This window comes from Heptranchias perlo, chromosome 2, assembly GCF_035084215.1.
Source record: "Heptranchias perlo isolate sHepPer1 chromosome 2, sHepPer1.hap1, whole genome shotgun sequence".
NCBI lineage: Eukaryota > Metazoa > Chordata > Chondrichthyes > Hexanchiformes > Hexanchidae > Heptranchias > Heptranchias perlo.
Window position 1 is genome coordinate 168,809,689 of NC_090326.1, and position 288,358 is coordinate 169,098,046.

At 47.5% G+C, this 288,358-nt stretch overlaps 4 protein-coding genes across 5 annotated transcripts in view; 1 reads left to right on the top strand and 3 right to left on the bottom strand.

The window, feature by feature from the left end:
* LOC137332571 (uncharacterized) overlaps positions 1-8,279 on the top strand; it is a 101,521-nt gene extending 93,242 nt beyond the window's left edge. The window contains exons 29-30 of the mRNA XM_067996497.1: positions 1,839-1,892; positions 5,130-8,279. Coding sequence (XP_067852598.1) covers positions 1,839-1,892; positions 5,130-5,199 — 124 coding nt within the window. The 3' untranslated portion in view covers positions 5,200-8,279. The remainder of the gene's footprint in view (positions 1-1,838; positions 1,893-5,129) is intronic.
* A 28,245-nt stretch (positions 8,280-36,524) lies between these two features.
* On the bottom strand, positions 36,525-187,620 carry zftraf1 (zinc finger TRAF-type containing 1). 2 transcript variants are annotated; one of them, XM_067969009.1, is made up of 5 exons: positions 186,961-187,620; positions 111,954-112,192; positions 51,181-51,392; positions 43,685-43,720; positions 36,525-36,923 (listed from the first exon to the last, which is right to left on the bottom strand). In XM_067969009.1, the coding sequence occupies exons 1-5, from the start codon at positions 187,369-187,371 to the stop codon at positions 36,532-36,534; spliced, it is 1,290 nt and encodes a 429-aa protein (XP_067825110.1). In that variant the 5' UTR covers positions 187,372-187,620; the 3' UTR covers positions 36,525-36,531. The 2 variants fall into 2 exon arrangements, with proteins under 2 accessions (XP_067825110.1, XP_067825121.1); XM_067969020.1 differs by lacking the exon at positions 43,685-43,720 and having other exon boundaries at positions 186,961-187,272.
* An 11,280-nt stretch (positions 187,621-198,900) lies between these two features.
* Positions 198,901-208,172, bottom strand: LOC137334738 (transmembrane protein 276-like). The gene is made up of 3 exons (XM_067999654.1): positions 208,102-208,172; positions 206,994-207,142; positions 198,901-199,553 (listed from the first exon to the last, which is right to left on the bottom strand). Exons 2-3 carry the CDS (start codon positions 207,096-207,098, stop codon positions 199,059-199,061), a joined length of 600 nt encoding a protein of 199 aa, XP_067855755.1. The 5' UTR covers positions 207,099-207,142; positions 208,102-208,172; the 3' UTR covers positions 198,901-199,058.
* Positions 208,173-236,616: 28,444 nt separating this feature from the next.
* LOC137334743 (5-oxoprolinase-like) lies at positions 236,617-251,861 on the bottom strand. Its single transcript, XM_067999668.1, has 3 exons — positions 251,636-251,861; positions 250,654-250,751; positions 236,617-237,805 (listed from the first exon to the last, which is right to left on the bottom strand). Exons 1-3 carry the CDS (start codon positions 251,844-251,846, stop codon positions 237,635-237,637), a joined length of 480 nt encoding a protein of 159 aa, XP_067855769.1. The 5' UTR covers positions 251,847-251,861; the 3' UTR covers positions 236,617-237,634.
* Positions 251,862-288,358: the final 36,497 nt, after the last annotated feature.

A 288,358-nucleotide genomic window follows, 5' to 3' on the forward strand; every position in this document is an offset into this window, starting at 1 on the left:
TGTTGAACTGCAGTCCGTGTTTTTTTTTAGATTTGTTCATGGGATGTGGGCGTCGCTGGCAAGGCTGGCATTTATTGCCCATCCCTAATTGCCCTTGAGAAGGTGGTGGTGAGCCGCCTTCCTGAACCGCTGCAGTCCGTGTGGTGAAGGTTCTCCCACAGTGCTGTTAGGAAGGGAGTTCCAGGATTTTGACCCAGCGACGATGAAGGAACGGCGATATATTTCCAAGTCGGGATGGTGTGTGACTTGGAGGGGAATGTGCAGGTGGTATTGTTCCCATGTGCCTGCTGCTCTTGTCCTTCTAGATGGCAGAGGTCGTGGGTTTGGGAGGTGCTGTCGAAGAAGCCTTGGCGAGTTGCTGCAGTGCATCCTGTGGATGGTACACACTGCAGCCACGGTGTGCCGGTGGTGAAGGGAGTGCATGTTTAAGGTGGTGGATGGGGTGCCAATCAAGCGGGCTGCTTTGTCCTGGATGGTGTGGAGCTTCTTGAGTATTGTTGGAGCTGCACTCATCCAGGCAAGTGGTGAGTATTCCATCACACTCCTGACTTGTGCCTTGTAGATAGTGGAAAGGCTCAGGAGGTGAGTCACTCGCCGCAGAATACCCAGCCTCTGACCTGCTTTTGTAGCCACAGTATTTATGTGGCTGGTCCAGTTAAGTTTCTGGTCAATGGTGACCCCCAGGATGTTGATGGTGGGGGATTCGGCGTTGGTAATGCCATTGAATGTCAAGGGGAGGTGGTTAGACTGTCTCTTGTTGGAGTTGGTCATTGCCTGGCACTTGTCTGGCGCAAATGTTACTTGCCACTTATGAGCCCAAGCCTGGATGTTGGGTTGCGAATGGAACTGAACACTGTGCGAACATCCCCATTTCTGACCTTATGATGGAGGGAAGGTCATTGATGAAGCAGCTGAAGATGGTTGGGCCAAGGACACTGTCCTGAGGAAATCCTCCAGCAATGCCCTGGGGCTGAGATGATTGGCCTCCAACAACCACTACCATCTTCCTTTGTGCTAGGTATGACTCCAGCCACTGGAGAGTTTTCCCCCTGATTCCCATTGACTTCAATTTTACTAGGGCTCCTTGGTACCACACTCGGTCAAATGCTGCCTTCATGTCAAGGGCAGTCACTCTCGCCTCACCTCTGGAATTCAGCTCTTTTGTCCATGTTTGGACCAAGGCTGTAATGAGGTCTGGAGCCGAGTGGTCCTGGCGGAACCCAAACTGAGCATCGGTGAGCAGGTTATTGGTGAGTAAGTGCCACTTGATAGCACTGTCGACGACACCTTCCATCACTTTGCTGATGATTGAGAGTAGACTGATGGGGCGGTAATTGGCCGGATTGGATTTGTCCTGCTTTTTGTGGACAGGACATACCTGGGCAATTTTCCACATTGTCGGGTAGATGCCAGTGTTGTAGCTGTACTGGAACAGCTTGGCTAGAGGCGTAGCTTCCGGAGCACCAGTCTTCAGCACTGCAGTGTGGTGAAGGTTCTCCCACAGTGCTATTATGTTAGAGTGTTCCAGGATTTTGACCCAGTGATGATGAAGGGACAGTGGGGGAGGGCACAGTTTGAGGTGGCGTAACGATGCCTCCTCTCCGTTAGACTTGAAGATAACTCCAGGGAAATTGCAGGCTTCCGGGACTTTTGTCTGAAGCATCAGCTATTATTAGACTAATGAATATTCTCTTCCCCCCCCCCCCCACCCAACAGAAAGGTCAGCATCTTCCCGAGAACGGGCTGTAGGGGTGGGGTGGTTTTGGGCCTGGCCTGTTCTCGGGCTGGTTAAAACTAGCCAGGAGAATTCAGCTTTTCCATCTTTTGTTTCCCCTCAGGAAGGAGAAGAGAGACGAGGAATTCTCCAACACTTCGAGGGATCGGTCTGGCAGGTTGGTGACTGCGCTGTTTACTGACCATGTCGAGGGGCATGACCCCTAACCATTGACTGAGGGCCAATCCGAGGAATACTGGCCCCATACCCCTCCCCGAGGGGCGGGACCCTGCCCCCCTTCTCTCTCTCTCTCTCTCTCTCTTCACCCCCTCTCCCCCACCCATTGAGGGACGGGAACTCCCTCTTCCCCCCCCCCCCCCCCCCCCTCCAGAGCGGGACCTTGCCACTCTTTTCCCCCCCCCCCCCCAGGGATAGAAACCTTGCCCCTCTTCCACCACCGCCCCCCCCCAGCACTGGTTTCGATCCTGTTGCCAAATGGAGGTCAGGAATCTCCCCATAAGAAGAGAAGGAAAAATCTAGTGCCAGTAATAAACAGTAAACAACAAGCTAGCATTTATATCGCCCCTTTCACCACCTCAGGACGTCCCAAAGTGCTGTACAGCCAATGAAGTACTTTTGAAATGTGGTCACTGTTGCAATGTAAGAAATGCAGCAGCCAATTTGCGCACAGCAAGATCCCACAGACAGCAATGTGATGATAACATAAGAACTCCAGAACTAGCTGCGCCTCTAGCCAAGCTGTTCCAGTACAGCTACAACACTGGCATCCACCCGGCAATGTGGAAAATTGCCCAGGTATGTCCTGTCCACAAAAAGCAGGACAAATCCAATCCGGCCAATTACCGCCCCATCAGTCTACTCTCAATCATCAGCAAAGTGATGGAAGGTGTCGTCGACAGTGCTATCAAGCGGCACTTACTCACCAATAACCTGCTCACCGATGCTCAGTTTGGGTTCCGCCAGGACCACTCGGCTCCAGACCTCATTACAGCCTTGGTCCAAACATGGACAAAAGAGCTGAATTCCAGAGGTGAGGTGAGAGTGACTGCCCTTGACATCAAGGCAGCATTTGACCGAGTGTGGCACCAAGGAGCCCGAGTAAAATTGAAGTCAATGGGAATCAGGGGGAAAACTCTCCAGTGGCTGGAGTCATACCTGGCACAAAGGAAGATGGTAGTGGTTGTTGGAGGCCAGTCATCTCAGCCCCAGGGCATTGCTGCAGGAGTTCCTCAGGGCAGTGTCCTTGGCCCAACCATCTTCAGCTGCTTCATCAATGACCTTCCCTCCATCATAAGGTCAGAAATGGGGATGTTCGCTGATGGCTGCACAGTGTTCAGTTCCATTCGCAACCCCTCAGATAATGAAGCAGTCCGAGCCTGCATGCAGCAAGACCTGGACAACATCCAGGCTTGGGCTCATAAGTGGCAAGTAACATTCGCGCCAGATAAGTGCCAGGCAATGACCATCTCCAACAAGAGAGAGTCTAACCACCTCCCCTTGACATTCAACGGCATTACCATCGCCGAATCCCCCACCATCAACATCCTGGGGGTCACCATTGACCAGAAACTGAACTGGACCAGCCATATAAATACTGTGGCTACAAGAGCAGGTCAGAGGCTGGGTATTCTGCGGCGAGTGACTCACCTCCTGACTCCCCAAAGCCTTTCCACTATCTACAAGGCACAAGTCAGGAGTGTGATGGAATACTCTCCACTTGCCTGGATGAGTGCAGCTCCAACCACACTCAAGAAGCTTGACACCATCCAAGATAAAGCAGCCCGCTTGATTGGCACCCCATCCACCACCCTAAACATTCACTCCCTTCACCACCGGCGCACTGTGGCTGCAGTGTGCACCATCCACAGGATGCACTGCAGCAACTCGCCAAGGCTTCTTCGACAGCACTTCCCAAACCCGCGACCTCTACCACCTAGAAGGACAAGGGCAGCAGGCGCATGGGAACAACACCAGCTGCACGTTCCCCTCCAAGTCACACACCATCCCGACTTGGAAATATATCGCCGTTCCTTCATTGTTGCTGGGTCAAAATCCTGGAACTCCCTTCCTAACAGCATTGTGGGAGAACCGTCACCACACGGACTGCAGCGGTTCAAGAAGGCGGCTCACCACCACCTTCTCGAGGGCAATTAGGGATGGGCAATAAATGCCGGCCTTGCCAGCGACGCCCACATCCCGTGAACGAATATTAAAAAAAAATAGGAGCAGGAGTTGGCCATCCAGCCCCTCAAGCCTGCTCCGCCATTCAATCAGATCATGGCTGATCTTCGACCTCAACTCCACTTTCCCTCCTGATTCCCCAAGAGTCCAAATATCTATCGATCTCAGCCTTGAATATACTCAATTTTTGGCATTCTCTACCCCAGAGGGCTGTGGATGCTCAGTCATTAACAACCCTCTAAATCAAGAAATTTTTCCTCATCTTGGCCTTAAATGTCTGACCCCTTATTCTGCGACTCTGCCCCCTTCTAGACTCTCCAGCCAAGGGAAACAGCCTCTCGGCATCTACCCTGTCAAGCCCCCTCAGAATCTTATATGTTTCAATGAGATCGCCTCTCATTCTTCTAAACTCCATCTCTCAATCTCTCCTCATAGGACAACCCTCTCATCCCAGGAATCAATCTAGTGAAACTTCATTGCACCGCCTCAAAGGCTAATATATCCTTCCTTAGATAAGGAGACCAAAACTGTACGCAGTACTCCAGGTGCGGTCTCACCAATACCCTGTATAATTGCAGCAAGACCCCCTTAGTACTCCAACCCCCTTGCAATAAAGGCCAACATTCCATTTGCCTTCCTAATTGCTTGCTGTACCTCCAGATAATTGTAAACAATTTTACAACACCAAGGTATAGTCCAGCAATTTTATTTTAAATAGCTTTCGGAGGCTACCTCCTTCCTCAGGTGAACGATGTGGAAAATGAACCTCCAGATAATCAGTTTTAGTGATGTTGGTTGAGGGATAAATATTGGCCCAGGACACCGGGGAAAACTTCCCTGCTCTTCTTCGAATAGTGACCATGGGATCTTTTACATCCGCCTGAGAAACCGAGGCCCTGCCTGCCCTAACATCTCATCCGAGAGACGGCACCTCTGACAGTGCAGCACCCCCTCAGTACTGCATTGAGTTGTCAGCCTAGATTATGTGCTTAAGTCTCTGGAGTGGGACTTGAACCCACGACCTTCTGACCCAGAGGCGAGAGTGCTGCCACTGAGCCACGGCTGAGACTTCAATTTTTGTTCCTGGGATTTAAAAGCATCGGACGGGGATTGGGAATGGACTGATTCCAGGCGATGGCTCTGAACATGTCGCATTGAGTCAGGAGATACGATTTTATTCATTTCCTGATTCTATTTTTCCCTCTCTCTGCAGATCCAAACCCCCCTTGTTACAGAGGGAAATCTGGGAGAATCCTGAGAAGGAGGACTTTGAGAATCAGTGACATGGAAATTGGGATTATTATAACCTGAGCGCAGAGTTGATCAGCTGTGGGGGCGGCACGATATGCCACAGCTAAGGTTCCTTTAAAGCAACAAAAAGATATAATTGACTTTCCCGGTTTGGAATCTCCCGATTTCTGGGCTTTTTGTTTTGCTCGGAGTTGAGTGAAACTCTGATTATTGTTTACACGCCCATTAAAAAAACATAGCACGCGCTCTCCTCGTTTCTGCCAATCGGTGGTGGGGGAGGAGCTTTAAGCATGTTCTCACACCGACCGTGTTCAGTGATCGACTGGTTTCCGGAGGTGGGTGGGAGTTGTACTAACATCCTTGCACTAGCCATTGTAATATTTTTTTTTGGCGATTCGTCGCAGTTGCGCTAATAGGTTTCGGAATTATTATTTTAAAAACTGCTGCTGCTTATTTTCTCTTGTCGTGTGCGCTTCTGCTAGTTAGCAAGATGGCAATTTTGAACATTTATTGAACCAAAGACTGACGGCTGTTTTCTGTGATTGTTAAATCACGTTTGTGCTTTTATATAATTTGTGTTTAGAATCATTGATGTTCATCCTGTCTTGAGATAAGTTTATGCAGTTAGGAACGTAGGAACTGGAGGAGGCCGTTCAGCCCCTCGAGCCTGATCCGTCATCCAGTCAGATAATGGCTAATCTATATCTTAACTCCATTTACCTGACTTTGCTCCATATCCCTTGACACCCAACTAAAATCTATCAATCTCAGTCTTGAAAATTTCAATTGATCCCTAGATTTTTGGGGGAGAGAGTTCCAGATTTCCACTCCCCTTTGAGTGAAGAAGTGCTTCCTGACATCACCCCTGAACGGCCGAGCTCTAATTAAGATTATGCCCCCTGGTTCTGGACTCCCCACCGGAGGAAATAGTTTCTCTCTATCTACCCTAACAAATCCTTTAATCATCTTAAACACCTCGATTAGATCACCTCATAATCTTCTATACTCGAGGCAATACAAGCCGAGTCTATGCAACCAGTCCTCAGAATTTAAAAGTTGGTAACAGATGTCAGAGAGTCAGGGTGATGCATCACCTCGAGATTTTCCCTCCTTTCTCAATTCAAATATTCTCCTCCCCTGGTTTCCCTTCAGAGAGACCTGCACTTGGGAGCATCTCGAGTCCTGCACAGACAGGACAAAAACAGACCAAGGTCCATCTAGTTCGCCCTCTACCACCCGGGTGGTCCTGTGATACAATGATAATGGAGGTGTTGACTAATCACAGCAATCAGTCTCTATCAATGAGTCTACAACAAACCCAGACACGAGGCGAGGAAAACCCCCAGTGGGGGAGAACTTTGGGAATCGTAGGTCCAAAGTCACCTGCTCCTCCCGAGCCTGTTACACTCCTGTACGCTGCGCTGAACCTCCCTGTCGGAGGCCCTCGAATGGTCGCCAGTTCCTGCTTCACTCTGGGTTTTCGATTCGTGAATTTTTTGGGGGTGGGGAGGGTACTAAATGTATTTAATCTGGAAGTGACCTGAGGAGAAGAAATTAACTTTTAAAATGTTCACACTAGTCCCGGAGTTGGGACTGTGCTGGGGGTGGGGGGCAGAGCCACAAGGAGTAGTTGGGTGTTGCCTGTACTGAAATCGTTCTTCTGAATTTGAGGGTCCCTGGTGTCTTTGGCCAGGTTCTACCCGGCCCGCTTGAGAGACTTACTCAATTAAATTAAAAACACGGTTTGGATCAGGACCCTACGATTTCTCCACCTTCAGTGTGTGTCTATAATGAAAATATATCCACTCCTCCACCACCCCCCCCCACCCACCCCCAATAGCTCTGTCGGGTTACAGTCCAGATATTGTTCTCTCCACTCTTCCCCACCCCCACCCCCTACCCCCCTTCATAGCTCACTGGGTAATGGCCTGGTCCTGTCGCCGTGGTGAAGGGTCAGATTGAACTGGCCCTCGGTCGCCGTGGTGAAGGGTCAGATTGAACTGGCCCTCGGTCGCCGTGGTGAAGGGTCAGATTGAACTTGCCCTCGGTCGCCGTGGTGAAGGGTCAGATTGAACTGGCCCTCGGTCGCCGTGGTGAAGGGTCAGATTGAACTGGCCCTCGGTCGCCGTGGTGAAGGGTCAGATTGAACTGGCCCTCGGCCGCCGTGGTGAAGGGTCAGATTGAACTGGCCCTCGGTCGCCGTGGTGAAGGGTCAGATTGAACTGGCCCTCGGTCGCCGTGGTGAAGGGTCAGATTGAACTGGCCCTCGGTCGCCGTGGTGAAGGGTCAGATTGAACTGGCCCTCGGTCGCCGTGGTGAAGGGTCAGATTGAACTGGCCCTCGGTCGCCGTGGTGAAGGGTCAGATTGAACTGGCCCTCGGTCGCCGTGGTGAAGGGTCAGATTGAACTGGCCCTCGGTCGCCGTGGTGAAGGGTCAGATTGAACTGGCCCTCGGTCGCCGTGGTGAAGGGTCAGATTAAGACCCGTGACCCCGGGGGACATCAGTAGGTCACTCCCCCCACCCCCGGTGGCTCAAGTGGATAACTGCACCTTGCGGTGTTCTGAGCCGCACTGACCAGGAGTAACTGATCCCCACTTGGAACAGCAAGGGGGCCTCCCATTGGCCTCAGTGCCCATGGTTTTATGGGGGAGGAGGGAACAAATATTTTTAAATAAATCTGCTGACTGCCAATGGAAAGTGCATTTAATGTGGGGGCTCTGCTCCCACAGTCGAGTAGCTGGTCGACTGGCGATATGTGAGGAGCAGTAACTGGGGGTGGAGGCCTGTGCAACTGTCGCCAACGAGTGCCTTCAGGCGAGGAGAGAAAAAATGGGAATTAAAAGAAGTAAAATTGACAGTTTTGCACCGTGTGTAACCGTTCACTGCCCAAGCGTCACCAGCCACTGGATTACGGGGAGTGGGGGGGGGAGGGAGGAATGAAGCTGAATTCTGTAGGTGAGGGAGAGATTCTCAGATGTTCCAGCTCGCTGGGACAGTCTGCTTTTTTTGCACTAATGTGACCATGCAACATGATGGGTTTACGATTGTAAACTTTAAAACTTGGATTTCTTAAATGGCACTTTGTTTTCCTTAATAAATATTTTTGCAGTTCCTTGTCTGGTTTAGTTTTGACTTTGAAACTAATCAGTTCTTCATGGTTAATATTAAAGGTTACACAGGATTTCTTCTGTGTCCGCCCCTCGGAAAAACTCTTCCCCCCCCCCCCCCCCCAAGTCACTTAGACCGACACTTTCATATTACCAACTCTCGAGCCTTTGGCCCTCCGTTCACCACGACATTTCTGCAGCTACTGATCTGCTCAATCACACTCTCACCTCCAGCTTTGATGCCCGTTTCCCCATTAAAACCATTACACTCTCTCACCCCCGGTCATTCCCCAGGTCTGACTCTCATCTCCGCTCCCTTAAGTCCAAGGGACACAGACTTGAACATTTAGGGCAGACAACTGGTTTAGCCATTCACTGCCAGATCTGCCAGGACCGCACAAAGCACTGTCAGGTCCTGCTCTCCTCTGCCCAAACACTATTCCAGGATCATCCTGGAATGCAAAGATATCCCCGGCTTCTCTCCACTACTACAAACCGTCTCTTTAAACCCCTCTCCCCGCCCCCTCCACCCTTACCTCCAACAAGTGCGAGGAACTCATGGAATTCTTTGTCACTAAGATTGAGACCATCCGTTCAGCTGCCTCTGCCGCTCCCCTCCCTTCTCCTAGCCCACCAAGGCAAACCTCCCCTACGGTTCCCCCTGCCCGAGCCCTGAACTCGCATCTTTCACTCGTTTCTCCCCTATCCTCCTGCCCTCTACGAGCTCATCTTGACCATGAGACTAACCTCCTGCCCCCTCGACCTTATTCCAAACTGCTGACCACCCAACTTCCCTTCCTGGCCCTCATGTTAGCTGATATTGATAACGGTTCTCTCTCCTCAGATACTGTCTCCCTCGCCTTCAAATCTGCCGTCATCACCCCCCCCTCAAAAAACCTACCCTTGACCCCTCTGTCCTTCCAAACTACCGCCCTCAACTCCAACCTCCTTTTTTCTCTCAAGTCCTTCAACGTGTTGTCGCCTCCCAAATCCGTGCCCACCTTTCCCGCAACTCCATGTTTGAATCCCTCCAATCGGGTTTCCGCCCCGCCATAGTGCTGAAACAGCCTTTATCAAAGTCACAAATGACATCCTGTGTGACTGTGACCGTGGTAAACGATCCCTCCTCATCCTTCTCCACCTGTCTGCAGCCTTTGACACTGTTGATCACACCATCCTCCTCCAATGCCTCTCCTCCATTGTCCAGCTGGGTGAGACTGCCCTCGCCTGGTTCCATTCTTATCCAGTCGTAGCCAGAGAATCACCTGCAATGGCTTCTCCTCCCGCTCCTGCAACGTTACCCCTGGAGTCCCCCGAGGATCTATACTTGGCCCCCTCCTATTCCTCACCTACAGGCTGCCCCTCGGCGACATCATCCAAGAACACAGTGTGCATGTGGAACATTCAGGTTCCACATGTACGCTGACGACACCCAGCTCGACCTCGACCACCTCCGTTGACCAGTCCACTGCCTCTCGTTTGTCCACACTGCTTGTCTGACATTCAGTACTTGATGAACAAAATATTTGTTCCAACTAAAAGGACTGAAACCATTGTCTTTGGTCCCCGCCACAAACTCCGCTCCCTCCCCGGCCACTAAAGCTGAACCAATCCGGTCGCAACCTTGGCATTCTTTTCGACCCTGAGATGAGCTTCTGATCACATATCGGCTCCATCACCAAGACCACCTACTTCCACCTCTGCAACTTCACCCGTCTCTGCACCTGCCTCGGCTCATCTGCTGCTGAAACCCTCATCCGTGCCTTTGTTACTTCTTGACTAGTCCAATGCTCTCCTGGCCGGCCTCCCATCTTGTACCCTCCATAAACTTGAGCTCATTCAAAACTGCTGCCCGTATCCTAACTTGCACCATCACCCCCTGTGCTTGATGACCGACATTGGCTCCCAGTCCAGCAATGACTTGACTTCAAAATTCTCACCTTTGTGTTCAAATCCCTCAATGAACTCTCCCCTCCCTATCTCTGTAACCTCCTCCAGCCCAACAACTCCGAGACCTCTGCGCTCCTCCAATTCTGGCCTCTTGTGCATTCCTGATTTTAATTGCCCCATCGTTGGCAGCCATGCCTTCATAGGAACATAGGAACAGGAGTAGGCCATTCAGCCCCTCGTGCCTGCTCTGCCATTTGATAAAATCATGGCTAATCTGTGATCTAACTCCATATACCTGCCTTTGGCCCATATCCCTTAATACCTTTGGTTGCCAAAAAGCTATCTATCTCAGATTTAAATTCAGCAATTGAGCTAGTATCAATTGCAGTTTGCAGAAGCGAGTTCCAAACTTCTACCATCCTTTGTGTGTAGAAATGTTTTCTAATCTCACTCCTGAAAGGTCTGGCTCTAATTTTTAGACTGTGCCCCCTACTCCGAGAATCCCCAACCAGTGGAAATAGTTTCTCTCTATCCACCCTATCTGTTCCCCTTAATATCTTACAAACTTCGATCAGATCACCCCTTAATCTTCAAAACTCTAGAGAATGCAACCCCAATTTGTGTAATCTCTCCTCGTAACTTAACCCTTGAAGTCCGGGTATCATTCTAGTAAACCTACGCTGCACTCCCTCCAAGGCCAATACGTCCTTCCGAAGGTGCGGTGCCCAGAACTGCTCACAGTACTCCAGGTGCGGTCTAACCAGGGTTTTGTATAGCTGTAGCATAACTTCTGCCCCCTTGTACTCTAGTCCTCTAGATATAAAGGCCAGCATTCCATTAGCCTTATTGAATATTTTCTGCACCTCTTCATGACACTTCAATGATCTATGTACCTGAACCCCTAAGTCCCTTTGGACATCCACTGTTTTTAACTTTTTACCATTTAGAAAGTACCCTGTTCTATCCTTTTTTGATCCAAAGTGGATGACCTCACATTTGCCTACACTGAATTCCATTTGCCACAGTTTTGCCCATTCACCTAATCTATCAATATCCCTTTGTAATGTTATGTTTTCATCTACACTGCTTACAATGTCACCAATCTTTGTGTCATCGGCAAACCTAGATATGAGACTTTCTATGCCTTCATCTAAGTTGTTAATTAATATTGTGAATAATTGAGGCCCCAAGACAGATCCCTGCAGGACTCCACTAGTCACATCCTGCCAATGTGAGTACCTACCCATTATCCCTACTTTCTGTCGCCTTTCGCTCAGCCAACTTCCTAACCAAGTCCGTACTTTTCCCTTGATTCCATGGGCTTCTATCTTGGCTAACAGTCTCTTATGTGGGACCTTATCAAATGCCTTCTGGAAATCTATATAAATAACATCCATTGACATTCCCCTGTCCATTGCTTTAGTCACCTCTTCAAAAAATTCAATCAGGTTTGTCAGGCACGACCTACCTTTCACAAATCCATGCTGGCTCTCTCTGATTAACTGAAAATTCTCGAAGTGTTCAGTCACCCTATCCTTAATTATCGACTCCAGCATTTTCCCCACAACAGATGTTAGGCTAACTGGTCTATAATTCCCTGGTTTCCCTCTCTCTCCTTTCTTAAAAAGCGGAGTGACATGTGCAATTTTCTAATCTGGAGGGAAAGTTCCTGAATCTAGAGAACTTTGAAAGATTATAGTTAGGGCATCCGCAATGTGCTCACCTATTTCCTTTAAAACCCTGGGATGGAAACCATCTGGTCCTGGGGATTTGTCACTCTTTAGTGCTATTATTTTCTTCATTACTGTTGCTTTACTTATATTAATTTTATCCAGTCCCTGTCCCTGATTCAATATTAGTTTTCTAGGGATTTCCGGCATGCTCTCCTCTTCTTCTGCTGTAAATACTGACGCAAAGTTTTCGTTCAACATGTCCGCTATTTCCCCATTGTCAATGACAATATCCCCACTTTCAGTTTTTAAGGGGCCAACACTGCTCCTGACCACCCTCTTTTTCCTAATATAACTATAAAAGTTCTTCGCATTGGTTTTGATATCCCTTGCGAGTTTCTTTTCTTACTCTCTTTTTGTAGCCCTTACTATCTGTTTTGTGACCCTTTGTTGATCTTTGTATCTTTCCCACAGGATCTGTGCCATTTTTTGCCTTTTTGTATGCCCTTTCCTTATGTCTTATACTGTCCCTTACCTCTTTAGTTGTCCATGGCTGTTTTTTTTTGGCAAGTAGAGTTCTTGCCCCTCAGGGGTATAAACCGATTCTGTACCACGTTAAATGTTTCTTTAAACATTTCCCACTGATCATCAGTCGTTTTACCCATTAACAGATTTGCCCAGTTTACTGTGGACAGTCTCTGTCTCATCCCATTGAAGTCGGCCTTACCCAAGTCTAGAATCTTAGCAGCTGACTCTTTTTTCCCTTTCAAACACTACATTGAACTAGGTCATATTATGATCGCTATTGGATAGATGTTCACGTACAGTTAAGCCGTTATCTAAATCTGGTTCATTACTCATTACTAAATCTAGTATGGCTTGCTCCCTTGTTGCCTCTAGGACATACTGCTGTAGAAAACTATCCCGGACACACTCAAGAAATTCACTACCTTTCTGACAGTTGCTGGTCTGCTTTTCCCAGTCTACGTGAAGGTTAAAGTCCCCCATTAAGACCACTATGCCTTTCTTACACGCTTGTCTAATCTCTGCATTTATACAATCTAGCACTTCAGAGCTGCTGCCAGGGGTCCTACATACAACTCTCACTATAGTCTTAGATCCTTTCCTATTTCTCAATTCAACCCATAAGGTGAATTGATCATTGAAGTGATTTCATCTCTAATCATTAAGGCTACTCCTCCCCCTCTTCCATTTTCCCTATCTCTCCTGTAGACCTTATAACCTGGTATATTTAGTTCCCAATCCTGACCATCCTGCAGCCATGTCTCAGTAATAGCTATCATGTCATACCCTCCAATTTGAATTTGAACCTGTAGTTCATTTAATTTGACTAGACCCTAAGCTCTGGAATTCCCTCCCTAAACCTCTCCACCTCTCTCTGCCTTTAAGAGGCTCCTTAAAAACTACCTCTTTGACCAAGCTTTTGGTCACCTGTCCTAATATCTCCTTAAGTGGCTTATTGTCAAATTCTATTTGATAATCGCTCCTGTGAAGCGCCTTGGGACATTAACTGCGTTAAAGGCACTTTAAATGCAAGTCGAAGTTCCAGCACAGAAAGAGGCCATTCCCCCCAAGAAATCTGAGCTGGTCCTTTCTTCACAGGAGATACCAGTCTAATCCCACTCTCCTGCTCGTAACATAAGAAATAGGAGCAGGAGTAGGCCATACGATCCCTCGAGCCTGCTCCGCCATTCAGTCAGATCACAGCTGATCGTCAACCTCAAATCTACTTTCCTGCCCGATCCCCATATCCCTTGATTCCCCGAGAGTCCAAAAATCTATCTATCGATCTCAGCCTTGAATATATTCAACGACTGAGCATCCACAGCCCTCTGGGATAGAGAATACCAAAGATTCACAACCCTCTGAGTGAAGAAATTCCTCCTCATCTCAGTCCTAAATGGCCGACCCCTTATCCTGAGATCCAGGAATTAATCTAGTGAACCTTTGTTGCACTGCCTCTAAGGCAAGTATATGCTTCCTTAGGTAAGGAGACCAAAACTGTACGCTGTACTCCAGGTGAGATCTCACTAAAGCCCTGTACAATTGTAGTAAAACTTCCTTACTCTTGTCGGTGCTGGGTCCCCAACTCTTTACAATCTATATTAACGATTCGGAGGAGGGGACCGAGTGTAACATATCAAAGTTTGCAGATGATACAAAGATGGGAGGGAAAGTGGAGAGTGAGGAGGACATAAAAAACCTACAGGGGGATATAGACAGGCTGGGTCAGTGGGCGGAGATTTGGCAGATGCAATGCAATATTGGAAAATGTGAGGTTATGCACTTTGGCAGGAACAATCAGAGAGCAGGTTATTAATGGCGAGAAACTGGAAAGTACTGCAGTACAAAGGGATCTGGGGGTCCTAGTGCAAGAAGATCAAAAAGTTAGTATGCAGGTGCAGCAGGTGATCAAGAAGGCCAACGGAATGTTGGCTTTTATTGCTAGGGGGATAGAATATAAAAACAGGGAGGTATTGCTGCAGTTATATAAGGTATTGGTGAGACCGCACCTGGAATACTGCATACAGTTTTGGTCTCCATACTTAAGAAAAGACATACTTGCTCTCGAGGCAGTACAGAGAAGGTTCACTCGGTTAATCCCGGGGATGAGGGGGCGGACATATGAGGAGAGGTTGAGTAGATTGGGACTCCACTCATTGGAGTTCAGAAGAATGAGAGGCGATCTTATTGAAACATATAAGATTGTGAAGGGGCTTGATCGGGTGGATGCGGTAAGGATGTTCCCAAGGATGGGTGAAACTAGAACTAGGGGGCATAATCTTAGAATAAGGGGCTGCTCTTTCAAAACTGAGATGAGGAGAAACTTCTTCACTCACAGGGTAGTAGGTCTGTGGAATTTGCTGCCCCAGGAAGCTGTGGAAGCTACATCATTGAATAAATTTATAACAGAAATCGACAGTTTCCTAGAAGTAAAGGGAATTAGGGGTTACGGGGAGCGGGCAGGAAATTGGACATGAATTTAGATTTGAGGTTAGGATCAGATCAGCCATGATCTTATTGAATGGCGGAGCAGGCTCGAGGGGCCGATTGGCCTGCTCCTGCTCCTATTTCTTATGTTCTAAACCCCTTGCAATAAAGGTCAATGTGCCATTTGCTTTCCTAATTACTTGCTGTACCTGCATACTAACCTTTTGTGTTTCTTGTAGCAGGACACCCAAGTCTCTGAGGACACCAACATTTAATAGTCTCTTATCATTTAAAAAATATTCTGTTTTTCTATTCTTCCTACCAAAGTGAATAACCTCACATTTCCCCACATTATACTCCATCTGTCACCTTGCCCACTCACTTAACCTTTCTATGTCCCTTTGCAGACTTTTTTTTCATTTATGGGATGTGGGCGTCGCTGGCGAGGCCGGCATTTATTGCCCATCCCTAATTGCCCTCGAGAAGGTGGTGGTGAGCCGCCTTCTTGAACCGCTGCAGTCCGTGTGGTGAAGGTTCTCCCACAGTGCTGTTAGGAAGGCAGTTCCAGGATTTTGACCCAGCGACGATGAAGGAACGGCGATATATTTCCAAGTCGGGATGGTGTGTGACTTGGAGGGGAACGTGCAGGTGGTGGTGTTCCCATGTGCCTGCTGCTCTTGTCCTTCTAGGTGGTAGAGGTCGCGGGTTTGTGAGGTGCTGTCAAAGAAACCTTGGCAAGTTGCTGCAGTGCATCCTGTGGATGGTACACACTGCAGCCACGGTGCGCCAGTGGTGAAGGGAGTGAATGTTTAAGGTGGTGGATGGGGTGCCAATCAAGCGGGCTGCTTTGTCCTGGATGGTGTCGAGCTTTTTAAGTGTTGTTGGAGCTGCACTCATCCAGGCAAGTGGAGAGTATTCCATCACACTCCTGCCTTGTGTATTGTAGATGGTGGAAAGGCTTTGGGGAGTCAAGAGGTGAGTCACTCGCCACAGAATACCCAGCCCCTGACCTGCTCTTGTAGCCACAGTATTTATGTGGCTGGTCCAGTTAAGTTTCTGGTCAATGGTGACCCCCAGGATGTTGATGGTGGGGGATTCGGCGATGGTAATGCCGTTGAATGTCAAGGGAGGTGGTTAGACTCTTGTTGGAGATGGTCATTGCCTGGCACTTACCTGGCGCGAATGTTACTTGCCACTTATCTGCCAAAGCCTGGACGTTGTCCAGGTCTTGCTGCATGCAGGCTTGGACTGCTTCATTATCTGAGGGGTTGCGAATGGAACTGAACACTGTGCAGTCATCAGCAAACATCCCCATTTCTGACCTTATGGTGGAGGGAAGGTCATTGATGAAGCAGCTGAAGATGGTTGGGCCTAGGACACTGCCCTGAGGAACTCCTGCAGCAATGCCCTGGGACTGAGATGATTGGCCTGCAACAACCACTACCATCTTCCTTTGTGCTAGGTATGACTCCAGCCACTGGAGAGTTTTCCCCGATTCACATTGAGTTCAATTTTACTAGGGCTCCTTGGTGTCACACTCGGTCAAAAGCTGCCTTTGTGTCGAGGGCAGTCACTCTCACCTCACCTCTGGAATTCAGCTCTTTTGTCCATGTTTGGACCAAGGCTGTAATGAGGTCTGGAGCCGAGTGGTCCTGACGGAACCCAAACTGAGCATCGGTGAGCAGGTTATTGGTGAGTAAGTGCCGCTTGATAAGCACTGTCGACGACACCTTCCATCACTTTGCTGATGATTTGAGAGTAGACCGATGGGGCGGTAATTGGCCGGATTGGATTTGTCCTGCTTTTTGTGGACAGGACGTACCTGGGCAATTTTCCACATTGTCGTGTAGATGCCAGTGTTGTAGCTGTACTGGAACAGCTTGGCTCGAGGCGTGGCTAGTTCTGGAGCACAAGTCTTCAGTACTACAGCTAGGATGTTGTTGGGACCCATAGCCTTTGTTGTGTACTCCTCACAGCTTACTTTTCCACCTAGCTTTGTATCATCAGCAAACCTGGATAAATTGCACTCAGCTAAGTCATTAATATAGATTGTAAATAGCTGAGGCCCAAGCACTGATCCTTGCGGCACCCCACTAGTTACAGCCTGTCAACCTGAGAATGACCTGTTTATCCCTACTCTCTGTTTTCTGTCCATTAACCAATCCTCTATCCAAGCTAATATATTACCCCCAATCCCATGAGCCCTTATCTTGTGTGACAACCATTTAAGTGGCACCGTATCGAATGGCTTTTGAAAATCCAAGTATACGACATCCACTGGTTCCCCTTTATCTACCCTGCTAGTTACATCCTCAAAAAAACTCTTAATAAATTTGTCAAACACTATTCCCTTTCATAAAACCATGTTGATTCTGCCTAATCATATTATGATGTTCTAAATGCCCTGATGTGCTCACTCCTCCCCTTAACCCTTTAATAACTCATCCAGTCTAATCCCACTCTCCTGCTCACTCAACAACAACTTGCATTTATTTCGCGCCTTTAACGTAGTAAAACGTCCCAAGGCGCTTCACAGGAGTGATTATCAAACAAAATTTGACGCCAAGCCACATAAGGAGATTAGGACAGGTGACCAAAAGCTTGGTCAAAGAGGTAGGTTTTAAGGAGCATCTTAAAGGAGGAGAGAGAGGGAAAGAGGTGGAGAGGTTTAGGGAGGGAATTCCAGAGTTTAGGGCCCAGGTAGCTGAAGACACGGCCGCCAATGGTGGAGCGATTAAAATCTGAGATGTGCAAGAGGCTAGAATTGGAGGAGCGCAGAAATCTCGGAGGGTTGTAGGTTGTAGTCTAATCCCACACTCCCACTCCTCATATCCTTCAATATCCCACCCAGTCTAATCCCACACTCCCACTCACTCCCCATACCCTTTAATATCCCACCCAGTCTAATCCCACTCTCCCACTCACTCCCCATACCCTTTAATATCCCACCCAGTCTAATCCCACTCCTCTGCTCACTCCCCGTGCCCTTTAATATCCCACCCAGTCCAATCCCACTCTCCCACTCACTCCCCATACCCTTTAATATCCCACCCAGTCTAATCCCACTCTCCAACTCCATCCCCCTACCCTTTAATTCCGACCCAGTCTAATCCCACTCTCCCCCTCCCTCCCCCTACCCTTTAATATCCCACCCAGTCTAATCCCACTCTCCCACTCACTCCCCATATCCTTTAATATCCCACCCAGTCTAATCCCACTCTCCCACTCCATCCCCATACCCTTTAATATCCCACCCAGTCTAATCCCACTCTCCCCCTCCATCCCCCTACCCTTTAATTCCGACCCAGTCTAATCCCACTCTCCCCCTCCCTCCCCCTACCCTTTAATATCCCACCCAGTCTAATCCCACTCTCCCACTCACTCCCCATACCCTTTAATATCCCACCCAGTCTAATCCCACTCTCCCACTCATTCCCCATACCCTTTAATATCCCACCCAGTCTAATCCCACTCTCCCCCTCCCTCCCCCTACCCTTTAATATCCCACCCAGTCTAATCCCACTCTCCCCCTCCCTCCCCATACCCTTTAATATCCCACCCAGTCTAATCCCACTCTCCCACTCATTCCCCATACCTTTTGGATGAGCCATTAACCGAGGCCCCGTCTGCCCTCTTGGGCAGACATAAAAGATTCCATGGCGTTATTCGAAAAAGGGTAAGGGAGTCCCGACCAATTTTTATCCCTCAACCACAATCACAACTACAACTTGTATTTATATAGCGACTTTAACGTAACAAAATGTCCCAAGGCACTTCACAGGAGCGATTAGGAACATAGGAACAGGAGTAGGCCATTCAGCCCCTCGTGCCTGCTCCGCCATTTGATAAGATCATGGCTGATCTGTGATCTGACTCCATATACCTGCCTTTGGCCCATATCCCTTAATACCTTTGGTTGCCAAAAAGCTATCTATCTCAGATTTAAATTCAGCAATTGAGCTAGTATCAATTGCCGTTTGTGGAAGAGAGTTCCAAACTTCTACCACCCTTTGTGTGTAGAAATGTTTTCTAATCTTGCTCCTGAAAGGTCTGGCTCTAATTTTTAGACTGTGCCCCCTACTCCTAGAATCCCCAACCAGTGGAAATAGTTTCTCTCTATCCACCCTATCCGTTCCCCTTAATATCTTATGAACTTCGATCAGATCACCCCTTAACCTTCTAAACTCTAGAGAATACAACCCCAATATGTGTAATCTCTCCTTGTAACTTAACCCTTGAAGTCCGGGTATCATTCTAGTAAACCTACGCTGCACTCCCTCCAAAGCCAATATGTCCTTCTGAAGGTGCGGTGCCCAGAACTGCTCACAGTACTCCAGGTGCGGTCTAACCAGGGTTTTGTATAGCTGTAGCATAACTTCTGCCCCCTTGTACTCTAGTCCTCTAGATATAAAGGCCAGCATTCCATTAGCCTTCTTGATTATTTTCTACATCTCTTCATGACACTTCAATGATTTATGTACCTGAACCCCTAAGTCCCTTTGGACATCCACTGTTTTCAACTTTTTATCATTTAGAAAGTACCCTGTTCTATCCTTTTTTGATCCAAAGTGGATGACCTCACATTTGCCTACATTGAATTCCATTTGCCACAGTTTTGCCCATTCACCTAATCTATCAATATCCCTTTGTAATTTTATGTTTTCATCTACATTGCTTACAATGCCACCAATCTTTGAGTCATCGGCAAACTTAGATATGAGACTTTCTATGCCTTCATCTAAGTCGTTAATAAATATTGTGAATAATTGAGGCCCCAAGACAGATCCCTGCGGCACTCCACTAGTCACATCCTGCCAATGTGAGTACCTACCCATTATCCCTACTCTCTGTCGCCTTTCACTCAGCCAACTTCCTAACCAAGTCCGTACTTTTCCCTCGATTCCATGGGCTTCTATCTTAGCTAATAATCTCTTATGTGGGACCCTATTAAATGCCTTCTGGAAGTCCATATAAATAACATCCATTGACATTCCCCTGCCCACTACTTTAGTCACCTCTTCAAAAAATTCAATCAGGTTTGTCAGGCACGACCTACCTTTCACAAATCCATGCTGGCTCTCTCTGATTAACTTAAAATTCTCGAGGTGTTCAGTCACCCTATCCTTAATTATAGACTCCAGCATTTTCCCCACAACAGATGTTAGGCTAACTGGTCTATAATTCCCTGGTTTCCCTCTCTCTCCTTTCTTAAAAAGCGGAGTGACATGTGCAATTTTCCAATCTAGAGAACTTTGAATTATCAAACAAAATTTGGCACGAGCCAAACATGAGCTATTTGGACAGGTGACGAAAAGCTTGGTCAAAGAGGTAGGTTTTAAGGAGCGTTTCAAAGGAGAGAGCTGGAGAGGCAGAGGGGTTTAGGGAGGGAATTCGAGAGCTCGGGGCCCGGGCAGCTGAAGACACGGCCTCCAATGGAGGAGTGATTAAAATCGGGGATGCACAAGAAGCCAGAATTGGAGGAGCGCAGAGATCTCGGAGGGTTGTAGGGCTGGAGGAGGTTACAGAGATGGGGAGGGGGAGAGGGCATGGAGGGATTTGAAAACAAGGATGAGAATTTTAAAGTCGAGCCGTTACCGGATCGGGAACCAATGTAGGTCAGTGAGCACGGGGTGATGGGTGAACGGGAAGGTGTGAGTTCTTTGAGGAAGTAATGAGCAACGTGGATAAAGGGGATCCTGTGGATGTGGTGTACTTGGATTTCCAGAAGGCTTTTGACAAGGTGCCACATCAAAGGCTACTGCACAAAATAACAGCTCACTATGTAGGGGGAAACATATTAGCATGGATAAAGGATTGGTTAGCTAACGGGAAACAGAGACTAGGCATAAATGGGTCATTTTCAGGTTGGCAAGATGTAACGAGTGGAGTCCCACAGGGATCAGTGCTTGGGCCTCAACTATTTACAATCTATATCAATGACTTGGATGAAGGGACCGAATGTATGGTTGCTAAATTTGCTGATGACACAAAGGTAGGTGGGAAAGTAAGTTGTGAAGAGGACATAAGGAGTCTGCAAAGGGATATAGATAGGTTAAGTGAGTGGGCAAAAATTTGGCAGATGGAGTATAATGTGGGAAAATGTGAACTTGTCCACTTTGGCAGGAGGAATAGAAAAGCAGTATATTATTTAAATGGAGAGAGATTGCAGAACTCTGAGGTACAGAGGGATCTGGGTGTCCTAGTACATGAATCACAAAAAGTTAGTATGCAGGTACAGCAAGTGATTAGGAAGGCAAATGGAATATTGTCATTTATTGCAAGGGGAATGGAATATAAAAGTAGAGATGTTTTGCTCCAGTTGTACAGGGCATTGGTGAGACCACATCTAGAATACTGTATGCAGTTTCGGTCTCCTTATTTAAGAAAGGACATCATTGCTTTGGAGGCGGTTCAGAGAAGGTTCACTCGACTGATTCCTGGGATGAGGGGGTTATCTTATGAGGAAAGGTTGGACAAGTTGGGCCTGTATACACTGGAGTTTAGAAGAATGAGAGGTGATCTTATTGAAACATATAAGATCCTGAGGGGACTAGAAGGGGTAAATGCTGAGAGGATGTTTCCCCTTGTGGGAGAGACTAGAAGTAGGGGCCGCAGTTTAAAAATAAGGGGTCTCCCATTTAAGACGAGAGTCTGTGGAACTCCCTTCCCCAGAGAGCGGTGGAGGCAGGGTCATTGAATATTTTTAAGGCTGAGTTAGATAGATTCCTGATTAACAAGGGAGTCAAAGGTTATAGTCGGTAGACGGGAGAGAAGATTGAGGTCACAATCAGATCAGCCATGATCTTATCAAATAGCAGAGCAGGCTCGAGGGGCCGAATGGCCTACTCCGGCTCTTAATTCGTACGTTTGCACGTTAGGATAGGGGCAGTCGAGTTTTGGATGAGCTCGAGTTTATGGAAGGTGGGAGGCCGGCCAGGGGGGCATTGGAATAATCAAGTCTAGAGCTAAGAAATGTATGGATGAGGTTTTCAGCAGCAGATGAGCTGAGACGAGCGATGTTACGGAGGTGGAAGATGGCGGACTTGGTGATGGGGGTACAAACAGATGACCTGGTCATTATCTCGTTGCTGTTTGTGGGATCTGGCTGTGTGCAATTTGGCTGCTGCGTTGCATACATTACAACAGCGACTACAGATCAAAAAATTATTTCATTGATTGTAAAGCACTTTCGGACGTCCTGAGGTCGTGAAAGGCGCTATATAAATGCAAGTTCTTTCTTTCTTCACACGCTCCCTCGCACCAAGGGGGTGTGGTTGATTTCAAAAGGAGGAGTCACAAGATCTGGACCTCATCAGCTGAACAGGTTCAACAGTTTTATTCCCATTTTGCTTTTTTTCCAATATTTTGAACTGATAGAAGATTTAAATGAGGTCAGAATGAAGCCCAACTATTGGACAACAAACTTTCATCAACATTGGGATGGTGAGATTATGTTAACCAACATTCAAACTCTCCGGCCCAATCCCCAGAAATTTAAAGGTGCATCGTCCGCACACCGAAGTTCACAAGTTAACGTTTAATTCCCGTCTGGTATCTTTGCAGGTATGTTATTGTAAATTAGTTAATGCCTGAGGGAAAATAGTGTGCAGGTGAATGTAGTACGGACATGTTAAACGTTGGTGGGGGAACTTTTTTTTAATATATTCGTTCAGGGGATGTGGGGTTCGCTGGCAATGCGGACATTTATTGCCCATCTCTCATTGCCCGTGAGAAGGTGGTGGTGAGCCGCCTTCTTGAACCGCTGCAGTCCGTGTGGTGAAGGTTCTCCCATAGTGCTGTTGGGAAGGGAGTTCCAGGATTTTGACCCAGCAACGATGAAGGAACGGCGATATGTTTCCAAGTCGGGATGGTGTGTGACTTGGAGGGGAACGTGCAGGTGGTGGTGTTCCCATGTGCCTGCTGCTCTTGACCTTCTAGGTGGTAGAGGTCGCGGGTTTGGGAGGTGCTGTCGAAGAAGCCTTGGCGAGTTGCTGCAGCGTATCCTGTGGATGGTGCACACTGCAGCCACAGTGCGCTGGTGGTGAAGGGAGTGAAAGTTTAAGGTGGTGGATGGGGTTCCAATTAAGCGGGCTGCTTTGTCCTGGATGGTGTCAAGCTTCTTGAGTGTTGTTGGAGCTGCACTCATCCAGGCAAGTGGAGAGTATTCCATCGCACTCCTGACTTGTGCCTTGTAGATGGTGGAAATGCTTTGGGGAGTCAGGAGGTGAGTCACTCGCCGCAGAATACCCAGCCTCTGACCTGCTCTTGTAGCCACAGTATTTATATGGCTGGTCCAGTTAAGTTTCTGGTCAATGGTGACCCCCAGGATGTTGATGGTGGGGGATTCGGCGATGGTAATGCCGGTGAATGTCAAGGGGAGGTGGTTAGACTCTCTCTTGTTGGAGATGGTCATTGCCTGGCCCTTATCTGCTACGAACTTATCAGCCCAAGCCTGGATGTTGTCCAGGTCTTGCTGCATGTGGCACGGACTGCTTCATTATCTGAGGGGTTGTGAATGGAACTGAACACTGCAATCATCAACAAACATCCCCACATCTGACCTTATGATGTAGGGATGGTCATTGATGAAGCAGCTGAAGATGGTTGGGCCTAGGTTGCCCTGAGGAACACCTGCAGCGATTCCTTGGGGCTGAGATGATTGGCCTCCAACAACCACTACCATCTTCCTTTGTGCCACTGGACAGTTTTCCCTCTGATTCCCATTAACTTCAATTTTACTAGGGCTCCTTGGTGCCAGAACATCCAATCGGTGAAGTAGTGCTGAAGACTTGTGCTCCAGAACTAGCTGTGCCTCTAGCCAAGTTGTTCCAGTACAGCTACAACACTGGCATCTACCTGAAAAAGTGGAAAATTGCCCAGGTATGTCCTGTCCACAAAAAGCAGGACAAATCCAATCCTCGGTCAAATGCTGCCTTGATGTCAAGGGCTCAGTCACTCTCACCTCACCTCTGGAATTCAGCTCTTTTGTCCCTGTTTGGACCAAGGCTGTAATGAGGTCTGGAGCCGAGTGGTCCTGGCGGAACCCAAACTGAGCATCGGTGAGCAGGTTATTGGTGAGTAAGTGCCGCTTGATAGCACTGTCGACGACACCTTCCATCACTTTGCTGATGATTGAGAGTAGGCTGATGGGGCGGTAATTGGCCGGATTGGATTTGTCCTGCTTTTTGTGGACAGGACATACCTGGGCAATTTTCCACATTATCGGGTAGATGCCAGTGTTGTAGCTGTACTGGAACAGTTTGGCTAGAGGCGCAGCTAGTTCAGGAGCACAAGTCTTCAGCACTATTTCACCGATTGGATGTTCTGAGCTGTGCCTTTAGTCAAACACACGCACCGGGATTAATAAGAAAAGGTCTTTAACAGAGGAATGATTTAATCTGGGAGTTGCAAATGAATGCACCATGTGGCCTCCTCCCATAGGAACATGGGAACAGGAGTAGGCCATTCAGCCCCTCGAGCCTGTTCCGCCATTCAATGAGATCATGGCTGATCTGTGACCTAACTCCATATCCCTTAATACTTTTGGTTAACAAAAATCTATCAATCTCAGATTTAAAATTAACAATTGAGCTAGCATCAACTGCCGTTTGCAGAAGAGAATTCCAAACTTCTACCACCCTTTGTGTGTAGAAATGTTTCCTAACTTCACTCCTGAAAGTCCTGGCTCTAATTTTTGGGCTCGTCCCCTAGTCATAGATTCCCCAACCAGTGGAAATAGTTTCTCTCTATCTACCCTATCAGTTCCCCTTGAAAACTTTGATCAGATCACTCATTAATCTTCTAAATTCCAGGGAATATAACCCTGGTTTATGTAATCTCTCTTCGTAATTTAACCCTTGGAGTCCAGGTATCATTCTAGTAAATCTACACTGCACTCCCCCCAAGGCCAATATGTCCTTCCTAAGGTGCGGTGCCCAGAACTGAACACAGTATTCCAGGTGTGGTCTAACCAGGGTTTTGTATAGCTGCAGCATAACATCCCCTTGTATCCTAGTCCTCTAGATATAAAGGCCAGCATTCCATTAGCCTTTTTGATTCTTTTCTGTACCTGTCCATGATATGTTAATGATCTATGTACACGGACCCCTAAGTCTCTTTGGACCGTCACTGTTTTGAGCTTTCCACCATTTAGAAAGTACTCTGTTCTATCCTTTTTAGGTCCAAAGTGGATGACAAGTGCCAGGCAATGACTATCTCCAACAAGAGAGTCTAACCATCTCCCCTTGACATTCAACGGCATTACCATATCCCCCATCATCAACATCCTGGGGGTCACCATTGACCAGAAACTTAACTGGACCAGCCACATAAATACTGTGGCTACAAGAGCAGGTCAGAGGCTGGGTATTCTGTGGCGAGTGACTCACCTCCTGACTCCCCAAAGCCTTTCCACCATCTTCAAGGCACAAGTCAGGAGTGTGATGAATACTCTCCACTTGCCTGGATGAGTGCAGCTCCAACAACACTCAAGAAGCTCAACACCATCCAGGACAAAGCAGCCCGCTTGATTGGCACCCCATCCATCACCTTAAACATTCACTCCCTTCACCACCGGCGCACAGTGGCTGCAGTGTGTACCATCCACAGGACGCACTGCAGCAACTCGCCAAGGCTTCTTCGACAGCACCTCCCAAACCACCTAGAAGGACAAGAGCAGCAGACACATGGGAACAACACCACCTGCACGTTCCCCTCCAAGTCACGCACCATCCCAACGTGGAAATATATCGCCGTTCCTTCATCGTCACTGGGTCAAAATCCTGGAACTCCCTTCCTAACAGCACTGTGGGAGAACCTTCACCACAAGGACTGCAGTTCAAGAAGGCGACTCACCACCACCTTCTCAAGGGCAATTAGGGATGGGCAACAAATGCCAGCCTCGCCAGCGATGCCCACATCCCATGAATGAATAAAAAAAATACCAGTGGAACCATCCCATACACCCTGTCTCCATTTAGAACTATATGAGCAAACTCAAGGACAAGAGGGGGTCATTCAACCATTGGTGCTCATCCCTCCAGTATTCCAATTAACTCGTCCAACTGGATTTTGGATGCCTTTCATGTATTAACTTTACCACCTTACCTGGTGGATTGCATTGACTATTCCAATGCTCTCCTGGTCGGCCTTCCATCTTGCACCCTCTGAAAAATTGAGCTCATCCCAAACTTTGCTGCCCATATCCTAACTTGCACCTCCCTTCACCCACCCCTGTACTCACTGACCTACATTGGCTCCCAGTCCAGCATCCCGCTGATTTTAAAATTCTCATCCTTATGTTGAAATGCCTCCATGGCCTCACCCCTCCCTATCTCTCTAACCTCCTCCAGCCCCACAATCCTCCGAGATCTCTGCGCTCCTCCAATTCTTGCCTCTTGCACTTCCCTGCTTTTCAACGCTCCACCATTGGCGGCCGTGCCTGCAGCTGTCTAGGCCCTAAACTCTGGATTTCCCTCCTTTAGCCTCTCCGCCGCTCTCTCCTTTAAAAAGCTCCTTAAATCCTACCTCTTTGACCAGGCTTTTGGTCACCTGGCCTAATATCTCCTCATGTGGCTCGGTGTCAAATTTTGTTTGATAATTGTTCCTGTGAAGCGCCTTGGGACGTTTTACTACGTTAAAGTCGCTATATAAATGCAAGTTGATGTTGGATTATCCCAAACGTGAATTGTCCTTTGAGTAAAGAATGTTTCCCTACAGTCTGTTGTTTCACTAAATTAATGTCCTAACTCAATGGGTAATTTCCTGGTTGGCCTGATCTGTATCGTCTCACTAGGGTCCCCGTAAAATTTCTCTCCAGCCTGTTGAGCTTGAGCTTCTCTGTGATCTTTCCCCGTAGCTCATTCCCTTTACAATGGGGACCAGATCCTTTTCCTCTTCCCTGTGTCCTTTTTCCAAAAAATTTACAGTGGATTTCTTTAAAAAGGGAGAGAAAAAAAATCGAAAGATACTCTTTGAAAAAGATGTCTCTTTAAAGCACGGTGATCTTAGCTGTCTGACTAAGTATGAAGCCTCAGCAAGATTGAGAGGTCATGTTGATAGGGCTGATAACGAACATTGGAACAGGAGGAGGCCATTTAGGTCCTCGTGCCTGTTCTGCCATTCAATGAGATCATGGTTGATCTGTGACCTAACTCCATATCCCTTAGTACCTTTGGTTAACAAAAATCTCTCAATCTCAGATTTAAAATTAACAATTGAGCTATCATTGACTGCCATTTGTGGAAGAGAGTTCCAAACTTCTACCACCCTTTGGGTGTAGAAGTGTTTCCTAACTTCACGCTTGAAAGTCCTGGCTCTAATTTTTAGGCTACGTCCCCTAGTCCTAGACTCTCTAACCAGCGGAAATAGTTTCTCTCTATCCACCCTATCAGTTCCCCTTAATATCTTGAAAACGTCAATCAAATCACCCCTTAATTTTCTAAATTCTGGGGAATACAACCTTGGTTTGTGTAATCTCTCCTCCTAATTTAATCCTTGGAGTCCAGGTATCATTCCAGTAAATTTACGTCGCACTCCCTCCAAGGTCAATATATCCTGCGGTGCCCAGAACTGCTCACAGTACTCCAGGTGCGGTCTAACCAGGGTTTTGTATAGCTGCAGCATAACTTCTACCCCCTTGTACTCTAGTCCTCTAGATATAAAGGCCAGCATTCCATTAGCCTTTTTAATTGTGTAGAAATTTGCAGGGCTATAGGGAAGAGCTGGGGAGTGGGACTAATTGGCTAGCTGTTTCAAAGAGCCGGCACAGGCTCGATGGGTCGAATGGCCTCCTTCTGCACTGTACGATTCAATGATACTTGGTAAAACTTGATCGGCTGTTGGAGGACCCAGTGTGTTTTTGCTGTGTTTTGTGTGATTGTTCTGTTAAGGCCAAGTAGGTGAGACTTCAGCTGGGGGATGCTTTAAGCACCTGAAAAGCTTTTTGATTAAAAAAAATCCTGTAAAATGCTAACAGACAAGACACAGCTTTCACAATAACCAGGAACTGATCACTTGTGACCAGCCTCATGTTTTTTTAATTATTAGGGAAAAGAAATCCAAAAAAAAACAAGTCACCGCCCCAGAACGTACACTGCACACAGAGTAAAAGCCGACAATTCACTCACACCTGGTGGGTAATATCCAGCTCACGCGGGCAGCTCATGTTACATGCACACTATAAACTGGCACACTAACACACTCACCCCCCCTCTTCCACATGGTCTGTTATGTTTCCGTAAACCCTGGGGAGCTACTGATTTTGCAATGTGGGAGCCACTGCCCCACCCGGAGAGCAGAGGAAGAGCCCATTAATTTGAGGTCACCACTGGGGTGTTTGGGGAGTAGGGGCATCCGGCCCTTTTCACTTCTCTTGTTTAAGACACAGGAGCCCGGGGACCGACCCGTGGACAGTGAGCCAGCGTACGGACTGGACTCTGGCCATACCTAGGAGGCATCTCACATCCTGCTAGTCCTTTCAGAGAACCTGGGGAAGGGGAAACGGACGTCCGCAAGAGACCGTCGTCACGAATACTACTGCGTACCTCGGAGACTTCCGCCCACTGCCTGGACTGCGAGAGCTCAGCACTCACTGGTGTAAGGGTGCGCACTGGCGTCTGACGTGTGGGACCCACCAGGAGCAGCTTGTTACGGGGAAGCACAAACACTGCTCTAGCAGGTTGCCATGGTGCCGGGAACAGTTCCGATCTGTTCCAACGCGTAGGAAGAGTTTCCACTAATCGATGAGTCAGCCTTTCCTCTGAGAATGGCGGTCGATGGGATGGCGGAGAGTATGGAGGAGCAGATCCCCAGAGGGAAGGGGAAATGAACAGGTCAGTTACACTCTCTCTCTCTCACACTGGCATACAGCCAGGTCAGGAGCGGAGCTGTCAGGTTGCTGGGTGCAGGCTGGCTGTCTCTCAGGTGCAAGGCACTCTAAAAGTAGTAAAACAATTTACAACATATTAATAAATAAGATTAGTTAAATCTGGAACTTTGCTGTAACACCGTTCCACCGTTGGATCGCTTTCTGTTGAGGGTTACAGCGATATTAACAACTTAACTTTTCTTTCTTACCCCCAAGAAGTAGGAAAGGATTGTAGTGCTCATTAAAGTAGATGATCAATACATGGATCAGTGCTAGCATTCCCAGCTCTCAGTAGAAGGTGCAGGGTTCAAACCCCACTCCAGACAGTCCCCGGGGAGCGGAGACCGGAGCTCCAGACAGTACCCGGGGAGCGGAGACTGGAGCTCCAGACAGTCCCGGGGAGGGGAGACTGGAGCTCCAGACAGTCCCCGGGGAGCGGAGACCGGAGCTCCAGACAGTCCCCGGGGAGCGGAGACCGGAGCTCCAAACAGTCCCCGGGGAGCGGAGACCGGAGCTCCAGACAGTCCCCGGGGAGTGGAGACCGGAGCTCCAGACAGTCCCCGGGGAGTGGAGACCGGAGCTCCAGACAGTCCCGGGGAGCGGAGACCGGAGCTCCAGACAGTCCCGGGGAGCGGAGACCGGAGCTCCAGACAGTCCCGGGGAGTGGAAACTGGAACTCTAGCTCTGAATTCTGGGTTGAAATCCAGTGGGATAGTCGTGTCCGGTGGGTGTGGGTGGCCCCCTCTCAGCGTCTGGGTTGTGGGAGCCCAGAAACCCCCCCACATAGGACTAACCACCCTATCAGCTGGTATAAAGATGGTTATGGCCATATTGCAGCCAGTCAGTTAATCAGCCTGTGAATCCTTTCACTACACATCAAGGCCCCACAAACAGCAATGTGATAACCAGATAATCTGTTTTAGTGATGTTGGTTGAGTGATAAATATTGGCCAGGACACCGGGAAGAATTTCCCAGCTCCATTTCAAAATAGTGCCATGGGATCTTTTACGTCCACCTGAGAGGGTAGACAGGGCCCGAGAGACGGCACCTCCGACAGTGCAGCTCTCCCTCAGTACTACACTGAAGTGTCTGCTTAGATTCTGTGCTCAAGTCTCTGGAGCGGGATTATGAACTCTCAACCTTCTGACTTGGAAGTGAGAGTACGTCTGACTCAGCCACAGCTGACACCTATGAAAAGTGGGGTTGGAGGAAATTGAGAGAAAAAGCTGTAGGAGAATAGCTCAGTGTTGTGTATCAGGTTGCTTGTGATATCATTGATTCAAACCAGTTTGAGTTGGCACTGGGCACTGCTTATTTACGGTAGCTGTGCAGATGCTGAGACAACAGCTTGAAAGTGGCTGTGCTTCTGAGGGACTAATCCAGTCTTCAAGCTCGCTTTATATTCTACATTCAAACATATAGGTAGAGAAAGAATTCATTATCCCGTAATCTTATGCCCTCATTTGTATTGATGCAAAAGGGTGTTCTTGTGATTAAAACATGTACGTTCCATCCATTTCAGATGGGGTTCATGCTATGTTATTTCATCGAACGTTGCAGGGGAAAGAATATACTGTCCATAACAGTTGTTTAACGTGGTTTGTCTGCCCTAATCTGTTGTTGTTCAGCTACTGCTGCGTTCGTCCTAGTACTGTTTTACAGTCTCTGGAATTACACTGCCTAAACCCCACTGCTGCCAGCTTGGCACAGCAAATAACGAAAATGGGTAATGCGAATATTGTGTAATAAAGTAAAAGATACATGAGCGAGTCGGAGTAATTCAGTTTTGGCATTCATAGTCTTGTAAATCATGCAGTAGTTAAGACTGTATGTAAATCATGTCTGGTTCTTGATGATATCACTTGATGTGCCTTCTATGCCTGGGAGAGCTGTTTTCCAATTTTGTGAGCTGTTGGTTACAGGTGTGAGAGCTGAGATTTATTTTGACTGTGTGTGACGCTCTCGCTGATTCAGTTTTCAAAAATATTACCCAATTTTATTGACATTGATGTGCTTTCCACCTGATTTTGATGTTTGCAGCTGAACGAGAGTAGTGGGCCTGCTCCTAGATTGCAGATAGTGACTCGGATCCTGGCCTGAGCTGTGCTTAGTCAAACCTAATTCATCTCTGCTCCATGAGCCTGAATGGTAATGCTTTAATGCTGTAAAACATTGCCATGTTGTCGTCTAGAGTAATTTGCATTCCCTAGTTGTTGTACTGAGCGTTGACTCTTTGCCCTGCTCCTTCCTCGTTCCCAAATCCCTCCATAATTCCATGATGAGTTAGGTCTTGTACCTGGACTTGGGCAGGAGGGTGGGAAGAGAGAGGTTATGGTAGTGTAGTGGCTATGTTACGGGACTAGTAATTCAGAGAACATAAGTTCAAATCCACCAACTTGAAAATATGAATTCAGTTTTAAAAAATCTGGTATAGGTAAAAGTGACCATGAAGCTGTTGGATTGTTGTAAAAACTTGGAAATGTAGTGAACAGTGAGGAGGATAGTGATAGACTTCAAGAGGACATAGACAGGCTAATGGAATGGGTGGACACGTGGCAGATGAAATTCAACACAGAAAAGTGTGAAGTGATACATTTCAGAAGGAAGAAAGAGGAGAAACAATATAAACTAGAGGGCACAATTCTAAAAGGGGTGCAGGAACAGAGAGATCTGGGGGTATATGTGCACAAATCGTTGAAGGTGGCAGGGCAGGTTGAGAAAGTGGTTAAGAAAACATACGGGATCCTGAGCTTTGTAAATAGAGGCAGAGTACAAAAGCAAGGAGGTTATGATTGAACCTTTATAAAACACTGGTTGGGCCACAACTGGAGTATTGTGTCCAGTTCTGGGCAACCACGCTTTAGGAAGGATGTGAAGGCCTTGGAGAGGGTGCAGAAGAGATTTACTAGAATGATTCCAGGGATGAGGGATTTCAGTTACGTGGATAGACTGGAGAAGCTGGGATTGTTCTCCTTGGAATAGAGAAGGTTGAGAGGAGATTTGATAGAAGTGTCCAAAATCATGAAGGGTCTCGACAAAGTAGATAAAGAGAAACTGTTCCCATTGGCGGAAGGGTCAAGAACCAGAGGACTTGGATTTAAGGTGATCGGCAAAAGAACCAAAGGCGGAAATGAGGAAAAACTTTTTTACGCAGTGTGTGGTTATGATCTGGAATGCACTGTCTGAGGGGGTGGTGGAGGCAGATTCAACCGTGGCTTTCAAAAGGGAACTGGATAAGTACTTGAAGGGCAAAAATTTCCAGGGCTACGGGGATCGGTCGGAGGAGTGGGACTAGCTGGATTGCTCTTGCGTGGAGCCGGCACAGACTCGACAGGCCGAAAGGCCTCCTTCCGTGTTGTAACCTATCTATGATTCTATACTTTACACTGTTCTCCAAGGGAAGAGAGCAAAGATATGAAAACAACAACAACGCCACCCTGTCAGACTGTTAATCACCCTGCAGATCCTTCCACTATGTCACACTGTTCTCCAAGGGGAGAGTGTGAAGATACAGAAACAAAACAGATGGTAATGGGGTCCTAATGATGCACAGGTTCTGGGTACGGGGGTTTGGTGGGATAATGGTCTCTTTATGGTGTGGGGCTCGACATTGCCAACCTCAGCTCATAAACTGGGTTTTAACTGGAGGCAGACACTGACACATAAGTGTATGTCTCTTATTTTGTCTTGTTTATGGCGGTGAAAGATTGGTGCATCGTGCTTTTTTGTGTGTGTAGTAATCTGCTCAAATTCAGTATTTAATTTGAGACGTGTCCACACTGTTTGATGGGCCCTCCCTCCTCCCTTTCTGTTACCTCACAGATCGCCGCACAATGAGGGGACAGGGTGCCTTGGGAGCTTTATGGCAATTTTTGGGGGGGGCAGGTGGTTGGGATCGAGGGTCGATGGGGGAGAGGTGGTAAACGGGGCTGAAAGCAAAGCAACAGCAGACAGGCACAAGAGAGAAACAAAGGCGCAGCATCAGTTCAAATACACACAAAGACCCCCAAAACAAACAATAAAAAAAACAAGGGGCCGTCTGACCAAACAGCCAGAAAATCCAGTGCACAAGTTGCACTCTTGATTGGTTTTCACGTTGTCTAAATGTAGGCCGAGTGATTTATACACCAATGCGAATTATAATCTAGATTTTATGGTATTTGAACTATACAGTACAAGTGGGTACAGAAAATAAATGGTAAGAACCGACAATATCATTTTGGTACCAGTCAAAACCCCAAAAGCCTCAGTCGCATTTTGTAACGCTAGCCGTTCGGAGTTCCAGTTCATTCAGCAGGACAAGGGTTAAAGGGGCCAGTTAAACCCATTCGTTGTGCAACTGTATACAGTTCCAGTTTAATCAGCAGGATACGGGAGGGTTAAAGTGCTAGTCACAACAGTAGTTGTGTTAATTGTATGAAAGCCCTGTTTATTCAGCAGGGCGAGGGGGTCCTCACTGTATAACTGTACAGAGTTGCTGTTTATTCAGGGTAAGGTTTATTTGATGTGTCACTGTACAGAGTTGCTGTTTATTCAGGGTAATGTTTATTCGCTGTGTCACTGTACAGAGTCAGTTTATTCAGGGTAATGTTTATTTTTTGTGTCACTGTACAGAGTTGCTGTTTATTCAGGGTAAGGTTTATTTTCTGTGTAATTCTATGGAGTTTCTGTTTATTCAGGGTAATATTTATTTGTGTAACTGTACAGAGTTGCTCTTTATTTAACTGTTTATAGAACAGTTGTTGGTTATAGAGGCACTGGAGAAGGTGCAAAATAGATTTACAAGGATGATATCAGAAATGAGAGCTTATAACTATCAGGAAAGATTGAACAGGCTGAGGCTCTTTTCTCCAGAAAAGTGAAGGCTGAGGGGTGACCTGACAGAGGTCTTTAAGATTATGAAAGGGTTTGAAAGGGTAGACTTAGAGATGATGTTTCCACTTGCGGGTGAGACCAGAACTAGGGGCCATAAATATAAGATAGTCACTAATAAATCCAATAGGAAATTCAGGAGAAACTTCTTTACCCAGAGAGTGATTAGAATGTGGAACTTGCTACCACGTGGAGTTGAGATACATTTAAGAAGCTCGATAAACACGAGGGAGAAATGAATAGAAGGATATGCTGCTAGGGTGAGATGAAGTAAGGTGGGAGGAGGCTCGTGTGGAGCATAAACACCGGCATTGAACTGCTGGGCCGAATGGCCTGCTCCTGTGCTGTAAATTCAATGTAATTCACGGTAAGGTTTATTCGCTGTGTAACTGTACAGAGTTGCTGTTTATTCAGGGTAAGGTTTATTCGCTGTGTAACTGTACAGAGTTGCTGTTTATTCAGGATAATGTTTATTCGCTGTGTAACTGTACAGAGTTGCTGTTTATTCAGGGTAAGGTTTATTCGCTGTGTAACTGTACAGAGTTGCTGTTTATTCAGGGTAAGGTTTATTCGCTGTGTAACTGTACAGAGTTGCTGTTTATTCAGGGTAATGTTTATTCGCTGTGTAACTGTACAGAGTTGCTGTTTATTCAGGATAATGTTTATTTGCTGTGTAACTGTACAGAGTTGCTGTTTATTCAGGGTAAGGTTTATTCGCTGTGTAACTGTACAGAGTTGCTGTTTATTCAGGGTAAGGTTTATTCGCTGTGTAACTGTACAGAGTTGCTGTTTATTCAGGGTAAGGTTTATTCGCTGTGTAACTGTACAGAGTTGCTGTTTATTCAGGATAATGTTTATTTGCTGTGTAACTGTACAGAGTTGCTGTTTATTCAGGGTAATGTTTATTCGCTGTGTAACTGTACAGAGTTGCTGTTTATTCAGGGTAAGGTTTATTCGCTGTGTAACTGTACAGAGTTGCTGTTTATTCAGGATAATGTTTATTTGCTGTGTAACTGTACAGAGTTGCTGTTTATTCAGGGTAATGTTTATTCGCTGTGTAACTGTACAGAGTTGCTGTTTATTCAGGGTAAGGTTTATTCGCTGTGTAACTGTACAGAGTTGCTGTTTATTCAGGATAATGTTTATTCGCTGTGTAACTGTACAGAGTTGCTGTTTATTCAGGGTAATGTTTATTTGCTGTGTAACTGTACAGAGTTGCTGTTTATTCAGGGTAAGGATTGTTTAGCCATTTAAATGGTACCGATTTGCATTGACTTAATGCATCCATCTTTTACCTTACGTGGGATCCAGATCCTGCCGACTGCTACGGATTTAATCTGAGCGGATGCAGCATCTAGATCAGTGGAACCGAGGCCAGGCTGGTGCAGTGATCTCTGCCCACTGCTGGTCGGCCAGGGGTAATCTATTAGTCTGTAAAACAATGTATTGGACTGAGCTGGGCCAGGCCATTCAATGCCACTGAAGGCTTTTTGATTTTAGATCCCACCCCCCACCCCCCCCCGACTCATTTACCCCGATAAATTCCCAGCTTTTAAAGTCATCCCTAATCAGCTTTTACTGATCTTTCAGCTGGAAGAGTTGAGAGAAGGTCCCAACTCTTGCTGCTTCTGTGAGTCTCACGTCCGGTGATGTCCCTGGCCTTATAACCCCCGTCTCCTCTCCAGTGAGCTATTCGAGCAGAATGTTACGTTAAATACAATAAAATGAGAAAGGGGTGAAAATAATAAGGTCGTGGGTAAGATAAACGTACGAACGTCACCGTGGAGTTCTCACGACAGCATTCTCCCTAACCTCACAGTTTTCATCAACACAATTTATTTTCTCCTCTCGTCCCCCCCCCCACCCCCCAACCCCAGACATTCATTTAAATTTAATTCTTTTACATTTACTAGAAAATTTAAAACAACAATTGAGAACAGAGAACCCCAGGGGCGAGTTCAGGGCGCCCTTTGACCTCAGGGCAAGAATGTGTGACTGCCAAATGTGAAGGAGGGTCGGCTGGGTGTTTGACTCCCAGTATTCTCCGCATTTCCATCCTCCCTCACTTCCTAACGATCCAGTGTTGAGAACGACCCCCCCCCCCCCTACCCCCCCGATCAGCGGCCCATCCCTAAGTCTCGGGGCACCGGTGAGTCTTTTTTTTGAAAGCGTTTGTCCGGATGGCGCTCGACCGAGCTGAACGCACAACTAGATGAGCTGCTGGGTTCCTGATGCCCGCCAGCCTCTCCCACCGACCCTGCACGAGCGCTGAGGCGCGAGACGCGTGAACCCGCCGGTGAGTGAGGATTTGGTGGGCCAGGCAGCCGGTGACCCTCACCAACAAAGTAGGAATTTGGCCCAGGGAGGGATGGCGTTTTGTCAAAGAGGGTGGGTGGGGGGGGCGTTAAGAGAAGTTCCACCTACCTCATTAAATAACTTATTATCAGCGGTGGGAAAGCAGAGGACGTTCAGAAAACAAATAGCCAATTTGACAAAAAAATAATAAAAGGCAGAGCGTAAGGAAGGAATGCATGGATGTGATGAAGGGAAGCTGGTTTTAGCGTGGACCAGCGAGCAGAGCTTGTAGACTGGCTCCGGGGCTCAAAACACAGGCAGGTACTGACCACTTGTCACTGCTTAAATAGTTCTAATAGCAGCTACCGAATTCAGACGCTTCTTCTTTTCTCTCCCCCCGCGCCCCCACCCCCACGCCCCTCCCCCAACCCCTCCCTGTTACGACCGGTGTACGAGAGGCTTCTGAACAAATTGAGCAATTGTGACAGTTGCGGGTAGTTACGACCACATGCGATTATTAGATTTTGTTGCTGTTTGTTTTTTCCTTTTCGAAGAGTTCTTCTGCTTGTTTTTTGTTTAAACTATTGACTGGTGTCGGCTGGCTTTTTTCGAGGTACTATGGTTCAGTGGTGCTCACTCCGTTCTGACGTCTTTCCCACCCCCCCCCACCCACCCAACCCCCCCACAATCCCCCCTCCCCGCCCTACCCCTACTTCTGTATCTGAAATATAAAGAGCCTCAGATTAATGTTTTTGGCCGCTAGCAGTTTGTTGCATTCGACGGAGTCTCTGATAGGCAGCGGCATGTAATCTGTCTCATTGTTCTCGTTGGTGAAGGCGAAGTGGTAGATGACGGGGTTAATTTTGACGTCATCGTACGGGCCCTTGAGGAGGAGGAAGGAGCACTCCATCGGGGAGTTGACCTTGCTCTTGAGGATGAGCTGGAATGAGAGGGTGCGCTTGCAGGACAGGTTGGGATTGCGCTCGGAGTCGTTGACCCTTGCCTTCAGGACCCAGGTCTGGTTGAGCACTGTGAACCTCGGTGTCTCGTAGTACAGCCTGGTGATGAAATCGTCTGTTCGATAGGGCCTGAACTGTACTTCTGCAAAAGACAAAAAGGACAAAACAAATCACAGAATTTAAACGCTAACACTGACCGCCGCTCTCCTAACCTATCAGAAAATGACCGGTCAAGATTTCCATGCAGTTACCACCGTGGCTGCCTGAACGCTCAGCTTATTGACCCAAACTGATTCTGTTTCTAATCCAATTCATCAGGACCTGGATTAGGAAACCACTTACTAATGTGGACATTGATCTGAATTAAAATGGAGGAGGGGGAGGGGGGAACCAAGATTCTCCTCCCCATCGCTCACTGATTTTTCATTCTCAGCAGTGGGATCGAGTACAGCCTAGTCTTACACCAGCGGACGATAACTGGAGGGAGCTGGGCTCTGGGTCACTCTCACACTCTTAGTAGGCAGTGGTAAAAGGCCAAGAGAAGGTGGCACTGACCTGCCCTCACTGGGGTTGTGTGGCACTGGGAGACCATGGGAAATAGGAGGGAAAAAAACAAAAGAGAGAGAGAGAGATTAAAATAGCCCATGGAAGGAAATGGTGCTAGGTTTGGGGAACGGCTGCAGTAACAGCAGGTTCCTGTGGATGGCAGGACTGAGCCTGTCGGTTTGTAATGGAATAAAAACAGAAAATGCTGGAAACACTCAGCAGGTGAGGCAGCATCTGTGCAGAGAGAAACCGAGTTAACGTTTCAGGTCGGTGACCCAGTTGTGAAGAAAGGTCATCGACCTGAATCGTTAACTCTGTTTCTCTCTCCTCTCTTCTCACTTGCTGAGTGTTTCCAGCACTTTCTGTTTTTATTTCAGATTTCCAGCATCCGCAGTACTCTGCTTTTGCTCCGGGTTAGTAATGGAGAGTCAGACTGTAGCTTCAGTGAAAATTACTGGGGTGAGGTGAGGGTTCAACTCATTTCCAATTCACACAGGGAGGTGTGTGGGACATTTCATTCAGGGTTTAAACCGTTTTTTAAAAATCTAAACTAACACTGCACTTTGTGGGGAAAGGTTTGAGTATTGAGGGTGAAGATATTATTTCTATCTGTGTGAACAGAACTTATGCTCTTCCTTGCTGGTCTCTGGCCAGTCTGAATGGTCAGGCAGACTGGTTCCCAGATGGATCCCAGATGCTTGTCTGTGGTGCTCGAAGGGCAGACAATGTGAGTCGCCCAGCAGTGTCTCTCTGGCCTTCACTCAGCAACCCCTCGTAACAGCACAGCCAAGTAAGTGTCTCAGTGTGGGCCAGTCTCATCACAGCACATCGGCATGCCTTATAATACAAAATAACTTAAAGCCACTGCTCTGGTTCTAGTCAGTCCACTGCCCACTGAGCATACTGAGAGAGAAGATTCAAAGTATCAGTCCTGATCGGTGCCTTGTTAGCTGATCTGAGGGCGTACATTGACGATCATCACCAAAGGAACAAAGGGAGAGATTAGGGGGCATTATTTCTGCAGAGGGTTGTTGGGACCTGGAATGCCCGGCTAGAAAGAGTGGGGGAAGCAGAATCCATTGTCGCTTTTAAAAGGGTAGTGTGGATAAATTTTGGAAAAGGTAAATTTGACAAGATATGGGGAAAGGACAAGGGGAGTGGAACTAGCTGGAGAGCTTTTTCAGAGAGTCGGTACAGGGGCGATGGGTCAAATGGGGAAAGGGTAAAGGAGTAGGACTAAGTGGAGAGCTCTTTCAGAGAGAGGGCACAGGAGTGATGGACCGAATGGAGAAAGGGCGGGGGAATGTGCATGTGTGCAACTGAGCCTCTCTCCCTCCCACCCACCCCATGGTTGAATATCCTGTTCGCACTCGCTGTCACGTTAAGAATGGGCACTTGGGTGCGCTACTGGAGCGGGAGGGCCTCTGCAGGATCCCTGGGAGCCAATTCCTGAGCACTTTTTAAAGAGGAGGTCAGAAAATGGAGGGAAAAAATGGTCTTGCAAGGTGCGATTCCGCTCCCTCCTCTTGGGTGGGGCAGTGCATGGTGGAGGAGGAGGAGGAGGAGGAGAGGGAATGTCGGGAGGGCAGATTACTGTCCGCCTTTCCTGCCCAGCACTAGGGGAGACCTGGCAGGAGGCTGCAGCAATCCTGCGATGCAGAGAGCCAGAAAGAATGGGCGAGGGGGACTTTACATGGAGCGCTAGATCATAAAAAATACCCTACGATTACTTTGTGTATCAAAACAGAACCTTTCAAAATATAGTTTTTTTAGTTACTGTTACACTGACAAACATACTCATTGCACAAGAAGCATAAAATGAGAAACGGCCATTCAGTCCATCGACAGACTCTGTACAGCTTGCTCTCCTATCTGTCCCCATCCCAAAGCTCCTGGTTACCTACAGTGTCCCATATTGTTTATCCTAGCCCTTGGTTTGGCCTTTCCATGGTCCTAGCAGCTCAGGAACTATCCTACTCTCCCCACAGCCCTCGGCCACCCCACTCACCCACCGCCCCCATTCCACACCGGATATCCGTATGGTTCTCGATGAATATTCTCCCCTTCCAATACCACTGCTCCCCCCCACCACCCCACCGAAGGCACTGTCCCGTATTGGCCTGCGATTCTGCTGGTCGTGTACGAGGATTTACATTTTGGGACAGAAGGAGCGTCAGAAGGGATATTTTGTGAAGAATTCTGTCCTCACAGCGAGTTTATCTGGTGAGTAGCTGGGCAGCACCGATCCAGGAAGATCAGGGGTCCGTTCTCCGTTGACTGATCTCAGCCTCGGTGCCTCAGGTTAGACTCCCGTTGGGTGTTGGGCGTAGATGCGATCAGCCCTTCCCAACCCCTGTAGTGGGTCAGGCTGACACTCACCGCACCAAGGCTCACGCCAGGATGATGGGCAGTGGGAACCCAGTGAACCCAACCCCAGCAAGAGTTCGACATCTTGAGAACACAATGAGAAAGATCTCCTCCCCCCACAAAAAATCTCCCTCTTCAGTGACACGATGGGGCAGTGTCGAGGAAATGAAAGTAGAACTGGGCAAAGTCACTAAAGACGGAATTCCACACACAATCGCAGCTCCCAGTTTGTCTCTGACCCGTTATTTTGAAGCATGGGCAATGCTAACAAGGAGCTGAGGGAGACGCCTGTTCATTTAACCATTTTCCACTTTACTGCATCTCTGCCCCTGCTGCTTTGGGTCATCACCACCCACAACCTTTATTTTATAATCAAGGTAAAATGTCTTGGAAGATCTTTGACCTTCATGATCCTGTCCACTTAAGAACGAGAGAAACAGAAAAAGAAGGAAAGGAACAGAAGGAACAAAAGTGATCCCAAAATCTCCCCATTAAATGATATGCTCACCGCAGTTCAAAGGTCACAGTATCCTGAACTTGCCTTCCTGTGCCAACAGCGAATCAAAAATCTCCACCTTCTCTTCAACCATGACACAGAGACCCAGGTATGCGTCACAACTAAAATGGAGGAACGCGGGTTTGCTTTTGTGCCTTTCTCACGTGGCGAGTTCCCAATCTCGGCAGTGCCCTGGGGAGGAAGCGCTGAGTGGAGGCAGGAATTAGCCACCCGGTACCGTTCACAGGCTGGAGGCCTGAGGCAGGACAGGCCGAAACTAAGGGGCGTAGAAATAGGAACCGGAAAAGGCCATTCAGCCCCTCGAGCCTTTTCCGCCATTCAATTAGATCATGGCTGATCTGTACCTCAACTCTATTTACCCGCCCTTGCTCCGTATCCCTTGATACCCTCACCCAACAAAATTCTAATGATCTCAGTCTTGAGTGACCCCCAGCATTGACAGCCTTTTGGGGGAGAGTCATCACAGTTACTTTTACTGATTTTTATTTCCAGACTTTTTAAACTGAATTCAAATTCTCAAACTGCCGTGCTGGGATTTGAACCTACAGCCTCTAGATTACTAACATACCCACTACACTACCGCACTGACAAATATTCTAACAAACACTATCTAAGACAACACTGAGAACAAAGGCACAGATTGCTTTGGCCATCAAGTAAGTTGACAATTGCCGGTGCCCGCTTTGTACACAGAAATGTCTACATTCACTTGACCGACCGTGTGGGGAAAAAGATTGTCCCTTTCTCCGGTGTCCCTGAGTTTAATGGGTCAGTGGACAAACTTTAAATGTGGCCAGCGCGCTCCCTAATTGTCTGATGTTCAATTGAGTAAAGAGAAGGAAATCTAGTGAGTGCAAAATTCAGTGTATGAGTTGCACCTCCACATGCTTTAAATGTCTTCCAGATCGAAAAGAGGATTTTAAACTGAAGGAGCATGTGTAAAGCAGCGGAGGAATTTGTAATTTGCCGAATCTCTGAAGGCAGGGATAACAAGTGACGCATTTCTCCTTATGGGCCGCTAAAAGGAACCAGAAATTGTCTAAAAGACCAAGGGGGTAATACATACTTCTACATCGCAGGCCTTGATAACTCTGCTTGCTCATTCTGAGATGACAATCGAACATTGAGAAAGGCCACTGTTTCATGGCAACTGAACAAATTACATTTTTATTCTCAATACACGGGATCCTGGGATTTTATACAAGTGTCCCGGGGATTGAATTCTGTGATTTCGCATATTTTTCTGTGAAAGCTTTAAATCAAAGATACGACAATCTGCAGATTAGCCCTTTACAGATTCTAGTTTTAATTTTACACACAGGGCAACCGAGAGATTTAGGCACTTTTGTTGCTTAATGATGTCACGTGGAAGCGCCTCTGATTTCAGACAGAATTGTACAGCACAGAAGGAGGCTATTCGGCCCGCCGTGCCTGTGCCGGCTCTTTGAAAGAGCTTTCCAATTAGTCCCACTCCCCTGTTCTTTCCCCATAGCCCTGCAAATTCCCCCTTTTCAAGTATTTACCCAATTCCCTTTTGAACGTCACTAATGAATCTGCTTCCACCGCCCTTTCAGGCAGCGCATTCCAGATCAGAACAACTCGCTGCGTAAAAAGGAATGTCTTTTCATCTCCCCTCTGGTTCTTTCGCCAATTACTTTAAATCCGTGTCCCCCGGTTACCGGCCCTCCTGCCAATGGAAACAGTTTCTCCTTATTTAATCTATCAAAGCCTCTCATAATTTTGAACGTCTCTATTAAATCTTCCCTTAAACTTCTCTGCTCTAAGGGTAAAAACCCCAGCCTCTCCACGTAATTGAAGTCCCTCATCCCTGGTACCATTCTAGTAAATCTCTTCTGCACCCTCTCTAAGGCTTTGACATCCTTCCTGAAGTGTGGTGCCCAGAATTGGACACAATACTCTAGCTGAGGCCTAACCAGTGATTTATAACGGTTTAGCATAACAAGCTTATGTTACCACTGTAATTCTCTACTGAGGCAGACATGTGAACATCACCTAATATGGAAGTGGATACGTGTTGAAAGGGAAGAGTATAAAGGTACACGGGGAAAGCGATCAGTGGTCGAAGGGCGGGCTCTAGTCACAGGCACGATGGGCCGAATGGTGGCCTCCTTCTGTGCCGTAATTCACGTAATTCTATTCCGCCAACAAAGCATCATCATTTCTGGTGTGAAGTAAAATTCCTCTCTTACACCAGTAAACGGATTACAGGAAAGCTGCAGAGATAAGGACTTCAGAGTGTTCAGAAACAGGAAAAGGCCAATAGACCCAACGAACCATGGAGAGGAAGGGCTGAATTGTACCAGGGACGCGGGACTTGAGTCACGTGGAGAAACTAGAGAAGCTGGGATTGTTCTTCTTACAGCAGAGAAGGTTAAGGGGAGATTTAATCATGAAGGGTTTTTATAAAGTAAATAAGGAGAAATTGTTTCCAGTGGCACAAGGGTCGGAAACCAGAGGACACAGATCTAAGGTACTTGGCAAAAGAACCAGAGGCGACATGAGGAAACATTTCTTTACGCAGCGAGTTATTATGATCTGGAATGCGCTGCCTGAAAGGGCGGTGGAAGCAGATTCAATAATAACTTTCAAAAGGGAATTGGATAAATACTTGAAGGGAAAAAATTTGCAGGGCTATGGGCCAAGAGCAGAGGGGAGTAGGACTAATTGGATAGCTCTTTCAAAGAGCCGGCACAGGCACGATGGGCCGAATGGCCTCCTCCTGTGCTGTAAGTTTCTATGAAACTTGTCCCTTTTTCAGAAATCAACTCACTGACCCACCTTCTAACCATATCCCCCAATTTCTTCTCTCTCCTGAAACACTTGTCTCTACTGTCCCTCTCAATGTCCTTCCCTGGGAACCCATTCCACAACTCCAGTACTCTTTGGGTGAAAGAGCCTTCCCTTCTTACTCCGTAGTTAATAATATCTAATTTGTACCCCCTGGGATTTGAACGCTTCACCTCTGGGGAGTGATTTTGCTGTATCAATTCTTGTCAACTCCCATCGTGACCTTGAAAACCTCAATTAAGGTCACCCCGAACTCTCCTCCTTCCTGAAGGAAACGAGACGAGCTTCCTTAACCTTTCCGCTTAACCTGAATTCCCAATACCTGGAATTGCCATTGTTGCTGACTCCCCGTCCCCGCCCAGGGTAATCCACAAAGGGGGAGAAAGGGTTAGAGAGAGAGAGAGAGAGAGAGTGAAAGAGAGAGACAGAGACAGAGACGGAGCTGTCCCTAGTGGTGCCTGTTAAATGATATCACCGAACATGCGCCCCCTGTTGCCCACACTCACTCCCTCCCCAGGATCGGACAGTACTGGTACAGTTTGCTACGTCATAACAAGACAGAAAGAGGCTGACCGATTACCCTGCCACCCCGGGGAGATCTGGGTGATAGTGTGAGAAGGGCTGCGGTTCTTTTTACCATCAGGAATCGGGTGTAGCTGTCCTACCTTTTTTGTGACATGTCTGACTGCAGAAATCGGTTCCTGTGTGAGTAAAGATCAACCAATTACATTTTGAGCGGAAACAAGGCATTAATTTTGAAGATACTGCCGATTTTAACTGTAAATAAGCTCCCCAGCGTGGGATTAAAACTTTACCCGTTAACTCTGTGTGCTCAGGCTGGGGGGGGGGGGGGGGGGGAGGGGGAGGGTGGGCGGGGGCTTTACAAACGCCAGCGTTCTCCGTCTTTGTACGCGCAAATGATCACGGTTATTTGTTTACTATTTAAATGCACCCTTCCAAGGAATTCAGCCCTTCCTCTCCAATTTCCAGCCCTGCCCACACGGTTATGCTCAATCTCCTCTGTAGACACAGAGGATGGGTCAATGCTGGGTGGGATCTGTACAGCAGGTTGGCTGCGATGGCTAATTTAAAAGGGAGGAGTATTACTGTCGGGTCGAGTCTGTTGAATGGTGGGGTGGAGGTTGCGATGGGCTCAAAGCTTTCTCTTTCTGCCCGCTGTGAGGGTCCTACGGTCCTCGCTGGCTATAGATCCTCGAAATGCCTCGCTCTATCTTGGTGATCTCCTTCTGCCCGGTATCCCTGCTCCCACCTTTCACTCTTGGTCTACTCCTCGTGCCCCCATGCCCCTGCTCTCTAGGACTCCATCCCATGACCCTCTCCCTGCCTGCCTTCAAATCCCCACTAAAGACTTTTAGACCTCCCTCACCCACCCCGCTCCCCCCCCAAACCCCTTAACTCTATTCGTCTCCCATCCGCTCGGTGCCCATTTCATTCTCTGATCTTTCCCGTGTGGGGACCCCATATAAACGGTAAGCTGTTGCAGCAATGTTAACACTGTCTCTAGCTAGTTATTTGGTCTTTGCTGCTAATATGTGTCGATGATTTGGACAAGGAGATCAGCAGGTGTGCAGATGAAACATGAAACAGGAAGCAGTGTAGACCACGAGAAAGAATGCAGTCAGTTTGTGTGATGCAGTGGATTGCTAAACCGCCTTGCGATCTTGCTTTTTGGTTGCCTTTTCTGCAATTGAGGCTTTTAATTTGAAGATGATTTCGATCATCATCCGATTCTTTGATCTTCTTACTCTCATCGTTCATTTGCTATCGGGGTTCCTCAGCAGGCTGGCCGATCAGGGGATGAGTTCCTTTATTCAGCCCCCCCACTAGGCTTTCCAACTTGCTTCCTGTCCTGTTACTTCCGCTCACCCTCCCATGACTTGGTGAGCAGAAAGATCAAAGCAACAGGGGCAGGGGAAAGGAGGTGACAGGAAAACCTAGAGTGGGTAAATGCCTTCAAATTGGGCTCTTTAAATAATAGTGTGTTCACCCATGACATGTTCCAGTGAAATGTCTCTGTCACTGTTTTAACAGAGAGAAATGAGTTAACGCCTATAACACAGAATGTGGTGCGCGTTAAGCGCATAGAAGTGAAATTTGCCCAAAGATATTTCTACCCTTGCAGGCGTGGTGCAGATGTGCTGGTGTTCCAAGGTTGTAACTCCGACCAGGTGCTTTGATTCGGCCTGTGTGGCTCCTGCCCCTTTCTTCTTTCTCTTTGTGCTTCTGTACAAACTTCTCTCCCACTCCCCATGCTGCTGTAGTGGCCCCAGATCGCTCCCACTCCCCCTGCTCCTTCAGTGGCCCCAGATCGCTCCCACTCCCCCTGCTCCTTCAGTGGCCCCAGATCGCTCCCACTCCCCCTGCTCCTTCAGTGGCCCCAGATCTCTCCCACTCCCCGTGCTCCTACAGGGGCCCCAGATCTCTCCCACTCCCCGTGCTCCTACAGGGGCCCCAGATCTCTCCCACTCCCCGTGCTCCTTCAGTGGCCCCAGATCTCTCCCACTCCCCGTGCTCCTTCAGTGGCCCCAGATCTCTCCCACTCCCCGTGCTCCTTCAGTGGCCCCAGATCTCTCCCACTCCCCGTGCTCCTACAGTGGCCCCAGATCTCTCCCACTCCCCGTGCTCCTACAGTGGCCCCAGATCTCTCCCACTCCCCCTGCTCCTACAGTGGCCCCAGATCTCTCCCACTCCCCGTGCTCCTACAATGGCCCCAGATCTCTCCCACTCCCCCTGCTCCGACAATGGCCCCAGATCTCTCCCACTCCCCGTGCTCATACAATGGCCCCAGATCTCTCCCACTCCCCCTGCTCCTACAATGGCCCCAGATCTCTCCCACTCCCCGTGCTCCTACAATGGCCCCAGATCTCTCCCACTCCCCGTGCTCCTACAGTGGCCCCAGATCTCTCCCACTCCCCGTGCTCCTTCAGTGGCCCCAGATCTCTCCCACTCCCCGTGCTCCTTCAGTGGCCCCAGATCTCTCCCACTCCCCGTGCTCCTACAGGGGCCCCAGATCTCTCCCACTCCCCGTGCTCCTTCAGTGGCCCCAGATCTCTCCCACTCCCCGTGCTCCTTCAGTGGCCCCAGATCTCTCCCACTCCCCGTGCTCCTTCAGTGGCCCCAGATCTCTCCCACTCCCCGTGCTCCTTCAGTGGCCCCAGATCTCTCCCACTCCCCGTGCTCCTTCAGTGGCCCCAGATCTCTCCCACTCCCCGTGCTCCTTCAGTGGCCCCAGATCTCTCCCACTCCCCGTGCTCCTTCAGTGGCCCCAGATCTCTCCCACTCCCCGTGCTCCTACAGGGGCCCCAGATCTCTCCCACTCCCCGTGCTCCTACAGTGGCCCCAGATCTCTCCCACTCCCCGTGCTCCTTCAGTGGCCCCAGATCTCTCCCACTCCCCGTGCTCCTTCAGTGGCCCCAGATCTCTCCCACTCCCCGTGCTCCTACAGTGGCCCCAGATCTCTCCCACTCCCCGTGCTCCTTCAGTGGCCCCAGATCTCTCCCACTCCCCGTGCTCCTACAGTGGCCCCAGATCTCTCCCACTCCCCGTGCTCCTTCAGTGGCCCCAGATCTCTCCCACTCCCCGTGCTCCTTCAGTGGCCCCAGATCTCTCCCACTCCCCGTGCTCCTTCAGTGGCCCCAGATCTCTCCCACTCCCCGTGCTCCTTCAGTGGCCCCAGATCTCTCCCACTCCCCGTGCTCCTTCAGTGGCCCCAGATCTCTCCCACTCCCCGTGCTCCTTCAGTGGCCCCAGATCTCTCCCACTCCCCGTGCTCCTTCAGTGGCCCCAGATCTCTCCCACTCCCCGTGCTCCTTCAGTGGCCCCAGATCTCTCCCACTCCCCGTGCTCCTACAGGGGCCCCAGATCTCTCCCACTCCCCGTGCTCCTACAGGGGCCCCAGATCTCTCCCACTCCCCGTGCTCCTACAGGGGCCCCAGATCTCTCCCACTCCCCGTGCTCCTACAGGGGCCCCAGATCTCTCCCACTCCCCGTGCTCCTACAGGGGCCCCAGATCTCTCCCACTCCCCGTGCTCCTTCAGTGGCCCCAGATCTCTCCCACTCCCCCTGCTCCTTCAGTGGCCCCAGATCTCTCCCACTCCCCGTGCTGCATTAGTGGCTCCAGATTGCGCCCACTCCCCGTGCTGCTGTAGTGGTCCCGGCACCAGATCTCTCCCACTCCCCGTGTTCACAGAGGAAATGTCATTTGCAGTGGGTGTTATATCCTGCGAGATAATGTGATCTTTCTAAAGATGTACTGTGACCTGAAAGGGGGAGAGAGAAGCAAAGGAGACACAGAGATATGCAGGTGAGAAGGGAGAGAAAAAGAGGGAACAAAGGAGGGGGGGAAGGGAGGGGGAGAGGAAGAGAGAACATGAGTGAGAGAGAGATAAAGCACAGAGAGAAAAGGGGGGAGGAGAGGTAGGAAGATAAGAGAAAGAACAAGAGGAAAGGCTTTGGGGAAGGATGAGTGGGGGAAAGGAGGTGTGGCTTCCTGTGATTGGAACTCTCTTCATTATGCAATCGCATGGGGCCCACTCACTGGTCTTGCCGTAGTTATCAGGTTCCCAGCTCCAATAGCTGGACATCCCTGCTCTAGGTTACACAGCTACAGAATTCTCCCACCACCATCCTGTTGAGACACGCTGAGTGAGGCAAGGTGTCTCTTACTGGGAGGGAGGTGAAATGGTTAGATGGGCCATTTTACACTGCACATTCCCCTGTGACGGGTCACACAGCAGTGATGGAGAGGGGATCTCCTTCCCATTTACACAGCGGTGAGTGGTGCAGAAAGAGCTAAAAGAGAAAGGTTTTCATTTAAATGAAAATACTTCTTTTTCATTAAAAAAGTCATAAAATTAAACAAGCACGTCCCCTTTGTTCTCTGGATTCCCTCTACCCGTCCCGTGCCCTCATCTTCTGGCTTCCTTGTCCTCACTCGCTCCCCCTTTCCCCCTCACATTCTCCCACTCACAGCTCTCTCCTGATTTCCCCACTCCCTATCCCAGCCAGCTCCTGCAGGCACCTGTCTCTCCCTCCTTTCCTTCTCTCCCACCGTGCATCATTTTTCTTGGCGCTCCCGCCGAGTCCCGACACTTGCTGCCGTCTTTCACTCATCTTTTCTCCCACCATTCCTTCATTCCCTCTCTCACTTGCTTTCCTACCATTGAGTCGCAGTCAATTCTCTCGCCTGCCCTCTAACAATTCGCCCCAAAGGCACTGCCTCCCGATCGCTCACCTGCACCAAGGGCCTGCAGCCCCCAGCACCCCTGTCCGTGCCAAAGCCACACTAGCTCCTTGTACCCTAGGGAACTAAGATCACCAGAGAATCCTTCCACGGCCTCTCCCAGTGGTCTGTCCCTGCGTGGACCTTCTGCTCCTACTCCTCCGATACTCCTTGTTCTCTGCTCCCTCCCCTCCACCATCAGTTGGCTGTTCCTTCAGCCACTATGTCCCCTCCCCCATCGCCTCTGTGCTTTTTGCCCCCCTCCCAACCCCTTTTTTTTCCCCTTTCCCTCCCCAACTTGGTATCTAATTCTTATCCACTGCTCTTAAACTGCTCAGAGATGTCTCTGTGCTGAGCTAGTTGTTAATGCACACCCAACTATCCGTCCCTAACAAACTCTTCCGTATCGTAGGGATGTGTGAACAGGAAGAGGCCATTCAGCCCCTCAAGCCTGTTCTGCCACTTAACTCCATTTACTCGCCTTTGCTCCATATCCTTTGATACCCTTTCCCAAAAAAAATCTATCGATCTCTGTCTTGAAAGCTCCAATTGACCCCCAGCCTCCACAGCCTTTTTGGGGGAGAGAGTCCCAGATTTCCACTCCCCTTTGTGTGAAAAAGTGCCTCCTGATTTCACTCCTGAACAGCCTAGCTGTAATTTCAAAATCGTGCCCTCTCGTTGTGGATTTCCTCACCAGAAGAAATAGTTTCTCTATATCTACCCTATCGAATCCCTTTAAAGATCATATTTCTCGCAAATACGACTGTGGCCAAATTTCAGGGACAATGCAGGCATTATGAAAAAGCTAAACACTTTCTAACAGTGCAGTAGTCCTTGTTCTTTAAATGAAATTCTCCTCCGCATATTATAGAAATTACAACGTGGAAACAGGCCATTCAGCCCAACCAGTCCGTGCTGGTGTTCATTCGCACGAGCAGTGGTCCTAATCCCATGTGCCTGCCCTGTTCCTGTTTACCTTTATCCCCTCTTTCCTTCAATCACCTATCGGACCTATTTTTAAACACTGACACGGACTCTGCTTCAATCACTAATTCCACTGCCTCACTCCCCTTTGTGTAAAAATGTTTCTCCACCTAACTCGGCAGGGGAGATAACGGTGCAATGGCATGGTTCTGATTTACCCAGTAGTGCTCATTGCTAGCGTGGCTTCCCTGCCAAGTGCCTTGCAAAATGATCCTTTAAGTTGCGATTTCCTAACAATTCAATGCAAAGGGACCATTGCAGCTGCTATCAGTCTCGTGTACTGCGTCAACACAGGGATGCAGGGGGACGGTAGTAACTGGTCCTTACAACAGGCCCCATCAACCCATAATACAGAAGAAAAAGGGCAGTGATTTGCATAAACAGGTTACTGGGGGGGGAGAGTGATCTGTTCTCCTGGCCGGCCTCCCATCTTCCACCCTCCGTAAACTTGAGCTCATCCAAAACTCTGCTGCCCCGTATCCTAACTCACACCAAGTCCCGTTCACCCATCACCCCCTGTGCTCACTGACCTACATTGGCTCCTGGTCTGGGACCACCTCGATTTTAAAATTCTCATCCTTGTTTTCAAATCTCTCCATGGCCTCGCCCTCTCCCTATCTCTGTAATCTCCTCCAGCCCTACAACCCCCCGAGATCTCTGCCCTCCTCCAACTCGTGCGCATCCCCGATTTTCATCACTCCACCACTTGCGGCCGTGCCTTCAGCTGCCTGGGCCCTAAGTTCTGTAATTCCCTCCCTAAACCTCTCCCCCTCTCTCTCCTCCTTTAAGATGCTCCTTAAAACCTACCTCTTTGACCAAGCTTGTCCTAATGTCTCTTTATGCAGCTCAGTGTCAAATTTTATTTGATAATCGCTCTAAAAATGCAAGTTGTTGTCGTTGACACTTGCTCCTACTATGTTTATACTGGCAGCATTACTCCTGGTGCAAACATTTTACGTAGGTTTTATTTTTAAGAAGTCGTAACTGCCTAAATAAAACCCTTGTAGGAATAACCCATTTTATAATAACCAAAGGGTCCATCATCGACACCCAGTCACCAGACCCCAGGAGTGAATTACATTTGGTGCGGACAGGATGGGCCGAATGGCCTCCTTCTGTGCCGTAAATTTTCTATGATTCTATAACAGCTCCCAGTTTAATGGATTTACCACTTGCTCCTGCCCGGTGTTTAGAGGTACTGAAAGGACATAACTGGACTGCAGGCTGCAGTGTGATATCAACAACTGGGTTATGTCAGTGCAGCGATTTCGAGAATGGAACATTCTTACCGCCTATTATTATACAGTTGCAGAATAACATTACCAGGTTTTAAAATCAGGTGCCACAGGGAATAACACACATTCAGCGATCCTACGCTCCCCATAGAAAGCCCCGTTAAACAGGAGTGTGGGCCAGACGTGATGTCATGACACTGTGTTGCAGACTTGCTCTCCTGTCGTGCGAGGCTCTGTGCCAGGAGTACAGCATGAACAGTTTTTTTCCTCCTCTTCCTCCTTTGAGGTCCGGCGGGCACCAGCGAACTTCCGCCAGCTCGCCCTTAGCGGTCAATGGTCATGCGAGTAAGCCCAGGCCGTGGTGACTGGCAGGTTATTGAGCAACAGGGGCATCGCAGCCGAGCCCGACCGTTTGCACTTTCCAATATGGGGGGGGGGGGGAGGATTGTGATCAGGGAATGGGATCCCTAGCTGATTTGCCTACGCTGTACTAAGGGGAGCTGGGGCCAATTGCAGCAAACCCTAGTGCGGCCCCACTGAGAATCGTCTGGCTATCAGCAGAAGAGCAGGGATTGGACGAACCCGGGACCATCCTGGGCCGTACAGTTCAGCTACTCACTTTCGGGGAAGGTGTTTTTGCACCTTTCTCACGCAGAATTATGAGGCCGGTGTATATAATGAAAGCACAAGCCGCACTTACCTGTGTACCCAATTTTCTCGAAGCTAAGTAGGTTGAAAATGCTATTGTAGAGCTGCATCTCTTTCTTGTGGTTTTGGTCCATTTCGTCAAGGATTTCCATCAGCTCGTTGCCGGTCTTGGTCGGGTGGCCGCATTCCCCCTCGTGAGTGGTCAGCTCGTGGAACGGTCCCTGCCACGGGCATCCGATCCGCTTGTATTTACACTGCGTCACCCTGACACAGGGGAACAAACAACACAGGAAATAATTAGATGGCATCCCAGTGCTTACACTTTCTCAAACAAAAACAACCTGCATTATACACTGCCTCAGGATTTCCCAAAGCGATTTACAGCCAATGAAGTACTTTTTTCAAATGTAGTCACTGTTGTAATGTAGGACAGCCAATTTGCACACAGCAAGATCCCACAAATAGCAATGTGATAACAACCAGATAATCTGTTCTAGTGATGTTGGTTGAGGGAGAACTCCCCTGCTATTCTTCGAAATAGCGCTACAGGATATTTTACGTCCACCTGAGACGGCTGACAGGGCCTTGGTTTAACGCCTCATCTGATAGGCAGTATCTCCGACAGTGCAACACTTCCTCAGTACTGCATTGGGAGTGTCAGCCTGGATTATGTGTTCAACTCTCTGGAGTGGGGCTTGAACCCACAACCTCCTGACTGAGGCAAGGGTGCTGCCCACTGAGCCATAGCTGACACCTACATATTATTTTTGAAACAACCTGAGAAAAACTCCAGGGTCCCAATCCATACTTTTCAAAGCCAGGCAGTTACACTGTAGACAGGACAATCCCAGCCCTAACCCTAACCCTAACCCATATAGTTATTCAGGTACTTGTTAAAGGATACAGCATTTAATGGTAGTATATTCCACATGTCTACTCAATAAGTGAAAAATCATAGAATGGTTACAGCATGGAAGGAGGCCATTTGGCCCAACGAGTCCGTGCCGGCTCAGTGCAAGAGCAATCCAGCAAGTCCCACTCCCCCACCCTTTCCCCGTAGCCCTGCAAATTTTTTCCATTCAAGTACTTATCCAGTTCCCTTTTGAAGGCCATGATTGAATCTGCCTCCACCACCCCCTCGGGCAGTACATTCCAGATCCTAACCACTCGCTGTGTAAAAAGGTTTTTCCTCATGTCACCTTTGGTTCTTTTGCCAATCACCTTAAATCTATGTCCTCTGGTTCTTGACTCTTCCACCAATGGGAACAGTTTCTCTCTATCTATTCTGTCTAGACCCTTCATGATTTTGAATACCTCTATCAAATCTTCTCTCAACCATCTCTGCTCCAAGGAGAACAACCCCAGCTTCTCCAGTCTATCCACGTAACTAAAGTCCCTCATCCCTGGAATCATTCCAGTAAATCTCTTCTGCACCCTCTCTAAGGCCTTCGCATCTTTCATAAAGTGCGGTGCCCAGAACTGGACACAGTACTCCAGTTGTGGTCGAACCAGTGTTTTATAAAGGTTCATCATGACTTCCTTGCATTTGTACTCTATGCCTCTGTTTATAAAGCCCAGGATCCCCTATGCTTTTTTAACCGCTTTCTCAACCTGCCCTGTCACTTTCAACGATTTGAACACATATACCCCCAGATCTCTCTGTTCCTTTACCCCTTTTAGAGTTGTGCCCTCTAGTTTATATTGCCTCTCCTCATTCTTCCTACCGAAATGTAAAACTTCACATTTTTCTGCGTTAAATTTCATCTGCCACGTGTCCGCCCATTCCACCAGCCTGTCTATATCCTCTTGAAGTCTGTCACTATCCTCCTCACTTTTCACTACCTTCCAAGTTTTGTGTCATCTGCAAATTTGGAAATTGTGCCCTGTACACCCAAGTCCAAGTCATTAATATATATCAAGAAAAGCAGTGATCCCAGCACTGACCCCTGGGGAACACCACTGTACACCTCCCCCCAATCCTAAAAATAACCATTCACCACTACTCTCTGTTTCCTGTTACTTAACCAATTTTGTATCCATGCTGCTACTACCCCCTTTATTCCAAGGGCTTCAATCTTGATGCCAAGCCTATTATGCGGCACTTTATCAAATGTCTTTTGTAAGTCCATATACAACACATTAACTGCATTGCCCTCATCTACCCTCTCTGTTACCTCATCATAAAATTCTATCAAGTCAGTTAAACATGATTTGCCTTTAACAAATCCGTGCTGTCTTTCCCTAATCAATCCACACTTGTCCTAGTAACTGCTAATTCTGTCCTGGATTATCGTTTCTAAAAGTTTCCCCACCACCGAGGTTAAACTGCCTGGCCTGTAGTTGCTGGGTTTATCCTTACACTCTTTTTTGAACAAGGGTGTAACATTTGCAATTCTCCAGTCCTCTGGCACCACCCCCGTATCTAAGGATGTTTGGAAGATTATGGCCAGTACCTCCACAATTTCCACCCTTACTTCCCTCAGCAACCTAGGACAGGGTGACTTTTCTATTTTAAATACAGCTAGCCTTTCTAGTACCTCCTCTTTATCAATTTTTAGCCCATCCAGTATCTCAACTACATCTTCCTTTACTGAGACTCTGGCAGCATCTTCTTCCTTAGTAAAGACAGATGCAAAGAACTCATTTAGTACCTCAGTCATGCCCTCGGCCTCCATGAGTAGATCTCCTTTTTGGTCCCTGATCGGCCCCACCCCTCCTCTTACTACCTGTTTACTGTTAACGTGCCTGTAGAAGACATTTGGATTCCCTTTTATGTTGGCTGCCAGTCTATTCTCATACTCTCTCTTTGCCCCTCATATTTCTTTTTCACTTCCCCTCTGAATTTTCTATATTCAGCCTGGTTCTCACTTGTGTTATTAACCTGATATCTGTCATACGCCCCTTTTTTCTGCTTCATCTTACTCTCTATCTCTTTTGTCATCCAGGGAGCTCTGGCTTCAGTTGATCTACCTTTCTCCCTCGTGGGAATGTACCTCTCTGCCCACTGTTCAATTACAGTTTTTCCTGCCAATCTATGATTCCAATTTACCCGGGCCAGAACTGTTCTCATCCCACTGAAATTGGCCCTCCTCCAATTGAGTATTTTTACTTTAGAGTGGTCAGAGTCCTTTTCCATAGCTAGTCTAAGCCTTACCATACTATGATCGCTGTTCCCTAAATGTTTCCCCACTGACACTGCTCCACTTGGCCAGCCTCATTCAAATCCAGCAATGCCTCCTTCCTCGTTGGGCCAGAAACGTACTGATCAAGAAAGTTCTCCTGAACACATCAAAAATTCCTCCGCTCTTTGCCCCTTATATTATTACTATCCCAGTCTATATTAGAATAGTTGAAGTTCCCCATTACCACTATTCTATGGCTTTTGCAGCTCTCTGTAATTTCCCTGCAAATTTGCTCCTCTACCTCCTCCCCACTAGTTGGTGGCCTTCAGAATACACCCAGTAGCTCTAACCAAATAGATTTTAAAAAGTCTCAGCTCGGGTGTTGTTTGGGGCTCGTTAATTTTATACAATCACAGCTGAGATTAGATAACATACTTAACAATCCTTCCTCAATCAACTCCACCAAACACAGACTAACTTGTATCATAGTAGGTATAGCACAGGAGGAGGCCATTCGGCCCATCATGCCTGTGCTGGCTCTTTGAAAGAGCTAACGAATTAGTCCCATTCCCCTGATCTTTCTCCATAGCCCTGTAAATTTTTTCCCTTAATGTATTTACACAATTCCCTTTCTGAAAGTTACTATGAATCTGCTTCCACCTCCCTTTCAGGCAGTGCATTCCAGAACATAACAACTCACTGCGTAAAAAAACGTTTCCTCATGTCGCCTCTGGCTCTTTTGCCAATCACCTTAAATCCGTGTCCTCTGGTTACTGACCCTTCTGCCACTGGAAACAGTTTCTCCTTATTTACTTTATCAAAACTGTTCATGATTTTGAACACCTCTGTCAAATCTCCCCTTAACCTTCTCTGTTCTAAGGAGAACATAGAATCATAGAAAGGTTACAGCGCGGAGAGATCATTCGGCCCATCGAGTTCGTGCGGCTCTATGCAAGAGCAATCCAGCTAGTCCCACTCCCCGCCCTATCCCCGTAGGCTTGCAAATGTTTTCCTTTCAAGTACTTATCCAGTTCCCTTTTGAAAGCCACGATTGAATCTGCCTCCACCACCCCCTCGGGCAGTGCATTCCAGATCCTAACCACTCGCTGTGTAAAAAAGTTTTTCCTCATGTCACCTTTGGTTCTTTTGCCAATCACCTTAAATCCAAGTCTTCTGATTCTTGACCCTTCCGCCAATGGGAACAGTTTCTCTCTCTCTACTCTGTCTAAACCCATCATGATTTTGAATACCTCTATCAAATCTCCTCGCAACCTTCTCTGTTCCAAGGAGAACAACCCCAGCTTCTCCAGTCTATCCCCATGACTGAAGTCCCTAATCCCTGGTATCATTCTAGCAAATCTCCTCTGCACCCTCTCCAAGGCCTTGACATCCTTCCTAATGTGTGGTGCCCAGAATTGAACACAATACTCTAGCTGAGGTCTAACCAGTGTTTTATAAAGGTTTAGCATAACTTCCTTGCTTTTGTACCCTATGCCTCTATTAATAAAGCCCAGGATCCAATATGCTTTTTTAACAGCCTTCTTAACTTGTCCTGCCATTTTCAAATATTTGTGTACATACACCCCCAGGTCTCTCTGTTCCTGCACCCCTTTTAAAATTGTACCATTTAGTTTATATTGCCTCTCCTCATTTTTCCTACCAAAATGCATCACTTCACACTTCTCTGCTTTAAATGTCATCTGCCGTGTGTCTGCCCATTTCACCAGTCTGTGTCCTCCTGAAGTCTGTTACTGTCCTCCACATTGTTTACTACATTTCCGAGTTTCATGTCATCTGCAAACTTTGAAATTATATCCTCTTTACCCAAGTCCAGGTCATTAATATGTATCAAAAAGAGCAGTGGTCCTAATACTGACCCCTGGGGAACACCACTGTATACTTCCCTCCAGTCTGAAAAACAACCGTTCACCACTACTCTCTGCTTTCTGTCCCCTAGCTAATTCTGTATTCACGCAGCCACTGTCCCTTTAATCCCCAGGACCAGATGGTTTCCATCCCAGGGTTTTAAAGGAAGTAGGTGAGAACATTGAAGAAGCCCTAACTATAATTTCTAAAGTTCTCTCGATTCAGGAATCGTTCCTTTAGATTGGAAATTTGCAGATGTCACTCCGCTATTTAAGAAAGGTGGGAGAGGGAAACCAGTTAGCCTAACCTCTGTTGTCGGGAAATTACTAGAGTCTATAATTAAGGATAGAGTGACTGAACATCTTGAAAATTTTCAGCTGATCAGAGAGAGCCAGTATGGATTTGTAAAGGGTAGGTCGTGCCTGATGAACCTGATTTCATCAGGCACGACCTGAATAGGTGACTAAAGTAGTGAATAGGGGAATGTCTATGGATGTTGTTTATATGGACTTCCAGAAGGCATTTGATAAAGTTTCTCATAAGAGACTGTTAGCTAAAGTTGAAGCTCATGGAATTGAGGGTAAATTATTGATCTGATTAGGAAATTGGCAGAGCGGCAGGAGACAGGGAGTAGGGATAATGGGCAGGTACTCAAATTGGCAGGTTGTGACCAGTGGTGTCCCACGGGGATCTGTGTTCAACTATTCGCTGTATTTATTAACGACTTATGATGACGGGATAGAGAGCCACATATACAAGTTTGCCGATGATACAAAGATAGGCAGCATTGTAAGCAGTGTAGACGGAAGCATAAAATTACAGAGAGATATTAATAGATTAAGTGAATGGGCAAAACTGTAGCAAATGGATTTCAATGTAGGCAAGTGTGAGGTCATCCACTTTGGACCTAAAAAGGATAGAACAGAGTACTTTCTAAATGGTGGAAAGCTCAAAACAGTGACGGTCCAAAGAGGCTTAGGGGTCCGTGTACATAGATCATTAAAATGTCATGGACAGGTACAGAAAAGAATCAAAAAGGCTAATGGAATGCTGGCCTTTATATCTAGAGGACTAGGATACAAGGGGGTAGAAGTTATGCTACAACCCTAGTTCGACCACACCTGGAGTACTGTGTTCACTTCTGGGCACCACACCTTGGGAAGGATATATTGGCCTTGAAGGGAGTACAGCGTAGGTTTACTAGAATGATACCTGGACTCCAAGGGTTAAATTACGAGGAGAAATTACACAAATTAGGATTGTACTCCCTGGAATTTAGAAGATTAAGGGGTGATTTGATCGAAGTTTTCAAGATATTAAGGGGAACTGATGGGGTAGATAGAGAGAAACTATTTCTGCTTGTGGGGGAGTCTAGGACATAGCCTAAAAATTAGAGCCAGGACTTTCAGGAGTGAAGTTAGGAAACACTTCTACACGCAAAAGGTGGTAGAAGTTTGGAACTCTCTTCCACAAACAGCAGTTGATGCTAGCTCAAAAGTTAATTTTAAATCTGAGATTGAAAGATTTTTGTTAACCAAAGGTGTTATGGGATTATGGGGCTATGGCGGGGATATGAAGCTAGGTCACAGAACAGCCACGATCTCACTGAATGGCGGAACAGGCTCGAGGGGCTAAATGGCCTACTTCTGTTCCTATGTTCCCACAGGTGTTAATTTTGCTAACATGTCTATTATATGCTAATTTGTCAATTGCCTTTTGAAAGTCCATATACACAACATCAACTGCACTACCCTCATCAACCCTCTCCGTTACTTCATCAAAGAGCTTAATCAAGTTAGCCAAACACGATTTTTCTTTGACAAATCCGTGCTGACTTTCATTTATTAGCTCATACTTTTCCAATTAATTTTGTCCCGGATTATTGTCTCTAAAAGTTTCCCCACCACCGACATTAGGCTGACTGGCCTGTAATTGCCGGGTTTATCCCTCTCCCCTTTTTTGAACAGGGGTGTAACATTTATAATCCTCCAGTCCTCTGATACTATCCCCCTATCTAAGGAGGATTGGAAGATTGTGGCCAGAGTCTCCGCAATTTCCACCCTTACTCCCCTCAGTAACCTGGGAGGTGTCCCATTCAGACCCGGTGACTTTTCTACTTTGAGTACTGCCAATCTTTTAAGTACCTCCTCTTTATCTATTTTTATCCTGTCCAGTATCGCTACTCCCTCCTCCTTTACTGCTACAATGGCAGCACCCTCTTCTCTAGTGAAGACTGATGCAAAGTATTTATTTAGTGCCTCAGCCATGCTCGCTGCCTCCACAAGATCTCCATTTTTGTCCCTAATTGATCCCACCCTTCCTTTGACTTTTACTATTTATATGTTTATAGAAGACTTTTGGGTTCCCTTTTATGTTATTCATCTCATTCTGCAAAACTCTACCCACTCAGCAACAGTGACTGCCCATTTTATTTATTCCCAATAATCAGGAATGCAATCCTGAGTCTCTCCTCATCACTTGGATCATTAGGTCTGGATTCATTCATGTTTGTCATTCTTTGAACCCTCTCCGATGCATTGATGCTCAATTTAGGATATTCATAGAATCATTGAGTGCAGAAGGAAGTCATTCGGCCCGTCATTCGTGTTATTTGTGCCTGTGGCAGCCCTTTGAAAGAGCTTTCCAATTAATCCCATTCATATTGTAAGCTCTTATTGGGATTATTGTATGCCCAAATCCGCACAATATTCGGAATGCGGTCCTAGCAATGAACGGCTTCAGATAAACTGGACAAAGTGGTGTATCTAATTTCAGCCACACTCATTACCAGAATAACCATACTGACTATTTTTGTCCATTACACAAAAACTTTGGCAAAACCAGTGCTGCTCTTTTCCAGCTCCCTTCACGGCCTCACGCTTGTTGGCAAACTTTGGGAGGGAACTGTGAACAACTTTAGATCAATACACCCTGTAACATAAAAAGGTGGGAGTGAAGGTTGAGCGGTGGTTTTGTATGTTAGAGCATTGACACTCAGCGCCATAAAGAGAGGGACAAGATAGGTTGGATCCCTTGCACTGAGTGGGGAGGCAAGCAGGCAAAATTAGTGGGGAAGGTCATGCATGGACTATTGCTAGTGTTGCCCAGAAGCTGGGATAGAGGACTTTGATTGTGGTCTGGGAGATGCTTGCCCACCTCTCCTCTCAGCAGTACAGTCAGGCAGATGGGAGGCAATGAACTGGGCGGGGGGGGATGACAACTTACATTTATATGGCAGCCGTAAGGTAGCAAAATGTCCCAAAGGCACTTCAAGGTTCAATGTCAGACCCGAAAAGGAGGTGAATTAGGGGAGGTGGTTGGAGGTGTGGCCAAAGAAGTAGGTTTATTGTTTGTCCTGATCAAGGTAATGGTGGTTAGAAAGAAAAGAAAGACTTGCACTTATATAGCGCTTTTCACAACCTCAGGATGCCCCAAAGCGCTTCACAGCATCAAAAAAGGGCAGGATTGGGTACTAAATATTCCTGGATACAAGGGGTTCAGCTAAGATAGCAAAGGAAAGAAAAGAGGGGGGTGGCAGTATTGATTAAAGAGAATATTGCAATGTTGGAAAGAGAGGATGTCCTGGAGGGGGTCAAGGACAGAATTTATTTGGTTAGAGTTAAGAAACAATGGAGGTGCCATTACACTACTGGGTGTATTCTATAGGCCACCAACTAGTGGGAAGGAGATAGAGGAGCAAATTTGGAGGGAAATTACAGAGAGGTACAATAACCACAGAGTTGTGATAACGGGGGACTTCGATTATCCTAATGTAGGCTAGGATTAATAACATAAGGGGCAAAGAGGGGGAGGAACTTTTGAAATGTGTTCAGGATGACTTTCTTGACCAGTACATTTCCGGCCCAACGAGGAAGGAGGAATTGCTGGACTTGGTTCTAGGAAATGATACGGGCCAAGTGGAGCAAGTGTCAGTGGGAGAGCATTTAGGGAACAGTGATCATAGCATCATAAGGTTTAGAATAGCTATGGAAAAGGACATGGACCACTCTAAAGTAAAAATACTCAATTGGCGGAGGGCCAATTTCAGTGGGATGAGAACAGATCTGGCCCGGGTAAATTGGAATCAAGATTGGCAGGAAAAACTGTAATTGAACAGTGGGTGGCATTTAAAAAGATGATTTGGGTACAGACAAGGTACATTCCAATGAGGGAGAAAGGTAGGGCAACTAAAGCCAGAGCTCCCTGGATGACAAAAGAGATAGAGAGTAAGATGAAGTGGGAAAAAAGGGCGTATGACAGATGTCAGGTTAATAACACAAGTGAGAACTGGGCTGAATATAGAAAGTTCAGAGGGGAAGTGAAAAAGGAAATAAGAGGGGCAAAGAGAGAGTATGAGAATAGACTGGCGGAAAACATAAGAGGGAATCCAAAAGTCTTCTACAGGCATGTAAACAGTAAACGGGTAGTAAGAGGAGGGGTGGGGCTGATTAGGGACCATAAAGGAGATCTACTCATGGAGGCAGAAGGGATGGCCGAGGTAGTAAATGAGTACTTTGCATCTGTCTTTACCAAGGAAGAAGATGCTACCAGAGTTTCAGTAAAGAAAGATATGGTTGAGGTACTGGATGGGCTAAAAATTGATAAAGAGGTACTAGAAAGTCTAGCTGAAATTAAAGTAGATAAGATGGGATGCATCCTAGGTTGCTGAGGGAAGTAAGGATGGAAATTGCAGAGGTGGTGGCCATAATCTTCCAAACAGCCTTAGGTACGGGGGTGGTGCCAGAGGACTGGAGAACTGCAAATGTTACACCCTTGTTCAAAAAAGGGTGTAAGGATAAACCCAGCAACTATAGGCCAATCAGTTTAACCTCGGTGGTGGGGAAACTTTTAGAAACTCTAATCCGGGACAGAATTAGCAGTCACTTGGACAAGTGGGAATTGATTAGGGAAAGCCAGCACGGATTTGTTAAAGGCAAATCGTGTTTAACTAACCTGATAGAGTTTTTTGATGAGGTAACAGAGAGGGTAGATGAGGACAATGCAGTTGATGTGGTGTATATGAACTTTCAAAAGGTGTTTGACGAAGTGCCACATGGTAGGCTTGTCATCAGATTGAAGCCCATGGAATAAAGGGGGCATGGATACAGAATTGGCTAAGTGACAGGAAACAGAGAGTAGTGGTGAACGGTTGTTTTTCGGATTGGAGGGAGGTGTACAGTGGTGTTCCCCAGGGGTCGGTGCTGGGACCACTGCTGTTCTTGATATATATTAATGATTTGGGCTTGAGTATACAGGGCACAATTTCAAAATTTGCAGATGACACAAAACTTGGAAGGGTAGTAAACAGTGAGGAGGATAGTAATGGACTTCAAGAGAATATAGACAGGCTGGTGGCTTGGGCGGGCACGCGGCAGATGAAATTTAACGTAGAAAAATGCAAAGTGATACATTTCGGTAGGAAGCACGAGGAGAGGCAATATAAACTAGAGGGCACAGCTATAAAAGGGGTCCAGGAACAGAGAGATCTGGGAGTGTTCTGCACAAATCGTTGAAGGTGGCAGGGCAGGTTGAGAAAGCGGTTAAAAGAGACGACGGGATCCTGGGCTTTATAAATAGAGGCATAGAGTACAAAAGTAAGAAAGTTATGTTGAACCTTTATAAAACACTGGTTTGGCCACAACTGGAGAATTGTGTCTCGTTCTGGGCATCGCACTTTAGGAAGGATGTGAAGGCCTTAGAGAGGATGCAGATGAGATTTACTAGAATGATTCCAGGGATGAGGGACTTTAGTTACATGGATAGATTGGAGAAACTGGGGTTGTTCTCCTTGGAACAGAGACAGTTGCAAGGAGATTTGATAGAGGTATTCAAAATCATGAAGGGTCTAGACAGAGTAGATAGAGAGAAACTGTTCCCATTGGTGGAAGAGTCAAGAACCAGAGGGCATAGATTTAAGGTGATTGGCAAAAGGTGACGATAAGAGATAGGAGCAGGAGTAGGCCATTCGGCCCCTCGAGCCTGCTCTGCCTTTTAATGAGATCATGGCTGATCTGATTTTTACCTCAACTCCACTTTCCCGCTTTTTCCCCATATCCTTTGACTCCCTTGATGATCAAAAATTTGATGTGGAGATGCCGATGATGGACTGGGGTGGACAAATGTAAGGAATCTTACAACACCAGGTTATAGTCCAACAAATTTATTTTAAAATCACAAGCTTTCGGAGATTATCAGGTGACACCTGACGAAGGGGATAATCTCCGAAAGCTTGTGATATTAAAATAAATTTGTTGGACTATAACCTGGTGTTGTAAGATTCCTTACATTTGATCAAAAATTTGTCTAACTCAGCCTTGAATGTATTCAATGACTCAGCCGCCACAGCTTTTTGGGGTAAAGAATTCCAAAGATTCACGACCCTCTGGAAGAAGAAATTCCTTCTCATTGCCATCTTAAATGGGCGACCCCTTATTCTGAGACTATGCCCCCTAGTTTTAGATTCCCCCATGAGGGGTAACATCCTCTCAGCATCCACCCTATCGAGTCCCCTCAGAATCTTGTATGTTTCAATAAGATCTCTTCTCATTCTTCTAAACTCCATCCATGCCAGTATATTACCCCCAACACCATGAGCTCTTATCTTGTGCAGTAACCTTTTATGTGGCACCTTATCAAATGCCTTTTGGAAATCCAAATATACTGCATCCATTGGTTCCCCTTTATCCACCCTGCTCGTTACTTCCTCAAAGAACTCTAATAAATTTGTCAGACATAAAACCATGTTGACTCTACTTGATTTTATTATGAGTCTCCAAATGGCCTGCTACTACTTCATTAATAATGGATTCTAGAATTTTCCCAATGACAGATGTTAGGCTAACTGGTCTATAGTTACCTATTTCTGTCTCACTCTCTTCTTGAATAGGGGTGTTACGTTTGCGGTTTTCCAATCTGCTGGGACCTTTCCAGAATCTAGTGAATTCTGGAAGATTATAACCAATGCATCTCTGTAGCCACTTCCTTTAAGACCCTCGGATGCAAGCCATCGGAACCAGGGGACTTGTCAGCTTTTAGACCCATTAGTTTACCTAGTACTTTTTCTCTAGTGGTAGTGATTGTTTTTAGTTCCTCCCTCCCCTTTGCTCCTTGATTATCTACTATTATTGGTAGTAGTGAGGAAAAGCTTTTTTACACAGTGAGTGGTCAGGATCTGGAATGCACTGCCCGAGGGGGTGGTGGAGGCAGATTCAATCATGGCCTTCAAAAGGCAACCGGATAAGTACTCGAAATGAAAAAAATTGCAGGGCTACGGGGACAGAGCGGGGGAGAGGGACTTGCTGGTTTGTTCTTGCATAGAGCTGGCACGGACTCGATGGGCCGAATGGCCTCCTTCCGTGCTGCAACCTTTCTACGATTCTGTATGAAACACTCCCAGATCAGGTACAGTATAGCCAGATGCACCACTCTGCCCAACAACATGCCTAAACCCTAAAGATGGAGTACCCCTACTAGACCAGTGTGATATTTGTTCCATTTTTGACACCAGCCACCTCTCGGAGTAAGATTGTCCATTAGTGTCAGATTAGAGACAGTTTTGTGCCCCAGGCCCATAGTCACTAGGAACTGGGTTGAGATGTCCAAACTCATTTCATATAAGAGCCTTACTGCCAGCAGGCAGAGGAGACTTTCATCCCATCAGGTTGGGCTGGATTTGAACCCAGGACCCAGAGGTGAACGTGTCTATCCCACTGCACCACTCAGCTGTCTGAAGAAGTAGGTTTGAATGTGGGGACGGACTTAGCAAGACACTAGATAGTGATTTAGGAGATGATTTCAGAGTGTGCAGGGGAGGTGACTAGGGGCGGGGGAAGAGGTGAATGCTCAAAGTGGACTCTGCTCAAACAGAGTTGGAAGAGCAGGGAGCAGAAGCTGAGATGTGAAGCTGAAGGAGGTTGAATGCGATGAACCCATGGAGAGATTTGAAGACGAGGACTATAATTTTGTAGTCAATGCACTGAACTTTGGAGAGTCAACTGAGGCACATGAATGGGCGGCACATTGTAAGGGATGAGATGTGAACAGCTGACTTCTGGATGAGTTGTGGTTTATGGAGGGTGCAGCTTGGGATGCTGGTGAGGACAGCATTGGATAAATTAAGTCCGCAGAGAACAAAAAGCATGAATGGAGCATCAGCAGCAGTGAGGGTGAGGGAGATAGCAATGGGTGACATTTTGGGAGCTGGAAATAGGTGATAGACTGGATGTGGGGTTTGAGGCTCAGCTGTGGGTTGAGGTGACTCACTGTCAGGTTGAATCATGGTGGCCAACCAGGAGGCGGGACGGGATCAGGGGCTAGGGCTAGGTTTCTGGCAATTGCCGAACAGGATGGCTTCTTGTCAATGTTGACCTGCAGAAGATTATGGCTCTTCCACAACTTGACGTATGATAGCATGGCGACCCAGCACAAAGAGAGAGAGGAAACAGGGAGCTACAGGCCAGTTAGTCTGACAACAGTAGTCAGGAAAATGCTGGAATCCATTATTAAGGACATAGTAAGAGGGCAAATAGAAAATCATAATATGATTAGGCAGCGTCAACATGGTTTTATGAAAGGGAAATCATGTTTGACAAATCTACTGGAGATTTTTGAGGATGTAAATAGCAGGGTAGATAAAGGGGAACCAGTGGATGTAGTATATTTGGATTTTCAAAAGGCATTTGATAAGGTGCCATATAAAAGGTTGATATACAAGATAAGGGCTCATGGAATTGGAGGTACTATATCAGCATGGACAGAAGATTGGTTAATGGACAGAAAACGGGGAGCAGGAATAAATGGGTCATTTTCAGACTGGTAGGCTGTAACTAGCGGAGTGCCGCAAGGATTAGTGCTTGGGCCTCAGCTGTTTACAATCTACATTAATAACTTAGATGAAGGGACCAAGTGTAATGTATCCAAGTTTGCTGACGATACAAAGCTCGGTGAGAAAGTAAGCTGTGAAGAGGACACAAAGAGTCTGCAAAGGGATATAGACAAATTAAGTGAGTGGGCAAGAAGGTGGCAGATGGAGTATAATGTGGGGAAATGTGAGATTATTCACTTTGGTAGGACAGAAGTCTGAAAGAAGAAAGAGTCACATCCGCATAATCTGTCACTGCGATCCAAGTTCAGGACTAGCTGCAATGATTCCATTCTCCGTTTTCATTTTACAAAGATTGTACAGCACAGAAACAGGCCATTAGGCCATAACTCATCTACCATCTCATTCTATAAACCGGTTAACTCATTACCATCTCATTCTATAAACAGGTTAACTCATTTACCATCCCATTCTGTAAACAGGTCAACTCATCTACCATCTCATTCTATAAACCTGTTAACTCATCTACCATCTCATTCTATAAACTGGTTAACTCATCTACCACCTCAATCTGTAAACAGGGTTAACTCACCTACCATCTCATTCTATAAACCAGTTAACTAATCTACCAACTCATTCTATAAACCGGTTAACTCAACTAACATCTCATTCTGTAAACAGGTCAACTCATCCACCATCGCATTCTATAAACCGGTTAACTCATCTACCACCCTATTCTGTAAACAGGTTAACACATCTATCATCTCATTCTACAAACAGGTCATCTCATCTACCATCTCATCTGTAAACAGGTTAATTCATCTACCAACTCATTCTATAAACCGGTCAATTCAACTACCATCTCATTCTGTAAACAGGTCAACTCATCTACCATCTCATTCTGTAAACCGGTTAACTCATCTATCATCTCATTCTGTAAACCGGTTAACTCATCTACCATCTCATTCTGTGAACAGGTCAACTCATCTACCATCTCATTCTATAAACAGGTTAACTCATCTCCCATCTCATTCTATAAACAAGTCAACTCATCTACCATCTCATTCTATAAACAGGTTAACTCATCTACCATCTCATTCTATAAACAGGTTAACTCATCTCCCATCTCATTCTGTAAACAGGTTAACTCATCTACCAACTCATTCCATAAACCGGGTAACTCATCTCCCATCTCATTCTGTAAACAGGTCAACTCATCCACCATCTAATTCTGTAAACAGGTTAACTCATCTACTATCTTATTCTTTAAAAAGGTTAACTCATCTACCGTCTCATTCTATAAACCGGTTAACTCATCTACCAACTCATTCTATAAACCGGTTAACTCATCTACCAACTCATGCTATAAACCGGTTAACTCACCTAATATCTCATTCTGTAAACAGGTCAACTCATCCACCATCTCATTCTATAAGCAGGTCATCTCATCCACCATCTTATTTGGTAAACTGGTCAACTCATCTATCAACTCATTCTATAAACCGGTTAACTCATCAACCATCTAATTCTGTAAACAGGTGAACTCATCTACCATCTCATTCTATAAACAGGTTAACACATCTATCAACTCATTCTATAAACAGGTCATCTCATCTACTATCTGATTCTGTAAACAGGTTAATTCATCTACCAACTCATTCCATAAACCGGTTAACTCATCTACCATCTCATTCGATAAACAGGTCAACTCAACTACCATCTCATTCTGTAAATAGCTCAACTCATAGATCATCTCATTCTGTGAACAGGTCAACTCATCTACCATCTCATTCTATAAACCGGGTAAGACATCTACCATGTCAATCTGTAAACAGGTTAACTCATCGACCATCTCATTCCGTAAACAGGTCAACTCATCTACCATCTCATTCTATAAGCAGGTCATCTCATCTACCATTCCATTCTGTAAACGGGTTAACACATCTACCAACTCATTCCATAAACCGGGTAACTCATCTCCCATCTCATTCTGTAAACAGGTCATCTCATCTACCATCTTATTTGGTAAACAGGTCAACTCGTCTACCATCTCATTCTGTAAACAGGTTAACCCATCTATCATCTCATTCTATAAACAGGTTAACTCATCTACCATCTCAATCTGTAAACCGGTCAACTCAGCCACCATCTCATTCTATAAGCAGGTCATCTCATCCACCATCTTATTTGGTAAACAGGTAAACTCATCTACCACCTTATTCTGTAAACAGGCCAACTCATCTACCATCTAAATCTGTAAACAGGTTAACTCAACTACCATCTCATTCTATAAACCGGTTAACTCATCTACCATCTCATTCTGTAAATTGGTTAACTCATCTCCCATCTCATTCAGTAAACAGGTCAACTCATCTACCATCTCAATCCGTAAACCGGTTAACTCATTTACCATCACATTCTATAAACAGGTCAACTCATCTACCATCTCATTCCTTAAACTGGTTAACTCAATTACCATCACATTCTATAAAGAGGTAAACTCATCTACCATCTCATTGAGTAAACAAGTCAACTCATCTACCATTTCATTCTGTAAACAGGGTAACTCATCTACCATCTCATTCTATGAACCTGTCAACACAGCTATCATCTCAACCTGTAAATAGGTTAACTCATCTCCCATCTCATTCTATAAACCGGTTAACTCATCTACCATCTCATTCTATAAACAGGTTAAATCATCTACCATCTCATTCTGTAAACAGGTTAACTCATCTACCATCTTAGTTTGTAAACAGGTTAACTCATCTACCATCCCTATCTGTAAACAGGTTAACTCATCTACCATCTTATTCTATAGACCAGTTAACTCATCATCTCATTCTATAAACAGGTTAACTCATCTCCCATCTCTTTCTATAAACAGGTTAACTCATCCACCATCTCATTCTATAAACAGGTTAACTCTTCTACCATTTCACTCTGTAAATATGCAGGGAAGCATACAGAAAACCGAGCTGGAAAAGAGAATGAGTGTTATGCAAATTAACAAATCAATGAGAGAGAAGTGGAGAAGCGCAACTCCTAGGAATATTACCCAAATGTACCCAGAGACAGCGATAAGACAGAGACAGACTTTCTGTGTTTACGACCACGCAAAATTCGCCCTTAACAAATAAATGTTCTCTGGCTTGTGTGTCTGATGGATCAACCTACTTTTAGGGAAAAGCGTGATACACTTGGCTGTCAGTTTTTAAAAAATTCTGTTTCCAATGGAAGAGCCAACTCACAGGTCCGCTCTCCCCCCGCAACTTTCTTACTCGCTTGTGTTTTTCCTGCAAAAATGTGGAGCGTCACAATTTTCTGGGACAAAGTTTAGTGTGCTGGCACTGGGGCCATTTAACCAGACTGATACATAAATCACTACAAATGCTGGTAAGTCTGTGTTTTGTGGTCTATTTTAAGCCCTCTAAGTGTAGGCTTATAGAGCTATTTCGATAGTGCACTGGTAGTTACTGCCTGAATTATACACTGCTCTTTACAGTATGTGATTTGGAGCATCCCGTTGGAATTTATTTTTTGTTCTCAGCAAGGCCAGCATTTATTGCCCACCCCTAGTTGCCCTGGTGGTGGGCCTTCTCACTGAACCGGTGCAGTCCTTGTAGTGAGAGGTTAGGTAGGGGTCTCTAGGTTATTGACCCAGTGATGACGAAGGAACAGCGAGATCCGTCCAAATTGGGATGGTGTGTGAATTGGAAGGAAGCTCAGAGGTGATGGTGATCCCATGGTCCTGCTGCCCTTGTCCTTCTTGGTGGTAAAGATGGTGGGGCTGGGAGTTGTGGCAGTGCATCCGGTAGATAATACGTACTACAGCCACTCTGCAGCAGTTGTGAAGAGGATATTGAGTGGAGAGCAAGGCCACCAATCAAGTCGACTGCTCTGTCCTGGAGTTGCTGACCTTCTCCGGTGTTGTTCCATCTGCACCCACCCAGGCATGTGGTGACATATTCCCTCATACTCCTGATTCAGTGACAGCACTTGGGTTCAAGCCTGACCGAGCTTCTCACCTCAGATACAAATCAAGATGAGGTGTCAAACGAAGGTGAGGCATTTATCCATACTGAGCAATGATACAATGACAGTGCCATTGTACGATGGGGCTGCTCGTGCATATCTGGTAATGCACCAATGGCAGAGGCCCAAGTGCGGCTTTCTGCAGAGAGGAGCACAGAGGCTTGGTATGGCAGGGAGGGGACTTGATTCTCCATCCTTCAGATCAGCCATGATCGAATTGAATAGGGAAGAGGCCGGAGGGGCTGAATAGCCAACTCCTGTTGCTACCCTCTCTGGAAGGGGTTGATTTGTTATTGGCGTTAGGTTCCATGGCAGTCGGCCCTTCTGCTATCTTGCCCAAGTGGCCATTCTTCATGCGAGAATCTTAACAGCGAGTGTCACCGGGTTATTCAACCAATGCGGGGCATCACAGCTGAGCCTGATTCTGTCTTCACTTGATCTCTATACATATAATCCAGCAGAGGTCATTGGCTAGAGATCATGAGCAGGAACCCGTGCCAATTTTCCCCTTCTTTAGCCGAGGGCACTGAGGTCCTAAAGCTGGATCAGCTGAGAGCTGCTAACTCGGCACACACCAGGGAATGAGCCATAACCAGGTCTGCCACCGGGAGCTCAGTAAGGAAGGGGGAGCTTAAAACAGAGAGAAAGAGGCAATTTCAAAAGAGAAGTGTGATGAGAAATTTGAATATTTTGAAATACACACCATTGTAGGAAGTGTGGTGGTTATGTTACTGGACTAGTAATCCAGAAGCCTAGGCTAATAATCCAGAGAACGTGAGTTCAAATCCTACCACAGCAGTTTCAGAATTCAAATTCAGCTTAAGAAATCTGGAAATAAAAAGCTGGTATCAGTAAAAGTGATCATGAAGCTGTCGGATTGTCGTAAAATGCAGATTATGGAACACAGAGGAAGGTCCAGGCTTGGGGGTAGAAGAGGACCACCCTGGGAATATGTATGTACCAGGAGCAGAGGGCTGTCTGCGGTAGCCATAGGGGAGTTACCAAGGCGAGGGTGTGGAGCACCGTGGGGATGGTGGGACAGGGAAGGGAGAGAAACTAGGCTGTGCCTCTGGAAGGGGAGGGGGTGGTTCCTGAGGGTATGCATGTACCAGGATGGGTGAGGTTCCAGGGTATGGTAGCAGTGGAATGGAGTCCCCGGTTTGGGAGTACGGAGGATAGCCTGATTCTGGAAGCATTGGGAGTGGAGTTCTAATATCCGGGGAAGGAGATCCAGGATCGGGAAGCACTGTGGTATGGGATCCCAGGGTCCAGCAGCACTGAAGGGGAGACCAGGTCCTGGCCCCATTGAGAGGAGCAGCTTGATTCCCAGCCTGAAGCTTGTTTGAAGTGTGAGATGCATTTTAATACTATAGTTGCTGACTGTATACTTCAGTAACTAAAACAGCTGTAACTGATTAGAATATTTGCAATCGGATAACATGGATTCCCAAACAAAGATTACAGCACAGGTTATTCTGTTCTGCTGAACTGGAAATTTCAAACATTTTAATATAAGGGGAAAAAAAGCACTCCAAAGTAAAGTTTCTAGGGTAATAAATAGAGAAAATGTACAGTTCACAATTACAAGATGAATCCGTGCTATGTCTCCAATAACGATCACAGCTGTTTACAAACAAAAAAAATAAGCATTTGGCAATACCTTTGATGTGAAAGATTACCTGAGCTTAGTGTTTAAAAATTCTCCAGGACAATTTTTCAGTCATTTTCAGACACAAACACAAAAAATGGACCAAGGAGATAAAGTCTGTAAGGGATGCAAGGGCACTGGAGGTGCAGGGAACTGGTCGCATCTTATTTTAAAAAAAATTATTATTCATTCTCAGGGCGTGGGAGTCATTGACAAGTTGCCCTGGGAAGGTGGTGATACCACTGAGTGGTTTGTTGGGCCACTTCGGAGGGTAGTTAAGAGTCAACCACATTGGTGTGGGACTGGAGTCACATATAGGCCCAGACCGGGTAAGGACGGCAGGTGTCCTTCCCTAAAGGACATTAGTGAACCAGTTGGGTTTTTACGACAATCCGACAGCATCATTGTCACTTTTACTGATCCAGCTTTTTATTTACAGATAATTTAAACTAAATTAAAATTCTCAAACTGCTGTGGTGGGATTTGAACTCATGTCCTCTGGATTATTAGCCCTGGCCTCTAGATTGCTAATCTAATACATTGTATATGTTTGTAGGAAGTGCACACTATACACAAGCCTTTTAATAGAAGAACTTGCATTTATATAGCTCAGGCAGCCCCAAAGTGCTTTACAGCCAATGAAGTACTTTTGAAGTGTAGCCACTGTTCTAATATAGGAAACATGGCAGCCAATTTGCACACAGCAAGGTCCCACACACAGCAATGAGATAAATGACAAGATAATCTGTTTTAGTGATGCTGGTTGAGGGATAAATATTGGCCAGGACACCTGCTCTTCTTCGGAATAATGCCATGGGATTTTGTACATCCACCTGAGAGCAGACAGGGCCTTGGTTTAATGTCTCATCCGAAAGATGGCATCTCCGACAGTGCAGCACTCCCTTAGAACTGCACTGGAGTGTCAGTCTGGCTTATGTGCTCTAATCTAGGACTTGGAACCCACAACCTTCTGATTCAGAGTGTAACCAACCGAGTACTTCTAAGTGTAGACACTGTTCTAATGTAGGAAACGCAGCAACCAATTTGCGTACAGCAAGGTCCTACAAACATATATTATATACTATAATAATAATACACATTTATTTCAGTCTAAGAACTTTAGTTTGAACGTAAGTGAGATGATATTCCTAAATTTAGGATATTCTTCAGTGCACGGAGGCAGTCAGTTTTCCCAGGATAACAAGTGGAATATCAAGAGAGAATATCCAGGTGCCGCATTACGTTCCGACCATTTCCAAAACAACAGAAACCCACCGATGCAGACGGTGCGCTCACTCACTCACACCTATACGTTGGCAGCATTATCAGCAGCAAGTGAGAGTGTGGTCACTGTGATATTCTGAGGGGATGTGTAACACAAACATATCAACACACCATCTGCTTCGGAGATTACATCAACAAAAACAAGCATTTTCAAATGCCTTTTCTTCCTCAGTCAAACCCACTCTTTAGTTTGACGAGCAGCATTAAGTCTAAAGTTAGTCACAAAAACAGAAGATGCTGGAGAAGCTCAGCAAGTCCGGCAGCATCTGTGGAGAAAGAAACAGGGTTAACGTTTCAGGTCGAAGACTTGTTCCGACGAAAGGTCTTCGACCTGAAACGTTAACTCTGTTTCTTTCTCCACAGATGCTGCCTGATTTGCTGAGCTTCTCCAGCATTTTCTGTTTCTATTTCAGATTTCCAGCATCCGCAGTATTTTGCTTTTGTTAAAGTCAGTCACTGTTTGCTGAGCTTGAGAAAGTTCCACCCGAGGGCGAGATTCATGATTAGAAAAATGAAGGTTAAAAAAAACAGCACATTTCCGTGGAGAGAATGCACATTCCAAAAAGGGTATTTTATAAAGAAAGAACTTGCATTTCTATAGAGCCTTTCACAACCTTAGGACTTCCCAAAATGCTTTACAGCCAACAAAACTTTTGAAGTGTAGTCACTGTTGTAATGTAGGACAACATGGCAGCCAAATTGCACACAGCAAGATCCCACAAACAGCAAGCTCCCACAAACAGCAATGAGATCAGTAACCAGATAATCTGTTTTACTGATGTTGGCTGAGGCATAAATATCAGCCAGGACACCAGGAGAACTCCTCTTCAAATATTGCCGTGGGATCTTTCCCATCCACCTGAGAGGGCAGACAGGCCTCAGTTTAACATCACATCCAAAAGACATTATAGTGCTCCATTAGTGAGATCCAAGGAATCACGTTATAAAGAGAGCTTTCAACAGCTTCTTTCGTAAGCAAGCTGTAAAACAAAGCTCCTTTATATATTTATATAATCTAGCTATATCCATTATGTTAAAAATCTTATATCAGCATGCACTTCCTGCCTGTGCCACTTTACTTCCTGTTGTCACACTTTGTGTTAACTCCACTCTCATTATGCTCACGTTTAGAAGGCGTTTTGGCTATGTAAACGTGTCACTCTGATCACACAATCTCATTCCCAGTTCTCACAATTCTCTCAAAATGTTCTCCAAAAATTCACCACTTTTACCCCCAAATAAAAAAGTTGCATATTTCACAATAACACTTATTTATCTACTGAATTGTCTTTTAATGCCTCCAGTAACGTTCTCACTTGAAGGCCTCAGTCTCTCCCAAAAGCCTAAAGCTGGAGTTGACATTTTTGCCCAGAGCTGTGACACAATGAGCTGAATTTCGACTGTGCAGTTTGAGCATTTACAGTGACCTCATTTCCCAGGTTGGACCAGTATTGTTAACTCAGCTGAACAAAGGAACATTTCTCTCCAGCTCTAGGATTTCCTTAAAAAGTGAACGGGAATGGATGTGTGTGTGTGTGTGTGTGTGTGTGTGTGGTGAGAAGGGAAAAAAGTGTTCTGCTTACACTGTTACTTTTGTTTTGCGTTCCAAAATATTTGAGAAAGTCAATTAAACAGAAAAAGAGACCAACTTCATGGTAAAAAAAATTTTAATTTTGAAGACAATTAATTATCTCACTTGCTATCACTTACGAGGCAGACAGAGAGCGAGACAGATTCCTTCCTCATTCTTGATTTTTTTTTAAAGTTGAATTTTGAAAGCAAACAAAGCCTCTGAGGGAAAAAGATGGGAAAGGAGTGTAGGAGGGAGACAGGGTGAGAAGACTTCTTGAGCAAGGAAGAAGGGGAGGACACAGATGTTCATAGTAGGTACAGTACAGCAGGAGGCCAATCAGCCCACTGTGCCTGTGGAGCTGGTACTTCAAAGGGAAGAGGCAGTGATGGGAGTGAGGAGGTAGTGGGAAGAGATGGGATATTGAGAAGGTGAAGTGGTAGGGGATGAAATATTAACAAGATGGTGGATGAAGCATGAGTGATTGAGGGAGGTGATAGAAAGGGAGCCTCCGAGGACCACATTTTCCCCACAACCTCCACCCTAAAAGTAATCTGCAGCCACTAATGGCTCCTTTCCCCACCCTCCCAACCCCATCTCCACCTGAAAGGAAAGATGAAAAAGTGGAAAAGAGAACGAGTCAATGAGAAGAGAAGGGGAAAGAGAGCGAAACAGCAATATGAAGACAATGAAACAGGTATGTCCACACCTGTAATGGAAACTGTATGTAACCTTGTCACACTGTTATTATACTTGCCTCCCAGTGGAAGCCCATCAGTGCCCCCATTGGCGGGAGGGTGCAATCACAGTCCAACAAGTTTGCTGGGACGGTTTCCATTATAAAAGCAGATATAGGAATTTATAATGGAAATATAAAGATAGAATGCATGACTTTAAAATGGGGACTGAATTATGTCTGTGAGCCCTGATCCAATTATCCCCTGCCCTCTAACCACTTTTCATACACTAGGTCTTAAGGGAAATAGCCTAGTATATATTAAATCTTACATGCATTGCACACTTCCCATGGGCGTCATACTTACTGTCCTTCACACTTTAGCAAATAATCACCTCAGTGAGCAGCGCCACAAGTAGTCTTATATATTATATCAGACAGGATGGGCCATTATGGTCACCAAGCCCATTCCCTTTTTTGTAAATCAGCTGTATGAAATGCTTTAATCTCTTCTCTCTCCAGAGGCACCTCTTAAACCCATTTATACTGCCTACTTCAATGTCCTTCCCTACTAATGAGCCACAACTCTTGCCCCACGGGTAAAATATCATGCCTCGTATGGGTATACCAATAGTTGTATGGACTAAAATAAAAACAGAAAATGCTGGAAATACTCAGCAAGTCAGGCAGCGTCGGTGGAAAAAGAAACAGAGTTAACGTTTCAGGTCGATGACCCTTCGTCAGAACCCTGTTTCTTTTTCTTTCTCCACAGATGCTGCCTGACTTGCATTTCCAGCATTTTCTGTTTTTATTTCAGACTTCCAGCATCCGCAGTATTTTGCTTTTGATTTGTTGTATAGACTAATACATTGTTTGCACACCCTAAAACACTGTTTTAAAGAAAAATAATTAACTTCCATTTATATAGTGTTTTTCACATCCTTAGGATGTTCCATAGCACTTTACAACCAATGCGTGACCTTTGAAGTGCTGTTATGTAGGCAAACGCAGCAACTAATTTGCGCAGGTAATCTCTTTTTGATGATGTTGAGGGAGATTTGTTGGCCTGGATAGAGGGCTAATTCCCTACTCTTCTAACTGTCCCGTGGAATATTTTACATGCACCTGAGCGGGGAGGTATGGCCTCGATTTAATGTCTCATCCGAAAGACGGAACTTCTGACAGTACAACATTCCCTCAGATTGTGTCAGCCCAGGCTATGAGCTCAATTGTGTAGTGAGGCTTGAAAGCATAAGCGGCAGACTCTAGCAAATGCACTATCAGTTGAGGTAAGCTGACAAGGAAGGATTCTGAATGAAAACTGTTTTCCTTAAAATAGTGGCTCAGTGGGTAGCACTCTCACCTCAAAGTCAGCTAGGTCGTGGGTTCAAGCCCCACTCAAGACTTAACCACAAAATCTAGGCTGATACGCCAGAGCAGTTCTGAGGGAGTGCTGCACTGTCTGAATTGCTGTCTCTCGGAAGAGATGTTAAACTGAGGCCCCATCTGCCCTCTTGGGTACATGTAAAAGATCTCATGGCACTATTTAAAGAGCAAGGGGGATCTTCCCGTTGTCCTGGCCACTATTTGTCCCTCAACCAACGCCATTAAAAACAGATCGTCACATTATGTTTGTGGGACCTTGCTTTGTGCAAATTGGCTGCCACGTTTCCTACATTAGGAACAGCGACTACACTTCAAAAGTACTTCATTGGCTGTAAAGCGCTTTGGGACGTCTTGAAGTTGTGAAAGGCGCTATAGAAATGCTTTTGAAGTTTGTTCTATGGTCTTCAAACAGAAAAAAGGTCTTCCTCATAGATGGTATCTCAGTGATCCTGCTGTATCTTTGGGCCAGTCTGTTTTGCTGTACATGTAAAGCACAACTGCGAATTGATCTATTAATGCAATCTGTGCAGATGACAGAACCCTGTATGTATTGTGTAACGTCTCACTCATGAGGTATTACATGTGACTTGAACCAGGATCTTGGAAGCCATCCGCCAATGGAAGGTGTGTTTGAGCTCTCACAGTGCAAAGCAAATACCTTCACAAACAATCCTAAGACCCAACCTTCCATGACATTGAGTTGGGAGACATAAACACAGTGGAGCTGAAAAGACTGGGCTTTATCACCCAAATGAGCTGGGATACTCATCTCAGCCAGGATGCATTAACTGAAGCCGTATATGTGCAAAGCGGCTTACTCACCATATATTATCCGGTCTTTGCTCCACACCATATGCAGTTCAAATATATTCCTTGTGCATAATTAACATTGACACAAGTACAGCTTTGCAAAGGTACCAGGTTCAACAACTAGCCCATGTGCACCTGGCATCTGCTTTGGGATTTCTCCACTGGGTCCTGGTCATACCCGCACTCAAGCTGGTCCAGGCATCAAGACCCAGGAGACCAGCAGCACTGAGGTAATGCACTTGAAGTTTCCAGCAAACAGCTGAACATACATTAGCAAGAGAATCAACTGATTCTCAGCTGATGAATCAGTCCTCCTCCATGTTGAACACCACTTGGAGGAAGCACTGAGGGTAGCAAGGGCACAAAATGTACTCTGGGTGGGGGACTTCAATGTCCATCACCAAGAATGGCTCGGTAGCACCACTACTGACCGAGCTGGCCGAGTCCTAAAGGACATAGCTGCCAGACTGGGCCTGCGACAGGTGGTGAGCGAACCAACACGAGGGAAAAACTTACTTGACCTCGTCCTCACCAATCTACCTGTCGCAAATGCATCTGTCCATGACAGTATTGGTAGGAGTGACCACCGCACAGTCCTCGTGGAGATGAAATCCCGTCTTCGCACTGAGGACACCATCCAACGTGTTGTGTGGCACTACCACCGTGCTAAATGGGATAGATTCAGAACAGATCTAGCAGCTCAAAACTGGGCATCCATGAGGCGCTGTGGGCCATCAGCAGCAGCATAATTGTATTCCAGCACAATCTGTAACCTCATGGCCTGGCATATTCCTCACTCTACCATTACCAACAAGCCAGGGGATCAACCCTGGTTCAATGAGGAGTGTAGAAGAGCATGCCAGGAGCAGCACCAGGCGTACCTAAAAATGAGGTGCCAACCTGGTGAAGCTACAACTCAGGACTACATGCATGCTAAACAGCGGAAGCAACATGGTATAGACAGAGCTAAGCGATTCCACAACCAACGGATCAGATCAAAGCTCTGCAGTCCTGCCACATCCAGTCGTGAATGGTGGTGGACAATTAAACAACTAACGGGAGGAGGAGGCTCTGCAAACATCCCCATTCTCAATGATGGCGGAGTCCAGCACGTGAGTGCAAAAGACAAGGCTGAAGCGTTTGCAACCATCTTCAGCCAGAAGTGCCGAGTGGATAATCCATCTCAGCCTCCTCCCGATATCCCCACCATCACGGAAGCCAGTCTTCGGCCAATTCGATTCACTCCACGTGATATCAAGAAACGGCTGAGTGCACTGGATACAGCAAAGGCTATGGGCCTCGACAACATCCCAGCTGTAGTGCTGAAGACTTGTGCTCCAGAACTAGCTGCGCCTCTAGCCAAGCTGTTCCAGTACAGCTACAACACTGGCATCCACCCGACAATGTGGAAAATTGCCCAGGTATGTCCTGTCCACAAAAAGCAGGACAAATCCAATCCGGCCAATTACCGCCCCATCAGTCTACTCTCAATCATCAGCAAAGTGATGGAAGGTGTCGTCGACAGTGCTCTCAAGCGGCACTTACTCACCAATAACCTGCTCACCGATGCTCAGTTTGGGTTCCGCCAGGACCACTCGGCTCCAGACCTCATTACAGCCTTGGTCCAAACATGGACAAAAGAGCTGAATTCCAGAGGTGAGGTGAGAGTGACTGCCCTTGACATCAAGGCAGCATTTGACCGAGTGTGGCACCAAGGAGCCCCAGTAAAATTGAAGTCAATGGGAATCAGGGGGAAAACTCTCCAGTGGCTGGAGTCATACCTAGCACAAAGGAAGATGGTAGTGGTTGTTGGAGGCCAATCATCTCAGCCCCAGGGCATTGCTGCAGGAGTTCCTCAGGGCAGTGTCCTAGGCCCAACCATCTTCAGCTGCTTCATCAATGACCTTCCCTCCATCATAAGGTCAGAAATGGGGATGTTTGCTGATGACTGCACAGTGTTCAGTTCCATTCGCAACCCCTCAGATAATGAAGCAGTCCGAGCCTGCATGCAGCAAGACCTGGACAACATCCAGGCTTGGGCTCATAAGTGGCAAGTAACATTCGCGCCAGATAAGTGCCAGGCAATGACCATCTCCAACAAGAGAGAGTCTAACCACCTCCCCTTGACATTCAACGGCATTACCATCGCCGAATCCCCCACCATCAACATCCTGGGGGTCACCATTGACCAGAAACTTAACTGGACCAGCCATATAAATACCGTGGCTACGAGAGCAGGTCAGAGGCTGGGTATTCTGCAGCTAGTGACTCACCTCCTGACTCCCCAAAGCCTTTCCACCATCTACAAGGCACAAGTCAGGAGTGTGATGGAATACTCTCCACTTGCCTGGATGAGTGCAGCTCCAACAACACTCAAGAAGCTCGACACCATCCAAGATAAAGCAGCCCGCTTGATTGGCACCCCATCCACCACCCTAAACATTCACTCCCTTCACCACCGGCGCACTGTGGCTGCAGTGTGCACCATCCACAGGATGCACTGCAGCAACTCGCCAAGGCTTCTTCGACAGCACCTCCCAAACCCGCGACCTCTACCACCTAGAAGGACAAGGGCAGCAGGCGCATGGGAACAACACCACCTGCACGTTCCCCTCCAAGTCACACACCATCCCGACTTGGAAATATATCGCCGTTCCTTCATTGTCGCTGGGTCAAAATCCTGGAACTCCCTTCCTAACAGCACTGTGGGAGAACCGTCACCACACGGACTGCAGCGGTTCAAGAAGGCGGCTCACCACCACCTTCTCGAGGGCAATTAGGGATGGGCAATAAATGCCGGCCTTGCCAGCGACGCCCACATCCCGTGAACGAATACAAAAAAAAAAAAAAAATTCACCACTTGCATAACCATCTCAGACTATTTTTGGGGAAGAAGAGTTGGCACAGGAGCGACAGGCTGCACCTAATCAGAACAGGAACCAAGAGATTTGTTAAGGAACACAGAGGCAACTATTGTAAATCATTTTGACTAGATGGGTAGGAGCTGATAACTGGATAACACACAAGACTGATTAAAGAATGTATGTTGTACAACAGGTGGCCATAAGCACCATAACTTGGAGAATCCAGCTTCTAGGAACAGGCTGACACTAAAGGCTAAAAAGGAGGTACACTTGCATATAAATGAACACAGGAAGCATTCAGATTAAGATACTTGTAGGTGGAGCTGTGGTAGTAGAAGACTTTGATGCAGAATTATCAGCGACATGGCGAACTCCAGAAGATGGTGATGAATATAAGAGTTTAGTATGTTCAGGAACAATGGGGGAAGATGCAAGTCTACATGTGGGGGGAGGTTAAAGAAATAGATCCCTTGTAGAACAACTGTGTTCTATGAAAATAGTTAGCAGCAGAATTAAACAAAAGGTTTGTGTAAGTGCAAAGAAAGAGGATGGGGAAGATTATAGGAGACAACAAAAGAAGATCAAGAAATAATGAGGGCAAAGGGGGATTATGGAAAAAAAAAACATGCAGATGTCATCAAGACCAATGTTCTGCATAACTGGAGTAATATTTCCTTGCATTTATAGCTCTTGTGGTGAAGTCCTTGAACTGAGGGCTCAACAATGCTACTTGGGGTGAAGAGAGTGAGCTACAATGGAAGACTGGGCTGTACTTCCTAGAGTTGGGAGGTTAAGGGATGCACTAATTAAGAAATTTAAAATAATGACAGGGTAGATAGGGAATGACTTCTCTTTAGCACAGGAACTCAGAACACAATCTTAGAATTAGAATTAAGCTGATTAAAAACAAATCCAAGAAAAACTTAAACAGATGGTGTGCTGCTCCCTGGTGCCAGGGTCAAGATTGTTCCCGAGCGGCTGCAGAACATTCTGGAGGGGGAGGGTGAATAGCCAGAGGTCGTGGTCCATAATGGTACCAACGACATAGGTAGAAAGAGGGATGAGGTCCTGCGGGAAGATTTTAAGGAGTTAGGAAAGAGAAGAAGCAGGACCTCAAAGGCAGTAATCTCCGGATTACTCCCAGTACCACGCGCTACCGAGTATAGAAATAGGAGGATAGAACAGATGAATGCATGGCTGGAGAGATGGTGCAGGAGGGAGGACTTTAGATACCTCGGGCATTGGAATCAGTTCTGGGGGAGGTGGGACCTGTACAAGCCGGATGGGTTGCACCTCAACAGGGCAGGTGGGGAAGTTTGCTCGAGCTGTTGGGGAGGATTTAAACTAGCTTGGCAGGGGGATGGGAACCTAAGCATAGATTCAGAAGGGAGAGAAACAGAGCTGGAGATAGAAGGCAGAAAATTGGTAAGTGAGTTTGGAAGGCAGAGGAAACAAAGGTTAGAAACTAGACAACAAAGGAGTTTGTCAGTGCTTAATGGTATATACCTCAATGCAAGGAGTATAGTGAATAAGGCAGTTGAGCTGAGGGCACAGATAGACACGTGGCAGTACAATATCTTAGCTATTACAAAAACATGGCTTAAAGAGGGGCAGGAATGGCAGCTCAACGTTCCTGATCACAGAGTTTTCAGAGGAGATAGAGAGGGGGATAAAAAAGGAGGGGGTTGGCAATATTGGTTAAAAAAACAATTACGGCTGTGAGGAGGAATGATACGTTAGAAAGATCAAATGAGGCCATATGGGTTGAGCTAAAGAAGGGGTAGTCACATTATTGGGAGTGTACTATAGATCTCCAAACAGTCAGAGGGAGATAGAAGAGCAAATATGTAGGCAAATTTGAGAAGTGCAAAAACAATAGGGCAGTAATAGTAAGGGATTTCAACTACCCTAATATTAACTGGGATACAATCAGTGCAAAAGGTATAGAGGGTGCAGAATTCTTAAATTGAATTCAGGAGAACATTTTTAGCCAGTACGTAGCAAGCCCAACAAGAGTGGGGGCAGTTCTGGATTCAGTTTTAGGGAATGAAGCAGATGGCAGGTGGAAGGAGTATCAGTGGGAGAGCATTTTGTTGGTAGTGATCATAATTGAATTAGTTTTAGCATAGTTATGGAAAAGGACAGAGATAGAACAGGAATAAAGTTCTAAATTGGGGAAAGGCTAATTTTACTAAGCTGAGAAGTGATTTAGCAAAAGTGGACTGGAAACAGCTACTTGGAGGTAAATTAGTGTCAGAGCAGTGGGAGGCATCCAAGGGGAGAGATTCAAGGGGTGCAGAGTAAACATGTTCCCACAAAGAAAAAGGGTGGGATTGCCAATTCTAGAGCTCCCTGGACGACAAGGAGCATACAAGGTAAGATAAGGCCAAAAGGGAAGCTTATGTCAGACACAAGAGCTCAATACTGCAGAAAGCCTAGAGGAGTATACAAAGTGCAGGGTGAAATTAGGAAAGCAAAGAGAGGGCATGAAAAAATACTGGCAAGTAAAATTAAGGAAAACCCAAAAATGTTTTATAAATACATAAAGAGTAGGAGAATAACTAAGAAAAGAGTAGGGCCTATTAGAAACCAAAAAGGTAACCTATGTGTGGAGGCGGAAGATGTGGGTATGGTTCTTAATGAATACTTTGCGTCTGTCTTCACAAAAGAGGGGGACGATACAAACATTGTAGTTAAGGAGGAGTGTGAAGTATTGGATGGGATAAACACAGTGAGAGAGGAAGTATTTAGGGGTTCAGCATCATTGAAAGTAGATAAACTGCCAGGCCAGGATGAAATGTATCCCAGGCTGCTAAGAGAAGCAAGGGAGGAAATAGCGGAGGCTCTGAGCATCATTTTCCAATCCTCCCTGGCTACAGACGTAGTGCCGGAGGATTGGAGGACTGCTAATGTTGTACCGTTGTTTAAAAAGGGAGAAAAAAATAGACCGAGTAATTATAGGCCAGTCAGTCTAACCTTGGTGGTGGGCAAATTATTGGAATCGATTCTGAGGGTCAACATAAATCGTCATTTAGAAAGGCACGGGTTAATCAAGGACAGTCAGCATGGAATTGTTATGGGAAGGTCGTGCCTGACTAACTTGATTGAATTTCTTGAGCAGGTAACAAGTAGGGTCGATGAGGGTAATACATTTGATGTAGTTTGCAAGGCTTTTTACAAGGTCCCACTTGGCAGCTGGTCAAAAAAGGAAAAGCCCATGGGATCCAAGGGAAAATGGCTAGTTGGATCCAAAATTGGCTCAGTGGCAGGAAGCAAAGGGTAATGGTTGACGGGTGTTTTTGCGACTGGAAAGCTGTTTCCAGTGGGATCCCGCTTTTTGTGGTATATATTAATGATTTGGACTTGAATGTGGGGGGCTTGATCAAGAGGTTTGCAGATGATACAAAAATTGGCCGTGTGGTTCATAGTGAGGAGGAAAGCTGCAGACTACAGGAGCAGCAGGTACACGGGAACAACACCACCTGCACGTTCCCCTCCAAGTCACACACCATCCTGAGTTGGAAATATATTGCCGTTCCTTCATCGTCGCTGGGTCAAAATCCTGGAACTCCCTTCCTAACAGCACTGTGGGAGAACCTTCACCACACAGACTGCAGCGGTTCAAGAAGGCGGCTCACCACCACCTTCTCAAGGGCAATTAGGGATGGGCAATAAATGCCGGCCTCGCCAGCGATGCCCATATCCCATGAACGAATAAAAAAAAATATCAATAGACTGATCAGGTGGGCAGAAAAGTGGTAAATGGAATTCAATCCGGAGAAGTGCGAGGTAATGCATTTGGGGAGGGCAAACAAGGCAAGGGAATACACAATAAATGGGAGGATAGTAAGAGGTATAGAGGAACAAAGGGACCTTGGAGTACATGTCCACAGATCCCTGAAGGTAGCAGGACAGGTGGATAAGGTGGTTAAAAAGGCATACGGGATACTTTGCTTTATTAGCTGATGCGCAGAATATAAGAGCAGGGAGGTTATGCTAGAACTGTATAAAACATTGGTTAGGCTAAAGCTTGAGTACTGCATACAGTTCTGGTCACCACATTACAGGAAAGATGCGATTGTACTAAAGAGGGTATGGAGGAGATTTATGAGGATGTTGCCAGGATTGGAGAATTTTAGCTATGAGAAAAGATGGGATAGGCTGGAGTTGTTTTGTTTGGAACAAAGGAGGCTGAAGAAAGATTTAATTGAGGTATATAAAATTATGATGGGACTAGAGTGGATAGGGAGGACCTATTTCCCTAAGCAGAGGGGTCAGTGACCAGGGGGCATAGATTTAAAGTAGAAGGATTAGAGGGGAGCTGAGGAGAAATTTTTTCACCCAGAGGGTGGTGGGGGTCTGGAACTCTCTGCCTAAAAAGGTGGTAGAGGCAGAAACCCTCAATTCATTTAAAAAGTACTTAGATGTGCACCTGAAGTGCTGTAACATACAGGGCTACGGGCCAAGTGCTGGAAAGTGGGATTAAGCTGGATAGTTCTTTTACGGCCAGCGCAGACACGATGGGCCGAATGGCCTCCTTCTGTGCCGTAACTTTCTATGATTCTAAAAGTTTAATTTGTGAGGATGCAGATAGCCAGGAGTGCAGAATCAATTGAGGAGTTTAAAAGGGAGATAGATACTTACTCCAGATTGGGATTGAAGAAAGAGAGCTGACACAATGGGGGAACAGGCTACATGAAAAACTACCTGATAATGCACTCTGTACATGAAAATCACAGAGTTAATGCTACAGCCATCAGGCCAGAATAAGAAGCAAGACCAGTATGAAGAGATGGAAAGGTTCTGTGATAAATGGAAAGGTAATATTAATGGGGGATTCAAGCCACCACAATGGGGGAGCTGTCATGATGGCCTATTCCCGTTTCTATCCTGTGCTACATGAAAAAGTTGGGACCGCCCGAGTTCAACTTAGTGAATATAATGCAAGGTTGGCTCATGATGTAATGCGTGAGGAAAGATATGAGCAGCAGTTCACATATCTACTTGGTAAGTGAACCAGATAATAAAGAGAGAACAGATGCTGTGGTGTCTCCAGACAATACTGACCACAATATAATCACGTTCAACGTGATCTGTGATTAAACGCTACTGAGGACCAACGCACAAGTAACAATTTTAAAAAGGCAAATTGAAGTGTATAAGGAAAGAACTCATGAAGGGTTCTGATAGAGGAGAAATGTTTTTACGCAGCGAGTTATGATGATCTGGAATGCGCTGCCTGAAAGGGCGGTGGAAGCAGATTCAATAATAACTTTCAAAAGGGAATTGGATAAATACAGTCCAAGGGGGAAAATTTGCAGGGCAATAGGACTAATTGGATAGCTCTTTCAAAGAGCCAGCACAGGCACAATGGGCCAAATAGCCTCCTTCTTGCTATATCATATGTGGAAAGAACTCGAACAGACTGATTAATAACACCTCAGTTCTGTAAGAATTGAATACTACTTTTAAAAAAAAACGTGCATTTTTATAGCACCTTTCACATCCTCAGGATGTCCCAAAGTGCTTCACAATGTTGTAAGCAAACATGGCAGCTAATTTGCACACAAGATTTCACCAACAGCAAATGAAATAAATGACCAGATAATCTGTTTTATTGGCATCGGTTGAGGGAGTAATGTTGGTCAAGACACTAGGAGAACACCTGACTTTTCTCTAAATAACACCATGGGATCTTTTGTCTATTGGAACAAGACAGATAGGGTTTAGGTTTAACATCTGATCCAACAGACAGCGCCTCGGACAATACGTTACCCTCATTAAATTCAGCCAATTGTCAACATAGATTATGTGCTTCAAGTGGTCAATGTGCTGACACTTGGGCTTTCCCAACTTAACGGCTTATCACCCATCTCAAAGTGATTCATGTGATAATGAATAATGAGGTGCAGTGACCAAAATTGCGCACACAGCAAGATTCGACAAACAACCATGCGACAAATTATCAATCAACACACTATCAATAATTGAAGATAATCCAAGCAAGTGTAACATCCTTAATAGCAAGAAAATGGGAGGCCTCAGGTTATCAAAGGGCCCAAAAACAAGCAAATCCTCAGAATATTAATCACAGGATACTACGAGGTGTGGGATGAGATGTGAATTGAAGAGGTTGTCCTGAGGAAGTCAAATGGATGGTGGCAAGGTTCATCTTTATTGGAATAAGTGAACATAACATTCTCTTACAAATTCGGGTCTACCTTGGATAATTCTCAGGTTCACTGATGTCAGCTGTTTTGATAAGTGGTCTGAGCATCTTATTTTTATGGGAAATGACTCACGCTACCCTGCATCTACTCAAGATAGCTTAATCTGGGGACATAACAACAGCATCTCCTTCTAATCCTGTCTTTCGCATGTTTTCAATCTCTCAGAAGGCTGTCTAAGCAAACACTTGGCGACGTGAGGCTTGACAGAAATTGTTAAGCTGTTTTATTTCGATGAGTGGACGTGCAAAGCAAAGGTTATGATCAGATTTACTTAGTTCAGTTTAGCCTACATTCACATAATAATACAAAATAAACACATCACACTTCCCCACATCAGTGATTAATACATAGACTCTACAGCACAGAAATGGGCCATTCGGCCCAACTGGTCCAGGCCAGTGTTTTTTTATTCGTTCATGGACATGGGCGTCGCTTGCAAGGCCAGCATTTATTGCCCATCCCGAATTGCCCTTGAGAAGGAGGTGGTGAGCCGCCTTTTTGAACCGCTGCAGTCCGTGTGGTGAAGGTTCTCCCACTGTGCTGTTAAGTAGGGAGTTGCAGGATTTTGAAGCAACGACGATGAAGGAACGGCGATATATTTCCAAGTCGGGATGATGTGTGACTTGGAGGGGAACGGGCAGGTGGTGTTGTTCCCATGTGCCTGCTGCTCTTGTCCTTCTAGGTGGTAGAGGGCATGGGTTTGGGAGGTGCTTTTGAAGAAGCCTTGGCGAGTTTTAAAACTGTTACTTGTGTGTTGGTCCTCAGCAGTGTTTAATCACAAATCATGTTGAACGGGTACGGTAGCATAGTGGTTATATTACTGGACTAATAATCCGGAGTCATAAGTTCAAATCCCGCCACGGTAGCTGGGGAATTTAAATTCAATTAATTAAATAAAATCTGGAATTAAAATACTAGTATCAGTAATGGTGGCCATGAAACTACCGGATTGTTGTAAAAACCCATCTGGTTCACTAATGCCCTTTAGGGAAGGAAACCTACCATCCTTAACTGGTCTAGCCTACATGTGACTCCAGACCCACAGCAATGTGGTTGATTCTTAAGTGCCCTCTGAAACGGCCAAACAAGCCACTCAGTTGTAAGATCTCGCTAAAAAAAGTCATAAGAATAAAACCGGACGAACCACGCAGTATCGGACCACTAGGCACCAAGCACGACAAAGGCAAACCAAGCACAGTCGACCCTGAAAAGTCCTCCTCACTAACATCTGGGCTCTTGTATCAAAATTGGGAGAGCTGTCCCACAGACTACTCAAGCAACAGCCTGACATAGCCATACTCACAGAATCACACCTTTCAGCCAACGTCCCACACACTTCCATCACCATCCTGGGTATGTCCTGTCCCACTGGCAGGACAGACCCTTCAGAGGTGGTGACACAGTGATATACAGTCAGGAGGGAGTGGGCCTGGGAGTCCTCAACATTGACTCCGGACCCCATGAAATCTCATGGCATCAGGTCAAACATAGGCAAGGAAACCTCCTGCTGATTACCACCGACTGCCCTCCCTCAGCTGATGAATCAGTCCTTCGCCATGTTGAACACCACTTGGAGGAAACACTGAGGGTAGCAAGGGCACAGAATGTACTCTGGGTGGGGGACTTCAATGTCCATCACCAAGAATGGCTCGGTAGCACCACTGCTGGCCGAGCTGGCCGAGTCCTGAAGGACACAGCTGCCAGACTGGGCCTGCGGCAGGTGGTGAGTGAACCAACACGAGGGGAAAAACTTACTTGACATCGTCCTCACCAATCTACAAGTCACAAATGCATCTGTCCATGACAGTATTGGTGGAGTGACCATCGCACAGTCCTCGTGGAGATGAAGGCCTGTCTTCGCACTGAGGACACCATCCAACATGTTATATGACACTACCACCGTGCTAAATGGGATAGATTCAGAACAGATCTAGCAGCTCAAAACTGGGCATCCATGAGGTGCTGTCGGCCATCAGCAACAGCAGAATTGTATTCCAGCACAATCTGTAACCTCATGGCCTGGCATATTCCTCACTCTACCGTTACCAAGAAGCCAGGGGACCAATCCTAGTTCAATGAGGAGTGAGCAGCACCAGGCGTACCTAAAAATGAGGTGCCAATCTGGTGAAGCTACAATTCAGGACTACACGCATGCTAAACAGCAGAAGCAATATGCTATAGACAGAGCGAAGCAATTCCACAACCAACAGATCAGATCAAAGCTCTGCAGTCCTGCCACATCCAGTCGTGAATGGTGGTGGACAATTAAACAACTAATGGGAGGAAGAGGCTCTGCAAACATCCCCATGGCGGAGTCCAGCACGTGAGTGCAAAAGACAAGGCTGAAGCGTTTTTTTTTATTCGTTCACGGGATGTGGGCGTCGCTGGCAAGGCCGGCATTTATTGCCCATCCCTAATTGCCCTTGAGAAGGTGGTGGTGAGCCGCCTTCTTGAACCGCTGCAGTCCGTGTGGTGACGGTTCTCCCACAGTGCTGTTAGGAAGGGAGTTCCAGGATTTTGACCCAGCGACAATGAAGGAACGGCGATATATTTCCAATTCGGGATGGTGTGTGACTTGGAGGGGAACGTGCAGGTGGTGTTGTTCGCATGCGCCTGCTGCCCTTGTCCTTCTAGGTGGTAGAGGTCGCGGGTTTGGGAGATGCTGTCGAAGAAGCCTTGGCGAGTTGCTGCAGTGCATCCTGTGGATGGTGCACACTGCAGACACAGTGCGCCGGTGGTGAAGGGAGTGAATGTTTAGGGTGGTGGATGGGGTGCCAATCAAGCGGGCTGCTTTATCTTGGATGGTGTCGAGCTTCTTGAGTGTTGTTGGAGCTGCACTCATCCAGGCAAGTGGAGAGTATTCCCTCACACTCCTGACTTGTGCCTTGTAGATGGTGGAAAGGCTTTGGGGAGTCAGGAGGTGAGTCACTCGCCGCAGAATACCCAGCCTCTGACCTGCTCTCGTAGCCACAGTATTTATATGGCTGGTCCAGTTAAGTTTCTGGTCAATGGTGACCCCCAGGATGTTGATGGTGGGGAATTCGGCGATGGTAATGCCGTTGAATGTCAAGGGGAGGTGGTTAGACTCTCTCTTGTTGGAGATGGTCATTGCCTGGCACTTATCTGGCGCGAATGTTAATTGCCACTTATCAGCCCAAGCCTGGATGTTGTCCAGGTCTTGCTGCATGCGGGCTCGGACTGCTTCATTATCTGAGGGGTTGCGAATGGAACTGAACACTGTGCAGTCATCAGCGAACATCCCCATTTCTGACCTTATGATGGAGGGAAGGTCATTGATGAAGCAGCTGAAGATGGTTGGGCCTAGGAAACTGCCCTGAGGAACTCCTGCAGCAATGCCTTTGGGCTGAGATGATTGGCCTCCAACAACCACTACCATCTTCCTTTGTGCTAGGTATGACTCCAGCCACTGGAGAGTTTTCCCCCTGATTCCCATTGACTTCAATTTTACTAGGGCTCCTTGGTGCCACACTCGGTCAAATGCTGCCTTGATGTCAAGGGCAGTCACTCTCACCTCACCTCTGGAATTCAGCTCTTTTGTCCATGTTTGGACCAAGGCTGTAATGAGGTCTGGAGCCGAGTGGTCCTGGCGGAACCCAAACTGAGCATCGGTGAGCAGGTTATTGGTGAGTAAGTGCCGCTTGAGAGCACTGTCGACGACACCTTCCATCACTTTGCTGATGATTGAGAGTAGACTGATGGGGCGGTAATTGGCCGGATTGGATTTGTCCTGCTTTTTGTGGACAGGACATACCTGGGCAATTTTCCACATTGTCGGGTGGATGCCAGTGTTGTAGCTGTACTGGAACAGCTTGGCTAGAGGCACAGCTAGTTCTGGAGCACAAGTCTTCAGCACTACAGCTGGGATGTTGTCGGGGCCCATAGCCTTTGCTGTATCCAGTGCACTCAGCCGTTTCTTGATATCACGTGGAGTGAATCGAATTGGCCGAAGACTGGCTTCCGTGATGGTGGGGATATCGGGAGGAGGCTGAGATGGATTATCCACTCGGCACTTCTGGCTGAAGATGGTTGCAAACGCTTCAGCCTTGTCTTTTGCACTCACGTGCTGGACTCCGCCATCATTGAGAATGGGGATGTTTGCAGAGCCTCCTCCTCCCGTTAGTTGTTTAATTGTCCACCACCATTCACGACTGGATGTGGCAGGACTGCAGAGCTTTGATCTGATCCGTTGGTTGTGGAATCGTTCAGCTCTGTCTATACCATGTTGCTTCCGCTGTTTAGCATGCATGTAGTCCTGAGTTGTAGCTTCACCAGGTTGGCACCTCATTTTTAGGTACGCCTGGTGCTGCTCCTGGCATGCTCTTCCACACTCCTCACTGAACCAGGGTTGATCCCCTGGCTTGTTGGTAATGGTAGAGTTTGTAACCATCTTCAGCCAGAAATGCCGAGTGGATGATCCATCTCGACCTCTTCCTGATATCCCCACCATCACAGAAGCCAGTCTTCAGCCAATTCGATTCACTCCACGTGATATCAAGAAACGGCTGAGTGCACTGGATACAGCAAAGGCCAGGGGCCCCGACAACATCCCGTCTGTAGTGCTGAAGACTTGTGCTCCAGAACTAGCGGCGCCTCTAGCCAAGCTGTTCCAGTACAGCTACAACACCGGCATCTACCCGACAATGTGGAAAACTGCCCAGGTATGTCCTGTCCACAAAAAGCAGGACAAATCCAATCCGGCCAATTACTGCCCCATCAGTCTACTCTCAAATCATCAGCAAAGTGATGGAAGGTGTCGTCGACAGTGCTATCAAGCGACACTTACTCACCAATAACCTGCTCACCGATGCTCAGTTTGGGTTCGGCCAGGACCACTCGGCTCCAGACCTCATTACAGCCTTGGTCCAAACATGGACAAAACAGCTGAATTCCAGAGGTGAGGTGAGAGTGACAGCCCTTGACATCAAGGCAGCATTTGACCGAGTGTGGCACCAAGGAGCCCGAGTAAAATTGAAGTCAATGGGAATCAGGGGGAAAACTCTCCAGTGGCTGGAGTCGTACCTAGCACAAAGGAAGATGGTAGTGGTTGTTGGAGGCCAATCGTCTCAGCCCCAGGACATTGCTGCAGGAGTTCCTCAGGGCCGTGTCCTAGGCCCAACCATCTTCAGCTGCTTCATCAATGACCTTCCCTCAATCATAAGGTCAGAAATGGGGATGTTTGCTGATAATTGCACAGTGTTCAGTTCCATTCGCAACCCCTCAGATAATGAAGCAGTCCGTGCCCGCATACAGCAAGACCTGGACAAAATCCAGGCTTGGGCTCATAAGTGGCAAGTAACATTCGCACCAGACAAGTGCCAGGCAATGACCATCTCCAACAAGAGCGAGTCTAACCACTTCCCCTTGACATTCAACGGCATTACCATTGCCGAATCCCTCACCATCAACATCCTGGGGGTCACCATTGACCAGAAACTTAACTGGACCAGCCACATAAATACTGTGGCTACAAGAGCAGGTCAGAGGCTGGGTATTCTGCGGTGAGTGACTCACCTCCTGACTCCCCAAAGCCTTTCCACCATCTCCAAGGCACAAGTCAGGAGTGTGATGGAACACTCTCCAGTTGCTTGGATGAGTACAGCTCCAACAACACTCAAGAAGCTCGACACCATCCAGGACAAAGCAGCCCGCTTGATTGGCACCCCATCCACCACCCTAAACATTCACGCCCTTTGGACACGATGGGCCGAAGGGCCTCTATCCGTGCTGTGTAACACCACCGGCGCCCTGTGGCTGCAGTGTGTACCATCCACAGGATGCACTGCAGCAACTCGCCAAGGCTGCTTCGACAGCACCTCCCAAATCCGCGACCTGTACCACCGAGAAGGACAAGAGCAGCAGGCACATGGGAACAACACCACCTGCACGTTCCCCTCCAAGTCACACACCATCCCGACTTGGAAATATATCGCCGTTCCTTCATCGTCGCTGGGTCAAGATCCTGGAACTCCCTTCCTAACAGCACTGTAGGAGAATCTTCACCACAACAACTGCAGCGGTTCAAGAAGGCGGCTCACCACCACCTTCTCAAGGGCAATTAGGAATGGGCAATAAATGCTGGCCTCGCCAGCGATGCCCACATCCCATGAACGAATTTTTTAAAAAGTTGCTGCACTGCATCCTGTAGATGGTACACACTGCAGCCACAGTGCGCCAGTGGTGAAGGGAGTGAATGTTTAGGGTGGTGGATAGGGTGCCAATCAAGCGGACTGCTTTGTCCTGGATGGTGTCGAGCTTCTTCAGCGTTGTTGGAGCTGTACTCATCCAAGCAACTGGAGAGTGTTCCATCACACTCCTGACTTGTGCCTTGTAGATGGTGGAAAGGCTTTGGGGAGTCAGGTGGTGAGTCAGTTGCCGCAGAATACCCAGCCTCTGACCTGCTCTTGTCGCCACCGTATTTATGTAGCTGGTCCAGTTAAGTTTCTGGTCAACAGTGACCCCCAGGATGTTGATGGTGGGGGATTCGGCGATGATAATGTTGTTGAATGTCACGGGGAAGTGGTTCGACTCTCTCTTGTTGGAGATGGTCATTGCCTGGCGCGAATGTTACTTGCCACTTATCAGCCCAAGCCTGGATGTTTTCCAGGTCTTGGTGCATGCGGGCTCGGACTGCTTCATTATCTCAGAGGTTACGAATGGAACTGAACACTGTGCAATCATCAGAGAACATCCCCATTTCTGACCTTATGATGGAGGGAAGGGTCATTGATGAAGCAGCTGGAGATGGTTGGGCCCAGGACACTACCCTGAGGAACTCCTGCAGCAAGGTCCTGGGGCTGAGATGATTGGCCTCCAACAACCACTACCATCTTCCTTTGTGCTGGGTACGACTCCAGCCACTGGAGAGTTTTCCCCGTGATTCCCATTGACTTCAATTTTACTAGGGCTCCTTGGTGCCACACTCGGTCAAATGCTGCCTTGATGTCAAGGGCTGTCACTCTCACCTCACCTCTGGAATTCAGCTTTTGTCCATGTTTGGACCAAGACTGTAATGAGGTCTGGAGCCGAGTGGTCCTGGCGGAATCCAAACTGAGCATCGGTGAGCAGGTTATTGGTGAGTAAGTGCCGCTTGATAGCACTGTCGACGACACCTTCCATCACGTTGCTGATGATTTGAGAGTAGACTGATGTGGCGGTAATTGGCCGGATTGGATTTGTCCTGCTTTTTGTGGACAGGATATCCCTGGGCAATTTTCCACATTGTCCGGTAGATGCCAGTGTTATAGCTGTACTGGAACAGTTTGGCTCGAACCGCGGCTAGTTCTGGAGCACACGTTTATACACCACGAGCCTTCTCCATTCTAATTACTACTTCCCACCCACCTTGTGTTGTTACGTTTAGAGATTTATGTATCTGTATTCCCAGATCTCTTTGCTCCTCTACCTCATTTAGTTTCTTAATCTCCAAGGAATAAGTGGCCTTCTTGTTCCTTCTACCAAAATTAATCACCTCACACTTTGCTGTACTGAATTTCGTGTCCCATTTACCCGCCCACTCTGCAAGCCAGTTTGTCTTCCTGCATTTTGGTACAGTCCTACATATTAGCTCTACTCCCCAATTAGGTATCAGCTACAAAATTTGATACCATACTTCCAATTTCCGAGTCCAAATCATTTATGATAAATAGCAGTGGCCCTACCACAGATCCCTTCCCACTTTGAGAAACTTCCTTTAACTCCTACCCTCTGTTTCCTGTTTTGTAGCCATCTTTCATACCATTCTGTGGCCTGGGCCCCTGACTCCACACACCCCAACCTTTGTCAATAGTCTGTTATATAGGGCCGTATAAAAAGCCTTCTAAAAGTCCATATATATCACATCCACCGCATTACCTTTGTTTACTCTGTTATTTCTTCAAAGAATTCAATAAGGTTGATTAAACATAAAACATAACCTTCCTTTTAGAAATTCAAGTCTAGTACCTTCCACAAACGTTAACTAGTCTAAAATTCCCTGGATTAGTTCGGTGTCCCTTTGTGAAGATAGGTGCTACATTTACTGTTCGCCATTCCTCTGGCACTATTCCTTGTTCTATTAAATTCTAAAATATAGATACTAGTGCCTCTGCTATCTTCCTCCCAAGTGCAGATCGAATCCTTCTGGATCCAGGGCTTCATCCTCTTGATGTTTGGCTAATATCTCCTTTCTTTCCATCTCAACTTATGTAATATGCCTCCACTTCTTCCACTGAAGTAATTTGCTCTTTAGTAGATGATATGAACATTTACAAGGAGAAGGAAAGCTGGACCAGGCTTAAGACTGAAGAGACAGCATAGGACAGGGTAAACTTGGGGGCACACATCTTGAGGATGATGTTACCTCTCCTTTCAGGACCAGGGGTCTTAGGAAAGTCCACAGAGAGCAGGATCTGACGGGCATGCAAGGATAAATTTGATGCGAGGGAACACAAGAGAGGACACATTCTTTGCCAATATCATTAAGATTAGACATGGAAGAGGAATGTAAGTCAAAGTCAGCTTTCTCTTTAGGAGAACCAGCATCTGAACCATCTGGACAGAGAGGGGTGAGAAAGGATACTCTCAGATGCTGAGTAGCACCAGAAGGAACGGTTGCTGCAAGACAGGAAGTTAGCAGTTGATTCTTCAGCACAGTTACAATTACTAGTTCTACAATGGATTTAGAGGTTTGAGCAAAGTTGGCTGCAGACTTCTCATCCTGCCACAATGAAAGCCAACTCTTCTACGATGGTGAATTTTCATTTGGGGAGATTACAGGTAAACTCCAGCTATACAGAATTGGGGAGTTTCACCTCAAATCAATACTTACCAGAGGAGGTTTCCAAACTACCTTAACCACCTTTAAACTGTACTTCCAGCTTGTACATCTCTCATCAAGAACAGTGCGGACTATCCAAGTTGTTTGTAACTGGTTGAGGCAGCTGCATCTGCAGCTCAGCAGTTCTACGTCATGCAGACACCTTCCTGACCCAAGTAACGGCTGGATTTTCAAAGAAGGCAAAGATACACTGGCCTAGAAAGCATCGAGACCAAAAATCTACCATCAAATGGTACCAAAACTTCCATGGCACCAATTTACACTGAGCTTTTAGAGACTGAGCAGAAAATATAATATCTTCTCCTTGGTCAAGGAAGAACGTGCATTTCTACAGCGCCATTCACAACCACATGATGCCCAAAGCGCTTTACAGCCAAAGAAGTACTTGCGAAGTTTAGTCACTTATGTAGGAAAAACGGTAGCCAATTTGCGCACAGCAAGGTCCCACAAACAGCAATGAGATAAATAACCAGACAATCTGCATTTCAGTGATGCCGGTGTTAGCGTGGATTTTGGACTGTTGAATTAAAGGCAACGATGAAGTGACTTATGGGTACATGACAGTGGTATTTACCCTCCAAAATCCACGCTAACACCGGTTAAGGGATAAATATTGGCCAGGACACTGGGAAAAGTCCACTGCTCTTCTTCGAATAGTGCCATGGGATCTTTTATATTCACCTGAAAGGGCAGACGGGGCCTCAGTTTAACGTCTCATCTGAAAGATAGCACCTCCAACAGTGCAGCACTGGGAGTGTCAGCCTAGATTATGTGCTCAAGTCTCTGGAGTGGGGCATGAACCCATAACCTTGAGGGACCATATAGAAGCCTCATTGACTAATGGTGTCAAAATGGATTGGCCCTACAATACGTTGCACACACCACACTCTGAAGTATGTCAGATAACTGTATTAAGGTTGCAATGCAAACTACCTTCAGACTGTACTGCACTAAAAATCTTTTTATCAACCCCTCCCCCCAACTCAAAAAGCAAATTAGCCTCACCGGGCCAGGGTGCCCGCTTTAAAACAACATTCGTTTCCAGTCATTACAGATACCTCAAACTTTGATTACGTCATCGGTACAGCTAATTCTTGCAGGGCCTGAAGATGTGCATGCACATTATGTACATCACCAGGGTCAGAAATGAGGAGAGAACACATTCTAAGATTTTCAATGATGAAAAATGAAGCACAGAAGTCCATTTTTGCTTTCAGAAACATTTATTCAATAAAACTGCAATTCAAAGAGGGCAAAAAAAATCACAGATTGTGCTTCTGATGCCTCATTATAAATTGTTTTCAATTGTGGAGTAGGCAGGCCAGCCTGCAAACATGTGCATGATGGAGGTTGTTTCCAGGTTACGTATACATAGAGTCTGTTTGAAAGGCCACCTGAGCACAGTGGGACCTTCCTGTCCATAATGACCAGTTAGCATCAAATTCAAACACAGGGCTGGCTCTACGCTTTTCATGGAATGTGTTTTCCCCCAAAAGACCCTGAACTTTCACACAGTTAGGGGAAATGGGCTTGAAACCCAAAGAATTCCACTTAAGTTTCCTACAATCTACAAAATATTACTTGCTCCCCCTAACTTTGGACTCAGTGAAGTGCTGCAAAGAAAAAAAAATGCACTCCACGAAAAGCCCTTCAACCACCTCCTGAATCAAAATTCAACCTGGTTTGGGAACTCCCACCCCGACCCCCTTAAGGCGGACCCAAAAGGTGGTCAAACACTCAAATTTCTGCTTTGTTTGCCAGCACCAAGATCTGGAATTATTCCACAGATGAAAATATTTGCGTCTCTGTTTTGTTCACCCACGCAGACCGTTTACTGCTGCAAACGCACACAAATATAGGACTACATACGCACTACAACCGGCGAAAGCACAGATCCTCAGGCCACATCATCCAGAGGAACTGCCAATAGACCTCCCTCCAGAGTATAATGATCAGAGTCAACAATTCAGTGACGCCTCCTTTTGTATCATCCACCCAAGGGTAGAGCATTGCACCACTTTCTGTACAGTATTGGGCTTATTTTACCTGCGATAGGCCTCCCAACTCAGTTATAATTCATTAGCTGATTGCAGCTATATGACTTGTACACTCCCTAAACAAAGGAATGGGCTATCACCAGTACAATAATGAGTAGGAATGTGAAGGAGTGCTAAAACAGTGCATGTTAAAACTGTTCGGGGCCATTTATTGCTCCCATTAGGTCACACGCCAGGCTTCATTATCATCATAGCTACAGAAGGTAACTTGGGGAAATCAGAGCACAATTTGTCAGTGCTGTATGATAGCATACGCAGCGCTAGTTTTTATCAAAAGTGCAATTCTGCCACATGACCCAATGCTGTAACACACAACCATCAGAGTGGATCATCCAAGGTTTGGTAGTGTCGTGGTTGCTACTGGGCTAGTAATCCAGAGGCCCGGACTAATGACCCAGAAAACATGAGTTTTCCCACCACGGCAGTGAGAATTTGAAGTCAATATAAGAATCTAGAAATAAAAATGTGGTATCGGTAAAAGTGACCATGAAGCTGTCGGATTGTCGTAAACAGCCAACTAGTTCACTTATGTCCTTTAGGGAAGGAAATCTACCGCCCTTACCCGGTCCGGGCCTATATGTGACTCCAGTCCCACACCAATGTAGTTGACGCTTAACTGCCCTCTGAAGTGGCCTAGCAAGCTATTCAGTTTTATCAAACCTCTGCAAAGGACTGCAGCAGTTCACGGTGAAGGCCAAACATCACCTACTCTGGGCATCTAGGGATGAACAATAAATGCCGGCCTTGCCAGAGTTGAATTAAGATATATAGGGCATCGTTTGTAGGTTAAATGCCCACTTCACAACAGGGCAAATGGAATGGATTTCAAGCTTTTGTGGGAGAGCTGAGGCAACAGAAAGCTTTGTTGGGAAAAAGATTTTAATGGCAGGGAGAAAAATAGTGGTAAAAGGGTTCCAGAGAGCAAGACTAAGGCAGCTGAAGGTTCTGCCACCAATGGTGGGGCAGGAGGAGGGTGATTGGAGGTTCACAGCAGCTGGACTGGAAGCATGGAAAGGGGGCAGAAGGTTGGAGGAGATTACAAAGGTGGGGTGGGCTGAGATGTTTATCATAGAATCATAGAAAGTTACGGCAGAGAAGGCGGCCATTTGGCCCATTGTGTCTGTGCTGGCCGAAAAAAAGCTATCCAATTAAATCCCACTTTCCAGCACTTGGTCCTTAGCCCTGTAGGTTACAGCTCTTCAGGTGCACATCCAAGCACTTTTTAAGTGAGTTGAGGATTTCTGCCTCTACCACCCTCTGGGTGAAAAAATTTCTCCTCAGCTCCTCTAATCCTTCTACCAATTACTTTAAAATCCATGCCCCCTGGTCACTGACCCCTCTGTTAGAGAAATAGATCCTTCCTGTTTACTCTACCGAGGCCCTTCATGATTTTATACACCTCAATTAAATCACCCCTCAGCCTCCTCTGTTCCAATGAAAACAACCCCAGCCTATCCTATCTTTCCTCATAGCTAAAATTCTCCAGTCCTGGCAACATCCTCGTAGATCTCCTCTGTACCCTCTCTAGTGCAATCACATCTTTCCTGTAATGTGGTAACCAGAACTGTACGCAGTACTCAAGCTGCGGCCTAACTAGTGTTTTCTACAGTTATAGTATAACCTCCCTGCTCTTATATTTTATGCCTTGGCTAATAAAGGAAAGTATCCCGTATGCCTTTTTAACCACCTTATCTACCTGCCCTGCTACCTTCAGGGATCTGTGGACACGCACTCCAAGATCCTTCTGTTTCTCTACACCTCTCAGTATCCTACCATTTATTTTGTATTCCCTTGCCTTGTTTGCACTTTCTATACTCCTCTAGGCTTTCTGCAGTGTTGAGCTCTCGGTGTCTGACATAAGCTTCCCTTTTTTGCCTTATCCTACCCTGTATGCCCCTTGACATCCAGAGGGCTCCAGATTTGGCATTCTCACCCTTTTTCTTTGTGGGATCATATTTGCTCTGAACCCTCACTGCCTCCAACTGCTCTGACCTTGTAGATAAGGATGGGGATTTTAAATTTAATGCATGAGGGCACTGGGAGTCAGCAGGGGCAGGGTGATGGGCGAGCGAGACAGGATGTGTGCGGCAGAGTTCTGGACAAGTTGGATGCCCAGTGAGGAGAGTTAAAGCTTTTTAAAATCTTCCCCCTGTCCTTGCGGGGATGAGAATTTGTCTGTGCTGATCAATGTGATGTCAGTCATGGGTGAGTAACAGAACATTTTCATTTTTGCATCAGTTCCAGTAACAGGCTGAACAGTGATTAGATCTAATCTTGGCCCCCTCTGCTGCTTCTTCCACAGGCATAGGCTCACTTTCCATATTTATGCCAACACCCAGTACTAACTCCCCACATTGGCCCTTGGCTACATGACTACCTTGGTGTCACTATGGTGCCCAACGAGCTGTGGATGACCAAAAATTTCCTCCAACCGAGGAACAGGAGTAGGCCATTCAGCCCCTTAAGCCTGTTCCGCCATTCAATGAGATCTTGCCTGATCTGTATCCTAACTTCATTTACCCGCCTTGGCTCCAAATCCCTTAACACTCTTGGCTAGCAAAAATCTATCGATCTCAGGTTTAAAGTTATTAATTGAATATATTTAAGAAGGAGCTAAATAGATTTCTAGACACAAAAGGCATCAAGAGGTATGGGGACAGAGGGGGAATGTGGTATCGAGATAGAGGAGGCTCGAAGGGCCGAATGGCCTAATCCTGCTCCTATTTTCTATGCTTCTAGCATCTACTGCTATTTGTGGAACAGAGTTCCACACTTCCACCATCCTTTGTTTGAAGAAGTGTTTCCTAACTTCTCTCCTTAATGGCCTGGCTCTGATTTTAAGGTTATGTCCCCTTGTCCGAGACTCCCCCACCAGCGGAAAAAGTTTCTCTCAATCTATCTATTGAATATACTCTCTGCAGTTTAGAAGAATGAGAGGTGATCTCATTGAATCATATAAAATTCTGAGGGGGCTTGACAGGCTGCTTCCCTTGGCTGGAGAGTCTAGAACTAGGGGGCACAGTCTCAGGATAAGGGGCCAGCCATTTAAGACTGAGATGGGGAGGAATTTCTTCACTCAGAAGATTGTGAATCTTTGGAATTCTCTGCCCCAGAGGGCTGTGGATGCTCATTCATTGAATATATTCAAGGCTAAGATAGATAGATTTTTGAACTCTAAGGGAATCAAGGGATATGGGGATCGGGCAGGAAAGTGGAGTTGAGGTCCAAGATCAGCCATGATCTTACTGAATGGGGGGAGCAGGCTTGAGGGGCCGAATGGCCGACTCCTACTTCTTATGTACCCTATCAATTCCTTTCAAAATCCTAAAAACTTAAATCAAATCACCTCTTAACCTTCTATATTGCATGGAATATAAGCCTAATTTATGTAATCTCTCATAATTTAACTTTTATAGAGCCCTGGTAATGTTCTGGTGAATCTGTGTTGCACTCCTTCCAAGGCCAAAGATCAAAGCCATCATGTTCCATTCTCATCATAAACTCTGCTCTCTTACCACTGACCTCATCCCATTCCATACGCTCAGGCTGAACCAGGCCAAATCAAATATCAGAACAGGAGTAGGCCATTCAGCCCTTCGAGTCTGTTCCGCCATTCAATTAGATCATGACTGATCTGTGCGTATTTTGTTGCATAGACTAGGCTTGTATTTTCTCAAGTATGGAAGAATAAGGGGTGATCTAATTGAGGTGTGTATGATGATTAAAGGAGTTGATAGGGTCGATAGAGAGAAACTATTTCCTCTGGTGGGAGAGCTCAGAACAAGGGGGCATAACCTTAAAATTAGAGCTAAACCATTCAGGAAGCATTTCTTCACACAAAGGGTAGTGGAAATCTGGAACTCTCTCCCCAAAAAAGCTGTTGAGGATGGGGGCCAATTGAAAATTTCAAAACTGAGTTTGAAACATTTTTGTTAGGCAAGGGCATTAAGGGTTACGGAACCAAGGTGGGTAAATGATAGTTAAGGTATAGATCAACCATGATCTAATTGAATGAAGGAACAGGCTCGAGGGGCTGAATGGCCTACTCTTGTTCCTATGTATCTTAACTCCATCTACCCACCTTGGTTCCCTAACTATTAATACCCTTGCCTAACAAAAATCTATCTACCTCAGTTTTGAACTGGAAACATGCAGGTCCCAGTAGGTCAGCACTGAGCATCTATGGTGCAGCCTGACCTGCATGGTCCTCCTCCTCCTAATCTGGGTACATCGGACAGGGGGCTGCATCAGTGGGAAACCCATTGGGGCCAATAATTGCGTGGGGGAAATAAAAATTATTTATATCATTTGGCACCAAGGCTCACTGGTGCCAACAGGGGAAAACAAAGATGGAAAAATTATCAAGAAATAGCTAAAACACACTTACCTTTATATTGCTATTTGCTTTTCCATGATCTCCAGTATGCTCAAGCTGCCTAGCAGCTCAGGACACCCATTTCAAAAGGGCTTTCTTTACATCTGGTGTCCTGCATGCTAGTAACGCATGAAATGCAGGCAGGACCAACACAACCCCGTGAATGCTAAAATGAAGGACCTGCCCACTTAACTTGGGCACTTCAACCAAAAGCTGGTCCCATCCACCCATTGCTGCCTGGCACATCTGATTTGTGGCATCTGACTGCCACGATACTGCCCAAAGATCCTCCAAAACAGGTGGGGAAAATCCTCTAGATGGCCCAGGCTGGAAGGGTGCATGGAGAGAAGGGTTTTGATAAGAGCAGAAAAGGAGAAACTGTTTCCACTGGCACGAGGGTCGTTAACCAGAGGACACAGATTTAAGGTGATTGGCAAAAGAACCAGAGGCAAGATGAGGAGAATTTTTTATTAACGCAGTGAGTTGTTACGATCTGGAATGTGTTGCCTGAAAGGGTGATGGAAAGAGATTCAATAGTAAAATGGAACTGGATATAAACACTAGAAAAGGAAAAATTTACAGGGCTATGGGAAACAACCAGGGGAGTGGGACTAATTAGATAGCTGTTTAAAGAGCCGACACAGGCACGATGGGCTGAATGGTCTCCTTTTGAGATTCTATGATTCTGAGAGGAAGAACTCAGCCAAGGATCTTGATTGCTATCCAGTGACACATGCATTCAAGGATTAGGCTTGGCTGTGTTGTTAGCCCCTCCCCCAAACCCCATTCCATCCCTAACACTCGGTACCTATGCTCAGAAATGGTCACTTGAGTGCTACCTGCCTTGGTGAAACCATACCTCAGCATGACTGCCTTGAACCTATGGAGAAAAATTGTGACCTGAAATTAAATTTGGTTTAGTTTATTATTTTTTTCTCTATAAAAAATATTGAATTCTTCCAATGGTTCATTAATATATGCTTCATAAATCTCATGAGTCATATAACTTGCCTTTATGTAGGGTAGGAAAACATTACAAAATGACAGGAGAGTCCCTATCGGCGTTGGTGCATAGGGTTTGGCCTCTGTGCCACTAGAGTAATTGGACTGGATTGGGCTCAGCCAAATCCTACATTTAAGCACGCTGTTTAAATTCTACATTTGAACAGCGTGCTATAACTTCTAGGCTTACACATCAAGAAGTGGCCAGCTGGGCAAGGCATCGGGGGGCGGCCACCTGCCTGTTGTGGAACTGCGTCACAGCAAGGAGTCAATGACATCAGGGAGGGTAGGATTGGAGGCTGGCAGGGTGGTGCTCCAACACAAATTTGTGCCTGTGATTCCGACGCGACGTGATTCTGAGGAAGTGCTTCCCAACAAGAAGGAACAGTGGGCCAAGTTATACAGCTGCACTGCAGAGGCCAGTCTCAGGAAATGGCATGTGCATGCCGTGTAAATGGTCAAAAGAAAAGGGTAGAAATCAGGAGGGGAAAAACCCAGCAATAAATGTGGCAACTAGATCTTGAATGTGGGTCATGTGACAATTACATGGTTAACAGTGTAGCTTGTATAACATTACTGGTGGATTAGTGATTTTACACCAGTCACATTTTCGGTCAGCAGGTGGTAATGGTTCTGCTGTTGCCATTTACAGCTCCTCTAGACCCACCTTTTGTTTCTTTACCTGTCCCATTCCCACCCTCTTTTAACCTTGCACCATCATCCCTTTTGTCATTTAATCGATCCTGCCCTCCACCCTATCACAGACCTACCCTTTTGTTCTTTCCTCGCCTCCCTCCTCCCCCTCTCCTGGCTCTGTACTTGCTTAAAAACGTTAACTTCTTGCAGTTTTGATGAAAGGTCATCGACCTGAAACGTTATCTGTTTCTTTCTCCACAGATGCTGCCTGACCTGCTGAGTATTTCCAGCATTTTCTGTTTTTATTTCAAATTTCCAGCATCCACAGTATCTTGCTTTTGACTTTTACATCTGTTGTGATTAGATCACAGGTTGATATAGATTTCTCACCATAACTGCATTCATCCGATGTAGTACAACTGCATACAATAGGATATTCCTCGTCCTGGACAGGGCCAAGGCTCCAAGGGACACTGTTCCTTTAAATTGTAATGCCTGCACATTTGTGTACTTAGTCTCATTCATATCTTCAAATTCCTTCCTACCAGAAGGCAGAGCATTAACGTCCCAAGCTTGGTGTCAGCAACAAAACAGATGCTAACAGTTCCAGTACAGTGTGTCAGAGATAGGGAAGAGTGCACAAGGAGCGAGACAGAGTGCGAGAAGCATTTATGTGGAGACTACTGCATTTGAGCAGCAAGGGAGACTCAACCAGAAGTAACCCAGCATTCTTCAATCATCACTTTCAAAGCTGATTATTCCAAGATATCCTGTCTTCATAGAATCATAGAAAGGTTACAGCAGGGAAGGAGGCCATTCGGCCCATCAAGTCCACGCTGGCTCTATGCAAGAGCAATCCAGCTAGTCCCACTCCCCCGCCTTTTCCCCGTAGCCCTGCAAATTTTTTCCTTTCAAGTACTCATCCAGCTCCCTTTTGAAGGCAATGATTGAACCCATCTGGTTCACTAATGTCCTTTAGGGAAGGAAACCTGCCATCCTCACCCGGTCTGGCCTATATGTGACTCCAGACCCACAGCAATGTGGTTGATTCTTAATTGCCCTCTGAAATGGCCTAGCAAGCCACTCAGCTGTAAAATCTCGCTAAAAAAAGTCACAAGAAGAATAAAACCAGACGGACCACCCGGCATCGGACCACTAGGCACCGGACACGACAACGGCAAAAAAACACCAAGCCCAGTCAATCCTGCAAAGTCCTCCTCACTAACATCTGGGGACTTGTGCGAAAATTGGGAGAGCTGTCCCACAGACTAGTCAAGCAACAGCCTGACATAGCCATACTCTCAGAATCATACCTTTCAGCCAATGTCCCACACTCTTCCATCACCATCCCCGGGTATGTCCTGTCCCACTGGCAGTACAGACCCACCAGAGGTGGCGGTACAGTGATATACAGTCAGGGGGAGTGGCCCTGGGAGTCCTCAACATTGACTCTGGACCCCATGAAATCTCATGGCATCAGGTCAAACATGGGCAAGGAAACCTCCTGGTGATTACCACCTACCGCCCTCCCTCAGCTGATGAATCAGTCCTCCTCCGTGTTGAACACCACTTGGAGGAAGCACTGAGGGTAGCAAGGGCACAGAATGTACTCTGGGTGGAGGAAGCACTGAGGGTAGCAAGAGCACAGAATGTACTTTGGGTGGGGGATTTCAATGTCCATCACCAAGAGTGGCTCGGTAGCACCACTACTGACCGAGCTGGCCAAGTCCTGAAGGACATAGCTGCCAGACTGGGCCTGCAGCAAGTGGTGAGCGAACCAACTTGAGAGAAAAACTTACTTGACCTCGTCCTCACCAAACTACCAGTCGCAAATGCATCTGTCCATGACAGTATTGGTAGGAGTGACCACCGCACAGTCCTCGTGGAGACGCAGTCCCGTCTTCGCACTGAGGATACCATCCAACCACCATGCTAAATGGGATAGATTCAGAACAGATCTAGCAGCTCAAAACTGGGCATCCATGAGGTGCTGTGGGCCATCAGCAGCAGAATTGTATTCCAGCACAATCTGTAACCTCATGGCCCGGCATATTCCTCACTCTACCATTACCGACAAGCCAGGGGGATCAACACTGGTTCAATGAGGATTGTGAAGGGCATGCCAGGAGCAGCACCAGGCGTACCTAAAAATGAGGTGCTAACCTGGTGAAGCTACAACTCAGGACTACATGCATGCTAAACAGCGGAAGCAACATGCTATTGACATTCCACAACCAACGGATCAAATCAAAGCTCTGCAGTCCCGCCACATCCAGTAGTGAATGATCGTGGACAATTAAACAACTAACGGGAGGAGGAGGCTCTGTCAACGTCCCCATCCTCAATGATGGCAGAGCCCAGCATGTGAGTGCGAAAGACAAGGCGAAAGCGTTTGCAACCATCTTCAGCCAGAAGTGCTGAGTGGATGATCCATCTCGGTCTCCTCCCGATATCCCCATCATCACAGAAGCCAGTCTTCAGCCAATTCGATTCACTCCACGTGATATCAAGAAACGGCTGAGTGCATTGGATACAGCAAAGGCCATGGGCCCTGTGGAAAACCATAAAGAAATGCCTGACCAAATTAACTTTCTAATACAACTAAACCATAAAGCTGGAAAGCATGATGGATAAGTTGACCATGTTAGCTTTCGACAGCCCCACAACATCTTGTGCTCCAGAACTAGCTGCACCTCTAGCCAAACTGTTCCAGTACAGCTACAACACTTGCATCTACCCGACAATGTGGAAATTTGCCCAGGTATGTCCTGTCCACAAAAAGCAGGACAAATCCAATCCGGCCAATTACCGCCCCATCAGTCTATTCTCAATCATCAAAGTGATGGAAGGTGTCGTCAACAGTGCTATAAAGCAGCACTTACTCACCAATAACCTTCTCACCGATGCTCAGTTTGGGTTCCGCCAGAACCACTCGGCTCCAGACCTCATGACAGCCTTGGTCCAAACATGGACAAAAGAGCTGAATTCCAGAGGTGAGGTGAGAGTGACTGCCCTTGACATCAAGGCAGCATTTGACCGAGTGTGGCACCAAGGAGCCCCAGTAAAATTGAAGTCAATGGGAATCGGGGGAAAACTCTGCAGTGGCTGGAGTCATACCTTGCACAAAAGAAATGGCAGTAATTGTTGGAGGCCAATCATCTCAGCCCCAGGACATTGCTGCAGGAGTTCCTCAGGGTAGTGTCCTAGGCCCAAACATCTCCTGCTGCTTCATCAATGACCTTCCCTCCATCATAATGTCAGAAGTGGGAATGTACACTGATGATTGCACAGTGTTGAGTTCCATTCACAACCCCTCAGATAATGAAGCAGTCCGAGCCCGCATGCAACAAGACCTGGACAACATCCAGGCTTGGGCTCATAAGTGGCAAGTAACATTTGCGCCAGACAAGTTCCAGTCAATGACCATCTCCAACAAGAGGGAGTCTAACCACCTCCCCTTGACATTCAACGGCATTACCATCGCCGAATATCCCCCACCATCAACATCCTGCGGGTCACCATTGACCAGAAAGTTAACTGGACCAGCCACATAAATACGGTAACTACAAGAGCAGGTCAGAGGCTGGGTATTCTGCGGTGAGTAACTCACCTCCTGACTCCCCAAAGCCTTTCCACCATCTACAAGGCACAAGTCAGGAGTGTGATGGAATACTCTCCACTTGCCTGGATGAGTGCAGCTCCAACAACACTCAAGAAGCTCGACACCATCCAGGACAAAGCAGCCCACTTGATTGGCACCCCATCCACCACCCTAAACATTCACTCCCTTCACCACTGGCACACCATGGCTGCAGTGTGTACCATCCACAGGATGCACTGCAGCAACTTGCCAAGGCTTCTTCGACAGCACCTCCCAAACCCGCGACCTCTACCATCTAGAAGGACAAGGGCAGCAGGCACATGGGAACAACATCACCTGCACGTTCCCCTCCAAGTCACACACCATCCCGACTTGGAAATATATCGCCGTTCCTTCATCGTCGCTGGGTCAAAATCCTGGAACTCCCTAGCAGCAATGTGGGAGAACCTTCACCACACGATCTGCAGCGGTTCAAGGGCAATTAGGGATGGGCAATAATTGCTGGCCTTGCCAGCGACGCCCACATTCCACGAACGAATAAAAAAAACTTGGAGGGGAACGTGCAGGTGGTGTTAAAAAGTACCTGGACCTGCACCTAAAGTGCTGTAAGCTACAGGGCTACGGACTGGGTGTTAGAAGGTGGAATTAGAATGGGCACCTGGTTGTTCTTTAAGCCGGCGTGGACACGATGGGCCGAATGGCCCCCTTCTGTGGTGTATCTTTTCTATGGATCTATGGTATTGTTCCCATGTGCCTGCTGCCCTTGTCCTTCTAGGTAGTAGAGGTCACGGGTTTGGGAGGTACCAATCAAGCGGATCTACAAAGCCTGGGATGGCAGGACTGACGTATGAGGAGAGATTGGAGAACTAGGCCTATATTCACTCGAGTTTAGAAGAATGAGAGGTGATCTCATCGAAACATATAAAATTCTAACAGGACTAGACAGACTAGATGCAGGGAGGATGTTCCCAATGGTTGGGGAGTCCAGAACCAGGGGTCACAGTCTCAGGATACGAGGTATGCCATTTAGAACAGAGATGAGGAGAAATTTCTTCACGCAGAGGGTGGTGAACCTGTGGAATTCTCTACCACAGAAGGCAGTGGAGGCCAAGTCATTAGATGTATTCAAGAAGGAGATAGATATATTTCTTAATGCGAAAGGGATCAAGGGATATAGGGAAAAAGCAGGAACAGGGTACTGAGTTAGACAATCAGCCATGATCATTTTGAATGGCGGAGCAGGCCCGAAGGGCCGAGAGGCCTATTCTTGCTCCTATTTTCTATGTTTCTATGCTTCAGCTCTCTTGGCTGAGAGTCTATTCCACTGGTCAGCAAGGCAAAACAATTCCTTTGTTTCACATCCTCAGAGATAGCCCTCAATGCGCTGGGCCAATATTCCATTTTCAGGAGAGACAACTAGCTGCCCAGGTGCGAGTGAAATTTTGTGATCCGACTGCCAGTAACGGTGCTGATTCTGAAATCGGTGCCGTCAACATGGGAGCTGCCACAGAATACATCTGAAGAAAGGCATTCACTTCCCCAGGCAGGGTTGTGATTGCTGCAGTCGCAACCAATTTTCAGGAACTTGTGAAGGAAGAAAAAAGTACAAGATTGAACCTCAGAACGTGTTCATCACAGCCAAGTCTGCTGCTGATGGTGGAAAAGAATGGAGGAAAAGCTCCAGGACAGGTCTAGCTATAAGCCTTTGGTATTTATTAAAATTTAAAAGGGACAGAGTTCCCCCAGTGCTTCTTACCGTAGAGAAAGCACATGATGCGTAATGTGTGATCTAGCCAAGATCTAACTGAATGGCGGTACAGGCTCGAGAGGCTGAATCGCCTCCCCCTGTTCCTATGTGTGTAATTTTACTCAGTAAGAGCTTCCGATTATCTCAGCACACAAGGCTCGAAAACAGGGCAAATAACATGCAGTTGTTGGGAATTTTTGTTTGTTGCCATTATTTCCTTTCCCCTGCCTTGCATGTAATCTAACATTATTCTGCAATCCTAACTGGTCAGGAATTTGTTGCTTGCACATAGGAAATCCTTGTTTGTGAACTGAGCAGCAACTGCATCAGATATTGAATTCGAAGCACCAGATTGCTGAACACCTCGGCAGTTGTGGGAGAGTTTTAAAGTGGCAGCTTTATAGTATAGTCCACAGTTTATACTAACACGCCGTGCCAAAAAACAGCAGGTTCCAGATGTGCAACCACAATCTCCTGTCAGACTGTCAAAGCGAGGTGCTTGCTCAGGAAGGGGGAATGAGGGGAGGAGTCACCCCTGGAAGCCTCTGTGCATTTTTAGTACGCTGTTACAGATTTGTATTGGTAGAGGCCAGAGAACATTAGAGTGCACAACTCTTCTAAATCAACTCTTAAACATTTAAATCAATTCTGTCCCTTGGCAGATCTCTGGGGTAATCGCTTTATTCACAGCAGCTCACTGAGTGGAAGTATCGATAAGCTGTACCAGGGAGGCACAGAACGCAGATTTGCACCCTTAATAACGTTGAACTCTGGATCTCCGCCTCGGTGCCCTGGGGTGGGGGGGGGGGAGGGAGGTGCTTTGAAGGGAGAGCCGGCTCCAGGACTGCTGACTCCGAGCAGTAGTGGAGGCCTGAGGAAACCTGGCTGCCCTCTAAACCTTGGTGGCTGCAAATAATGCATTGCACAAGGTGACCAAGATAGGGAGGGGAAATAACCTTTACAAAAAAAGTCTTGCATGCCGGAAATAAATGAATAAAAAGGCTAAAATGTGCTGTTTCATATAACTCCTACGGTATGTCAACTGAACTCTCGCAAGACATTGCTATTGAAAAGATGCCAATAGACTTGTGTTGCCAGTCTTGCTTTCTGTCGTTTGGGCCTACCCTGGTCCCTATTGTAATATTTTAGGCGGCCCACTTCCTTAATGATGCTGCCCTTCCTTTCCCCCTCCGTCAGCTTTCGAGGATGGGCAGCTATGCAATGGATTTTTTTTTTGTACTGCACCAAACACACAGAACGTACAGCACAGAAACAGGCCATTCGGCCAAACCAGTCCATGCTGGTATTTATGCTCCTCCTCCCACCCCACTTCATCTAACCCTATCAGCATATCCTTCTATTCCTTTCTCCCTCATGTATTAATCCAGCTTCCCCTTAAAATGCATCTATACTATTTACCTCAATTACTCCTTGCAGTCCCACTCTCTGGGTAAAAAAAAGTTTCTCCTGAATTCCTTACTGGATTTATTAGTGACTATCTTGTATTTATGGCCCCAAGTTTTGGACACCCCACCTGTGGAAACATCCTCTATCTACTCTATCAAACCTTGTCATAATTTTAAAGACCTCTATCAGGTCACCCCTCAGCCTTCTCTTTTCTAGAGAAAAAAGCCCCAGCCTGTTAAGTCTTTCCTGGTAGTTATAAGCTCCCAATTCTAGTATCATCCTTGTAAATCTTTATTGCAACTTCTCCAGCGCCTCTATATCCCTTTTGTAATATAGAGACTGAACTGAACATAAGAACAACATAAGAAATAGGAGCAGGAGTAGGCCAATTGGCCCCTCGAGCCTGCTCCGCCATTCAATAAGATCATGGCTGATCTGATCCTAACCTCAAATCTAAATTCATGTCCAATTTCCTGCCCGCTCCCCGTAATCCCTAATTCCCTTTAATGCTAGGAAACTGTCTGTTTCTGTTTTAAATTTATTCAATGATGTAGCTTCCACAGCTTTCTGGGGCAGCAAATTCCACAGACCTACTACCCTCTGAGTGAAGAAGTTTCTCCTCATCTCAGTTTTGAAAGAGCAGCCTCTTATTCTAAGATTATGCCCCCTCGTTCTAGTTTCACCCATCCTTGGGAACATCCTTACCGCATCCACCCGATCAAGCCCCTTCACAATCTTATATGTTTACTTAAGTATGGACACCAAAACTGTATGCAGTATTCCAGGTGCGGTCTCACCAATACCTTATATAACTGCAGCAATACCTCCCTGTTTTTATATTCTATCCCCCTAGCAATAAAAGCCAACATTCCGTTGGCCTTCTTGATCACCCGCTGCACCTGCATACTAACTTTTTGATTTTCTTGCACTAGGACCCCCAGATCCCTTCGTACTGCAGTACTTTCCAGTTTCTTGCCATTAAGATAATAACTTGCTCTCTGATTTTTCCTGCCAAAGTGCATCACCTCACATTTTCCAATATTGTATTGCATCTGCCAAATCTCCGCCCACTCACCCAACCTGTCTATATCCCCTTGCAGGTTTTTTATGTCCTCCTCACTCTCTACTTTCCCTCCCATCTTTGTATCTTCTGCAAACTTTGATATGTTACACTCGGTCCCCTCCTCCAAATCGTTAATATAGATTGTAAAGAGTTGGGGACCCAGCACCGACCCCTGCGGAACACCACTGGCTACTGGTTGCCAGTCCGAGAACGTACCATTTATCCCAACTCTCTGCTTCCTGTTAGATAACCAATCCTCCACCCATGCCAGAATATTACCCCCAATCCAGTGATTCTTTATCTTGAGCAATAATCTTTTATGTGGCACCTTGTCGAATGCCTTCTGGAAGTCTAAATACACTACGTCCACTGGTTCCCCTTTATCCACCCTGTACGTTATGTCCTCAAAGAACTCAAGCAAATTTGTCAGACATGACTTCCCCTTCGTAAAGCCATGCTGACTTTGTCCTATTAAATTATGTTTCTCCAAATGTTCTGCTACTGTCTCCTTAATAATAGACTCCAAAATTTTACCCACCACAGATGTTAGGCTAACTGGTCTATAATTTCCAGCCTTCTGCCTACTACCCTTTTTAAATAAGGGTGTTACATTAGCAGTTTTCCAATCTGCTGGGACCTTTGCCAAGTCCAGAGAATCTTGGAAAATTACCAAAGCATCCACAATTCCGACTGCCACTTCCCTCAAGACCCTCGGATGTAAGCCATCAGGTCCAGGGGATTTATCCGCCTTGAGTCCCATTAATTTACTGAGTACCAATTCCTTAGTGATTTTAATCGTATTTAGCTCCCCCCCCCCCAGAGCCCCCTGTTTGTCCAGTGTTGGGATGTTCTTAGTGTCCTCTACCGTAAAGACTGAAACAAAATATTTGTTCAGCATTTTTGCCATCTCCATGTTTCCCACCATTAATTTCCCGGTCTCATCCTCTAAGGGACCTACGTTTGCCTTAGCCACCCTTTTTCTTTTTATATAACTATAGAAACTCTTGCTATCTGTTTTTATATTTTTTGCTAATTTATTTTCATAATCTATCTTCCCTTTCTTAATCAATCCTTTAGTTACTTTTTGCTGTCTTTTGAAGACTTCCCAATCTTCTATCCTCCCACTAAGTTTGGCTACCTTATATGTCCTTGTTTTTAGTCGGATACTATCCTTGATTTCTTTACTTAGCCACGGATGGCTGTCATTTCTTTTACACCCTTTTTTCCTCAGTGGAATATATATTTTTTGAAAGTTGTAAAATAACTCCTTAAATGAACACATTTGCTCATGTACCGTCTTACCCTTTAATCTATTTTCCCAGTCCACTTTAATCACGTTCACGAGCGTTTTCAATCTATGAAATTTACTAGTTGTGAAATCGATGGCCTATTTGGAAGAGGCCAATCCTGGTTTTTTTTTGCTATACAAAGGGAGCAGAAACTGTTGCCGCTCTGCCTCCTTTACGCTGGTTTGGGCATTCTCGTGGGCACGGGACTGCTTGCCGGTCTGGCGAGGACCTATCAAGTGCTAGGACCGTCTTGAGTCATGTATTGTCTGGGCAGTGCACAAAAAACAGCAGGGGAGAGCCACGACTTGTGATAGTTAAACTTGCCCCTGAAACCCACTTGTGAATGCCAATAAGGTGCATCTGCCACTCCAAAATTTGAGTTCCCGCCTCCCGCACCCTGTGAACAAAAATCAGGATCAATTGGGGGGGGGGGGGGTGCCGGAGGGCCGGAGTTATTTGGTTAATAAACTGCCCTGCTTCTGAGTTTTTAAGTGCATTACCTGTCCTGGCAGTCCTCCTTCTGGTGCCTCTCGAGAATGGAGCGTGGGAACTGCTTCAGGCAGAAGCCGCACTCGCTGGGAAGCTCGCTCACCGCCTTTTCCACGGCCAGGTTCCTGCAGCACAGGCTCTTGCTGATCTCGCAGCGGCAGTTCGGGCAGGTTGCCTGTTCCTCCTTCAGCCTGGCATCAGCCAGCAGGTGAATGAAACAGCCTGCACACATCAAGTGACCATTCGTGCACTGCCGGGCGGAAAGAAAACTTACATTTATACCAAGTTGGACACTGCAGCAAGTCTTTTGTTTTGTTTTTTTTTGAACATGAGGGAGGACAGTGCTGGGAAACAGAACATTGTTGCATCCAATCGACAGCATGAAGTACTTGAGGTCAGGTCAGAGCACTGATCAGGTGCAATGCAGAGCACTCCAGCCTCCTACAATGCCCCGATGCAGGCAAAACCAAATTCAGAACCACCCCACCACTAACCCCACCCCTCCCCCAAGCGAGCAACTTCTGTTCACCACACTTACTGTCCTTGTCGTCCCTCACAGATAGACTGCTGAACAAGTGCCATTTGTGCTGGATTTAGGGCAAGTTATTTAATTCCTGTCTGTTGGGGAACTGATTAGAGACCGACTTAAGCTTGAGGGTCCCAACCGCCCTAAGAAATGGAGAAGGCCTTCGCCTCCACCTTTCTTCAGCCGGGTGCAAACCCAGGTCCCAGAAGATGGGAGAGAGTGTTCTAACATGTGCTACACCTACCTGTCCCCTCTCAACGTATTCAATGGACACTGGTAAACTTTCAAGAATTCCTGGGTGCAGGAGGAGGGGGGGGGCAGGGAGGAGGAAAGAGAAACAAAAAGCAGATATACTTCGATTTACAGAATAGCACTAGCCGTGCATAGAACCAACAGGCCACAGCAGCCAGTGAGGATTATTTGCACCAGTTGTTTTCACGTTTGCGAGAAGATTTGTTTGTGAAAGCACGGTGGAAATTCATGTCACTGGCATGCTACCCCAATATCTGCAGTCCGCCAGTAACACCTTGTGGTCAACTCGAGAATACGGCTAAGATTTAGCTGAAAAGCAAATTCCACATCGATTTCCAAAATTGCTACGAGCCACAGTGTATTCCTTCCTTCTCAACCCAGATAACGTCACATGGGGGGAGAAAAAAAGCAGCAAAGTGGCATCTCTGAGATTTCAGGCACATTTTATATCACACCAACAAGATGACAAGAAAGGACGGCAGCAAACCCCCTGCGTGTTAGTAAAGAAAGCTTGATGTTGGAATTTGAGAACATTCTTCGTTTTACATTTACTTAACACCCTCTTCAGGCATGCCACACGTAACTTTCAATCAAAAGGGAGGATGAGGCAAGCATTTGCCTGATATTGCTTGGGAACGGGTGAGACAGAAATTGTGTGGGAGCATTCTCCTGATTTCCCATTGTGCCCGTCTGTGGGAGGAAGCACTCAGCCTCTTCGCCCTGTGCTGCCTCGCCCACTGGCGATGCTGTCCAGATCGAGCGAGCGTCAGTGACGAGGTCACGCGCACCATTAGTGGCATCGTGCATTGTCCCTATTGATGGCAAAATCTCCTGTTCTGTCACTCCACTAAAACACAGCCATGGTGAAATTTGGCACTATTGGTTTAGCAGGGTCGTAAATAATTTGCACTGAAATTTTAACTTGCTCACCAGCTTACACCTATAATTAGTTTTGACCAACAACAAAAAGATACAGACTCCAGGTGACATTTGCCCGGACCTTTTGTTCGCAAAGCTACCTTCAACGTTTGACATTCCAAAAACCTTCCTGCAAAGCAGAAAAGTTGAAGATGATGGTGAAAGGGCACAAATTTTAAACTTTCCTACTGGGCGGGGGTTTGATGTATCCGACTGGCCCAGTAGTTTTATAAATTGGGGAAAATGAACTTTGTCAGATGTGTATCAGTAGCAATATTTATGGAAAAAAATCATCATTTTCTATGTATCTGAGAGCTTGCAAGGAAAGCTGGGTAAAGTAAGATTACCTACCTTCTTTCTCTCTCTCTCTCTCTCTCTCTCTTATCCTCCACATACCTCAGGATAGGCCCATCATCCAATGGGGGAAATCACCTGGATGGTGTCCCTCCATGAGTTTTAACCTCAATGAAGTCTCTCAAGGCCCATGTGATCTTTCCCCACTCCTAGGCTGTATAAGAGCCGTGGCCACACACCAGTCCTCAGTTCTTTTATCGACGGAGGCAGCCTGCAGGGTAGGTTGTGCTTACACAGCGAAGGAAAACAATTTTGTCAACATTTAGTAAAATGTCAAAACATTCCAAATCAGAGAGTTAGAAACAGTGGGATAAGAGGGTGTATGCGAGATAAGTGGAGGATAATATACAAAGAATGGGCAAGACCACAGTGAATGAAGGTAGTTAATCTTACTTTCTTCCTCATTTGTTTACCCTCCTTTTACCTCAGGAGTATACTTCAGTATTGTCAAAAAATGGAGGTGGACAAAATGGTAAATCTAAAGCCTGTCACTAGGACCAAAATGAGCACCTTTCTTGGGAGATGATTTCAGACAACCTTATTTACTAATGGGATGAATATATTCACTGTAAATGCTTCATGGAGTCTTGAGTGCCTCTTCTGGCATAAGCTTACGAGGCTGCAGCAGCTTGAGTGCAATGACGTTTTACTTTATGTGGTGGTTGATTAATATATTTTGCTCAGTCACCAGTTTCATCACCAATGAAGATGAAGTAAATAAATCAGATTTACAGAAATCTTTAAAGATTGCTCCACAATGTCTACTTGGATGTCAAATCCAAGTTTGGCCGCATGGTAATGGAAAGAATGTGAGGACCAGACTCTTCAGAAAGATGGAACTCTAGGCTCATCCATATGTTTTCCCCAAAATTGTCTTAAGAGTAGCCCAATGTGAGCACCAAATCAACATGGTGGATCTACTGAGAGGTCAACATTCATCGACTCAATGTGTGGATGTCTTAAGCCGTACTATAGCCAGAGGCTTAAAAGAAGCCATTATCTGATGAAAGCCAAGAAACCACAAAAGGGTCAAACTAAACTGCATGATGTGGGCCTCCTTTACAAAGCTCAATACTGGGCAGTGGTCCCAATGGATTTTCCATCTACAAGATACTGAAAGGCTGAAATGGCTATACACTGAATGGTGACGGAGATAGCTTTGAAGCTTCGATTAGTAAATGCTGCAGAGAAAGCAGTACGAAAGAGCAGCAAAATGACAGACCTAACATCAAACTCTTCCACTTCTATCTTTACAGTGCAAGATTTTTCTGGATACCAAGAGTATGTCCATCACTAAAGATAGAAAATCCAGCAACCAAGGAACAGCCATAGGGAAAAAGAGAACTAATTTAGCCAGATGTAGGAACCGGACACATTCACACATAATATCACTCCACCTACCCTTCTAAGTTCAAAGATACAGAGGGTGATACAAGATCATTTCTTTTTTGAAGAATGCAAGGTCAGAGTTTTTAGAAGACTTGTGTTGTGCATCACGGTCAGAAGGCAGAGAGGACTTTGTCTTGTGCCTCACACTTTTTTCTTGAAGTTGTTCACGCCACTTTGAGGGAGGCAGTCATCAGCCTGAACTTGGCTTTGTGGAAGCTCAAAACATGAAGATCCAGAGTAGGTGTTTAATGTCATTTTAGAGAATATTAAGATCTTTATTTTTCCTACCTAAAAAAGTGACTGTAGAATAGTGAAAGAACTATCTTCTAAAGCCAGTAGCAATTTGATTCAAAGAAACTTTTTTTTTACCCCCAAGTTTAATAAGCTCTCTCCACCTTTAGTTTATGGTGCAATCTCCTCTCCCTGATGGTTAGATAAGACAGGGGAAGTGATCACTAATAGGTGTTATGGCACTCCAGGAGGTTAAGTTTCCTCCTATCTCTACATTTTCCTGTTCTTCGATCCAGGCATTTAAACAGGATATCCAAAGGAAGTTTGTTTTTGGTTCAACAAGATGGTAGATTAACCTCTTTTGGGAATAGGTTGTGTTTAAGTTTTGTTGACATTTCTTAAAGCACTTAGCATTTCTGCAACCTAATCACCAAAGATCCCTAAAAGCTCCTCCTGAACATCACCTAGATGGCAGGAATGCACAACAAAGTGTGTCTCTGGAGTAGGGCATCCTGAACAGTACAACAATGCTTCTAATTCAATATCGAATCTCTGAAGTAACTGCAGTCTGAAAATCGCCATACACCAATGGAACTGTGTTCTCTCTCAAAGGGACCTGTGCCATTCTGGCAATAGTTTGAAGGAACCAAACAAAGATGAATAAACTTTAGAGAATACACCTGATCCACGCTCGTCTCATTTGTAAAATGTCCTAGAATCATAGCGGACTGCTTCTAACCATCCAATTTCTTTGGCTTCTTCTCAAGACCAAGGAATGTCTAGATAGTGGACTTTATTTGTACTTAGAACATCATCAAGGAATTCAGAGGTGAACTGGTAATGGTCTGAATGGTAACCCCACTAATCTCTGACTAGAGGACTGTGTACGTCATAGGATTGGAGGCAAGGCTTTTTCTTACATTTTTTTTGAAAGAGAGAGTTTGGGTCTCAATGGAACAGGGATATCAGAATTAGCAAGATCCCCCAAGTATATCCACTGTAATATGGTGAATGCAAATAGTATAGGCATCAATCCCAAGGCCAAAATGAAAGCTGGTCAGCCAGAACAAACACATTGACCACAAACCAAGTGTCAGTCAGTGCAACCACAGCCTAAAGGTGACCGTCTCCTCTACCAGTAGGTATCTTTGTGAACAAATATTGGTCAGAACAACTGTAGATAACGTGTGAACTCATGTCCTTGAAGACACAGACAGATGTTGTGGTATTGGAATCTTCTCAGTGCCTGTTCATTCTAGGTTCTACAGCAAGAACAGAAGAGTACGATGCCTGCTCCCCAGTCACATGAAACCAATCCAGTGCTCTTCTATCAGTTCAGTCAAGAACAAGAAAGCTATTATCCCTTATTTGACAAATTTCTCTGAAAAAGTATTTTTCCTTCACGTTAGGTTTGGGTTGAAAACAGAGTCCTGAATTTCAGTTCCCAGCAAGTATCAAGTGAAGTCATCCAGTCTTCAAGGATCAGTTTCCAATGTTTCATGGCAAGCCTTTATGGAGAGTTGGTGGCAATCCCCGTCACTGATGCTGTCCTTTGATGGAAGACCATAAAGACTCCTTTGAGGACTGTTATTGGCAGAGAAACCTCAACAAGAGATGGAAAATTTTAAGCTGGACACAGCCATTTGTTTCATTTTGGTTTGCGAAATTATACATCTCCACCCTAAGTTCTTTGAAATGAGTTAAAAGCAATGCCAAAGCTTTGCAAATTTGAAATCCTTGCAAAAAAAATCTTTGAGAACTGCTCCTACTGAAAAACCAACAAGCTGGACATTGTTGACTGGAGAAGAAGAATGGAGGACTGATCTTATGGCATCAACTCTTGTATAGTGCAGCATTGGAGGGGGAACCATAAGATTTTAAAATTCTTGGAGGACCATCTTAAAGATTTTATCACCTGTGGGCCTATCCTGAAGCTTATGGAGAATAGATGAATGAGGAAGAAAGTAGTTAGTTGTTTAAAAAAACAGATCCCTATAAGAAAACCTGACAAAATGGTTAGAAATTGCGTTCAGACTGTAGTTAGGACAGTTCTGTGTTCCATCAATTGCTCCATTCCAGTTTAAAACATTAAAACATTTTCACAACCTTTTGTGAATGAAACTGATGGAATTTAATAATATTAGCAAAATAAAAAATTGTCATCAGTAGTTAACAAACAGAAGCACCACTCAGATCACTTCACATGTGTTTTTCCGAGAGATCAGAGCAGCTCAGTGAAAGGGACGATACCTGCCACTGTACAGAAAGGGTCCACAATGGAAACCTGTTCACTCATCCTGTAATCTTAAAGTCCACTGTGCCAAATACATTTGAATACCTAGACTGCCATATAGCTCAAATGTTAAATTATCTCCAACATAGTTTTCCTTCTCTAAGTATAGTTCAACTCGATGCATACAATAAATATATATTTATACTTCTTGTATACATGGAGTTGAACTATACTGTAGGATGACAGCAATATATATATATATATATATTATATACATACACACAGTGCTACACTTACATCAGGTTTTCTCCCCCTTCCGACATAGCTACATCATCAGTTTTGACTAGCTAAACTACCAGAGACCTGAGAATTCAATGAGGGTCTGTACACGAGTTTTTAAATCAAACACCTTTCAGATTAGAAAACATTTCTACACACAAAGGGTGGTAGAAGTTTGGAACTCTTTAAATCAGAGAGCAAGTTATTATCTTAATGGCGAGAAACTGGAAAGTACTGCAGTACAAAGGGATCTAGGGGTCCTAGTGCAAGAAAATCAAAAAGTTAGTATGCAGGTGCAGCAGGTGATCAAGAAGGCCAATGGAATGTTGAATATAAAAACAGGGAGGTATTGCTGCAGTTATATAAGGTATTGGTGAGACCGCACCTGGAATACTGCATACAGTTTTGCTGTCCATACTTAAGAAAAGACATACTTGCTCTCGAGGTAGTACAAAGAAGGTTCACTCGGTTAATCCCGGGGATGAGGGGGTGGACGTATGAGGAGAGGTTGAGTAGATTGGGACTCTACTCATTGGAGTTCAGAAGAATGAGAGGCGATCTTATTGAAACATAAGATTGTGAAGGGGCTTGATCGGGTGGATGCGGTAAGGATGTTCCCAAGGATGGGTGAAACTAGAACTAAGGGGCATAATCTTAGGATAAGGGGCTGCTCTTTCAAAACTGAGATGAGGAGAAACTTCTTCACTCAGAGGGTGGTAGGTCTGTGGAATTTGCTGCCCCAGGAAGCTGTGGAAGCTACATCATTAAATAAATTTAAAACAGAAATAGACAGTTTCCTAGAAGTAAAGGGAATTAGGGGTTACGGGGAGCGGGCAGGAAATTGGACATGAATTTTGATTTGAGGTTAGGATCAGATCAGCCATGATCTTATTGAATGGCGGAGCAGGCTCGAGGGGCCGATTGGCCTACTCCTGCTCCTATTTCTTATGTTCTTATGTAACTCTCTTCCGCAAACAGCAATTGATACTAGCTCAATTGCTAAATTTAAATCTGAGATGGATAGCTTTTTGGCAACCAAAGGTATTAAGGGATATGGGCCAAAGGCAGGTATATGGAGTTAGATCACAGATCAGCCATGGTCTTATCAAATGGCAGAGCAGGCACGAGGGGCTGAATGGCCTACTCCTGTTCCTATGTTCCTAAAAGAGCTAAGGAATAGGGAGAGTAGGAGCAGGAGCTCTCCCTGTACAGTTATACCAAGCTGAGAAAATGCAATATCTATGGCAAGGATATTCTTTCTCATATTTACAACGACATATAATCAAGAGTAACCATAGCAGTGCAGAGTCTGGAGGTGGGACTAAGAATCTAAATGCAAGATCACCTCGAAGTATTGCAGCAACAAAGCAAGCACCAATTGCAACAGTCAGAATGAGACAACAGTGATTAGTGAAAGTGCTTCAGATAGCTGCCCATTTAGCAAAACCTTCTACATATTATCACTTGACGTTGGACTGACTTTCTATGATGGCTCCTGACCAGCTCAGGAACACTATAAAAAGATACAAGTTACACTCCGTTAGCCTAGGATTTAGTTCACATGGTCACTAATTGCCTAAAATGGCAAACACTTCGTTCTAATTATGGAGATTGCCCTATTGTGAGGTTATTCAGTTTGGTAGGAAAAACAGAATATTTTTTAAATGGTGAGAAACTATTAAATGTTGGTGTCCAGAGAGACTTGGGTGTCCTCGTACAAGAAACACAAAAAGTTAGCATGCAAGTACAGCAGGCAATTAGGAAAGCAAATGGCATGTTGGCCTTTATTGCAAGAGGGTTGGAGTACAAGAGTAAGGAGGTCTTACTACAATTCTACAGGGCTTTGGTGAGACCTCACCTGGAGTACTACATACAGTTTTGGTCTCCTTTTCTAAGGAAGGATATACTTGCCCTAGAGGAGGTGCAACGAAGGTTCACGAGATTAATTCCTGGGATGACAGGGTAGACGCTGAGAGGTTGTTTCCCCTGACTGGAGAGTCTAGAACTAGGGGGCGTAGTCAGGATAAGGGGTCGGCCATTTAAGACTGAGATGAGGAGGTATTGCTTCACGCAGAGGGCTGTGAATCTTGGGAATTCTCTACCCTAGAGGGCTGTGGATGCTGAGTCATTGAGTATATTCAAGGTGGAGATAGATAGATTTTTGGACTCGAGGAGAATCAAGGAATATATGAGGATCAGGCAGGAAAGCAGAGCTGAGGTTGAAGATCAGCCATGATCTGATTGAATGGCGGAGCAGACTCGAGGGGCCGTATGGCCTACACCTGCTCCTATTTCTTATGTTCTCATGGTAAGTCGCAGAAGGGGGAGATGGATGTCCACCAAGGCACGAAGATCACATAGAATTCTGTACCGACAGAGTGGCTCCCTTCAGTGAAAGAGACTTCAGGTTGCAAGAAAATATAGGTTCAATATGGTTCTGACATCAATTTGCTCAAAACAAGATTCAAATCATTCAGAAGTTAGTTGGAGGTTGAACAATTTCACTTTCCAGGTGCTCTTCATGAGCCTGGAGACCATACAATATTCTCCAACCATCCATCCAAGATGACCCTCTTCCAGTCTTCAGAGTTGAGTCGTTCATGATACTAGGACAGCTTCCATTACCCAACATCATTTGGCAATTCTGCCTCAAGAGCCAAACTATCAAGCGGATGCCCTGTTGGTCACTGTGAGGGATCCAGTGTGAATGGTAACATGCTGAGTAACAAGGTCAGAGAAACAAGATTTTCTCAGCCAGTAAGCGGTCACCAAGGTAACTGATCTATGTTATCCAGATCTGACAAACGTTTATGGCTAAGAGAAGGAATTGGATCTTAGTCACTCATGTTGGACAGTCCAATTGTTTGGCTGGTCCAAAGGACTGTTGAGCATATCCAACGTAATAGTCTCTACTCCTGTTCCTGGATGTTCAGAAAGGGCTTGTTCTTTGAAGAAAACAAGAGCTAACCAAACTGCTTGGAAGTTAAGCCTGTCTAATGTATCAGAGGGTGCGTGGCTAAGATCATGTTCCTTCCACATGTGCACTCATCAACAAGGGGGGAAACCATAGGTAAGATGTGCAAGTAATAAAGGCCGAGAGCAGGCTTCCAGATCCATCATCTGGGCCACCGAACTGATCTGTGATAGCAAACATTGCCGTTTCCAAGTTGAAAAATTTAGTTCCATTATGGGCCAGAACCCCGCTGCTTTTTAGGGACTATGTAGTAGAACCTTGAGCTTTCCTGGCTTAATACAACTTTCTTCATGGCTGGAGAAAACAGAAGTTTCCACATCTCTAAGGGGCTAAGAGTATTTTCAAGCAAGCATTTGACCATTCAAATAAAGTAGTTCCTCTAAATTCTGGGAGTGGCACAGTGAACAGCATAGTATTCACAGGCAATATTATTTATCTCGGCATCCAACAAAACAGATGCCCACTTCAGCCAAAACCAGTCAAGTATGTTATCCATCTAGAGTTTCCATCAGTGTTCGGAGAGACAGTAACTGGAAGTCATTGTGGGAAGGGTCAAGGCGGGGAAAGAGACGCTTTTTCCTGGCTGGGTTATGGTGTGGAACAACTTCTGGCTAAGCCCCATCAATTTTCTAAAATGATATACGGACCATGTTTGGCGAGGCTGAGTCTTTATATCCATGGTCAGTATCACTTTGAGTCTCTACTGGTGCTTCTTAAAACTTTCTAAAATAACTCAACAGTCAAGCGTGATCAAAAGGAAAGTGGTCCAAAGATTTACTTTGCAGGTACACTGGGAAACCCAACGGTTTTAGCCATGCACATCTGAGATAAAGAACACCTTTGGCTATAGTTCTGTCCCCTGTATCACGGTTCATCCATGGTAAACTGCTGCACTGGTTGGCTGTCTCAACATTGATGTCCCTATTCACTCGAACACTGCCCTATTTGCTTATAAACAAACCCAACTCGATGTGCTAGGTGGGAAACAATGTAAAAAAAAACCAAAAACTGTAAATAGTTATTGAACCTTTTACATTCTTCTTCAGGGGCATGGATGCTCTTTCCAATATTAGGGATTTTCCAAACTGGAGTTGTACCTGAAAACAAAAGGAAATCGGCCATAGGCTGTAAAAAAAAAAGAGGATCCTCAGTAGTCTACCTATTCTCTAAACTCTCCTATATCATCCTTGTAGAACTCCAGACACAGGTAAGGTGAAAAAACTGGACAAGCATGAAGAGTAGTTAAATCCACTGTGTCCCAACGGAGCCTCTGCAGGACTCAGGACTTATCAAAAGAAATATGACCCCCAAATGCAAGACCTGAGATAACTATTCCTTCCTTGATAATGTTCTTCAGAGCTAAATCCCTCTGCTTTACTATCTGCGCGCTATGATTCGGTGACGTGCTCCTGATGGTTTGTGTGGTTGAAAATTATACTATCCCTGCAATTGTGGCAATTCGAGTGGTACAAGAGGATGAGATGTTTCAGCTCAAGGTGGTGCCAAAGAGGGCGTCTTCCTCGGGCAACAATTCAGTTGTTTTTTGAGGAGGAGGAGGAGCCTGGTTTCTCAGGCTGGTCCTTTGATGATGCAGTCATTTGACGGGTGACCACCCAAGAGAAGATCAGTACTTTGTCACTTTTGAAGTTCTGGTATCTGTCGGTGTCAGAGTAGGGGCAGAACCCAGAGAATGAGTAGCATTACATTTGAAGGTGGAATCCTGCAGGGCTCTAATGCCCACTCCTCAGCCTTACGAGTAAACAATAAAAAAAATTCAGGTCAACCAGTGGATCTATCTGAGGGTGATTCTGAGAGAAGCCCGCCTCCCTTCCTCATTTGGAGCTTGGAGATGCGCTTCATGGTATCGTCCAAATGATGAGGCAACTGTGCCAAGTTCTTTTGCTGAATTTTGGATAAGCTTCTCAGCTACACAACTAGACAACACAAGTTTTATGGGTAGGAAAAGATTTGTGATATTCCAACACTGAAGCCAAATGCTGGCATCAACCAATGCTAAGGGAAAGTTAAGCTAGGAACTAGTGTAATAAAAAGCCTCAGGAAGCTGGTCCTGGATTGAACTGTGTGCTTACATCAGCTAAGGCATTAATGGCTAAATTAAACTTTTAAAAAAACATTTGTTGAAAACTACCAAATACTACAGCGTAGTATCCCAATTGAGATAACAGCACATAGCTGCTGCCAAAGGGAGCAAAACTAAATAAGTTGAGGATACAGTACACATCCACCAAATATCCAGGGATGGGGGAGAACGCCCCACAGGTTCTTAAAATAGTGCAGTTGGTTGGTGTTTTTCTCAGTGGGATGAAAAATTCAATTTCTAAGTGGAGTTGAACAAATGGGGGAGGCTTTGTTTTTCCATGAGGTAATTCTAGAAAACAATACTGATGGTGTTCACAGTGGACCGATTTTGCCCACGAGAATCACCATGATAAAGAAACACAGTGCTATGTTGTTCCTGATAATCTAAATTTCATCCTGTCTTACAAAAAAAAGTTCTCTGCTTGATTACAGAATTAACATGAGAAATGTTAGGAGTGGGAAAAGGCTATCGAGACCAACAAGCTCATTTGATTTTTACGGGTCTCAACTTCATCTACCCACCATCTCATCAGATTCCTCAATCCATTCTCCCTCCAGCAACACATCTAATTGACCCCAGTTACATAGTCCACATTTGGAACCTATTTATACCACCCATTTCGATCGACTTTCCTACTAACAATTAATGACTCCATCATCTTTTTTGTTTTAAAATAGTCTGCTCAACTTCCCTTATTCACAATCTCTAAACTTGTGTCTTCTTACATTTGAACCCTTCACCAGTGAACAATCTACTTTAAAGTGTCCAAGCTTTCGTGGGCTACATAGGTGTGTACCATGGAGCCTCATGGGACACACACAGTTTAAATCAATGTCCCCATCCATATATCTCAAGCTGCGGATCTTGGTTATGATTTAGGATTTATCTACCAACGGTGCTGCTACAACCCTTTCCAAACAACTCAAACTGGACAAGAACAAACACAAACGCATAAAGAACAGAGCTGCTCGAGCTTCACAGGCCAGAACTAGTCCAAGACCTGTAGTTTGGACACCCTTGGCCTAAATCAAACTCATCAGTACCTTTTATCATCTTGAAAACTTCAAAGTCTTCTCTCTTCCAGGTAGTAAACCCAATTTCTTTAACTTTTCCTCATCAATTCTCGATACCAGGAAACAATTTTTGTTGCTTGCCCCTCAAGAGCAATAAATAGTATCTTTCCTGTGATTTAGTGATGAGAACAGCACACAGTATTCCAGATACCTTATAGAACAATACAAATTATTTAATTGGTGCTCTCACCCTCTGCTCTGTTTACATTCATCCACTACAACCCCTCAATCTCATTCCTGATCAGCATCCTACATTGCAGCAACTCATACATTAATCCCTCCTTTGATTCCTTGTGCCCATATTAAACTTTACTTATCCACAGTGAACTGTCCAGTAATGGCCCAGCTAGTTGAAAGGTCTGAAACTGGGTTACACTGCTTATTACTCGCTCTGCCTCACAGTCTGTTATCTACAAATGGCCGATTCTATTTCAGAAGACATTTAAGTAAAAATTCCAGTTATCTTAAGACTTCTTAGAACAAAATAAAAAAATGAAAGCAGGTTTGTTTAAAAGTGACAACATACTATGCAGCAATTCCCTCAAATTGTATGGTTACAATGCTTTAACTCTCCTGCATCACTACTTATTCTGCAAAGAGCTGGCTTTGCTGCAATTTGAAACAGATACTGGATCCCTCAGCAAATTATAAAAACTGGAGTCCGATTGCTCTTGTTGTTGCGATGTTATCCGAACCCTTAGATTGGATTACCGTCTTAGATTCACTATGGAGCTACTTGGTATTATTTGAAAGAAACAGTGAAGTTCCCATGTAAGCAGAAGAGACTTACATAGGATCAGAAGTAGGCCATTCAGCCCCTTGAGCCTGTTTTGCCATTCAGTTAGATCATGGCTGATGGTAATGGTTTTCTTTTATGTGGTTATCTGTTTGCTTTGCACTGTCACTTCAAGTTAAACCTCCAGGATATAAATTTTAAATGTGATTTTTTTTTAAAATCAGTAAATTTCTGCGAGTGATACAGGTTATACCTGAAAATATAAATTTTTCTCTTCAGCCATCTAGTAAAATTGAAACCAGCTCTCCTTTCCAGTTTTAAATTTAGAAAAATATCTCTATTAAAATAGCTTGCATCTGTCCCCATCCTTACTTCCTATTGTCACAGTTTTTTTGATCACGCATATGTCAATATTTACCACTGTAAATTGCTATGTCAACTGTCATGGTGTAGTTGTAAATCGTGCCACTAGGTGGCTCTGTGAAGTGAGGTTCTCTCCCAACTCCATTGCCATCTTCTATATTAAAAAAACTGTATTCACCAACTGACCATAGGCAGTTCGCTAGTTGTTAAACACAAGTAGTGATTGGAAAAATAAAGGAAAAGGATTGAGAAAAATTTTTTAATTGAAACCAGGCAGCTCCTTTAGTTTGATTTGTTCTTAGAACACCCGGGCAGTCTATGTCAAGAGTGCAGAGTGGATTGCTAGATAGGCAGATAGTGTGGAAGAATTCAGGGGAGATCTAGACAGATATTTAAGGGGGATGGACTGCAGTGTCTTTTTCGGTCCTGTATTTTCCCAAGGTTCCCCTTTATATATGCCCTATTATTTTCATACCTCTGAATGTGGAACTAATAGCAGTAACAAACCCTGCCATGTAGCCAAGTTCCTTTCCTCTCAAGACCTTGATCTTACTCCACCAGAGCCCCATCAATTCTAGAAAAAGACTGGTACATTCCCCAAGTGCCATTTCTACCTTGATTTGATGTACAATTGCAGGGATAAGGGACGAGGGGGCAACTGTAGTCACGTACTGGTACGAGGCACAACTGTCCAAACGTGAAGGTTATAGGAATTCCGCAAACGTCTGCTTCGAACTGTAAAGCAGGTTACAATCACTGGAGCCTCTTCACCACCCTCCCCCCCGCACCCCCAATCACCAACGATCTGAAAATGTTGGGGCTACATGTAGTGGCTGAAATCTACAGTATTTCCATGTGTCACAGGTCCTGCTGCAGGTTCAACCTGATAACTACATACGGTATTCTGCTTCGCACTCCCAGAAAAAGGGAGAGGGTGGGGACACATCACAAATGTTTGCTCCCCACCCACCCACCCCCCCCAATACAGAAAGACAAAGTGATTGGTGAAGCAATGTTCTGAGGACTCTGCATTTTTCTAAGCTTCATGTGCCAAGGAAACAATGATGAGAATACACTTGTAATGATAGAGGTCACGATATTAGATACAATAGGATATTTAAATCCCATTTCTTTATGCGCCCTCTCAACCACAGTATTTGAGAGCCACGAGCATCACCATAATTAAGGTACAAACATATAACCAAGCACAGTCTGGAATTTTAAACAGTTACCAAATGGGTTTCAGAGATGCCACTCATGCCAATCCATATGGGAATATTTTAAACAGCAAAGCTAAACACAGGCAGAGATTAAGAACCCAAGCAAATCAATAGGATTTTGCAATATGAAACTAGCACCGCTCTAAATTTAAATTCTGGGCGCCCTCACTGTAGAATGGCAGGTGGCGCAGCAAAACAAAAAGCTGGGAAACTGGAGAGGTTTTCTACTTGCAGGTTTAAGATATTCCAGACCACACTGCCATCGGCGATTGCACCTTGCTACCTCTTGGCTAACACACTCTCGTTTCGACGACCAGTGGGCTACCTCGCAGCTAATGACATGTTCCTGCCCCGAGGAGGAAAAACAGGCACCGTGGACACTTGTAAGAAAGTAGGACAGCACTTTAACTCTGCTTTTAAAAGTGATCCCCACCCCACCGCCCACCTGAGATTCTGACAAGTGAGTCTCCAATGTTCAAACAGTTCAGATTCCATTATCTACACTGCCAGAATTAATGTCCTCCCTGCTACGAGTTAGTCCGCTAGGCGATGATGAAATAAACTGAACAGCTAACAAGGAACAGCGTGGCTGAAATTCTACTCGAGCTCTCTCGTGACACAGGTCATCCAGCCTGGAGAGGCAGGAAAAATAAACTGAATATATATATTTTCGACAGTGAACTCGCACATGTTGGTAGAGCGGCTTGACAGCTGAAATGAGCTTTTCTGAAAGAATGTATTTCCAGTGTTTTGGTCGCACCAGGACACCATGGGGAATGACGAATTTAATCAAATATCTCACTTAACCTTTATACACTAAAAATGTTGGTGGAAATATATTAAAGAAAAGACATTATAGCAAGTAGTCATTTATAGTCGGTAATCCTAAGAGCTGTTAAACAATCAACTCTAGTCCGAGTAAAGGATGCTAAACGATCCATAACACATGTAGATATCAGTATAGAAGCTGGAAGGATTAAATATCCATAAGGATCCTGGGCCAGATGAAGAAATAATGGAGTAAATGAGTTATGGTTGATATTTTTCAGTGCTGCTTAAATATTGGTGGATTGGAAGATATCAAATTTAGTTCCAATGATCAAGAAAAGGCAAGGACCCAGATTATTACAGGTTCAGGTAACCTAACATCCACAATGGGGAAAAGTCCTCGAGGCCATCAATAAGATGCTATAAACAACTATCTAAAGAGTAATCTCCGAAAGCTTGTGATTTTAAAATAAAATTGTTGGACTATAACCTGGTGTTGTAAGATTCCTTACATTTATCCATCCCAGTCCATCACCGGCATCTCCACATCACGTAGTAGTATGTTTAAATTTGCTGATCGAGACTTGGACCTATTACATAGTTAAATTAAATTAAATAGGGAATTAAAGAGAAACGTCTTTACCCAGAGACTGGTGAGAACGTGGAACTCGCTACCACATGGAGTAGTTGAGGTGAATACCATAGACGCATTTAAGGGGAAGCTAAGTAAACACGAGGGAGAAAGAAATAGAAAGATATTTTGATAGGGAGAGATGAAGTAAGGTGGGAGGAGGCTCGTGTGGAGCAGAAACACCAGTTATAGACCTGTTGGGCCGAATGGCCTATTTCTGTGCTGTAATACGCTGTAAATGCCAATCAAGGGCAAAATATACAGAACTCTCTCTTCAATGACTGGTTGAAGTTTCTTACCCACAGCTCTCTATTTCCACTTGTGTCACCTTCAGAACAGAATCTGGCTCGAAACAGGTGACAAGCTTCCACTGAGGGAGACAGACTGAAACGACTGCAACCCAACTCAAAGCAAACTGGGTGATGAGTCTCAATTATCAGCTGTAATGAAAGGATGACTAGGCAACATCATACCCTGAAAAGAGATTTTAACAGGTGATGTCTCGATAGCAACAGTACTGATCAGTTTAGCATTGCAAGCTTTCAGAGGTGAAACGTTAAAGGAGAAAAATTCTTGTTTGACTCCTGAAGTGAGCCAGCCAAGCCGAACAGAGGAGCTCAACTCAAATCTGACTCTCCACCTGCATCAATGAGTCTCGTCTCAAAAAGAGCTGGATGGAGCCAAAGAGAAAATAGAAAGGCAAAGGTTTGTTTGGCCAGTGGGGTCACTAGGATGACAAAAAGATTTTATGAATGATCTAAGGATAAATTGGCTCCTTTCATATTTATGATGAAAAGTCTGTGTGTAGTAGAGCTATGCTGCTGGTAAGCAATAATCCAATGCAGTATTATGTCCAGCTGCAAGGCATGAACCAAGCAGACGTGTTCCAAGAACATGGGAATGTCCAGGACTACATGATCATTATGGTCCATCTGGTCAGTGCAAATGAAGGAAAGCAGAGCTAACCAAATTGCTTACAATTTAATTCTCTATGTGCCGGAGAATGTATAACTCAGTGCATGAACGTGTTCCTTCTGGCTGTGTCTTGTGGGGAAGGCATTGAAAATAGGGAGGACATGGAAGTGCAGACAGTCACCATGATGTCCTTTATGAACCACCAATAACCTGCAGTAGGGTTACCATCGATATTTTTCCTTCAGTGAGAGATTCGGAATCCGGTGTGGGACAGAATTCACCTATGATTTCAGCAAGAGATGCCAGAGATGGCTTAACAAAACCTCCTTTGAGGAAACAAAAGCTTTTTACTCCAGGGCCAAGATCCTCTTGGATAGGGCACTATGCTTGGGTGGAGGGCAAGTACCGACATGGAACTGGTTGGGCCGAATAGTCTGTTTTTGTGTTGTAACCTCTCTATTTTCTGACTGTCCTGAGAAATTCACTCCTTCAGAAGATGGGTGCAACTCTATAAACTGATGGGCAGCCTACTTGAGAGACTGAATATCATCACCATGAAGGGTGAAATGCCAGAGAATGCAATGATTTTAAAATGCTCAAAACGTGTTTGTGTGGTCAAACACTATTCCTGTAAGTGTATTGGTATATTGACCAAAGCAAGATTCCATCCAGCAGTCTTATTGTGGATCTTCTCATTAGGGAAGACCCTAAATTATATATATTTATTTTAAAAGCAGCTTGTAAAAGATTAAGTCAGCCATACAAAAATGGGTGAGAGGAGAGTGAGAGAGAGCAAAAGGAGAGAGAAAAATTGCACTACTAATTCACTAGAAAAGATCAAAGGGAACCTGAATCATAATCCTGAAGGTCATACTTTTCTACAGTGACTGCTGTCCCATTTCTTCCTTGGAGAGGTATTTATACCCGTGCATTAAACCATGGGGTTGTGGGTCAAGGCACACAAATCCCCGCAGTGCAAGTGCCCATTCTCAATTGCATCGTCTGGGGGAAGATGCTGAGCAGAGGCCAAGAAACTGCAAGTTGGGTTGAGGCAACCAGGTGCAATCACAGAGCAGCAGCAATAGTAGCACTGGGCAGAGGCCCGAGTGTGGGTAGTTTGCCCTCCCTCATGGAGAGAATAGTGTACTAGATCTAAAGTAGAAAGCTCCCCCCACCCCAATACTCCCCCTTTTCTGAAAGTGGTGACACGCTGGGCTACGGATCTGCAGGCAGCCATCCCACCCTCTGGTACCTGACCTCTGACTATTCAACCGTGGAGGAATCACAGCCAAGCCCAATCCTGTCCACACGTGTACTTTTCAGCTAACGGGGATGTGGGGGGAGGCGCATAACACTAGACAGAAAATAGGAGTAGATATCCTGGCCAATTTATCTCCTGTCTATCCTGGGACACAAGTAGATTATTGTACCCGTTCTCTCTCCTCCCTTCCATCACCCACCAACACAAAAGCAACCCTGGTTGGGATCAGCTAACAGCACAGACTCAGGATTGAAAAAGTGTAACCTTTGTGCACTCTAGGACTCAGTACCACACTAGCTGATGCACTTACCCACACTCACCAGGAGATAAGGGATGTTTTCAACGAGAAAATTTTAATGAATCTGAAGTGTTTATCTTACTTCCTTTCCCTCCTCTACAATCCCTCCTTCATTTTCTCCCTTGCAGCTCCAACCTTGCCTCCTGAAGCTGGCTCACATTGCAGCACAGTGGCCCTCTAGCACTTAGTCTAAGGAGTCACTCTTGATTTTGGAACATCAGCAGGTCATTCAACAAGGGGAGCCATGGCTGCTATGCAAGCACACTCACTTCCTGCAGGAGTTGGGAGACCTGATCCGAATTTCTGACCTCCCACTCTCATAGTCCAGGAACACTGATAAGGGTGGGGGGCAATGGTCAGCTTTCACCCTTGCCGAAATTGGCCAAATAAGTATCAGGATCCAACTTGGGATGTTTCTGGTATGTTACTGAGCTTACTAGGGAGTTCTCCTCCCCTCTCCCAAAGTCTTTATGTTTCCTAAAATCAATAAAAGTTCAAAGACACTACAACTTCTATGAATGGCACACCCATCAATCTTATGTTAACAGCAGGGAAGAACAGTATTTTTTTTTGGGGGGGTGGGGGGGGGAGAGAGAGAAGGAGAAGTAGAAATTGAAAGAAACAGTAAGTCTAAATGACAAACGAGAGAAGTGGGAAATATAGTAAGAGGTGAGCTAGCAATGAATTATATATAGCAAGATTAAAATTTGAAAAAAACACACACACTGAACCATTTGTAAAATAAGATTTTTTTTTATTATCACGTTATAAAAATCATTTAACAAACAATGAAACCTGGAAGAGAATAAAAGATACACAGCAATGAGACATGGAAGACATTTTGAAGAGTGTTGGTTTTTTTAAAATTGCAATTACCAATTGACTTCAAACTTTCATGGTAAAGGGTAGGACTTCCCTGGAATAAAAAAGCAGCAACATGGTCCCAAATCTCCATCCTATTTTATTTTCCATATCTCATAATACACTGACTTCACAAGGAATTATCTTGCACCCTTTTAAACACCTCAAATGACTCTGGATCCAATGCCTCCTGGGGCAGTGTTTTTCTCACATTCTCACACCCTGTGTGTGCAGAATCTAAATACTCCAATGCCCTTGAACTGACTACAAGCCTCGACTGCCAGTGTCACAACACGACAGCTCATCAAGTCACTTAAGCAGATATATTTAAGTACAGGTTTCTTTTTTGTTTACTTTTTTTCCCTCTCTGTTCTGCAGCTGTCACTGGGGTGGAATCTGCCGGCTTAAGGGACAGCTTACACCGGCATTAAATGCAGCAGGTATTCTGAAATATAACTAACAGCGGGGAAACAGCCTCCGGTTTAATCTTCAACGGCAGTCACAGTACCACGCAACAAGGGAAGATCAGCGGCAATTCCGCCAACATCCCTGGACTTCGGCACCCCAACTAACAGTTAATGAGAGAGCGTGACGGGGGAGGGAAGGATCGGTCATGGAAAAGTGCATTATTGACAGCAAAATAAACACATACTACAGCCAGGGAATTTGAGCCCAGTGTGTTTTAAAATGTAATTCATAGAATCATATAGCGCAGGAGGCCATTCGGCCCATCGTGTCTGTGCCAAGCTCTTTGAAATAGCTATCCAATTAATCCCACACCCCTGTTCTTTCCCCATTGCCCTGCAAACTTTTCCCCTTCAAGCATTCATCCCATTCCCTTTTGAAAGTTACTATTGAATCTGTTTCCACCATCCTTTCAGGCAGTGAATTCCAGATTATAACACTCATCTCTCCTCTGGCTTTTTTTTGCCAATTACTGTAAATCTGTGTCCTCTGTTACTGACCCTCCCACAACTGGAAACAGTTTCTCCTTATTTGCTCTTAACAAAACCCTCCATAATTTTGAACGTCTATTAAATCGCCCCTTAACCTTCTCTGCTTCAAGGAGAACAATCCCAGCTTCTCCAGTCTCCACATAACTGAACAATTCGTTAACAATGATGCAACCGGTGGCTTGCTGCTGTATTGTGCATGGATTGAGTGTCAAAAGTCAATTTTTATTTGAAGTTTATAAACACGTTAGACACAAAAAACTTTCTGGGGTGGGGTTCCAACTAGTTAACAACAAAACAAGTTCATGTAAATACGGTCACCGTTGGTCACTGCAACCTCACATTAATGAGCATTTACTATCAGCAGCTGCTCTTTACCCCGGGAGGGGGGAGGGCTGGAGACGTCAGGCAACTCAGCACGAAGCTTCCAGCACACCGCCATTTCACAGCTCAACAAGGACACCTTGTTAATTGTGTCCATGATATCTATAAGCCAGATCAGTTCTGCACTCCTGAACAAGGACAACAGGCGGGGCAGGGGGATTACTACAAAATAAACCCACATTTATAAATACTGAATACGTTCAATGAAAGCGAATACCCCGGTTTAACCCGATACCTTTCTATTTGCCAAGGCGTGCACACAAGCAACCCAAGCTGCATCTTTCCAGCCTTGCCACAGTTTATTATAGCTTGGATACAAATAGTTTGTTAAATGACACCCGGGAGCAATTTTTAAGCAGCACCTCTTGTTACTGCTGCCTTTTGCTCAGCATCTTGCTGCAAACTGGATAGGACCAGCAAGTCGCAATGGACAGCTAGCTTCCTGTGAACCCTCTTTTTTAGCCTTTCACTCCACCGCATCGCAGCCCCTCCTCAGTAACAGAGACTCTGGCCCTTGCGCACTGCGCTGAGTTCAGACCCATTCACACTTTACAACACCATTTACAAATTTAAGACAAGCAGGATTAGACCATAAAAAAAAGGTTGAATGTGAATCACAGACACCCCCTCCACAACACAGAGAAACCAGTGCACATCTGACCAATTTACAGATTTTAAGCATCAAGCTGTCAAAATTCTGCCAGCTTCTCCCAAGTTTTGCTGGCCAGTATTCCAACTACTAGCGTACAAGGGTCACACTGCCAATAATCCAAAGGGTTAGCTTCCCAACACGTTATAGAGTAACTTATAACTAGGAGCGATTACAAGGCAGGTTTAAATCTCAAGACTGAAATTCTAACTTCCACCTGGGTTTGTATTCGGTTAAAAAGGAACCTACTCAAATTGTTCATTCCAGGTGGGTGGGGAGCATCTGTATCATGATGCACAAGGCATCACAACTGTGTGGGACAGGCTAGATGGACCGGTAGGTCTTTTCCAATCTGTCATTTCCATATGTTCGTAAGTGCTAAATACTATACATTAGTAGGAAAAACGAATTGTAAGTATGCAATGCATGATATATAAATAGATAAAGGATGCAGAAAGAGATTGAGGCTGAATAGTAGATTTGGCTTCAACATGTCAAATTTCTGCAGAACAGCAAAACAAACAGGACGCTTAACTACATTGCTGTGTCGGTTGTGAAGATGTCTTGCTAAAACTGTACTGTACTAGTTAGACTCCACCTTGAATACCGCATTCAGGTCTGGACACCAAGAAACCATTTTGGCCATGGAGGGAGCGCAAAGAATATGCAAGATATTAAAAGACATCAAGACTAACCCAAAGCACTATTTCAAGGTATACTAGAACAAGAAGGCATAGATTAACACTGGTAATAGGAAAGCCTAGGACAATTCTCAGGAAAAACTGCATCATCAACATTTGGAATGGTCTCCTGCACAGGGCAGTGAAGGTGAAAACCGTAGTCAGTCATTCAGGAGATTGTTAGATGAAGTGAAGGGAATGAAATTTTTAAAATTCTGGTAAGGTGAGCTAAGGTGGGCTGAACGGCCCACACCTGCATCTACTGTGTGATCTTGCTTTTGAATTCAATCTTGAATTGAATTTTGAATTGAATTAAAGATCTGTGCATCTGCATCTTAAATATATGTCACAAGAACCAAAAACAAAGCCTAATCACTACAACCAATATCAAATGACAATCCACAAGATGGTTGAGAAACTAAGTTCCTTATTATACTATAGCCCTTCGTCTTAATCGTTGCTTCTCTATCTCCCCCCACAATGATATGGGGCACTATAACCCGCTGATGACCCCCTCCCCCCCCCGATTGTCCATCCTAGTAGGAAAGTAGCTCACTTTTCCAGCAGTTTCTCCCCAACAAGAGCAGAGAGCATTCACACTCTGGACAATCCTATGGCTAACCGCTTCTACAACACACAAACACCAAAGGCTTGCACGCTTTAAATTCCAGACAGCCCCTCCATTTTTTTCATTCATTCATGGGATGTGGGCGTCGCTGGCAAGGCCAGCATTTATAAATTATGGCAGGAAAATTAAAACAGAGAAGTCAGAAGAAAAAAAAAGTGGCAATACCACTTGTACTGGATTGAGGCCTGCAGAAGTAGAGTAAAATATTAGCAAGTAATTATATAAAACATAAGAAATTGGAGGAGTAGGCTAAATGGCCCCTTGAGCCTTCTCCGCCATTCAATAAGATTATGGCTGATCTTCGACCTCAACTCCACTTTCTCACCTGATCCCCATGTCCCTTCATTCCCCTCGAGTCCAAAAACCTAATAGATCTCATCCTACAATATACTCAACAACTGAGCATCCACAGCCCTCTGGGGTAGAGAATTCCAAACATTCACAACCCTCTGCATGAAGAAATTCCTCCTCCTCCTCTCAGTCTTGAATGGCTGAACCCATATCTTGAGTGCTCCCTAGTTCTAGACCCTCCAGCCAGGGGAAACAACCTCTCAGCATCTACCCTGTCATGTCCTCTCATAATCTTGTATGTTTCAATGAGATCACCTCTCATTCTTCTAAACTCCAGAGTATAGGCCCATTCCACTCAATCTAATTAGAGCACATCGATAGCTCAGTTAAATCCCAGCAGTGCTGCAATAGGAGATTCTATATAAAGCTATTTAAAAGATTGCAGCAATCAGCACACGACTCACCTACACACAGCAAGAAGAGTAGTGTCTATTATTTTTAAAAATTGAGAGCCAATCAGAATTAGTCAAAACCCCCTCTCATGTGACCTCCTCTTTCTGAATGGGATCAAGCATGGAACGAAAGCTGACGACATCAGCACTGGTCTCTAGTAATTACACACAGAGTACCAGACTGCCAAGCGCTTTGGAGCGCAGTGCAATTTTAATCTCAGTTTAAGCAGCTTTGCTGAATGATTGTTTGAAAAATTGTGCATTTGGTGTTCTCTATTATTACCTTCCCCACCCCCCCACACCCTCCAAAGACGACCAAGTTCCTACAAGTTAGAGGCGCTGGCTGTTTGCCTGGTATCTTGTTACTCAATAGTAAATCATTGCTGCCCATGAACAAGCAAGATATTCCAGTCGTATAAATCGGATACAATCCAGTAATAAACTGCAGCCCAAAATCAAGATGCTGATATTTCCAGGTTTGCCATCCTTTCGAGATATGAAAACAAGACACTTCATAGGCTTATTTGGAACTCAAACAGGCTGCACGCTATGGAGTATGCAAGATGTCGACAAATTCTGAAGTTCAGCTGTGTTATCAGCGTGAGGTTCAAACTTGGGTTTCATTTACTGCAATTGTTCCTCAGTTACAACAGAGTCATATTCGGCCAGTAATGGTTCACTGTACATAATAAATTTATATTTACATAGTGTCTTTAACAAAGAAAGGCATCACAAGGTTGTTCACAGAGGAATAATCAGACAAAAATAGACATTGGGCCAAAGGTTGAGATATTAGGAGGGGTGACTAAAAGCTTGGTCAAACAACCAGGCTTAAAGGAGGAGCGAGGCATGGAGAGGCTTCGGGAGGGATTTCCAGAGCATTGGACCTCGGTGGCTAAAGGCACGGCTGCCAATAGTGGGGTGAAGGCAGAGGGTGCAGGGAATGCACAAGCCTGAGAGGGGAACGGAAAGTTTGGTGTGGGGGTGGGGAGAAAGAAAGAGAATTGTAGGGCTGGAGGAAGTTTGAGACAGGGAGAAGCGAGGCCATGATGGGTTTAAACATGAGGATGAAAATTTTAAATTGAAGGCAATGGGGGACCGGGAGCCAATGCAGGTCAGCAAGGACAGGAGTGATGGGCGAGTGGGACTTGGCACAGAATAGGGATCGGGCAGCAGAGTTCAGGATGAGCTGAAGTTTACAGAGCATGTAGGATGGGAGGCTGGCCAGGAGAGCACCAGAACAGTCAAATCTGGGAGTGAGAAAAGCACTGATGAGAGTTTCTGCAACAGATGGGTAGAGGCAGGCAAGATTATGGTGGAAATAGATGGTCTTTGTGACTGAGAGGATATAGGGTCATAAGCTCAGCTCAGGTTGAACACCAAATTCAACCTGAGCCAGTGGCCAGGGAGGAAGATGGAATCAGAGGCAAGGGTACAGAGTCTGTGTTGGGGACTGAAGATGCTGGTTTCGGTCTTCCCAATGCTGAAATGAAGGAAAGACTGGATGTCGGACAGACAGTCTGATAGGATAGTGGCAGTGGAGGGGGCCAAGGGAGGTGGTGGAGAGGTAGACCTGGGTGTCGTCAGCGTACATGTCATTGGATGTTGCTGTCAAGGGGCAGCATGTAGATGAAGTGCGTGGGTGGGGGGGTCCAAGGATAGATCAGTGGACATCTCCAGAGGCAACAGTACGGTGGCAAGACAAGTTATTGCTGGAGATGCTTTGACTATGATTGGATAGGTAAAAGTATAACCAAGCGACGGCAGTCACATTCAGTTGGAAAATGGAGGAGGCATGTTGGAGGAGGACGGTGTGATCGATCATGTCAAAGGCTGTAGAGAGGTTGAGGAAGACACAGAATATCATTTGTGACTTTGATTAGGGCCATTTCAGTGCTGTGGCAGGGGAGGAAATTTGATTCAAGAGTGACAGGCTGTATCAATGCTAACATTGCACTAATCTAATAATAACTGTACCAGCGAAGCAGCCAAGAGCAGTTAACAGTTTGCACATTCATTTTCCAAAACTTCTGAAAGCACATTGCAATCAAACTTGGCACAACCCCAACTGATTTGTTCAAAACCAAACATAAATAAGTTATTTTTTTGAAAACTGAAATTCTCTCACTGTGCCAATATATATTTTAATCACAAAGCTTTGGGATTGACAGGACAGCTATAAAGCTCTTAATTAAATTACACCTTCAATACTCACTTCCAATCATCCATGTTCTGCATACAATACGACTGAAAATGATCCTGTGCGAACGCCACTATAAAATTGAGCAAACCAACAGTGTACACATTCAACCACTGCCAGCATCAAAAACAGACCCAAAACTGAAATTAAACTAAGATATAATCCGGTGATTTTACAGAAGAATTCTCAATTGGAGGTTTGTATTAGCTCTATATAATTTGGCCATGCCCCACAGGAACAGGAGTAGGCCATTCAGCCCCACGAGCCTGTTCCATCATTCAATTAAATCATGGCTGATCTGTACCTCAAATCCATTTACCCACCTTTGCTCCACATCCCTTGATATCCTTGCCCAAGAAAAATCTATCCATCTCGGTCTTAAAAATTTCAATTGACCCAGCATCCACAGCCTTTTTGGCAGGGGTGGGGAGGATTGCTGTTCTTATACAGAAGTAAAAGACTTATAGCAATTCTTGGAATGGATTCTTTGGCTACTTTCCAAGGAAAGGATCAAGGAATGAGCCATTTTAAAATGTATTTTGAGTTGAAGCTTGCTTTAATGGGGTTAGTTTCTCAGAAGACCGCATGGTGGGTTCTGAGTCTAAAAGTCAAACAAAAAGGTGATTAATATGCGAAACCGAAGTTGTTTTTCCATAGATCAATTTAAAAACTCAATGGCTTGTCTCCGTAAAGAAAAAACTCTGTGCACCCGTTGCGCAGTTTTGGGGGGGGGAGGGTTTGGAGTTTGAATCTAATGCACTTAAAAAGTCAGAATTTTAGAAATAGGGACTGCACAGTCAGCAAATTACTGCAGTCTGCTAAAAATTTTAGCAGACAGGAGCGGTTTTACTGTGGGCTACAGAACAGGATGCAAAGATTAATCTGTTTAAGGTGACCCGCTAGACGTGGAGGCAGCTCATGTCTTCTGCAACATTACGCAAATACAATTTGCACCGATTGAAGTAAGCAATTCTGTTTGTACCCTGGTGTTGTACGTTTCAGCTTACTGTGGAATAAAGTAGCTTACTATTCACACCTACTTCGCCTCATCTAGCGTTAACTCAGTCTGCCTTCAGGGAGACTGAATTAGTACACGTGCAAAAAACACGTCCCGATCACAATGGAATTTCATAGTTACACTCCCGAGTCTCATTACTGTACAATGAGATATAGGGCAATGTGAGTCAACTCAAATGAAAGCAAGATGCAGCTTGACACATCTCTCAAATGTCTTCAACCATTTCATTTACAAATGAATTATTTCAAAGTGCAATGCCATATAGAGGCAAATATGACAGCCATTGTGCAAACTACAAGATTCTACCAACAGCACTGAGATGAATGACCAGTTAATGACGAATGATCAGTTTTATTTGTGACAGTTGAGTGAAAAATGCTGGGCAAGACACGAACTCCCTATGTTTCAAATAGCGTTATGGGCTTTTTAATGTCTACCTATACCCAGAAAGAGGCAGACAAGGTCCCATCCAAAGGACAGCACCTCCAATAATGTAGCACACTCTCAATGCTACACTGAAGCACTAGCCTAGATTAAGTGCTCAAGTCCTGCGATGACACTTCCACCAAGTATCACCTTGACGCACTCTGAAAGGAGATGGGATATAGGTGATGCTGTAATATTTTCAGCAACTTTGTAAATATAAGTGCTGTACATGAGGGTGGCAAATATTATCCTGATATTCAGTAAGTGAGTAATTAACCTGGAAGTTAAAGACTAGTTACCCATCATCTATTGCAGGGAAATAATCTAGGGATACTGTTAATGCATCTATTGTGCACAGAATAAGGAGCAATCAACGTGGATTGATATAGAGTCTACAGCACAGAAACAGGCTATTCGATCCAACTTGTCTATGCTAGTGTTAATGATCCACACAAGCCTTTAGAAGCAATAGGGAATACCATTCTAATCTACAGCAATTCTTCGTGGAGATAAATTTAAGTGGATGAGAGCCATCTAAAATTTTACTTAGAATCTCCCAAAGCCGCATAAAGTTCCAAAAAAGGAGCACCCCATTAACATTTGGGATGAGATGGTCTGTCCAAATTTCTTTTTTGCTTTTAAAAACTATTCAACTTATAAATTGAAAAGTCAGATGAAATAATTCAATTAGATTCCTTGACTGAGGAAGTAACTTCCCAAATGGACATTGGAAAGCCCCATCATACAGTATACCTAGGCTTAACTCTTCAATGAAGTTCCACATGAAAGGCTAAACAAGCTTATGGCAGTGGGTTTCCTGGGTAAAACTTGGAAATGGATAAGGAACTGGGTGAAAGCAGAAGGTAATAGTTTGGAAAGTGATGCCGGGCTGAAGAGCGTACTGAATACCCAGCGCTGGGGCCCTACTGTTTCTGATCTACTCTCAGTAAGTTGGTCAAGTTCCAGATGATATTAAACTGGGAGGGGAGTGCTAGTAGAGTCTGACTCAGCTGCTAAGGAGTTACTGAAGGATGGAGACAATATTTGCAAGTGGTCAAAACTATGGCAGATCAAATTCAATGCCGAGAAGTGTAAAGTCTTACAGATTGAAATTTTAAAAAGAGGGCATAAATGAATGGTGTCAAACTAGCTGGGGAAGAAGCTGAGAGATGTCTGGAATTATAGTAGATTGATAAAGTGCCGCATGGTAGGCTTGTCATCAAGATTGCAGCCCATGGAATAAAGGAGGCAGTAGCAACATGGATACAGAATTGGCTAAATTACAGGAAACAGAGTAGTGATGAACGGATGTTTTTCAGACTGCAAGGAGATGTAGTGGTGTTCCCCAGGGGACCACTGCTTTTCTTAATATATATTAATGACTTGGACTTGGTGTACAGGGCACAATTTCAAACTATGCAGATGACACAAAACTTGGAAGGGTAGTGAACAGTGGGGAGGATAGTGATAGACTTCAAGAGAATATAGACAGGCTGGTGGCAAGGGCAGACACATAGCAAATGAAACTTAACGCAGAAAAATGCGAGGTGATGCATTTCGGTAGCAAAATGAGGAGAGGCAATATAAACTAAAGGGGGGCACAATTCTAAAAGGGGTAAAGAAACAGAGATATCTGGGGGTGTTGGCAGGGCAGGGTGAAAAAGCGGTTAAAAAAAACATACGGGATCCTGGGCTTTACAAATAGAGGCATAGAGTACAAGAGTAAGGAAGTCACGATGAACCTTTATAAAACACTGGTTCAGCCACAACTGGAGTATTGTGTCCAGTTCTGGGCACCGCACTTTAGGAAAGATGTGAAGGCCTTAGAGAGGGTGCAGATGAGATTTACTAGATGAGGGACTTTAGTTACATGGATAGACTGGGAGAAGCTGGGGTTGTTTAACCATTTGGCCCATCGAGTCCATGCCGACTCTATGCAAGAGCAATCCAGCTAGTCCCACTACCCGCCCTATCCCCATAGCCCTGCAAATTTTTTCCTTTCGAGTACTTATCCAGTTCCCTTTTGAAAGCCACGATTCAAACTGCCTCCACCAGCCCCTCTGGCAGTGCATTTCAGATCCCAACCACTCACTGCGTAAAAAGGTTTTTCCTCATGTCACCATTGGCAAAACAACCAATCACCTTAAATCGATGTCCTCTCCTTCTTGACCCTTCTGCCAATGGGAACAGTTTCTCTCTATCTATTCTGTCTGGACCCTTCACAATTTTAAATACCTCAATCAAATCTCCTCTCAAACTTCTCTGTTCCAAGGAGAACAACCCCAGCTTCTCCAGTCTATCCACATAACTAAAGTCCCTCAACGCTGGAATCATTCTAGTAAATCTCCTCTGCACCCTCTCTAAGGCCTTCACATCTTTCCTAAAGTGCAATGCCCAGAACTGGACACAATACTCCAGTTGTGGTGGAACCAGTGTTTTATGAAGGTGCATCATGACTTTGTTGCTTTTGTACTCTATGCCTCTATTTATAAAGCCCAGGATCCCGTATGCTTTTTTAACCACTTTCTCAACATGCCCTGCCACCGAAAATGATGTGTGTATATATACCCCCAGATCTCTGTTCTTGTACCGCCTTTAGAATTGTGCCCTCTAGTTTATATTGCCTCTCCTCATTCTTCCTCCGAAATGTATCACACTGCACTTTTCTGCGTTAAATTTCATCTGCCACGTGCCGCCCATTCCACCAGCCTGTCTATATCCTCTTGAAGTCTATCACTATTCTCCTCACTGTTCACTACACTTCCAAGTTGTGTATCATCTGCAAATTTGGAAATTGTGCCCTGTACACCCAAGTCCAAGTCATTAATATATATCAAGAAAATCAGTGGTCCTAGTCCCGACCCCTGGGGAACACCACTATACACCTTCCTCCAATCCCAAAAACAACCGTTCACCACTACTCTCTGCTTCCTGTTACTTACCCAATTTTGTATCAATGCTGCTACTGCCCCCTTTATTCCATGGGCTTCAATCTTGATGACAAGCCTATGATGCGGCACTTTATCAAACGCCTTTTGAAAGTCCATACACACCACATCAACGGCATTGCCCTCATCTACCCTCTCTGTTCCCTCATCAAAAACTCAATCAAATTAGTTAAACATGATTTGCCTTTAACAAATCCATGCTGGCTTTCCCTAATCAATCCACACTTGTCCAAGTGACTGCTAATTCTGTCCCGGATTATCGTTTCTAAAGGTCTTCCCACCACCGAGGTTAAACTGACTGGCCTGTAGTTGCTGGGTTTATCCTTACACCCTTTTTTGAACAAGGGTGTAATATTTGCAATTCTCCAGTCCTCTGGCATGAACCCCCCTTTCTAAGGTTGTTTGGAAGATTATGGCCAGTACCTCTGCAACTTCCACCCTTTCTTCTCGGCAACCTAGGATGTATCCCATCCAGACCGGGTGACTTATCTACTTTAAAGTACAGCTAGCCTTTCTAGTACCTCCTCGTCGTCAAATTTTTAGCCCATCCAGTATCTCAACAAAACTTCCTTTACTGAGACTCTGGCAGCATCTTCTTCCTTGGTAAAGACAGATGCAAAGTACTTATTTAGTAACTCAGCCATGCCCTCTGCCTCCATGAGTAGATCTCCTTTTTGGTCCCTGATCGGCCTCACCCCTCCTCTTGCTACCCATTTACATGCCTATAGAAGACTTTTGGATTCCCTTTTATGTTGGCCGCCAGTCTATTCTCATACTCTCTCTTTGCCCCTCTTATTTCCTTTTTCACTTCCCCTCTGAACTTTCTATATTCAGCCTGGTTCTCACTTGTGTTATCAACCTGACATGTCATACGCCCCTTTTTTCTGCTTCATCTTACTCTCTCTCTCTTTTGACATCCAGGGAACTCCGGCTTCAGTTGCCCTACCTTTCACCCTTGTGGGAATGTACCTAGACTGTACCCGAACCTACTCCTCCTTAAAGGCCGCCCATTGTTCAATTACAGTTTTTCCTGCCAATCTACGATTCCAATTTACCCAGGACAGATCTGTTCTCATCCCACTGAAATTGGCCCTCCTCCAATTGAGTATTTTTACTTTAGAGTGGTGCATGTCCTTTTCCATAGTATGATAAGGTTTAGAATAGCTATGATCACTGTTGCCTAAATGTTCCCCCACTGGCACTTGCTCCACTTGGCCCATCTCATTGCCCGGAACCAGATCCAGCAATGCCTTCTTCCTCGTTGGGCCGGAAACGTACTGGTCAAGAAAGTTCTCCTGAACACACTTCAGAAATTCCTCCCCCTCTTTGCCCCTTATTATTACTATCCCAGTCTATATTAGGATAGTTGAAGTCCCCAGTTATCACTACTCTATGTCTTTTGCAGCTCTCTGTAATTTCCCTGCAAATTTGCTCCTCCCCACTAATTGGTGGCCTATAGAATACACCCAGTAGTGTAATGGTACTTCTATTGTTTCTTAACTCTAACCAAATAGATTCTGTCCTTGTCCCCGTCAAAGACATCCTCCTCTCTCCAGCATTGCGATATTCTCCTTAATCAATATGGCACCCCCCACCTCCTTTCTTCCCTATTTTTCCTGAACACCTTGTATCCATGATGTGGAGATGCCGGTGATGGACTGGGGTTGACAAATGTAAGGAATCTTACAACACCAGGTTATAGTCCAACTGTTTTATTTGAAAAGCTTGTGATTTTCAAATAAAACAGTTGGACTATAACCTGGTGTTGTAAGATTCCTTACCTTGAATCCAGGAATATTTAGTACCCAATCCCGCTCTTTTTTGAGCTAGGTCTCAGTTATCGCCACAACATAATATTCCCATGTGGCTAATTGCGCCTGCAGCTCTCCAACCTTGTCTAACATGCTTCGTGCGTTTACACACATGCACTGTAAACCACTCTTAGGCTTTCTTGTACTCTCTTAGTCTGATCCCACCTAATACTGTATTATTACTTGCTTTAGTGCTATCTTTCTCTCTCAATCCTTTCTCCTTTCCAATGCTACATCCTGGTACTCATTCCTCCCCCCCGCCCCTCCCCACAACTGCACTAGTGAACCTCCCCGCAAGGACATTGGTCCCAGCTCAGTTGAGGTGCAACCTGTCCGGCCTGTACAGGTCCATCTCCCCAGAACTGGTCCCAATGCCCCAGGAATCTAAAGCTCTCAAGTCCTGCACCATCTCTCCAGCCACACATTCATCTGCTCTATCCTCCTATTTCTATACTCGCTGGCACTGGGAATAATCCAGAGACTAGTATCTTTGAGGTCCTTAAAATCTGCCAGCAGGGCCTCATCCCTCTTTCTACTTATGGCGTTGGTACAGATATGGGCCACGACCTCTGGCTGTTCACCCTCTCCCTCCAGAATATTCTGCAGCCGCTCAATGACATCCTTGACCCTGGCACCAGGGAAGCAACATACCATCCTCGAATCACGTCTGCGGTCGCAGAAACACCTGTCTGTTCCCCTAACTATAGAATCCCCTATTCACTATCTCTCTCCTGACCTTTCTCCTCCTCCCCTTGTACAGCTGAGCCACCCTTGAAGCTATGGTTGTGTCTCTGGCTACACTCCCCAGAGGAACCCTCTCCCTCACCAGTATCCAGAATTATAGATTATGAGCAATGAGGCGAATGACACCACAGGAGGCGGTCAAACGCCTCTCCCAGTTTAAATATCATTTATTGAAGTGTAGAAGATACTAAATGGATTAGAAAAGGTTAATCCTAAGCATCATTTCAAGTTAAATCACCACTGATTGAAAGGGGAGATAGGTACAATCTGTCTCAGGGCTGATGTCAGGAAACACATCTTCACACGATTAATGGCTGGAATGGTCTTCCAGGTTTGTCAGTGGAGGCAAAAACTCAGGTTAACGGTAGTTAAACTCTGCAATGGTGCAACTACAGTTTCTATGGAAACATGAACTCAATGGCCTGCCTTATTTGTGGAGCTATTTTTGAGCATGAAAAAAAAACATTTGTAATGGGAACAAATGTTCAGAGGATTTCTATCACCAAGACAAATGCATGAAGCTGGAAGTGAGAAATGCAAGACTCCTTTACTGGCTCGGTAAAGCACAGGTGGGAGGGGGCAGATATTTGAGGATCGCAAATGTCACATCCCACTTTCCTGCTGTACTATTTATAAAACTGAGCTCCAACTTTCAGATCACATAACTGGGCATACAGAGAATATAAACTAGGTATTACATTACAAACTACACCCACTAAAGTGCAAAATTAAAGAACGATGGAGCTGAAAATAACTCCTGCTCTTTATCTGTCTGGATCTGTAAATTCTTTGTACACTACAATAGACTGGTTTTAGAAGTAATAAAGGAGGGACTGTTTTGGACAAAACCAAGCCTTTGCTTGTGTAAATGTCCTGACATTCTTCTCTGCAAAGATTACACTGAAGGACAATTTGCAGATTTTTACAACATTGAGACTTTTGCTCTTGACAATAGTTCTTCACCCTTGTATGAAGGGATGTTAAGCCTCAAGGACAACTGCAAGGACATCTGAGATATCCTCTCAGTTCCAATTCTGGATAGCCCATCTAGTGAAGCACCAAGGCATTTCCACAAGGCATGGGAAAATATCTTTAAAAATTCAGGCAGGCAAATCACTTCACAACACTTGTTTATCTTCCATCAGTACAATCAAGAGTTTTACTAAAGAGGAACAGTTGTTGACTGGAAGCAATACAGAGAAATATAATGAAAACAAAATCTAGCATTGCTGAACAAATGAGTCCACTTTAGATATTACTTTTTCTTTCAAAAACATCCACTGCCCCATCCCACCTTAGCTCTGTAAGCTTCTACCGCGCTACACCCAAGTGCACATGCTCTACTCAACTGGAGGTATGTGCCTGTGCGAGTTTGTTTTTCTCCCCTATTGATGGCAGAGCCTTCAGTTACCTTACACCTAAAGATATATTGGCCTTGGAAGGGACACGCCGCAGATTCACCAGGATGATACTGAGGACAGGTTGCATAAACTTGGTTTGTATTCTTTTCAGTTTAGAACATTGAGGGGTGATGTAATTGAGGTGTTTAAAATGATGAGAGATTTGATAGGGTAACAATTTCCTCTTCCAGAAAAAGGGGACACAATCTTAAAATCAGAGCTAAGCCGCTCAGGGGTGAAATCAGGAAGAGTTTCTTTCCACACAAGGGTAGTGGAAATCTGGAACCCTCTCTCCTCCAAAAGGTTTTGTATGCTGGCGATCAATTGAAATTTTCAAGACTGAGATCGATAGATTTTTGTTGGGTAAGGGTATCAAGGGATATGGAGCAATGGCAGGTAAATAGAGTTGAAGTATAGATCAGCCATGGTCTAAGTGAATGGCAAGGAAGGCTGAATGGCCTCCTGCGGTTACTATGTTCCGGAACGCACTTCCTAAATCTCACCTATTTGCCACCTTGCTTCCCCACCTTCAAAATCCCCCTTAAAACCCATCTCTTTGACCGTAACTTCACTCACCTCTATAAATTTTCAACTACTTCCTGCTTAGCATCCACTGATCTCCTGTAAAGCACCTTGGGAAAGTTTTCTATGTAACTCTAAATTGCTTCAAAAAGTACTCAATTAAAACTGAATTGATTGCAAAGCAGGACACTAGAGGCAACCCTCTTGTTTTCCCAACCTTATGGAAGATGTTCAAGGTGGAGAAAGTGTCAAATAGCAAAACATTACCCCAGGCTGCTGCCACGTACCTGCTACCAACCTGCTTGAAAGCACCATTGGCAGAGGTCTACATAGCCCATCATCGCCAGTCCATTCTCACTCACCCTCCTGCAACCAGCATATAGACAAGACCTGGAAAAAGACAGTCCGGGGTCTACCGAATACTGTTAAAATAATGCAACTAAAAAAAAATACAATGTCACCTTGAGGATTTGCTCCTCTTTCCTTTCCCGCAAACCCCCCCCACCCCCGAACAGCCAATGTTACAGGTAATAGTTTTGGTTTGAACAAGAATCTGGATCACTCCACTGACAAGACAACAGCATATCCTGTGCTACTTTCTCAGTGTAGTAGTGGCTCTGTACTGTCTTGGTCAGTGGGACCTCTATCAAATTGACAGCAATCATTTCTAGTCCTGCAGTGCTGACGTTTTAGTGTGAAGCTGAACCAACAGATATTTACACACACACACAGCCGGCTAGAGAGCTTCCTTGATCACGCGGGCCCCCTGCCAGGGACCTCCATCAGGAGGCAGCTGGTCACGAGATGTTTGCTGCTATCATTCACAATGAAAGCCTGTAACCTAGGACGCCTGCTGCATTCCAACCACTCTGGAAATAGTCACTACCCAGAATCGCTCTTGGCCAATCGCCAAGAGAGCTCTCAGCAACAGCGGACAAAGCTTGCAACAGTAAAGGGTGAGTTGCAGAGATAGTACTAATGCTTTTCCTATTAGTAAGTTGGCCACAAATAAAACATGCTCCATCAGACGCAGTGGTACATCTTACGGAATGCTAGACAGCTTCACCAGCAGTAAGACAGCCCGCAGTACTGACAAGAATACTAGATCCTAGATTAGCTGAATCGCCACGAGAAATAATTTCACCAATACTTTAAAAACAGTTTTCAGCAAACATCTATTACCTGCCGATATCAGAAACCACAGGTTTCCAATTTAATAAAAACATGGTTGACAGCAGCAACAGTCTACCAATCTATCATATCTACTATACTTCCCTCCCCCTCCTCCCTCCCCTCCTCCAATTAACAAGCAGAGTACCAATGTCCATTACTCCTCCAAGGGCACAGTTGTCAGACAAGGTGAGGACACCATACCTATGTTTTCCCATCCAGTTGCAGCCTGACCATATTTCCCAGGCCAGATTAAATCAGCTTGACTAAAATTACCCTTCAGAGAAATTAGAGTAAGAAATAAACAAGGCACACCGCCTTCAAATAATAACATGGGCACATATGGTCTGGCACTGAGCCAGGCAAAGCAGGAGGTTTCCAGGTTTAACGGTCTGTGCTGAGTCAGCTAATCTTATTTGGCCAGTGCGATTGGCCTCAATGTCCCAAGAAAAAAAAAGAAAAAAAGATAATCAGAGTTCCCTGATCACTATCTAGTGACTGCAGCTGGTAAATGCTCAGATACGAACATTGGGACAGGGCAGGACTGATCGCAGCTACAATGCCCCTATAGTTAGACAGCATGCTATCACCCCTAGCTCATGCTCAAGCATGAAGATTGCCATTTGGGTAAGTTTCTGAAGAACTGTCGTAGCTCAAGAGAAATTAGAAAATTGGAAACATAAAAGCGTGGTAAGACTTTGTTAAACTTCCGTCTTCCACAGCAGTCAGCATTCGTACACTGTATGGAGACCCATTTTTCCCATCAGAGACAAACATATACAACATACAACATTGCATGGTCAAAGGTCTTACAGTAAGGGGCCAGTGCACTAGCTTGATGTGGTAAAATAATTTAGCCAATAATCTTATAATGGAATGAAAGATGGCGCCCTGTTTGGCCCTTGCAATTCCTCAGAAGGGAGTTTCTAATCTTGTGTAGTCAGGGCTAAGCAAACACAAGACAACCAGCCCCACTGCTACCAGGGAGCAAGTGAAAGAAATAACAAGGCATGCTCCTCCTGGCAGCCTGTGTCGTTTGTTAATCTATATTAGTGAGGGTGGACATGTGGAATGGTTGCCCAAAGTGGCACAGCTGGCCAATTCTAGAAATACAAGGCCCCCCAAATTTACCAAAGCACCGAACAAAAATCTTCATTATGCTCCCAGTCTTCAACAGAAACTCAAGACACTTTCACGCCATGGTGTCAAGCAGACCAAGGTCACATGAAGCTAACATGTTGATTGGTTTATTTCCTTGATGACACAAATTCCTGCTCAGCTGACTCCACATTTGATTCTGGAATAGGATTAGTGGTGATCTAAAAGAGGGTACATCGAATTTAGAGCAGTCAGTGATTCATAACAGAAGTCCCACCAATGCTGGCATGGAACAACCAGAACATTTCATCACTTATTGCAATCATGCTTATGAAAGGTTCACCATCACTGTCCTACACCAGAAAACAAATCAAATTGCTTCTGCAGCTGTCTAAAATCAGGCAAGTTCTTGTCAGGATTGTACACTCAAGGGATTCAATTCTGGAAAGCTAGAACTCACTTCCCCAAGAGGCTGTGGATGCTGGAGGTGAACTGAAACTTTCAAGAGTGAGATCGATAGATTTTTGTTGGGTAAGGTATCAAGGGCTTTAGACCGAAGGCAGGTAAATGGACTTGGAGGTACAGATCAGCCGTAATCTAACAGAATGGCAGAACAGGCTCGAAGGGGTGAATAATCTACCCCTGTACCTATGTTCAAAACACAAGGGATGCAAAAGAACAAATAACCTAGAAGAAAACCACCCATGACCGAAGCAACAAGTCACAGTTGGGAGATTAGTTAGAATTCCATTTTCAAAATGCTAAATGATTGTGGAATGTTGTTCAATAAATGAAGACAGTTATGGAAGTTAATGGTGTGTGGCGACGCTATTCAAGTCCAAACGCAGGTCTGCGCCAGCAAAAAATCCCAAAACTGCTAGTGATCTGAAAGTTAATACTGCAAATGAAACCTGGCTATTGCAGTCACCAAAACTGACTGGACTTTACAGGTAATCAATCACTGTATCCGGGACCCTTCAGTCCACTGGTTAGTTTCAGCAACAGCCCTGTTCTTGCTGACAGATGTGGGAAAAAACCCACATTACCACCAGGGCTCATCTCATCTCAGTATCTCCAGACCTCATTGCAGTTAATCCCACGCAAGATTCTGGTTCACTGCCTCTCCAGCCCTGCAAGAAATAGGAGTAGGCCATATGGCCCCTCGAGCCTGCTCCGCCATTCAATAAGATCATACCTGATCTTTTGACCTCAACTCCACTTTCCCGCCCGATCCCCATATCCCTTGATTCCCTTAGAGTCCAAAAATCTATATCTCAGCCCTGAATATAATCAACGACTGAGCACCCACAACACTCTGGGGTAGAGAATTCCAAAGTGTAGCCATAATATGACGACGTACGAAAACGGTACGATTATTCAGACCGCACGGCCTCCGCCAGAGCCTGGCACTATTCAGACCGCACGGCCTCCGCCAGAGCCTGGCACTATTCAGACCGCACGGCCTCCGCCACAGCCTGGCACTATTCAGACCGCACGGCCTCCGCCACAGCCTGGCACTATTCAGACCGCACGGCCTCCGCCACAGCCTGGCACTATTCAGACCGCACGGCCTCCGCCACAGCCTGGCACTATTCAGACCGCACGGCCTCCGCCACAGCCTGGCACTATTCAGACCGCACGGCCTCCGCCACAGCCTGGCACTATTCAGACCGCACGGCCTCCGCCACAGCCTGGCAATATTCAGACCGCACGGCCTCCGCCACAGCCTGGCAATATTCAGACCGCACGGCCTCCGCCACAGCCTGGCAATATTCAGACCGCACGGCCTCCGCCACAGCCTGGCAATATTCAGACCGCACGGCCTCCGCCACAGCCTGGCAATATTCAGACCGCACGGCCTCCGCCACAGCCTGGCAATATTCAGACCGCACGGCCTCCGCCACAGCCTGGCAATATTCAGACCGCACGGCCTCCGCCACAGCCTGGCAATATTCAGACCGCACGGCCTCCGCCACAGCCTGGCAATATTCCGATACATTATCCAAGTGTGCATTGCTCATGCCCGAGCCGCGACAGCAAAGGTAGGCAGGCTAGTCGTACACGTGCAGAATCACAAATGCGCCACTCTGTCCTCCCCCCGACATCCACAGACACTGTTTCCAGCGGGGATCCCTAGATGGCAAACAGGGAACTCTGGCTGATTTCTCCCTCCCCAATTTTAGCTCCCCTACTGCCCTTATACAGTTAGCCTTACATAGTTAGTGACTTTCGCAAGATTGTGGATCTCTAACTTCAATAGATTCTTCTACAACCACAGTTCTCAGTTTGGGGATGAAAGCAGTGCCTTGGAACGAGAGACAAGAGGCATTATTGATTAAACAGAGTAGACCTGAAGGTTGGAATTTCTCTAGGACATGAAATGCACTTTATAAATGCAATTTTGAAGAGTTATCGTTAACTTGCCTGTTCTCTCCACAAATGCTTGACTGACGTGCATTGCCAACGTTTTCTGTTTAGTGGTTCAGATTCCAGCCTCTGCCAAACTTTGGTTTTTAAGCTATATAAATGCGATTTCACAGAATCATAAAGGTTACAGCATGGAAGGAGGTCTTTCGGCCCATCAAGCCAGTGCTGGCTCTATGCAAGAGCAATCCAGCTAGTCCCACCCCCCCCCCCCCCACCACCCTATCCCTGCAAATTTTTTCCTTTCAAGTACTTACCCAGTTCCCTTTTGAGGCCATGATTGAATCAGTTCATCGATATCTTCCTGCAGTCTGCAGCTTTCCTCCTCACTATCAACCACATGGCCAATTTTTGTATCATCTGCAAACTTCTTGATCAAGTCCAAATCATTAATATATATCACAAAAAGCCCCACGGAACCCTACTGGAAACAGCCTTCCAGTCACAAAAACACTCGACCATTAACCACTCCCCTGCCCTATTCCTGTAGCCCTGCAAATTTTTTCCCTTCATATGCTTAACCAGTTACCTTTTGAAAGCCATGATTGAATCTGCCTCCACCACCTCGGGCAGTGCATTCCAAATCATAACCACTCGCTGTCTAAAAAAGATTTTCCTCATGTTACCTTTGGTTCTTTTGCCGATCACCTTAAATCTATGTCCTTTGGTTCTTGACCCTTCCGCCAATGGGAACAGTTTCTCTTTATCTACTCTGTCTAGATCCTTCGTGATTTTGAATACCTTTATCAGGTCTCCTTTCAACCTTCTCTGCTCTAAGAAGAAGAACCCCAGCTTCTCCAGTCTATCCACGTAACTGAAGTCCCTCATCCCTGGAATCATTCTAGTAAATCTCTTCTGCACCCTTTCTAAGGCCTTAACATCGTTCCTAAAGTGCGGTGCCCAGAACTGGACACAATACTCCAGTTGTGGCTGAACCAGTGTTTTATAAAGGTTCATCATAACTTCCTTGCTTTTGTACCCTATGCTTCTATTTATAAAGGCCAGGATCCCGTTTGCTTTTTTAACTGCTTGATATTTTTTCTTTTTTTCTTTCTTTCTTTCTGTTGCACTGAGACACGAGATTGGTACCGTTATGAGGTTACAGAATTATTTGCCATCTAATGCAGCTATTTTTGACTGCGTTTTCATTTGATTTTGGTTCAGAAAAAAGCGCAGGCTAATTGCAGACAGCCACGTCACCTTTAACAGCCCAAGCCAGGGGAGATGGACGCGCTCAAGACTGTTGTCATGGTTACTACTGGCTGCATTCTACTGTCTAAGGAAAAAAAAAGGTCAGTTGACAAGCTGCATATTGCTGCATCAGCCAGAACCCTTCCCCTCGAAACTCTAGGAGCTGGATCGAATGCTTGAGCTGGCCTTCAGACCTGAAGGAGCGGACGTTTATTTTGTGGTCTGATTAATACCCCTGGGGATAGAATTTCTATAGAAGTAACGCTGACCCACCGCTGCCTTCTGAGAACAGTGTAATCAATAGCGCTGAGCCGTCACTTTCTCTGAATTCAGAGCACACAAACATTTTAAAATAGTAACCACCAAACATCTTTCAGGGTTACTGGCCCAGGCATTAATTTAAAAAGCTCAATGGTCTGTGCCGAGTCAACCAATATGAGCCGAGCCAAGCCAACAGTTGGGTTGCTGCAACCCTGGGCTGGGGGGGTTAAGAGGAGACAACTCTGCCAAGGCTCATGCTTTCTATCCAGTGACTTCTGCTGAAAGAGATGAAGTGCACATGCGCCAAAGTCAAGTAAGGGCTGTTGATGCAGAGATCACCATTTCTTTTAAAAAAGGGAAAATTGGATAAATTTGAAACAGAGGAAGATGCAGAGCTATGTTGGGGGGAGGGAGGGGGTAAGAGGAGAAAGAGCACTGGGCAGTGGGATTGCTCTAGCAAAGAGCCGGCACAGAGACGATGAGGCAAATGGCCTCCTTCTGTACTGTGAATTTCTATAGATCAGGTTGATCAGCTGTGACCATCCCACCTCCCCATTGTTAAATGGCCTGCCAACTCACTGCTGAGGCTTGTATATGAAAAACGGCCATTTAGGAAAGATCAGAATGTGGCAATCTTCCACAGCCCATAAGCTTAACTATGTGCATTCGCAAGAAGAAAGAAGGAAAATCAAAAGGAAAAGGAACATGACCTGAACTACATATTGACTTTTATGCACTGTAGCAAAGGTTAACCAGCTTTACAAGCATTGGGAAGCTGTCATCTTTAACGAGCACAGGAAATTTAACCCCACTCCCACCCCTGCCAATTCAGAGTTACGCACTATGTTTTCTTAACCACTTTCTCAACCTGCCCTACCACCTTCAACGATTTGTGCACATATACCCCCAGATCTCTCTGTTCCTGCACCCCTTTTAGAATTGTGCCCTCTAGTTTATATTGTCTCTCCTCTTTCTTCCTTCTGAAATGTATCACTTCACACTTTTCTGTGTTGAATTTCATCTGCCACGTGTCCACCCATTCCATTAGCCTGTCTATGTCCTCTTGAAGTCTATCACTATCCTCCTCACTGTTCACTACATTTCCAAGTTTTTACAACAATCCAACAGCTTCATGGTCACTTTTACCTATACCAGATTTTTTTAAACTGAATTCATATTTTCAAGTTGGTGGATTTGAACTTATGTTCTCTGAATTACTAGTCCCATAACATAGCCACTACACTACCATAACCTCTCTCTTCCCACCCTCCTGCCCAGGTCCAGGTACAAGACCTAATTCATCATAGAATTATGGAGGGATTTGGGAACGAGGAAGGAGCAGGGCAAAGAGTCAACGCTCAGTACAACAACTAGGGAATGCAAATTACTCTAGACGACAACATGGCAATGTTTTACAGCATTAAAGCATTACCATTCAGGCTCATGGAGCAGAGATGAATTAGGTTTGACTATGCACAGCTCAGGCCAGGATCCGAGTCACTATCTGCAATCTAGGAGCAGGCCCACTACTCTCGTTCAGCTACAAACATCAAAATCAGGTGGAAAGCACATCAATGTCAATAAAACTGGGTTATATTTTTGAAAACTGAATCAGCGAGAGCGTCACACACAGTCAAAATAAATCTCAGCTCTCACACCTGTAACCAACAGCTCACAAAATTGGAAAACAGCTCTCCCAGGCATAGAAGGCACATCAAGTGATATCATCAAGAACCAGACATGATTTACATACAGTCTTAACTACTGCATGATTTACAAGACTATGAATGCCAAAACTGAATTACTCCGACTCGCTCATGTATCTTTTACTTTATTACACAATATTCGCATTACCCATTTTCGTTATTTGCTGTGCCAAGCTGGCAGCAGTGGGGTTTAGGCAGTGTAATTCCAGAGACTGTAAAACAGTACTAGGACGAACGCAGCAGTAGCTGAACAACAACAGATTAGGGCAGACAAACCACGTTAAACAACTGTTATGGACAGTATATTCTTTCCCCTGCAACGTTCGATGAAATAACATAGCATGAACCCCATCTGAAATGGATGGAACGTACATGTTTTAATTACAAGAACACCCTTTTGCATCAATACAAATGAGGGCATAAGATTACGGGATAATGAATTCTTTCTCTACCTATATGTTTGAATGTAGAATATAAAGCGAGCTTGAAGACTGGATTAGTCCCTCAGAAGCACAGCCACTTTCAAGCTGTTGTCTCAGCATCTGTACAGCTACCGTAAATAAGCAGTGCCCAGTGCCAACTCAAACTGGTTTGAATCAATGATATCACAAGCAACCTGATACACAACACTGAGCTATTCTCCTGCAGCTTTTTCTCTCAATTTCCTCCAACCCCACTTTTCATAGGTGTCAGCTGTGGCTGAGTCAGACGTACTCTCACTTCCAAGTCAGAAGGTTGAGAGTTCATAATCCCGCTCCAGAGACTTGAGCACAGAATCTAAGCAGACACTTCAGTGTAGTACTGAGGGAGAGCTGCACTGTCGGAGGTGCCGTCTCTCGGGCCCTGTCTACCCCCTCAGGTGGACGTAAAAGATCCCATGGCACTATTTTGAAATGGAGCTGGGAAATTCTCCCCGGTGTCTTGGCCAATATTTATCACTCAACCAACATCACTAAAACAGATTATCTGGTTATTATCACATTGCTGTTTGTGGGGCCTTGATGTGCATAAATTGGCTGCTGCGTTTCTTACACGACAACAGTTACTACATTTCAAAAGTACTTCACTGGCTGTAAAGTGCTTTGGGACGTCACCACGTTGTGAAAGGTGCTATATAAATACAAGTCTTTCACTTTTCTTTCCTGAAGGCACCAATTCAAGCTAGGGCACAGTTTCATGGGAGGACTCGCGTGTATGCCCATTCTTATGCACAGGCCTAGACTTAAAGCATGTCAATCGAAAACAACAAAACCCGCAATGCAAATCTGGCAGACCTGCAACAAGAGAAAACTACTGTGCGACGTCACAGGTGAGGCAGGAGAGTCCATGAGTATAAAAGGAGAGACCGAGAGAGAGAAGAGAGTCTAAGAGGTGAACGCAGTGTAAATCTAAGGCAAGTCATGGCAGCACAGCTCGCACCCGTGATACGCTCCTCCTGCACTATGTGGGAAGTCATGGACACTATCTGGCGACCATGTGTGCAGGAAGTGTGTCCAGCTGCAGCTACTGGCTAACCACATTACGGAGCTGGAGCTGCAGCTGGATTGACTGTGGAGCATGCATGATGCTGAGACTATCGTGGATAGCACGTTCAGTGAGGCGGTCACACCGCAGGTAAAGATTACGCAGGCAGAAAGGAAATGAGTGACCGCCAGGCAGGGTATAAGGACTATGCAGGTAGAGCTGGAGTCCCCTGGGGCCATCTCCCTCTCAAACAGATATACCGCTTTGGATACTGTTGGGGGAGATGGCTTATCAGCGGAAAGCAGCAAGAGCCAAGTTCGTGGCACCACGGTGGCTCTGCTGCACAGGAAGAGGAGTGGCAGGGTTTTAGTGATAGGGGATTCAATTGTAAGGGGAATAGATAGGCGTTTCTGCGGCTGCAAACATGACTCCAGGATGGTATGTTGCCTCCCTGTGCTAGGGTCAAGGATGTCACGGAGCAGGAGGGGGAGGGTGAACAGCCAGTAGTCGTGGTCCATATCGGTACCAACGACGTCAGTAAAAAAAGGGATGAGGTCCTGCAAGGTGAATTGAAGGAGTTCGGAGATAAATTAAAAAGCAGGACCTCAAAAGGTAGTGATCTCAGGATTACTACCAGTGCCACGTGCTAGTGAGTATAGGAACAGGAGAATAGACCGGATGAATGCATGGCTGCAGGGATGATGTAGGAGGGAGGGATTTAGATTCCTGGGACATTGGGACCGGTTCTGGGGAAGGTGAGACCTGTACAAGCGGGATGGATTACACCTGAGCAGGACCGGGACCGATGTCTTCGCAGGGGTGTTTTGATAGTGCTGTTGGGGAAGGTTTAAACAAGAGTGGCAGAGGGATGGGAACCTGAGCGGGGAGTCAGAAGGGAGTAAAGTTGAGAGCAGCAAGAGAGGGGAAGACCAAGGGGAAATTTACAACACAAATAGTACAAACAGTTGTTCAAGAACAAGTGAAAGGGAAAAGTGTAGAGCAGCAGAAAGAGAGTGTACTTTAGGCACGACAGATAAAGTGAAAACTAGAAGGCGCAAGGCGATTAACCCAGCATCAAAGCTGAAGGTCAGGCTAGGGTGTGTGGCCCAACTAAGTTCTATATACAAATGCATGGAGTATAAGGAATAAATTAAATGAACTACAGGTTCAAATTCAAATTGGAAGGTATCACATGATAGCAATTACTGAGACATGGTTGCAGGATGGTCAGGATTGGGAACTAAATATACCGGGTTATAAGGTCTACAGGAGAGACAGGGAAAATGGAAGAGGGGGAGGAGTAGCCTTAGTGATTAGAGATGAAATCACTTCAATGATAAAGGAGGATATAACGAGGGGTAAGCAGCCAACAGAGACCTTATGGGTTGAATTGAGAAATAGGAAAGGATCTAAGACTATCGTGGGAGTTGTGTATAGGACCCCTGGCAGCAGCTCTGAAGTGCTAGATTGCATAAACGCAGAGATTAGACAAGCGTGTAAGAAAGACATAGTAGTCTTAATAGGGGACTTTAACCTTCATGTAGATTGGGGAAAGCAGACTAGCAACTGTCAGAAAGGTAGTGAACTTCTTGAGTGTGTCCAGGATAGTTTTCTACAGCAGTATGTCCTAGAGGCAACAAGGGGGCAAGCCATACTAGATTTAGTAATCAGTAATGAACCAGATTTAGTTAACAGCTTAACTGTGCGCGAACATCTATCCAATAGCGATCATAACATGATCGAGTTCAATGTAGTGTTTGAAAGGGAAAAAAGTGAATCAGCTGCTAAGATTCTAGACTTGGGTAAGGCCGACTTCAATGGGATGAGACAGAGACTGTCCACAATAAACTGGGCAAATCTGTTAATTGGTAAAATAACTGATGATCAGTGGGAAATGTTCAAAGAAACATTTAACATGATACAGACTCGGTTTATACCCGAGGGGCAAGAACTCTACTTGCCAAAAAAAACAGCCATGGACAACTAAAGAGGTAAGGGACAGTATAAGACATAAGGAAAGGGCAGACAAAAAGGCAAAAAATGGCACAGATCCTGGCGAATGGGAAAGGTACAAAGATCAACAAAGGGTCACAAAACAGATAGTAAGAGCTACAAAAAGAGAGTATGAAAAGAAACTCGCAAGGGATATCAAAACCAATACGAAGAACTTTTATAGTTACATTAGGAAAAAGAGGGTGGTCAGGAGCAGTGTTGGCCCCTTAAAAACTGAAAGTGGGGATATTGTCATTGACAATGGGGAAACGGCGGACATGTTGAACAATTACTTTGCGTCAGGATTTAGAGCAGAAAAAGAGGATAGCATGCCGGAAATCCCAAGAAAACTAATATTGAATCGGGGACAGGGACTCGATAAAATTAATATAAGTAAAGCAACAGTAACAGCACTAAAGAGTGACAAATCCCCAGGACCAGATGGTTTCCATCCCAGGGTTTTAAAGGAAGTTGGTGAGCACATTGCAGATGCCCTAACTATAATCTTTCAAAGTTCTCTAGATTCAGGAACTGTCCCTCTAGATTGGAAAATTGCACGTCACTCCGCTTTTTAAGAAAGGAGAGAGGGGGAAACCGGGGAATTATAGACCAGTTAGCCTAACATCTGTTGTGGGGAAAATGCTGGAGTCGATAATTAAGGATAGGGTGACTGAACACCTTGAGAATTTTCAGTTAATCAGAGAGAGCCAGCATGGATTTGTGAAAGGTAGGTCGTGCCTGACAAACCTGATTGAATTTTTTGAAGAGGTGACTAAAGTAGTGGACAGGGGAATGTCAACGGATGTTATTTATATGGACTTCCAGAAGGCATTTGATAAGGTCCCACATAAGAGACTGTTAGCTAAGATAGAAGCCCATGGAATTCAGGGAAAAGTACGGACTTGGTTAGGAAGTTGGCTGAGCGAAACGCGACAGAGAGTAGGGATAATGGGAAGGTACTCACATTGGCAGGATGCGACTAGTGGAGTCCCGCAGGGATCTGATTTGGGGCCTCAATTATTCACAATATTTATTAACGACTTAGATGAAGGCATAGAAAGTCTCATATCTAAGTTTGCCGATGACACAAAGATTGGTGGCATTGTAAGCAGTGTAGATGGAAACATAAAATTACAAAGCAATATTGATAGATTAGGTGAACGGGCAAAACTGTGGCAAATGGAATTCAATGTAGACAAATGTGAGGTTATCCACTTTGGATCAAAAAAGGATAGAACAGAGTATTTTCTAAATGGTAAAAAGTTAAAAATAGTGGATGTCCAAAGGGACTTAGGGGTACAGGTACATCGATCATTGAAGTGTCTTGAACAGGTACAGAAAATAATCAATAAGGCTAATGGAATGCTGGCCTTTATATCTAGAGGACTAGAGTACAAGGGGGCAGAAGTTATGCTGCAGCTATACAAAACCCTGGTGAGACCGCCCCTGGAGTACTGTGAGCAGTTCTGGACACCGCACCTTCGGAAGGACATATTGGCCTTGGAGGGAGTGCAGCGTAGGTTTACTAGAATGATACCCGGACTTCAAGGGTTAAGTTACGAGGAGAGATTACACAAATTGGGGTTATATTTTCTAGAGTTTAGAAGGTTAAGGGGTGATCTGATCGAAGTTTATAAGATATTAAAGGGAATAGATAGGATGGATGGAGAGAAACTATTTCCGCTGGTTGGGGATTTTAGGAGTAGGGGTCACAGTCTAAAAATTAGAGCCAGACCTTGCAGGACTGAGATTGGAAAACATTTCTACACACAAAGGGTTGTAGAAATTTGGAACTCTCTTCCGCAAACGGCAATTGATACTAGCTCAATTGCTAAATTTAAATCTGAGATAGATAGCTTTTTGGCAACCAAAGGTATTAAGGGATATGGGCCAAAGGCAGGTATATGGAGCTAGATCACAGATCAGCCATGATCTTATCAAATGGCGGAACAGGCACAAGGGGCTGAGTGGCCTACTCCTGTTCCTATGTTCCTATGGTCCTCTTGAAGAGGGGGCGGGGGGAGGGGTGAAATCCCAACACTACACATTGCCCACTCACCCAACCACAAGCTTCTGCAATGATTAAAGTCATTTTACTAATTGCCGATTTAAAAACCTGTTTTTTCTTCAAGTTCTATTTTAAGCACAAAAAGCGAGAAATAAAATAAGGAAAACTGGACCCCAAACTATGCGGATTAAGTCGGAAAAAATTGTTTTCTGCTCAAAGTGGTCAGAGAACCCGGAAAAATTTTCCAGACAAAAGCAGTTCTTCCAGCTCCCTTCATAAAAGTGGACAAACAACGTGCAGCTTGAGCCAAGTTCACAGAATTCAAACAAATCCAAATTCTTCAGGTTTTTTTTGCACAGAAAATCAGGTTGGGAGATGCCTGGAACTGAATTTCGATGCAAAAGAGTCAGATTTTTTTTTAGTATATTATTAAATTTGGGAGATATTTGGCATTTGTTGGTATCCTGGTCAACGGTCATCCCTCAACGAACACCAAAAATAGATTTACAGATCATTTATCTCATTGCTGTTTGTGGAACCTTGTGAGCAAATTCGCTGCTACATTTCCCCACATAAAAGTAACTCTGGCTGTGAAGCGCTTTGGGAAGTCCTCGAATGTGAAAGGTGCTACATAAATATAACCTCTTTTCCCATTCACCATTTCTTTTCGCCTAAAGTCAATAGATGGCAATGGATTCAAATTATCCGAAATTATTGGGGGGGGGGGGGGGGGTGGGGGGAAGAAAAGCACAATGGAACATGAAATAAAAGTAGAAAATGCTAGGAAATAACAGATCAATCAGCATCTCAACTGAATAGAGGTGAGACACAGATCAGCCATCATCTAACTGAATGGCTGAACAGGATCGATGGGCTGAATGGCCTATTCCTGCTCCTATGCAACAGTTTTAAGATCCAATTAAGAGTTCCATCTAAACCCTCAATACAGCTTTCTCTTTTAGATCCTGACTGACCTGCTGTGCAATTCCAGGCTTTTATCTCAGATTAGATTTGCATTTACAGTAGCACCTGGTGGTTATCTCTCAGATGTCTCAAAGCACTTCAGACAGTTAATTACATTGAAGTACAGTGCTTATGGAGGCAAAACCTGTAGCCCTTTTTTGCCCACAATCTCCAACAAGCAGCAGTGATATAAAGGATCTGTTAATCTGCCTTCTTTTAAATAATGTTGGTCAAGGAATGGCCATCGGAACTACCTGCTCTTATTTAAGTAGTGTATGAGAATATTTTACGTCCAGATCCAAACAGACATGACTTCATAGTAACATCTCATCTGAAGGACGATGCCTCCCGACAACACAGTGCTCCCTCAATCCTGCAATGGATTGTCGGCCTAGATTGTGTTCCCAGCTTCTGGAGTGGGGACCGAACCCACAATCTTCTAATTCAGACGGTTACCAACTGAGCCAAGCAGACACATTATGGAGCTTTTGCACAACTAACATATTTGAACAGGTAGAAAAAAAATTGTTGATTGAACCCATTGACCCAGACAGCTGATAAGATCACAAGGTACATTAGGAATCCAAATCACAGAAAATAACCAAAACAACACAGTCTTTGGGGAAGGTGGTTAAGAACAAAAGAAAGAGAGGAGTGGGCCATCCTGCCCCTCAAGCCTGCTCTGCCATTCAATCAGATCATAACTGGTTTTCAACCTCAACTTCACTTTCCCACCTGATCTCCATATCCCTTGATTCCTCGAGTTCAAAAATCTACCTCTCTCAGTCTTGAACATACTCAACGACTGAGCATCCACAGCCTTCTGGGGTAGAGAATTCCAAAGATTCACTAGGATGCTACCGGGACTTGATGGTTTGACTTATAGGGAGAGGTTGGATAGACTGAGACTTTTTTCCCTGGAGAGTAGGAGGTTTAGGGGTGATCTTATAGAAGTCTATAAAATAATGAGGGGCATAGATAGGTTAGATAGTCAACATCTTTTCCCAAAGGTAGGGGAGTCTATAATGAGGGGGCATAGATTTAAGGTGAGAGGGGAGAGATACAAAAGGGTCCAGAGGGGCAATTTTTTCACTCAAAGGGTGGTGAGTGTCTGGAACGAGCTGCCAGAGGCAGTAGTAGAGGCGGGTACAATTTTGTCTTTTAAAAAGCATTTGGACAGTTACATGGGTAAGATGGGTATAGAGGGATATGGGCCAAGTGCAGGCAATTGGGACTAGCTTAGTGGTATAAACTGGGAGACATGGACATGTTGGGCCGAAGGGCCTGTTTCCATGTTGTAAACTTCTATGATTCTAGTCCAGCCAGGAGAAACAACCTCTCAGCATCTACCCTGTCAAGCCCTCTCAGAATCTTATATGTTTCAATGAGATCACCTCTCATTCTTCTAAACTCGAGTATAGGCCTAGTCTACTTAATGTCTCCTCATGGGACAACCCTCTCACGCCAGGAATCAATCTAGTGAACCTTTGTTGCACCGCCTCTAAAGCAAGTACATCCTTCCTTAGCTAAGGACACCAAAACTGTACGCAGTACTCCAGATGTGGTCTCACCAAAGCACTGTACAATCGGAGCAAGACTTCCTTACTCTTATACTTCAACCCAAGGTTACTGGTCAGAAGCCATTATTTTGGTCTCCTGGTCTTGAGGCAAGCCACTGGAGCATGGAGTAACTCAGGAACACGCACCAGTGTAAACACTGCAAAGTAAGAGGGGTCAGGAATGTCACTATAACTTGGATCCATTACTAGCTCCCCTCTTCCCCCCACCCAACATGCCACTCAGCAGTCCCCTACCTAGAAAAGTGTGATGTCTTTCCAGGGCTTCACTGATACAGCAACTCACCGGCTTGCCTCAACTGAAATCAGAAACTCAAGTGGACAACCATGTGTACTACTCGATGCCACCAGCTGCTATACTACCACCAGTGGCACTCTGCACCGTTATTTTATAACTACCATTTTAATAGATGGGAGTTTTGAAAAGAGACACAATTACCAGCCTATTCATCCCCTTGAGCATCAGTAGCTGAGGCTGCATCAGAACTAGTCAGGCCCCAGCCAGCCTGCCACTCCAGTCCACATGCCTGTTGTGGAGAAGTGGACAAAATCTGCACAGCTTCTAAATAATGCATTATAATGGGATATACTACCGCAGTGGAAAGGGAAATCCGTCATGGAAAGCTTGCCTGGCCGCATGCACTGTCAGCAAAGGAGAAGCAACTAGCGGAGTTGAATTGTTAATAGAAGGAGACCACATGTATGCGTGGCTGCCACGGAGAAATTAAAACCAAGGGAGAGGGTCGAACATTAAATATTCCCTCTCACACAGCGAGTTCTCAATTAGAGCTGAGCTTTCCAACAGCAAAATCCAAATCATAAGATAGAGCTTGTATTTATATAGATCCTTTCATGAGCTCAGGAAAATGCGACAGCCAAATTGCGCACATGGTTCCACAAACAGCAACGAGATATGTGACCAGAAAATCTGTTTTAGTGATGTTGGTTGAGGGATAAATGTTGGCCAGGACACTTCCCTGTTTTGTCAAATAGTGCCATGGGATCTTTTACATCCACCCAAAGGGCAGAGGGGGCCTCGGTTTAACGTCTCATCCGAAAGACGGCACCTGATATTGATAGCTAGATTGATAGATTAGGTGAATGGGCAAAACTGTGGCAAATGTGAGGTCATCCACTTTGGATCAAAAAAGGATAGAACAGGGTACTTTCTAAATGGTAAAAAGTTAAAAACAGTGGATGTCCAAAGGGACTTAGGGGTTCAGGTACATAGATCATTGAAGTGTCATGAACAGGTGCAGAAAATAATCAATAAGGTTAATGGAATGCTGGCCTTTATATCTAGAGGACTAGAGTACAAGGGGGCAGAAGTTATGCTGCAGCTATACAAAACCCTGGTGAGACCACACCTGGAGTACCGTGAGCAGTTCTGGGCAACGCACCTTCGGAAGGACATATTGGCCTTGGAGGGAGTGCAGCGTAGGTTTACCAGAATGATACCCGGACTTCAAGGGTTAAGTTACAAGGAGAGATTACACAAATTGGGGTTATATTTTCTAGAGTTTAGAAGGTTACGGGGTGATCTGATCGAAGTTTATAAGATATTAAAGGGAACAGATAGGATGGATGGAGAGAAACTATTTCCGTTGGTTGGGGATTCTAGGAGTAGGGGGCACAGTCTAAAAATTAGAGCCAGACCTTGCAGGAGTGAGATTGGAAAACATTTCTACACACAAAGGGTTGTAGAAGTTTGGAACTCTCTTCCGCAAACGGCAATTGATATTGGCTCAATTGCTAAATTTAAATCTGAGATAGATAGCTTTTTGGCAACCAAAGGTATTAAGGGATATGGGCCAAAGGCAAGTATATGGAGTTAGATCACAGATCAGCCATGATCTTATCAAATGGCGGAACAGGCACAAGGGGCTGAATGGTCTACTCCTGTCCTATGCTTGCCGACAGTTCAGCATTCCCTCAGTACTGCACTGGAATGTCAGCCTGGATTATGTGCTAGTCTCTGGAGTAGGACTTAAATCCATGACCTTGAGTCAGAAGCGAGGCTGACACTTTCATGGACAAGGTACTGGGGAGTTACTGAGTAGAAGCCATATGTGCCTCCCAGGAAGTAAAATTCAGAGGGGACATATAATCCCAGGTGACTGCAGAGGCTGTTGGCAGGGCAGCTGAAATCTGAGGGCAGGTCGCTATTCCACCATCTTGGACAGAAGTGGTACAAGATGAAGCATCGCTTAAACCCTTGAGGGCAGCATTAACTTTACTGCACCTAAACAAAAAGTCTTTTCAAGAAAGAATATAATTCACTAGAGAATAATAGTGTATGTCCTGTGCCTGCCCTGGATGTGTTTTATGGGACAGCATGGAGGGAGATTTGTTCTGTGTCTCACCTGTGCTGTGCCTGCCCTGTGGGTGTTTGATGGGACGGTGTGGAAGTAGCTTTACTCTGTACCTAACCCATGCTGTACCTGCCCTGAGAAACAACTTCTGGCATGTGGGTTGGAAACCAGGGGTCATAGTTTTAAGATAATTGGAAAAACGAGAGGAGATTTTTTTTTACACAGAGGATTGTTAAGATTTGTCTTGCACTACCTGAAAGGGTGCTGGAAGCAGATTCAAAAGGAACTTTCAAAAGGCAATTGGACATGTACTTGAAGGGAACTAACTTGCAGGGTTATGGGGCTAAATTGGACAGCTCTTTCAAAGAGCCAGCATTGGCTGAATGGCCTCCTTCTGTGTTGTAAGATTCTATGATTCTATATATAGGGCGGCAGGGGTGTGAGAAACGAGGAGGACGTTCAACATACAGCTCTGTTAAAAGAAAAATACAGCTCTTCGGGTGAATATGCTACCCTGCGTGGAACTGAGCAGCAGAGATGGGAAGACCCCAGGTTTGATCCCCAGTCTGTGCTGAGTTCAGGACACAAGGAAAATCACGGATGATAACGGGCCTCTCAACCAATTAGGGATCATTCCTTTAATAGGCGACTACACCCACCATTTCTGCCTGTATTATCCTGCCTAGCACATGACTCTGGTAAAAGTTTGAAGCAAAGTTCTTCCCAATATCTGATCCCGTTTTCCTGCCTTATTTTGAAGCAATATTCAGGGTCTACGCCAATTAATATTCACCATATCTCAAATGATCTCTCTCTCATTCCCTGAGGGAAGAGCGACCATAACATGATAGAATTCTTCATTAAGATGGAGTGAAGTAGTCGAATCCGAAACTAGGATCCTGATTCTAAATAAAGGAAATTACGAAAGTATGAGGTGTGAGTTGGCTAAGATAGATTGGGGAACTTTGCTAAAAAGGGATGACGGTGGATAGGCAATGGCTAATATTTAAAGAACGTGTGCAGGAATTACAACAATTATTCATTCCTGTCTGGTGCAAAAATAAAACAGGAAAGGTGGCTCAACCGTGGCTTACAAAAGAAATTAGGGTAGTATTAGATCCAAAGAGACGACATATAAAATTGCCAGAAAAAGCAGCAAGCCTGAAGATTGGGAGCAGTTTAGAATTCAGCAAAGAACAAAGAGACTGATTAAGAGGGGGAAAGAGTATGAGAGTAAACTAGCAGGGAACATAAAAACTGACTGTAAAAGCTTCTATAAATGTCAAGAGAAAAAGATTAGTGAAGACAAATGTAGGTCCCTTACAGTCAGAAATGGTGGAAATTATAATGGGGAACAAAGAAATGGCAGAACAAGTAAACACATACTTTGGTTCTGTCTTCACAAAGGAGGACATAAATAACCTCCCGGAAAGAGAGGGAGGTGCTGGAAGTCTTAACGCGCATCAAGGTAGATAAATCTCCGGGACCTGATGAAATGTATCCCAGAGAAGGTTATCTAGGATTGCAACGGGATCTTGATAAATTGGGCCAGTGGGCCGATGAATGGCAGATGGAGTTTAATTTAGATAAATGTGAGGTGATGCATTTTGGTAGATCGAATCGGGCCAGGACCTACTCCGTTAATGGTAGAGCGTTGGGGAGAGTTATAGAACAAAGAGATCTAGGAGTACAGGTTCATAGCTCCTTGAAAGTGGAGTCACAGGTGGATAGAGTGGTGAAGAAGGCATTCGGCATGCTTGGTTTCATTGGTCAGAACATTGAATGCAGGAGTTGGGATGTCTTGTTGAAGTTGTACAGGGCATTGGTGAGGCCACACTTGGAGTACTGTGTACAGTTCTGGTCACCCTATTATAGAAAGGATATTATTAAACTAGAAAGAGTGCAGAAAAGATTTACTAGGATGCTACCGGGACTTGATGGTTTGACTTACAGGGAGAGGTTAGACAGACTGGGACTTTTTTCCCTGGAGAGTAGGAGGTTTAGGGGTGATCTTATAGAAGTCTATAAAATAATGAGGGGCATAGATAAGGTCGATAGTCAAAATCTTTTCCCAAAGGTAGGGGAGTCTATAACGAGGGGGCATAGATTTAAGGTGAGAGGGGAGAGATACAAAAGGGTCCAGAGGGGCAATTTTTTCACTCAAAGGGTGGTGAGTGTCTGGAACGAGCTGCCAGAGGCAGTAGTAGAGGCGGGTACAATTTTGTCTTTTAAAAAGCATTTGGACAGTTACATGGGTAAGATGGGTATAGAGGGATATGGACCAAGTGCAGGAAATTGGGACGAGCTTAGTGGTATAAACTGGACGACATGGACATGTTGGGCCGAAGGGCCTGTTTCCATGTTGTAACTTCTATGATTCTATGAGGACATTATGGGAGGTTAGGGAGGAAATTGCGGGTCCCCTAGCAGAGATATTTGAATCATCGACAGCTACAGGTGAGGCGCCTGAAGATTGGAGGGTAGCAAATGTTGTGCCTTTGTTTAAGAAGGGTGGCAGGGAAAAGCCTGGGAACTACAGACCGGTGAGCCTGACATCTGTAGTGGGTAAGTTGTTAGAGGGTATTCTGAGAGACAGGATCTACAGGCATTTGGAGAGGCAGGGACTGATTAGGAACAGTCAGCATGGTTTTGAGAGGAAAATCATGTCTCACGAATTTGATTGAGTTTTTTGAAGGGGTAACCAAGAAGATAGATGAGGGCTGTGCAGTAGGCGTGGTCTACATGGACTTTAGCAAAGCCTTTGACAAGGTACCGCATGGTAGGTTGTTACATAAGGTTAAATCTCACGGGATCCAAGGTGAGGTAGCCAATTGGATACAACATTGGATTGACGACAGAAGACAGAGTGTGGTTGTCGAGGGTTGTTTTTCAAACTGGAGGTCTGTGACCAGCGGTGTGCCTCAGGGATCGGTGCTGGGTCCGCTGTTATTTGTTATTTATATTAATGATTTGGATGAGAATTTAGGAGGCATGGTTAGTAAGTTTGCAGATGACACCAAGATTGGTGGCGTTGTGGACAGTGAAGAAGGTTGTCTGGGATTGCAACGGGATCTTGATAAATTGGGCCAGTGGGCTGATGAATGGCAGATGGAGTTTAATTTAGATAAATGTGAGGTGATGCATTTTGGTAGATCGAATCGGGCCAGGACCTACTCCGTTAATGGTAGGGCGTTGGGGAGAGTTATAGAACAAAGAGATCTAGGAGTACAGGTTCATAGCTCCTTGAAAGTGGAGTCACAGGTGGATAGGGTGGTGAAGAAGGCATTCGGCATGCTTGGTTTCATTGGTCAGAACACTGAATACAGGAGTTGGGATGTCTTGTTGAAGTTGTACAAGACATTAGTAAGGCCACACTTGGAATACTGTGTACAGTTCTGGTCACCCTATTATAGAAAGGATATTATTAAACTAGAAAGAGTGCAGAAAAGATTTACTAGGATGCTACCGGGACTTGATGGTTTGACTTATCGGGAGAGGTTGGATAGACTGAGACTTTTTTCCCATAGATAAGGTAGATAGTCAAAATCTTTTCCCAAAGGTAGGGGAGTCTATAACGAGGGGACATAGATTTAAGGTGAGAGGGGAGAGATACAAAAGGGTCCAGAGGGGCAATTTTTTCACTCAAAGGGTGGTGAGTGTCTGGAACGAGCTGCCAGAGGCAGTAGTAGAGGCGGGTACAATTTTGTCTTTTAAAAAGCATTTGGACAGTTACATGGGTAAGATGGGTATAGAGGGATATGGGCCAAGTGCAGGCAATTGGGACTAGCTTAGTGGTATAAACTGGGCGTCAAGGATGTGTTGGGCCGAAGGGCCTGTTTCCATGTTGTAAACTTCTATGATTCTATAATGTTAGGGAACCAAGGGTCTAGTGAGAGGGAGGAACTGATGGAAATCAGTATTAGTAAAAATGGTGCTAGGGAAATTAATGGGGCTAAAGGCTGACAAATTCCCAGGGTCTGATAATCTACATCCCAAAGGAACTGGCTCTGGAAATAGTGGATGCATTGGTGATCATCTTTCAAAATTCTATAGACTCTGGAACAGTTCCTACAGATTGGAGGGTGGCAAATGTAACCCCACTGTACAAAAAAGGAGGGAGAGAAAAAACAGGGAATTACAGACCAGTTAGCCTAACATCAGTAGTGGGGAAAATGCTAGAGTCTATTATAAAAGATGTGATAACAGTACACTTGGAAGGCAATAACGGGATTGGACAAAGTCAGCAAGGGTTTATGAAAGGGAAATCATGCTTAACAAATCTACTGGAGTTTTTTGAGGCAGTAACAAGTAGAAATAGATAGGGGAGAACCAGTGGATGTGGTGTATTTGGATTTTCAGAAGGCTTTTGATAAGGTCCCACACAAGAGGTTAGTGTGCAAAATTAAAGCACATGGGATTGGGGGGAATATACTGGCATGGATTGAGAATTGGTTGACAGACAGGACACAGAGTAGGAATAAAAGGGTCTTTTTCCAGGTGGCAGGCAGTGACTACTGGGGTACTGCAGGGATCAGTGCTTGGGCCCCAGCTATTCACAATATATATCAGTGATTTGGATGAGGGAACGGAATGTAACATTTCCAAGTTTGCAGACGACACAAAGCTGGGGTGGAACGTGAGCTGTGAGGAGGATGCAAAGAGGCTCCAATGTGATTTAGACAAGTTGGGTGAGTGGGCAAGAACATGGATAAATGTGAGGTTATCCACTTTGGTTGTAAAAACAGAAAGACAGATTATCTGAATGGTGATAGATTGGGAAAAGGGGAGATGCAACGAGACCTGGGTGTCCTTGTACACCAGTCGCTGAAAGCGAGCATTCAGGTGCAGCAAGCAGTTAGGAAGGTGAATGGTATGTTGGCCTTCATTGCAAGAGGATTTGAGTACAGGAACAGGGATGTCTTAGTGCAGTTGTACAGGTGAGACCACATCTGGAGTATTGTGTGCAGTTTTGGTCTCCTTATCTGAGGAAGGATGTCCTTGCCATGGAGGGAGTGCAACGAAGGTTTACCAGACTGATTCCTGGGATGGCAGGACTGACGTATGAGGAGAGATTGGGTCGACTAGGCCTATATTCACTAGTTGTAAACAATTTTACAACACCAAGTTATAGTCCAGCAATTTTATTTTAAATTCACAAGCTTTCGGAGGCTTCCCCCTTCGTCAGGTGAACGATGTGACGAAGGGGGAAGCCTCCGAAAGCTTGTGAATTTAAAATAAAATTGCTGGACTATAACTTGGTGTTGTAAAATTGTTTACAATTGTCAACCCCAGTCCATCACCGGCATCTCCACATCATATATTCACTAGAGTTTAGAAGAATGAGAGGTGATCTCATCGAAACATATAAAATTCTAACAGGACTAGACAGACTAGATGCAGGGAGGATGTTCCCAATGACTGGGGAGTCCAGAACCAGGGGTCACAGTCTCAGGATACGGGGTATGCCATTTAGAACCGAGATTAGGAGAAATTTCTTCACTCAGAGGGTGGTGAACCTGTGGAATTCTCTACCACAGAAGGCAGTGGAGGCCAAGTCATTAGATGTATTCAAGAAGGAGATAGATATATTTCTTAATGCTAAAGGGATCGAGGGATATGGGGAAAAAAGCGGGAACAGGGTTCTGAGTTAGACAATCAGCCATGATCATTTTGAATGGTGGAGCAGGCCCGAAGGGCCGAATGGCCTACTCTTGCTCCTATTTTCTATGTTTCTATTCCTTCTAGAACACACAGCTTAAATGTCTTTGCTCACTGCTTAATCCCCTTTGCAGCATCAAACTTTTAAAAACATTTTTTTTATTGCAATCCCTAATTAGTTTAGTAGCACTTGTTTTTACAATTGAGTAGCTTGCTGGGCCACTTCAAAGGGAATTGAGTATACTATAGTCTGGGACTGCAATAGGCCAGACCAGATAGGGATGGCAGATTCCATTTCCTGAAGGACATTATTGAACCAGACAGGTTTTTAAAACATCCCAGTAGCTCTGATGGTCATTTTTTCTGGTGCCAAGCCACAAATAACCAGATTCCTTATATTCCATTTCATCAGTTGCTATGCTGGGATTTCAACACTTACCTCTGGGTTGCTAACCCAGTAACAATCGCTATATCGTACCTGCTGTTGCTCTTCCCTGTACCTTCTCCAATGGTTGTAAATATTTTTTATGGCACAGTGACCAGGGTTGGACAAAACTAAGTCTAACCCATGCATTTTAAAGCCTCAGTATAACCCCCAGAGATCTGCACCCTACTGAGATGGTCATGTATCCCAACATTCGGCTTGCTTTTAATTGCTTCACCACATTGTCCCGACATTGAAAGTGATGACTCAACAGTCACCCTCTAGTAGTTCCCCTCAATGCCATTATATAGTTATGGCGCTCATCCTTGTGATTAATATGCAGTACTTTACACTCGTGTTGAATTTCACCTACTGTTTGGCTGCCAATTTTATAGTCTACTTAAATCATTTGCTATTACTTCTATTTACGTCACTCTTCCTATTTTGATGCAGTGATTTTGACAAGCTAGCATGCAGTAGATTGAAAACAACAACAGTCCAGGTACTGACCCCTTTGAGACCCCATTCAAGCTCCCAATCCTGATTTCACTCCAGAGTACTCTGTACAATGCAAGCCATTGTATAGACCACAGCTGAAGTACAGTTCTGGCCACCCCATATGAAGTGTATTGGAGCCATGGAAAGGGTACAGTAAAGATTCATTAACCTTTGTTCCTGGATTTATTCTAAAGTAATAAGAACCTGTATTTATACTGAACATTTCCTAGCCTCAGGACGGCCCAAAGCACTTCACAGCCAAACTAATATGAAGTGCAGTCATTATTGTTAAGGCGGCAGAGGTGGCAGTCAATTTGCGCACAGCAGGGTGCTCCAGACAGCAAGAAGATAAATGATGAGTTAATCTGTGTTGAATGAGGGATAAAAATATTGGCCAGGACCCCAGCAAAACTCCCCTGCTCTTCTGCAAAAAAGTGCCGTGGAATCTTTTAATATCCAGTTCGGTTTAACATTAATTCAAAAGGCAAGTTGAATTGATGTTAAACCGAACAATTCAGAGCAATTGTTCGGTTTAACATCAATTCAACTTGCCTTTTGCACTGAAGTGTCAGTCTAAACTTGGAAATGTAGTAAAGTGAGGAGGGCAGTAAGACTTCAGGAGGACAAAGACACATGGCAGATGCAATTTAATGCAGAGAAGTGTGCAATGATGCATTTTGGTAGGAAGACTGAGGACAGGATATATAAACTAAATGGTACAATTTTAAAGGGGGTGCAGGAACAGAGAGACCTGAGGGTGTACTTACACAAATCTTTGAAGGTGGTAGGACAAGTTGAGAAGGCTGTTAAAAAGGCATACGGTATCCTTGGCTTTATAAAAAGAGGCAGTGTACAAGACCAAAGGAAGTTATGCTAAACCTTTATAAAACACTGGTTAGGCCCCAAGCTGGAATATTGTGTCCAATTCGGGGCACCACACTTTAGGAAGGATGTCAGGGCCTTAGAGACTACAGAGGAGATTTATTAGAATGGTACCAGATACGCGGGACTTTAGTTACATGGAGCGACTGGAGGCTAGGGTTGTTCTCCTTAGAGCAGAGAAGGTTAAAGGGAGATTTAATGGTGTTCAAAAGTAAATAGGGAGAAACGGTTTTAAATAGGGAGGAACGGTTTCCAGTGGCAGAAGAGTCAGTAACCAGAGGACACAGATTTAAGGTAATTGGCAGAAGAACCAAAGGCAAGATGAGGGAAAATTATTTTTTTTTAAGCAGCAAGTTGTTATGATCAGGAATGCACTACCTGAAAAGGTGGTGGAAACAGATTCACTAATAACTTCAAAAGAGAATTGAAGGGGAAAAATTTGCAGGGCCATGGGGAAAGGGATTAATTGGATAGCTCTTTCAAAGAGCCAGCACAGGCACGATGGGCCAAATGGCCTCCTTCTGTGCTGTAACATTCTATGAGCTTACATCCTTAGAGTGGGGCTTGAATCCATGACCATCTGACTCAGAGGACAGTGTGCTACCACTGAGCCACGGCTGACACTAGATTTTAAAAAAAGCTTTTTCTTTACCAGAACCAAGGAGGAAATCAAATAAATATTATGAAAGGTTGAATGTGTAAGTGTCCTTACCCTTTTAACAGAATCGTAAAGCTAGAGACAGTAATATATGTCTGAGAATTAACTTCATTTATTCTTGTTTCAAAACATTCATCGTTTAATATTTAATACACATTTAGCCCCATAACTGAAACTATCTGTGCAGGGAACTTCTAGGAGTAAATCGCAAGAATGGCTTATCCAAGCCTATTCACATACCTGGTCTTGTCGGCAAAGCAAAGTTCCTACTGAGTCAAATGTTGTATATCTTTTTATACCATTTTCTACTTCCTGCTAGATTCAAGCGCTACTGGGTATTTTATGACTCCCAGTTCTTTAAACAAATTGCCAGATCAAGAAGAGGGGCCTCATGTCTTTTTAAACCATACTGCTACTTCCTAACATTGCTTTTCCTGAGCTATAGCTTTGTTGTACAAACCTTTGATGTACGCTCTATAGCAACTTTTTTATATTGCAGTAGTCCTCTCTCTTACACTCCCTCCTGCTGTAACTAAAAGCCTGTGTTTTAAAAGCCTATATGTCTGAATCCTAGCAACCCTTTTAGTTCAATATTATTAAACAAGCTTCTTTATTTAATAATCTGTACATACCTATCCTTACAGTAAAATATCCTCGGCCATGGAATTCATCCTTATCCAATGTGATCAGCATCATTGAGGGGAAAGACAGGATTTGCGAGAACACAGTTTAAACCAATTCTGTCTACATTACTGTTCTGTCTTTGTTCTGTATTAGAATAATGTAAAAACATATCTATATTCTTACACTAAGTAATGAAGGATAGTTTCCAATTGTTTGCAAATCACTAAGGGGGCAAAGATGAGGATTACCACAATTAGAACATGGAATGCTTTACCACAAGTAGGTTCTGAGGCAGAGGCTACAACACCATTTGAAAAGAAATATAAAAAGGACATAAGGAAATGCGATTGGAGTGGATTGTTCCAGCTGATTAGCAAACACTGGCACAATGGGTCTAATTGCCTCCTTCAGTGCTGTAATTTCTGAGCTCTATATCCTTTACTTCCTATTGGAAACCAACTCCTGATCCAGTCTCACTTTAAGTTTAATTAATCTTTACTCTAACATTTTCTTAAAAATTAAATTACAAGGAGTTCTACTATCTATCTTTACTGCAATCCCTTCAGAAAGATCAAGATGGCTTGTTAGTGGAGATCTTCCTCTTTTCACTTAATAGATTGTTACTATACTATACACTCTGAATACAGACACGACCTCACATCGAATCAGGCAGAGCGTCCTGTGCCCAATGATTCCTCAAGACTACAGACAAGGCCCCACAGATTTCCTCCTTGCTCGCTCTCGAGACAAATTAGAAGTCATGATCAAACTGTATGGCGCTCTAGTCAGACTCTGAGTTCTGTGCCCACTTGGGTCACTGAGACACAAGGGAGACATTCAAATCCTGAGAGCGATTTTGCCTGAGGAAAGACTAAACAAATTTGGGCTTTTCAGCCTTGAAAGGGAGTGCCTGAGAAGTAATCTTATAGAAGTATGGGATTGTAAATGGCATAGAAAAGGTAAATGCAGATAATTAATTTAAATTATAAAGGTTGAACTAGGGACCACAGGTTCTAATAAAAGGCACATTTAGGATCGATGTGGAGATGCCAGTGATGGACTGGGGTTGACAATTGTAAACAATTTTACAACACCAAGTTATAGTCCAGCAATTTTATTTTAAATTCACAAGCTTTCGGAGACTTCCTCCTTCCTCAGGTAAAATTTTACCTGAGGAAGGAGGAAGTCTCCGAAAGCTTGTGAATTTAAAATAAAATTGCTGGACTATAACTTGGTGTTGTAAAATTGTTTACATTTAGGATCAATCAGGAAGCGCTAGCTCACACAGTGAACAACATGTGGAATGGACTCCCAGTCAGAGTAGTAGACACACAATTCAGTATAAGGGGAAGGGATGAGCTGAATGACCATCCTCATTTGTATTTATCGTACGACCTTGTGAGTTACCTGAGAGCCGCAGCTGGGGAGCTGCAACTGGTCTCAGTGCTGAGTAGAAACATTAGCCAGAGTTCCACCTGCTGTTTGCTATCCAGTAACCCCTGCTGGAAAGTGCACAGTTGGATTTCTGGGCTCAACTGCAATGCCTCCCATGACCAAATAGAACATCGCCCACTGTCTAGGTTCAGGCATGAAGAACGGCCACTTGGCGAGGCATTGTAGGGATGCTGAAGCCCATGGAACTTTACCCCTGCACGAGTCAGCAGCTTCACTGCAGCCTGAAGAGTCTGCATCTGGCATTTCCCATTCCTAGGGTACATGTATTGGGCAAGTCAGCCAGCTGCTCTCACTGTGGTGACTGCTGCTCTGCATCACCAGAGCTGTGATGGAAAACAAAGAGGCAGTGCCAGATTTTTTAAAAATTGCATAGAAACTACAAAAAGGACATTGAAGCGCTGGAGAAAAATTTGCAAGGATGTTACCAGAATCGAAAGGATGCAACTATCAGGAAACATTGAGTAGGCTGGGGCTAAGACTAACAGATGACCTGATTACATAACAACATAAGAACATAAGAAATTGGAGCAGGAGTAGGCCAATCGGCCCCTCGAGCCTGCTCCGCCATTCAATAAGATCATGGCTGATCTGATCCCAACCACAAATCTAAAGAACACAAGAAGTCGGAGCAGGACCCGGCCACATAGCCCCTGGGCCCTCTCCGCCACCCACAGGGCATTGACCGATCCGAACTCAGCTTCATGTCCAATTTCCTGCCCGCTCCCCATAACCCCTAATTCCCTTTACTTCTAGGAAACTGTCTATTTCTGTTTTAAATTTATCTAATGATGTAGCTTCCACAGCTTCCTGGGGCAGCAAATTCCACAGACCTACCACCCTCTGAGTGAAGAAGTTTCTCCTCATCTCAGTTTTGAAAGAGCAGCCCCTTATTCTAAGATTATGCCCCCTAGTTCTAGTTTCACCCATCTTTGGGAACATCCTTACTGCATCCACCCGATCAAGACCCTTCACAATCTTATATGTTTCAATAAGATCGCCTCTCATTCTTCTGAACTCCAATGAGTAGAGTCCCAATCTACTCAACCTCTCCTCATATGTCCGCCCCCTCATCCCCGGGATTAACCGAGTGAACCTTCTTTGTACTGCCTCGAGAGCAAGTATGTCTTTTCTTAAGTATGGAGACCAAAACTGTATGCAGTATTCCAGGTGCGGTCTCACCAATACCTTATATAACTGCAGCAATACCTCCTTGTTTTTATATTCTATCCCCCTAGCAATAAAAGCCAACATTCCGTTGGCTTTCTTGATCACCTGCTGCACCTGCATACCAACTTTTTGATTTTCTTGCACTAGGACCCCCAGATCCCTTTGTACTGCAGTACTTTCCAGTCTCTCGCCATTAAGAAAATAACTTGCTCTCTGATTTTTCCTGCCAAAGTGCATAACCTCACATTTTCCAATATTATATTGCATCTGCCAAATCTCCGCCCACTCACCCAGCCTGTCTATATCCCCTTGCAGGTTTTTTATGTCCTCCTCACTCTCTACTTTCCCTCCCATCTTTGTATCATCTGCAAATTTTGATATGTTGCACTCGGTCCCCTCCTCCAAATCGTTAATATAGATTGTAAAGAGTTGGGGACCCAGCACCGACCCCTGTGGAACACCACTGGTTACTGGTTGCCAGTCCGAAAATGAACCATTTATCCCAACTCTCTGCTTCCTGTTCGATAACCAATCCTCCACCCATGCCAGAATATTACCCCCAATCCCGTGATTTTTTATCTTAAGTAATAATCTTTTATGTGGCACCTTGTCGAATGCCTTCTGGAAGTCTAAATACACTATGTCCACTGGTTCCCCTTTATCCACCCTATACGTTATATCCTCGAAGAACTCAAGCAAATTTGTCAGACATGACTTCCCCTTCATAAAGCCATGCTGACTTTGTCCTATTAAATTATGCTTATCTAAATGTTCCGTTACTGTCTCCTTAATAATAGACTCCAAAATTTTACCCACCACAGATGTTAAGCTAACTGGCCTATAATTTCCAGCCTTCTGCCTACTACCCTTTTTAAATAACGGTGTTACATTAGCAGTTTTCCAATCTGCCGGGACCTCTCCTGAGTCCAGGGAATTTTGGAAAACTATCACCAAAGCATCCACAATCCCTACTGCCACTTCCCTCAAGACCCTAGGATGGAAGCCATCAGGTCCAGGGGATTTATCCGCCTTGAGTCCCATTATTTTACTGAGTACCATCTCTTGAGTGATTTTAATCGTATTTAGCTCCTCCCCCCCGAGAGTCCCCTGTTTGTCCAGTGTTGGGATATTCTTAGTGTCCTCTACTGTAAAGACTGAAACAAAATATTTGTTCAGCATTTTTGCCATCTCCATGTTTCCCACCATTAATTTCCCGGTCTCATCCTCTAAGGGACCTATGTTTGCCTTAGCCACCCTTTTTCTTTTTATATAACTATAGAAACTCTTGCTATCTGTTTTTATATTTTTTGCTAATTTCTTTTCATAATCTAACTTCCCTTTCTTAATCAATCCTTTAGTTACTTTTTGCTGTCTTTTGAAGAATTCCCAATCTTCTATCCTCCCACTAAGTTTGGCTACCTTGTCCTTGTTTTTAGTCGGATACTATCCTTGATTTCTTTACTTAGCCACGGATGGCTGTCATTTCTTTTACACCCTTTTTTCCTCAGTGGAATATATTTATTTTGAAAGTTGTAAAATAACTCCCTAAATGAACACCACTGCTCATGTACCGTCTTACCCTTTAATCTATTTTCCCAGTCCACTTTAATCAATTCCGCTCTCATACCATCATAGTCTCCTTTATTCAAGCTCAGTACGCTTGTTTGAGAATCAACCTTCTCACCCTCTAATTGGATATGGAATTCAACCATGTTGTGGTCGCTCGTTCCAAGGGGATCCTTAACTAGGACATTATTAATTAATCCTGACTCATTACACAGGACCAGGTCCAAGGTTGCCTGCCCCCTTGTAGGATCAGTCACATACTGCTCAAGAAATCCATCCCTGATGCACTCAATGAACTCGTCCTCAAGGCTGCTCTGCCCAATTTGATTTGTCCAGTTAATATGATAATTAAAATCCCCCATAATTATGGCTGTTCCCTTATTACATGCCCCGACTATCTCCTGATTAATACTTCTTCCAGCAGAGTTGCAACTATTAGGAGGCCTATATACTACGCCCACTAATGTTTTTTTTCCCTTATTATTCCTTATCTCCACCCAAACTGTTTCATTATCTTGATGCTTTGTCCCAATATCATTTCTCTGTATTACAGTGATTCCTTCCTTTATTAACATAGCCACCCTACCTCCCCTTCCTTCCTGCCTGTCCTTCCTGATTGTTAAATACCCTGGCATATTTAATTCCCAGTCGTTGTCACCCTGCAGCCATGTTTCTGTAATGGCCACAAGATCATACCCATACGTAGTTATTTGTGCCGTTAACTCGTCCATTTTATTACGAATGCTACGTGCATTCAGATAAAGAACTTTCAAATCTGTTTTGTGACGCTTAGTTCCTGCTTTTTCCTTTTTTAACACTTTACCTATTACTCCATACCTTCTGTCCCTTCCTGTTACGCTTTCCTCTCTCTCCCTGCTCAGGTTCCCAACCCCCTGCCACTTTAGTTTAAACCCTCCCCAACAGCACTAGCAAACACTCCTCCTAGGACAGCGGTCCCGGCCCTGCCCAGGTGCAGACCATCCGGTTTGTACTGGTCCCACCTCCCCCAGAACCGTTTCCAGTGTCCCAGGAATTTGAATCCCTCCCCCTTGCACCATTCCTCTAGCCACGTATTCATTTGAAATATCCTCCTATTTCTACTCTGACTAGCACGTGGCACTGGCAGCAATCCTGAGATTACTACCTTTGAGGTCCTATTTTTTAATTTACCTCCTAACTCCCTATATTCTGCTTTTAGGACCTCATCCCCTTTTTTACCTATATCGTTGGTGCCTATGTGCACCACGACAGCTGGCTGTTCGCCCTCCCCCTCCAAAATGTTCTGTAGCCGCTCCGAGACATCCTTGATCCTTGCACCAGGGAGGCAACACACCATCCTGGAGTCTCGGTTGCGGCCGCAGAAACGCCTGTCTATTCCCCTTACAATTGAGTCCCCTATCACTATAGCTCTGCCACTCTTTTTCCTCCCAGCCTGTGCAGCAGAGCTACCCGTGGTGCCAGGAAGTTGGCTGCTGCTGCCTTCCCCTGATAAGTCATCCCCCCCAACAGCATCCAAAGTGGCATATCTGTTTGAGAGGGGGATGGCCACAGGGGACCCCTGCACTACCTGCCTGCATCTCTTACTCTTCCTGGTGGTCACCCATTCACTTCCTGCCTGTATACCCTTTACCTGCGGTGTGACCAACTCGCTAAACGTGCTATCCACGAGTTTCTCTGCATCGCGGATGCTCCACAGTGAGTCCACCCGCAGCTCCAGCTCCGAGGTCTTTAAAATGATGATGGGGCTGACAGGGTGGATGTGGAGAAACTGTTTCCACTTGTGGATGAGCCCAGAACAAGGGGGCATAAATATAAGATAGTCACTAACAGATCAAATAAAGAACTTGGGAGGAATTTCTTGGGAGGAGTGGTGAGTGTGGGGAACTCACTGCCACATGGAGTGATTGAAATAGACAGCATTGATGCATTTAAGCGGAGGCTTGATGCAAACATGAGGGAGAAGGGAATAGAGGGATATGGGAGCAGGGTGGGAAAAGGCTCTTGTGGAGTATAAACACCAGCATAGACCAGTTGGGCTGAATGGTCTGTCCCTTTGCTGTAAATGTGATGTAATTCTATGCAAAAACTCAGATGGTCAGCTCCAAATACAACCCATGACACTTCTTAGTTTTTAACCTAAAGGAATGATGATCAGCATTTCCCATCTAAACATATTACCAAACCACACGACAGCTGCATTTATATTACAATGCTTCAGACTAAAGGAGCCCCATTCTAGTTGCAGCTCAGAGATGTAAACAGTGACAGAATCCCTCCCCAGAGACTGCTTTCTCGTGAGCTGCTGTTAGTGGTAAATGGCCATTTGCTGTATACAACAGGCTGCCATTTTGTTCCAGCCAGAGTCAGGCCAATTCAAGAGCCACAATGTGGTTTTAGCAATGCCACTTCTGGATTTAATTCAGCTTTCCTATCGCATTCCTTTATGGTCCTGCAACGTGGCCTAAAACCACTCACTTGGGAAATATCAAAAAAAAATAACTCTGCTGCCGAATGCCTGCAAGCCTGACATTTACTTGTAATTGTCACTTTTAAGTAGTGCGCACGTGTAACCATTGTGGTACCACGAGTACTACGTGACAGCCGCCACTCCCCCAACCCCAACTTCTGACAAGGAGAATTCCAGAGGTTTCATAGTATGCAACCCCTGGCTGAGCACAAGCCAAGTGACCAAAGTAACAATACACAAAGACAGCAACAAAAATACACCTTTACTCAGACAAGAATCCACAGGCTGTGCTCACTAGTTGCAGCAAATAGCACACAAAGGAAAGGCATTTAAAAATTAAATGTGCTTTTGCGGTCAGGATTTACTCCATTCCCTCCTCCCTGCTCCCCATCCTCCCAATGTCTGAGGAGGAAAGGTACACTAACATTTCAACAGAGGGACTGGGACTATGAGGAAACATTTTTTTTTTTAACGCAGCAAGTTATGATTATCTGGAATGCACTGTCTGAAAGGGTGGTGGAAGGGGAACAAATAGCAACTTTCAAATGGGAATTAGATAAATACTTGAAGAGAAAAAATTACAGGGCTATGGGGAAAGAGCAGGGGAATGGGACTAATTAGATAGCTCTTTCAAAGAGCCAGCACAGGCAAATGGACCGAATGGCCTCCTCCTGTGCTGTACCTATGATTGTACCAGTTCATGCTGAGCAGGGGCACCCCCTCGCAATGCAACGAGCCGTTCTCCATATTAAAACGGAGTGTCACACGAGCACAATTGCTGCTACTGTATTTTGAACTAGCGACACGGCTGCTCAAAATGTTTGTCCGTGTACAAAATGCGATACGTGATGATTAAGAGGGTCTACTGGTACAGAGGTGACCACATGAAAATAAGTTATACTGGTGACAGTGGTAGATGTACTGTCTGCATCCTAATCCGCACCAAGTCCTACTCAACCAGTACCCCTGTGCTCGCTGATCTACGTTGGCTTCCAGTCCACCAATGCCTCAAATTTAAAATTATCATCCTCGTGTTCAAATCCCTTCATGGCCTGGCCCCTCCCCAATCTCCTCCAGCCCTACAACCCTCAAGAGAATTCTGCACTTCTCCAACTCTGGCCTCTTACCCCACCACTGGAAGCCGTCTAGGCCCTAAGCTCTGGAATTCGCTCCTTAAGCCTATCTGCCTCTCCACCTCTCTCTCCTCCTTTAAGTCGCTCTGTAAAGCCCACTTATCATAGAATCATTCAGCACAGGCCATTCAGCCCAACATGCCTGTGTCGGCTCTTTGAAAGAGTTGTCCAATTAGTCCCACTCACCTGCTCTTTCCCCATAGGCCTGCAAAATTTGTTTCATGTATTTATCCAATTCCCTTTTGAAAGTTACAGTTGAATCTGCTTCCACCGCCCTGTCAGGCAGTGAATTCCAGATCATAATTCGTTGCGTTAAAAATTTATCTCCCTTCTGGGTCTTTTGCCAGTTATCTTAAATCTGTGTCCTCAGTACCGACCCTCCTGCCACTGGAAACGCTTTCTCCTTATCAAAACTCATCATAGTTTTGAACAACTCTATTAAATCTCTCCTTAACGTCTTTTGCTCTGAGAACAATCCCAGTTGCTCCAATCTCTCCACATAACTGAAGTCCCTTATCCCTGGTATCATTCTGGTAAATCTCTTCTGCACTCTCTCCAAGGCCTTGCCATCCTTCCTAAAGTGTGGTGCCCAGGATTCGACAATACTCCAGCAGAGACCTAACCAGTGTTTTATAAAGGTTTAGCATAACTTCCTTGCTTTTGTACATGATGCCTCTATGAATAAAGCCCAGGATCCCATATGCTTTAACAGCCTTCTCAACTTGTCCTGCCACCTTCAAAGATTTGTGTATGTGAACCCCAAGGTCTCGCCGTTCCTGCACCCCCTTTATAATTGTACCATTTAGTTTATATTGCCTCTCCTCGTTCTTCCTTCCAAAATGTATCACTTCACACTTCTCTGTTAAATTTCATCTGCCATGTGGTCCATTTCACCAGTCTGTCTATGTCCTCCTGAAGTCTGTTACTATCCTCCACATTGTTTACATTTCCCAGTTCCGGGTCATCTGCAAATTTTGAAATTATGCCCTGTATATCCGCGTCCATGTCAATATATCTATCAAAAAGAGCAGAGGTCCTAAGACCCCTGGGGAACACCACTGTATACTTCCACTCACCCCAATTTTACTAACAAGTCTATTATGTGGCACTTTTTCAAACGCCTTTTGAAAGTCCATATACACATCAACTGCACTACCCTCATCAACCCTCCGTTACTTCATCAAAGAACTCAAATCAAGTTTGTCAGACACGATTTGCCTTTAACAAATCAGCGCTGGCTGTCATTTAATAACCCATGTTTTTCCAAGTGACAACTAATTTTGTCCCAGATTACAGTCTCTAGAAGTTTCCACCACCGACGTTAGGATGACTGGCCTGTAGTTACCTATTTCAACCCTCTCCCCTTTACTGAACAGGGGTGTAACATTTGCAACCCTCCAGTCCTCCAGCACCACTCCCATATCGAAGGAGGATTAAAAGGTTGTGGCAAGAGCATCCACAATTTCCACCCTTTCCTCCCTCAGCATCCTACCGATTTCTTTGACCAATCTTTTAGTCACCCCTCTTAATATCTTCTGCTTTGGCTCGGTGTTAATGTCAGATTAAAATCATATGAAGCACCTTGGGATTTTTCCTACATTAAAAACTTTATATAAATGCATGTTGTTGTTGTTGCAGGAGCTTTAGTAAAAGAAAGTCAGCATGCAGTATAAGTCAGTTTATACAAACATTATAATTTTGCTCCTAATGTTCTAACTGTTCACAGCTGGCCATCGATAAGGATTTATTCTGTTCACCTCAGCATCCAGGTTTATATTCTGTAAAATCAATATGCACTTAATAGCGTGCTTATAACATCACAAAGTTCTTCACAAGAGAAGAAACGGGACATCGAGCAGTAGAAGACGGGTTGGGTGAGGTGCCCAAAACATGGTCAAAAAGACGGGCTGAGAGAAGGCTTTTAAAGGCAGGGGGAGAAATGGAGAGAGCGCGGTTCAGGGAGGGAGCCCCAAACAGTGGAGCAGAGTTGGCTAAAGGATCTGCCGTCAATGCTGCAGGGGTGCAGTACAGGAGGCAAGAGTCACAGAGATAAGAGGAGGTTGCAGAAGTAGCATGGGGGAAAGCCATGGAACGATCTGTAAATGAGGATGACTTTGATCAGAGTGCCTCGGAGGTTGGAGAGGACGTTCACCCCTGTGCTGGCTCCTGATCTGGCAACGATGTGATTTTCAAATCCCTCCATGGCCTCACCCCTCCCTTATCTCTGTAACCTCCTCTAGCCCCACAGCCCTCCGAGATATCTGCGCTCCTCCTCCTCCTCCAATATCTCATGTGGCTCTGTGTCAAGTTTTAGAAACAGAAAATAGGAGTAGGCCATTCAGCCCTTCGAGCCTGCTCCGCCATTCAATATGATCATGGCTGATCCTCTATCTCAATACCATATTCCCGCTCTCTCCCCATACCCCTTGATGCCCTTTGTGTCTAGAAATCTATCTATCTCCTTCTTAAATATATTCAGTGACTTAGCCTCCACAGCCTTCTGTGGTAAAGAATTCCACAGGTTCACCACCCTCTGAGTGAAGACATTTCTCCTCATCTCAGTCCTAAATGTCCTACCCCATATCCTGAGACTGTGACCCCTCGTTCTGGACCTCCCAGCCAGGGCAAACATCCTCCCTGCATCCAGTCTGTCGAGCCCTGTCAGAATTTTATAGGTTTCAATGAGATCCCCTCTCATTCTTCTAAACTCGACCCAATCTCTCCTCATACTACAGTCCTGCCATCCCAGGAATCGGTCTGGTGAACCTTCGCTGCACTCCCTCTATGGCATGTATGTCCTTTCTTAGGTAAGGAGACCAAAATTGCAGACAATACTCCAGGTGCGGTCTCACCAAGGCCCTGTATAACTGCAGTAAGACATCCTTGCTCCTGTACTCAAATCCTCTTTTGTTTGATAACGCTCCTGTGAAGGGCCTTGGGACGTTTTACTATGTTAAAAGCGCTACATAAATGCCAGTTGTTGTAATGATTCCTTTATGCACACACTTTTCATTCCACATGATGTTTAATCAAGTACAATTCAGACCAAAGCACATTGGGTTAAGCTTTCTTTTAAGCAAAGTAAAAGCATAACAAGACATTTCTGACAGCTGTCAACAGATGCAGGAGGCAGTCCAAAAGGGAAATGGCCACTGAGGCAAGAACACTAATGATTACCGGCTGCATTTAGGGTTGTATAAATCTTAAGCTTGTTGCAGTGCTGGATCAGAAGTCTTCTCTGAAATATTTTAATTGTACTTCCCGATTAGGGGGACTGTGCTAAATGGTTGGTTGGTCAAACTCGAATCATCACTCTAGAAAGTTTGGCCACTGCTGTTATGACAATGTAGTGTTCTGTTGTGCTATTTTTAAGCACACAAGTTCTGGCTTTATTTTCACAACTTGCTGGCATTTGCACCTGCACACTCAATGTCAAGCTCTGTCCGACGTCAGGAACTAAATTACAACACTAATTTCATTTTACGATAATCCAACGAATGAGGAAACGGTATACAGAATAAAGCTGATTAATCCTGAATTCAAATTCTTCTTCGGCAAATCCAGAGAAGACAAGATGGAAGATAAAAGATGAGGGGGATGGGCATAGGGTAGGAAGCACAGCAACATTGAAGATCCTCCTCCACAGCGGATTTTACAATCAAAGCAGCTAAATATAAACAAACGCCTTTGCCTGATCTCTAATTTTAATGGCAGTACTATTTCTACTCCTGTGCAGCAGGCATTTAAATTTATATAAACGAACTGATAGAAGCCTCAAGTAAATCTCTAGAAAGCAGCCAATCCTCCAATTTTACAACAATGGATCCATCTGCATTATTTCACCTCGGTCTCTGAATCGCAGGACGGCAATCTGACTGCACTGTGGAGTACCAGTATTTGTTTCTAATACAACAGCTCCTTTCATTTCCTCCTCCCAACCACCCTTCCCCCCAGTGGATCCAGACAGGCGGTACAGCCCTGCCTCAATCCCACTACTAGATTAACACATTAAGCATTAGGATTGTCAGTTTACACACACACACCAAATCACAAGACGGAAAGAGTTTTTTTGCTGATTACCTCTTTCAAAATGATGAAACTGAGCAATTTAAAGTTCCATACAGCAATTTTTTTTTAATCTAAAGATTTTTGGAAACTTAAAATAACTGCAATCTTGATGGTGTGGGGTTTTGCTGCAACCGTGCCTCGGCAGGTGTCGAGAAGGGTTAATAATACGGCATGTAATGAAGCACTCAATGTCTGATGCAGTGCTGCTGGTCTGCTTTGGAATTGCTGCAGTTAGGTTCTAAATGGAGAGAAACCAATGAAGTGACAATTCTCAGCAAACAAGACCTCCCTTGATTCACATTTCCTCTCCTTTTCTTTCAAGAGATCATTTTTTCCCCCTTACCACAAAAAAATCTAATGCTGTGACACTGTTCTCTGCAAAAGGATAGATTCACCACCATCACCACCAAGCCCCTGAATCAATATCTAACTACAAGGGAACTATGCACATCCATATAAGTAGAGAAACAGCAGCTGTGCTTGAAGTGGGATTACACAAACATGACGTTTATCACAATGACTGTAATGTGAACCCAACCTGTTTTATTAATACAGCTGATCTTCAAACACTAACAGCCACCTGCCTTTTTGCAAATCCAACCAGACTATAAACTACCTTTATAATACATGTACAGAATGAATAATCGATGGCCGTGAGCGAGTTACAAGGGCATTCGATCAAAAGGGTTACCGATGAGGTTGTAAAGCTTGAGATATTGGTCTCAGACCGAAATATCCGTGAACTTTTTTCGCCCCCCACAAAGAACATACGGTTAAACATATGTTGCAGCCTTTAGTTTTATTTAAAGTGAGCGGCCTAGAGAATCGGCCATTACCTTGAGTGGACTCGGTCGGTCAAAGTGTCATGACCGCCAGTGAAGCAACTGGCATCAGACGCAACATCAAACAGTAACATTACGATGCTAGACCTGCCCCCTCCCTCTCAAGTGGCAGGCAACAGAGTGTGTTTCGCTACGAACGAAGAAGAAAAAAAATATCAAGCAACCCCCACCACATTGCACGTCAAGAATAGGATCAGCATTAAAGAGTCCTTCTGAGGTTCCCCAGTATTCTGCCATGAACACACACGTATATAGATAATGTTGGGTCCGTCCATTCTACCTATTTGGTAGATCGACAGTTGCAAGGAGTGAAGCTCATTGTCAAAAGATGCCAGCTTTGACAAACATTAACATCCACCGCCCACCCACCCCATATCTCTTCAGACAATACAAATCATCAAGGATTCAAATAATGTACCGACACTACACGTGTATAAATATATAAAACTAATTTTACATAGATGATTGCGTAATTATGTGACTACATTTTACATGTGATTATTTCAATCACATTTATAAAACATATCACACGGGTATACACAATTAGACAGGCTCTCACACACACACACACACAATTATATTGCAAATGATCTTGTACAGTGCTCTGTGAAGTGTTGCACTCCCATGATGACAATATTTTATATCTAATATGTATTAAAATAAAACATTATAGATTTTTTATTTAAAGATGTAACACATTGGGTACCTGATCAGTCCAGTCAGATGGCACAGCCTGTGCTTCTACACTGATAAGGGGATTAAAATGGTGCATGGAGAATTTAAACGATATTTTAAAGCAGTATTTTTGATGCGAGATTTTTTATTTATTTATTAAATATCTATCTGGCTGGGATGGTGGCAGCAGCAGTGCGGGTACAGGCTGTTACCGCACTGGCTCGGCTCGGGTTGGGTTGTGTGTACCTGGTAGACTGAAGCCTTGGGCAGGTCCAGGCAGACGGTGCAGCACAGCACCGAGTACAGCCTCTCCTCCAGCTTGTTCTCATTCCCGGCCTTGGCCGCCGTGGTTGCCGCCGCCGACCCCGACCCCGACCCGGCCGCCGCCGACGACGACGACGACGACTCGGCCTCCAGCCGGGCCCGTTTCTTCGAGCTCGGCCCTTCCTCCAGCTCCGGGTGATTGATCTCCTGGGACGCGCCGTGATGGAGGGAGTCGGACGGGCCCGAGGCCGCCGCCGCCGCTGCCATCATCATCGCCGCCGCTGCCGCCGCTCCTCCACCACCACCACCACCACCACCGCCGCCGCCCAGACCTCCCGCCGCCGCCGCCGAGGAAGCCGCGGGCGCCGGTTCTCTCTCTTCCACCGCCGACATTTTTTTTTTAATTCGTGGGGGGGGGTTTTTTCCCAAAAAAAAAAAAAATTTTCTTTAAATTTAAGGTAAGTTTCTAAAATATATTTTTCTGTGGTAAATTTATTTTAAAATTATTTCCCTTGCACTCTTGTGATTTTTTTTTCCGCCTCCCCCCCCCTCACAAGCAGCCGACGGGGGAAAGCTCAGCCTCAGCCCGCCATCTTTGTTTTTCTTCTTCTTTTCGTCTCCTCCTTCTGTGACGCACGCCGACCCGATCCCTCCTATCGGACGCCGCCTTACTCCCGGCCGCCAATCGCGGCGAGCCGTACTTACCGGAGGGGGAAAGAGAGAGGCAGGGACGAACCCACCGAGGGCAACGCCGCGCTCTGATTGGATGCTTCCATCCTGGCTGTGGTTGGTGGAGAGGGGCGGGTTTAACTCGCGATGACGTCACTGAAAGTCTGTGGAGTAAAACGTTTTTCATTCATTAATAATAATTAGTGCCGGTCTTCAATTCGCCCCAGCCCCACCCTTTAAAGGTGAGTATTTAAGAATGGTCATGCAGGATCAATGCATTTTGTGTTCTTTCTCACCTGTGGACGATCTGACCCTCTGATTTCATAGAATGATGCAGCACAGAAGGAGGCCATTCGGCCCATCCTGCCTGTGCTGGCTCTTTGAAACATAAGAGATAGGAGCAGGAGCAGGAGTAGGCCAATCGGCCCCTCGAACCTGCTCCGCCATTCAATAAGATCGTGGCTGATCTCATCCTAACCTCAAATCTAAATTCATGTCCAATTTCCTGCCCGCTCCCCGTAACCCCCAATTCCCTTCACTTCTAGGAAACTTGTCTATTTCTGTTTTAAATTTATTTAATGATGTAGCTTCCACAGCTTCCTGGGGCAGCAAATTCCACAGACCTACCACCCTCTGAGTGAAGAAGTTTCTCCTCATCTCAGTTTTGAAAGAGCAGCCCCTTATTCTAAGATTATGCCCCCTCGTTCTAGTTTCACCCATCCTTGGGAACATCCTTACCGCATCCACCCGATCAAGCCCCTTCACAATCTTATATGTTTCAATAAGATCACCTCTCATTCTTCTGAACTCCAATGAGTAGAGTCCCAATCTACTCAACCTTTCCTCATATGTTCGCCCCCTCATCCCCAGGATTAACCGAGTGAACCTTCTTTGTACTGCCTCGAGAAACAGCTATCCAATTAGTCCCACTTCCCCCCCTGCTCTTTCCCCACAGCCCTGCAAATACTTTTCAAGTGTTTATCCAATTCCCTTTTGAAAGTTACGATTGAATCCACTTCCACCGCCCTTTCAGGCAGCGCATTCCAGATCGTAACAACTCACTGGGTGTAAACAGTTCTCGTGCCGCCTCTGGTTCTTTTGCCAATCACCTTAAATCTGTGCCCTCTGGTTATCGACCCTTCTGCCACCGTAAACGGTTTCTCCCTATGTACTCTTGCTGCAGGAGTTCCTCAGGGCAGTGTCCTGGGCCCAACCATCTTCAGCTGCTTCATCAATGACCTTCCCTCCATCATAAGGTCAGAAATGGGGATGTTTGCTGATGACTGCACAGTGTTCAGTTCCATTCGCAACCCCTCAAATAATGAAGCAGTCCGAGCCCGCATGCAGCAAGACCTGGACAACATCCAGGCTTGGGCTCATAAGTGGCAAGTAACATTCGCGCCAGATAAGTGCCAGGCAATGACCATCTCCAACAAGAGAGAGTCCAACCACCTCCCCTTGACATTCAACGGCATTACCATCGCCGAATCCCCCACCATCAACATCCTGGGGGTCACCATTGACCAGAAACTTAACTGGACCAGCCATATAAATACTGTGGCTACGAGAGCAGGTCAGAGGCTGGGTATTCTGCGGCGAGTGACTCACCTCCTGACTCCCCAAAGCCTTTCCACCATCTACAAGGCACAAGTCAGGAGTGTGATGGAATACTCTCCACTTGCCTGGATGAGTGCAGCTCCAACAACACTCAAGAAGCTCGACACCATCCAAGATAAAGCAGCCCGCTTGATTGGCACCCCATCCACTGCCCTAAACATTCACTCCCTTCACCACCGGCGCACTGTGGCTGCAGTGTGCACCATCCACAGGATGCACTGCAGCAACTCGCCAAGGCTTCTTCGACAGCACCGCCCAAACCCGCGACCTCTACCACCTAGAAGGTCAAGAGCAGCAGGCGCATGGGAACAACACCACCTGCACGTTCCCCTCCAAGTCACACACCATCCCGACTTGGAAATATATCGCCGTTCCTTCATTGTCGCTGGGTCAAAATCCTGGAACTCCCTTCCTAACAGCACTGTGGGAGAACCGTCACCACACGGACTGCAGCGGTTCAAGAAGGCGGCTCACCACCACCTTCTCAAGGGCAATTAGGGATGGGCAATAAATGCCGGCCTTGCCAGCGACGCCCACATCCCGTGAACGAATAAAAAAAAAAATTCCAGCCTGAGACGCTATATGTTGGACTGCAAATGCAACGCCAAATATAACATTCCCCCATAACAACTGAATGCATGAGTTTGCTTGTAATCGTAAAGCCTCCCTCGAGTTCACGATGGCAGAGCAGATGGAGGCTTGGCCGGCTCATTTCACCAGTCTCTGATTCTGAGATAAGCACACAGTCCTTGGATTATATATATTCACATTAATTTTCCACTGAAAATAACAACGTGTCAGAAGATATTTTTAAACCCACAAATTATACCGGATGTCCTGGTATATTGAGTTATACATTTCTAATCACCAGTTTGTACCCTACTTTCCTGAAGGCATTGAATCCCTTACTGGGAAAGGGGAGTTGTACAGGCAGCAGTCACCCTGTGGTGCCTCCGCTCCCCAGTCAAAAAAAAAGCCTGCAACTGCTGGTAATTACAATTCAAGAAAAAAATCTTACGTCCAAATAAACACTCACATTGGGGTGATGGTAACTAACTTTTTATTTCCAAAACTCTGCAACATTCTGGTCAAAGAACAACAAAAGTAATACAGGAGAAGCTCAATTGCTACAATGTGCTTACTCCAACAGGGGGGGGCCATCTAGTGTTCTATTAACAATTTGCATGTACCAAACATTATAAAAGGAAATACACAGTGAGCATCTAAAATCAAGAAAAGACAGGACAGGTGAATGTTTTGGGTGCAACTCCTTGTCAGAACTGGAAGGTAGGCGAGGCCCCTAATAGGACTGTACAAAGTGAAGGGAAGTGAAGGGAAGGGAAGGACGGTCGAGCGGAGAATGTAGACTCCAGTCACAGAGATAGTTAATGGGTTTAATGGACGGCTAACAGATTTTGAACAGGTGGAAAGAGATGAAAACTGGTGGATGATGTACAGAAATCGTCTCAGTGACGCAGGTGGAAAACTTTAGGGCATGAAAATAGCTAAGGCGAGGCGGTGAAAAGGCATTTAAAGAAAGAACTCACAATTCTACAGTACCTCTCAACAACTTGCATTTATATCACGCCTTTAATGTAGTAAAACGTCCCAAGGTGCTTCACAGGAGCGATTATCAGACAAAATTAGACATCAAGCCAATGAAGGAGATATTAGGACAGGTCAAAGAGGTAGGTTTTAAGGAGGGTCTAAGGATCATAGACCCATAGAAAAGATACAGCACAGAAGGGGCCATTCGACCCATCGTGTCTTGAAGGAGGAGAGAGGCAGAGAGGTTTAGGGAGGGAATTCCAGAGCTTAGGGCCAATGGTGGAATGATAAAAATCGGGGATGCACAAGAGGCCGGAATTGGAGGAGCCCAGAGATGTCGGAGGGTTGTAGGGCTGGAGGAGGTGACAGAGATAGGGAGGGGGAGAGGCCATGGAGGGATTTGAACACAAGGATGAGAATTTTAAAATCGAGACATTGGTGGACTGGGAGACAATGTAGTTCAGCGAGCACAGGGGCGATGGGTGAACGGGACTTGGTGCGAGTTAATGATACGGGCAGCAGAGTTTTGGAGGAGGTCAAGGTTATGGAGGGTGGAAGATGGGAGGCCGGCCAGGAGAGCATTGGAATAGTCCAGTCTGGAGGTAACAAAAGGCACGGATGAGGGTTTCACGACCTCAGGATGTCCCCAAAGCACTTCACAGCTAATGCTTTTGAAGTGTAGTCACTGTTGTTATGTAGGCCAATTTGCGCACAGCAAGGTCCCACAAATAGTGTTGAGATAAATAACCAGTTACTCTGCTTTGATGGTGTTGGTTGAGAGATAAATATTGGCCAAGACACCGGGAATATTTTTGAATAGTGCCATGGGATTTTTGTTCATCCGCCTGGACAGGCAGACCAACATCTCATTGGAAGGACAGCACTTCCTGGCAGTGCAGCATTCCCTCAGGATTGAAACGTCAACCGAGATTAGAAAGAAAGACTTGCATTTATATGGCGCCTATCACAAACTCAGGACATCCCATAGCGTTTTACAGCCAATGAAGTACTTTTGAAGTGCAGTCACTGCTATAATGTAGGAAACGCGGCAGCCAATTTGCGCACAGCAAGATCCCACAAACAGCAATGAAGTAATGACCAGATAATCTGTTTTAGTGATGTTGGTTGAGGGAGAATTATTGGTTAGGACACACTGGATGCTGCATTTCCTACATTACTACAGTGACGACACTTCAAAGATACTTAATTGGCTGTAAAGCACTTTGCGACATCCTGAGGTGGTGAAAGGTGCTGCATAAATGCAAGTTCTTTCTTTTTTCAATTCTACGTACCCTTCCGACTGAATCTTTCCCCAACTCAATCCCCCAGCAACACAACAAGGACCAAGGACATGAAAGCAAAAGGAAAACACTGTGGGTGCTGGAAATCTGAAATAAAAACAGAAAATGCTGGAAACACTCAGCAGGTCAGGCAGCATCTATGGAGAGAGAAACAGAGTTAACGTTTCAGGTCGATGACTTTTCATCAAGGGCAGGCTATGTGGGAAGTCATGCGAGTGCAATGGATTAGAGGCCACCTCAGTTCAACGCCCTGAACAACGGGCCTCTGTTCTCACTCAGCTTGCTGTCATTCCCAAGATGTCCCTGCATTTATGCTGTGAAAGGTCAGCTCGTGACAAATGTCTTGTTCTTTCGGTTAGGTGGAAAAGTAAACGGGGGAGGTTGGTGCGATTGTGTGGTAGAGCACCCCGCTCCCAAAACTGGTGCAGCAAAGTAACCGCCCTCAACTCCCCTATCGTGTTTTGGAGAGGGGGCAGATTCTGTGTTCATTAAAAACACCAAGTTATAGTCCAGCAATTTTATTTTAAATTCACAAGCTTGTGAATTTAAAATAAAATTGCTGGACTATAACTTGGTGTTGTAAAATTGTTTACAATTGTCAACCCCAGTCCATCACCGGCATCTCCACATCGTGTTCATTAAAGTGAGAGATGTCAATGCTGAAAAACGGAACACTTTCCCCTCAGTTTCCCATCATACACTCCCAGGGCAGATACCACAGTTACATGCTGAGTAAAGCTCACTCTACATTGTCCCTACACTGTCCCATCAAACACTCCCAGGGCAGGTACAGCACGGGTTAGATACAGAGTAAAGCTCCCTCTACACTGTCCCATCAAACACTCCCAGGGCAGGTACAGCACGGGTTAGATACAGAGTAAAGCTCCCTCTACACTGTCCCATCAAACACTCACAGGGCAGGTACAGCACGGGTTAGATACAGAGTAAAGCTCCCTCTACACTGTCCCATCAAACACCCCCAGGGCAGGTACAGCAGGGGTTAGATACAGAGTACAGCTCCCTCTACACTGGTTCAATGAGGAGTGTAGAAGAGCATGCCAGGAGCAGCACCAGGCGTACCTAAAAATGAGGTGCCAACCTGGAAGCTACAACTCAGGACGACATGCATGCTAAACAGCGGAAGCAACATGCTATAGACAGAGCTAAGCGATTCCACAACCAACGGATCAGATCAAAGCTCTGCAGTCCTGCCACATCCAGTCGTGAATGGTGGTGGACAATTAAACAACTAACGGGAGGAGGAAGCTCTGCAAACATCTCCATCCTCAATGATGGTGGAGTCCAGCACGTGAGTGCAAAAGACAAGGCTGAAGCGTTTGCAACCATCTTCAGCCAGAAGTGCCGAGTGGATGATCCATCTCAGCCTCCTCCCGATATCCCCACCATCACAGAAGCCAGTCTTCGGCCAATTCGATTCACTCCACGTGATATCAAGAAACGGCTGAGTGCACTGGATACAGCAAAGGCTATGGGCCCCGACAACATCCCAGCTGTAGTGCTGAAGACTTGTGCTCCAGAACTAGCTGCGCCTCTAGCCAAGCTGTTCCAGTACAGCTACAACACTGGCATCTACCCGACAATGTGGAAAATTGCCCAGGTATGTCCTGTCCACAAAAAGCAGGACAAATCCAATCCGGCCAATTACCGCCCCATCAGTCTACTCTCAATCATCAGCAAGTGATGGAAGGTGTCGTCGACAGTGCTATCAAGCGGCACTTACTCACCAATAACCTGCTCACCGATGCTCAGTTTGGGTTCCGCCAGGACCACTCGGCTCCAGACCTCATTACAGCCTTGGTCCAAACATGGACAAAAGAGCTGAATTCCAGAGGTGAGGTGAGAGTGACTGCCCTTGACATCAAGGCAGCATTTGACCGAGTGTGGCACCAAGGAGCCCCAGTAAAATTGAAGTCAATTGGAATCAGGGGGAAAACTCTCCAGTGGCTGGAGTCATACCTAGCACAAAGGAAGATGGTAGTGGTTGTTGGAGGCCAATCATCTCAGCCCCAGGACATTGCTGCAGGAGTTCCTCAGGGCAGTGTCCTAGGCCCAACCATCTTCAGCTGCTTCATCAATGACCTTCCCTTCATCATAAGGTCAGAAATGGGGATGTTCGCTGATGACTGCACAGTGTTCAGTTCCATTCGCAACCCCTCAAATAATGAAGCAGTCCGAGCCCGCATGCAGCAAGACCTGGACAACATCCAGGCTTGGGCTCATAAGTGGCAAGTAACATTCGTGCCAGATAAGTGCCAGGCAATGACCATCTCCAACAAGAGAGTGTCTAACCACCTCCCCCTGACATTCAACGGCATCACCATCACCGAATCCCCCACCATCAACATCCTGGGGGTCACCATTGACCAGAAACTTAACTGGACCAGCCATATAAATACTGTGGCCACGAGAACAGGTCAGAGGCTGGGTATTCTGCGGCGAGTGACTCACCTCCTGACTCCCCAAAGCCTTTCCACCATCTACAAGGCACAAGTCAGGAGTGTGATGGAATACTCTCCACTTGCTTGGATGAGTGCAGCTCCAAGAACACTCATGAAGCTCGACACCATCCAAGATAAAGCAGCCCGCTTGATTGGCACCCCATCCACCACCCTAAACATTCACTCCCTTCACCACCGGCGCACTGTGGCTGTAGTGTGCACCATCCACAGGATGCACTGCAGCAACTCGCCAAGGCTTCTTCGACAGCACCTCCCAAACCCGCGACCTCTACCACCTAGAAGGACAAGGGCAGCAGGCACATGGGAACAACACCACCTGCACGTTCCCCTCCAAGTCACACACCATCACGACTTGGAAATATATCGCCGTTCCTTCATTGTCGCTGGGTCAAAATCCTGGAACTCCCTTCCTAACAGCACTGTGGGAGAACCGTCACCACACGGACTGCAGCGGTTCAAGAAGGCGGCTCACCACCACCTTCTCAAGGGCAATTAGGGATGGGCAATAAATGCTGGCCTTGCCAGCGACGGCCACATCCCGTGAACGAATGAAAAAAAACACTGTCCCATCAAACACTCCCAGGGCAGGTACAGCACGGGTTAGATACAGAGTAAAGCTCCCTCTACACTGTCCCATCAAACACTCCCAGGGCAGGTACAGCACGGGTTAGATACAGAGTAAAGCTCCCTCTACACTGTCCCATCAAACACTCACAGGGCAGGTACAGCACGGGTTAGATACAGAGTAAAGCTCCCTCTACACTGTCCCATCAAACACCCCCAGGTCAGGTACAGCAGGGGTTAGATACAGAGTACAGCTCCCTCTACACTGATTCAATGAGGAGTGTAGAAGAGCATGCCAGGAGCAGCACCAGGCGTACCTAAAAATGAGGTGCCAACCTGGAAGCTACAACTCAGGACGACATGCATGCTAAACAGCGGAAGCAACATGCTATAGACAGAGCTAAGCGATTCCACAACCAACGGATCAGATCAAAGCTCTGCAGTCCTGCCACATCCAGTCGTGAATGGTGGTGGACAATTAAACAACTAACGGGAGGAGGATGCTCTGCAAACATCCCCATCCTCAATGATGGTGGAGTCCAGCACGTGAGTGCAAAAGACAAGGCTGAAGCGTTTGCAACCATCTTCAGCCAGAAGTGCCGAGTGGATGATCCATCTCAGCCTCCTCCCGATATCCCCACCATCACAGAAGCCAGTCTTCGGCCAATTCGATTCACTCCACGTGATATCAAGAAACGGCTGAGTGCACTGGATACAGCAAAGGCTATGGGCCCTGACAACATCCCAGCTGTAGTGCTGAAGACTTGTGCTCCAGAACTAGCTGCGCCTCTAGCCAAGCTGTTCCAGTACAGCTACAACACTGGCATCTACCCGACAATGTGGAAAATTGCCCAGGTATGTCCTGTCCACAAAAAGCAGGACAAATCCAATCCGGCCAATTACCGCCCCATCAGTCTACTCTCAATCATCAGCAAAGCGATGGAAGGTGTCGTCGACAGTGCTATCAAGCGGCACTTACTCACCAATAACCTGCTCACCGATGCTCAGTTTGGGTTCCGCCAGGACCACTCGGCTCCAGACCTCATTACAGCCTTGGTCCAAACATGGACAAAAGAGCTGAATTCCAGAGGTGAGGTGAGAGTGACTGCCCTTGACATCAAGGCAGCATTTGACCGAGTGTGGCACCAAGGAGCCCCAGTAAAATTGAAGTCAATGGGAAACAGGGGGAAAACTCTCCAGTGGCTGGAGTCATACCTAGCACAAAGGAAGATGGTAGTGGTTGTTGGAGGCCAATCATCTCAGCCCCAGGACATTGCTGCAGGAGTTCCTCAGGGCAGTGTCCTAGGCCCAACCATCTTCAGCTGCTTCATCAATGACCTTCCCTCCATCATAAGGTCAGAAATGGGGATGTTCGCTGATGACTGCACAGTGTTCAGTTCCATTCGCAACCCCTCAAATAATGAAGCAGTCCGAGCCCGCATGCAGCAAGACCTGGACAACATCCAGGCTTGGGCTCATAAGTGGCAAGTAACATTCGCGCCAGATAAGTGCCAGGCAATGACCATCTCCAACAAGAGAGTGTCTAACCACCTCCCCCTGACATTCAACGGCATTACCATCACCGAATCCCCCACCATCAACATCCTGGGGGTCACCATTGACCAGAAACTTAACTGGACCAGCCATATAAATACTGTGGCCACGAGAACAGGTCAGAGGCTGGGTATTCTGCGGCGAGTGACTCACCTCCTGACTCCCCAAAGCCTTTCCACCATCTACAAGGCACAAGTCAGGAGTGTGATGGAATACTCTCCACTTGCTTGGATGAGTGCAGCTCCAACAACACTCAAGAAGCTCGACACCATCCAAGATAAAGCAGCCCGCTTGATTGGCACCCCATCCACCACCCTAAACATTCACTCCCTTCACCACCGGCGCACTGTGGCTGCAGTGTGCACCATCCACAGGATGCACTGCAGCAACTCGCCAAGGCTTCTTCGACAGCACCTCCCAAACCCGCGACCTCTACCACCTAGAAGGACAAGGGCAGCAGGCACATGGGAACAACACCACCTGCACGTTCCCCTCCAAGTCACACACCATCACGACTTGGAAATATATCGCCGTTCCTTCATTGTCGCTGGGTCAAAATCCTGGAACTCCCTTCCTAACAGCACTGTGGGAGAACCGTCACCACACGGACTGCAGCGGTTCAAGAAGGCGGCTCACCACCACCTTCTCAAGGGCAATTAGGGATGGGCAATAAATGCTGGCCTTGCCAGCGACGGCCACATCCCGTGAACGAATGAAAAAAAACACTGTCCCATCAAACACTCCCAGGGCAGGTACAGCACGGGTTAGATACAGAGTACAGCTCCCTCTACGCTGTCCCATCAAACACTCCCAGGGCAGGTACAGCACGGGTTAGATACAGAGTAAAGCTCCCTCTGCACTGTCCCATCAAACACTCCCAGGGCAGGTACAGCACGGGTTAGATACAGAGTAAAGCTCCCTCTACACTGTCCCATCAAACACTCCCAGGGCAGGTACAGCGCGGGTTAGATACAGAGTAAAGCTCCCTCTGCACTGTCCCATCAAACACTCCCAGGGCAGGTACAGCGCGGGTTAGATACAGAGTAAAGCTCCCTCTACACTGTCCCATCAAACACTCCCAGGGCAGGTACAGCGCGCGTTAGATACAGAGTAAAGCTCCCTCTACACTGTCCCATCAAACACTCCCAGGGCAGGTACAGCGCGGGTTAGATACAGAGTAAAGCTCCCTCTACACTGTCCCATCAAACACTCCCAGGGCAGGTACAGCGCGGGTTAGATACAGAGTAAAGCTCCCTCTACACTGTCCCATCAAACACTCCCAGGGCAGGTACAGCACGGGTTAGATACAGAGTAAAGCTCTGTCCATTCTGCAATGACACCCAGAGCAATGTTTTCCATTTTCCATCTCAGCCTTCGATCGCCAACCTGCAGTCAACTAGCAACTGGGAGTGAATTCACTCCACAGTTTCGAGCAGCCCTCACCTACTGCGAATAACAGGAACGGAAAATCACGGAGCGAGGCACAGAGGGAAAACACACTCGATATGCAACAAATCTATAACTTGGTGATTGAAACCAACTAAATCTCGGGATGCAGTGACACTGCACTAAATCCTGTGCGATAATCTCCTGCTGTGAATTCACCAAGGCTCTCATCTCATTGCTCTGAACTCACAGAGACTCTCGGAGAGTCCATCGTACTGACGTTTGGTCACTCTCCTCCCCTCCTCTCCTGACAGCGCAGACTCTTTGGTGAGCACATTACAGGCTGGTGTCGGTAATGGTCAACTTCACTACGGTATCCATGTGTGACACCTTCGAGGTCAAGGGTCGGGGGTCATTCTGCCCCCTCCCCCACACTGATGGTGTCGAAGTATCAGTTCCCATGGTGGTGGTGACGGTAGACGAGGGGCGGTAAAGAGTGAGGGTGAGGGTGACAATGACAGTGACAGTTGATGGCGGACGGGGGAAGGCGCCGGCGAAGGCAACGTCAACAGGCGATGGGTGTCGTGAGATGGGAAGCGGCGATGGCAGACGGAGACGGCGATGGCGACAGGTGTCGGGAGACAGGAGATGGCGACGGGAGATGGTGACAGGAGATGGCGACAGGCGATGGGGACGGGGGATGGGGGATGGGGGACAGGCGATGGGGACGGGGGATGGGGGATGGGGGACAGGCGATGGGGACGGGGGATGGGGGATGGGGGACAGGCGATGGGGACGGGGGATGGGGGATGGGGGACAGGCGATGGGTGACGGGCGAAGGGGGGCGGGGAAGGGCGATGGGAGACGGGGACGGGCGATGGGAGACGGTGATGGGCGATGGGAGACGTGAGTCAGCAGACGGTGATGGAGACAGTGACGGGGAGGGGAGACAGGAGTTGGTTCAGGCCGCCCCTGCCCGGTGCTGCGTGTCCAGAGCCCGCTGCAAGGCCACGATCCCAGAGGTCAGCAGGAAGTTCAGGAGGTCGGCCTTCTTCAAGCCCAGCAGCCGGCCCGGCCCGATCTCCCTCACCACGCCGGACAGGCTGACCGCCACGCCACAGAGGTTGGCGGTGAAAATGCAGACGGCCAGGACGGAGAGCAGGGGCGCAGCGATGGCCGTCCTGACCGCCAGCTCCCGGCTCTCCTCCCCCAGGTAGTCGGAGCAGGCCGCGGCCACGATCCCACCGGTCACCGCCGAGTTCGCCGCCAGACGGTCGCCGTTCAGCCAGTGGAAGCCGAACGAAAGGAGGGGCAGCCCGATTACCGTGGCCACCCGGTGCATCTCTCGCTGACACTGGGTGAGGAGGGCCGACGGGGCCTGGCTGCAGGAGTAGATGCTGCCCAGGAAGCCCGCGCAGGCCTGCATGAGGAACCCAGCCGCCGAGCCCAGGTTCACCTGAGAAAACAACACACAAGACGTTCAAGGCACCCGGCACTCCCCCACCGCGCCAGCCCCCTCTTCATCTTCATGCTCTACCACTGGTTCTCAGCTTGGTGATTGTTCTTACAACTGAGTCTCCCCATAGTGTGGGCCACCTGATGGACAGCTGTCTCCAACGAGGAGGACGGACCCACACAAGGCAGCTTGCCACGTGATGGCCGGCCGAACCTATGCCGTAGAATCTTCCAGCACAGAAGGAGGTCATTCGGCCCATCGAGCCTGTGCTGGCTCTTTGAAAGAGCTGTCCAATTTTGTCTCACGCCCCAGCTTTTTCCCCATAACCCTGCAAATTAGCCCTCTTCAAGTACATGTCCAATTGCCTTTTGAAAGTTCCCATGGAATCTGCTTCCACTACCCCTTTCAGGACGTGAGTTCCAGATCTCAGCAACCCTCTGTGAAAAAATTCTCCTAATTTCCCCTCTAGGTCTTTTGCCAATTATTTTAAATCTATGACCTCTGGTTACCGACCCTCCTGCCACTGGAAACAGTTTCTCCCGACTTGTTCTATCAAAACTCCTCATCATTTTGAATACCTCTATTAGGTCTCGTGTTTAACCATCTCTGCTCTAAGGAGAACAATCCCAGCTTAATAGTATCATAGTAGGTACAGTACAGGAGGCGGCCGTTTGGCCCATCGAGCCTGTGCCAGCTCTTTGAAAGAGCTGTCCAATTAGTCCCACTCCCCTGCTCTTTCCCCATAGCCCTGCAAATTTTTTCCCTTCAAGTCTAGGGTCCTCCCATACACAATGAATGGGAGGACCCTAGGCAAGACAGAGGGTCAGAGGGATCTTGGTGTGCAAGTTCACAGATCCCTGAAGGCGGCGGAACAGGTAGATAAGGTGGTAAAGAAGGCATATGGGATACTTGCCTTTATTAGCCGAGGCATAGAATATAAGAGCAAGGAGGTTATGATGGAGCTGTATAAAACACTGGTTAGGCCACAGCTGGAGTACTGTGTGCAGTTCTGGTCGCCACACTACAGGAAGGATGTGATCGCTTTGGAGAGGGTGCAGAGGAGATTCACCAGGATGTTACCAGGGCTGGAGCGCTTCAGCTATGAAGAGAGACTGGGAAGATTGGGTTTGTTTTCCTTGGAGCAGAGGAGGCTGAGGGGGGACATGATTGAGGTGTACAAAATTATGAGGGGCACAGATAGGATGGATACTAAGGAGCTTTTTCCCTTCGTTGAGGGTTCTATAACAAGGGGACATAGATTCAGGGTAAAAGGCGGGAGGTTTAGAGGGGATTTGAGAAAGAACTTTTTCACCCAGAGGGTGGTTGGAGTCTGGAACTCACTGCCTGAAAGGGTTGTGGAGGCAGGAACCCTCACAACATTCAAGAAGCATTTGGATGAGCACTTGAAATGCCATAGCATACAAGGCTACGGACCAAATGCTGGAATATGGGATTAGAGTAGACAGGGCTGATGGCCGGCGCGGACACGATGGGCCGAAGGGCCTCTATCCATGCTGTATGACTCTATGACTCTAAGTATTTATCCAGTTCTCTTTTGAAAGTTATTATTGAATCTGCTTCCACCGCCTTTTCAGGCAGTGAATTCCAGAACATTACAACTCACTGCGTAAAAAAATGTTTCCTCATCTCCCCTCTGGCTCTTTTGCCAATCACCTTAAATCTGTGTCCTCTGGTTACCGACCCTTCTGCCAATGGAAACCGTTTCTCCTTATTTACTTTATCAAAACCGTTGATGATTTTGAGCACCTCTATCAAATCTCCCCTTAACCTTCACTGCTCTAAGGAGAACAATCCCAGCTTCTCCAGTCTATCCACATAACTGAAGTCCCTCATCCCTGGCACCATTCTGGTAAATCTCTTCTGCACCCTCTCTAAGGCCTTAACATCCTTCCTAAAGTGTGGTGCCCAGAATTGAACACAATACTCCAGCTGTGGCCTAACCAGTGTTTTATAAAGGTTTAGTATAACTTCCTTGCTTTTGTACCCTATGCCTCTATTAATGAAGCCCAGGATCCCATATGCTTTTTTAACAGCCTTCTCAACTTGTCCTGCCACCTTCAAAGATTTGTGTATGTGCACCCCCAGGTCTCTCTGTTCCTGCACCCCCTTTAAAATTGTACCATTTAGTTTATATTGCCTCCCCTCATTCTTCCTACCAAAATGCATCACTTCACACTTCTGTGCGTTAAATTCCATCTGCCATGTGTCTGCCCATTTCACCAGTCTGTGTCCCCCTGATGTCTGTTACTGTCCTCCACATTGTTGACTACTTTTTCGAGTTTCGTGTCATCTGCAAACTTTGAAATTATACCCTCTATACCCAAGTCCAGGAGCAGTGGTCCTAATACTGACCCCTGGGGAACACCACTGTATACCTCCCTCCAGTCTGAAAAACAACTGTTCACCACTACTCTCTGCTTTCTGTCTCTTAGCCAATTTTGTGTCCACGCTGCCACTGTCCCTTTAATCCCACGGGCTTTAATTTTGTTAACAAGCCTATTATGTGGCACTTTATCAAATGCCTTTTGAAAGTCCATATACACAACATCAACCGCACTCCCCTCATCAACCCTCTCCGTTACTTCATCAAAGAAATCAATCAAGTTAGTCAAACACGATTTTCCTTTAACAAATCTCTCCACATAACTGAAGTCCCTCAGCCCTGGTACCATTCTGGTAAACCTCTTCTGCACCCTCTCTAAGGCCTTGACATCCTTCCAAAAGTGCAGTGCCCAGAATTGAACACAATATTCCAGCTGAGGCCTCACCAGTGATTTGTAAAGGTTTAGCATGACTTCCTTGTTTTAGTATTCAATGCCCCTGTTTACAAAGCCAAGTATCCCACATGCTTTCTTAACCGCCTTATCAACTTGCCTAGATGTCCAAGATAGGAGGGGGAGGAGGCCATTCAGCCCCTCGAGCCTGTTCCGCCCATTCAATCAGATCATGGCCAAACAGTCCCTCAACTCCATCTACCCCCAGGATTCTTCATCACCAAGCACTTAATGTTAAGCTCTTATGTTCTTATTTTGGACTGAAGGGGAATCGAGGGATACGGGGATCGGGCAGGAAAGTGGAGTTGAGGCCAAAGATCAGCCATGATCTGATTGAATGGTGGAGCAGGCTCGAAGGGGCCGAATGGCCTACTCCTGCTCCTATTTCTTACGTTCTTAATCCTGGTCCTCCCATCAGGAGGCGGGCAGGACACAAGGCCGACTCCCCATCTGGGTGCTCGGCAACGGGTCGCAACTCTTCCGCCTGGCCACCATTTACCTTATCTTTTATTGCCACGAGTCCTTCATCACCAACTCGCAGGTAACACCGGTCGGTGTGTTTAGCCGCTGAGCTGCGCGGTGGGGAGGAGGAGGGGGGAACGGAGCTCTGCGATGCATCTTATACCAAGACCATGTTGTTACGAACATAGGCACAAAATGAGGATATTCAGCCCTTCAAGCCTGTTCTGCCATTCAATTAGACCATGGCTGATCTGTACCTCAACTCCATTTACCCCCCCGTTGCTCCATATCCCTCGATACCCTCACCCAACAAAAATCTATCGATCTCAGTCTCAAAAGCTCCAAATGACCCCCAGCATGGGGGGAGAGTGTTCCAGATTTCCACTCCCCTTTGTGTGAAGAAGTGCTTCCTGATTTCACCCCTGAACGGCCGAGCTCTAATTTAATTATCACAGAATTACATGGAATTTCACAGCACAGAAACAGGCCATTCGGCCCAACTGGTCCATGCCGGTGTTTATGCTCCACACGAGCCTCCTCCCTCCCTACTTCATCTCACCCTATCAGCATATCCTTCTATTCCTTTCTCCCTCATGTGTTTATCGAGCTTCTCCTTAAATGTATCTACACTATTCACCTCGACTGCTCCTTGTGGGAGCGAGTTCCACATTCTCACCACTCTCTGGGTAAAGAAGTTTCTCCTGAATTCCCTATTTGATTTATTGGTGACTATCTTATATTTATGGCCCCTAGTTCTGGATTCCCCCATCAGAGGAAATAGTTTCTCAGTATCTACCCTATCAAATCCTTTTACCATTTTACCACAACATTTTCGGACGACACCAAATTGTGGGGTGTCATTAATACACAGGAAGAATACGTTAAATGCAAGAAGATATTAATAAACAGGCAGAATGGGCGTGTAATCGGCAAATGAATTTCAATATAGGTAAGTGTGAGGTGGTGAATTTTGGTAGGAAGAATAAGGAGGTCACAAACTTGGATAATAAGAGTCTAAATGGGGTAGAGGAGCAGAGAGATCTGGGGGTACAGATACACAAATCACTAAAAGTAGTGACGCAGGTTAATAAGGCCATAAAAAACAAACCAAGCACTGGGGTTCATTTCTAGAGGGATAGTTTTCTACAGCAGTATGTCCTAGAGGTAACAAGGGGGCAAGCCATACTAGATTTAGTAATGAGTAATTAACCAGATTTAGTTAACAGCTTAACTGTGCGTGAACATCTATCCAATAGCGATCATAATATGACCTAGTTCAATGTAGCGTTTGAAAGGGAAAAAAGTGAATCAGCTGCTAAGATTCTAGACTTGGGTAAGGCCGACTTCAATGGGATGAGACAGAGACTGTCCACAGTAAAGTGGGCAAATCTGTTAATGGGTAAAACGACTGATGATCAGTGGGAAATGTTTAAAGAAACATTTAACGTGATACAGAATCGGTTTATACGCCTGAGGGGCAAGAATTCTACTTGCCAAAAAAAACAGCCATGGACAACTAAAGAGGTAAGGGACAGTATAAGACATAAGGAAAGGGCGGACAAAAAGGCAAAAAATGACACAGATCCTGGCGAATGGGAAAGATACAAAGATCAACAAAGGGTCACAAAACAGATAGTAAGAGCTACAAAAAGAGAGTAAGAAAAGAAACTCGCAAGGGATATCAAAACCAATGCGAAGAACTTTTATAGTTATATTAGGAAAAAGAGGGTGGTCAGGAGCAGTGTTGGCCCCTTAAACACTGAAAGTGGGGATATTGTCATTGACAATGGGGAAACGGCGGACATGTTGAATAATTACTTTGCGTCAGTATTTACAGCAGAAAAAGAGGATAGCATGCCGGAAATCCCAAGAAAACTAATATTGAATCGGGGACAGGGACTCGATAAAATTAACATAAATAAAACAACAGTAATGAAGAAAATAATATCACTAAAGAGTGACAAATCCCCAGGACCAGATGGTTTCCATCCCAGGGTTTTAAAGGAAGTTGGTGAGCACATTGCAGATGCCCTAACTATAATCTTTCAAAGTTCTCTAGATTCAGGAACTGTCCCTCTAGATTGGAAAATTGCACGTCACTCCACTTTTTAAGAAAGGAGAGAGAGGAAAACCAGGGAATTATAGACCAGTTAGCCTAACATCTGTTATGGGGAAATTGCTGGAGTCTATAATTAAGGATAGGGTGACTGAACACCTCGAGAATTTTCAGTTAATCAGGGAGAGCCAGCATGGATTTGTGAAAGGTAGGTCGTGCCTGACAAACCTGATTGAGTTTTTTGAAGAGGTGGCTAAAGTAGTGGACAGGGGAATGTCAATGGATGTTATTTATATGGACTTCCAGAAGGCATTTGATAAGGTCCCACATAAGAGACTGTTAGCTAAGATAGAAGCCCATGGAATCGAGGGAAAAGTACGGACTTGATTAGGAAGTTGGCTGAGTGAAAGGCGACAGAGAGTAGGGATAATGGGTAGGTACTCACATTGGCAGGATGTGACTAGTGGAGTCCCGCGGGGATCTGTCTTGGGGCCTCAATTATTCACAATATTAATTAACGACTTAGATGAAGGCATAGAAAGTCTCATATCTAAGTTTGCCGATGACACAAAGATTGGTGGCATTGTAAGCAGTGTAGATGGAAACATAACATTACAAAGGGATATTGATAGATTAGGTGAATGGGCAAAACTGTGGCAGATGGAATTCAATGTAGACAAATGTGAGGTCATCCACTTTGGATCAAAAAAGGATAGAACAGGGTACTTTCTAAATGGTAAAAAGTTAAAAACAGTGGATGTCCAAAGGGACTTAGGGGTTCAGGTACATAGATCATTGAAGTGTCATGAACAGGTGCAGAAAATAATCAATAAGGCTAATGGAATGCTGGCCTTTATATCTAGAGGACTGGAGTACAAGGGGGCAGAAGTTATGCTGCAGCTGTACAAAACCCTGGTTAGACCGCACCTGGAGTACTGTGAGCAGTTCTGGGCACCGCACCTTCGGAAGGACATATTGGCTTTGGAGGGAGTGCAGCGTAGGTTTACTAGAATGATACCCGGACTTCAAGGGTTAAGTTATGAGGAGAGATTACACAAATTGGGGTTGTATTCTCTAGTGTTTAGAAGGTTAAGGGGTGATCTGATCGAAGTTTATAAGATATTAAGGGGAACGGATCGGGTGGATAGAGAGAAACTATTTTTGCTGGTTGGGGATTCTAGGAGTAGGGGGCACAGTCTAAAAATTAGAGCCAGACCTTTCAGGAGCGAGATTAGAAAACATTTCTACACATAAAGGGAGATAGAAGTTTGGAACTCTCTTCCGCAAACGGCAATTGATACTAGCTCAATTGCGAAATTTAAATCTGAGATAGATAGCTTTTTGGCAACCAAAGGTATTAAGGGCTATGGGCCAAAGGCAGGTATATGGAGTTAGATCACAGATCAGCCATGATCTTATCAAATGGTGGAGCAGGCATGAGGGGCTGAATGGCCTACTCCTGTTCCTATGTTCCTAACCTTAGTTAGACCACACTTGGAGTACTGTGAACAGTTCTGGTCACCATATTATAAAAAGGATTATAATTACAGAGGTATTGGAGAGGGTACAAAAAATATTCACAAGGATGATACCAGAACTGAGAGATTATACCTATCAGGAAAGGCTGAACAGGCTGGGGCTCTTTAGAAAAGAGAAGACTGAGGGGTGACCTGATAGAGGTCTTTAAGATTATGAAAGGGTTCGATGGGGTAGACGTAGAGAAAATGTTTCCACTTGTGGGAGAGACCAGAACTAGAGGTCATAAATATAAGATAGTCACTAATAAATCCAATCGGGAATTCAGGAAAAATGTATTTACCCAGAAAGTGGTGAGAATGTGGAATTCGCTCCCACAAGGAGTAGTTGAGGTGACTAACATAGACGCATTTAAGGAGAAGCTCGATAAACAAATGGGGGAAAAAGGAATAGAAGGATATGCTGATAGGGTGAGATGAAGTAGGGAGGGAGGAGGCTCGTGTGGAGCATAAACACCGGCATGGACCTGATGGGCCGAATGGCCTGTTTCTGTGCTGTAGACTCGATGTAAGCGCCCTGATCAGACACACAGCGCAGAGGGTGGCGCGGATCCCCAGGTCAAAGGTCATTGATTGCGCTGCGAGGACTGACCTTCCGTGCACGATAAGCCGCCATCAGGGCCACGGCGCAGAGCAGGAAGTTGCTGACCGCCACGCTCACCTCCCTCTCCTTGGGCGCCATCTTCGGTCTCTCCATTAGCCGAGGGACTTCGCCAATAATTACAAAGTGAGCGTCTAACTCTAGAAACGGAAAGATGGAAAGCGTTGGTGAACAGAGGGCAACCTGGGCAGCCTGAGAATTTCAATTCAGTTTAACAAATATTCTGGAAATAAAAAGCCGGATCAGTAAAAGTGACCATGAAACTGTTGAATTGTTGTAAAAACCCAACTGGTTCACTAATGTCCCTTTAGGGAAGGAAACCTGCCGTCCTTACCCGGTCTGGGCCTATATGTGACTCCAGGCCCACAGCAACGTGCCCTCTGAAGTGACCCAGTAAGTCAATCAGTTGTATCAAAACCACTACCAGCAGTTCAAGAAGGCCCACCACCACCTTCTCAGGGCAACTAGGAGCGGGCAATAAATGCCAACCTTGCCAGTGATGCCCACAATCCCGAGAATGAATAATAAAGGAAGGAAGGCAAATACTTTGGTCGAATGGAGAGGCCTCGGTGTAGGGCCGAGGCCCACAGTGCAGGACACCGGCAAAGGCCGGGGAAGAGTGGGAGAGAAGATGAGGTCCTTGCGGAAGCAGCCGTCAGGTGACACCAAGCTTGGGTCTCGGGTTGGAGTAGGAGAGGGCGAGATTTGATTTCGATACACTGAGGATTCAGGCAGGAGGAAGAGTGAAAAGGATGGGAAATCTGGAGCTTAACAGGAGCAAGACAGAAAAGTTTTCTGGCCTATATGTGACTCCAGTCCCACACCAACGCGGCTGACTCTTAACTGTCCTTCTGAAGTGGCCACGCAGTTGCATCACCACCTTCTCAGGGCAAGTAGGGATGGGCAGCCCACATCCCCAGAATGGATAAAAAAAGAAAACAAAAACTTGGCAGGAAGCAGGAAGGAGGGTCGGCCTGGGGGAGGGGGAGGGGGAGGGGGAGGGTCCAATGGAGGTCCGGGGAGGGGGAGGGTCCGGGGGGAGGGGAAGGGGAGGATTGGTCCGCGGGATCTACAGAGATATAATTACACTCTCACTGACCTCAGGATCTGCCAAACAACAATTACACTCTAAGTGACCTCGTGTTCCACTTTGAACAGATTAGACACAGGTTGCCGTTATCAGCAGATTAACACATTGGTTTCATGCTCCAGTCCTCTCAATGCTCTGATTTACCATAAGCAATGTCTGGGAGATCTGTTAATTACAAATATTTAAAATTATTTTTCTTACTTTGAAAGATTTTCTTTCTGTAGTTGCAGAAATGGAACAATTACCCGCTGCTCACCAACAGGTAGGTTTGAAGCACCCAGTTGCAACGGCTGGAGTCATACCTAGCACAAAGGAAGATGGTAGTGGTTGTTGGAGGCCAGTCATCTCAGCCCCAGGACATTGTTGCAGGAGTTCCTCAGGGCAGTGTCCTAGGCCCAACCATCTTCAGCTGCTTCATCAATGACCTTCCCTCCATCATAAGGTCAGAAATGGGGATGTTTGCTGATGATTGCACAGTGTTCAGTTCCATTCGCAACCCCTCAGATAATGAAGCAGTCCGAGCCCGCATGCAGCAAGACCTGGACAACATCCAGGCTTGGGCTCATAAGTGGCAAGCAACATTCGCGAGATAAGTGCCAGGCAATGACCATCTCCAACAAGAGAGAGTCTAACCACCTCCCCTTGACATTCAATGGCATTACCATCGCCGAATCCCCCACCATCAACATCCTGGGGGTCACCATTGACCAGAAACTTAACTGGACCAGCCATATAAATACTGTGGCTACGAGAGCAGGTCAGAGGCTGGGTATTCTGCGGCGAGTGACTCACCTCCTGACTCCCCAAAGCCTTTCCACCATCTACAAGGCACAAGTCAGGAGTGTGATGGAATACTCTCCACTTGCTTGGATGAGTGCAGCTCCAACAACACTCAAGAAGCTCGACACCATCCAAGATAAAGCAGCCCGCTTGATTGGCACCCCATCCACCACCCTAAACATTCACTCCCTTCACCACCGGCGCCCTGTGGCTGCAGTGTGTACCATCCACAGGATGCACTGCAGCAACTCGCCAAGGCTTCTTCGACAGCACCTCCCAAACCCGCGACCTCTACCACCTAGAAGGACAAGAGCAGCAGGCACATGGGAACAACACCACCTGCACGTTCCCCTCCAAGTCACACACCATCCTGACTTGGAAATATATCGCCGTTCCTTCATCGTCGCTGGGTCAAAATCCTGGAACTCCCTTCCTAACAGCACTGTGGGAGAACCGTCACCACACGGACTGCAGCGGTTCAAGAAGGCGGCTCACCACCACCTTCTCAAGGGCAATTAGGGATGGGCGATAAATGCCAGCCTCGCCAGCGATGCCCACATCCCATGAACGAATTTTAAAAAAAATTCCAGCCCGAAACTCAGTTTAGATCCCGATGGGATCACAGCTGGTCGGTCTCTGCGACAGGAGTCACCGTGTCGTAAAGAGATCATCTTACTGCTGACCTCACTTTACCAGCTGTGTGCTCCCTGGACGAACTCTCAGCCCTGCTCCTCCCCCAAACCCCCTCTACCTGTTTCTTAAATCAAGAATTGATCCAAATTCTTCTGTGGCCTCGCCCTCTCCCTATCTCTGTAACCTCCTCCAGCCCTACAACCCTCCGAGATCCCTGCGCTCCTCCAATTCTGGCCTCTTGCGCATCCCCGATTTTAATCGCTCCACCATTGGCGGCCGTGCCTTCAGCCGCCTGGGCCCTGAGCTCTGGAATTCCCTCCCTAAACCTCTCCGCCTCTCTCTCCTTCTTTAAGACGCTTCTTGAAACTTACCTCTTTGACCAAGCTTTTGGTCACCTGTCCGACGAACATACGAATTGTGAGGAGTAGGCCATTCGGCCCCTCGAGCCTGCTCTGCCATTCGATAAGATCATGGCTGATCTGATTGTGATCTCAACCCTGCTTTCCCGTCTACCTACTATAACCTTTGACTCCCTTGTTAATCAGGAATCTCTCTCACTCAGTCTTAAAAATATCCAATGACCCTGCCTCCACCGCTCTCTGGGGAAGGGAGTTCCACAGACTCACCACCCTCAGAAAAAAATTCTCCTCATCTCCGCCTTATTTTTAAACTGTGGCCCCTAGTTCTAGTCTCTCCCACAAGGGGAAACATCCTCTCAGCATTTACCCCTTCTAGTCCCCTCAGGATTTTATATGTTTCAATAAGATCACCTCTCATTCTTCTAAACTCCAGTGTGTACAGGCCCAACTTGTCCAACCTTTCCTCATAAGATAACCACCTAACTCCTTATAATATCTCCTTATGTGGCTCGGTGTCAAATTTTGTTTCATAGTTCTGTGGGGAGGTTCGCTAGTGCTGTGGGGGGAGGAGGGGTTTAAACTAATTTGGCAGGGGGATGGGCACCAGGATGTAACATTGAAAAGGGGAAACAAGGGGCACAAAGGATCAGTAGAGAAGGATAGCACTAGAGTAAAAAACAGTAACGTATTAGATGGGGTCAGACCGAAAGAGAGTACAAGAAAGTCTATATGGGTTTGCAGTGCATGTGTATAAATGCACGAAGTGTGGTAAACAAGGTTGGAGAGCTTCAGGCACAAAGAGCCACATGGGAATATGATGTTGTGGCGATAACAGAGACCTGGCTTAAAAAAGGGCAGGATTGGGTACTAAATATTCCTGGATACAAGATGTTCAGGAAAGACAGGGAAGGAAAGAAAGGAGGGGGGGTGGCAGTATTGATTAAGGAGAATATCGCAGTACTGGAGAGAGAGGATGTCCTGGAGGGGTCAAGGACAGAATCTATTTGCTTAGAGTTAAGGAACAATAGAGGTGCCATTACACTACTGGGTGTATTCTATCGAGCACCAACTAGTGGGAAGGAGATAGAGGAATAAATTTGCAGGGAAATTACAGAGAGGTGCGAGAACCACAGAGTAGTGATAACAGGGAATTTCAACTATCCTAATATAGACTGGGATAGTAATAATCAGGGACAAAGAGGGGGAGGAATTTTTGAAATGTGTTCAGGAGAACTTTCTTGACCAGTACATTTCCGGCCCAATGAGGAAGGAGGAATTGCTGGATTTGGTTCTAGGGAATGAGACGGGCCAAGTGGAGCAAGTGTCAGTGGGAGAGCATTTAGGGAACAGCGATCATAGTATCATAAGGTTTAGAATAGCTATGGAAAAGGACTTTGACGACTCTAAAGTAAAAATACTCAATTGGAGGAGGGCCAATTTCAGTGGGATGAGAACAGATCTGGCCCGGGTAAATTGGAATCATAGATTGGCAGGAAAAACTGTAATTGAACAGTGGGCAGCCTTTAAAGAGGAGATGGTTCAGGTACAGTCTAGGTACATTCCCACAAGGGAGAAAGGTAGGGCAACTAAAGCCAGAGCTCACTGGATGATGAAAGAGATAGAGAGTAAGATGAAGCAGGAAAAAGGGGCGTATGACAGATGTCAGGTTGATAACACAAGTGAGAACCAGGCTGAATATAGAAAGTTCAGAGGGGAAGTGAAAAAGGAAATAAGAGGTGCAAAGAGAGAGTATGAGAATAGACTGGCGGCCAACATAAAAGGGAATCCAAAAGTCTTCTACAGGCATGTAAACAATAAACGGGTAGTAAGAGGAGGGGTGGGGCCGATTAGGGACCATAAAGGAGATCTACTCATGGAGGCAGAGGGCATGGCTGAGATATTAAATGAGGACTTTACCAAGGAAGAAGATGCTGCCAGAGTCTCGGTAAAGGAAGACATAGTTAAGATACTGGATACTGGGCTAAAAATTGATAAAGAGGAGGTACTAGAAAGGCTAGCTGTACTTAAAATAGATAAGTCACCCGGTCCGGATGGGATGCATCCTAGGTTGCTGAGGGAAGTAGGGGGGGAAATTGCGGAAGTACTGGCCATAATCTTCCAAACATCCTTCGATATGGGGGTGGTGCCAGAGGACTGGAGAATTGCAAATGTTACACCCTTGTTCAAAAAAGGGTGTAAGGATAAACCCAGCAACTACAGGCCAGTCAGTTTAACCTCGGTGGTGGGAAACTTTCAGAAACAATAACCCGGGACAGAATTAACAGTCACTTGGACAAGTGTGGATTGATTAGAGAAAGCCAGCACGGATTTGTTAAAGGCAAATTGTGTTCAACCAACTTGATAGAAGTTTTTGATGAGGTAACAGAGAGGGTAGATGAGGGCAATGCAGTGTATATGGATTTTCAAAAAGCGTTTGATAAAGTGCCACATGGTAGGCTTGCTATTAAAGGGGACAGTGGCAGCATGGATACAGAATTGGCTACAGGACAGGAAACAGAGAGTAGTGGTGAACGGTTGTTTTTCGGACTGGAGGGAGGTGTACAGTGGTGTTCCCCAGGGGTCAGTACCAGGACCACTGCTTTTCTTGATATATATTAATGACTTGGACTTGGGAGTACAGGGCACAATTTCCAAATTTGCGGATGACACAAAACTCGGAAGGGTAGTGAACAGTGAGGAGGATAGTGATAGACTTCAAGAGGATATGGACAGGCTGGTGGAATGGGCGGACACAGGGCAGATGAAATTTAACGCAGAAAAATGCGAAGTGATACATTTCGGTAGGAAAAATGAGGAGAGGCAATATAAACTATAGGGCACAATTCTAAAAAGGGTGGAGGAACAGAGGGATCTGGGTGTGTATGTGCATAAATCGTTGAAGGTGGCAGGGCAGGTTGAGAAAGTGGTTAAAAAAGCATACAGGATCCTGGGCTTTATAAATAGAGGCATAGAGTACAAAAGCAAGGAAGTCATGATGAACCTTTATAAAACACTGGTTCGACCACAACTGGAGTATTGTGTCCAGTTCTGGGCACCGCACTTTAGGAAGGATGTGAAGGCCTTAGAGAGGGTGCAGAAGAGATTTACTAGAATGATTCCAGGGATGAGGGACTTTAGTTACATGGATAGACTGGAGAAGCTGGGATTGTTCTCCTTGGAACAGAGAAGGTTGAGAGGAGATTTGATAGAGGTATTCAAAATCATGAAGGGTCCAGACAGAGTAGATAGAGAGAAACTGTTCCCATTGGCGGAAGGGTCAAGAACCAGAGGACACAGATTTAAGGTGATTGGCAAAAGAACCAAAGGTGACATGAAGAAAAACTTTTTTACACAGCGAGTGGTCAGGATCTGGAATGCACTGCCCGAGGGGGTGGTGGAGGCAGATTCAATCATGGCCTTCAAAAGGGAACTGGATAAGTACTTGAAACGAAAAAATGTGCAGGGCTACTGAGAAAGGGCAGGGAAGTTGGACTAGCTGGATTGCTGTTGCGTAGAACCGGCACGGACTCGATGGGCCAAATGGCCTCCTTCCTTGCTGTTACCTTCTATGCTTCTAATTGCTCCTGTGACACGGCTTGGGACGTTTAACTGTGTTAAAGGCACAATATAAATGTAAGTTGTTGTTAATGCTTCGTTATTTTCACCATATCTGTTGATCCAAGCAAGAATTCTTGAGATCGCAGAACAGGTGAGCACAGAGGTCATTGTGCAGGTTAGTGACTCGGTTAGTTTGACCTTAAGCTCTTGCAGCAGAGTTTAAATCATCAGTTTTTAAATCTACAGTGCGTTTATTCTCCCCTCTGATGGCGCTGACTCCTCGTTGAGATTCGAGATCTTACGTTCAGTGCCTCACCCTTGGCCGTTCTTCATGTGTGAGCCCAGACAGTGAGTGTTGGGATATTGGACTACTGGAGGCATCACTGGCAAACCCAAGTTCACCATCCAGGACAAAGCAGCCCACTTGATTGGCACCCCATCCACCACCCTAAACATTCACTCCCTTCACCACCAGTGCACCGTGGCTGCAGTGTGTACCATCCACAGGATGCACTGCAGCAACTCGCCAAGGCTTCTTCGACAGCACCTCCCAAACCCGCGACCTCTACCACCTAGAAGGACAAGAGCAGCAGGCACATGGGAACACCACCACCTGCACGTTCCCCTCCAAGTCACACACCATCCCGACTTGGAAATATATCGCCGTTCCTTCATTGTCGCTGGGTCAAAATCCTGGAACTCCCTTCCTAACAGCACTGTGGGAGAACCTTCACCACACGGACTGCAGCGGTTCAAGAAGGCGGCTCACCACCACCTTCTCGAGGGCAATTAGGGATGGGCAATAAATGCCGGCCTCGCCAGCGACGCCCACATCCCATGAACGAATAAAAAAGTGCTCTCCATCGGGGGCACTGGGCCGGAGTCCACAGCTGGGTGATTCCCCCCAGACTCGGGCTCACCTCTATGTGCCCCCCCTCCTCTCTCTTCCCCCCCCCCCCCTGAAATCAGAGCATTAGTGAGGAAGGATATTGGCTCAGAAAATCAAGATATAGAATCAGTCTGGATGGAGTTAAGAAGCACCAAGGGGCAGAAAACACTGGTGAGAGTTGTCTATAGGCCTCCAAACAGTAGTGACGTAGGGGATGGGATCAAACAGGAAATTAGAGATGCATGTAACAAGCATACTACAGTGATCATGGGTGACTTTAATCTACATATAGACTGGCCAAACCAAATCAGCAATAATACTGTGGAGGATGAATTCCTGGAGTGTGTATGAGATGGTTATTTAGACCAGTAAGTTGAGGAGCCAACTAGGGAACAGGCTATCCTAGATTGGGTATTGTGCAATGAGAAGGTGTTAATTAATAATCTTGTGTGGGGTCCTTTAGGGAAGAGTGACCATAACATGATAGAATTCTTCATTAAGATGGAAAGTGAAGTAGTCCAATCCGAAACTGGGGTCCTAAATCTAAACAAAGGAAACTACGAAGGTATGAGGAGTGAGTTGGATGTGATAGATTGGGGAGCTTCATTAAAAGGCATGACAGTGGATAGGCAATGGCTAACGTTTAAGGAACAATTGCATGAATTGCAACAATTATACATTCCTTTCTGGCGCAAAAACACAAAAGGAAAAGTGGCCCAACCATGGCTAACAAAAGAAATTAAGGATAGTATTAGATCCAAAGGGGAGTCATATAAAGTGGAAGAAGTGCTAGTAGGTGAGCACTTTGGTGACAGTGACCATAATTCGGTGAGATTTAAGGTGGTCATGGAAAAGGACAGGGAGGGGCCGGAAATAAAGGTTCTAATTTGGGGGAAGGCCGATTTTAATAGGATAAGGCAGGATCTGGCCAAAATGGACTGGGATCAGCTGCTTGTAGGAAAATCCGCATCGGAGCAATGGGAGTCTTTCAGAAGGGAGATTGAGACCATACAATGGCAACATGTTCCCGTAAAGGTCAAGGGTGGTTCCAAGAACTCCAGGGAACCTTGGATGTCAGGGGATATACGAGAATGGATTAGGAAAAAAAGGAGGGCTTTTGGCAGATACAAAAGGCTAAAGACGGAGGAAGCCCTAGAGGAGTACAAAAAGTGCAGGGGGATACTTAAAAAAGAAATTAGGAGATCAAGGAGGGGCCATGAAATAACACTGGCGAGCAAAATAAAGGAAAATCCTAAGATGTTTTATAAGTATATTAAGGGTAAGAGGATGACTAGGGAAAAAATAGGGCCCATTAGGGACAAAAATGGCAATCTGTGTGTGGAGCCGGCAGATGTAGGAGGGGTTCTAAATGAATTTTTTGCATCTGTTTTCAGCTATGAAGAGAGACTGGGAAGATTGGGTTTGTTTTCCTTGGAGCAGAGGAGGCTGAGGGGGGACATGATTGAGGTGTACAAAATTATGAGGGGCACAGATAGGATGGATACTAAGGAGCTTTTTCCCTTCGTTGAGGGTTCTATAACAAGGGGGCATAGATTCAAGGTAAAAGGTGGGAGGTTTAGAGGGGATTTGAGAAAGAACTTTTTCACCCAGAGGGTGGTTGGAGTCTGGAACTCACTGCCTGAAAGGGTTGTGGAGGCAGGAACCCTCACAACATTCAAGAAGCATTTGGATGAGCACTTGAAATGCCATAGCATACAAGGCTACGGACCAAATGCTGGAATATGGGATTAGATTAGACAGGGCTTGATGGCCAGCGCGGACACGATGGGCCGAAGGGCCTCTATCCGTGCTGTATAACTCTATGACTCTAAAGTTGCCAGAAAAAATAGCAAGCTTGAGGATTGGGAGCAGTTTAGAATTCAGCAAAAAAGGACCAAGCGATTGATTAAGAGGGGAAAAATAGAGTATGAGAGTAAACTTGCAAGGAACATAAAGGTGGACTGTAAAAGCTTCTACAAGTATGTAAAAAGAAAAAGATTAGTGAGGACAAATGTAGGTCCCTTACAGACAGAAACGGGAGAATTTATAATGGGGAACAAGGAAATGGCAGAGCAATTAAACAAATACTTTGGTTCTGTCTTCACGGAAGAGAACACAAATAACTTCCCAGAAATGCGAGGGAACCAAGGGACGAGTGAGAAGGAGGAATTAAAGGAAATTAGTGTTAGTAAAAAAATAGTGCTGGAGAAATCAATGGGACTGAAAGCCGATAAATCCCCAGGGAATGGTAATCTGCATCCCAGAGTACTAAAAGAGGTAGCCATGGAAATAGTGGATGCATTAGTTGTCATCATCCAAAATTCTATAGACTCTGGAACAGTTCCTGCAGATTGGAGGGTGGCAAATGTAACCCCACTATTTAAAAAAGGAGGGAGAGAAAACAGGGAACTACAGATCAATTAGCCTAACATCAGTAGTAGGGAAAATGCTAGAGTCTATTCTAAAGGATGTGATAACAGGACACTTAGAAAATATCAACGGGATTAGACAAAGTCAACATGGATTTATGAAAGGGAAATCGTGTTTGACAAACCGAGTGGAGTTTTTTGAGGATGTAACTGGTAGAATAGATAAGGGAGAATCAGTGGATGTGGTGTATTTGGATTTTCAGAAGGCCTTTGATAAAGTCCCACATAAGAGGTTAGTGTGCAAAATTAAAGCACATGTGATTGGGGGTAATATACTGGCATGGATTGAGAATTGGTTAACAGACAGGAAACAGAGAGTAGGAATAAATGGGTCTTTTTCGGGGTGGCAGGCAGTGACTAGTGGGGTACCGCAGGGATCAGTGCTTGGGCCCCAGCTATTCACAATATATATCAATGATTTGGATGAGGGAATCAAATGTAATATTTCCAAGTTTGCTGACGACACAAAACTAGGTGGGATCGTGAGTTGTGAGGAGGATGCAAAGAGGCTTCATGGTGATTTAGACAAGTTGAGTGAGTGGGGAAATTCATGGCAGATGCAGTATAATGTGGATAAATGTGAAATTATCTACTTCGGAAGGAAAAACAGAAAGGCAGAGTATTATTTAAATGGTGATAGATTGGGGAATGTTGATGTACAAAGGGACCTGGGTGTCCTTGTACACCAGTCACTGAAAGCAAACATGCAGGTTAGGAAGGCAAATGGTATGTTGACCTTCATTGCAAGAGGATTTGAGTACAGGAGCAAGGATGTCTTACTGCAGTTATACAGGGCCTTGGTGAGACCACACCTGGAGTATTGTGTGCAGTTTTGGTCTCCTTACCTAAGAAAGGATATACTTGCCATAGAGGGAGTGCAGTGAAGGTTCACCAGACTGATCCCTGGGATGGCAGGACTGTCTTATGAGGAGAGATTGGGTCGACTCAGCCTGTATTCACTCGAGTTTAGAAGAATGAGAGGGGATCTCATTGAAACATATGAAATTCTGACAGGGCTAGACAGACTGGATGCAGGGAGGATGTTTCCCCTGGCTGGGGGTTCTAGAACAAGGGGTCACAGTCTCAGGATACGGGGTAGAACATTTAGGACTGAGATGAGGAGAAATTTCTTCATTCAGAGGGTGGTGAACCTGTGGAATTCTCGACCACAGGAGGCTGTGGAGGCCAAGTCACTGAATATATTTAAGAAGGAGCTGGATAGATTTCTAGACACAAAAGGCATCAAGGGGTATGGGGAGAGAGCGGGAATATGGTATTGAGATAGAGGATCAGCCATGATCATATTGAATGGCGGAGCAGGCTCGAAGGGCCGAATGGCCTACTCCTGCTCCTATCTTCTATGCCTTCTTAACCACCTTATCTACCTGTCCTGCTACCTTCAGGGATCTGTGGACATGCACTCCAAGGTCCCTCACTTCCTCTACACCTCTCAGTATCCTCCCATTTATTGTGTATTCCCTTGCCTTGTTTGCTCTCCCCAAATGCATTACCTCACACTTCTCTGGATTGAATTCCATTTGCCACTTTTCTGCCCACCTGACCAGTCCATTGATATCTTCCTGCAGTCCACAGCTTTCCTCCTCACTATCAACCACACGGCCAATTTTTGTATCATCTGCAAACTTCTTAATCATGCCCCCTACATTTAAGTCCAAATCATTAATATATATCACAAAAAACAAGGGACCCAGTACTGAGGTCTGGAGGAGGTTACTGTAAGGAAATGGTTAAATTCTTTACATTAACCTGAGCTTTTAAGTGAGTTTCTGTTAGCAATGTTCAGTTAGCCAAAGGGATTCCAGTCAGGCAATGTATTAGCTGATAAGGAGAGTAGGGCTGCAGCCTTGAGAAGGCACCTGCCATAGATAGTCAGGCTTGGGAGCCTATTCTTGTTACAACTGAAGTCATTGCAGCTACAGTAATTGGATGAGGTAATGCTTTGAAACATGAGGATTCTCACATAGCCAGAGTGAAAGGTATAAAAAGAGGGACGTTAGAACAGATACTTCAGAACTGGACAAGGCTTGGCCAGCCATCCTGTTGAGTTCAAAACCTGTGAATTCTTCAATCTTGTACCATAAATGTCTCAAGCTTATGTGTAATTGTTATTACCAATAGTTATCAGTGTATATTTGTGGTTGTTGATAATAAAGGTTATTAGTGTATACGTGTGGTTGTTGGTAATAATGATTATCAGTGTATATTTGTGGTTGTTGGTAATAATGATTATCAGTGTATATGTGTGGTTGTTGGTAATAATGGTTATCAGTGTATATGTGTGGTTGTTGGTAATAATGATTATCATTGTATATTTGTGGTTGTTGGTAATAATGGTTATCAGTGTATATGTGTGGTTGTTGGTAATAATGATTATCAGTGTATATGTGTGGTTGTTGGTAATAATGATTATCAGTGTATATTTGTGGTTGTTGGTAATAATGATTATCAGTGTATATGTGTGGTTGTTGGTAATAATGGTTATCAGTGTATATGTGTGGTTGTTGGTAATAATGATTATCATTGTATATTTGTGGTTGTTGGTAATAATGGTTATCAGTGTATATGTGTGGTTGTTGGTAATAATGGTTATCATTGTATATTTGTGGTTGTTGGTAATAATGGTTATCAGTGTATATTTGTGGTTGTTGGTAATAATGATTATCAGTGTATATTTGTGGTTGTTGGTAATAATGATTATCAGTGTATATGTGTGGTTGTTGGTAATATTGGTTATCAGTGTATATTTGTGGTTGTTGGTAATAATGATTATCAGTGTATATTTGTGGTTGTTGGTAATAATGGTTATCGGTGTATATGTGTGGTTGTTGGTAATAATGATTATCATTGTATATTTGTGGTTGTTGGTAATAATGGTTATCAGTGTATATGTGTGGTTGTTGGTAATAATGGTTATCATTGTATATTTGTGGTTGTTGGTAATAATGGTTATCAGTGTATATGTGTGGTTGTTGGTAATAATGATTATCAGTGTATATTTGTGGTTGTTGGTAATAATGATTATCATTTTATGCTTATTTCCTATGAAAGCCAATAAATGCCCTTTGAACTCTATTATCTTGTGGAATAACATAAACTTAAAGGTAAAAACATCCATTCCCTAAACAGTTACAGAGATCTCGGGGGGTTGTAGGGCTGGAGGAGGTTACAGAGATTGGGAGGGGCGAGGCCATGGAGGGATTTGAAAACAAGGATGAGAATTTTAAAATTGAGGTGTTCCCGGACCGGGAGCCAATGTAGGTCAGTGAGCACAGGGAGGTGATGGGTGAACGGGAATTGGTGCGAGTTAGGATACGGGCAGCAGAGTTTTGGATGAGCTCAAGTTTATGGAGGATGGGAGATGGGAGGCCGGCCAGGAGAGCATTGGAATAGTCGAGTCCATTCTACCAAAGGCATGAATGAGGGTTTCAGCAGCAGATGAGCTGAGGCAGGGGCGGAGATGGGCGATGTTACAGAGGTGGAAGTAGGCGGTCTTGGTGATGGAACGAATATGAAAACAGCTGCCCAGTCACACACACATCCTCAAGTCTGCTTGGACAGGAACTGACTTCAGTCCACAGTCCAGAGATCACGAAATCACCCCACCAAAACAATGTGTTAATTAAATAATTAGTTAATCCTGTGAAATGGTTGAAAATGACACCAAGATGCAACACATGCAAATCTCACAAGTTGGGACAGCGGGGATCTGTGCTGAGTGCAGCCAAGTCTCTCGGGTAAATTCAATAGGAATAAAAGCTTTTATTCATTTGTTCTCGGGGTGTCAGCAACACTGGCGAGGCCGGCATTTATTGCCCATCCCTCATTGCCCTTGAGAAGGTGGTGGTGAGCCGCCTTCTTGAACCGCTGCAGTCCGTGTGGTGAAGGTTCTCCAACCGTGCTGTTAGGAAGGGAGTTCCAGGATTTTGACCCAGCGATGATGAAGGAACGGCGATATATTTCCAAGTCGCGATGGCGTGTGACTTGGAGGGGAACTTGGAAATGGTGATCCCACAAAATTGTTGTTTATGTTCTTGTCAGTGGAAGAGATCCCAGGGAGGGAGGCGCTGTCAACCTAAGCATTTATATATTACTGTCAAATTGAGCCTTTATATATTACTGTCAAACTGAGCATTTATATATTACTGTCAAACTGAGCATTTATATATTACTGTCAAACTAAGTCTTTATATATTACTGTCAAACTAAGCATTTATATATTACTGTCAAACTGATCATTTATAAATTACTGTCAAAATAAGTCTTTATATATTAGTGTCAAACTAAGCATTTATATATGACTGTCAAACTGGGCATTTATATATTACTGTCAAACTGAGCATTTATATATTACTGTCAAACTGAGCCTTTATAAATTACTGTCAAAATAAGTCTTTATATATTAGTGTCAAACTAAGCATTTATATATTACTGTCAAACTGAGCCTTTATATATTACTGTCAAACTGAGCATTTAGATATGACTGTCAAACTGAGCCTTTATATATTACTGTCAAACTGAGCATTTATATATTACTGTCAAACTGAGCATTTATATATTACTGTCAAACTGAGCCTTTATATATTACTGTCAAACTGAGCATTTATATATCACTGTCAAACAGAGCATTTATATATTACTGTCAAACTAAGTCTTTATATATTAGTGTCAAACTGAGCCTTTATATATTACTGTCAAACTGAGCCTTTATATATTACTGTCAAACTGAGCATTTATATATTACTGTCAAACTGAGCCTTTATATATTACTGTCAAACTGAGCCTTTATATATTACTGTCAAACTGAGCATTTATATATTACTGTCAAACTGAGCATTTATATATTACTGTCAAACTAAGTCTTTATATATTAGTGTCAAACGAAGCATTTATATATTACTGTCAAACTAAGTCTTTATATATTACTGTCAAACTAAGCCATTATATATACTGTCAAACTAAGCATTTATACATTACTGTCAAACTAAGCATTTATATATTACTGTCAAACTAAGCATTTATACATTACTGTCAAACTAAGCATTTATACATTACTGTCAAACTAAGCATTTATATATTACTGTCAAACTAAGCATTTATATATTACTGTCAAACTAAGCCTTTATATATTACTGTCAAACTAAGTATTTATATATTACTGTCAAACAGAGCATTTATATATTACTGTCAAACTAAGTCTTTATATATTACTGTCAAACTAAGCCTTTATATATTCCTGTCAAACTAAGTATTTATACATTACTGTCTAACGAAGTCTTTATATATTACTGTCAAACTAAGCCTTTATACATTACTGTCAAACTAAGCATTTATATATTACTGTCAAACTAAGCATTTATATATTACTGTCAAACTAAGCATTTATAAATTACTGTCTAACTAAGCCTTTATATATTACTGTCAAACTAAGCATTTATATATTACTGTCAAACTAAGCATTTATATATTACTGTCAAACTAAGTCTTTATATATTACTGTCAAACTAAGCCTTTATATATTCCTGTCAAACTAAGCATTTATACATTACTGTCAAACTAAGAATTTATATATTACTGTCAATCTAAGCATTTATACATTACTGTCAAACTAAGCATTTATATATTACTGTCAAACTAAGCATTTATACATTACTGTCAAACTAAGCATTTATACATTACTGTCAAACTAAGTCTTTATATATTACTGTCAAACTGAGCATTTATATATTACTGTCAAACTGAGCATTTATATATTACTGTCAAACTGAGCATTTATATATTACTGTCTAACTAAGCATTTATACATTACTGTCAAACTAAGCATTTATACATTACTGTCAAACTAAGCCTTTATATATTACTGTCAAACTAAGCATTTATACATTAATGTCAAAATAAGTCTTTATATATTACTGTCTAAAAAGCATTTATACATTACTGTCAAACTAAGCATTTATACATTAATGTCAAACTAAGTCTTTATATATTACTGTCAAACTAAGCATTTATATATTACTGTCAAACTAAGCATTTATATATTACTGTCAAACTAAGCCTTTATATATTACTGTCAAACTAAGCATTTATATATTACTGTCAAACAGAGCATTTATATATTACTGTCAAACTAAGTCTTTATATATTACTGTCAAACTAAGCCTTTATATATTCCTGTCAAACTAAGTATTTATACATTACTGTCGAACTAAGTCTTTATATATTACTGTCAAACTAAGCCTTTATACATTACTGTCAAACTAAGCATTTATATATTAATGTCAAACTAAGCATTTGTACATTACTGTCAAACTAAGCATTTATATATCACTGTCAAACTAAGCATTTATATATTACTGTCAAACTAAGCATTTATAAATTACTGTCTAACTAAGCCTTTATATATTACTGTCAAACTAAGCATTTATATATTACTGTCAAACTAAGCATTTATATATTACTGTCAAACTAAGTCTTCATATATTACTGTCAAACTAAGCCTTTATATATTCCTGTCAAACTAAGCATTTATACATTACTGTCAAACTAAGAATTTATATATTACTGTCAATCTAAGCATTTATATATTACTGTCAAACTAAGTCTTTATATATTACTGTCAAACTAAGCCTTTATATATTCCTGTCAAACTAAGCATTTATACATTACTGTCAAACTAAGAATTTATATATTACTGTCAATCTAAGCATTTATACATTACTGTCAAACTAAGCATTTATATATTACTGTCAAACTAAGCCTTGATACATTACTGTCAAACTAAGCATTTATACATTACTGTCAAACTAAGTCTTTATATATTACTGTCTAACTAAGCATTTATACATTACTGTCTAACTAAGCATTTATACATTACTGTCAAACTAAGCATTTATACATTAATGTCAAACTAAGTCTTTATATATTACTGTCTAACTAAGCATTTATACGTTACTGTCAAACTAAGCATTTATTTATTACTGTCAAACTAAGCCTTTATATATTACTGTCTAACTAAGCATTTATATATTACTGTCAAACTAAGCATTTATACATTACTGTCAAACTAAGCCTTTATATATTACTGTCAAACTAAGCATTTATACATTAATGTCAAACTAAGCCTTTATATATTACTGTCAATCTAAGCATTTATACATTACTGTCAAACTAAGCATTTATACATTACTGTCAAACTAAGCATTTATACATTACTGTCAAACTAAGTCTTTATATATTACTGTCTAACTAAGCATTTATACGTTACAGTCAAACTAAGCATTTATTTATTACTGTCAAACTAAGCCTCTATATATTACTGTCTAACTAAGCATTTATATATTACTGTCTAACTAAGCATTTATACATTACTGTCAAACTAAGCATTTATACATTACTGTCAAACTAAGCCTTTATATATTACTGTCAAACTAAGCATTTATACATTAATGTCAAAATAAGTCTTTATATATTACTGTCTAAAAAGCATTTATACATTACTGTCAAACTAAGCATTTATACATTAATGTCAAACTAAGTCTTTATATATTACTGTCTAACTAAGCAATTATACATTACTGTCAAACTAAGCATTTATATATTACTGTCAAACTAAGCATTTGTACATTACTGTCAAACTAAGCATTTATATATCACTGTCAAACTAAGCATTTATATATTACTGTCAAACTAAGCATTTATAAATTACTGTCTAACTAAGCCTTTATATATTACTGTCAAACTAAGCATTTATATATTACTGTCAAACTAAGCATTTATATATTACTGTCAAACTAAGTCTTCATATATTACTGTCAAACTAAGCCTTTATATATTCCTGTCAAACTAAGCATTTATACATTACTGTCAAACTAAGAATTTATATATTACTGTCAATCTAAGCATTTATATATTACTGTCAAACTAAGTCTTTATATATTACTGTCAAACTAAGCCTTTATATATTCCTGTCAAACTAAGCATTTATACATTACTGTCAAACTAAGAATTTATATATTACTGTCAATCTAAGCATTTATACATTACTGTCAAACTAAGCATTTATATATTACTGTCAAACTAAGCCTTGATACATTACTGTCAAACTAAGCATTTATACATTACTGTCAAACTAAGTCTTTATATATTACTGTCTAACTAAGCATTTATACATTACTGTCTAACTAAGCATTTATACATTACTGTCAAACTAAGCATTTATACATTAATGTCAAACTAAGTCTTTATATATTACTGTCTAACTAAGCATTTATACGTTACTGTCAAACTAAGCATTTATTTATTACTGTCAAACTAAGCCTTTATATATTACTGTCTAACTAAGCATTTATATATTACTGTCAAACTAAGCATTTATACATTACTGTCAAACTAAGCCTTTATATATTACTGTCAAACTAAGCATTTATACATTAATGTCAAACTAAGCCTTTATATATTACTGTCAATCTAAGCATTTATACATTACTGTCAAACTAAGCATTTATACATTACTGTCAAACTAAGCATTTATACATTACTGTCTAACTAAGCATTTATACGTTACTGTCAAACTAAGCATTTATTTATTACTGTCAAACTAAGCCTCTATATATTACTGTCTAACTAAGCATTTATATATTACTGTCTAACTAAGCATTTATACATTACTGTCAAACTAAGCATTTATACATTACTGTCAAACTAAGCCTTTATATATTACTGTCAAACTAAGCATTTATACATTAATGTCAAAATAAGTCTTTATATATTACTGTCTAAAAAGCATTTATACATTACTGTCAAACTAAGCATTTATACATTAATGTCAAACTAAGTCTTTATATATTACTGTCTATCTAAGCAATTATATATTACTGTCAAACTAAGCATTTATACATTACTGTCAAACTAAGCATTTATACATTACTGTCAAACTAAGCATTTATATATTACTGTCAAACTAAGCATTTATATATTACTGTCAAACTAAGCCTTTATATATTACTTTCAAACTAAGCATTTATATATTACTGTCAAACAGAGCATTTATATATTACTGTCAAACTAAGTCTTTATATATTACTGTCAAACTAAGCCTTTATATATTCCTGTCAAATTAAGTATTTATACATTACTGTCTAACTAAGTCTTTATATATCACTGTCAAACTAAGCCTTTATACATTACTGTCAAACTAAGCATTTATATATTACTGTCAAACTAAGCATTTGTACATTACTGTCAAACTAAGCATTTATATATTACTGTCAAACTAAGCATTTATATATTACTGTCAAACTAAGCATTTATAAATTACTGTCTAACTAAGCCTTTATATATTACTGTCAAACTAAGCATTTATATATTACTGTCAAACTAAGCATTTATATATTACTGTCAAACTAAGTCTTTATATATTTCTGTCAAACTAAGCCTTTATATATTCCTGTCAAACTAAGCATTTATACATTACTGTCAAACTAAGAATTTATATATTACTGTCAATCTAAGCATTTATACATTACTGTCAAACTAAGCATTTATATATTACTGTCAAACTAAGCATTTATACATTACTGTCAAACTAAGCATTTATACATTACTGTCAAACTAAGTCTTTATATATTACTGTCAAACTGAGCATTTATATATTACTGTCAAACTGAGCATTTATATATTACTGTCAAACTGAGCATTTATATATTACTGTCAAACTGAGCATTTATATATTACTGTCAAACTGAGCCTTTATAAATTACTGTCAAAATAAGTCTTTATATATTAGTGTCAAACTAAGCATTTATATATTACTGTCAAACTGAGCATTTATATATTACTGTCAAACTGAGCATTTATATATTACTGTCAAACTGAGCATTTATATATTACTGTCAAACTGAGCCTTTATATATTACTGTCAAACTGAGCATTTATATATTACTGTCAAACTGAGCATTTATATATTACTGTCAAACTAAGTCTTTATATATTAGTGTCAAACTGAGCCTTTATATATTACTGTCAAACTGAGCCTTTATATATTACTGTCAAACTGAGCATTTATATATTACTGTCAAACTGAGCCTTTATATATTACTGTCAAACTGAGCATTTATATATTACTGTCAAACTGAGCATTTATATATTACTGTCAAACTAAGTCTTTATATATTAGTGTCAAACTAAGCATTTATATATTACTGTCAAACTAAGTCTTTATATATTACTGTCAAACTAAGCATTTATATATTACTGTCAAACTAAGCATTTATATATTACTGTCAAACTAAGCCTTTATATATTACTGCCAAACTAAGCATTTATATATTACTGTCAAACTAAGCATTTATACATTACTGTCAAACTAAGCATTTATACATTACTGTCAAACTAAGCATTTATACATTACTGTCAAACTAAGCATTTATATATTACTGTCAAACTAAGCATTTATATATTACTGTCAAACTAAGCCTTTATATATTATTGCCAAACTAAGCATTTATATATTACTGTCAAACAGTGCATTTATATATTACTGTCGAACTAAGTCTTTATATATTACTGTCAAACTAAGCCTTTATATATTCCTGTCAAACTAAGCATTTATACATTACTGTCTAACTAAGGCTTTATATATTACTGTCAAACTAAGCCTTTATACATTACTGTCAAACTAAGCATTTATATATTACTGTCAAACTAAGCATTTGTACATTACTGTCAAACTAAGCATTTATATATTACTGTCAAACTAAGCATTTATATATTACTGTCAAACTAAGCATTTATAAATTACTGTCTAACTAAGCCTTTATATATTACTGTCAAACTAAGCATTTATATATTACTGTCAAACTAAGCATTTATATATTACTGTCAAACTAAGTCTTTATATATTACTGTCAAACTAAGCCTTTATATATTCCTGTCAAACTAAGCATTTATACATTACTGTCAAACTAAGTCTTTATATATTACTGTCTAACTAAGCATTTATACATTACTGTCTAACTAAGCATTTATACATTACTGTCAAACTAAGCATTTATACATTAATGTCAAACTAAGTCTTTATATATTACTGTCTAACTAAGCATTTATACGTTACTGTCAAACTAAGCATTTATTTATTACTGTCAAACTAAGCCTTTATATATTACTGTCAAACTAAGCATTTATATATTACTGTCAAACTAAGCATTTATACATTACTGTCAAACTAAGCATTTATACATTACTGTCAAACTAAGTCTTTATATATTACTGTCTAACTAAGCATTTATACGTTACTGTCAAACTAAGCATTTATTTATTACTGTCAAACTAAGCCTCTATATATTACTGTCTAACTAAGCATTTATATATTACTGTCTAACTAAGCATTTATACATTACTGTCAAACTAAGCATTTATACATTACTGTCAAACTAAGCCTTTATATATTACTGTCAAACTAAGCATTTATACATTAATGTCAAAATAAGTCTTTATATATTACTGTCTAAAAAGCATTTATACATTACTGTCAAACTATGCATTTATACATTAATGTCAAACTAAGTCTTTATATATTACTGTCCAACTAAGCAATTATACATTACTGTCAAACTAAGCATTTATACATTACTGTCAAACTAAGCATTTATTTATTGCTGTCAAACTAAGTCTTTATATATTACTGTCAAACTAAGCATTTATATATTACTGTCAAACTAAGCATTTATACATTACTGTCAAACTAAGCATTTATACATTACTGTCAAACTAAGCATTTATACATTACTGTCAAACTAAGCATTTATTTATTACTGTCAAACTAAGTCTTTATATATTACTGTCTAACTAAGCATTTATATATTACTGCCTAACTAAGAATTTATACATTACTGTCTAACTAAGCATTTATATATTACTGTCAAACTAAGCATTTATACATTACTGTCAAACTAAGCATTTATACATTACTGTCAAACTAAGCATTTATATATTACTGTCAAACTGAGCATTTATATATTACTGTCAAACTGGGCATTTATATATTACTGTCAAACTAAGTCTTTATATATTACTGTCAAACTAAGCCTTTATATATTCCTGTCAAACTAAGCATTTATACATTACTGTCAAACTAAGTCTTTATATATTACTGTCTAACTAAGCATTTATACATTACTGTCTAACTAAGCATTTATACATTACTGTCAAACTAAGCATTTATACATTAATGTCAAACTAAGTCTTTATATATTACTGTCTAACTAAGCATTTATACGTTACTGTCAAACTAAGCATTTATTTATTACTGTCAAACTAAGCCTTTATATATTACTGTCAAACTAAGCATTTATATATTACTGTCAAACTAAGCATTTATACATTACTGTCAAACTAAGCATTTATACATTACTGTCAAACTAAGTCTTTATATATTACTGTCTAACTAAGCATTTATACGTTACTGTCAAACTAAGCATTTATTTATTACTGTCAAACTAAGCCTCTATATATTACTGTCTAACTAAGCATTTATATATTACTGTCTAACTAAGCATTTATACATTACTGTCAAACTAAGCATTTATACATTACTGTCAAACTAAGCCTTTATATATTACTGTCAAACTAAGCATTTATACATTAATGTCAAAATAAGTCTTTATATATTACTGTCTAAAAAGCATTTATACATTACTGTCAAACTATGCATTTATACATTAATGTCAAACTAAGTCTTTATATATTACTGTCCAACTAAGCAATTATACATTACTGTCAAACTAAGCATTTATACATTACTGTCAAACTAAGCATTTATTTATTGCTGTCAAACTAAGTCTTTATATATTACTGTCAAACTAAGCATTTATATATTACTGTCAAACTAAGCATTTATACATTACTGTCAAACTAAGCATTTATACATTACTGTCAAACTAAGCATTTATACATTACTGTCAAACTAAGCATTTATTTATTACTGTCAAACTAAGTCTTTATATATTACTGTCTAACTAAGCATTTATATATTACTGCCTAACTAAGAATTTATACATTACTGTCTAACTAAGCATTTATATATTACTGTCAAACTAAGCATTTATACATTACTGTCAAACTAAGCATTTATACATTACTGTCAAACTAAGCATTTATATATTACTGTCAAACTGAGCATTTATATATTACTGTCAAACTGGGCATTTATATATTACTGTCAAACTAAGTCTTTATATATTACTGTCAAACTAAGCATTTATACATTACTGTCAAACTAAGTCTTTATATATTACTGTCAAACTAAGCATTTATATATTACTGTCAAACTAGGTCTTTATATATTACTGTCAAACTAAGTATTTATACATTACTGTCAAACTAAGTCTTTATATATTTCTGTCAAACTGAGCATTTATATATTACTGTCAAACTGGGCATTTATATATTACTGTCAAACTAAGTCTTTATATATTACTGTCAAACTAAGCATTTATACATTACTGTCAAACTAAGTCTTTATATATTACTGTCAAACTAAGTCTTTATATATTACTGTCAAACTGAGCATTTATATATTACTGTCAAACTAAGTCTTTATATATTACTGTCTAACTAAGCATTTATATATTACTGTCAAACTAGGTCTTTATATATTACTGTCAAACTAAGTATTTATACATTACTGTCAAACTAAGTCTTTATATATTTTTTTATTCGTTCACGGGATGTGGGCGTCGCTGGTGAGGCCAGCATTTATTGCCCATCCCTATTTGCCCTCGAGAAGGTGGTGGTGAGCCGCCTTCTTGAACCGCTGCAGTCAGTGTGGTGACAGTTCTCCCACAGTGCTGTTAGGAAGGGAGTTCCAGGATTTTGACCCAGCGACAATGAAGGAACGGCGATATATTTCCAAGTCGGGATGGTGTGTGACTTGGAGGGGAACGTGCAGGTGGTGTTGTTCCCATGTGCCTGCTGCTCTTGTCCTTCTAGGTGGTAGAGGTCGCGGGTTTGGGAGGTGCTGTCGAAGAAGCCTTGGCGAGTTGCTGCAGTGCATCCTGTGGATGGCACACACTGCAGCCATAGTGCGCCGGTGGTGAAGGGAGTGAATGTTTAGGGTGGTGGATGGGGTGCCAATCAAGCGGGCTGCTTTATCTTGGATGGTGTCGAGCTTCTTGAGTGTTGTTGGAGCTGCACTCATCCAAGCAAGTGGAGAGTATTCCATCACACTCCTGACTTGTGCCTTGTAGATGGTGGAAAGGCTTTGGGGAGTCAGGAGGTGAGTCACTCGCCGCAGAATACCCAGCCTCTGACCTGCTCTCGTGGCCACAGTATTTATATGGCTGGTCCAGTTAAGTTTCTGGTCAATGGTGACCCCCAGGATGTTGATGGTGGGGGATTCGGCGATGGTAATGCCGTTGAATGTCAAGGGGAGGTGGTTAGACTCTCTCTTGTTGGAGATGGTCATTGCCTGGCACTTGCCTGGCATATCACTGTCTAACTAAGCATTTATACAATACTGTCAAACTAAGCATTTATACATTACTGTCAAACTAAGCATTTATACATTACTGTCAAACAGAGCATTTATATATTACTGTCAAACTAAGTCTTTATATATTACTGTCAAACTAAGCATTTTTACATTACTGTCAAACTAAGCATTTATACAATACTGTCAAACTAAGCATTTATACAATACTGTCAAACTAAGTCTTTATATATTACTGTCCAACTAAGCATTTATACAATACTGTCAGACTAAGCATTTATACATTACTGTCAAACTAAGTCTTTATATATTACTGTCCAACTAAGCATTTATACATTACTGTCAAACTAAGCATTTATACAATACTGTCAAACTAAGTCTTTATATATTACTGTCCAACTTAGCATTTATACATTACTGTCAAACTAAGCATTTATACAATACTGTCAAACTAAGTCTTTATATATTACTGTCCAACTAAGCATTTATACAATACTGTCAAACTAAGTCTTTGTATATTACTGTCCAACTAAGCATTTATACATTACTGTCAAACTAAGCATTTATACATTACTGTCAAACTAAGTCTCTATATATTACTGTCAAACTAAGCATTTGTACATTACTGTCAAACTAAGCATTTATATATTACTGTCAAACTAAGCATTTATATATTACTGTCAAACTAAGCATTTATATATTACTGTCAAACTAAGTCTTTATATATTACTGTCAAACTAAGCCTTTATATATTCCTGTCAAACTAAGCATTTATACATTACTGTCAAACTAAGAATTTATATATTACTGTCAATCTAAGCATTTATACATTACTGTCAAACTAAGCATTTATATATTACTGTCAAACTAAGCCTTTATACATTACTGTCAAACTAAGCATTTATACATTACTGTCAAACTAAGTCTTTATATATTACTGTCTAACTAAGCATTTATACATTACTGTCTAACTAAGCATTTATACATTACTGTCAAACTAAGCATTTATACATTAATGTCAAACTAAGTCTTTATATATTACTGTCTAACTAAGCATTTATACGTTACTGTCAAACTAAGCATTTATTTATTACTGTCAAACTAAGCCTTTATATATTACTGTCAAACTAAGCATTTATATATTACTGTCAAACTAAGCATTTATACATTACTGTCAAACTAAGCATTTATACATTACTGTCAAACTAAGCATTTATACATTACTGTCAAACTAAGTCTTTATATATTACTGTCTAACTAAGCATTTATACGTTACTGTCAAACTAAGCATTTATTTATTACTGTCAAACTAAGCCTCTATATATTACTGTCTAACTAAGCATTTATATATTACTGTCTAACTAAGCATTTATACATTACTGTCAAACTAAGCATTTATACATTACTGTCAAACTAAGCCTTTATATATTACTGTCAAACTAAGCATTTATACATTAATGTCAAAATAAGTCTTTATATATTACTGTCTAAAAAGCATTTATACATTACTGTCAAACTATGCATTTATACATTAATGTCAAACTAAGTCTTTATATATTACTGTCCAACTAAGCAATTATACATTACTGTCAAACTAAGCATTTATACATTACTGTCAAACTAAGCATTTATTTATTGCTGTCAAACTAAGTCTTTATATATTACTGTCAAACTAAGCATTTATATATTACTGTCAAACTAAGCATTTATACATTACTGTCAAACTAAGCATTTATACATTACTGTCAAACTAAGCATTTATACATTACTGTCAAACTAAGCATTTATTTATTACTGTCAAACTAAGTCTTTATATATTACTGTCTAACTAAGCATTTATATATTACTGCCTAACTAAGAATTTATACATTACTGTCTAACTAAGCATTTATATATTACTGTCAAACTAAGCATTTATACATTACTGTCAAACTAAGCATTTATACATTACTGTCAAACTAAGCATTTATATATTACTGTCAAACTGAGCATTTATATATTACTGTCAAACTGGGCATTTATATATTACTGTCAAACTAAGTCTTTATATATTACTGTCAAACTAAGCATTTATACATTACTGTCAAACTAAGTCTTTATATATTACTGTCAAACTAAGCATTTATATATTACTGTCAAACTAGGTCTTTATATATTACTGTCAAACTAAGTATTTATACATTACTGTCAAACTAAGTCTTTATATATTTCTGTCAAACTGAGCATTTATATATTACTGTCAAACTGGGCATTTATATATTACTGTCAAACTAAGTCTTTATATATTACTGTCAAACTAAGCATTTATACATTACTGTCAAACTAAGTCTTTATATATTACTGTCAAACTAAGTCTTTATATATTACTGTCAAACTGAGCATTTATATATTACTGTCAAACTAAGTCTTTATATATTACTGTCTAACTAAGCATTTATATATTACTGTCAAACTAGGTCTTTATATATTACTGTCAAACTAAGTATTTATACATTACTGTCAAACTAAGTCTTTATATATTTTTTTATTCGTTCACGGGATGTGGGCGTCGCTGGTGAGGCCAGCATTTATTGCCCATCCCTATTTGCCCTCGAGAAGGTGGTGGTGAGCCGCCTTCTTGAACCGCTGCAGTCAGTGTGGTGACAGTTCTCCCACAGTGCTGTTAGGAAGGGAGTTCCAGGATTTTGACCCAGCGACAATGAAGGAACGGCGATATATTTCCAAGTCGGGATGGTGTGTGACTTGGAGGGGAACGTGCAGGTGGTGTTGTTCCCATGTGCCTGCTGCTCTTGTCCTTCTAGGTGGTAGAGGTCGCGGGTTTGGGAGGTGCTGTCGAAGAAGCCTTGGCGAGTTGCTGCAGTGCATCCTGTGGATGGCACACACTGCAGCCATAGTGCGCCGGTGGTGAAGGGAGTGAATGTTTAGGGTGGTGGATGGGGTGCCAATCAAGCGGGCTGCTTTATCTTGGATGGTGTCGAGCTTCTTGAGTGTTGTTGGAGCTGCACTCATCCAAGCAAGTGGAGAGTATTCCATCACACTCCTGACTTGTGCCTTGTAGATGGTGGAAAGGCTTTGGGGAGTCAGGAGGTGAGTCACTCGCCGCAGAATACCCAGCCTCTGACCTGCTCTCGTGGCCACAGTATTTATATGGCTGGTCCAGTTAAGTTTCTCGTCAATGGTGACCCCCAGGATGTTGATGGTGGGGGATTCGGCGATGGTAATGCCGTTGAATGTCAAGGGGAGGTGGTTAGACTCTCTCTTGTTGGAGATGGTCATTGCCTGGCACTTGCCTGGCATATCACTGTCTAACTAAGCATTTATACAATACTGTCAAACTAAGCATTTATACATTACTGTCAAACTAAGCATTTATACATTACTGTCAAACAGAGCATTTATATATTACTGTCAAACTAAGTCTTTATATATTACTGTCAAACTAAGCATTTTTACATTACTGTCAAACTAAGCATTTATACAATACTGTCAAACTAAGCATTTATACAATACTGTCAAACTAAGTCTTTATATATTACTGTCCAACTAAGCATTTATACAATACTGTCAGACTAAGCATTTATACATTACTGTCAAACTAAGTCTTTATATATTACTGTCCAACTAAGCATTTATACATTACTGTCAAACTAAGCATTTATACAATACTGTCAAACTAAGTCTTTATATATTACTGTCCAACTTAGCATTTATACATTACTGTCAAACTAAGCATTTATACAATACTGTCAAACTAAGTCTTTATATATTACTGTCCAACTAAGCATTTATACAATACTGTCAAACTAAGTCTTTGTATATTACTGTCCAACTAAGCATTTATACATTACTGTCAAACTAAGCATTTATACATTACTGTCAAACTAAGTCTCTATATATTACTGTCAAACTAAGCATTTATATATTTCTTTATCATGTCTCAGAACTGTTTTGAAGTGACTGATGTATTTTCAGATTTATTCTCAGGATGTGGGTGTCGCTGGCAGTGCCAGCATTTATTGTCCATCCCTAGTTGCCCTGGGAGCGTGATGGTGGGCCGCCTGCTTCTTGAACCACTGCAGTAGCCCAGCAAGTCATACAAATCAATGACTTGCTGGGCCACTTCAAGAGTCTACCACGTTCGGGTGAGAACGGAGTCACGTATAGGCCCACACCGGGTAAGGATGGCAGAGATGCTGGAGAACTGATCGTGTATTAGGAGTCAAATAAATCCAATACTCAGACGACCAATCAATGGGTCGGTGAATCAATCGATCAATGGGTCGGTGAACCAATCGATCAATGGGTCGGTGAATCAATCGATCAATGGGTCGGTGAACCAATCGATCAATGGGTCGGTGAATCAATCGATCAATGGGTCGGTGAACCAATCGATCAATGGGTCGGTGAATCAATCGATCAATGGGTCGGTGAATCAATCGATCAATGGGCCGGTGAATCAATCGATCAATGGGCCGGTGAATCAATCGATCAATGGGCCGGTGAATCAATCAATCAATCAATGGGCCGTTGAATCAATCGATCAATGGGCCGGTGAATCAATCAATCAATCAATGGGTCGGTGAATCAATCAATCAATGAATGGGCCGGTGAATCAATCGATCAATGGGCCGGTGAATCAATCAATCAATCAATGGGTCGGTGAACCAATCAATCAATGGGTCGGTGAATCAATCAATCAATGGGCCGGTGAATCAATCAATCAATGGGCCGGTGAACCAATCAATCAATGGGTCGGTGAATCAATCAATCAATGGGTCGGTGACCAATCAATCAATGGGCCGGTGAACCAATCAATCAATCAATGGGCCGGTGAACCAATCAATCAATCAATGGGCCGGTGAACCAATCAATCAATGAATGGGCCGGTGAACCAATCAATCAATGAATGGGCCGGTGAACCAATCAATCAATGAATGGGCCGGTGAACCAATCAATCAATGAATGGGCCGGTGACCAATCAATGGGCCGGTGACCAATCAATGGGCCGGTGACCAATCAATCAATCAATGGGCCGGTGAACCAATCAATCAATGGGCCGGTGACCAATCAATCAATCAATGGGCCGGTGAACCAATCAATCAATCAATGGGCCGGTGAACCAATCAATCAATCAATGGGCCGGTGAACCAATCAATCAATCAATGGGCTGGTGAACCAATCAATCAATCAATGGGCCGGTGAACCAATCAATCAATGAATGGGCCGGTGAACCAATTAATCAATCAGTGAACCAAATCATACTATTAAGCCACCCAATCAACCAATCAGCCAACAAACCAACCAGGTTAATTAACCAAAAACCAACAAACCATTCAGTCAGCCAACTAGTGAGCCAATCAACCAGTCAGCCAATGGCAATGAATGTCTTTATTGGGTCTTTGTAATAATACCGCAGTGACCTGGCACAATGTTGTTCCGTTTATTTCAGTCTTCAGCAGCTCAGAGTTTTTCTCCTAATTTTTCCCTCTCTTTTGAGACAACCTGGATGATGGGGGTGGGGACCTCCTCATAGCTCTGCCCTTCTCCTGTGAAACCAATCCCCAAGAGGTGACTCTCCTTCCATTGTTCTCCTCCAGTCTCCCTGATGTCAAGACTCACTGGCCCCGATTTTAATTGGGAGGAGGTTTTAGCTCGGGAGGGGGTTGGGTGGAGGGGGGGAGAGATGAGTTGGATAACGGGCTAATTTATCTCCCGGACCTCGTTTAAATCCCACCGTCTGCCGGAAAATGGCCGCCAGCTGACACCAGGGTGGTGGCGTGATAGGCTTTGGGAGGATGGGCCTCGCTGGGAGTGGGGAGGTCGGCAGGGAGGTGGGGGGAGGGTGGACTCCCCAGAAGAGGAGGCTTAAGCTTTCCTCGTGGGGCTCAGGGGGCCCTCCTGCCCACACAAAGAAAGTCAGAATAACTTATCTGTTCGGACCTCCTCTTACCCCGGGGAGGAGAACCGCAGAGGCCTCCTCGCTCAGATCGGCCTTTCCCGTTCTCCCACTTCAAGTCGAATTTCCTGCCCCCCCCCCCCCGCCCAACTCCGGCCATTCTCTGCCCTCGGAATTCAACCAAACCCCACAGATCACCGGCCAACAGGGCAACTCGCTCCCAGGCTCTTGCACCGAGCCAAATGAACCGGATCCCAGGGTGAATGGTCTGATTTATTCCCTGTCCCACCCGGTGTGAGGGGGAGGGGGAATAGAAGGCCTGGGCTTCACAACACCTCCATCCCCACGGAGGGAAAGCTGAGAATTTGCTGTGTGGAATCCGGAATGTCACCATGTGTTTCCCCCTCCCCCTCCCCCACCTCCAGAAATGTCTCAGGAAGAATCCAGGAACTGAAAATAGAGAGGAGGAGGAGTTTTCTCTGGAGTGCTTGGTGATCACACGGCCTCTTGGGTCTGTCTGTACTCGAACAGGCTTCCCTGCTCAGTGAAGAGCGCTCCTGATTTGTGAATCTCCGACACTGCTCCTGGCGAACCGTCACGTGCCCCTGTCACATCTCCGAGCCGTCCCCACCCTCCACCTCCGGGCGTGTGTAACAGAAAGGTGTCCTGTGGGAGAGAGAGAGGGAGGGAGCACAGGGAATCCATTATTAAGGAAGTAGTAGCAGGCCATTTAGAGACTCATAATACAATCAAGGAGAGTCAACATGGTTTTATGAAGGGGAAATCGTGTGTGACAAATTTATTAGAGTTCTTTGAGGAAGTAACGGGCAGGGTGGATAAAGGGGAACCAATGGATGCAGTATATTTGGATTTCCAAAAGGCATTTGATAAGGTGCCACATAAAAGATTACTGCACAAGGTAAGAGCTCATGGTGTTGGGGGTAATTTACTGGCATGGATAGAGGATTGGCTAACTAACAGAAAACAAAGAGTCGGGATAAAAGGGTCATTTTCAAAATGGCAATCTGTAACTAGTGGGGTGCCGCAGGGCTCAGTGCTGGGGCCTCAACTATTTACAATATATATCAATGAAGGAACAGAGTGTCTTGTGGCCAAATTTGCTGATGATACAAAGATAGGTGGAAAAGCAAGTTGCGATGAGGACACAAAGTGTCTGCAAAGGGATATTGACAGGTTAAGCGAATGGGCAAAAATTTGGCAGATGGAATATAATGTGGGAAAATGTGAAATCATCCACTTTGGGAGGAAAAATAAAAAAGCGAAATATTATTTGAATGGAGAAATACTACAAATCAAAGTTTGCAGATGATACAAAGATGGGAGGGAAAGTAGAGAGTGAGGAGGACATAAAAAACCTACAAGGGGATATAGACAGGCTGGGTGAGTGGGCGGAGATTTGGCAGATGCAATAAAATATTGGAAAATGTGAGGTTATGCACTTTGGCAGGAAAAATCGGAGAGCAAGTTATTATCTCAATGGCGAGAAACTGGAAAGTACTGCAGTACAAAGGGATCTGGGGGTCCTAGTGCAAGAAAATCAAAAGTTTAGTATGCAGGTGCAGCAGGTGATCAAGAAGGCCAACGGAATGTTGGCTTTTATTGCAAGGGGGATAGAATATAAAAACAGGGAGGTATTGCTGCAGTTATATAAGGTATTGGTGAGACCGCACCTGGAATACTGCATACAGTTTTGGTCTCCATACTTAAGAAAAGACATACTTGCTCTCGAGGCAGTACAAAGAAGGTTCACTCGGTTAATCCCGGGGATGAGGGGGCGGACATATGAGGAGAGGTTGAGTAGATTGGGACTCTACTCATTGGAGTTCAGAAGAATGAGAGGCGATCTTATTGAAACATATAAGATTGTGAAGGGGCTTGATCGGGTGGATGCGGTAAGGATGTTCCCAAGGATGGGTGAAACTAGAACGAGGTGGCATAATCTTAGAATAAGGGGCTGCTCTTTCAAAACTGAGATGAGGAGAAACTTCTTCACTCAGAGGGTGGTAGGTCTGTGGAATTTGCTGCCCCAGGAAGCTGTGGAAGCTACATCATTAAATAAATTTAAAACAGAAATAGACAGTTTCCTGGAAGTAAAGGGAATTAGGGGTTACGGGGAGCGGGCAGGAAATTGGACATGATTTTAGATTTGTGGTTAGGACCAGATCAGCCATGATCTTATTGAATGGCGGAGCAGGCTCGAGGGGCCGATTGGCCTACTCCTGCTCCTATTTCTTATGTTCTTATGTTCTTAAAATGCTGCAGTCCAGAGGGATCTGGGTGTCCTCGTACATGAAACACAAAAAATCAACAGACAGGTGCAGCAGGTAATCCGGAAGGCAAACGGAATATTGGCCTTTATTTCTAGGGGGATGGAGTATAAAAGCAGGGAAGTCATGCTACAACTGTACAGGGTGCTGGTGAGACCACACCTGGAGTACTGCGTACAGTTCTGGTGCCCTTATTTAAGGAAGGACATACTTGCATTGGAGGCAGTTCAGAGAAGGTTCACTAGCTTGATTCCGGGTATGGAAGGGTTGTCTTATGGGGAAAGATTGAACAGGTTGGGCCTATACTCATTGGAGTTTAGAAAAATGAGAGGAGATCTTATTGAAACATACAAGATTCTGAGGGGACTCGATAGGGTGGATGCTGAGAGGATGTTACCCCTCATGGGGGAATCTAAAACTAGGGGCATAGTCTCAGAATAAGGGGTCACCCGTTTAAGATGGAAATGAGGAGGAATTTCTTCTCCCAAAGGGTCGTGAATCTTTGGAATTCTTTACCCCAAAAAGCTGTGGAGACTGAGTCATTGAATACATTCAAGGCTGAGTTAGACAAATTTTTGATCAGCGAGGGAGTCAAAGGATATGGGGAAAAGGCGGGAAAGTGGAGTTGAGGTAAAAATCAGATCAGCCATGATCTCATTGAATGTCGGAGCAGGCTCGAGGGGCCGAATGGCCTCCTCCTGCTCCTATCTCTTATGGTCTTATGGAATTAGTCTGTGGCTGTCTGGAGAAAGAGACAGATAAATGGAGAGAGAGATGGAGAGAGGGAGAGGGAGGGAGCAAAGGGAATGTGAGTCGGTGTGTGAGTGAGATACCAGAGTAGGTGAGTCAGTGCACAGTTTGTGAGTGAGATACCAGAGTAGGTGAGACAGTGCACTGTGTAACCAGAGTAGGTGAGACAGTGCACAGTGTGTGAGTGAGATACCAGAGTAGGTGAGACAGTGCACTGTGTAACCAGAGTAGGTGAGACAGTGCACAGTGTGTGTGTGAGATACCAGAGTAGGTGAGACAGTGCACTGTGTAACCAGAGTAGGTGAGACAGTGCACAGTGTGTGAGTGAGATACCAGAGTAGGTGAGACAGTGCACTGTGTAACCAGAGTAGGTGAGACACTGCACAGTGTGTGAGTGAGATATCAGAGTAGGTGAGACAGTGCACTGTGTAACCAGAGTAGGTGAGACAGTGCACAGTGTGTGAGTGAGATACCAGAGTAGGTGAGACAGTGCACTGTGTAACCAGAGTAGGTGAGACAGTGCACTGTGTGTGAGTGAGATATCAGAGTAGGTGAGACAGTGCACTGTGTAACCAGAGTAGGTGAGACAGTGCACTGTGTGTGTGAGACACCAGAGTAGGTGAGACAGTGCACTGTGTAACCAGAGTAGGTGAGACAGTGCACCGCGTGTGAGTGAGACACCAGAGTAGGTGAGACTGTGCACTGTGTGTGAGTGAGATATCACAGTAGGTGGGACAGTGCACTGTGTGTGAGTGAGATATCACAGTAGGTGGGACAGTGCACTGTGTAACCAGAGTAGGTGAGACAGTGCACAGTGTGTGAGTGAGATATCAGAGTAGGTGAGACAGTGCACTGTGTAACCAGAGTAGGTGAGACAGTGCACTGTGTGTGAGTGAGATATCAGAGTAGGTGAGACAGTGCACTGTGTAACCAGAGTAGGTGAGACTGTGCACTGTGTGTGAGTGAGATATCACAGTAGGTGGGACAGTGCACTGTGTAACCAGAGTAGGTGAGACAGTGCACAGTGTGTGAGTGAGATATCAGAGTAGGTGAGACAGTGCACTGTGTAACCAGAGTAGGTGAGACAGTGCACTGTGTGTGTGAGACACCAGAGTAGGTGAGACAGTGCACTGTGTAACCAGAGTAGGTGAGACAGTGCACTGCGTGTGAGTGAGACACCAGAGTAGGTGAGACTGTGCACTGTGTGTGAGTGAGATATCACAGTAGGTGGGACAGTGCACTGTGTGTGAGTGAGATATCACAGTAGGTGGGACAGTGCACTGTGTGTGAGTGAGATATCAGAGTAGGTGAGACAGTGCACAGTGTATGAGTGAGGTACCAGAGTAGGTGAGACAGTGCACAGTGTGTGAGTGAGATATCAGAGTAGGTGAGACAGTGCACAGTGTGTGAGTGAGGTACCAGAGCAGGTGAGACAGTGCACTGTGTGTGAGTGAGGTACCAGAGCAGGTGAGACAGTGCACAGTGTGTGAGTGAGATATCAGAGTAGGTGAAACAGTGCACAGTTTGTGAGTGAGGTACCAGAGCAGGTGAGACAGTGCACTGTGTGTGAGTGAGATATCAGAGTAGGTGAGACAGTGCACAGTGTATGAGTGAGGTACCAGAGTAGGTGAGACAGTGCACAGTGTGTGAGTGAGGTACCAGAGTTGGTGAGACAGTGCACAGTGTGTGAGTGAGATATCAGAGTAGGTGAGACAGTGCACAGTGTGTGAGTGAGGTACCAGAGTAGGTGAGACAGTGCACAGTGTGTGAGTGAGATATCAGAGTAGGTGAGACAGTGCACAGTGTGTGAGTGAGGTACCAGAGTAGGTGAGACAGTGCACAGTGTGTGAGTGAGATATCAGAGTAGGTGAGACAGTGCACAGTGTGTGAGTGAGGTACCAGAGTAGGTGAGACAGTGCACAGTGTGTGAGTGAGACACCAGAGTAGGTGAGACAGTGCACAGTGTGTGAGTGAGGTACCAGAGCAGGTGAGACAGTGCACAGTGTGTGAGTGAGGTACCAGAGTAGGTGAGACAGTGCACAGTGTGTGAGTGAGGTACCAGAGTTGGTGAGACAGTGCACAGTGTGTGAGTGAGATATCAGAGTAGGTGAGACAGTGCACAGTGTGTGAGTGAGATATCAGAGTAGGTGAGACAGTGCACAGTGTGTGAGTGAGGTACCAGAGCAGGTGAGAGAGTGCACAGTGTGTGAGTGAGGTACCAGAGTAGGTGAGACAGTGCACAGTGTGTGAGTGAGGTACCAGAGTAGGTGAGACAGTGCACAGTGTGTGAGTGAGACACCAGAGTAGGTGAGACAGTGCACAGTGTGTGAGTGAGATACCAGAGTAGGTGAGACAGTGCACAGTGTGTGAGTGAGGTACCAGAGTAGGTGAGACAGTGCACAGTGTGTGAGTGAGACACCAGAGTAGGTGAGACAGTGCACAGTGTGTGAATGAGATATCAGAGTAGGTGAGACAGTGCACTGTGTGTGAGTGAGGTACCAGAGTAGGTGAGACAGTGCACAGTGTGTGAGTGAGACACCAGAGTAGGTGAGACAGTGCACAGTGTGTGAGTGAGGTACCAGAGTAGGTGAGACAGTGCACAGTGTGTGAGTGAGACACCAGAGTAGGTGAGACAGTGCACAGTGTGTGAGTGAGGTACCAGAGTAGGTGAGACAGTGCACAGTGTGTGAGTGAGACACCAGAGTAGGTGAGACAGTGCACAGTGTGTGAATGAGATATCAGAGTAGGTGAGACAGTGCACTGTGTGTGAGTGAGGTACCAGAGTAGGTGAGACAGTGCACAGTGTGTGAGTGAGACACCAGAGTAGGTGAGACAGTGCACAGTGTGTGAGTGAGGTACCAGAGTAGGTGAGACAGTGCACAGTGTGTGAGTGAGATATCAGAGTAGGTGAGACAGTGCACAGTGTGTGAGTGAGGTACCAGAGTAGGTGAGACAGTGCACAGTGTGTGAGTGAGATATCAGAGTAGGTGAGACAGTGCACAGTGTGTGAGTGAGGTACCAGAGTAGGTGAGACAGTGCACAGTGTGTGAGTGAGACACCAGAGTAGGTGAGACAGTGCACAGTGTGTGAGTGAGGTACCAGAGCAGGTGAGACAGTGCACAGTGTGTGAGTGAGGTACCAGAGTAGGTGAGACAGTGCACAGTGTGTGAGTGAGGTACCAGAGTTGGTGAGACAGTGCACAGTGTGTGAGTGAGATATCAGAGTAGGTGAGACAGTGCACAGTGTGTGAGTGAGATATCAGAGTAGGTGAGACAGTGCACAGTGTGTGAGTGAGGTACCAGAGCAGGTGAGAGAGTGCACAGTGTGTGAGTGAGGTACCAGAGTAGGTGAGACAGTGCACAGTGTGTGAGTGAGGTACCAGAGTAGGTGAGACAGTGCACAGTGTGTGAGTGAGACACCAGAGTAGGTGAGACAGTGCACAGTGTGTGAGTGAGATACCAGAGTAGGTGAGACAGTGCACTGTGTAACCAGAGTAGGTGAGACAGTGCACAGTGTGTGAGTGAGATATCAGAGTAGGTGAGACAGTGCACTGTGTAACCAGAGTAGGTGAGACAGTGCACAGTGTGTGAGTGAGATACCAGAGTAGGTGAGACAGTGCACTGTGTAACCAGAGTAGGTGAGACAGTGCACTGTGTGTGAGTGAGATATCAGAGTAGGTGAGACAGTGCACTGTGTAACCAGAGTAGGTGAGACAGTGCACTGTGTGTGTGAGACACCAGAGTAGGTGAGACAGTGCACTGTGTAACCAGAGTAGGTGAGACAGTGCACTGCGTGTGAGTGAGACACCAGAGTAGGTGAGACTGTGCACTGTGTGTGAGTGAGATATCACAGTAGGTGGGACAGTGCACTGTGTGTGAGTGAGATATCACAGTAGGTGGGACAGTGCACTGTGTAACCAGAGTAGGTGAGACAGTGCACAGTGTGTGAGTGAGATATCAGAGTAGGTGAGACAGTGCACTGTGTAACCAGAGTAGGTGAGACAGTGCACTGTGTGTGAGTGAGATATCAGAGTAGGTGAGACAGTGCACTGTGTAACCAGAGTAGGTGAGACTGTGCACTGTGTGTGAGTGAGATATCACAGTAGGTGGGACAGTGCACTGTGTAACCAGAGTAGGTGAGACAGTGCACAGTGTGTGAGTGAGATATCAGAGTAGGTGAGACAGTGCACTGTGTAACCAGAGTAGGTGAGACAGTGCACTGTGTGTGTGAGACACCAGAGTAGGTGAGACAGTGCACTGTGTAACCAGAGTAGGTGAGACAGTGCACTGCGTGTGAGTGAGACACCAGAGTAGGTGAGACTGTGCACTGTGTGTGAGTGAGATATCACAGTAGGTGGTACAGTGCACTGTGTGTGAGTGAGATATCACAGTAGGTGGGACAGTGCACTGTGTGTGAGTGAGATATCAGAGTAGGTGAGACAGTGCACAGTGTATGAGTGAGGTACCAGAGTAGGTGAGACAGTGCACAGTGTGTGAGTGAGATATCAGAGTAGGTGAGACAGTGCACAGTGTGTGAGTGAGGTACCAGAGCAGGTGAGACAGTGCACTGTGTGTGAGTGAGGTACCAGAGCAGGTGAGACAGTGCACAGTGTGTGAGTGAGATATCAGAGTAGGTGAGACAGTGCACAGTTTGTGAGTGAGGTACCAGAGCAGGTGAGACAGTGCACAGTGTGTGAGTGAGATATCAGAGTAGGTGAGACAGTGCACAGTGTATGAGTGAGGTACCAGAGTAGGTGAGACAGTGCACAGTGTGTGAGTGAGGTACCAGAGTTGGTGAGACAGTGCACAGTGTGTGAGTGAGATATCAGAGTAGGTGAGACAGTGCACAGTGTGTGAGTGAGGTACCAGAGTAGGTGAGACAGTGCACAGTGTGTGAGTGAGATATCAGAGTAGGTGAGACAGTGCACAGTGTGTGAGTGAGGTACCAGAGTAGGTGAGACAGTGCACAGTGTGTGAGTGAGATATCAGAGTAGGTGAGACAGTGCACAGTGTGTGAGTGAGGTACCAGAGTAGGTGAGACAGTGCACAGTGTGTGAGTGAGACACCAGAGTAGGTGAGACAGTGCACAGTGTGTGAGTGAGGTACCAGAGCAGGTGAGACAGTGCACAGTGTGTGAGTGAGGTACCAGAGTAGGTGAGACAGTGCACAGTGTGTGAGTGAGGTACCAGAGTAGGTGAGACAGTGCACAGTGTGTGAGTGAGATATCAGAGTAGGTGAGACAGTGCACAGTGTGTGAGTGAGGTACCAGAGCAGGTGAGAGAGTGCACAGTGTGTGAGTGAGGTACCAGAGTAGGTGAGACAGTGCACAGTGTGTGAGTGAGATATCAGAGTAGGTGAGACAGTGCACAGTGTGTGAGTGAGGTACCAGAGTAGGTGAGACAGTGCACAGTTTGTGAGTGAGGTACCAGAGCAGGTGAGACAGTGCACAGTGTGTGAGTGAGATATCAGAGTAGGTGAGACAGTGCACAGTGTATGAGTGAGGTACCAGAGTAGGTGAGACAGTGCACAGTGTGTGAGTGAGGTACCAGAGTTGGTGAGACAGTGCACAGTGTGTGAGTGAGATATCAGAGTAGGTGAGACAGTGCACAGTGTGTGAGTGAGGTACCAGAGTAGGTGAGACAGTGCACAGTGTGTGAGTGAGATATCAGAGTAGGTGAGACAGTGCACAGTGTGTGAGTGAGGTACCAGAGTAGGTGAGACAGTGCACAGTGTGTGAGTGAGATATCAGAGTAGGTGAGACAGTGCACAGTGTGTGAGTGAGGTACCAGAGTAGGTGAGACAGTGCACAGTGTGTGAGTGAGACACCAGAGTAGGTGAGACAGTGCACAGTGTGTGAGTGAGGTACCAGAGCAGGTGAGACAGTGCACAGTGTGTGAGTGAGGTACCAGAGTAGGTGAGACAGTGCACAGTGTGTGAGTGAGGTACCAGAGTTGGTGAGACAGTGCACAGTGTGTGAGTGAGATATCAGAGTAGGTGAGACAGTGCACAGTGTGTGAGTGAGATATCAGAGTAGGTGAGACAGTGCACAGTGTGTGAGTGAGGTACCAGAGCAGGTGAGAGAGTGCACAGTGTGTGAGTGAGGTACCAGAGTAGGTGAGACAGTGCACAGTGTGTGAGTGAGGTACCAGAGTAGGTGAGACAGTGCACAGTGTGTGAGTGAGACACCAGAGTAGGTGAGACAGTGCACAGTGTGTGAGTGAGATACCAGAGTAGGTGAGACAGTGCACAGTGTGTGAGTGAGGTACCAGAGTAGGTGAGACAGTGCACAGTGTGTGAGTGAGACACCAGAGTAGGTGAGACAGTGCACAGTGTGTGAATGAGATATCAGAGTAGGTGAGACAGTGCACAGTGTGTGAGTGAGATATCAGAGTAGGTGAGACAGTGCACTGTGTGTGAGTGAGGTACCAGAGTAGGTGAGACAGTGCACAGTGTGTGAGTGAGACACCAGAGTAGGTGAGACAGTGCACAGTGTGTGAGTGAGGTACCAGAGTAGGTGAGACAGTGCACAGTGTGTGAGTGAGACACCAGAGTAGGTGAGACAGTGCACAGTGTGTGAGTGAGGTACCAGAGTAGGTGAGACAGTGCACAGTGTGTGAGTGAGACACCAGAGTAGGTGAGACAGTGCACAGTGTGTGAATGAGATATCAGAGTAGGTGAGACAGTGCACTGTGTGTGAGTGAGGTACCAGAGTAGGTGAGACAGTGCACAGTGTGTGAGTGAGACACCAGAGTAGGTGAGACAGTGCACAGTGTGTGAGTGAGGTACCAGAGTAGGTGAGACAGTGCACAGTTTGTGAGTGAGGTACCAGAGCAGGTGAGACAGTGCACAGTGTGTGAGTGAGATATCAGAGTAGGTGAGACAGTGCACAGTGTATGAGTGAGGTACCAGAGTAGGTGAGACAGTGCACAGTGTGTGAGTGAGGTACCAGAGTTGGTGAGACAGTGCACAGTGTGTGAGTGAGATATCAGAGTAGGTGAGACAGTGCACAGTGTGTGAGTGAGGTACCAGAGTAGGTGAGACAGTGCACAGTGTGTGAGTGAGATATCAGAGTAGGTGAGACAGTGCACAGTGTGTGAGTGAGGTACCAGAGTAGGTGAGACAGTGCACAGTGTGTGAGTGAGATATCAGAGTAGGTGAGACAGTGCACAGTGTGTGAGTGAGGTACCAGAGTAGGTGAGACAGTGCACAGTGTGTGAGTGAGACACCAGAGTAGGTGAGACAGTGCACAGTGTGTGAGTGAGGTACCAGAGCAGGTGAGACAGTGCACAGTGTGTGAGTGAGGTACCAGAGTAGGTGAGACAGTGCACAGTGTGTGAGTGAGGTACCAGAGTTGGTGAGACAGTGCACAGTGTGTGAGTGAGATATCAGAGTAGGTGAGACAGTGCACAGTGTGTGAGTGAGATATCAGAGTAGGTGAGACAGTGCACAGTGTGTGAGTGAGGTACCAGAGCAGGTGAGAGAGTGCACAGTGTGTGAGTGAGGTACCAGAGTAGGTGAGACAGTGCACAGTGTGTGAGTGAGGTACCAGAGTAGGTGAGACAGTGCACAGTGTGTGAGTGAGACACCAGAGTAGGTGAGACAGTGCACAGTGTGTGAGTGAGATACCAGAGTAGGTGAGACAGTGCACAGTGTGTGAGTGAGGTACCAGAGTAGGTGAGACAGTGCACAGTGTGTGAGTGAGACACCAGAGTAGGTGAGACAGTGCACAGTGTGTGAATGAGATATCAGAGTAGGTGAGACAGTGCACAGTGTGTGAGTGAGATATCAGAGTAGGTGAGACAGTGCACTGTGTGTGAGTGAGGTACCAGAGTAGGTGAGACAGTGCACAGTGTGTGAGTGAGGTACCAGAGTAGGTGAGACAGTGCACAGTGTGTGAGTGAGACACCAGAGTAGGTGAGACAGTGCACAGTGTGTGAGTGAGGTACCAGAGTAGGTGAGACAGTGCACAGTGTGTGAGTGAGACACCAGAGTAGGTGAGACAGTGCACAGTGTGTGAATGAGATATCAGAGTAGGTGAGACAGTGCACTGTGTGTGAGTGAGGTACCAGAGTAGGTGAGACAGTGCACAGTGTGTGAGTGAGACACCAGAGTAGGTGAGACAGTGCACAGTGTGTGAGTGAGGTACCAGAGTAGGTGAGACAGTGCACAGTGTGTGAGTGAGACACCAGAGTAGGTGAGACAGTGCACAGTGTGTGAGTGAGACACCAGAGTAGGTGAGACAGTGCACAGTGTGTGAGTGAGGTACCAGAGTAGGTGAGACAGTGCACAGTGTGTGAGTGAGACACCAGAGTAGGTGAGACAGTGCACAGTGTGTGAGTGAGACACCAGAGTAGGTGAGACAGTGCACAGTGTGTGAGTGAGGTACCAGAGTAGGTGAGACAGTGCACAGTGTGTGAGTGAGATACCAGAGTAGGTGAGACAGTGCACAGTGTGTGAGTGAGATACCAGAGTAGGTGAGACAGTGCACAGTGTGTGAGTGAGATACCAGAGTAGGTGAGACAGTGCACAGTGTGTGAGTGAGATATCAGAGTAGGTGAGACAGTGCACAGTGTGTGAGTGAGACACCAGAGTAGGTGAGACAGTGCACAGTGTGTGAGTGAGATACTAGAGTAGGTGAGACAGTGCACAGTGTGTGAGTGAGATACCAGAGTAGGTGAGACAGTGCACAGTGTGTGAGTGAGATATCAGAGTAGGTGAGACAGTGCACAGTGTGTGAGTGAGATACCAGAGTAGGTGAGACAGTGCACAGTGTGTGAGTGAGATATCAGAGTAGGTGAGACAGTGCACAGTGTGTGAGTGAGGTATCAGAGTAGGTGAGACAGTGCACAGTGTGTGAGTGAGATACCAGAGTAGGTGAGACAGTGCACAGTGTGTGAGTGAGATACCAGAGTAGGTGAGACAGTGCACAGTGTGTGAGTGAGATACCAGAGTAGGTGAGACAGTGCACAGTGTGTGAGTGAGACACCAGAGTAGGTGAGACAGTGCACAGTGTGTGAGTGAGATACCAGAGTAGGTGAGACAGTGCACAGTGTGTGAGTGAGACACCAGAGTAGGTGAGACAGTGCACAGTGTGTGAGTGAGATACCAGAGTAGGTGAGACAGTGCACAGTGTGTGAGTGAGATACCAGAGTAGGTGAGACAGTGCACAGTGTGTGAGTGAGATATCAGAGTAGGTGAGACAGTGCACCGTGTGTGAGTGAGATACCAGAGTAGGTGAGACAGTGCACAGTGTGTGAGTGAGATATCAGAGTAGGTGAGACAGTGCACAGTGTGTGAGTGAGGTATCAGAGTAGGTGAGACAGTGCACAGTGTGTGAGTGAGATACCAGAGTAGGTGAGACAGTGCACAGTGTGTGAGTGAGATACCAGAGTAGGTGAGACAGTGCACAGTGTGTGAGTGAGACACCAGAGTAGGTGAGACAGTGCACAGTGTGTGAGTGAGATACCAGAGTAGGTGAGACAGTGCACAGTGTGTGAGTGAGACACCAGAGTAGGTGAGACAGTGCACAGTGTGTGAGTGAGATACCAGAGTAGGTAAGACAGTGCACAGTGTGTGAGTGAGATACCAGAGTAGGTGAGACAGTGCACAGTGTGTGAGTGAGATATCAGAGTAGGTGTGACAGTGCACAGTGTGTGAGTGAGATACCAGAGTAGGTGAGACAGTGCACAGTGTGTGAGTGAGATATCAGAGTAGGTGAGACAGTGCACAGTGTGTGAGTGAGGTACCAGAGTAGGTGAGACAGTGCACAGTGTGTGAGTGAGATATCAGAGTAGGTGAGACAGTGCACAGTGTGTGAGTGAGGTATCAGAGTAGGTGAGACAGTGCACAGTGTGTGAGTGAGATACCAGAGTAGGTGAGACAGTGCACAGTGTGTGAGTGAGATACCAGAGTAGGTGAGACAGTGCACAGTGTGTGAGTGAGATACCAGAGTAGGTGAGACAGTGCACAGTGTGTGAGTGAGATATCAGAGTAGGTGAGACAGTGCACAGTGTGTGAGTGAGATACCAGAGTAGGTGAGACAGTGCACAGTGTGTGAGTGAGATACCAGAGTAGGTGAGACAGTGCACAGTGTGTGAGTGAGGTACCAGAGTAGGTGAGACAGTGCACAGTGTGTGAGTGAGATACCAGAGTAGGTGAGACAGTGCACAGTGTGTGAGTGAGATACCAGAGTAGGTGAGACAGTGCACAGTGTGTGAGTGAGGTACCAGAGCAGGTGAGACAGTGCACAGTGTGTGAGTGAGATACCAGAGTAGGTGAGACAGTGCACAGTGTGTGAGTGAGATACCAGAGTAGGTGAGACAGTGCACAGTGTGTGAGTGAGATACCAGAGTAGGTGAGACAGTGCACAGTGTGTGAGGATGAAGTGGAGTTTTGATTTGTTCAGTGTTGACGATTCCTGTGAGATTCCCCCTTGTGACAGTGAGTATTCGGATCAGATTCCATTCCGTTCTCTCACCCCCGGCTTTACTGCAACAGACGTCTTTGCTCCGAGGTTTATGGTCCTTCCATCCTCACGTATCAGGAGGTTCAGCCCTCGAGCTCCCGGCTCTCCTCCTGCACAGGAAGGAGGAACGGAAGATTTACCACAACAGGAAAAGGCTGCTGACTGTCCAGAGATCACCCGCCCGACATCTCCCTCAATCCCGCCCGCCCGACACCTCCCTCAATCCCGCCCGCCCGACACCTCCCTCAATCCCGCCCGCCCGACACCTCCCTCAATCCCGCCCGCCCGACACCTCCCTCAATCCCGCCCGCCCGACACCTCCCTCAATCCCGCCCGCCCGACACCTCCCTCAATCCCGCCCGCCCGACACCTCCCTCAATCCCGCCCGCCCGACACCTCCCTCAATCCCGCCCGCCCGACACCTCCCTCAATCCCGCCCGCCCGACACCTCCCTCAATCCCGCCCGCCCGACACCTCCCTCAATCCCGCCCGCCCGACACCTCCCTCAATCCCGCCCGCCCGACACCTCCCTCAATCCCGCCCGCCCGACACCTCCCTCAATCCCGCCCGCCCGACACTTCCCTCAATCCCGCCCGCCCGACACCTCCCTCAATCCCGCCCGCCCGACACCTCCCTCAATCCCGCCCGCCCGACATTTCCCTCAATCCCGCCCGCCCGACACCTCCCTCAATCCCGCCCGCCCGACATTTCCCTCAATCCCGCCCGCCCGACACCTCCCTCAATCCCGCCCGCCCGACACCTCCCTCAATCCCGCCCGCCCGACACCTCCCTCAATCCCACCCGCCCGACATTTCCCTCAATCCCGCCCACCCGACACCTCCCTCCACCCCACTCCACCCACCCTCCTTCTCACCATATCCCTAAATCCCTTCTCTTTCCAGAAGTGTATCCAGTTGTCCCTTGACCCAAGTTGTGTGTCTGCTGCAATGTCCCTCCCTGGTAAATCATTCAAAGGTGTTTCCAAAAGTGTTACCGCGTAGTCCGTAGGGGCGGAATGCTCGGCGTTCCGTCAGCACCGAGAGGACCACCCTCTCCCGGAAGAGCAGCTCCCGAATGACCCCGTCACCCCCACGATGGCGACCTTTACCCCCAGATCCAGGGTTCAGCTCAAATCTCTTCAGGATGACAGGATACCTGGGAATGAAAAAGGAACAATGAAACTCAGAAACCAAATGCAGGAACATGTGGGAGCGACGGTGTGGGAGCGACGGTGCGGGTGGGATGGTGTGGGAGCGATGGTGTGGGAGCGATGGTGTGGGTGCCATGGTGTGGGTGCCATGGTGTGGGTGCCATGGTGTGGGTGCCATGGTGTGGGTGCCATGGTGTGGGTGTGATGGTGTGGGAGCGATGGTGTGGGTGCCATGGTGTGGGTGCCATGGTGTGGGTGTGATGGTGTGGGAGCGATGGTGTGGGTGCGATGGTGTGGGAGCGATGGTGTGGGTGCCATGGTGTGGGAGCGATGGTGTGGGTGCCATGGTGTGGGAGCGATGGTGTGGGTGCCATGGTGTGGGTGCCATGGTGTGGGTGTGATGGTGTGGGAGCGATGGTGTGGGTGCCATGGTGTGGGTGTGATGGTGTGGGAGCGATGGTGTGGGTGCCATGGTGTGGGTGCGATGGTGTGGGAGCGATGGTGTGGGTGTGATGGTGTGGGAGCGATGGTGTGGGTGCGATGGTGTGGGAGCGATGGTGTGGGAGCGATGGTGTGGGTGCCATGGTGTGGGTGCCATGGTGTGGGTGCGATGGTGTGGGAGCGATGGTGTGGGAGCGATGCTGTGGGTGCCATAGTGTGGGTGCCATGGTGTGGGAGCGATGGTGTGGGAGGGATGGTGTGGGAGCGATGGTGTGGGTGCCATGGTGTGGGAGCGATGGTGTGGGAGCGATGGTGTGGGAGCGATGGTGTGGGTGGGATGGTGTGGGAGCGATGGTGTGGGAGCGATGGTGTGGGAGCGATGGTGTGGGAGCGATGGTGTGGGAGCGATGGTGTGGGTGCCATGGTGTGGGTGCCATGGTGTGGGTGTGGGTGCCATGGTGTGGGTGCCATGGTGTGGGTGCCATGGTGTGGGTGTGGGAGCGACGGTGTGGGAGCGACGGTGTGGGTGCCATGGTGTGGGTGCCATGGTGTGGGTGCCATGGTGTGGGTGCCATGGTGTGGGTGTGGGAGCGATGGTGTGGGTGCCATGGTGTGGGTGCCATGGTGTGGGTGCCATGGTGTGGGTGCCATGGTGTGGGTGCCATGGTGAGGGTGTGGGTGGGATGGTGCGGGAGCGACGGTGCGGGAGCGACGGTGCGGGAGCGACGGTGCGGGAGCGACGGTGCGGGAGCGACGGTGCGGGTGGGATGGTGCGGGTGGGATGGTGCGGGTGGGATGGTGCGGGAGCGATGGTGCGGGAGCGATGGTGTGGGAGCGATGGTGTGGGAGCGATGGTGTGGGAGGGATGGTGTGGGAGCGATGGTGTGGGAGCGATGGTGTGGGTGCGATGGTGTGGGTGCGATGGTGTGGGTGCGATGGTGCGGGAGCGATGGTGTGGGTGCGATGGTGTGGGAGCGATGGTGTGGGTGCGATGGTGTGGGTGCGATGGTGTGGGAGCGATGGTGTGGGTGGGATGGTGTGGGTGGAATGGTGTGGGTGGGATGGTGTGGGTGCGATGGTGCGGGTGCGATGGTGCGGGAGCGATGGTGTGGGAGCGATGGTGTGGGAGCGATGGTGTGGGAGCGATGGTGTGGGTGCGATGGTGTGGGTGCGATGGTGTGGGTGCGATGGTGTGGGAGCGATGGTGTGGGAGGGATGGTGTGGGAGGGATGGTGTGGGAGCGATGGTGTGGGTGCGATGGTGTGGGAGCGATGGTGTGGGAGGGATGGTGTGGAAGGGATGGTGTGGGAGCGATGGTGTGGGAGCGATGGTGTGGGAGCGATGGTGTGGGAGCGATGGTGTGGGAGCGACGGTGCGGGTGCGATGGTGTGGGTGGGATGGTGCGGGTGGGATGGTGTGGGTGCGATGGTGCGGGAGCGATGGTGTGGGTGCGATGGTGTGGGTGCGATGGTGTGGGAGCGATGGTGTGGGAGCGATGGTGTGGGTGCGATGGTGTGGGTGCGATGGTGTGGGAGCGATGGTGTGGGTGCCATGGTGTGGGTGGGATGGTGTGGGTGCGATGGTGTGGGTGCGATGGTGTGGGTGCGATGGTGTGGGAGCGATGGTGTGGGTGGGATGGTGTGGGTGGGATGGTGTGGGTGGGATGGTGTGGGTGCGATGGTGCGGGTGCGATGGTGTGGGAGCGATGGTGTGGGAGCGATGGTGTGGGAGCGATGGTGTGGGAGGGATGGTGTGGGAGCGATGGTGTGGGAGCGATGGTGTGGGTGCGATGGTGTGGGTGCGATGGTGTGGGTGCGATGGTGTGGGAGCGATGGTGTGGGAGGGATGGTGTGGGAGGGATGGTGTGGGAGCGATGGTGTGGGAGCGATGGTGTGGGTGCGATGGTGTGGGTGCGATGGTGTGGGAGCGATGGTGTGGGAGGGATGGTGTGGGAGGGATGGTGTGGGAGCGATGGTGTGGGAGCGATGGTGTGGGAGCGATGGTGTGGGAGCGACGGTGCGGGTGCGATGGTGTGGGTGGGATGGTGCGGGTGGGATGGTGTGGGTGCGATGGTGCGGGAGCGATGGTGTGGGTGCGATGGTGTGGGTGCGATGGTGTGGGTGCGATGGTGTGGGTGCGATGGTGTGGGTGCGATGGTGTGGGAGCGATGGTGTGGGAGCGATGGTGTGGGTGCGATGGTGTGGGTGCGATGGTGTGGGTGGGATGGTGTGGGAGCGATGGTGTGGGTGCCATGGTGTGGGTGGGATGGTGTGGGTGCGATGGTGTGGGTGCGATGGTGTGGGTGCGATGGTGTGGGAGCGATGGTGTGGGTGGGATGGTGTGGGAGCGACGGTGCGGGTGCGATGGTGTGGGTGGGATGGTGCGGGTGGGATGGTGTGGGTGCGATGGTGCGGGAGCGATGGTGTGGGAGCGATGGTGTGGGTGCGATGGTGTGGGTGCGATGGTGTGGGAGCGATGGTGTGGGAGCGATGGTGTGGGTGGGATGGTGTGGGTGGGATGGTGTGGGTGCGATGGTGTGGGAGCGATGGTGTGGGTGCGATGGTGTGGGAGCGATGGTGTGGGAGCGATGGTGTGGGAGCGATGGTGTGGGTGCGATGGTGTGGGTGCGATGGTGTGGGAGCGATGGTGTGGGAGCGATGGTGTGGGTGGGATGGTGTGGGTGGGATGGTGTGGGTGGGATGGTGCGGGTGCGATGGTGCGGGAGCGATGGTGTGGGAGCGATGGTGTGGGAGCGATGGTGTGGGAGCGATGGTGTGGGAGCGATGGTGTGGGAGCGATGGTGTGGGAGCGATGGTGTGGGAGGGATGGTGTGGGAGCGATGGTGTGGGTGCGATGGTGTGGGTGCGATGGTGTGGGTGCGATGGTGTGGGTGGGATGGTGTGGGAGCGATGGTGTGGGTGCCATGGTGTGGGTGGGATGGTGTGGGTGCGATGGTGTGGGTGCGATGGTGTGGGAGCGATGGTGTGGGAGCGATGGTGTGGGTGGGATGGTGTGGGTGGGATGGTGTGGGAGCGATGGTGTGGGAGCGATGGTGTGGGTGCGATGGTGTGGGTGGGATGGTGTGGGTGCGATGGTGTGGGAGCGATGGTGTGGGTGGGATGGTGTGGGAGCGATGGTGTGGGTGCGATGGTGTGGGAGCGATGGTGTGGGAGCGATGGTGTGGGTGCGATGGTGTGGGTGCGATGGTGTGGGTGGGATGGTGTGGGAGCGATGGTGTGGGTGGGATGGTGTGGGAGCGATGGTGTGGGTGGGATGGTGTGGGAGCGATGGTGTGGGTGCGATGGTGTGGGAGCGATGGTGTGGGTGGGATGGTGTGGGAGCGATGGTGTGGGTGCGATGGTGTGGGAGCGATGGTGTGGGAGCGATGGTGTGGGTGCGATGGTGTGGGTGGGATGGTGTGGGTGGGATGGTGTGGGAGCGATGGTGTGGGTGGGATGGTGTGGGAGCGATGGTGTGGGTGCGATGGTGTGGGAGCGATGGTGTGGGTGGGATGGTGTGGGAGCGATGGTGTGGGTGCGATGGTGTGGGAGCGATGGTGTGGGAGCGATGGTGTGGGTGCGATGGTGTGGGAGCGATGGTGTGGGTGCGATGGTGTGGGTGGGATGGTGTGGGTGCGATGGTGTGGGAGCGATGGTGTGGGTGCCATGGTGTGGGTGGGATGGTGTGGGTGGGATGGTGTGGGAGCGATGGTGTGGGAGCGATGGTGTGGGTGGGATGGTGTGGGAGCGATGTTGTGGGTGGGATGGTGTGGGTGGGATGGTGTGGGTGCGATGGTGTGGGTGGGATGGTGTGGGTGCGATGGTGTGGGTGCGATGGTGTGGGAGCGATGGTGTGGGTGGGATGGTGTGGGTGCGATGGTGTGGGAGCGATGGTGTGGGTGGGATGGTGTGGGTGCGATGGTGTGGGAGCGATGGTGTGGGTGCGATGGTGTGGGTGGGATGGTGTGTGGGTGGATGGTGTGGGAGCGATGGTGTGGGAGCGATGGTGTGGGTGGGATGGTGTGGGTGCGATGGTGCGGGAGCGATGGTGCGGGAGCGATGGTGTGGGTGGGATGGTGTGGGTGGGATGGTGTGGGAGCGATGGTGTGGGTGGGATGGTGTGGGTGGGATGGTGTGGGAGCGATGGTGTGGGAGCGATGGTGTGGGAGCGATGGTGTGGGAGCGATGGTGTGGGTGGGATGGTGTGGGTGGGATGGTGTGGGTGCGATGGTGTGGGTGGGATGGTGTGGGAGCGATGGTGTGGGAGCGATGGTGTGGGAGCGATGGTGTGGGAGCGATGGTGTGGGTGGGATGGTGTGGGTGGGATGGTGTGGGTGCGATGGTGTGGGAGCGATGGTGTGGGTGCGATGGTGTGGGTGCGATGGTGTGGGTGGGATGGTGTGGGTGGGATGGTGTGGGAGCGATGGTGTGGGTGCGATGGTGTGGGTGCGATGGTGTGGGAGCGATGGTGTGGGTGGGATGGTGTGGGTGGGATGGTGTGGGTGCGATGGTGTGGGAGCGATGGTGTGGGTGCGATGGTGTGGGTGGGATGGTGTGGGAGCGATGGTGTGGGTGCGATGGTGTGGGTGCGATGGTGTGGGTGCGATGGTGTGGGAGCGATGGTGTGGGTGCGATGGTGTGGGTGCGATGGTGTGGGTGCGATGGTGTGGGAGCGATGGTGTGGGTGGGATGGTGTGGGAGCGATGGTGTGGGTGCGATGGTGTGGGTGCGATGGTGTGGGTGCGATGGTGTGGGAGCGATGGTGTGGGTGCGATGGTGTGGGTGCGATGGTGTGGGTGCGATGGTGTGGGAGCGATGGTGTGGGTGGGATGGTGTGGGTGCGATGGTGTGGGTGCGATGGTGTGGGTGCGATGGTGTGGGAGCGATGGTGTGGGTGGGATGGTGTGGGTGGGATGGTGTGGGTGGGATGGTGTGGGAGCGATGGTGTGGGAGCGATGGTGTGGGAGCGATGGTGTGGGTGGGATGGTGTGGGTGGGATGGTGTGGGAGCGATGGTGTGGGTGGGATGGTGTGGGAGCGATGGTGTGGGAGCGATGGTGTGGGTGCGATGGTGTGGGTGGGATGGTGTGGGAGCGATGGTGTGGGTGCGATGGTGTGGGAGCGATGGTGTGGGTGGGATGGTGTGGGTGGGATGGTGTGGGAGCGATGGTGTGGGAGCGATGGTGTGGGAGCGATGGTGTGGGTGCGATGGTGTGGGAGCGATGGTGTGGGAGCGATGGTGTGGGTGCGATGGTGTGGGAGCGATGGTGTGGGTGGGATGGTGTGGGAGCGATGGTGTGGGTGGGATGGTGTGGGTGGGATGGTGTGGGAGCGATGGTGTGGGTGGGATGGTGTGGGTGCGATGGTGTGGGAGCGATGGTGTGGGTGCGATGGTGTGGGAGCGATGGTGTGGGTGGGATGGTGTGGGAGCGATGGTGTGGGTGGGATGGTGTGGGAGCGATGGTGTGGGTGCGATGGTGTGGGTGCGATGGTGTGGGAGCGATGGTGTGGGTGGGATGGTGTGGGAGCGATGGTGTGGGAGCGATGGTGTGGGTGGGATGGTGTGGGTGGGATGGTGTGGGAGCGATGGTGTGGGTGGGATGGTGTGGGTGCGATGGTGTGGGTGCGATGGTGTGGGTGGGATGGTGTGGGAGCGATGGTGTGGGAGCGATGGTGTGGGAGCGATGGTGTGGGTGCGATGGTGTGGGAGCGATGGTGTGGGAGCGATGGTGTGGGAGCGATGGTGTGGGAGCGATGGTGTGGGAGCGATGGTGTGGGAGCGATGGTGTGGGAGCGATGGTGTGGGTGCGATGGTGTGGGAGCGATGGTGTGGGTGCGATGGTGTGGGAGCGATGGTGTGGGTGCGATGGTGTGGGTGGGATGGTGTGGGTGCGATGGTGTGGGTGGGATGGTGTGGGTGGGATGGGTGCGATGGTGTGGGAGCGATGGTGTGGGTGCGATGGTGTGGGTGCGATGGTGTGGGAGCGATGGTGTGGGAGCGATGGTGTGGGAGCGATGGTGTGGGTGCGATGGTGTGGGAGCGATGGTGTGGGTGCGATGGTGTGGGTGCGATGGTGTGGGAGCGATGGTGTGGGAGCGATGGTGTGGGAGCGATGGTGTGGGAGCGATGGTGTGGGAGCGATGGTGTGGGTGCGATGGTGTGGGAGCGATGGTGTGGGTGCGATGGTGTGGGTGGGATGGTGTGGGTGGGATGGTGTGGGAGCGATGGTGTGGGTGGGATGGTGTGGGAGCGATGGTGTGGGTGCGATGGTGTGGGTGGGATGGTGTGGGAGCGATGGTGTGGGAGCGATGGTGTGGGAGCGATGGTGTGGGAGCGATGGTGTGGGTGGGATGGTGTGGGAGCGATGGTGTGGGTGGGATGGTGTGGGAGCGATGGTGTGGGAGCGATGGTGTGGGAGCGATGGTGTGGGTGGGATGGTGTGGGAGCGATGGTGTGGGTGGGATGGTGTGGGTGCGATGGTGTGGGTGCGATGGTGTGGGTGCCATGGTGTGGGAGCGATGGTGTGGGAGCGATGGTGTGGGAGCGATGGTGTGGGAGCGATGGTGTGGGAGCGATGGTGTGGGTGCCATGGTGTGGGTGGGATGGTGTGGGTGGGATGGTGTGGGTGCCATGGTGTGGGAGCGATGGTGTGGGAGCGATGGTGTGGGAGCGATGGTGTGGGTGGGATGGTGTGGGTGCGATGGTGTGGGTGCCATGGTGTGGGTGCCATGGTGTGGGAGCGATGGTGTGGGAGCGATGGTGTGGGTGCGATGGTGTGGGAGCGATGGTGTGGGAGCGATGGTGTGGGAGCGATGGTGTGGGTGGGATGGTGTGGGTGCCATGGTGTGGGAGCGATGGTGTGGGTGCCATGGTGTGGGTGCCATGGTGTGGGAGCGATGGTGTGGGAGCGATGGTGTGGGAGCGATGGTGTGGGAGCGATGGTGTGGGTGGGATGGTGTGGGAGCGATGGTGTGGGAGCGATGGTGTGGGTGCGATGGTGTGGGAGCGATGGTGTGGGAGCGATGGTGTGGGTGCGATGGTGTGGGAGCGATGGTGTGGGAGCGATGGTGTGGGTGGGATGGTGTGGGAGCGATGGTGTGGGTGGGATGGTGTGAGTGGGATGGTGTGGGAGCGATGGTGTGGGAGCGATGGTGTGGGAGCGATGGTGTGGGTGGGATGGTGTGGGAGCGATGGTGTGGGTGGGATGGTGTGGGTGGGATGGTGTGGGAGCGATGGTGTGGGTGCGATGGTGTGGGTGCGATGGTGTGGGAGCGATGGTGTGGGAGCGATGGTGTGGGAGCGATGGTGTGGGTGGGATGGTGTGGGAGCGATGGTGTGGGAGCGATGGTGTGGGAGCGATGGTGTGGGAGCGATGGTGTGGGAGCGATGGTGTGGGTGGGATGGTGTGGGTGGGATGGTGTGGGTGCGATGGTGTGGGAGCGATGGTGTGGGTGCGATGGTGTGGGAGCGATGGTGTGGGTGGGATGGTGTGGGTGGGATGGTGTGGGAGCGATGGTGTGGGTGGGATGGTGTGGGTGGGATGGTGTGGGAGCGATGGTGTGGGAGCGATGGTGTGGGTGGGATGGTGTGGGTGCCATGGTGTGGGAGCGATGGTGTGGGAGCGATGGTGTGGGTGTGATGGTGTGGGAGCGATGGTGTGGGAGCGATGGTGTGGGTGGGATGGTGTGGGTGGGATGGTGTGGGTGGGATGGTGTGGGTGGGATGGTGTGGGAGCGATGGTGTGGGTGCGATGGTGTGGGAGCGATGGTGTGGGTGGGATGGTGTGGGTGGGATGGTGTGGGTGCGATGGTGTGGGAGCGATGGTGTGGGTGGGATGGTGTGGGTGGGATGGTGTGGGAGCGATGGTGTGGGAGCGATGGTGTGGGTGCGATGGTGTGGGAGCGATGGTGTGGGTGGGATGGTGTGGGTGGGATGGTGTGGGAGCGATGGTGTGGGTGCGATGGTGTGGGTGCGATGGTGTGGGTGCGATGGTGTGGGAGCGATGGTGTGGGTGCGATGGTGTGGGTGCGATGGTGTGGGAGCGATGGTGTGGGTGGGATGGTGTGGGTGCGATGGTGTGGGTGCGATGGTGTGGGTGGATGGTGTGGGTGCGATGGTGTGGGTGCGATGGTGTGGGTGCGATGGTGTGGGAGCGATGGTGTGGGAGCGATGGTGTGGGTGCGATGGTGTGGGTGCGATGGTGTGGGTGGGATGGTGTGGGTGTGATGGTGTGGGTGGGATGGTGTGGGAGCGATGGTGTGGGAGCGATGGTGTGGGTGCGATGGTGTGGGAGCGATGGTGTGGGTGCGATGGTGTGGGTGGGATGGTGTGGGAGCGATGGTGTGGGTGTGATGGTGCGGGTGGGATGGTGTGGGAGCGATGGTGTGGGAGCGATGGTGTGGGAGCGATGGTGTGGGAGCGATGGTGTGGGAGCGATGGTGTGGGTGGGATGGTGTGGGTGGGATGGTGTGGGTGCGATGGTGTGGGAGCGATGGTGTGGGTGCGATGGTGTGGGAGCGATGGTGTGGGTGGGATGGTGTGGGTGGGATGGTGTGGGAGCGATGGTGTGGGTGGGATGGTGTGGGAGCGATGGTGTGGGAGCGATGGTGTGGGAGCGATGGTGTGGGTGTGATGGTGTGGGAGCGATGGTGTGGGAGCGATGGTGTGGGTGGGATGGTGTGGGTGGGATGGTGTGGGTGGGATGGTGTGGGTGGGATGGTGTGGGTGCCATGGTGTGGGAGCGATGGTGTGGGAGCGATGGTGTGGGTGTGATGGTGTGGGAGCGATGGTGTGGGAGCGATGGTGTGGGTGGGATGGTGTGGGTGGGATGGTGTGGGTGGGATGGTGTGGGTGGGATGGTGTGGGAGCGATGGTGTGGGTGCGATGGTGTGGGAGCGATGGTGTGGGTGGGATGGTGTGGGTGGGATGGTGTGGGTGCGATGGTGTGGGAGCGATGGTGTGGGTGGGATGGTGTGGGTGGGATGGTGTGGGAGCGATGGTGTGGGAGCGATGGTGTGGGTGCGATGGTGTGGGAGCGATGGTGTGGGTGGGATGGTGTGGGTGGGATGGTGTGGGAGCGATGGTGTGGGTGCGATGGTGTGGGAGCGATGGTGTGGGTGGGATGGTGTGGGTGCGATGGTGTGGGTGCGATGGTGTGGGTGGGATGGTGTGGGTGCGATGTGGGTGCGATGGTGTGGGTGGGATGGTGTGGGTGCGATGGTGTGGGTGCGATGGTGTGGGTGGGATGGTGTGGGTGCGATGGTGTGGGAGCGATGGTGTGGGTGCGATGGTGTGGGTGCGATGGTGTGGGTGCGATGGTGTGGGAGCGATGGTGTGGGAGCGATGGTGTGGGTGGGATGGTGTGGGTGCGATGGTGTGGGTGCGATGGTGTGGGTGCGATGGTGTGGGAGCGATGGTGTGGGAGCGATGGTGTGGGTGGGATGGTGTGGGTGCGATGGTGTGGGTGCGATGGTGTGGGTGGGATGGTGTGGGTGCGATGGTGTGGGTGCGATGGTGTGGGTGCGATGGTGTGGGAGCGATGGTGTGGGAGCGATGGTGTGGGTGCGATGGTGTGGGTGCGATGGTGTGGGTGGGATGGTGTGGGTGTGATGGTGTGGGTGGGATGGTGTGGGAGCGATGGTGTGGGAGCGATGGTGTGGGTGCGATGGTGTGGGAGCGATGGTGTGGGTGCGATGGTGTGGGTGGGATGGTGTGGGAGCGATGGTGTGGGTGTGATGGTGCGGGTGGGATGGTGTGGGAGCGATGGTGTGGGAGCGATGGTGTGGGTGTGATGGTGCGGGTGGGATGGTGTGGGAGCGATGGTGTGGGAGCGATGGTGTGGGTGGGATGGTGTGGGAGCGATGGTGTGGGAGCGATGGTGTGGGTGTGATGGTGCGGGTGGGATGGTGTGGGAGCGATGGTGTGGGAGCGATGGTGTGGGTGTGATGGTGTGGGTGGGATGGTGTGGGAGCGATGGTGTGGGTGCGATGGTGTGGGAGCGATGGTGTGGGAGCGATGGTGTGGGAGCGATGGTGTGGGAGCGATGGTGTGGGTGCGATGGTGTGGGTGCGATGGTGTGGGTGGGATGGTGTGGGAGCGATGGTGTGGGAGCGATGGTGTGGGTGCGATGGTGTGGGAGCGATGGTGTGGGTGGGATGGTGTGGGTGCGATGGTGTGGGAGCGATGGTGTGGGTGCGATGGTGTGGGTGGGATGGTGTGGGAGCGATGGTGTGGGAGCGATGGTGTGGGTGGGATGGTGTGGGAGCGATGGTGTGGGTGGGATGGTGTGGGAGCGATGGTGTGGGAGCGATGGTGTGGGTGCGATGGTGTGGGTGCGATGGTGTGGGAGCGATGGTGTGGGAGCGATGGTGTGGGAGCGATGGTGTGGGTGCGATGCTGTGGGTGCGATGGTGTGGGAGCGATGGTGTGGGTGGGATGGTGTGGGAGCGATGGTGTGGGTGGAATGGTGTGGGTGGGATGGTGTGGGTCCGATGGTGTGGGTGCGATGGTGTGGGAGCGATGGTGTGGGTGGGATGGTGTGGGTGGGATGGTGTGGGAGCGATAGTGTGGGAGCGATGGTGTGGGAGCGATGGTGTGGGTGGGATGGTGTGGGAGCGATGGTGTGGGAGCGATGGTGTGGGTGCGATGGTGTGGGAGCGATGGTGTGGGTGGGATGGTGTGGGAGCGATGGTGTGGGTGCGATGGTGTGGGAGCGATGGTGTGGGAGCGATGGTGTGGGAGCGATGGTGTGGGTGGGATGGTGTGGGTGGGATGGTGTGGGAGCGATGGTGTGGGAGCGATGGTGTGGGAGCGATGGTGTGGGAGCGATGGTGTGGGAGCGATGGTGTGGGAGCGATGGTGTGGGTGGGATGGTGTGGGTGCGATGGTGTGGTTGCGATGGTGTGGGTGGGATGGTGTGGGTGCGATGGTGTGGGAGCGATGGTGTGGGTGGGATGGTGTGGGTGGGATGGTGTGGGAGCGATGGTGTGGGTGGGATGGTGTGGGAGCGATGGTGTGGGAGCGATGGTGTGGGAGCGATGGTGTGGGTGGGATGGTGTGGGAGCGATGGTGTGGGTGCGATGGTGTGGGAGCGATGGTGTGGGAGCGATGGTGTGGGTGCGATGGTGTGGGAGCGATGGTGTGGGTGGGATGGTGTGGGAGCGATGGTGTGGGAGCGATGGTGTGGGAGCGATGGTGTGGGAGCGATGGTGTGGGAGCGATGGTGTGGGTGGGATGGTGTGGGAGCGATGGTGTGGGAGCGATGGTGTGGGAGCGATGGTGTGGGAGCGATGGTGTGGGAGCCATGGTGTGGGAGCCATGGTGTGGGTGGGATGGTGTGGGAGCGATGGTGTGGGAGCCATGGTGTGGGTGGGATGGTGTGGGAGCGATGGTGTGGGAGCGATGGTGTGGGTGGGATGGTGTGGGTGGGATGGTGTGGGAGCGATGGTGTGGGAGCGATGGTGTGGGAGCGATGGTGTGGGAGCGATGGTGTGGGAGCGATGGTGTGGGAGCGATGGTGTGGGAGCGATGGTGTGGGAGCGATGGTGTGGGTGGGATGGTGTGGGAGCGATGGTGTGGGTGGGATGGTGTGGGTGGGATGGTGTGGGAGCGATGGTGTGGGTGCGATGGTGTGGGAGCGATGGTGTGGGAGCGATGGTGTGGGTGGGATGGTGTGGGTGGGATGGTGTGGGTGCGATGGTGTGGGTGCGATGGTGTGGGAGCGATGGTGTGGGTGCGATGGTGTGGGAGCGATGGTGTGGGAGCGATGGTGTGGGTGGGATGGTGTGGGAGCGATGGTGTGGGTGCGATGGTGTGGATGGGATGGTGTGGGTGGGATGGTGTGGGTGGGATGGTGTGGGTGGGATGGTGTGGGTGGGATGGTGTGGGAGCGATGGTGTGGGAGCGATGGTGTGGGAGCGATGGTGTGGGTGGGATGGTGTGGGTGGGATGGTGTGGGTGCGATGGTGTGGGTGGGATGGTGTGGGTGGGATGGTGTGGGAGCGATGGTGTGGGAGCGATGGTGTGGGAGCGATGGTGTGGGTGCGATGGTGTGGGAGCGATGGTGTGGGAGCGATGGTGTGGGTGGGATGGTGTGGGTGGGATGGTGTGGGAGCGATGGTGTGGGAGCGATGGTGTGGGAGCGATGGTGTGGGAGCGATGGTGTGGGAGCGATGGTGTGGGAGCCATGGTGTGGGAGCCATGGTGTGGGAGCCATGGTGTGGGAGCGATGGTGTGGGAGCGATGGTGTGGGAGCGATGGTGTGGGAGCCATGGTGTGGGTGGGATGGTGTGGGTGCGATGGTGTGGGTGGGATGGTGTGGGAGCGATGGTGTGGGAGCGATGGTGTGGGAGCGATGGTGTGGGAGCCATGGTGTGGGAGCCATGGTGTGGGAGCCATGGTGTGGGTGGGATGGTGTGGGAGCGATGGTGTGGGAGCGATGGTGTTGGAGCGATGGTGTGGGAGCGATGGTGTGGGAGCGATGGTGTGGGTGGGATGGTGTGGGTGCGATGGTGTGGGAGCGATGGTGTGGGTGCGATGGTGTGGGTGGGATGGTGTGGGTGCGATGGTGTGGGTGCGATGGTGTGGGAGCGATGGTGTGGGTGGGATGGTGTGGGTGCGATGGTGTGGGTGGGATGGTGTGGGTGAGATGGTGTGGGAGCGATGGTGTGGGTGGGATGGTGTGGGAGCGATGGTGTGGGTGCGATGGTGTGGGTGGCGATGGTGTGGGAGCGATGGTGTGGGTGGGATGGTGTGGGTGGGATGGTGTGGGTGGGATGGTGTGGGTGGGATGGTGTGGGTGGGATGGTGTGGGAGCGATGGTGTGGGTGCGATGGTGTGGGTGGGATGGTGTGGGTGGGATGGTGTGGGTGGGATGGTGTGGGTGCGATGGTGTGGGTGCGATGGTGTGGGTGCGATGGTGTGGGAGCGATGGTGTGGGAGCGATGGTGTGGGTGGGATGGTGTGGGAGCGATGGTGTGGGTGAGATGGTGTGGGAGCGATGGTGTGGGAGCGATGGTGTGGGAGCGATGGTGTGGGTGGGATGGTGTGGGTGCGATGGTGTGGGAGCGATGGTGTGGGTGCGATGGTGTGGGAGCGATGGTGTGGGAGCGATGGTGTGGGAGCGATGGTGTGGGTGGGATGGTGTGGGAGCGATGGTGTGGGTGCGATGGTGTGGGAGCGATGGTGTGGGAGCGATGGTGTGGGAGCGATGGTGTGGGTGCGATGGTGTGGGTGGGATGGTGTGGGAGCGATGGTGTGGGAGCGATGGTGTGGGTGCGATGGTGTGGGAGCGATGGTGTGGGTGGGATGGTGTGGGAGCGATGGTGTGGGTGGGATGGTGTGGGTGGGATGGTGTGGGTGGGATGGTGTGGGTGCGATGGTGTGGGTGCGATGGTGTGGGTGCGATGGTGTGGGTGGGATGGTGTGGGTGCGATGGTGTGGGAGCGATGGTGTGGGTGGGATGGTGTGGGTGGGATGGTGTGGGTGCGATGGTGTGGGTGCGATGGTGTGGGAGCGATGGTGTGGGAGCGATGGTGTGGGTGGGATGGTGTGGGTGGGATGGTGTGGGTGGGATGGTGTGGGAGCGATGGTGTGGGTGGGATGGTGTGGGTGCGATGGTGTGGGTGGGATGGTGTGGGAGCGATGGTGTGGGTGCGATGGTGTGGGTGCGATGGTGTGGGAGCGATGGTGTGGGTGCGATGGTGTGGGTGGCGATGGTGTGGGTGGGATGGTGTGGGAGCGATGGTGTGGGTGCGATGGTGTGGGAGCGATGGTGTGGGTGCGATGGTGTGGGTGCGATGGTGTGGGAGCGATGGTGTGGGAGCGATGGTGTGGGAGCGATGGTGTGGGAGCGATGGTGTGGGAGCGATGGCGTGGGTGCGATGGTGTGGGTGCCATGGTGTGGGAGCGATGGTGTGGGAGCGATGGTGTGGGTGGGATGGTGTGGGAGCGATGGTGTGGGTGGGATGGTGTGGGTGGGATGGTGTGGGTGGGATGGTGTGGGAGCGATGGTGTGGGAGCGATGGTGTGGGAGCGATGGTGTGGGTGCGATGGTGTGGGTGGGATGGTGTGGGTGGGATGGTGTGGGTGGGATGGTGTGGGTGGGATGGTGTGGGAGCGATGGTGTGGGAGCGATGGTGTGGGTGGGATGGTGTGGGTGGGATGGTGTGGGTGGGATGGTGTGGGAGCGATGGTGTGGGTGGGATGGTGTGGGAGCGATGGTGTGGGAGCGATGGTGTGGGTGGGATGGTGTGGGAGCGATGGTGTGGGTGCGATGGTGTGGGTGCGATGGTGTGGGTGCGATGGTGTGGGTGGGATGGTGTGGGAGCGATGGTGTGGGAGCGATGGTGTGGGTGCGATGGTGTGGGAGCGATGGTGTGGGAGCGATGGTGTGGGAGCGATGGTGCGGGTGCGATGGTGTGGGAGCGATGGTGTGGGTGGGATGGTGTGGGAGCGATGGTGTGTGGGTGCGATGGTGTGGGAGCGATGGTGGGGTGCGATGTGTGGGGATGGTGCGATGGTGTGGGAGCGATGGTGTGGGAGCGATGGTGTGGGTGGGATGGTGTGGGAGCGATGGTGTGGGTGCGATGGTGTGGGAGCGATGGTGTGGGAGCGATGGTGTGGGTGCGGATGGTGTGGGTGGGATGGTGTGGGAGCGATGGTGTGGGAGCGATGGTGTGGGTGGGATGGTGTGGGTGGGATGGTGTGGGAGCGATGGTGTGGGAGCGATGGTGTGGGAGCGATGGTGTGGGTGCGATGGTGTGGGAGCGATGGTGTGGGAGCGATGGTGTGGGTGGGATGGTGTGGGTGGGATGGTGTGGGTGGGATGGTGTGGGAGCGATGGTGTGGGAGCGATGGTGTGGGAGCGATGGTGTGGGTGGGATGGTGTGGGAGCGATGGTGTGGGAGCGATGGTGTGGGAGCGATGGTGTGGGAGCGATGGTGTGGGTGGGATGGTGTGGGAGCGATGGTGTGGGTGCGATGGTGTGGGAGCGATGGTGTGGGAGCGATGGTGTGGGTGGGATGGTGTGGGTGGGATGGTGTGGGAGCGATGGTGTGGGAGCGATGGTGTGGGAGCGATGGTGTGGGAGCGATGGTGTGGGTGCGATGGTGTGGGTGCGATGGTGTGGGTGGGATGGTGTGGGTGCGATGGTGTGGGTGGGATGGTGTGGGTGCGATGGTGTGGGAGCGATGGTGTGGGAGCGATGGTGTGGGAGCGATGGTGTGGGTGGGATGGTGTGGGAGCGATGGTGTGGGAGCGATGGTGTGGGTGGGATGGTGTGGGTGGGATGGTGTGGGAGCGATGGTGTGGGAGCGATGGTGTGGGTGCGATGGTGTGGGAGCGATGGTGTGGGTGGGATGGTGTGGGTGCGATGGTGTGGGAGCGATGGTGTGGGAGCGATGGTGTGGGTGCGATGGTGTGGGTGCGATGGTGTGGGTGCGATGGTGTGGGTGGGATGGTGCGGGAGCGATGGTGTGGGTGGGATGGTGTGGGAGCGATGGTGTGGGAGCGATGGTGTGGGTGGGATGGTGTGGGAGCGATGGTGTGGGAGCGATGGTGTGGGAGCCATGGTGTGGGTGGGAGCGATGGTGTGGGAGGGATGGTGTGGGTGCGATGGTGTGGGTGCGATGGTGTGGGTGGGATGGTGTGGGTGCGATGGTGTGGGAGCGATGGTGTGGGTGGGATGGTGTGGGAGCGATGGTGTGGGTGCGATGGTGTGGGTGCGATGGTGTGGGTGGGATGGTGTGGGAGCGATGGTGTGGGTGGGATGGTGTGGGAGCGATGGTGTGGGTGCGATGGTGTGGGTGCGATGGTGTGGGTGGGATGGTGTGGGAGCGATGGTGTGGGTGCGATGGTGTGGGTGCGATGGTGTGGGTGGGATGGTGTGGGTGCGATGGTGTGGGTGGGATGGTGTGGGTGCGATGGTGTGGGTGCGATGGTGTGGGTGGGATGGTGTGGGAGCGATGGTGTGGGTGCGATGGTGTGGGTGCGATGGTGTGGGTGCGATGGTGTGGGAGCGATGGTGTGGGTGGGATGGTGTGGGAGCGATGGTGTGGGTGCGATGGTGTGGGTGCGATGGTGTGGGTGGGATGGTGTGGGAGCGATGGTGTGGGTGCGATGGTGTGGGTGCGATGGTGTGGGTGGGATGGTGTGGGAGCGATGGTGTGGGTGCGATGGTGTGGGTGCGATGGTGTGGGTGGGATGGTGTGGGAGCGATGGTGTGGGTGCGATGGTGTGGGTGCGATGGTGTGGGTGGGATGGTGTGGGTGCGATGGTGTGGGTGCGATGGTGTGGGTGGGATGGTGTGGGAGCGATGGTGTGGGAGCGATGGTGTGGGAGCGATGGTGTGGGAGCGATGGTGTGGGAGCGATGGTGTGGGAGCGATGGTGTGGGTGGGATGGTGTGGGTGCGATGGTGTGGGTGGGATGGTGTGGGAGCGATGGTGTGGGTGGGATGGTGTGGGTGCGATGGTGTGGGTGGGATGGTGTGGGAGCGATGGTGTGGGAGCGATGGTGTGGGTGGGATGGTGTGGGTGGGATGGTGTGGGTGGGATGGTGTGGGAGCGATGGTGTGGGAGCGATGGTGTGGGAGCGATGGTGTGGGTGGGATGGTGTGGGTGCGATGGTGTGGGTGGGATGGTGTGGGAGCGATGGTGTGGGTGGGATGGTGTGGGTGCGATGGTGTGGGTGGGATGGTGTGGGTGGGATGGTGTGGGTGGGATGGTGTGGGAGCGATGGTGTGGGAGCGATGGTGTGGGAGCGATGGTGTGGGTGGGATGGTGTGGGTGGGATGGTGTGGGTGGGATGGTGTGGGTGGGATGGTGTGGGTGCGATGGTGTGGGTGGGATGGTGTGGGTGGGATGGTGTGGGTGGGATGGTGTGGGAGCGATGGTGTGGGAGCGATGGTGTGGGAGCGATGGTGTGGGTGGGATGGTGTGGGTGGGATGGTGTGGGTGGGATGGTGTGGGTGCGATGGTGTGTGGGTGCGATGGTGTGGGTGCGATGGTGTGGGAGCGATGGTGTGGGTGCGATGGTGTGGGTGCGATGGTGTGGGAGCGATGGTGTGGGTGGGATGCTGTGGGAGCGATGGTGTGGGTGGGATGGTGTGGGAGCGATGGTGTGGGTGCCATGGTGTGGGTGGCGATGGTGTGGGTGGCGATGGTGTGGGTGGGATGGTGTGGGAGCGATGGTGTGGGTGGGATGGTGTGGGAGCGATGGTGTGGGTGCGATGGTGTGGGAGCGATGGTGTGGGAGCGATGGTGTGGGTGCGATGGTGTGGGAGCGATGGTGTGGGAGCGATGGTGTGGGTGGGATGGTGTGGGAGCGATGGTGTGGGTGGGATGGTGTGGGAGCGATGTGTGTGGGAGCGATGGTGTGGGTGGTGGGATGGTGTGGGAGCGATGGTGTGGGTGCGATGGTGTGGGAGCGATGGTGTGGGAGCGATGGTGTGGGAGCGATGGTGTGGGAGCGATGGTGTGGGTGCGATGGTGTGGGAGCGATGGTGTGGGAGCGATGGTGTGGGTGCGATGGTGTGGGAGCGATGGTGTGGGTGGGATGGTGTGGGTGCGATGGTGTGGGAGCGATGGTGTGGGTGCGATGGTGTGGGGTGCGATGGTGTGTGGGTGCGATGGTGTGGGTGCGATGGTGTGGGAGCGATTGTGTGGGAGCGATGGTGTGGGTGGGATGGTGTGGGAGCGATGGTGTGGAGCGATGGTGTGGGTGGGATGGTGTGGGAGCGATGGTGTGGGAGCGATGGTGTAGGAGCGATGGTGTGGGAGCGATGGTGTGGGTGGGATGGTGTGGGAGCGATGGTGTGGGAGCGATGGTGTGGGAGCGATGGTGTGGGAGCGATGGTGTGGGAGCGATGGTGTGGGAGCGATGGTGTGGGAGCGATGGTGTGGGTGGGATGGTGTGGGAGCGATGGTGTGGGAGCGATGGTGTGGGTGGGATGGTGTGGGAGCGATGGTGTGGGAGCGATGGTGTGGGTGGGATGGTGTGGGTGCGATGGTGTGGGTGCCATGGTGTGGGTGGGATGGTGTGGGAGCGATGGTGTGGGAGCGATGGTGTGGGTGGGATGGTGTGGGAGCGATGGTGTGGGTGGGATGGTGTGGGTGGGATGGTGTGGGAGCGATGTGTGGGTGGGATGGTGTGGGTGGGATGGTGTGGGGGAGCGATGGTGTGGGTGGGATGGTGTGGGTGCGATGGTGTGGGTGGGATGGTGTGGGAGCGATGGTGTGGGAGCGATGGTGTGGGTGGGATGGTGTGGGTGGGATGGTGTGGGAGCGATGGTGTGGGTGGGATGGTGTGGGTGCGATGGTGTGGGAGCGATGGTGTGGGAGCGATGGTGTGGGTGGGATGGTGTGGGAGCGATGGTGTGGGTGCGATGGTGTGGGAGCGATGGTGTGGGTGCGATGGTGTGGGTGTGATGGTGTGGGTGGGATGGTGTGGGTGGGATGGTGTGGGTGGGATGGTGTGGGTGGGATGGTGTGGGTGGGATGGTGTGGGTGCGATGGTGTGGGTGGCGATGGTGTGGGTGGGATGGTGTGGGTGGGATGGTGTGGGTGGGATGGTGTGGGAGCGATGGTGTGGGAGCGATGGTGTGGGTGCGATGGTGTGGGGAGCGATGGTGTGGGAGCGATGGTGTGGGTGCGATGGTGTGGGAGCGATGGTGTGGGTGCGATGGTGTGGGTGCGATGGTGTGGGTGGGATGGTGTGGGGAGCGATGGGTGTGGGAGCGATGGTGTGGGAGCGATGGTGTGGGAGCGATGGTGTGGGAGCGATGGTGTGGGAGCGATGGTGTGGGTGGGATGGTGTGGGAGCGATGGTGTGGGTGGGATGGTGTGGGTGCCATGGTGTGGGTGGGATGGTGTGGGAGCGATGGTGTGGGAGCGATGGTGTGGGTGGGATGGTGTGGGTGGGATGGTGTGGGAGCGATGGTGTGGGTGGGATGGTGTGGGTGCGATGGTGTGGGAGCGATGGTGTGGGTGCGATGGTGTGGGTGGGATGGTGTGGGTGCGATGGTGTGGGTGCGATGGTGTGGGTGCGATGGTGTGGGTGCGATGGTGTGGGAGCGATGGTGTGGGTGCGATGGTGTGGGTGCGATGGTGTGGGTGGCGATGGTGTGGGTGGGATGGTGTGGGTGGATGGTGTGGGTGGGATGGTGTGGGTGGGATGGTGTGGGTGGGATGGTGTGGGTGCGATGGTGTGGGTGGGATGGTGTGGGTGCGATGGTGTGGGTGCGATGGTGTGGGTGGGATGGTTGTGGGAGCGATGGTGTGGGTGCGATGGTGTGGGAGCGATGGTGTGGGTCCGATGGTGTGGGAGCGATGGTGTGGGTGGGATGGTGTGGGAGCGATGGTGTGGGTGCGATGGTGTGGGTGGGATGGTGTGGGTGGGATGGTGTGGGTGCGATGGTGTGGGAGCGATGGTGTGGGTGGGATGGTGTGGGAGCGATGGTGTGGGAGCAATGGTGTGGGTGCGATGGTGTGGGTGGGATGGTGTGGGTGGGATGGTGTGGGTGGGATGGTGTGGGTGGGATGGTGTGGGTGGGATGGTGTGGGTGCGATGGTGTGGGTGGGATGGTGTGGGTGGGATGGTGTGGGTGGGATGGTGTGGGTGGGATGGTGTGGGAGCGATGGTGTGGGAGCGATGGTGTGGGAGCGATGGTGTGGGAGCGATGGTGTGGGAGCGATGGTGTGGGTGCGATGGTGTGGGTGCGATGGTGTGGGAGCGATGGTGTGGGAGCGATGGTGTGGGAGCGATGGTGTGGGTGCGATGGTGTGGGAGCGATGGTGTGGGTGCGATTGTGTGGGTGCGATGGTGTGGGTGCGATGGTGTGGGAGCGATGGTGTGGGTGGGATGGTGTGGGTGCGATGGTGTGGGTGGGATGGTGTGGGAGCGATGGTGTGGGTGGGATGGTGTGGGTGCGATGGTGTGGGTGCGATGGTGTGGGAGCGATGGTGTGGGTGGGATGGTGTGGGTGCGATGGTGTGGGTGCGATGGTGTGGGTGCGATGGTGTGGGAGCGATGGTGTGGGAGCGATGGTGTGGGTGGGATGGTGTGGGTGCGATGGTGTGGGTGCGATGGTGTGGGTGCGATGGTGTGGGTGCGATGGTGTGGGTGCGATGGTGTGGGTGGGATGGTGTGGGTGCGATGGTGTGGGTGGGATGGTGTGGGAGCGATGGTGTGGGAGCGATGGTGTGGGTGCGATGGTGTGGGAGCGATGGTGTGGGTGCGATGGTGTGGGTGGGATGGTGTGGGAGCGATGGTGTGGGTGTGATGGTGCGGGTGGGATGGTGTGGGAGCGATGGTGTGGGTGGGATGGTGTGGGAGCGATGGTGTGGGTGGGATGGTGTGGGTGCGATGGTGTGGGTGGGATGGTGTGGGAGCGATGGTGTGGGAGCGATGGTGTGGGTGCGATGGTGTGGGAGCGATGGTGTGGGTGGGATGGTGTGGGAGCGATGGTGTGGGTGTGATGGTGCGGGTGGGATGGTGTGGGAGCGATGGTGTGGGTGCGATGGTGTGGGAGCGATGGTGTGGGAGCGATGGTGTGGGAGCGATGGTGTGGGTGTGATGGTGCGGGTGGGATGGTGTGGGAGCGATGGTGTGGGTGGGATGGTGTGGGAGCGATGGTGTGGGAGCGATGGTGTGGGTGCGATGGTGCGGGTGGGATGGTGTGGGAGCGATGGTGTGGGAGCGATGGTGTGGGTGCGATGGTGTGGGAGCGATGGTGTGGGAGCGATGGTGTGGGAGCGATGGTGTGGGTGCGATGGTGTGGGTGCGATGGTGTGGGAGCGATGGTGTGGGTGCGATGGTGTGGGTGGGATGGTGTGGGAGCGATGGTGTGGGTGGGATGGTGTGGGAGCGATGGTGTGGGTGGGATGGTGTGGGAGCGATGGTGTGGGAGCGATGGTGTGGGTGCGATGGTGTGGGTGCGATGGTGTGGGAGCGATGGTGTGGGAGCGATGGTGTGGGTGCGATGGTGTGGGTGCGATGGTGTGGGAGCCATGGTGTGGGAGCCATGGTGTGGGAGCCATGGTGTGGGTGGGATGGTGTGGGAGCGATGGTGTGGGAGCCATGGTGTGGGTGGGATGGTGTGGGAGCGATGGTGTGGGAGCGATGGTGTGGGTGGGATGGTGTGGGAGCGATGGTGTGGGAGCGATGGTGTGGGAGCGATGGTGTGGGAGCGATGGTGTGGGTGGGATGGTGTGGGAGCGATGGTGTGGGTGGGATGGTGTGGGTGGGATGGTGTGGGAGCGATGGTGTGGGTGCGATGGTGTGGGTGCGATGGTGTGGGAGCGATGGTGTGGGAGCGATGGTGTGGGTGGGATGGTGTGGGTGGGATGGTGTGGGTGGGATGGTGTGGGTGCGATGGTGTGGGTGCGATGGTGTGGGTGCGATGGTGTGGGAGCGATGGTGTGGGAGCGATGGTGTGGGTGGGATGGTGTGGGAGCGATGGTGTGGGTGCGATGGTGTGGATGGGATGGTGTGGGTGGGATGGTGTGGGTGGGATGGTGTGGGTGGGATGGTGTGGGAGCGATGGTGTGGGAGCGATGGTGTGGGTGGGATGGTGTGGGTGGGATGGTGTGGGAGCGATGGTGTGGGTGCGATGGTGTGGGTGGGATGGTGTGGGTGGGATGGTGTGGGAGCGATGGTGTGGGTGCGATGGTGTGGGAGGGATGGTGTGGGTGCGATGGTGTGGGTGGGATGGTGTGGGAGCGATGGTGTGGGAGCGATGGTGTGGGAGCGATGGTGTGGGTGCGATGGTGTGGGAGCGATGGTGTGGGAGCGATGGTGTGGGTGGGATGGTGTGGGTGCGATGGTGTGGGAGCGATGGTGTGGGAGCGATGGTGTGGGAGCCATGGTGTGGGAGCCATGGTGTGGGAGCCATGGTGTGGGAGCCATGGTGTGGGAGCCATGGTGTGGGAGCCATGGTGTGGGTGGGATGGTGTGGGAGCGATGGTGTGGGAGCGATGGTGTGGGAGCGATGGTGTGGGAGCGATGGTGTGGGAGCGATGGTGTGGGAGCGATGGTGTGGGTGGGATGGTGTGGGTGGGATGGTGTGGGTGCGATGGTGTGGGAGCGATGGTGTGGGTGCGATGGTGTGGGTGGGATGGTGTGGGTGCGATGGTGTGGGTGGGATGGTGTGGGTGCGATGGTGTGGGAGCGATGGTGTGGGTGGGATGGTGTGGGTGCGATGGTGTGGGTGGGATGGTGTGGGTGAGATGGTGTGGGAGCGATGGTGTGGGTGGGATGGTGTGGGAGCGATGGTGTGGGTGCGATGGTGTGGGTGCGATGGTGTGGGTGGGATGGTGTGGGAGCGATGGTGTGGGAGCGATGGTGTGGGTGCGATGGTGTGGGTGGGATGGTGTGGGTGGGATGGTGTGGGTGCGATGGTGTGGGTGCGATGGTGTGGGTGCGATGGTGTGGGTGGGATGGTGTGGGAGCGATGGTGTGGGAGCGATGGTGTGGGTGGGATGGTGTGGGTGCGATGGTGTGGGAGCGATGGTGTGGGTGGGATGGTGTGGGAGCGATGGTGTGGGTGCGATGGTGTGGGAGCGATGGTGTGGGAGCGATGGTGTGGGAGCGATGGTGTGGGTGGGATGGTGTGGGTGGGATGGTGTGGGAGCGATGGTGTGGGAGCGATGGTGTGGGAGCGATGGTGTGGGAGCGATGGTGTGGGAGCGATGGTGTGGGTGGGATGGTGTGGGAGCGATGGTGTGGGTGCGATGGTGTGGGAGCGATGGTGTGGGAGCGATGGTGTGGGAGCGATGGTGTGGGTGGGATGGTGTGGGTGGGATGGTGTGGGAGCGATGGTGTGGGAGCGATGGTGTGGGTGGGATGGTGTGGGTGCGATGGTGTGGGTGGGATGGTGTGGGTGGGATGGTGTGGGAGCGATGGTGTGGGAGCGATGGTGTGGGAGCGATGGTGTGGGAGCGATGGTGTGGGAGCGATGGTGTGGGTGGGATGGTGTGGGAGCGATGGTGTGGGTGCGATGGTGTGGGAGCGATGGTGTGGGAGCGATGGTGTGGGAGCGATGGTGTGGGTGCGATGGTGTGGGAGCGATGGTGTGGGAGCGATGGTGTGGGTGCGATGGTGTGGGAGCGATGGTGTGGGAGCGATGGTGTGGGAGCGATGGTGTGGGTGGGATGGTGTGGGTGCGATGGTGTGGGTGCGATGGTGTGGGTGCGATGGTGTGGGTGCGATGGTGTGGGAGCGATGGTGTGGGTGGGATGGTGTGGGTGGGATGGTGTGGGTGCGATGGTGTGGGTGCGATGGTGTGGGTGCGATGGTGTGGGTGGGATGGTGTGGGTGCGATGGTGTGGGTGCGATGGTGTGGGTGGGATGGTGTGGGTGCGATGGTGTGGGTGCGATGGTGTGGGTGGGATGGTGTGGGAGCGATGGTGTGGGTGGGATGGTGTGGGTGCGATGGTGTGGGTGCGATGGTGTGGGTGCGATGGTGTGGGAGCGATGGTGTGGGTGGGATGGTGTGGGTGGGATGGTGTGGGTGGGATGGTGTGGGAGCGATGGTGTGGGTGGGATGGTGTGGGTGCGATGGTGTGGGTGCGATGGTGTGGGTGCGATGGTGTGGGTGCGATGGTGTGGGTGCGATGGTGTGGGTGGGATGGTGTGGGTGCGATGGTGTGGGAGCGATGGTGTGGGTGGGATGGTGTGGGTGGGATGGTGTGGGTGCGATGGTGTGGGTGCGATGGTGTGGGTGCGATGGTGTGGGTGGGATGGTGTGGGTGCGATGGTGTGGGTGCGATGGTGTGGGTGGGATGGTGTGGGTGCGATGGTGTGGGTGCGATGGTGTGGGTGGGATGGTGTGGGAGCGATGGTGTGGGTGGGATGGTGTGGGTGCGATGGTGTGGGTGCGATGGTGTGGGTGCGATGGTGTGGGAGCGATGGTGTGGGAGCGATGGTGTGGGTGGGATGGTGTGGGTGGGATGGTGTGGGTGGGATGGTGTGGGAGCGATGGTGTGGGTGCGATGGTGTGGGAGCGATGGTGTGGGTGCGATGGTGTGGGAGCGATGGTGTGGGAGCGATGGTGTGGGTGCGATGGTGTGGGAGGGATGGTGTGGGAGCGATGGTGTGGGAGCGATGGTGTGGGAGCGATGGTGTGGGTGGGATGGTGTGGGAGCGATGGTGTGGGTGCGATGGTGTGGGAGGGATGGTGTGGGTGGGATGGTGTGGGAGCGATGGTGTGGGTGCGATGGTGTGGGAGGGATGGTGTGGGAGCGATGGTGTGGGAGCGATGGTGTGGGTGCGATGGTGTGGGAGCGATGGTGTGGGTGCGATGGTGTGGGTGCGATGGTGTGGGTGGGATGGTGTGGGAGCGATGGTGTGGGAGCGATGGTGTGGGTGCGATGGTGTGGGAGCGATGGTGTGGGAGCGATGGTGTGGGAGCGATGGTGCGGGTGCGATGGTGTGGGAGCGATGGTGTGGGTGGGATGGTGTGGGAGCGATGGTGTGGGAGCGATGGTGCGGGTGCGATGGTGTGGGTGCGATGGTGTGGGAGCGATGGTGTGGGAGCGATGGTGTGGGTGGGATGGTGTGGGAGCGATGGTGCGGGTGCGATGGTGTGGGAGCGATGGTGTGGGAGCGATGGTGTGGGTGGGATGGTGTGGGTGGGATGGTGTGGGAGCGATGGTGTGGGTGCGATGGTGTGGGTGGGATGGTGTGGGAGCGATGGTGTGGGAGCGATGGTGCGGGTGCGATGGTGTGGGAGCGATGGTGTGGGAGCGATGGTGTGGGTGGGATGGTGTGGGAGCGATGGTGCGGGTGCGATGGTGTGGGAGCGATGGTGTGGGTGGGATGGTGTGGGAGCGATAGTGTGGGAGCGATGGTGTGGGAGCCATGGTGTGGGTGGGATGGTGTGGGAGCGATGGTGTGGGTGGGATGGTGTGGGAGCGATGGTGTGGGTGGGATGGTGTGGGAGCGATGGTGTGGGAGCGATGGTGTGGGTGGGATGGTGTGGGAGCGATGGTGTGGGAGCGATGGTGTGGGAGCGATGGTGTGGGTGGGATGGTGTGGGAGCGATGGTGTGGGAGCGATGGTGTGGGTGGGATGGTGTGGGTGGGATGGTGTGGGTGGGATGGTGTGGGTGGGATGGTGTGGGAGCGATGGTGTGGGAGCGATGGTGTGGGAGCGATGGTGTGGGTGGGATGGTGTGGGAGCGATGGTGTGGGTGCGATGGTGTGGGAGCGATGGTGTGGGTGCGATGGTGTGGGTGCGATGGTGTGGGTGCGATGGTGTGGGTGCGATGGTGCGGGAGCGATGGTGCGGGAGCGATGGTGTGGGAGCGATGGTGTGGGTGCGATGGTGTGGGAGCGATGGTGTGGGTGCGATTGTGTGGGTGCGATGGTGTGGGTGCGATGGTGTGGGAGCGATGGTGTGGGTGGGATGGTGTGGGTGCGATGGTGTGGGTGGGATGGTGTGGGAGCGATGGTGTGGGTGGGATGGTGTGGGTGCGATGGTGTGGGTGCGATGGTGTGGGAGCGATGGTGTGGGTGGGATGGTGTGGGTGCGATGGTGTGGGTGCGATGGTGTGGGTGCGATGGTGTGGGAGCGATGGTGTGGGAGCGATGGTGTGGGTGGGATGGTGTGGGTGCGATGGTGTGGGTGCGATGGTGTGGGTGCGATGGTGTGGGTGCGATGGTGTGGGTGCGATGGTGTGGGTGGGATGGTGTGGGTGCGATGGTGTGGGTGGGATGGTGTGGGAGCGATGGTGTGGGAGCGATGGTGTGGGTGGGATGGTGTGGGAGCGATGGTGCGGGTGCGATGGTGTGGGAGCGATGGTGTGGGTGGGATGGTGTGGGAGCGATAGTGTGGGAGCGATGGTGTGGGAGCCATGGTGTGGGTGGGATGGTGTGGGAGCGATGGTGTGGGTGGGATGGTGTGGGAGCGATGGTGTGGGTGGGATGGTGTGGGAGCGATGGTGTGGGAGCGATGGTGTGGGTGGGATGGTGTGGGAGCGATGGTGTGGGAGCGATGGTGTGGGAGCGATGGTGTGGGTGGGATGGTGTGGGAGCGATGGTGTGGGAGCGATGGTGTGGGTGGGATGGTGTGGGTGGGATGGTGTGGGTGGGATGGTGTGGGTGGGATGGTGTGGGTGGGATGGTGTGGGAGCGATGGTGTGGGAGCGATGGTGTGGGAGCGATGGTGTGGGTGGGATGGTGTGGGAGCGATGGTGTGGGTGCGATGGTGTGGGAGCGATGGTGTGGGTGCGATGGTGTGGGTGCGATGGTGTGGGTGCGATGGTGTGGGTGCGATGGTGCGGGAGCGATGGTGTGGGTGGGATGGTGTGGGAGCGATGGTGTGGGAGCGATGGTGTGGGTGGGATGGTGTGGGAGCGATGGTGTGGGAGCGATGGTGTGGGAGCCATGGTGTGGGTGGGAGCGATGGTGTGGGAGCGATGGTGTGGGAGCGATGGTGTGGGTGGGATGGTGTGGGTGGGATGGTGTGGGTGCGATGGTGTGGGTGGGATGGTGTGGGAGCGATGGTGTGGGTGGGATGGTGTGGGAGCGATGGTGTGGGTGCGATGGTGTGGGTGCGATGGTGTGGGTGGGATGGTGTGGGTGGGATGGCGTGGGTGGGATGGTGTGGGAGCGATGGTGTGGGTGGGATGGTGTGGGTGCGATGGTGTGGGTGGGATGGTGTGGGTGCGATGGTGTGGGTGGGATGGTGTGGGTGCGATGGTGTGGGTGCGATGGTGTGGGTGGGATGGTGTGGGAGCGATGGTGTGGGTGCGATGGTGTGGGTGGGATGGTGTGGGAGCGATGGTGTGGGAGCGATGGTGTGGGAGCGATGGTGTGGGTGCGATGGTGTGGGTGCGATGGTGTGGGAGCGATGGTGTGGGTGGGATGGTGTGGGAGCGATGGTGTGGGTGGGATGGTGTGGGTGGGATGGTGTGGGTGCGATGGTGTGGGTGCGATGGTGTGGGTGGGATGGTGTGGGTGCGATGGTGTGGGTGCGATGGTGTGGGAGCGATGGTGTGGGTGCGATGGTGTGGGTGCGATGGTGTGGGTGCGATGGTGTGGGAGCGATGGTGTGGGAGCGATGGCGTGGGTGGGATGGTGTGGGAGCGATGGTGTGGGTGGGATGGTGTGGGTGGGATGGTGTGGGAGCGATGGTGTGGGTGCGATGGTGTGGGTGCGATGGTGTGGGTGGGATGGTGTGGGAGCGATGGTGTGGGTGGGATGGTGTGGGTGGGATGGTGTGGGAGCGATGGTGTGGGTGCGATGGTGTGGGTGCGATGGTGTGGGTGGGATGGTGTGGGTGCGATGGTGTGGGTGCGATGGTGTGGGAGCGATGGTGTGGGAGCGATGGTGTGGGTGCGATGGTGTGGGTGGGATGGTGTGGGAGCGATGGTGTGGGAGCGATGGTGTGGGAGCGATGGTGTGGGTGGGATGGTGTGGGTGGGATGGTGTGGGAGCGATGGTGTGGGTGCGATGGTGTGGGAGCGATGGTGTGGGAGCGATGGTGTGGGAGCGATGGTGTGGGTGGGATGGTGTGGGTGGGATGGTGTGGGAGCGATGGTGTGGGTGGGATGGTGTGGGTGCGATGGTGTGGGTGGGATGGTGTGGGTGGGATGGTGTGGGTGGGATGGTGTGGGTGCGATGGTGTGGGTGCGATGGTGTGGGAGCGATGGTGTGGGTGCGATGGTGTGGGTGCGATGGTGTGGGAGCGATGGTGTGGGTGGGATGGTGTGGGAGCGATGGTGTGGGTGGGATGGTGTGGGAGCGATGGTGTGGGTGGGATGGTGTGGGTGGGATGGTGTGGGTGCGATGGTGTGGGTGGGATGGTGTGGGTGGGATGGTGTGGGAGCGATGGTGTGGGAGCGATGGTGTGGGTGGGATGGTGTGGGAGCGATGGTGTGGGTGCGATGGTGTGGGAGCGATGGTGTGGGTGCGATGGTGTGGGTGCGATGGTGTGGGTGCGATGGTGTGGGTGCGATGGTGCGGGAGCGATGGTGCGGGGAGCGATGGTGCGGGTGGGATGGTGTGGGAGCGATGGTGTGGGAGCGATGGTGTGGGTGGGATGGTGTGGGAGCGATGGTGTGGGAGCGATGGTGTGGGAGCCATGGTGTGGGTGGGAGCGATGGTGTGGGAGCGATGGTGTGGGAGCGATGGTGTGGGTGGGATGGTGTGGGTGGGATGGTGTGGGTGCGATGGTGTGGGTGGGATGGTGTGGGAGCGATGGTGTGGGTGGGATGGTGTGGGAGCGATGGTGTGGGTGCGATGGTGTGGGTGCGATGGCGTGGGTGGGATGGTGTGGGAGCGATGGTGTGGGTGGGATGGTGTGGGTGCGATGGTGTGGGTGGGATGGTGTGGGTGCGATGGTGTGGGTGGGATGGTGTGGGTGCGATGGTGTGGGTGCGATGGTGTGGGTGGGATGGTGTGGGAGCGATGGTGTGGGTGCGATGGTGTGGGTGGGATGGTGTGGGAGCGATGGTGTGGGAGCGATGGTGTGGGTGCGATGGTGTGGGTGCGATGGTGTGGGAGCGATGGTGTGGGTGGGATGGTGTGGGAGCGATGGTGTGGGTCGGATGGTGTGGGTGGGATGGTGTGGGTGCGATGGTGTGGGTGCGATGGTGTGGGTGGGATGGTGTGGGTGCGATGGTGTGGGTGCGATGGTGTGGGAGCGATGGTGTGGGTGCGATGGTGTGGGTGCGATGGTGTGGGTGCGATGGTGTGGGAGCGATGGTGTGGGAGCGATGGCGTGGGTGGGATGGTGTGGGAGCGATGGTGTGGGTGGGATGGTGTGGGTGGGATGGTGTGGGAGCGATGGTGTGGGTGCGATGGTGTGGGTGCGATGGTGTGGGTGCGATGGTGTGGGTGGGATGGTGTGGGAGCGATGGTGTGGGAGCGATGGTGTGGGTGGGATGGTGTGGGTGGGATGGTGTGGGAGCGATGGTGTGGGAGCGATGGTGTGGGAGCGATGGTGTGGGTGGGATGGTGTGGGTGGGATGGTGTGGGAGCGATGGTGTGGGTGCGATGGTGTGGGAGCGATGGTGTGGGAGCGATGGTGTGGGTGGGATGGTGTGGGTGGGATGGTGTGGGAGCGATGGTGTGGGAGCGATGGTGTGGGAGCGATGGTGTGGGTGGGATGGTGTGGGTGGGATGGTGTGGGAGCGATGGTGTGGGTGCGATGGTGTGGGTGCGATGGTGTGGGTGGGATGGTGTGGGTGCGATGGTGTGGGTGCGATGGTGTGGGAGCGATGGTGTGGGAGCGATGGTGTGGGAGCGATGGTGTGGGTGCGATGGTGTGGGTGGGATGGTGTGGGAGCGATGGTGTGGGAGCGATGGTGTGGGAGCGATGGTGTGGGTGGGATGGTGTGGGTGGGATGGTGTGGGAGCGATGGTGTGGGTGCGATGGTGTGGGAGCGATGGTGTGGGAGCGATGGTGTGGGAGCGATGGTGTGGGTGGGATGGTGTGGGTGGGATGGTGTGGGAGCGATGGTGTGGGTGGGATGGTGTGGGTGCGATGGTGTGGGTGGGATGGTGTGGGTGGGATGGTGTGGGTGGGATGGTGTGGGTGCGATGGTGTGGGTGCGATGGTGTGGGAGCGATGGTGTGGGTGCGATGGTGTGGGTGCGATGGTGTGGGAGCGATGGTGTGGGTGGGATGGTGTGGGAGCGATGGTGTGGGTGGGATGGTGTGGGAGCGATGGTGTGGGTGCCATGGTGTGGGTGGGATGGTGTGGGTGGGATGGTGTGGGTGGGATGGTGTGGGAGCGATGGTGTGGGTGGGATGGTGTGGGAGCGATGGTGTGGGTGCGATGGTGTGGGAGCGATGGTGTGGGAGCGATGGTGTGGGTGCGATGGTGTGGGAGCGATGGTGTGGGTGGGATGGTGTGGGAGCGATGGTGTGGGTGGGATGGTGTGGGAGCGATGGTGTGGGAGCGATGGTGTGGGTGGGATGGTGTGGGTGCGATGGTGTGGGTGCATGGTGTGGGTGGGATGGTGTGGGAGCGATGGTGTGGGAGCGATGGTGTGGGTGGGATGGTGTGGGAGCGATGGTGTGGGTGGGATGGTGTGGGTGGATGGTGTGGAGCGATGGTGTGGGTGCGATGGTGTGGGTGGGATGGTGTGGGTGGCGATGGTGTGGGTGGGATGGTGTGGGAGCGATGGTGTGGGAGCGATGGTGTGGGTGGGATGGTGTGGGAGCGATGGTGTGGGTGGGATGGTGTGGGTGGGATGGTGTGGGAGCGATGGTGTGGGTGCGATGGTGTGGGAGCGATGGTGTGGGTGGGATGGTGTGGGTGGGATGGTGTGGGTGCGATGGTGTGGGTGCGATGGTGTGGGTGGGATGGTGTGGGTGTGGCGATGGTGTGGGTGGGATGGTGTGGGAGCGATGGTGTGGGTGGGATGGTGTGGGTGGATGGTGTGGGTGCGATGGTGTGGGTGCGATGGTGTGGGTGGGATGGTGTGGGAGCGATGGTGTGGTGGGATGGTGTGGGTGCGATGGTGTGGGTGCGATGGTGTGGGTGCGATGGTGTGGGTGCCGATGGTGTGGGAGCGATGGTGTGGGAGCGATGGTGTGGGAGCGATGGTGTGGGAGCGATGGTGTGGAGCGATGGTGTGGGTGCCATGGTGTGGGTGGGATGGTGTGGGAGCGATGTGTGGGAGCGATGGTGTGGGTGGATGTGTGATGGTGGGAGCGATGGTGTGGGAGCGATGGTGTGGGTGGGATGGTGTGGGTGCGATGGTGTGGGTGGGATGGTGTGGGTGGGATGGTGTGGGTGCCATGGTGTGTGGTGGGATGGTGTGGGAGCGATGGTGTGGGAGCGATGGTGTGGGAGCGATGGTGTGGGTGCCATGGTGTGGGTGGGATGGTGTGGGTGGGATGGTGTGGGTGCGATGGTGTGGGTGCGATGGTGTGGGTGCGATGGTGTGGGTGCGATGGTGTGGGTGCCATGGTGTGGGTGGGATGGTGTGGGAGCGATGGTGTGGGAGCGATGGTGTGGGAGCGATGGTGTGGGTGGGATGGTGTGGGAGCGATGGTGTGGGAGCGATGGTGTGGGAGCGATGGTGTGGGAGCGATGGGTGTGGGAGCGATGGTGTGGGAGCGATGGTGTGGGTGCCATGGTGTGGGAGCGATGGTGTGGGTGGGATGGTGTGGGAGCGATGGTGTGGGAGCGATGGTGTGGGTGCGATGGTGTGGGTGCGATGGTGTGGTGCGATGGTGTGGGTGCCATGGTGTGGGAGCGATGGTGTGGGAGCGATGGTGTGGGTGGGATGGTGTGGGAGCGATGGTGTGGGAGCGATGGTGTGGGAGCGATGGTGTGGGAGCGATGGTGTGGGAGCGATGGTGTGTGGATGTGTGATGTGGGGGGATGGTGTGGGAGCGATGGTGTGGGAGCGATGGTGTGGGAGCGATGGTGTGGGAGCGATGGTGTGGGTGGGATGGTGTGGGAGCGATGGTGTGGGTGCGAAGGTGTGGGTGCGATGGTGTGGGAGCGATGGTGTGGGAGCGATGGTGTGGGAGCGATGGTGTGGGAGCGATGGTGTGGGAGCGATGGTGTGGGAGCGATGGTGTGGGAGCGATGGTGTGGGAGCGATGGTGTGGGAGCGATGGTGTGGGTGGGATGGTGTGGGAGCGATGGTGTGGGTGGGATGGTGTGGGAGCGATGGTGTGGGAGCGATGGTGTGGGAGCGATGGTGTGGGTGGGATGGTGTGGGAGCGATGGTGTGGGTGGGATGGTGTGGGTGCGATGGTGTGGGTGCCATGGTGTGGGAGCGATGGTGTGGGAGCGATGGTGTGGGAGCGATGGTGTGGGAGCGATGGTGTGGGTGCCATGGTGTGGGAGCGATGGTGTGGGTGGGATGGTGTGGGTGCCATGGTGTGGGAGCGATGGTGTGGGAGCGATGGTGTGGGTGGGATGGTGTGGGTGCCATGGTGTGGGTGCCATGGTGTGGGTGCCATGGTGTGGGAGCGATGGTGTGGGAGCGATGGTGTGGGTGCGATGGTGTGGGAGCGATGGTGTGGGAGCGATGGTGTGGGAGCGATGGTGTGGGTGGATGGTGTGGGTGCCATGGTGTGGGAGCGATGGTGTGGGTGCCATGGTGTGGGTGCCATGGTGTGGGTGCCATGGTGTGGGAGCGATGGTGTGGGAGCGATGGTGTGGGTGCGATGGTGTGGGAGCGATGGTGTGGGAGCGATGGTGTGGGAGCGATGGTGGGAGCGATGGTGTGGAGCGATGGTGTGGGTGGGATGGTGTGGGAGCGATGGTGTGGGAGCGATGGTGTGGGTGCGATGGTGTGGGAGCGATGGTGTGGGTGCGATGGTGTGGGAGCGATGGTGTGGGAGCGATGGTGTGGGTGGGATGGTGTGGGAGCGATGGTGTGGGTGGGATGGTGTGAGTGGGATGGTGTGGGAGCGATGGTGTGGGAGCGATGGTGTGGGAGCGATGGTGTGGGTGGGATGGTGTGGGAGCGATGGTGTGGGTGGGATGGTGTGGGTGGGATGGTGTGGGAGCGATGGTGTGGGTGCGATGGTGTGGGTGCGATGGTGTGGGAGCGATGGTGTGGGTGGGATGGTGTGGGAGCGATGGTGTGGGTGGGATGGTGTGGGAGCGATGTGTGGGTGCGATGGTGTGGGTGGGATGGTGTGGGTGCGATGGTGTGGGAGCGATGGTGTGGGTGGGATGGTGTGGGTGGGATGGTGTGGGAGCGATGGTGTGGGAGCGATGGTGTGGGTGGATGGTGTGGGTGGGATGGTGTGGGTGCGATGGTGTGGGAGCGATGGTGTGGGAGCGATGGTGTGGGTGCGATGGTGTGGGAGCGATGGTGTGGGAGCGATGGTGTGGGAGCGATGGTGTGGGAGCGATGGTGTGGGTGGGATGGTGTGGGTGCGATGGTGTGGGTGCGATGGTGTGGGTGCGATGGTGTGGGAGCGATGGTGTGGGAGCGATGGTGTGGGTGGGATGGTGTGGGTGCGATGGTGTGGGAGCGATGGTGTGGGTGCGATGGTGTGGGAGCGATGGTGTGGGAGCGATGGTGTGGGAGCGATGGTGTGGAGCGATGGTGTGGGTGGGATGGTGTGGGAGCGATGGTGTGGGTGGGATGGTGTGGGAGCGATGGTGTGGGTGGGATGGTGTGGGTGGGATGGTGTGGGTGGGATGGTGTGGGTGGGATGGTGTGGGAGCGATGGTGTGGGTGGGATGGTGTGGGTGCGATGGTGTGGGAGCGATGGTGTGGGTGGGATGGTGTGGGTGGGATGGTGTGGGAGCGATGGTGTGGGAGCGATGGTGTGGGAGCGATGGTGTGGGTGGGATGGTGTGGGTGGGATGGTGTGGGAGCGATGGTGTGGGTGGGATGGTGTGGGTGCGATGGTGTGGGTGGGATGGTGTGGGAGCGATGGTGTGGGAGCGATGGTGTGGGTGTGATGTGTGGGTGGGATGGTGTGGGAGCGATGGTGTGGGTGGGATGGTGTGGGAGCGATGGTGTGTGTGGGATGGTGTGGGAGCGATGGTGTGGGTGCGATGGTGTGGGTGGGATGGTGTGGGTGGGATGGTGTGGGAGCGATGGTGTGGGAGCGATGGTGTGGGTGGGATGGTGTGGGTGCGATGGTGTGGGAGCGATGGTGTGGGTGCGATGGTGTGGGAGCGATGGTGTGGGAGCGATGGTGTGGGAGCGATGGTGTGGGAGCGATGGTGTGGGAGCGATGGTGTGGGTGGGATGGTGTGGGTGGGATGGTGTGGGAGCGATGGTGTGGGTGGGATGGTGTGGGTGGGATGGTGTGGGTGGGATGGTGTGGGTGCGATGGTGTGGGAGCGATGGTGTGGGTGGGATGGTGTGGGAGCGATGGTGTGGGTGGGATGGTGTGGGTGGGATGGTGTGGGTGGGATGGTGTGGGTGGGATGGTGTGGGTGGGATGGTGTGGGAGCGATGGTGTGGGTGGGATGGTGTGGGTGCGATGGTGTGGGAGCGATGGTGTGGGTGGGATGGTGTGGGTGGGATGGTGTGGGAGCGATGGTGTGGGAGCGATGGTGTGGGAGCGATGGTGTGGGTGGGATGGTGTGGGTGGGATGGTGTGGGAGCGATGGTGTGGGTGGGATGGTGTGGGTGCGATGGTGTGGGTGGGATGGTGTGGGAGCGATGGTGTGGGAGCGATGGTGTGGGTGCGATGGTGTGGGTGGGATGGTGTGGGAGCGATGGTGTGGGTGCGATGGTGTGGGTGGGATGGTGTGGGAGCGATGGTGTGGGTGGGATGGTGTGGGAGCGATGGTGTGGGTGCGATGGTGTGGGTGGGATGGTGTGGGTGGGATGGTGTGGGTGCGATGGTGTGGGTGCGATGGTGTGGGTGCGATGGTGTGGGAGCGATGGTGTGGGAGCGATGGTGTGGGAGCGATGGTGTGGGTGTGATGGTGCGGGTGGGATGGTGTGGGAGCGATGGTGTGGGAGCGATGGTGCGGGTGTGATGGTGCGGGTGGGATGGTGTGGGAGCGATGGTGTGGGAGCGATGGTGTGGGAGCGATGGTGTGGGAGCGATGGTGTGGGTGCGATGGTGTGGGTGCGATGGTGTGGGTGCGATGGTGTGGGAGCGATGGTGTGGGTGCGATGGTGTGGGAGCGATGGTGTGGGAGCGATGGTGTGGGTGCGATGGTGTGGGAGCGATGGTGTGGGTGGGATGGTGTGGGTGGGATGGTGTGGGAGCGATGGTGTGGGTGGAATGGTGTGGGTCCGATGGTGTGGGTGCGATGGTGTGGGAGCGATGGTGTGGGTGGGATGGTGTGGGTGGGATGGTGTGGGAGCGATGGTGTGGGAGCGATGGTGTGGGTGCGATGGTGTGGGAGCGATGGTGTGGGTGGGATGGTGTGGGTGGGATGGTGTGGGAGCGATGGTGTGGGAGCGATGGTGTGGGTGCGATGGTGTGGGAGCGATGGTGTGGGTGGGATGGTGTGGGTGCGATGGTGTGGGAGCGATGGTGTGGGAGCGATGGTGTGGGAGCGATGGTGTGGGAGCGATGGTGTGGGAGCGATGGTGTGGGAGCGATGGTGTGGGAGCGATGGTGTGGGAGCGATGGTGTGGGAGCGATGGTGTGGGAGCGATGGTGTGGGTGGGATGGTGTGGGCGGGATGGTGTGGGAGCGATGGTGTGGGAGCGATGGTGTGGGTGCGATGGTGTGGGAGCGATGGTGTGGGAGCGATGGTGTGGGTGGGATGGTGTGGGAGCGATGGTGTGGGAGCGATGGTGTGGGAGCGATGGTGTGGGTGCGATGGTGTGGGAGCGATGGTGTGGGAGCGATGGTGTGGGTGCGATGGTGTGGGAGCGATGGTGTGGGTGCGATGGTGTGGGAGCGATGGTGTGGGAGCGATGGTGTGGGTGGGATGGTGTGGGTGGGATGGTGTGGGTGCGATGGTGTGGGTGCGATGGTGTGGGAGCGATGGTGTGGGAGCGATGGTGTGGGAGCGATGGTGTGGGTGGGATGGTGTGGGAGCGATGGTGTGGGTGCGATGGTGTGGGTGCGATGGTGTGGGAGCGATGGTGTGGGAGCGATGGTGTGGGAGCGATGGTGTGAGCGATGGTGTGGGTGGGATGGTGTGGGAGCGATGGTGTGGGTGGGATGGTGTGGGTGGGATGGTGTGGGTGGGATGGTGTGGGAGCGATGGTGTGGGAGCGATGGTGTGGGAGCGATGGTGTGGGTGGGATGGTGTGGGAGCGATGGTGTGGGAGCGATGGTGTGGGAGCGATGGTGTGGGAGCGATGGTGTGGGAGCGATGGTGTGGGAGCGATGGTGTGGGAGCGATGGTGTGGGAGCGATGGTGTGGGAGCCATGGTGTGGGAGCGATGGTGTGGGAGCGATGGTGTGGGAGCGATGGTGTGGGAGCCATGGTGTGGGTGGGATGGTGTGGGAGCGATGGTGTGGGAGCGATGGTGTGGGAGCGATGGTGTGGGAGCCATGGTGTGGGAGCCATGGTGTGGGAGCCATGGTGTGGGTGGGATGGTGTGGGTGCGATGGTGTGGGAGCGATGGTGTGGGAGCGATGGTGTGGGAGCGATGGTGTGGGAGCGATGGTGTGGGTGGGATGGTGTGGGTGGGATGGTGTGGGTGCGATGGTGTGGGTGGGATGGTGTGGGTGCGATGGTGTGGGAGCGATGGTGTGGGTGGGATGGTGTGGGTGCGA

Coding starts and splice junctions, on each gene's coding strand:
- LOC137334738 (XM_067999654.1), bottom strand. CDS start 207,098: ATGGAGAGACCGAAGATGGCGCCCAAGGAGAGGGAGGTGAGCGTGGCG. Junction 199,554..206,993: donor CGGCTTATCGTGCACGGAAG/GTCAGTCCTCGC, acceptor TTGTTTTCTCAG/GTGAACCTGGGCTCGGCGGC.
- LOC137334743 (XM_067999668.1), bottom strand. CDS start 251,846: ATGTTCCTGCATTTGGTTTCTGAGTTTCATTGTTCCTTTTTCATTCCC. Junction 250,752..251,635: donor CCGCCCCTACGGACTACGCG/GTAACACTTTTG, acceptor CTTCCTGTGCAG/GAGGAGAGCCGGGAGCTCGA. Junction 237,806..250,653: donor CTGTTGCAGTAAAGCCGGGG/GTGAGAGAACGG, acceptor TCTCTCCCACAG/GACACCTTTCTGTTACACAC.
- zftraf1 (XM_067969009.1), bottom strand. CDS start 187,371: ATGTCGGCGGTGGAAGAGAGAGAACCGGCGCCCGCGGCTTCCTCGGCG. Junction 112,193..186,960: donor CCAAGGCTTCAGTCTACCAG/GTACACACAACC, acceptor TCCGCCCGGCAG/TGCACGAATGGTCACTTGAT. Junction 36,924..43,684: donor TCAGACATGTCACAAAAAAG/GTAGGACAGCTA, acceptor TGTCTTTTGCAG/AAGTACAGTTCAGGCCCTAT.